Below are 239,260 nucleotides of genomic sequence, written 5' to 3' on the forward strand. Positions count from 1 at the left end.
CAGCAGCTGATACAGTGGGGGAACATACTGGAAACCAGGACCCAGAACGCCCAAAACAAAGAGCTGCACTCACAAACGGAGGGTTTTAAACCTTTGTTTCAAAGAACTAAAACTCCTTTTTTTTTTTTTTTTTTTTTAAACTCATAGTGATAAATTGTATCTTTTAAATAAGATAAAAAGTAGCAGCTGATAAATAGCAATACAAACAGCAATACATTTCACTGTGAGATCTAGATGGCGTAGATAAAGTATCCAAATGTTTTTAAACACTGTCCCTGGGAACTTACCGCCTTCTGTAAGGAAAGGCCCGACTGTTAGCACATGGCCACTTGTAACGACAAACAAGTGGGAGGAATTAAAACAGAAATGAAGAGATCCCAAACAAGCTGATAAAGCTCAGCACCTCCATTCCCAGGCACAAAGCACACGTTTTAGGAACACTTGCAGCTTTTCTGCCCTGATTTTCGATCCCTCTCCCCACTTACCGCTGAGGCAGCCACACAACGACGCGCTGCTTCCCGAGGCCCGGTTCCACTACATGGTGATGGAGACGCTTCGTGCTGCCCCGCCCGGCTCAGGCCGCAGAGGCGCGTTGTAAGTCCCGGTGCACAGGGTGGTAAATAGCGGGGAGCTGCGGGTGCATCTCGGCTACACAACACAAGGGAGCGCTGCAGGACTCCAGTTTTACCTGCGGTTTTGACTTTTTTTTTTTGGACTGAAGGAGCGGCGAGAACTTCACCTGCGGAAGGTTCCAGAAGCAGCCGCCACTGCCGGGTCTGAGCGCAGCTGTGAGCCGGGCACACACCGCACGGCGACCCCTCAATAAACCGTGTGACGCCAGTTCGTCTGGAATTAACTTTATTTTTTCCAAATAATAAAAAATAAATTAGTCATAAAAATAGTTAACACTTTGTTTTTCATCCGAGAGAAAATGTATACAGTATGAAATGGATGCTGTACAGGTCTGGTTCAGGTGCATTGCCACGGGTACGTATTTATTCCTGAACGAGTCAGAAAGCAACCTGCCTAAACTCCCCTTCAATTCACAACAGAATGGGCTAATCGAAGGCTTAGGAAATTATATTATCGATTTACAGTATGACATATATACAAAAATACATATGTAATACTTGTATATAAAATTCCATAGAAGCTGGGTCAGTATAATGAAAGAGCCAGACAAAAGGTGAATAGTATATGTAAATAAATACATATTAGGTCCCTTTTAATAAACATCTGCATATTCTAAATATTTGAAGCATTTCGGTGCAGTAGCCGGTTCCGTACACACAGCTCAGAATACAAATCTCCCATAGACATCTTGTATTTACAAATAACAACAAAATAAGTTACAATAAAGTATATCCTTCTTCTGCCAAAATCAATTATCAGGGTCAAGCAGAAATACATTTTTTTATATATAAAAATGTTATGGTTTTTTAGTCACTCGTAGCATTATGTTCACTGATCCATGCGGGTAAGGAAGGCTTCAGAGCCTCCTGACCAGCTGCGTGGAGCCCAAGTGTGGGCAGCCCAAGCTGCCAGGACCACGTCTCACAAGACCCCAGCACAACACAGACAACGCAGTTAGGCCAAGCAGAAAGGAAGATTGTCACTGCAAGGCGGCTGATTGCTCAGAATTAAGCTCTTCTCCAAGTATGTTGGTAGTTTGATTTATAATCCCTTAAAGTGAATTGGGATACAGAAGACTGGAAGTTGCATTCTTTAATTCTCACTGCTAAAAGCTGATAAGCAAAGATCCAAGTTCAGTCTGGTGTGAGTTATTAAATTTTCTTCCTTTCTCCAGGCCTGAATTTCACCCACACTATTAAGATAATGCTGACAACTTTGCTTTAAGATATACTAACTATACTGAAAATGATTACTGGTTGATTTTTCATTTCAGATATAGAATGTACAATGTTACTACATTTACTAACCAATGTAGTTCCCACAGACATATTCTGTATGTGATGTTAAGAATACAGGAAGTTTATTTCTGTGTTCAGAATTGTGTTTCAAACACAAAAGAAGGCCCCGGAGAGCACAATTTACTACTTATGGATGCATAGGTTAGTAAGAGTGAAGGCAAGATATTCCTTCAAGAGGTGTAACCTCCACAGCTATTTAGAAGTTCTGTTAGCCACAAGCTGCTGCCAGCACTGCTCCATTCATACAGAAAGTTCTCAATTTGCTGATTCACTCAAGCACTGGGGAAAAGAAGAAAAAAGATTATGCATGTAATAAGGAAGATGCTCATTCCCTGTGCAGGGATACTGGGGTAGTCCTGCATTAAGTCAGAGAGCAAAAACACTTTAAGGGTAGTTGACTTGGAAAAACACCCACATCTTTCACACTGCACTTCCCAGGACTCTGCTGCCAGACACAGGGTCATTCCCACAGCAGCAAACCTCCCGCTTGCACACTACACACTGTCTTCAGTTTCTCAGCTGGCGAGAGGGAAAACTCCATAAATTCAACCCTGCTAGTAAGTGTTGTCAAACGTAGCATGCAACTGCTGTACACAACCAATCCCACCTGCACATGCTTAGACCTGGCACTGAGAAGAGGTAACAAACCACGATGGACCCCTGATAACAACAAACAACTGCACAAACAGTCTTCAGTTCTAGGAAGAGAGCGCTTGAGACACAGAACCTGCTCTACATGGAGCTGATTCTGTCAGCTGCATGTCTGGAGGATAGAAAGCAGCATGCCTCTTTTTCCCCTACAAGCAGTTATATTGATTAAACTCTATAATAACAAAAAATCTAACGCAGCTTTCTTACACTAACTCTGGTCTTCTCAGACTGTATAAAGTAAAAATCTGTAAGGTAAGGAAGCAATTTTTCAATTCTTTTCCTGAGGGATTTTGATTGATTTTACAAGACCAGTAAAAGGAAATATAAACAACAGAAGCCTGAATCAATTTTTACTTATATTTGTTTTAAACTTGATCTAACTTTACTGCATCCATGAAGGTCAACTGTCATTTTCAGTAAAATCATGAAAGTAACATCAGGCCCCTGTGGGCATCATCCTAAGACAGTGCACTGCTCTATAAAGCAAATGCTGTGGTCACCATTTCAAAATGCACTTTGTATGACAGTGGAATATTAGCATAGCACTTGCTTTGTAGGTAATATTAGTTCTACATCAGACTGCTGAAAGAAGAGTTTGATAGTTCATATTTCAGGAAAAAGTATTTTGATTATACTGAAACATGAGAAGATGAATGATCAAGTTAAGCAAGATTTTAGCAGTTTCCGTATCACCAGATGTTCAATTAGGTGATACAATCTTTTTTAACTGCTACATCTGAAATCTGTCCTTTAACTAAAAAATAAAAATTAAAAAAAAAAAAAAAGCCAACACTAATTTATATATAATTTGTATAAACATAATTCACTGCATTCAATTCACAAAGCTCCACAGCTTAAGAGTAACACCGGATTATATCACTACATATATATTCTTTGATACTTAGCTCCCATTCATTGTTTACTTTAGTGGCATGGCAGCTGAATGATGCCTACATGATGATAATCCTTGTAGAACAACCCAATGGTCATATTGGTCATATATTCCAGAGCATGGCAACAGATCTGATGAAAGGCCAGGATCACTTGCCTGCTTGCTGACTTGCCTTCTCACAGCGGAGAGTACGTGCAAGCAGATTACTGTCTATGAATCGTTTGCAAACCTTATTACTTCCACATATTTCATTCTCGTTGCAGTTTTCACCAATTCTTTTTATGGAATGAATCTTTTCCTCAAGCTGACAGGATACACTTCCTTGACACAAAAGAGATAACAGCAAAAATTATAAGCTGTATGTCAAGATCTGCTGCAATGGAACACTAAGATGAAAACCTATATTTACAAATACTGGATTCCAGAGCTAATATACTGCACTTTCTCTGTATCAGTCTTTGGTCAAGAATTTAATGAATATAATATGATCATGAATATTTAAGTTACCCTCATGGATAGATTTTTATAATACAAGGAAACAGAACTGCAAAAGTTCTGTTTACTGAAGGTTTTCTAATTAGCATGTCTGTTTCTAGAGGCTTTATGTCAACTAAGTACAGTGAAAAAGCCCAAGACACAGTATACAGAAACATCCAATGACATTATTGGTTTATAATCACAAAAAGTAACTTCAAAGTTTAGGGGAAACACTTCTTAATACTTCATTGTGGCTGTAAATACATTCTTCATGAGTAACTGAATCAAAATATCTAAGGTTTGTCTCAGTCCAATGCAGCTTTTAGACTAGAGGAGTGCTACCTTCCTGTGCTCGTAGCTTCCAGCACATGGACTGGTGCAACTGGCAGCACAGCAGTAACCTTTGCCTCCCAGTACCCATTCTTCCACATTACCTCTACCAGAGTGGTATGAAGAAAACAAGAACAGATGCACATTTACAGATGGATCATCTATGATGGGCTCTGATACAAATCCTAAATGAGGTTCAAATATGCCTCTTATCCAGTAGCAGGACCCCTTAATCACTGTACTATCACATCACTGGGGGAGGTTTAACACATCATTAAAACTGTTTCTCAATTTAGGCCACGGGCACATTAAAATAGATGTGCAGCTGGATATCACTATTTTGAAGGCAATAACCAGTTGTATGAGCAGAGATATTGATTTCTTCCCTCAGCCTTATTTACACATTTGAATGACCTCAGAGGTAAAAGCTAGAGAATGTGCAGATAACACAAACATTTTCATTTGCATTGCACAGCACATTCTGCTTACCTTTACCAAATCACAAGGCCAAATACAGCAATTACAAAAATGAAAAATCATCATGTAAGTTCATTGAATCATAGTCTTATTGCTTATTACAACTTCAATGCAAGTTAAACTCTACTAACAGACACTCAGCACGTAAGCAGAGACTTTCTTGAGTAGTACAAAGAGAGTGGTATGAACAGATCTGATGAGTGAAACACTGAGTAAAGAAGACAAGCATGTTGTAATAACTCATCAAAATCCAAAAAACACCAATAGTTGAGATCTTATTACAAATATTCAGCTGCCACACTTACAGAGCTGATACCAAGAGTAACAGATGACTACAAAGCACAGAGGTGTGCATCTGTTGGTGGTGTTGCTTAGGAAGGCTCTGATATGCAGACAACAACTAGACGTGGTATATTTGCATGGTACTGGTTAAGCAATAGTGCAGAGACAAGACATTAGGCGAGGTATCAGTTCATTGAAAAACTGCCCTACAGAAAAGAGACCTTGCCAATGGAAATATTTCTTTTTTTTTAAACACCAGCAAAGGCTCCTCACCTTTCTGGTAAATATCATTGACGGCTGCAGCTGTTAAAGGCTTAATGGGCTAAAGGCACTCTGGTAGGTAACATTTTAAAATCTATACAAAATTAGAAAAATGTAACTCTATAGGTTTATGAATTAAATATAAAGGCACTTTTTGGCAGTCAAATGTGTATATATCTGCTACCCGAGGACAGGAAGTTAGCTAAAAGTATAAGTGAAAGAGTATAACCATTACTATTATGAATGGACTGAAGTAATTAAAAATATACATTTGAGCGCTAAAAAACTGAACATGAATGGGTCTCCAAGGGGTGGGTTCTTGGTAGAATAATTATTCTCATGTGCACGTTTCATTGATTTCATCTGCTACTTTAAGGCAGTTCAAAACACCGAAGTAAGGGCAAGCACTCAGAAAACAATATAGCAGTCGCACTCATACTAGTTAAACATCTGCTGTAATTGCCTAGATCTGATTTTTTTTTTTTTAACATTAATTTCATAATAGTAAGGCTGGCATGTTCTTTAAATAATTATTCAATGAGGAGGTGCAAAGAATGCTATCAATACAAATTAATGCTTTAAAGAGATCACGGTTTTACAACAAACATTTTTAGAAAGATACAACTGCACAATAAATGTAATTGAAAGGATGTGGTGTCTTGATGTACTCAGCAGTATAAAAACCACCTCTTTAAGAAGCTAAAACCTGCTCTAGTCAAAACAGTAACACTGTTCAAGCTTCATCTGAAGACTGACATTGCTGCTTTGAGTAGAAGAGTATTTGTTATCTGTGTCCTAGAAACCCAGACTGTCTATTTGCCACACGTGTACAGGATGCACAACAGGCTGTTTTGTAATAGGTGTAGACACAAAGCCGGGCTTGAACCACAACATTGCAGTTGTAGTATTTATCTTTGCAGTTCTCATCTGTGGAAAGAAAAGGAAGAGAGAATAAACTGAAGAAAACAACAGCAGAAAAATAAATAACCAACACCTTTTCCTCTACCATGTAAGATTCCCTTAACCTATATTGTCAAATTAAAATAGGCTACCTACACAAATAGCTAGTTAGGTGATTAAAGTTTTTCCACATTTGATCAAGATATATAAAGACTTGGATGAAGTGTGATTATCCTTAGGAATACTTAAACAACTGGCTTAAATAAAAATGATTGGGAAGTTTCTGGTTTTCTCCCCTTAGGTACCTCTCCACTTCATTTTTAGATTCCGAGGTACTAAATTCTTGTGGCAGTGCACTGATGGCAACAGAACCTGCAAACATTTATTTTCAAGTAATGCCAAGTTTCAATAAACCACTGCTGAGTAAACCACAGCCCTCATCACAAATACTGTGATTGGTTGAAAATAACCGGATTAAAACAAAACCAAAACCAATCAAACAAACAAAACAATTGGTGTTCTTAACATTCCCCATTACTTTTTAAGCTGTTCTGATGTAGTCTGCTCACATTTTCATGCTTTTCTTAACATTCAATGGGTTTAGTTAGATTCTAAGTGACAGCTAATACCATTATGTGATCACTGAAACTTAGGCAGCGAAAAAGACCAAATGACAAAATGCTAATATTGTTTCTAAAAATGATCCATTCTGTACAAGTCTGTTTTAACTGGAAAAGAAACAACAGCAATGCAACAGTATTGTACAACTGCACAATGCTGGCATACCGGTTTTTAAAGTAATTAATGTATGTTAAAGAATAATTCTCAGTATTAAAATAATTGTTGTAGAATATGAGTTCAAACTAGTTCTGAATACTTGTGTTTTCCTTTTCCTAGCATTCTCAACAATGCAAAAGTCAAATCTGTAGGAGAAGAATGACTAATTTTAATGCCTGAAAAACTTGATGTATTTACTCTGTAGAAAATAAAATGACATAATTGTCCTGAATGTCTTCAAAATCTTGAGGAAAAAGTGTTCAAGCCACACTGGAAGTTTATGGAGAAGAAAAACAATTTTTTTCTATTTCTGTTCTTACATTAAACATCACACTTAATGTTGCTGTTTCTTATAGAACTATTACCAAACACGCTGTATGATGCCTGATCTTTTGTTCTTGGTGGGTTTTTTTCAAGAATCTGCAAAGTGAAACAATTGAGAATGCAAAGAAGTTGTATAAAAACACCAATCTGTGCCATTTCCACAGCAGCACATTTCTCACATTCTTGGCAACTCTAAAAGAAAGCCAAATTTTTAAGTACTTCAAAGAAAAAAGATTTTTTAATCAGGAATGAAAACAAAAACCTTCAACCACAGAGAAGAGCCAAAGTTTGTGTAAAAACAAAATTCTGTACTTGAGAAAGAAAAACTCTACAACCTCTTTCTCCACTAGATGGAGTTCCACGGTTGAAACACAAAGTTCCTCTACTTTACCTATTTCAGGGATACAGTCCTGTGTGTTACACGGTTCTTTTTCTTCAGGTTTAAGTTGTGGATCACAGTGAGTACTGGTTGTCATGTCATCTGACAGACATCGCACCTCTCGAACTCTAAATCCTCCTTCACAGGACTTGGAACACTGCAACAAAAAACAGTGTTCATGAAGGCTATAGGAGATTTTGCTAAGATAGAGACAAAAATGGGAACCTGAAGGGCACATCCATGTATATTGTAGTAGCCTTTTATCAACTTCTCCATTTCTGTAAATTTTGGTTTCTAACTGTAAAGTCCTTAACACAGAGCTGCAATTTCCAAAGTTCAAATACATTCTTGTCTATAGGGAGAGCAACTGAACAAATAATCATGTGAGACTCTGCAACTGAAAGCACGCAAGAATGTCTCCCTTTCTGAATTTATTTGTTAGCTTCCTGTTTCTCTAATTAGATTTATTCTCCTTTGCTTATTTATATGTATCTTCCAAACCTACTCTTTCCACAAGGTTTGTACTCCTTATTTCAACAACTTCCTGTGCTGAACTACTTGACTGCACTGGCCTTCACTGCCCTTTTGCCTCCATTTCTATACAGTCAGGAATCATTTTAATTGCTGTTTCTCTAGTGCTTGCTTATTTTCCAATTCTTCCAGCACAATGATTTACCAAGCACTAAAGGTTCCTTTTAATTTCTAAAGAAAATATTTCTGCGTTCCTTCAAAATCTGTTTCAAAGCCAAAGACTTTTGTAATTGCCAGTCCTGCTATTTCCAAAGTCAATTATTATACAAATTATCATTGAAGCAAATCCCCTGTTCACTTTAAGAATTCTGTCTGAGCAAGGCCTTTCAGTTTTGGCTCACTGTCCAGAAAGACCTAAATGCTCACAGGCTTAATTAAGCCTGGGTCATTTATAATTATAGAAACTTTAATTGCCCCAAAGTAGTCAGAATCTTTTCTGAGTGTTTTTGCATGTTTCTTGTTTATTTGTTTGTTTGTTTTTTCCCCCTAACATAGCAAAAACAACCTATCACTAACATAAAATCGGGTACTGTAGCAAACTGAAGTATTCACAATAATAGAGTCTTAGAAGGTTCTCTGATCTTGATGCACAGCTCTTCTGAAATTTGGAAAGAACCAGCCCTTCTGCAACAGTAAAAGAATACATTCAGTTTTTTATGTAATCAGTCATTATACACCTGTATAGAATATTTTAATTATTCCATATCGAACAACCACAGCAAAATAACCCCAACTTCTATTGTGATTTGTGGAGATCTTAAAGTACTTGAAATGGAACCGAGATAGAATTTAGAGGCTATGTACAATATGATATATATAAAACCCAGCATTCTGCATCAGCCAGCCACTAAATGCCCATGACTGAAGAAGTCATGCCATTGATTCTGGATCAAGTAAAATGTCTGCTGAAGATACAAACTGGACAGTTTCAAAATCCCGTACAGGGGGCTCTGAAATACCTATTCTGATCACAACTGATCCTCTGATCCTTTTTCTTCCGTTTTAACAGTAAGAAACATCACATACTTTCTACATAATGGTGTCAAAAGGAGAACAGAACAATGCATAGAGAAACCGAATGCATTTGTACATGAAGGAGGTGGTCACAAAGGCTTACACGTTTTATGACTTTAAGATACTTCTTAGGAATAGGGACTTAAACAATGGCCGGGGTTCTCTAAGTTCCTATCAGACTCTCAGTTTTAACAGCTTCTTTCTCATGCCTCTCAGAAAGAATTTATCTGCTGTGTGCTGTGGATGCACACATCTGGTTCTCTTGTGGTTACACACTTGCAGATTCATACTTGAAAATGAGTTTTCTAATTAAAATTATGTAATCTAAACTAACAGTAAAGAATTAATTTACAGTAACATCAAAGGAGACACTTAAACCTACATAACTTTATCATGAGAGCAATTGGCATCTTTATTTTGAAATAAACATCTACACACATCTGCAAAGTAAGGAACAAAGATTAGGACTTCCTTCATTGGATTTATTTTGTTAAAATCATTCTACCTTCTTCTCTGCCTTCCAGAGCTGCCTAGTTGAGCATTTACTGAAAGTGGGAAAAAAACAACAATCTTGTTTCACTTGGATGAGGAATTTTCTCAAGGTTCTTGACAAGGGGAACTCAAACTGAAGCATAAGCTCCACTGAATCATGAGTAAGTATGCTTTCTTTTTAGCGCAATGTCTATGCAAGATTAAGCCTTATTTAATGATTGACAGTTTTAACCCAATGTGGTTCCCTTTCAACATACACAGAAAAAGATGCATCAAACAAAACAAGCCATAGAAAAGCATAGCAGACTTACTGTGCTCCATTCTGTATGAAACCATTTAGATCCGCAGGGTTTGAGGTAGCAGGATTGCTGGCTGGGAGGTCTTTCCAAATATGAGCATTCGTAGGGGTTCAAAACATCAAATTTGCCTTCGGTTTTCCTGACACAAATGACTTCCCTTTGCTGAGTTCCACCACCACATTCAGTAGAGCACTGGGACAGACAACACAAAAGTAGTAGGATTTGTTCTTCTACTGTGTCCCTCAACTCGTTTCTGAAGTAATGTATTTGTCCACATCACCTGTTCCTTAAATAAAAGAATACGAGCGCATACACACATGCATACTTAAAATTACTATTCATCAGGAAAACTTGTAAACCATTGCTCACTCCCTGTTTTTAATTACACATTCAGTCACTATCAACCAAAACTCATCAACTTGTTTTAACAGGTTCTTTCTGTCAATGGTAAAATTAAGTTAACTATATCCTTCCTTCAATTTGTGGTATAGGTATGACTTAAGGAAAAAGGAAAATGGTAAAGTATTTTGTAAGAACCTACCACAAGGGATTTCAAGAACCTACCATAGGGATTTTATCCCTGAGACCCACAACAGTAACCCAGATAACCCTTGGATTGTTATTATTTGTATATAGCATTGCCAAAGTACCCAGCAGTCAGTTAGGAACTAGTCACAAGAAAATGCCACAGGATATAGTAATGACTTAATTAATCAAGTGAAAATGGATTATAAGTTTTAGGTATTATATATTTAACTTTAAATCTTAAAAATGGTTACAGGGGCTAAAACTGTACTGTTTGTTTTTATTCCAAGTGCTACAAAAGACTGAAAACATAGAACTAATTATTGTTCAGAAGAATAAGAGATATGGCTACAAGTGTGCATTTGGAGAGGTGTAGTAGTTTCATTTTGCCTGTAGCTACAAATAGAAATGGACTTGAATTTTTCTAACAAAAAGAGAAGCATCATAACTTATTTTCTTCATAAACAGTGTTACTGCTTCTGGCTGAAGCAGGATTGCATGCACTGAACCTTTCTTTGAGGTTCCAAAGTTAGAGCACTGTACTGGAGCTTCACACATCCCCACATTTTGTGGCTTAAAGAAAATGCCTTGATCTGCCAGCATGTGCTTTTCATGTTTGCTGATGTCTGTGTGCTGCAGTGTTGGAAAGCAAATTTAACTCACGTGGACTCTCACTGCACATTTGAAGGTTAAATACACAAATAATAAAATTACTGGCTCTTTTAAAATTTGTTTTTAGATGATTACAGCTATGTATGCTGTACACTGCATAAAGGGACATGACTTTCAAGGGTTTATTCTAGACTTAAACAAGTGAATGTTGTTTTTTTATATATATATAGAAAGAGAGAGAGAGTGGAATTTGTGATACTGCCCAAAATGCAAGACAAATGAAAATGAATGTACCTAAATGAACCCTATACAAAGTAAGATAACTACACTTTCTCTTAACACTGAACAGGTCTGTCACTGCTCTCTTTTAATGGTTCTTCCAACAGGCAGCGTCTTAAAATTCTTGGTTCTAATGAAGCAAAATGCAGAACATCACCCACCAATGCTCCCTGCTCCGGTCTACTGACTGCTTGCTTTCATTGAGGTATTTAAAGTCAGGATTTGGCTGGTAGAACTGATATTGTCAGACACTGTACAGCAAATACACTGTTCCATTGCTATGCATCAAACACAAACCCATCTCATACAAACAAAGAAGGTGAATCAGACTTAAGAGAACAGCAAAATTTGAAGGAAAGAAACTTCCTTACTCAGACCAGGATGGAGAGAGTTAGAATGACCATATTGTACACTTCTTTCAGTGACAACAGGAATGGGTACAAAGTTCCTATTCACCTGCATGGAGCAGTGTAAGTCATGGCTCAGATTTTACGTTATTAAAACTGCATGTTTTAAGTCTGAAGTTATTATTACTGTTCTACAACACAAACAGTTATCACTTACACTTGGAAGCATTTGCATGTAAATGTCCATCTCAGCTGTACCAGTTTAATTTCCAAGTCCTTACCAACTGGAATCTGAAATGCAGTGAGTTAACAGCATGGCCAAGAGACTTTTCCCTAAGAACTTGAAGAAATGCCTATACAAAGGGACATAAATGCCTGGGCACCAGCTGACAGCTTCTGAAATTCCTTTGAATCTGACAGCAGAAATGTTCAGTAAGAATGAGAAAGAATATTGATGTGTAGATCAAGGAAACTATTTACCTTGAAAAAGGAACGTCACAATACTGGCCACTAACCACATTTTGTTCTTTTCTTCAACACAGCGAAACAGAAGCCAGCTTTTGGTTTTAGTCACTGCTGTTGACTATCTTGCATCTTCTATCTATTGTCTATATCCACCCCATAGATCTACATGATTACAAAGGATCTAACTTAACAGCTTTCTGACATCTCATTTCATAAATATGTTGAGTAAGTAGAATAGAAATAAAAATTAAGGTAAGGAGGAAAAGAAGACAGTCTTATTTTCCTCAAAGTAAAAAAGCAAAAAAAAAAAAAAAAAGGAGGTGAAGAAAAGCAGAGAACATTACTTCAGTAAAACACAGAAAAAAGATAAAAGATATCCAAGCATTCCACAGAGATGTAGAAATATCTTAGGGTACACATCATCCTTGTGTGGGGGGAACCAAAGAAAAAAGAAAGATGAAGATGCCCATGGAAAACACGCAGATGTGTTAAATGTAACGGTTACCTGTGACCAGCTCCCAGCAAACCATTCCACTCTACCAGCACAGGGACCATTATTACAGGGAGTTGTTTCGGAGGGTCTGTTATTGCCACAGCCTTCCAGAGGCAAACTGCTGACATGATTGGTCATACAGACCACTGAACGTGTGCGGATCCCATCACCGCATTCTGCAGAACACTGAGGAGGAGAAGACACAACTAGTCAGTAGTCCATCCTCCAGAGCACACATGAAATGAGAAGGAACAACACCCATGGAACATAAATTAACGGAACATCAATTACTTTTACTTGCAATTCAGTCGCAGCAAAACACGTTACAGTTTTATACCTTTCAGTACAGGACAACTAGTATCTGTCCTTTATGATCACAAATGAAAGAACTTGAAGTAAAAAAAAAATATATTTATTGTAGTTTTTTAAAAACATCCTTCAATTCAATGTTTATTTAAATTCAATGTTGCTTGCTGTTAATATGGCATTCCTATAACCAATATTCACCATTCCCAAATTTTCACTGCTGAATTTTGTAAGCATTTATTCAGTAACAATGATATGCAGATTCGTATGTCACACATTTCAGGATAGTATGTAAACAATTCATAAATCACGCACAATAAATTCCATTTATCAGGACTCTCTATGTCTTTATAACCTGGTTGTTCACCGACATCAGTGGGATAATCCACTGTTCACGGCAGCATCGAACTTCTAGCACCTCAAGAATAGAGTAATGCCCAGGAAAATGCATCTGGTATTTTATCTCTCGACCATGAAAATACAGACAAAATACACGCAGCCTACTGAAAGGTGAGTACATAATTGAATTTAAATAATTACAAGCAATTATATATGCAAAGAAAACCACAAGGAAGTATGGGAGAAAACATGCATTTGATTGATGTATCAGTTATTATTCTTAACATACAAAATTAGTAGTTAGGAGAAGCTATGCATTACTTTCACAATGAACAGAACGTTCTTTGTGAACCAATATTACTCTAGACTTTTTATTTTTTATTTTTTTTAAGAAAAGTAAGAATAATTCTAAGGGCTGGCAGTGAGACACAGAGCTGAGCTGGCTCCCACTGGCTTCACATCCAATAGTTCGAGTACAGAACAGCAGATGCTGCTACCAACCAACCAATGCAGTTATTCCCCACCTCAGAGTCACCAGGGACTCACTGTACAACTGGCTGCAAACCAATCTTTAATCACTCACACCAGTTAATATGGGTTCTCTGAAACACGTAGTCATGTTATATTTATTCAACAGATATAGTAAAGAAAAATATTTCCTCCTGTCACCAAGTCAGTTTCTTTGACAAGATGTTCAAACACAAGGACAAAGTCTTGCTGAAATGGAACCCCTAGGAAGCTTAAAAAAGTAATTAAACTCTTTACAAGTACTTTTTAAATAATAAATGATTGTGTAACAACCAGGAGTTCAGAATTTGAAGGTATGTTTGTGTACTCCAGCAGAGTAGGAAAAAACTGCTCACAGTTTGGAATGACTTCTTCAAATAACTGAGCATCTCTTAAATGATTCCTATAAGTAACACAATGAACCTCATATTTCTTGTTGGTGGTGCACAACAAAAAAATTTCCATTTTCAAACAGAGTAAAATAGACTCAGCTCCTCAGCAAACCAAATTTGATGACTGAGGAGGTCTTTCCAAGGTAAATTGACAGCGTTTTGGAAATACTGGGATGATGTACATTGTGCTAGCACTGAACATATTCTCCTTTGTGTAAACTAAACCTAAACTAAACCTATTTCAAAATGTTCCACTCCTAGGTAAACTGATTAACTGAGCCTCATAAATGGCTGCCTTTCAAACCCACTGTACTGAAATAAGCTTTCTGCCTGTTCATATTTTATCCCAGGGAAGTTTGTTCAAATACATTATGCACAGAGAAGTATGCATCTGCTCTGCAAATACTTTTCTTATTTCTAGAGTAATTTCCATTTGATCTAATTCACTTTTCTGCTTTGCAAACAAAACTGAGCTGAGAATAAGTTTAGTCAATAAATTAATCTAGAAAATCTTCACAGTATTATGTTTTAAATGATTATGTATTAACTGGGCTTACATATCAAAGGAAATACCAAATGGAAAGGCGTTGGATGGCCCCACCCTCAGCCGTAAGATTTGACTACAGATTAGCTACCCTCAGAGGATTTATACAGCAAACTTAAACCTGAATGTTTCAGAGTTAAGGTTTCCAATCCTCCCCCATCCCAACCTTTTTTTCCCTTCCTTCCAATAAAAATCTTCCCTGTGAAAGCCATAATTTCCAAAGTTCAAGGAACTTAGTAGGGAGTGTTTGGATATTAAATCCTCTCCCTTTGGTTTTTACAACTGACACACCCACTACTTTCAATTTTGTGCCACTGATTTGTCACATTAATACACGGTGACTGCCATAGCCTCACAGTGCAAGGCATGTTATGTTACAAAACCTGAGAAGAGCTTTCACGATCTGCAATTTCTCTTTTCTGATCCTATTATTAAAGATATTTTGTTTCACTTTCTTGTTTTAATTGGCAGAAATTCCTTCAGAAATGTTAGACTGTGGAACACCCTCCCTTATTTAAGGAGTCTGTCATTTCCTGTCTTCCTGGTTGTCCTTCCTTCATCAGTGCAGTTTTAGAAGCTTTCCATCCTCATTAAAAGAAAAAAGAATTAAAAAGATATCAATGTTCTGACAGCTGCCAGAAAACAATTTTGACATCAGACCAAGAACACGAAGACAGTTGATGCTAACTTGAAAAACTGTAAGTGGAAGCCTGAAATTTTGTCCCACCCACAGGGAATGATGGAGCAAGTAAAAGCCTTGAAATTATGCCAGTTCCCTTTCACTAATGCACCAGTTCTACTCATTGCCCTCCACTGGGACAAGTACAGCTCATGGGAAAGAAGCAGGAACAAACCTACCATCCAACTCTAGAGTTTTTCTAAGCAGTTATAGCCAATTTTGTTCCTGTAAATGTTCTCCAGTTTGGGTAGGATTTGCCTACTACAGTTAAACCTTCACCTTCATATGCAGTATGTAAGATGCATTATTCTATCAATGTTACACTACTGCAAAAAATGAAACTGAAAACCCATTTATGAAACATCTTAGCATTATTTGCCTTCTGAAAAGGCTGGTGTCATTACCCTCTCAGATAACAGATTTTAGAGAGATTTCGTAAGCCCTGTTTTATCGGTACAAAACTAAGCCATGATTTCAGAATCTCACTTCCAGCCACAGTTCCAAGACATGGGATATAAAGAACATTAGCACTGTTGAGAATGGCCTTGATTTTTATTTTTTTTTTTAAAAAGGGGGGAGGGCTGTGTCTGAAGTATCCTTATGTACTGCCAAACTTCAAGATATTGTTACTTAAATGATTTCCCTTCAGAGTGCATCAATGTATATAGTAGATGGTGGATCAGAGGTCAGGCTCCTCCTGTGTTTAGTCCAGCAGACCATCCTTCCTAGGTAACAAAAGTTTTAGCAAATGCTTAAGATACTTCAGCAGCATCATGATTGCTTCTACATATGCACTACTATTTTGCTTGTAAGTGGCTGCTAACACTGTTGCTACTTCTGTATTACTAATGAAATCTGAAGTATTCCAGCTCAGGATAAATAGCACTGGCCTTTAAAGTGGTAAGGATGTCTCAGAGCACCAGTAGGGCTGACTGGCCCTGACAAGCCTTACCTGTGGTCTCCACTTAGACCTTCTGCTCACGAGCCCAGGGACTTTGCCATGGGCCTCACTGAACCTTCACCCTTGGAACTGCTTCCCAGCTTGATCTTAACCCCGTCGCATCACCATGGGCCTGCCTAGCAATCTCTGGTCTATATCTGACTCTGGTTACTGGACATATCCTGCATTAATTTCTCAGCTTGATCTTGGACCTGCCTCACCACCATGACCTTCTCTCTTTAGGACTCCTCGGTGCCCCTGGCTGCTCTGGTCACCAAACTGGGTTGCTGCAGGCCTTGGCTGGCAAGGATCCTGCCATGATGGCTTTCACATCATGTTTCACTTCAGGTTAAAGAACTGGACAAAGCAGAAAGGCTTTTTATCTATTTATCTAAAAACCTACAGAGTGCATCTACGTACAAAGTTAATGAGTTATAGAAAGCAATCAAAAGTTCAGAAAAGTTCTTGAAGTTCAGAAACAGGTTACATATGTCAATGCAGAGTTGGGCTTGAATAATTAACCCTGCTGAGAAGGCTTTTGGAGTTGATTTCTATTTCTGCAGTGGAGCACCAGTAAAGTTAGTATTGAGTATATGAGCACACTTAACTTGCAGTAGGATGTAAGAAAGAGAAGACGTGGGCTACAGGTAAACAGTGAAAAAGGCTGTCAGTTTTGGGCTCTGGATGACAACATCAATTTGCCTGAATGAGGCAAACCTGGCAGTTAGGAGAAAACAATGGTCACTGAAGGCTGTCCCACCCATGTGTTAGATCCCCCCAAACAAGATGAAGGCCTATATGAGGTTCTTGGTAGGAGAAGAGATAGAGAAATAATAGAACAATAGATTTTAAAGTATTTGACCTTGGAAACAGCAATGCCTCCATACATGATACTGATTTAGTTTGATTTCTGGGAGACATGAAACAGCAGATTATACAAATACTAGAAGTTAAATATATTTAGTATTTTTGTGAACACCAGGTACCTCTGTAATTAACATAATTGTTCTGTGATGAAACACTAATCTGCCTTACTGTAATTCTAATCTTTGCATAATTTCCAGTATTAAGTTACCCATCGTTCTTTTAAAACCAAAGATATGACAGCACTGCACATTCACCAGAGCTCTCTTATCTTCCTTTAAGCAAAGCCGTTTGCTTTTGGCAGTTAGAAGTGGTTTAGAAAGCCTAAAGCAAATGAATTTTGTCAAAGAGAGATCAGCTGAGGAGAAGAAAAAACATTCTCTGTAGGTTTTGGCCACTCTTCTGTCCATGTCTCCTTCAAAACTCTCCTGGCTATGCATTTCATTTTGCAAATCATGAAGTTAGTCACAAATTTATGCATAGAGAACTTCTGCTTTCATATGATTTCCACATGAAATCCACAGAAAATGATATTTAGTTTTGTTTTCAGTTTAAATTGAAAGCAGCGATAATAAAACATAGCAAAACACTTGCACAAGCTTCATGGTGGTCTCTTTGCCTTTATCTTTTCAGGATCTAGGAGGTTTTACTCGAGCTATGCAGATTTTAATAGAAAACTGGGAAAGAAGAGTGTGAGCTGCAATATGCTTTGGTGGTCCCACCTTTGACCTGTCAACATACCCACCTCACCTGTTAGGTAATGTGGGTGTATGAGGAATAAAGCACCAATTTTTACAAAGCACACTGTAATTCTCTAATGAAAGATAATACAGAAGTGTTCTGGAATATACTGGGAACAGTGCAGTTACTCCTTTAAAAATAATCTGCAATGCAGATTGTTTGATCCTTCTGGATTTTAACACCTAAGAACTGTCCATGCTTTGGCTTTTTTTTTCTAAGAATGCTGTAAATCTAAAATGACAAATAAATGAACAGAACAGACAGCAACAAGAAATGAATAAAAAGGCAAGAAGAGGATGCTGCAGATAGTTGGCAGAAAACACTGATGAATCTCCCACTGCTGTAAATCAGAAGAATGCAGTTTTCTGCTTCTGAGCCACGGGAGAACTAATCTTTGCAGAAATTAGAGCTGTCAAACAATCAGTCATGTGAAATGTTTGCAACAATCTCATCTACTCCAGTCAATCTAGTTTTGTTGCTGTATTTTGTTCAGTAAGGTTCATTGGCATTACTTTGCTGATTAAAGCATGCAGATTGGTGGATTTCTGCAGTTTTAATTCCATGCTAAGAGAATTATGAGACAGTGCATTTAAGTACATCATGAAGGTTTGTCTGGATTGCCTAAAGGTAAATAGAGTTAAAGATAATGTAGAAGACAAAGCCATGTAGCTAAATCCAATCCTCCTCGTTTATACTGAAGATACAGAAATGAATGCATATATAAATGTACTACACATGAACACATACAAAGTCAGATATTTTGCTAGAGATTTTTAACCTGTACTCTTTCTTTACCACTGAAATAAGTAAAGAAAATCTGTTTCAAATACAGCCTGGGAAATACGATGACACAGTATTTATAAAGGACAAATAACAGAACTTGTAATTTGTAGAAAATATGTTGGTTGTTCTGAAAGTAAAAGATCCCATCTATTTCCATGGAAACTACAACTGATACAAAAAGCACAACACAATTTGATGGAGAAAACGGTCAGCTACAAAACACTTTTTCAACATGGTCACCAGCTTTAGCTATGCATTTTTGCCAGCAATTAACAACAGCCTGCATGCCACGTTCACAAAAGCTTTTACCTGTGGAGGTGCTCCATTGTCACTGTTGCCACATCATCTACTGCCTCACTGTGCTCACATCCACTGCTTGGTCTCCATTAACATTCAGCAAATGTTAGTGAATGTCAATGGGTGTATTTTTTTCTGCATAGAGAAATTAAATTCCACCCCTCTGCATCATTCACACTTCCATATCAGACACCATTTTGTCAGGCTGCCCCCTGCTGTCACATGTCACATGGCAAACTGTCACAGAATATGGTAGGAAGGTTCACCCCATGTTGCCGTACCACCAACGTCCACATCGGGCATCATGAACCAACGTAATAAAATAGGAGATGTTACTTTTGGAGCAGCCCTCATGCAACAGTTTGTTTTTAAGGGTAAACAGCTTTCGGTTATCAAATTGTGAAATCTGAAACACCAGCAGTAAAGCACAGGGTCATTTTTATGTTCGTATACTGTTTTTCCCGATGCTTCAATAATTAATCAGATTTCTTCGGAAATACCCCAATCATTACATAGTTCTGTACAGCCAACTTTGATCTATATACTGTGCTGAAAGAGAAAGCATGAATTTAGCCCACCTCTGACAGGTCTCTGGAAATCTCTACTTGCTGCATAAGCACCAGTAGACATTAAGTATTTGCAAAACAGGATCAGAAAAGTACGGATCAGGCCTTCTCTTATGACTGTAATCCAGTTTGCGTTCAACCATTTTCAAGTTTGTGTTCTCAAAAGTCAAGACAGGTTCTTTTAGCTCTTATTTCTAGCCATGGCTGTAATGTCAAAACACAATGGGAAAGACTGTTCTGTGGTATTTACATCTGGGCCTTGAAGTAAGCATGTAATAAATCTCACAAAGAAGGTCTGTTCTTGTGAGATTTCCACCACAGTTTTGCAGACTCAACAGGTTTGAACAAGCTTTCTTTAACCATCTGAACTTTTGGCTGCTTATCTGAACCTTCTGTGGGCTGCCCATCACTGATCTATGCTTACTGCTGAAATGTGGCTTGGCTTAAAGTATTTTTTACAGAACTGTTTGGGGAGATTACGCATACAAAGGCTGTACAACTGGGAACACCCATTCCTACTCCACAACAAAATTCGCCTATTCTGTGTCTTTCAACAGACATATTGCTCAACAAAGAGAGAAGTCTGATCCCAGAAAGCAGCCGATGAAAGGCACTGTAAGACAGCTAACAGCAAACAGCCTGGCTTTGCAAAACTTTTGGCTGCTCCTACATCGCACCGGCTTTCACTGGAATCACAGACATGAAATGTTCTTGCACATCCTTATTAGGTATGTATAGAAGATTCTGCACATTCCAGTGCTAATCTTTTTTTTCTTTCTTTTTTTTGCTTTTGAAATGAGCTGTTTCTTCCATTCTTCTTTTTGAATCAAACTCCAAACCAATTGCTGGCAGAAGTGATGGTGAATACTGCCAGCTACAGTAGCAAGCATTTGGAAGTAATTAATTTGTTCACTTATAGAAGCTGAGAAGGTAAAAAAAATCCATTATTTACTCTTTGACCCTAAGACATTTGCTGTAAGAAAAAGCTCTGGTATTTTCTACACTACCTGCTTCAATTCTACATCTCATTTAATACATACAAATAAGCATAATAACATTCTGCAGTTTCAACCTTCAGCTACAGAAAGTTCTTTTAATTCTGCAGCATACAAAATGTCAGTGCAGGATAATAAAGAAAAAAGGATTCTAGAAACTTCATTGGAATGTGTGTGCTTTATGTGGTAGAACTGCATTAGCTGATGATGGTAGCTGCAAATAATTTCCCTCCTCTCCCCCATAAGTCATTTACTCAACAGTAAAATCTATTCCATTTCCATTAATATCTATAATTCAATGGATACCTTCCTGCCATTGCTATGCAAGAATGTACACTGAGTGAGTAACAATTTGGACAGAAAGCTCAAATTATAACTGCAAATAACTTACTACTCTATTAGTGTGGATTTTTTTCTCTATAAAATATATTTGAGTTGTCTGGAAGTTAAAAGTTCTGCAGGTCTCTAATTTTAGCCAAACTTGATCAAACTTTTCATATCAGGTATGGTTATGACTTGTGAAGCTCCTCACCATTCTCTACATCTGAAAGGTGATGCAGATCTTCTGAGTGCTCAGATTTGTGCATTATCCTGGATTTTGGAGATTCTACCAAAACGATATAAATAACAAATCTGTGAAGTTAAGAAACCTTTGTTTCCATGAGTGAAATTAATTCCTGCCAAAACAATCAGTCGAAGAAAAGGGAGATATAATCAGGATTTCATAAAGAGTGAAAACTTGGTGTGAGGGTAGATGAAATCTGGTATGTAGTCATCCATGAGAGAGACCAAAATACCAATTTTGTCTTAGCTCAAGTTCATCAGCCTTTTAATGAAAGCATCTAAGTACCAACACTGAACAACTTCTTGGAACCTAGACATCAAACAAGGTACATCACCACTCTTGGTACTGTTTTCATGCTCAGAGTCAGACTCGCTGGAATTAAAAAATATATATATATTAATGAAATACATAAAGTCTGAATTCAACCTTTCCTGAGTTTATGAAGTTGTCCTCCTCTTTTAAAAGCTACAGGAAAATTGTTTTATGATTTCAACTTAAAGCCAGACATCAGACCTCAAACTTCCTTCACTTATAGAAGCGGTAGGGAAACTCCTAAGATCTGAAGCTTAAGACTAGGGGCTAAGCAAGGCAGAATGATAAATCTCAGCTCACTCAGTATTTGGGGAAGTTCAGACACAGACCGAATACTAAACCCAGATGTTCAGCCATGCACACACAATCTATGCATTCTTGTATCTAACACAATCTCACAGTGCCCTTGAGGCCCTTATTTTTTGTATGTTCTTGCCTGTTCTACAGATCAAAGACAAACATGGAAAACACATCCGCTCCTTCTATGGCTACATACATTTATATTTTTTAAAAATTCTGATGTATCTAAGTAGGTTCAGAAGATTCTGCAGTACATAAAGACAATGAGAAGCCTTACCCTGTCACTCCATTCTGTAAGAAACCAGCTCTTAGCACATGGTCCCATGTCACAGTTCTCAATATCATTTGGCCGCAGCTTCATGTTACATTCCTCATCATCAACAATATCTCCAAGGTTGCTGACACATTTCACATCTCGAGTCCTCTGCCCCACTCCACAGGGTACTGAGCACTGTAACAAACAGGTTGCATCAGGACTCTATACAAAATCTATCACATCATACATAGCTCATTTACTCCTAACAACATACCAGAGAATCATCTTAGATTTAGGAATGGGGAATAAAAAATGCGTTAGTAGTTTAAAAATCATATTTTCAGTCTGAGCATTCTACTGTATACTATGTAGATATATTTGAAAAATATAAAATCAAATCCTATCTCCAATGAGCCACACTGTATCTGATCAAAATGAACTGCTGGTATTTGAATAACATACGATGTATTCTGCAAAACTTTGATCTTGGTCTACACAGATAGAAAGGTAAAGAAAAGATAAACATCTTTTGAATCCCTGCTAAAAGTTAAGGCCTTCCACTCTCTTTTCTTCACCCAGTTGGAATTTTTCATGGTCTACCTACCCACATGTTTCAGAAAACTTGTAGAAGTTTCTTGCTTTGTTTCATGTCTAACTGAAAGAAATTTGTTTATCACTACACCTAAAACACCAGAGTATTTCCCTTGTCTACACAACAGCCATAGAAGTATCGAGGATGGTTGTCATGTTGGCCAGAACCTCTGTAAACAAGAAAGTGAGAAATTAAAGCTCAAAACTGTATTATTCACATTTATCTGAGAACCACAGCATAGTCTCAAACTAATTACAGTTACAACAACTACTGACTGTCTCTATACTTAACACACACGTAAGGCTAAATCAGTCCTCTAACCATACTCCATATGCTAAGAAAATCCATCAGTTCTTCACCACAGGCAAACCTACCAGCCTTCTTCCAACTTAACTTCATACAGTATTTTTAAAAAGTAATCATTGTTCAGAAAGTTTAAGTGCTTCTGCACACAGATATCTGTGTGTTTTATTCCACACAATCATTCTTTTTCACCTCTTGAAAGCATTGACTGTCACAGTCATGTAGGTTATTTCTGAACTACTATTTCCTTATTTCCAGGGCTACTCACATTCTGCTTCCTTGCTTTAAAGAAAACCAAATTTAATTTATATTTGCTGATAAGTGTGAGAAAATACTTATTCCTTTCTGAGGTTTTATGCTCCGAATGAATTAATCTTACTTACTGAAGTCCACTCCGTCCTAATCTGCCATTCACTGCAGATCTTCAGCTGGCAGGTGCTGGTGGTCTCTGGTTTCTCCAGGTGATGACAGCGGTACTGCTGAACTGTCAAGGTACGGTTGGCATATATTTGCCTACACAAGATCTGTCGATGCTGCATACCAAGGCCACATGTTTTACTGCACTCCGACCATTCCCCGATGTCCCAACTAAAGAAAAGGAAAAAAAAAACCCAAAAAACAACAAACCTAAGAGGTCAGCTTTTTCAATTAAGACTCTTAAGATTCATCTACTGCTAATACCAATAGTACTCTAAGGACATGATTCTAATTGAAACAACACTTAAAACTTTGCATGCAAAGCAATCACTTGTGAAGATAACATTCTATACCTGCAAACAATCTGGCTGCAATGGGTGGTACTAATAAGCACGTGTTTAGATCGTATGATTCATGGTTTCAAAGCATATTACAAACATTAATCTACTAATAGCTGTGTTGTTTTGTTGTATGTTTTTTCATTTTAAAGAATTATCTATAATAAATATTTCTACTGTAATGATACCTTCTACAAATTTAAATCATATTGCATGTTTTTTTCCTGAACTCACAAAGATAACCTATCCCATAAAGGCATTCATTCATCAGTAAAACTGAAATGGGAAATGATCAATGAATACAGAATCACAGGATGGCGCCAGTTGGAAGGGACCTCAATGATCATGAATCTCCAACCGCCCCTCGCTGCAGGCAGGGCCACCAACCTCCACATTTAATACCAGACCAGGCTGTCCAGGGCCACATCCAACCTGGCCTTGAACACCTCCAGGGAGAGAAGAAAAACATCCCTAGATACACTTTCCTAATTACAACACACATTTCACTTCATTTCTTTCATCTTTTTGTATAAACATTACATTTTTCCTGTTCAATTTTAGTTTCAGGCATAACACACAAGGAAGGGAAATATCTGAATAGTTTAAACATTTTATTTTAGAACTCCTGTGGAGAATGAGTGAAATCCTTGTGCTCTTCCTAGTATTTATATTTTGATATAAAAAATTACAAATAAATATTATTTTAAAATAAATATTTACATATCTCTGTTTATAGTCTTGATATTGATCTCTAAAAAAAAATGAGAAAAAATAAAAAGGAATTGATATGTGTTGTCGGAAAGAAAAAGTTGAGAAAAATGAATTATGATAGAAAAAATCTCCAAGTTGCACCAGAAGAGTCAGATCTGAGCCTGTGACACGGGGAGCTCTAGAAGCAAGGGTACCACTTTTAAATCCAGACTTTGAGATCAGCTGAAGAACTTATGAATTCCAGAAGAGGTCATGTTTATGACTGTTGTGAGTTCTGTCAGGTAAATCTACTCTTTAAATATAACACCACACAATGAACAGGCAAGGTACTACAGCCCACCGATCCTCCATGAGATGATGTAACATACAGAGCCTCTTCTTTAGACAGGTATTTGCAGAAGGCTGGCACTTGGTATAAAAAAGGTTCCCATAAAGAGATCACAGGTATAGTGTGTGTGACTGAATAACCACACAAAACTGAGAAATTACTGGGCTCACTTGGTGACAACTTCCCTTTTGATTTCTCTGAATGCTACTCCTACAAACAAAATGGATGAAGACAAATCACTGAAGGAAAAAATATGCTCTGCACTTCATAAAGTTAGGTGCATGGTGCCTAGAAGTTCAAACTAGTTTCCTACTCCAGATATTCTCATGTAAAACTGCAATGACACTGGATTATTTCACTTGACTTAAACTACAGTATCTTACAAAGCTGGACATGGGAAGATGTTGCAGGCCTCCTCTTCTGGAATAGGTTTGGTGCTGCTATCACAGTAATTCTCAGGAACTTCCTCATGTGTGACTCTGTTGACACAGTGGAAAACTGGGTATTGGGACCCTGAAATGAAAATTAGATGGTACATGGCAAAAAATTCTGCAATATAAGCTGTTTATAGCAATAGAATCTAAAACAGATGCAGAAAGGAAAAGCATAACATGCACAGCCTAACGAGAAAATCCACACTAAGTTTTTATCCAAAACTCAAATGTACATGAAAGCTGTACTGCCTACATTGTAATATAAAGCAAAGTGTTCAGTACACAGAAAGTACAGCACTGCTTTGTAGGGAAAGCTAAGAAAACATCTCAATTTTGTTTCAGCAATGTTCAAGGAAGATATATCTGATGGAAGCCCTGCAGAACTGTCCTGTAAAGATCAGAAAACTGTTGACAAAGAGACAAAAAGCATGAAGGGTCTATCAGACAAAAGCTACACTGAGAAGCCAAACTGAAGTATAAGGAATGATGAAGAGCACTGAGGAAAGCTGCTGTGTACCAAAGGGTGTAAAAGAGCAGCCTGATAAAAAAATCCTGAAATATGTACCTCCAGGAGCAAATGCTGCATTCCCTTTTAATTTATGCAATTTGTACTTTGGTTCTTTGTAATTTTTCTATTTCTGCTGATTTAAATGAAGTGCACTTCATAATACAGGTGCAGTTTTCTGTTTATAATTTAACAGAAAACACCAGACCTATCAATGCTTTGTGCAGCTATGTTGCTGAATTGCTGACTATTCACACTGCTGCTTCCCTCTGCACTTCTCCTCTCCAACACCGGAATTCTGCTGTATCTATTCTATTCTCTGTGAATGCTGTATGAAGCACTTACCTTTCCCACATGTAGTGGTACACTCAGTTTTTCCAATCTGTTTCCAGTTGTATTCTCGGTTTTGTCTCGATAGCTGCACAGCAGGCACCTGGTTTTCTGGCTGATGAGAAGGAAACCTTCCTGGCTGAATAACTGGAAAAGTTCCAACCGACTGTCCAGTGAGAGTGTCTGTCTCCCTATGCAAATCCTCCTCGTCGTGATTTGTACTTTCAGGCATTTCTAACTGACCATTCAAGGGCTCCCCTGATGATGGAAAACATGTTGAATAAAAAGGAACATAATGAACCTCACGTGCAACTATCAATCTGTTTTCATCCACTAATAATCAGTACATTGGAGTATCATTAAACATGAAAGCAGCTTTTATTTCCTATGCAGAGACTCCCTAATATTGGTCTATGAAGACTGCAGTGTTTTAAACTAAAACAACCAAGTCTTAGCCAGCAAACACATTAAGAACTGAAGACTCTCTGATCACACTGTAAAAATAATGCAACCTGACAACATTTTCCAAAGCATTTTTTCTAACATACTCTGCATTCTGTGCCTCCTCAGATCACAGTACAGCTGTCCTTCATTACCAACAGACTGCATAAAAACTTAGAAATTTGTCGGGCATGAACAGTAAAAGTTGAAAATTTACAAATCAGTTTTGTCCTGCTTCAGAACTTCCTATTGCTAAACACAATAACCTCTCCACAGCACAGAATCAGGAGTATAATCTGTCCAAATTCTAGCTTAGGGAGGTACCAGTTCTCTGGTTGGGAGAGGAAAGCAAAAATGAGGAGGATTGTTTTAAATTAGCTCAAACTCTGAAAAGAAAAATCAGGTACGATCTTGTTTCTGAGATAAGGCTACAACAATCCAGCTCGAGGAAAGCCATAGTTAACATTTTAAGAACAAAACTATTGCTGAAAATAGAAATCCATGATGAGATTCCCAGCTACTAAGGTCAGCAGAAATTCACTTAAGTTAACAAATCTATGCAGACTTCAATTTCAGTGAGCAGGGTGAAATCCTGGGCCTTTCCCAAATTGTTTACACAGAACTTAATGGTACAGATTTCTCCAATAGTTTATTGGGTAAAAGAATGTTCTAGGTAATAGGAAATAGTAGCATTTTACCTGGCCTCCTGTGAGCAAGCAACTGAGGACTGATGACATTGTCTCCTGGAATGATATATTCATAATGTATACCTGGGTTAGGCTGCTGATGTATCATCTAAAAAGAAAAACAGCCGTAAATTCACTCCTTCCAGTCATTATATTACTAATGCTGAAAAATGGACTTCAACTGATCAACTGTGTAACATTATTTACCATTGGTCATTACAGAAATAATGCCTAATGATCATGTCTAAAAGTGGAAAAATAAGAAAACACAGGTGATCGTGTTTGTAAACTGAGAAAGCTTGTGATGGCAGATAAACTGTTTCTCTAAACCTTCTTTAAAAAGCACAGGTCTGACAGGCTGTAGCTGAGGGTAGATGCAGTGGGCAGGGCCCACCCTGGCCTGGGCAGTCCTGCAGTCATCAAAACACGGACAGGATGAGCTTGGCAGATGCCTCAGGAAACACGAGCAAGGAAGAAACAAAGCAGAGAAAAACAAGTGCCACAGACTTTGACCTACAGACCAAGCTGCCTTTTTTAAGGCTTATCAGATACACCCAAACAGAACACATGCAAATGAAACAGTTCATTTTTATCATCATGCAGGTACCCCTACACCACTCAGTGGTGTCTGAACAACCAGCTAGCTAAGTTACTAACAGTATATTACTCTCATCATATGCATTACTCAACAAAGCTTAAGTGAACAGATTATAAAGGCCCACATACTTGTCAGGGCAACTGGAGAGTGCCTGTGCACCCTTCCTGCATTCTTCCATGGTCATCTGCAACTGAATGAAGATATAACGTACTTGCAGACACAGTCCTTCCTCACTGCTTTACAGAAGGCCACAACAACTCTTTCAAGTGTTCCTTATGAACACAGGTAAGAATTTAAGCTTTGAATGAAAACAAACACAAGTGTTTTCAGAAAGCTGCTGCACAACCCCATGCAAGTTGACATGACCACACCTCAAAGGCAGCTTTTGTGCGCTTACATAAGCAAACAGACATAATAAAGCCTAAGAAGACACAATTTTATCAAAGTTTTAAAAACAGGCAGCAGAATAAATATCTAAATAAAAAAATATATAATATTATACATATAATATGACGCATATATAATACATACATATATAAATAAAAATAATTAAATCAATAAAACTCCAGAGCTTGCAGTAGTTCTCTTGTCCCAACAAACCATGAGCCAAAAGGGAAAGAATCATGCTATGCCACTGGCTTTATGACCTGCAATGGATTTATGCCTCAGGCTTTCAATAATCTGTCACACCAATTAACACCAACTAAAGATGCAGACGTTTCTTTTTCCTTATGCTAGAATCACTTTTTCCTCGCCAAGCATAACAGCTAAACCATTCTGTAAACTACATCCCTTGGAGACCATCTACTTTAAACCTTTAAACCATTTGATGATACATTATCTGTAGCATTTTCTGTAAGGGCTGGTCCTTCCAACATTGCTTTGTTATTTAAAAATACACCCTTTTTGTCTTCAGTGCTGAAAGAACTGAGCATTGAGGAGTTGACTGCCAAGTACCCCTCACCTTCCTGCACCAGGACCCCCTTCTAAAGATGGTTCCAGGACCAGCTTCCCAATTGTTTCCATGGTTTTTCTGCCACGTTTCTCCAACAGCTTACAGGCACATTACAGAGAGCTTAACTAATGAAGTCCCTATGAAAATATTGTAATAGTTTTCCCATAGAGAGGATGGAATTATACAACACTGTTGCTTTTGAGACAGTTGACTGAAGTCTTTGTAGCAATGCACACCTCACACTTGTAAAGCATTTCTTAAAATCTCGCCAATGAAACCTGCTGTAACTTAATTTTATTGAGAAAGGAGGAAAGACTGCATGATCTCAGCAAAGAGACAAAAATTCATTTGGAGTTCCCATCTGGAAATCTTATCATTTTTCTACACAGACTAAAGATGTAGACTACAGATGAAAACAATTGCATGCAGGACAAAGACTGAAGGAAGACACTATCTGTGTGACTACGTATTTCAAACTTGTAGAAGAGGCTGCGTCACTCTGACCCTTAGCTTTCTTTCAGCTAACACTCTTCCAACAGTGTGCAAAGATAAATATGGAAAGACAAGAAGACCGTATGCTGTCAGCTTATAATGAATTCTAATATTCCTCATATCTACAAGAAACATCTCAGATAACAGTCCCATTAAATTAGATTTGACAATCCACAGTAGCAGCCACTACTGAAAAAGTAATAAAGCTGTGTCCATCGTGCCAGCTTTACTATACTTACTGTAAAAGGAAAAAAGAAAATACACTAAGTATAAATTTAAACATTAAGATGTGATATACTTAAACTGAAGTCTTTTTACGATACTTATTTAAAAATACCTGCTTAATCCATTTCCTGATCCATTTCTTCCTGGCTCATTATCTAGTAGGCATCAATCAGATAGCAATAAGAACTCAAACCTCAGCTGAGAGCTTTATGTTAATACACAGCAGTGCTTTTTATATAAGCATGGAGTCTGCAGTGCAGAATACAAAAACTCTGCCATTTAATCCTCCAAGCTTTAGCCAAAAAGAAGTGACATTTGTGTAACTATTATTTGCTTCAGCCATACACCATACTGCAGGCAGGGAATAGCTTTGCCAATGTCTAACTTCTTCCAGCTGAGCGACCAGAGTTGTTACACAGGTTGCTCTGAAAGTAATGCCTCCTATTTATTTCCAAGGAAACTACAAAGGATACAAGCAACTCAATAACACTACTTGATAGAGCAAATTCTCACCTACAAAACGCTCTTATTCAACATAGGCACCACCATTAGCTATGCAGTTTCTCCACCCTGCATGCTGTTCTCATAAAAATCTACACCAGCAGAGGTTACCCACTGTTATACAGCTGCTATGATGCTATCATTGCTAGGAAAATATTGTCCATGCAGTCCATCAGTCTGAATAGATGTAAGCCAGAGTGCACCAGACCTGCTCACATTCACTGCTGGGTGCCCATCAATGTTCAGCAAACATCAATGAATGTCAATTGGTGCAATTTTTTCTTCATGGAGGAATTCAATTCCACCCCTTTTCTTCATCCACACTTCCATGTCAGGCACTATTTTTTCAGACTGCCCCTCTGCTGCCATCTGTCACACAGCAACAACATGTAACGGAATACTGGTGGAAATGTTCAGCCTCTACTGCCATACCACCAATGTCCAACTCTGACATTGTGGGCCAGTATAATAATATAGGAGGTATTACTTTCAGAACAGTCCTTGTACTATATTTTTATGAGACAAACTATCCCATTTACTTTTCCACCACTTACTGCACTTAAAGTCCAAAAAATCATCACTCTGTGAGAGGTTTAGTATAGTTTAGGTATTTGCTTCAGATCGCCATAAAATTAAACTACTCCAGATTTGTTTGAATACCAAAGCATACTGGCATCTATGAGCTTCACTTCTACTTTACTAGATCAGTAAAATCAGAGAGAAGAAATCTTCACTGCTATTTATTTCCTGTGATCTGGAGAAAGCTGGGGTTAAGAGAAAGATATAGTAAAATACCCAAACTTATGCTGCAAGAATAAAGACAGTAATAAGTATTGGTATTAAATGTAGTTGAAGTGTTGCATGTAAACACCTTTTTTTTTTTTTTCTTTTTTCCTTTTTTTTTTTTTTTTTCCCTCCCCCATCAGAAAGATTCACCTACAAGAAACTTACATAGACATCGAGGACTTCGTTTGTTGGACCATCAGCTAAAAAGGACTCTCCTGCAGTGCTGGAGATTTCATTTGGGCGTTTATAAGTGAACATCGTCCCACCACCTTCATATCTTCCAGGTCGATCAATTGCCCAATTTCCATTGATGATGGACCGCCCTGATCGACTCCGCAAGGCTGTACAGGATAGGGAGAGAAACACAAGGACTCTGATCAGAAGAAATCACCTTCATGTACTGGAATCCTATCAGATTCCCACATGTATGTTACACCACTGTGTATTCCCTGATCCTGGGGGACAAACGGTATGATAGCTGAAAACAATGTCATATTAACAGTTGTGCAAAAAATAAAATGACAAGCTTAGAAATCTTTGCCTGAATGCTCATATTTTTATGCTGCAAGAAGAGACAAAAAATAGACAGCTTGGAAATGTTTTCCAACAATTTTTCATAGGATGTCATACAAGTATCTCAGCCAGCCAGTGGCATGAATTCAGCACCCAGTCACCAAGAAAGTGATTTCCTTTCCATTGAACCAAATATTTTATGAACAAGATACAACAAAATACAGAAGCAGATAATGAAAACCACTACGTTACACAATGCAGAAGCATCAACAATCAGCTCATGGACACATGAAAATCCTATGCTGACAAATATTCCCATTAGTCTTCATGAAGCCATCTGGCTACTCTTCATTTCCTTTTCATTATATTATCTTTGCCAGAACATCTGCAGATCCCTTATCTCCAGAACCATCTGGAACGATGAGCTACATGAAAATCTCGCAGATGGAAAAGCAACTTGTTAATCAGATAATAGGTAAGGAAATATAAATATGGATTCAATCCCAGAATCACAGAACAGTTTGGTTGGAAGGGACCTTTAAAGATCAATGTCAATATGAAGGTGCATTATATAAGGAAAAATAGGTAGAGAATTACACAAAAACTATCATTATTCTTTTTTACAAATGAGTGGAATTAAAGTATTATTATTAGTTATTAATTATATTATTAATTACAGCATTATTCCTACACTTCAGAACACGTGTTAGTCACTTCATTACTCTTGAGTGCTCCTCTGTTGAAAGAAAATGCTCTGTATGAAGAAAACATTGTATCTATAAAGATGCAGACAAATACATTGATGAAAGGAACAATTATTCCTATCAAAAACATAACAATAAGAGAAAATAGTTTAGAAAATGTTTGTAAATTCAGAGATGATACTTTTCACATGATGAGTCCACAGGACTATTGGCTTTAATGAAACAAGAAGGTATTGCAGTGAGTGCTTTAGTAAGGCTCAAGAAAAAGCTGAACTTCCAGATTTTCCTAAAAGTTATCAAAGTAAATAGCTGCAACGGAACACTGTGATACTCAAGGCTTCAGTCTCACAATATTGTATGCATATTAGGTTAAAGCCTATAACTTGAGCAGATTGTTTTCTAATTGCTAGTTGCATATTCTTAAAGTATCTCAAGAAACTTCTTAGCGTTGGTCGCCACAGAATTCACAGCACACAATAAAAAGTATCTCACTCTAGAGAGCCATTTCTATAACCCTACTAGAAGACTGAGCAACCTGCACACATACAATGTAAGTCAGTTTGCTATTATTAGTATCCCAGTTTGTACACAAAGGTAAGAAAGATCAAATTTGCTTTTTGTTAAAAGGGAAGCAAGGTAGTAACTGAACAGGAAAGGATTTGAAATAGATAAATGAATTTTAAACTTCATATTATTGCATTGCTTTCTATTTATAGTTTAAAGGAAGTATTGTTTCATAGCTTTACATAAAATGTAAGATGTAGAAAGGTTAAAGCTTAAAGCAGCTGGCTACAGCCAACAGAACCTATGAGAAGGAAGCCCCTATTGATGTCAGTCAAAACTGCCATCTTTACTTTCAGGCAGCACACAGAACAGCCCCTGGATCATTTGTCCCCGTAAACAATCTTAAATGGTAAATTTTCATTCTTTTATCTTTCTTTGGTGTTAATAATGAAGCTGTAGACATATGGATGCCTGGGAAACACTGAATCCACAAAACTTTCATTTCAAATCCATCACCTGACAAGTCCAAATGAGGCCTCCCCATAAAAAAAGGAAATGTGCCCTTTTATGTTTTGATCATCCTGCAGCTACCACCCCAACTCTGCTCTCTGAGAAATTTTTATGGTGCAAATATTTTTAGCTGAAGCTTGAGAGAGTATTATAAGCTTGGCCCTTAATTCCTCATGAAGAATTTTGTTCCTCATACAGTCTGTGGCTAATTTCATCTATCTTTTCATCCTGGGCTCAGCTTCTTATCTAAAACTGTGCTGCTTACAAAGATTTTCAGTAATGCTTTGCACTGGAGTGACAGAGTATTACAAAACTTTATCAGCTGTAGTGGTAGGCTACAAGCTCTGATTAACACTTCTGCCTTGGCTCCGTTCTGTGGCAAAAATCTCACTAGGCTATAATTAAGATCGTATTTCAAGTAGATGAAGAATATTAACTTCCAGCAGCCCAGTTAACTGCTCTTCTCTTAAAGATGTTCTGCAGTTTGTGCCTTCTTGCTTATTGATTCTACGCAGCTGCCCCTGCAACTCAAAAAACTTAGAGAGAATTTAAAGCAAAGATAGCCAATGCAGTGGTGCCCTGTGAAGAATGAACTCATACCCTCTCTCAAGGTCAGCATTTCCTGAAGGAAGTTGATATCTGATGATTTGTAAGCGTAGCATTTGTAATCCCAATTTAAACTGCATCACTGCAGCTAGAAAATAAAAACAAAAAATCAATTTATCCAATACTTCAAAGATAACTGTATTACTCTATTTCCTTTTTATTGCATTTTTCACTCTTGCCAACTTTCTCAAGTCTAGATCACATGCTGAGTCTTTTCAAAGTCCCTGAATCTTCTGACAAGTTTATACTCACAGATGGCCTTAAAATAAGAAGCACTACAAAAAGCTTTGCATCACTCTGAACTAGAAAATATATCAGAATTGTAGGGACTGGGAGATCATCTAGTCCTAACCCAGTCCTAACCCCCCAGCTAAAGTAGGTTCCTTAAAGGAGATTACATAGGAAAGCATCCAGGTGGGTTTTGAGTATCTCTACAAGCCTTTCTGGGCAGATTGTTCCACTGCTCTTCCTCACAGCAAAGCTCTTTCTCGTTTTGTACGGAACTTCCTGAGCTCCAGTTTGTGCCCATTCCCCCTTGTCCTGTCACTGGGCACTGTTAAGAAGAACCTGGCCTCATCCACTTGACTCCCACCCGTCAGATATTTGTAAGTATTGATAAGATCCATTCATCCCCTCATGCAGATCACTGATTAAACTGAAAAGACCCCTGTATTAGGATGTAAAATCAGCATATGTAAAAAGTAACTTAAATTTCCCCATTTTTTATTGTTTGTATGAAAAGTATCATCCAGTCTGTAAGAGTAAGTTACAAATCCTATACAGAAGAGAACACAGTGTTCTTTACTGTTTGCTAACCCATTTGCTCTGGGATAAATCAGTCACTTCCCATATTCTTCAGCTAAGGTAAGTTCCAATGTTCCAGCTTATAACAGTTTTGCTTTTCTTCAAATACAAGATTTCTTTATCAAAACTACACCATCACGCTTACAGCACCGCCATAAAGAAATTCTAAGAAGTTCTGTGGATGAAATTCCAGTAAAATAATTTATTTTTCAGGTCAAAACTCCCCTGCCATTTCTGGAAACTGTCTTCAAGAGAAGCAGTGGTATGAACTGGTTTTGAATTCCTTTCTATCTAAAGCTTGAACTATTCTAGGCCTTGCAAGTTCTTGAGTGAGCATGCATGATGCTCAACTGAAAAAGTAGTTCCAGGAAACAGACTACATTCTTATAACTGTTGTCAGTGGGAAATAAAGACTTGTGTTGCTGAAGTTAACTTCAAATGTCTCTCTGGTAATTTATCCCAGAGAACCTTGCCAGACTGCAGGGACGTTCACAATTCTGGCCAAGAGCTGAAAAAATATGGTAAAAAATTAATGAGTAAACATCTACAGCAGAGGCAGCTATAAAAGGTGAGTCAGAAGGTTTGTTTTGCACCTGCCAATTAAACCAAAGTGTCTTAGAGGGCAACTGCAGCAACTGCCTTATTTTCTGCAGCTCAACACAATGATTTTTACTTGACAAATTACCTTTGGAATATATTTTGATATTTTACTTTAAAAAGCATTTTTAAATTTCTGTTGTCTTTTAAGTTAAATGAATGTTTAAGAATGTTTTGGCCACACTGTTTCAATTTGGAAGCAAGGCCTTCCCAACACTGTCAGAATAAGTACCCAGAAACAGCTATAGTAAATAATACGACTACTTCTGAATAAGCACTGTGACAAAAGAAGCAAAAGAAACACAGCTTCTATTAATTTTTCCTGTAAGAAAATCCGTTATGCAGATCAGATTCTGGTAAGACTTGCAGTAGAGAATGCACAATATATTTACATAATTAAATGAACTTACAACATTTACAACAATCTATAAATACTGCAATTCATAGCATGTGACAGCGAAGTACTTAGTACCCTGATGCACACAGAAAATAAGAGAGTAACAGCTAAATGTTATCTGAGTATTCTGAATATCCTAATAATAGCCTAACACTATCCATAATAACATACACATTAAAAATATCTCAATAAGGACTGGTTCAAATGGATTCTCAGAAATAATTCCTTTCCAAAAATATACCACAGCTCCCAGAGGACACAGTTTAACTCAAGAAACATTAGTATGGCTAAGGCATCATAACCAGAAAGAATCAAGTGATTATGAACAACCTGACTTGGTTTCTTTGATGGCAACCAAGACACGGTAAGCATAGAGATTTTTCCTTACCAAAAGCAATTAGGATTTGCTTTATGATTCTACTGACCTTCACAAACTTCAGAAGAAACTTACGAGATCATAATGCCACCAACTAAGCGAAAGGATAAAAGTTGACAGTGACAAGCTTCTGTCTTTCTAATTACATCTTTTCCTACCATAACGTTTCACCTGAAGCCTTATGGGCATTATGTATGGACTCTTCTGATGTATTCATTTTTAAGATCATCAACAAACCCATCACTGTAGGGGCAGGCAGGAAGATTTTTAAACAATTTTGATATCATATAAAAAAAATTTTTGCTTTGTATCCTAACACATTTTATACAGTGAACTGCATTAAATTAATTCTCCCAACTTCATCTGAGATTTTACTTTGGCTAATTTATCATTTCAAAGCAAAAAAGCAAAAAAAGGCCAGCACAATAGACTTATGTTCTGTCGCCTCCTGTTGTTTCAGTTGAGCAGGAGCAGACATTCTGGATGCACTTCCTAATCGTTACAATAATTACATTTTAAATAATGTGATACTATCAAGTATTGTCAATTGGAAGATTGAGAACTACAACCTTCACTGTTAGAATGGATGTAGAAAGCCTAACAGTAACTAAGAACATTAGAGAATAATTAAGGTGATGAAAAAGAACTGTACCAAAAAAATTTATCTTTAACCTTAATGACTGACTACAATCGAGCATTTTCAATCTGCACATTTATACTGCCAGTGGAAGTTACACAGAGATGTCAGAAATCGATCTTTATTATCAACAGCAGATCAATGTGCTGGAATCCAATTCCTCCAAAGTTCATTTACTTTTTGCTATTTGTCTTGCTTGACCACTTTTCTGTAACTCATCTGGTTTCTGGGCAGTTTCCTTTCCTGGATTTCATGCCATCAACTCATGCTGAGGTGTTCAGAATTGTATTACTTCCAAGGACATGCTTAAAATACATATAATGTTATCAAAATACTTTTGTTCAGATAGTTCTTTAAGATGTCATCTTTCTCCTGTCCTAGTTATTTCATTTAACCTTGTTTTCAGCACAAAATCATCTACCATATATATTTCTGACTCTCTGGAATGATGCATAGTTTTAAAACCTTTTTCTTTTGAGTTTGACTATGTTACAAGTGAACCCAACACTAATAAATTAATAAAGCTAAAATACAGGAGCTTTTTGTGCTTTGTCTCTTGTAGGCTGTGATGGATCCACAATTCAGCCCTGCATTGTGCACTGAGATATTTCAGTGACTGCAGCACTGCATTCATAAAAGACAAATTATTGTTAATTTTTCCAACCACTTTTTGCCTGGAGGAAATGGGAAGGCCCCTAATTTTTCTGTTTATGAATGGTCTAAAACCAAACAACCAATGGCCATTTCTATACTCTGTCTGGACACACCAGATGTACTAGCTCAGCAAACAAAGCCAGGTAAACCCTGAAACCAAACAGGGTTACACAGCCTTTGTGGAACTTGCTAATTTTTGGCAGGGATTTTCCCAGGTTTTCATTACAGTGGCAAATCAATTTTGACTCACTCATATAATTTTGTTTTTTTCTTCCATACAATCAGTTGATCGAATCAGCAGCAGTAGTAATGCTGCACACTAATATGCTGCTGTCAACAATAATTCTTTCATTATTGCTCTGAATTTGTCCTCAGAGCACAGGTTAATCTTGCTCTGAGTTCCCCATGTGCTCGCTCTTACAAACCATCTCAAGCAACAATTCCCAGAAAAAAATCCTGATCTTTTCCACCTGCCAAGAGAAAATAAGACATACTTGCTTAAACATCAAAGTTTCCAGTTAATTACTGTAATCAGAAATGCTCATTTTCTGCCACCACAGCAATGAGTCATTTTCCTCTTGGAGCATTCATTAAACTGCTGCTCTAACTTTCCCCTGTTGATGCAGCTCCCTCCTCAGTTTTGTCTATTTTTTCCTTCATTTCTAACTCCAAGAAGAACATTGACACATCAGTAAGGGAAATGGTGGGACAGCAAAGCAGAGAAATCATTACCAATGCAATAAATGACAGCCTTTGAGAAACAGAACTGGTTTATCATACAGCCATATGATCTACGCAGACTCATGCACTATAACAGAATTCAAAGTCTCAAGAACTTTCAATAAAACCTTCAAACAAATCAATTCACATGTTCTAGAATGGCATACACCCTCAGCATCTATCAGAGAACAGAATATTTCCCCACGTTGTTTGCATGGTCTTTCCTGACACATATGGGTAATAACCAGCTGAAATAAAACATCAGTCTTCTCTTTCTCTTTCTGAAGTCTTTTTGATAAAAAAGAAGCAAAATGAAGTGTACATGCACACTACAGCATTCTCTCACCAGTCTCCAACACCAGCATCGCTAACTAATACAGAGAAACGATTCTGACATGTACAAGATGTATAATTATGTAGAATTTACAGTGCCTCTATGCCACTATTGCTCTCTCATACACCACAGTCAATCTTACTGGGGAAAACTGCAATACTGAAAAATCTAACCAGGGATTTTTTGAAAATAGATATAAAATAGTAGTGCTAACCAGAGCACTTCAACAAGTCTGTAATCTTCTTCTGCTGCTAAAAAAGGCAGTAAAAATTTACCCATATGTTAGCTGGAACTTCTGAAATACACAGTTCATGAAGTAGATTAGGGAATGCAAGTAAAAAGGGAAATTAAAGCAGAATTTAGCATTTTGGCAATCCTTCCACAGCAAGGTGGAAGTTTTTCCACATACTTACATATTTACCTTTAATTTTATTCTTTAAAGAAGGCAGGACATAACTAAGATTGAAGTTTTTAAGTGGCCATCCCAGCACTTCAGCTGTTATAAGGCCTGAAGAGAATGACGGTGAAATTACAGTCTAAAGGCATGGTTTGGATTTTTAGAATCATATACATACCTCACTAACAGTAGCTGTAAACCAAATATTAAGCAACAACAGCAATCTGAAATAAATAACATTCAGGATTGGAAAATAATAGTCTCAGGGAGGGATGCACTTTCAGTGTAGCAAGTGATAATCTAAGTGTGCAACTTCACTGAATCTGCAGATTTTAGCCATTTCAGTCAGAATCTAGTTCTCATATTTCAGAAGCTGATGGGACCGGCTCTTAATGTGTCTGAATGCGATTGCTGAGCCTTCTGGCACAGCTCAGCTGCACATTAGTTAGCCCTGCATCGAAACATCACACACATTTGGCCTAAATCCTATGGGTGCATTGCATTATCTTTTAATCTAGACACCATTTCAGTTGGAATGGCCAGATTACTAAAAAGCACATGTGCAAATATCCCACTAATTTCTCCAGCTGGCACACTGAGAAGTATTTTGCAACTCCTTGCACTCTCAACAGTTGCCAAGAACTTGGATAGTTATGAGGAGGCTAAGTAGGAAAGAGCAGACTGTGGTATCTCCGGAGAACAACAGCACTGCATCTCACGATAATCAAAAGTTGAAATAGAATTCTAACTGCTTCTTTTGTTTGCTAAGTAGCTTTAATTCCTAGCAATGAAAAACTGGAACTGGTGAATGTTCCTAAGCTGTTTTATATTTTAGCTGGAATTTTTCAAAACTTTTTTGATGCTTACTGTGGTAACGTCCAATACTGTAACTCAAAACACACAGATGTGGTGGCTACAAAGCATTCCTGGGTGCCCTAGTTCAGAATTATCTTCTTCTGGCACTATGTCAGGCATTCCCACTCTCTGGGGAGCTGCTTCTATACTACCTACTGTCTGATTTCAGGTAAGTCCAACACAGTTGCTGATTAACCAATACAAAAAATTTGAACAAATGCAGATAACTGGATAGAGCAGAGATCCAAAACAACTCTGCCCTACCGGAAAGCAGGTTACAGCATGAGCCCAGAAACTGTAATTCAAGGCAGCCAGCTGCTCTGTCAGCCTGAGATCCTGGGCCAGCAGGTAGGGTGGACCAGAACATGGAGACTATAGTTATTTACAACAAGGTGAGTGACCAGAGGGTGTTATGTAGGTGGGAAAATTTGCTTTGATTCATTTAGCAGCCATTACAGTCTGGACACCGGACACAAACCAAACCAGACAGACTTTGTTCCACTACCCACAGAGCTAGTTCAGTGCTGCAGAAATTCACTTTGTCACTTGTTCTCCCTTCCAATACAACCTGACAGCATCTTGGTCATCAGCTTAAAACAACACTGATTTATTACAGACTCTCCCTATTAGCTGGCTCCCAGCAAAGAACAATAATACATACATTGCTGAAAGGGTGTCTCCATTTACCTGAGAACACATTGCCAGAAGATCAATTCCTAGCACAAGAAGCTGGGTGGAAAGAGGAAAGCTGGAAATACAGCAAGTCAGTTCAGTATTGGTATCCACTTTCTCATACACAATTTTCTGGCCACAAATGCTCAGGGCAGTCTTCCAGATGTTATTGGTTATGTCATCAAATAGGCAGTCAACACATTTAAGCATAAAAAAAGATGCTCTGAGACTGAACTGATTTGACATTTATTTAACAAAGCTATCAAACCATGTGAAACACGGCTGACACATGGAGGTAAGCCCAGCAATCCACAAACATGGCAAAAGTAGAAATAATTTCATTGTTCTGATCATTTTTATAGGCACAAGAACAAGAAAGAATGCGATCAAATTATTTCATTGATGTCAGAGGACTATGCCAAACACAAATCATTTCAGTGTATCACTTCTCATTCTATCATTGTTACTCATTCCAAACTATAAAGCAAGTAAAGCAATTTTTTCCCTGGTAACATGGAAAGTATGGCTTTGTACATTCTAAGCCTCCCACTTAATAAGACTGGCTAATTAATTGCAGTACTTTGTCTGTGGCACACATAAAGCAGCAGAGTTCAGATTCTGAAAAGGTAAGAGAAAAAAGTTAAGTATCCTTAGTACAAACTACAGTTATTTTGCCAGTGGGAGCTACACTTAAACGTTTTAAAGCTTACGTTGGAAACACGATACAGAATACATGGCTAAATAACAAGAAAGCCTTTTCCCTTCTTTACCAAGCATTTATTTATTATTTAAAGTTTTATAAACTATCTTCGAGATCACTTTTTCAGAAGTAGAAAAGGTATAACAGGTATAAGAAAGTATAGGATCAGAGAGCATCCCAAGTTGGAAGGGGCCCATAAAGAACATTGAGTCCAACTCCTGGCTCCCCACAGGATCACTCAAAGTTCAACCCCTACATCTGAGAGCGCTGCCCTAATGCTTTTTAAACTCTGGCAGCTTAGGGCTGTGATCACAGCTCTGAGGAGCCTATTCCAGTGCCCAACCACTCTCTGGTGAAGTGCCTTTTCCTAACACATTTCCTGATGCCCTCCTACGTCCCTTCCAATGTACTCTAATACAGTACAACTGGAAAGTTTGGGTGTGGAGTTTTTCTGGGGTTTCTTATGCTACATTTATCATGATGGTTATCTATAGCCCTCATTTTTGTTTAAACAATATTGTGCAATACATAGTCTTACTTTTTCTGCATTTCAGACAGTGCTGTTCAAATTGTTTAGATTAATACCTATTTTAGTTTTCTTTTGTAAATAATTTCTTGTCATTTCATTCTTTTTTAGAAATGCATACCTAGTTTGATATTCAGCTGGGAACATCTTATCCATATGTGCAATGGAAGTGTCTTTTTAGGCATGTTGTCTGTAGGGCAAGAGCTCATCAAATATTTAACCTCCAGAAAATGATTTAAAATGGTGTTCTGCTACAAAGACAGAAAACCAAGTACTACCATAGCAACAGGTTAAACATGTGTTGTGTAGAAAAATATGTCATACTACCAAATGACAGCATAGATTCTTACAAGAGGACAAAGTCTTTAACTTCTAAATGACCTGTTTCAATCTGATCCAAGATAAAAGAACAGGAGCTTTATCAAGGGGACGGTGAATATATAGAAACGAATCTTCTTAATCCAGGCCATTGTGTGCTAGACCATAACAACTACCATAATTTCTTACTTTCACAGGTAACTGCCAAGTCATAAAACAGACCACTGGTATTTCTATGCACACCTTATACAGCTGAGCCAGTAACTTAAGAGGTCCTCTCCTGTATCCCAGTATGTTAAAAGAGCAAGCTACAACTCTGGTGGTTGAAGCTATGTAACTGTACATGCTACGATTTATTGCAGGATCATCCAAAAAACAGATCTGACTTCAGGTACCCTCTTGGCACTGAGTGGCACCCAATTGGCTCTGAGACTACAGCCTTGTTTGGAACAAAATGAGATTGAAGTTGCTTATGCTACCTTAGAAAATTTTCATGCTCTGTTAGGGAAACACTGCCAAAACAAAGCCTGGCTCCACTTTCTTCTGCAATACTCAAGTAAATTAAAACACTATTGTTGTTTTTCCTTTTTCCATTTTTTTTAAGTGTCTCTTGCTTCCCCAGTTAAGCTCTCTGTGTATTTTTTTTTAGCTATTTAATTTCAACTGTTAAACTGGAGGCACATGACACATCTTCCAAGTTATAACTGATTATTGACTAATAAAACACAGAAATAGTCCAACTACTAACCAAATAAAATAAAATATTCTGAGACCAGAAAGCCAAAGAGGATCAACTATATAAACCTAGGAGATTCTTTAGGATCCTTCAGAGACCAGGCAGGTATGCAACTACTACAACATACTCATAGCAGGACTAGCAGTAATTGCCCAGATTAGCAGAGCAGTTACTTATTATATAATGTTAAGGAACTGAATGTGAGATACGTCCCTTCAGTAAAGCCACTGAGTAGCTCTCTGTAATGTACATGCTAAAAAATACAGAAAGTAAGTTCCAATAGATTAAATTTTAAAAAAATAACAAAATTAAAACTTAGCAAAGATCATTATTAGTCCAGGTCAATAGCAATCGTTATACATCTGATTAATTCTGATAAAAATATGAATCCAGATTAAAATTCACCCTAGCTTTTTTAAAGTCACTGGCAGAGAGTTTGTCTTTGAATCAGTTTTGAGTTTTTCCATTATTCTTCCTTTCAGTTTGTATGTTCTTAACCTTCTCCGCTCCTTTCTTCTTTTATTCACTTTTAGTTTCTATGACTAACTGCCAAAAATTTAAACTAAAGCACAAACCCTGCCCACCTCATCCAAAGAAACCAAAACCAGCTGATCCAATAACAGTATTTTTCCCCCCCAGGCCAACAAAATCACTGCATACATCTGCACTGACAGAACCCTCTCAAAGAAAAAAGACTGAAAGAAAGAAGGATAGAAATGCAGAAAGAAAGAATGAAAAGTTAAAGAAAGACATGGAGTAATACAGCAAACCACTGTAAAATAGAGCACTGGCTAAGCAAGTCATATAACAGCCTTCATTGACGTAACACAGAGTCAAAAAGCAGCATGTACTGAACTCTGAACAGTGCAGTTCTCTGAAGCCCAATACTGCTGCCTTACAGATCAGTTAAAGGAGCTTCTATCAAAGGGGAAGTTCAATACCTTTCTTAAACACATCATACAAACACATCAACTCTTCCCACTTTAAACTGCATCATGAGAAAACTGGTAGGCTTTGTAATGCCTTTCCTTTATCCAGCAAAGATAGATGCTAGGAGCCTCAGCAAAACTGAGCTCAAGGTTCATCACCATGGGGCACAGACTTCTGCCACCCCTCCATTTGAATTGTTGGGAAGCTCAGCACTTCAACCAGTAGCTGATGCCAAAGGCAGCCAAAGATCTTCAGTGCACAGATTCACAACAAAAACGGTTCTTTGTAACTTCAGTGGTTAGCAGTATTTGTTGCTTAACTTCAGAGAAGACAGTAATAAGTCTCACTCTAAATATCAATGCACAAATTGACTCCTTTTACAACAACTTACTGTCAGATAGTTTTGGAGAACAGTCACTCAATAGCTGAAGGAATGTTTGGTAATTCAGTGGGAAACAAAAGGTATTTTTCATTTTCATACTACAGAGCATACTACTGCTGATGGGTTCTACTTTGTTTACCTTTTCTTATACATTCATTTAATGACTTTCTTCTCACTGTCTCACAAAATATTTATTCCAGGTGTTTGCAAGTATTTCTTCATTACAGGTATTATTACTATTATTATGAGGTTTTAAAGCTCTTTATTCAGATCAGGTGTTACTACATATTGCTTTACTTCCCAAGCAAAAAGCAAGGCCTTTCAGCATGTCTAGGCCAGCTCAGTTGTGGTGAAATCAATGGCACCATTGTAATTTACAAGCTGCTGGGGATCTGCCCCTGCTTGTTTGAACAGCAGCTTTTTTACATCCACAAGCACATAGGCCTAAAAGTCTGCTGAAAGTTCAAAAGCATTTTTAATTTTTGTGCACTTCTTTTCAAACACTTCTAAAATTATTTGGGCAGTAGAGAAAACACTTTTATCCAGCAAGGCTCCAAAGGTGTTTAACACAGTTCATTGCAGTAGGAGTGCTTAATGGGCATTTTCAGGCTGCTCCTTATCCTGCTCACAGGATCGTGAGGATCCAATTAATTAATGTCAGAAAAACACTTTGAAGATAAGAAGTACTTTCTGAGATGCTTTTCTCAAAGAATCAAGGAGCTTTTGTTTCAGCAGCCAAATTTGGGATGGAGGCATGAAATACAAACCCATACACAAGTGGATTTCAGTAGAAAACACCACAGAGAGAAGGTGAAGGAGGGAAGCAAGAAGTTTTAATCATGGCTCTTACCTCCTCTCTGGAACTTACCATACTGAATGGATTCTAAGCACTAAACACCTACACTGCTATTGATTATTAGTTTTAAAAGGCAGTGCCTTGAAATACTTCTGGAACATAAGAATGATCTGTTAAAGCCTGGGAGCCTTCCAAAGAAGGAGAAACGTAGGCAGCTCTGCTTAAACTCACAGGCACACATGCTAAATCTTGCACAAAATGTAAGGTCTGCACCATTACTGCATTTCCTCAGAAGATTAGTTCTAGGATTTTCCCTATATTGATTTGAATTCCAAGAAAGCTGGATGATGATGACAGTCAAGAGATTCAAAATAAATGTATAACCCAACTGGATCCACCCTGCCATTTTGCAGGAGATGTGTCGTGTGACAAAAGGGCAATGAAGTTTGGCAGAAAATAAACCCCTGTATATTATGGCTTGTCCTCAGATGTCAGAGGAGCCGAGCTTAGATTATGAGTGATGCACAATTTGGCACAGTCCAGTGGCATTCAATAGACAAAGTATTGTGATTATGGATTCACAGATAGCGAACTGCTCAATTCATCTAACTGTGTTCAAGCACACTTCCATGACTCCTCCCTTAAGGAATTTAGCTATGGCCAATGAGAACTCTCACAACTAGATTAGTGAATGGAACAGCTTATTAAAGCAACAGATTACAGGTTCTTTTTAATTGCTGGTGACAACTCAATTTTCAAAGCATGTGAAGTTAACCAAGAAAATTAATGCAGACACAGACTAGGGGAAGATGTGATTCCACTACTCTAATCTGCACTGGTGGAGCTTTACCTGGAGTACTGTGTAAAGTTTTGAGCACCACAGCACAAAAAGGACAAAAAACTAGAGACCATCAAAAGAAGGGTCAGAAAGAACACTAAAATAGAAGGGACACTGAAAGCTGCTTTTCAGTAATTTTTAAAGGGAGAGAGCCACAGGACAGGCTGCTTCAAACTGGATAAGGAAGAAAAAACACAAGAAGGTGGCAGTCGATAACAGTCTGTTAAAATCTAGATCCAAATGAAATTTGACTCTAGGTGTACAGTATTGCAACCCTTTTAAGAACCAGGCATGCCAAAATGAAGGAGTAGCAGAGGACCTCCCCTTTATGAGTGGATGCTATAGTCAGTGGTTATTATTAAACCTTGTTAACTTATTCTACCTATAAGACATGATGGAAACTCAAAGACGCTAAATGAAAAATGCACAGTTCAACTAGCTGAAAACACCCATGACTAATTACACCACATTCACCAGGAAAATCTACAGCCTCCAATGCACACACTAAATATACTAAGGAAAAACTAATGAAAATAATAAGGTTCCTTTATACACTTATATGGCATCTCCTCCGTAACAGTATTCCCTTGCCTTAACTCTCAGTTTTAGATTATTTTACAATCTAAGAGGTAACTTACTAACTCTTACATTAAAGAGGGCTTTATGCTAAGGAGAGTACTCCATAAAGCATTTATCAGCACCTGCAGAATTATGGCCGACTGCCATCTAACTGTAATTCCAGGTCTAGCCCAGTTCTGATATGTTTGATTCTGGGTGGATTTCACAGGAATCGTAACCATATTACCACTGTGTTCTCCTTAAAAGAACTGATGAAGCCAACAGAACGAAAAAAAAAAAAAAAGCCTCCAGAAAAATCTGAAGTTAGTATTACTTCATCTGAATAAGGAGGAATGGTAATGAAATAAAACTCAGATTCTCAAATCTCGTTCCACACTCCCTGTGTTTCTTCCTCCTGAAGTTTTAAAGAAACAGAATTGTTCCATGTGATTTCAACTTGCTTCAAAAACGTATGCAGCAGAGACAGCAATGCTAAAGACATGGTACACATTCTAATCAGAAAAAAAGGAAAAAAAAAAAAAGAATGCCAATATCTCCTATGTACAGCATTTATCAGGTTAACTTGCAACTTTAGCAAGAGAAAATAAAATAAACCAAAGTAACACAACTTCAGCAGGACAGGGTATCAAACATCATAGTGTCAGATGTGCCTGATTCTCCACAAATAGTAAACAATGTTCAAGTTCCAGGGTGTATACAGAAAGTCACACTCTTGTTTTCTTAACTGTTGAAATTGCTGAAATAGCTCTCTGGTTTTAATTTTACAATAATATTTTGTTCTACTTTTTAGTATGCCTTTTTTAAAGTCTGTTAAGTAAAGATAAATGAAGGCAAAGAACAAAGACAAGCTGTACCTACCTAATGAGTTTGTGAGTTTTCACACTACTTCTATCCTGTAGTTTTTGTGCATACTTCTGAAGTTTTGGATATGCACTTCTGACACGCACACTGCAACTAACTAGGTACACCAAAGAACCACCATCAGTACCTGGCAACTCAAGGTTGATTAGGAAACATTAGTAGAATTTCTGTTTTAATCTTTTAAAATTTAACTACTTGCAGAGTACTAAATAACAAATATGTGACACTTCTAGAAATAATAGAAGGGAGAAAACACAACGGAAGAAAATCCTCTCTTCCCCTGTACATGTTCAGAACCTGACTTCTGTCCAACAGCTCAGAATGGAGTCTGCATTACGAGGCATGGGGAAACAAGGGTCTGTTTCATTCATAAACCAGTGAATCTTTACTTATGAGCAACAGACAAATCGTGCAGTTTCAAATCATGATATCTCTCCCTCTAATTAAGTTTACTGCTACTGGTTAACAGTAAACTTGGTCTGTCGCTCATTAGGACCATAAGAACATTTTAAAAACAGTGCATGAAGAACTGCTTTGAATCAGAGATTCAAAAGCTTTAGGAATGGACTGTGATATCTATTAAGAGAGACAAAGGAAATTAAAGAGAGCTTCATTTCTTGCTGCATCAGTAGATACAATTGGAAGAATAACGTGCTACCAGTGACACTTAAAAAGTCTCTAATTTCTAATTACGTTAAAAATACAACAAGAAATGGTGGTGGTGAAGAGTCACAAACTCCTAACAAAAACTGCTTCTTTATTTTTGTTATTTTTTAATAAGATAACCAAATAAAAATATCATTCACTTATATTACAAATCTAAGCTCAAAGCAATCCTCCTGATTTGAGCTTCCCCTGTATTAATTAAGTCTGGAGAAGGAAAGAAACAGTTTTTTAAAAGAACAACAACAAAAAAATCAGAGCAAGCTACAGCTCTGCATATATAGCCATCACTTGTAGATCTGCCAGACTGGGGGAAAAATCAATTCTCCCAGTCTTCTGGAATATGAACTGAAAAGAGAATAATGAAGTGTTACAACAGAAATTCAACAGAAAACTTACAATTCCACTTATTGAAGGAACCTTTATTCTGCAGACTGACTGAACATCTGTAGACACATACGCTACAACACTGTTGCCTTAGGTACTCACAAGTGATTCAGAAGAAAAATGACAGGGCCTCTTTTTGCCAATAAAAATGTATCTCTTCCCCAAGATTTCCAAAGCCTTGATATTACTTCTTATAAACATTTTTTGAATAGATAATTCTGCTCAATTAAACAGATGCTTACCTGGCGTATTTATTAACTCAGACTGGGGGTGGAGGGGTTGCCTAAATTACCCTTGGAAAAACAAGACAGATACCTCATGCAATAACCCAGAGATTTAAGTTTAACTGTAATCCAATTATTAAGAAATAAAGTACTTATTTAGTCAAAGACAAACAATATGATGCTTATCTATAGATAATTAAAACAAATAATAATAATAATAATAATACCATTTTGATTATCTGAGAGCTAAATTTGCAGAGTTTAGTCCGAAGACTCGTCCATCAGAAGATATCATTTACATTTTGTCAGTGCCTCTCATCATAGAACCTGTATCTGCTGACAGAGCAACCTGTTTGTCTATAACAAGCATCTGACTTAGCAATAAAATTCAATGACATCACTCTTGAAAAACACACAACTAATTTATTACTTCTTTAAAAAAAAAATCAAACCATAAGTTTACTAAGTTCCAGGAAAAATCACACTTTAAAGTGTATTCATCTCTCCCATTCCCAATCTGCCCAATATATTCCAGATAAAACAACCTTTCTACAGTCACTTCATGCATGACACGATTATCTCTTGAAGGTATGCTCTGCCCTCTGCTCCCCACACTGACTAAAGACAAGTGTATCACCTGAGAACTCCACAAGCACCACATGGATCTGCTTCTCCATCACTACCAGTTTTTGGCAGAGCCCTATATGCATCAGTATGCCTTAACAATCCCAACCAGCTTCACCTGGGGCCCCCACATCCTAAGCCTTGCTCTTGCTCCTTCTCTGGGTTTACCTCCCATACCCAATAACTTCAGTAGAACTGCAAGGCAAAATTCTTATTTCAACTTATGTTCAGAAATTCCCTGCTCTGTAACAACTCCATGTTAAGAGCTTTATAGGTGCAGAGAAAGCAGTTCTAACCTCATACTGTACCAATCACCCACTTCAACTGGCTGCATGCTGATTAAAAGCTGAGAATTATTTTATTTGGTAGGAGTGCTAGTGTAGGTTAATGTGGGTGAATAACAGACATCAGCCTTTTAATGCAGACTGGCTGGAGCTGGACTATCACATCCTTAATAAATACTTTCATATTCGTTTTGTTTGACTGATGATCAACAGATATTCAAGCTTTTCTGTCTCAAAGCTTCTAAACCATGTCCAGGTTATGAGTACAAGCTGGTCACCTTCACTAAGTAGCTTAGTTAAAAACACCTAATCTCTCAGCAGACATTCATCTGATCTGTACCACAGGCATGTATCAATTTTTTTTAGAATTACAGCAGCTTAATTATAACACATACATTAAATAAAATGAGTTTTGGCTGTGGTTAACTACCTTTGTCATGGACAGAAACACAAAGGAAATAATGGGCCAGTGTGACCTCTAAGTACCAGTGTATTCCTGACACAAAGACTTGAAGTGATATTCAACAGAAAACAAAGACACTGGGCAAGCTAAGAAGAAAAGGATAAAGTTTAATCTCCCTTGACTAACTTAATCACACAGTCTATAAATCAAATTTTAAATCCTCATGTATACCTTGGATTTCTTTTGGAATTTAATGCTGCAGTGTAAAAATATTCTCTGCATATGAAGTCTCTTTATTGGATCCAACCATGAAGCCACTAATAATGTAGAATTTCTTCTGGCTGATTATTTTACTAAAAGATGTAAAAAAGAGTTAGAAACAAAAACACTGAAACTTCAAGTTCAAAGGGAAATCTGCACAGAAACAGTAAAAAAAAAAAAAAAGTTTCTTCTATAGAATCAGACAATGATGTCACGACATCTTCCAACTAGATCAAGGGATGCTTAAGGAACAAAGAAAGAGGTTTTTCTCTATCCAAAAGAGAATTTTGCTCAGAATAAAACAAGATTAGGGAATCAAAGAATGCTTTACAGAAATGTCTAAGACAATTGAAACCAGGTTCCCAGACATTTTTTCTTAAGTTATGTTCTGCAGCATTTGAACAGCTATTTAAATAAGTAACAACCCCTCCTCTTGGCAAGAAAAAAGAAAAGATATGTGTCTTGATATGATTTGGGAATTTGTCTGTAGATAGTTTAAGAATGTGGACTGATCTCATTCATTCTTTAGGGGTAGCTGAGTCAGAGTACAACAATCATTTTGAATTAATTTTTTTAAGAAGAGGACAGTACTGTGACTAACACACGACACAGCCACGACTTCGACGAACTCACAAAGCTCATGATTTCCAAAGGATGCATGACATTCCAGAACTGGTCCCTCGTTGGCTGTCTTAGAGGAGAAGAAGAATAGAGCAGAATCATCAATGTTACAGAAGAAAAAACTTACACAAGAGGCGAGGATAAAAGCTGAAGTTTTAGATCAGTTACGAGGCCTGGCTGTAAACTAAAGACATCCTGATACTGCTGTCAAATAACCCGATCATCCTGGAACCTTGACAGTCCAGGGGAGAGAGACACATGGATGCCATGGAGTCTTCTCACCATTTACATCCCAACAGTGGTGGTCACTGTAACACACAGATATATGTACAAACGTTCTATGTAAATTACTTGTACTGTCTACTCTGAGATGTAACTTTTAAAGTATTACTACTGTTAAGTTTCTAGAAGACAATGTGTACTGCACATGGATAACCATATCCTCAAGGATATAAACAGCACCTCAAGAAAAGAAGGCAGTTAAGTACATTCATGATACAGAAGAAGAATATATTTATTTCATGCTGTTTTATGAAAGATAGCATGAGACTATACTACAGCCAAATGGTAAAAAAGCCAAATCAGGTAAAAAAAATAAAAAATAATTAAAAAAAAAAAAGAAGCTTACTAAAATACAGAGGACACTTTAGAATCATAGAATCACAGAATTGCTTAGGTTGGAGAAGACCTTAAAGATCACCAAGTCCAACCACAATCTTACCATACTACCCTAACTAACAACTCTCCGCTAAATCATGTCCCTGAGCACCCCATCCAAATGGTTTTTAAACACATACAGGGATGGTGATTCAGCCACCTCCCTGGGGAGCCTATTCCAGTGCTTAGCCACACTTTCTGTAATTAATTGTTTCCTGATATCCAATCTAAACTTACCCTGGAGGCCATTTCCCCCCATCCCGTCACCTGTCACCAGTGAGAAGAGACCAGCCCTGCTTTTGCTGTAAGCACCTTTCAGGTATTTGAAATAGTCCAAACATTCCAGTACACAGAACCAAACAGCATCCTGACAGTTACCCGTCCAGAACTGACAAGAGACCACCGAACTGTTCTAAGAAGCCTCTTTGATCAGAAAGCTTTTATTTTGTAAAACAATTTTCAAAACTCACTGATCTTTTAATCTAATTAACTTTCCTGTGAACAACAGCTGTAAAGTAATACTTTATACACAGCTGGGAAGAGTCTCTTAGTTTCTCCTATGAAGGAGAAGAGGAAGAATTGAAGTTTCACACATTGACTCTGTTTGACATTGGAATTTCTGTGACTGGAACCATGGAATATCTGCCTCAAAGGAACACACATGAACCTACAATGTACTGTAGGTGCACTGTAGATTTCATTGTAGTGAAAATTTAAGATTAAAAAAAAAAGAGAGATTAATTTAGTATGACAAATGTTTGAAATAAAGAATAGAAATGAATAGTCATGAACACTGGTCAGTGGCAGAACAAGTACCTCAAGATGCTCAACACACAGGGTTAAGAAGAACTTAGATTTTAGTAATCTAAATCTTACTTTTAAGTAAGCCTTGAAACCTGTGCCATCAGCCACAACAAACTACTATATTCATGCAAACAACTTGATGGCTTAGTCACCTAAGAGAAAACAAAGATAAATCTAAATGTTCGAGATCTATGAAGTTCAGGTTAATTGAGTTCAGTTAAATAAAAACTCGCTGTTGTTCAATTCTCTTTGCTCATCTCTCTTTTTTCATGCATTTTCTTTGAAATTTTGCATTCAAGTTCCTTGGTTTTGTTCATAACTGGAAACAGAAGTATAATCAAAACACTGTGAGAAAGACTGAAATTAAAGATTTTGGGGTCTGATGAGAAGCAGGAAATACCAAAAATCTTGCAGCAGAGTCAGTTCTCCAGAGGTTTCCAGGCCAAGGGGGTTTGGAAAGTTATATAAGCAACCAGACTGCTGGGTGCTTTACAAGCCAAACCGAGCAGCCAGCCTTGCTGAGTTTCACTATTTTGCATACCTTTCTTTATTCCTTTCCCTTCTGTTGAAAACAACCTTTCCATATTTCAAGGAAAAGAAAAAGCATTCTTTTGATACGGAACTTATGAAACAAGCATCTCAGTGGGACTCATCGCTGCTGGCTGTTGTTCAGATGATGTATTTGCAGGGAAGATCATCAAAGCAACAGCAGGCTTCAGCTGGTGCACTGCTCAGTGATAACTGCTTTTGCAAAAACACTGCTTACAAATAAATGGTAATAAAAAAAAAAATAACACCACTTTTGTTAAATGCTGACAGAATAAGGAAACACAGGAAATGAGAACACCATGAGCTCCAAAACTGGCAACAACTGCTGACATCAGTGAGTAGGTATGAACCAACAATCCCAGCCACTGGGTGCTAGAAAGAGACCATCACATGAGCAACACGGTCTGCTTTTTGTTGTTAGTTTTCTTAAAGGATCTGCCACTTAATATACAGAAAAGAATACACTAACTTTTGAGAATGCATTTCTTCAGTATGTTTTCAAAATGTGCCTGGAACCTAAAGATCACTACACTCATTGTCACGTATCAACTTGCTGTTTAATGAAGCCAGATGGGAAAAGGTCACCTTGGAATACACTACAATAAGGTAACCTTGCCAGAAACTCTAAAATGTAATTAGTTAAGCAACACCAGTATTGAAAAAATAAATGGTCAGCAAAGAAAAATGTCCTAGATACATTCTGGTTCAACTACAGGTCATTATGCTAGGTAAGATTCTTGTGCAACTTGAATTCAGTGGAGTTGAATTCATTAACACCAGGGTTGAATTTAATCCAAATTCTTAATAACTTCAAGGGTTTTAGTAAGTGACTGCCCGAGCCAAATGCTACACGTTGGCTATAATATGTTGAACATTTTAGTGAAAGAATCTTTCTCTGCAGAAAATCAATTTGAAATTATGTTAAGGAAAGTAATTCAAAGAATATGGAAAACCGCTTATGTGTGCTAGAAGAATCAAGCAACGCAGAAATGAATTTGGAGTAAGAAGTGTTAGAAAGGCAGCTCTCACACTTCTCTGCATCTTAGTTTATTGACTCTTAGCAGTTCTTAAACCTCTTGCATTAAAAGCAAACACATTTTACTCTCCTTGGTAACTTATCTACATACACATTATCCTCAAACACATGCCGAGCTCCACAAGTCAAACACTGTCACAACCTGCAAGTACTTCAAGTAGCACTTTATCACTCCATAAGCAAAATCCCCTTTACAGATTCAGAAGTGTTCACGCTGCATTTTAGATTATCTCCCACTCCACAACATTTATTGTGAAGTAGTCCCCGCTGGAATCATCAGTCCTGGTTTTTTTTTTTTTGGTATTTTTTTTGCTTCTTTTATATTCACTGATAAGAACAACGCACAACGCTGTTTTCAAAAACTGTACTTTGTAAAGGCTTTTCCAAGTTGAAGCCCCAGTGCTCTCCCAGGCACTGTGACCTCTAGATGCTTCCATAGCATCACCATAGAAAAGGCTTTTCAAAAGAGAAATCAAATTAGTATTAATTCAGACGATCGGCACACCTACAACCACTCATCCAATGTTAACTAAATTAAATTAAGGGGAAAAAACCCCCACAGAATCTGCTCTGAGCATCAGATCTTTTCAAAAACTCAAACAGTACTGGCTGGATCTTTTGAGATGCCTCAAAATTGGCTAAACTTCTATTAAGTATCCATTAAGCAGAATCAGAAAATTCCTAAGCAAAATACAAAGAAATGTGGGAAAAGACACAAGCCTCAGAATAGAGAGGAGACTCAGCAGAAGCCAATAAGTGGTAATTATTAATTGATATTATCATATTTTAATAGGAATACTCCATTTAGCAAGCATTTTCAAAAAAAACCACATCTATTTGTTTTCATTATTCAGAATGTCACTGCTAGCTTTGCAGAGATTAACTGCTTGTTTACTTATTAATAATTTACTCCCAAATTTCCTTAAGTTTCGAATTTGCTGTGCTTATTGTCAGTTTATTTAAGTTGCAATTCTTTAAAGCTTTTCTTCACAGTCTGGAGAAAATCTCTGTTGTCTGTACAAGAAAATGTCTTTGTTGTTCAGCTCCAGTGGAGAGCCAAGGACAAAAGGTAAAAAAAACAGATATGCTAATCCAGCTAACACAATTACATAGCTTACAAGTGATGCAGACAGTAAGCAGTAAACATGAGAGAGATACACTCCAGCTCTGATGCATACACCAACACACATAGAGATGCACTCAATGAGTAATGTACACCACGAAAAATACCATCTAAAAGTCCCTGTGTGGATTTCCCAAGTCCAGCACAATACACACAAATATGAGATTCTTCTTGCTGTACTCACTAAACTTAAAAGAAAAAAATGGCACCATTTGTTTCTGAATAGAAATGGATGGATTATTAACAGCTCGTTGGCAGCTCTCACCACTGATTTGGGAAAGACAGTGAAGTACTGTAAAACTGAAGTTTGCTGTACATTTGGTAATAGAGAAAACAAAGAAAATCCCACTCTTCTGATTTATTCTTTCATGCTATTTCCATGCCTTGAAAATTCAAACACATATCCTCACTTCTCTGAATTATTGGATAGTGTCTGTTGCAATGGCTTTGCACAGCAACCTTATTCTTGTCTTCCAAAATAAAAAAGTCTAAGAGCAAAAAAAAATCAAATAATAATCAGAAAGAGCAATTCTTAAAAAAAAAAATAAAAATCTATAATTAAGTGCAGTGATTGGTCTAATTAGCACCACATGAAGAAAATCAATGGGTTTTTCATGAGCTAATATTTGAATTCCAAAACATCTCTTACGATTTCTTGTCACACAGCAGTATCTTCAGCAATGTTTATGTTCTAAATTCTCTGCCAGTGTTCTAATCTACTTCTATACTTGCTGGAAATTTGAATCTTTAAAGTGATTTCAAAATATTATTTTACACTCCAGAGCTGCTAACAATATTTCATCACGAGACATGCTGTTGGAATGCTATCAATGCTGCAGGGGATAATGAATCAAAATATTTTTCAGAGCATCTTTTCAATGCCTCTTCAGTGTCAGCCACTGTTATTTTCATGCGACTAGCTCCATACATCCACATTCGCATTCTCACTAACATTCACAAGAACACTACTAAAATAGTTTGGTCTTGTATTAAAAACAAACAACAATATATACCTCTTATTTAAATCATGGCTACAGTATGCCAGCATTTGGTGATAGCATGTGCCAGAATAGCTCATTCTACAGAAAGCGAGGAAAACCACTTAGTTCAGAGATCTAATATAAAATAACTTAATGCCATGAAAAACAAAATTAAAACACATTATTACATTCCATGAAGGAATGGCAAGGAGCCTTACAATTAGCTATAAACATCTCCACACTAAACAGTATTCATGTAAGGCACTACATGACTTGACCAAACTCTAGTGTATAAACTTTCCGTAACATCTCACACATGACAGCAAGCTAATGACAGCAAGCAGTTGGTGCTTCTTGGTAGTTTGCAGAACTGAATCTTAGTTGTATGATCCAAATTCAGCCCACTGTTCTAAAAACAAACCTTGAATTATAGGACATCACCTGCTTCTTTCTGATTACAGGTTTGCAACACATGGTTTCATATTTCAAAAACATATTTCAAAAGTAATTCAATTCCAATCTCTGTACCTTTCTTTCTCTTATTAGGCTAAATTTCCATTTTTAGTGCTGATACTTTCATCATATGCTCTTACTTTTAAGGCTTATGGATCTGAGTAACCTTCAGTGTCTTTAAGGTTCTCAATAACCATTAAACAAAAAAATATCTTCCAAATAACCAGATTGATGTCATCTGGCTTTATACTTTTGTCATCCTAAAACTCAAACCCAAAAATGCCGGAATATTTATACTCAAAACCCACATTTTCTGCAGCACAAGTGCTGAAATGAACTGGTCCCTTGTAAGGTATTATGGTCCTATTTAATTCAATGGCAAACTTCCTATTTCAGTGTACAAGAATCTGCCAGCTGTTAATTACCAGTGGGAAAGAGGTATGTCCTTGTCTCTTTCCTATACAAGATTAGCATGTGAGAGAAGTGCTCTGTCAATGGAAAAGTCTCTCCAAGGTTAGCAGTTCTGCTGCCCAAAGGTCTAATTATCAGCCAAAAAGAAAATATTTAGGAAAAATACTTAGAGGAGCGAGTCATTCTGTGCATAGCTCAGGACTATACAGCCTACAGATTTGTTTAGAGAGTTTGAACATACATTGTAATACGTACCTTTTGCTTCAAACTGTAAGAAACTACTAGAGTAAACATAGAAACCGATTAATACATTATGAATAGCTATTAATAGCCATTTTTGAGGCAGGTTAATACCAAAATTGGGCTGCTTCCATTCCAAAACTATTCCCCTGGGAAAAAGTTCATTGAAAATAGCATGATGGGCCACTAGATGCACAAGAAACCTGTGATGATGTAGATGTGGCATTCTATAAAATGTCAGTTGTAAAGCTACATGAAATAGGCTGTTTCAGTGGCTGTTCAAACATATCTCTATCATATTCAGGGTCATCTCTAAAACTATATTTTCTATGAGGCCACAGGTTTTGCTACAATGAGCAATGGATTATGCCTCAGAAATTTGCTAATGCAGCATGGAGAAGCTTTCAGCTGTTTGGAGGACTCAGCTGAATGTGAAACTCTTTCAGTAAGAAGCATCACATTCTTACCTGCTTTCTCCAGCACCTCCAAATTGTACAGAAATCTCCTGGCAAAAAAAACCCCACTTTCCTGGCTGCTGGTTTGCTTAGTATATTTGACAAAGCAGCAAAGATGTACAGAGCTGTGTAAAAATTGTTTAATGAAATCACATGGAACTCAGATGTCTCCTGAAGAGACAAGCAGAATAACTCAGATTCCCAGAACCACCTGCTGACATCTTTAAAAAAAAAAAAAATAATAATAAAATGGAGTGACCTTGATTTTGCATTGAAGAAACTAAGAAATGTAAAAAGCAAAGGGAAAAACAAACTCAGCTCAGCTTGTATTCCTCACAACCACAAGAACGCTGCTTACAAACAACTCTGATGGCAGCAGTCAGACTATGTCAGAACAATGACCTGAAACTTTAGTTTTGCAAAGTACTTCGGTACATGCTTAAAGAAACGAATGCTTAGTTGTTATTGCTTTGGTTTTTTTTTGCTACTGCGGCACACAGAAAAGTTTAAAACTATTTATCATTTTTACTATTCAAGATAAATACTGACAAACCAGAAAGTATCAGATGTGAGCGTTCAAGCTTCCCAGCTGTACCACAGTAACATGTTCCTTAAAGCCCTCAAAGCCTACATTTTAAATGCTGTGACATCAGTGAGAAATTTGTACCTACTAATAGACAAGAACAAAAAAAACAATTTCCCAATTTCCATTTTGCTTGTACGCTGCAGTGCTTCGTAAAGCTTTTACTAATTCCAGTTTTTTTTATCTGCTGGAACTTGTTTGTTCCTGTCCTGGAGCAGCTACACCTGCCTCAATAAGCCAAGCTTATAGTGCTACAGCATAAGCAGAGAGGCTGGAGGCCTTCTGGATGGAACAGCCTCAGGAATCCAGAACAGGGGAGGGAGTTGGTAAATTTAGCAGGTCTGTACCAGCAGCTTTAAAATGAAACATATGTAGTGAATAAAAAGGGAGAGAAAAGATGATGGCATCAACTAAGAGCTCAGGGGATAAGCACAGCATGGGAAAGAAAAACCTTGCAACTTTCCCATACATGCCAACAGTCTTGATTATTTTTAAATAAACGTTACTATTTCTCTGTGCTTCCAATTCCAAAAATGTACTTGTGGCTCAGAACATTTTAATATAGCTAAGTGAACTTTTCTGTCCGCTGAATTCAGATACTGACATGTAAATCTGTCAGATAAATTATATTCAGTGTAATATTTTTATGGATCAGTAGTGGAGTGACCTTTATTGACATGCTAAATAAACCACATTCTCATCCATTTGCTAGTAAACATACAGTATCTATAGAAGCCTTTCAGACAAAATAATTGTTTACCTCCTTCATCAAATGAGTTAGTGTTGATGGATACTATACAAACTGTTCATTAGAAAAAGCTAACACTGGCATATACAGGTTTATCTGTAACAAAGATACATTTTAATAAAATCAGGACAAATCAGAACTGATGAGTTCACCCCAGAAGTGGTCCCGAACTTTTGATACTTGTGGCCTTAGAGTTTATATTATTTCTTCACTTTTGAAGAGTCAGATTTTATGCATAATTACAGAGATGCCATTGTACTACACTCTCATCCGCACTGTAAACTCCCACCTACATGCAGTTGTTTCTGTAAAACCAGCTACTGCTCCAACAGAAACTTAAGACAAGAAGATTCAATAATGAGAACTTTCCCTTCTTGGACTTGAGTAAATTGTGTGGTACTGAGATGGTCAAGAGACAGAAGTGTGATAAAGTGGCTGTCAAACAGAGTACAGGGATTTTAAACTTCCAGTACATCTGTATGGCTCTAGCGATAAAAACACTAAGCTAGCAACCAAGGCCTCCTGTAGTACCATTTTTGGTATTTGTGGTAATAATTCTTTTCTCTCCAGATCTGTCTCAGAAAAACTGGCTCCCAAACAGAAGTACATGTAAACAAAGACCTTTGCAACCTTGTTTTTAAACAGCAAATGTCACAGTTCACCGAGGCATGCAAGACACGCTTTTCCTGCATGCTGTGTACCTCAGAAATGTATCTCCAGAAACTACAATATTGATATTAATACTCCAGGGTCCTCTATAGTTTTGAATTAAGATTATCTTCAGCATAAATAACTGCATTGATGATCTGTTTTTTAAGAATATCACCAAATACCACTTTACCTTGATGGAATTTTGGTATAATTTTCACATTAAAAGAGCTGACATTATTAAGCAATCAGAAGATGTTCATTTCCGCTTCTAGAAAGCCTGATATACCTTACATAAACAAGCATGCCCCAGGTGCTGGATTCTTGTACATATAGGCTAGGTTAACAATGTGGGGAGCATAAGCATAACAGTGGATTAACTGATAGGAAATGTAAAATCATGTCACGCAGACAGGGAAACAGACAATAACAGACATACAGTGTCTGTCCTGCAAGGTCAAGCCAGAAATACAGTCAGTCAGTAACAAGCAAAATGCCTGTTTAATCAACTATCTTTTCATTTTCTGACGTCTATTTCACAGTCCTTACATGGCACTCCACCCAGTTATACTAGCATACAAAGAGCATTTTATTCATTTAGATACAACTTACCCAAATAGTTGTTGCTCTTTGACATCTCAGTAATGTTAATTTTAGTAGCTCCTTCAGGAATTTCCACTATCTTGTGATAGCCAAGATTTGTTAGTGTGTGTTTGAAAACTCCAGAAACAACCTTGCAGGCAGTGTTGTCCCCTCCACATATTCCACACTTGTCAATCACCTTGTCTGAACCCAGATAGTCATCACAGCCAATGCTCTGCAAAATAAAATGAGATTTCTTCTTCAGCATCTTGTAACTGAAGACATCAAACACATCAACTGAGGACAGTATGACTTTCAAAGAACACTAAGTCCTGAAATGATTTTTCAAGTTATTATTTCAGCAATTTCTGCCCTTATTCTTCTGAAGCCTTCAGATTTTCATGCTATGTTACCAAAAATATAAGAACACACTAAAGATCACTGATGCATTTATCTTTGCTCATTATACCGCCATACCAAGAATTTCTTAGCAATGTAGCTTCTGTAGCTGCTAGTTGGGAAAGAGATCAAACAGAGCAGTGATTCTGTTACGATCCAGTAGATCACCTTTTTACATAACTAGATGTGCTTTACATAAAACATCTTAAATTCCATAAAAAAATAAAATAGTACCAAGCCTATTCTTGGCAACTTAGGTTCCTAAAAAGACTTTATACTGTGCTAAGACAGTATAGAAACTGCTTTCCCATTCACTGAATAAAGAGTGGCACAATCTAATGTTCAAAAAACCCAGTAACAACTAAAAAAGTCTTATTAAATAATGTAAATTAAAAGCTACAAAAATATATTTTCTCAAACCAGAAAAAAAATAATTGAAGTTATACTTTAAAAATATGCATATTGTAGAGATAAGCTCTGCTTATGTAGAAACATTTCTATTCATTATGTTGCTGTTTTGTACTTAAAAGCTTCAAGTATAATTTACTATGTACACTTATCATCTACCTGGTATGATTAAGCATCTACTGGAAATGATGGATTGGGGCACATGCACAAAGAACTCCTTCCCATTCAGATAAGAATTAAAAGACACACAAGCTGGTAGAATATACACCTATCGCTTCTATTTACATGAAATGTAATAACTTGATGAAAAATATTCAATAACTGCTAGAGTATTGCTCTATTATTTCAAATTCCCAACAACACTTGCAAATACTTGTTAAAATAAAAACAGGTTCATCATCGTTTTATGGTCTTTCCAGGAAGCAATCAGCCAAGTAAGAAGGGGAAGAAAAAGAGATTTTTGATACCACCAAGACACAACCTTGGGAGTTTCTTGAGCCTTGAGATCGCTGCATTTCTTTCCAATTCCCAACACTAACGCTTGGCCCTTGCTGCGAGAAATGTTCTAAACTGAGAGCCAGAGTCTGCTTACTTCCAACATAAATATTTAACACCCAACACGTTTTTTATGACTGTCCAAGAAATACAGATAAAGCCATCTCAGTCATCACTGCCAGGATCAGATGGAGCTTGACAATTATGCTTGTCGCAAAGTAAGAGTTAGAAGATGAATCCCGAGCACTGTGCTTCATGGCAGGATAATCTGATAACCAAGTGCCTAATTTATCCTACTAAATCTACTGTGAGCAATTGCTGAATGATTTCAAAGAGATTTTGAATTTAGAGAGAAACATCTGGTTTAACATATTGCATTTGCCCAGCACAGCAGAAATAATAAGATCACATATGAGCATAATTTCTGTGTTTTCCTTAAAACGCATTTTACTTGCTAACAAAGCAATATGTTTAAACACAAAAATTACTGTAACTGTATCAAATCATGTAATATAATTTCAGACTTGCTAAAAGAACCCTAAAAATGTGATCTTTTAAAGATTTAATTGAAGACTGCCATCCCCAAAATCTGCTTAATATCTACACTCATTCTCCTGCTATTTTGCTGTGAATACAAATACTTTCTCCACTACACAGCCTTTGGATGGAAATGTAATAAAGCATCAATGTATGCTATCCAGTGACTTTCAGGAAACTGACACTGCCAGCAAGTTGTTTTATGGAGGAAATCCCTTCAAATATGAGGTGCTATTCCATATGAATTGCTAGCGTAAATGTTTAATGGCATTCTGCATCACTACTGAGTCCCATAAAGGTTAATATAATTTTATTCCTTTTAGCAAATAAAAGAGAATAGAGAAAGATGTGTGATATTCATTGAGAGCATGATGCAGAACTACCATGGGGCACCATGAGCACAACTATTTTTGACAGAAACAGTGCAACCAGTCAGTACAAATGTGATTCCTTCATAGGGAACAAATATCAAACCTATTTCAGACTCACACAACATTCTAAGTTAAGCATTAATGGATGTACAAAACAGCTGTCATTCTTCAACTGCACAACTTGGAATTGTAATGCAGCACAAAAAGTGCCTACGATTTTTAAATGCTCTTTCAGAGACAATGACTGATAAAGATACAAACAAGGAATTACTGGAAACAAGAACCTAATAATTTGAAATCAGTAACTGACAATGGGGAAACAAATACTGAATCACAATTAATAAAGATATAAGCACACCATACACAATATGCAGAGTGCACTCAGATTCACATTTTACATACCAACTGACAGGGTACCTAACAGCAAATCAGAGTTTTACAAAGAAAAACTAAAAATACTGAGATGGTCTACTGAGACTTATGAGGAAATGACGAGCTTTAAAGTATTGCACAGATTTCTAAAGAACTGGCCAGTAAAAACTAATACATTCTGGAAAACCTTGAGATTCACTCAATACAGTTTAGGCAGGCATATAAGAATGACTGTGTACTGTCTTCTATTCACAGATCTGGCAAAGATACGTACAGCAAGTTGTGTCCCACATGTTCTATGGGAATCTCCCACTCTAACTGTAAAGAACCACAGACTTCTATCAATCACAGGTCAAACGATACTGGATTAGATGCCCGTCACTGGCCCAGAGTACGTCCTGGGCCTTGACTCACAGTTAATGCCAGTAAGATGAAGAAATACTTTTCTGGATAGCTGATTCTGTTTCCTTTTTGCTTCTAAACAGACTCTTGAACCTACTCAGAGATTTGGAACACTAGCAGTCATCTTCTCAAAACAAGGCTGGTTAACTGAAATAAACTAAATAAACTAAAAATGTAGAATCTTCGCAACTGTACTGAACTCCAAAAACTGTCCTGGCTCCAAATTAAAGAAATATCACTTTACTATTTGGCAAGCACAGAATTATATAAAAGGACAAACCAACCCAAGGTGTATGCTCTCTCATGTTGTGGTATTTGTTACATCGAAGCACACACATATGCAACAAAAATTCCCTTATCATGCTGCTTAATACACTGCAAGAAAAAACAATGTAAAGAAGTGTTATGAACTGGAATGCACTGAGAGTGTTTCTTCCAACATTTGCTGAGGGAACACAACTTCATCTTAACCATTTCAACAGATATAAAGATTAGAATTATTCCCAAAACATACAATCAAACCAAAGCTAAAAGTCACTATGTTCTAATAGCTAGTAATAGCTAGCAGCAAGTAATAGCTAGTAGCTGCTCCTACATGGCAGTCTCCTCATTATAGGTTTAGAAAGTACTTTCCTTTTCCTTTAGAGGGATTCCATGCTTTTATTCCTCAGTCCTTAAATAAACATTAAATTCACAATCAGAGAAATTTTCTCGTTTCTATTCAAAAAACAAGCAGGGAATAAGTCAGCCACAGCATAAAATCTGAGACACAGCTTTGGTATTTCATTTTCTCACCAGCATTCAGCAACAGTCAGCTCAATGATGATGTATTGCCTTCAAATAAAATGTCTCAGTGACCACCGTCTAGACACCTACAGCTCAGAGACTGTAGTGACTTGCAGAGCCACTACTAAATAGGCAGGAGTTTAGAAAGGATTAATAAAAATGGTTTATTCTGAATTTCTTCTAGTTTCCCTACCCCCAAATTCATAACCATAAAGCATTCACATCAACAGTCCAGGCTTTATTTTTGGTGGGTGGTCAGATGTTTCAAAGTTCATCCAACCATATCCGCTTTGTGCAAAAATGTACTTGTATTCATTAGTTGCTCTTCATCAAAATCCTTCTGAAATCAGTGACAAGGCTCCCTTTGAAATCAGTGTCAGTTGATGAAAAGGAGCATCAGGTCTCATATCCAGTGAACTGCCATCTAAAAAAGATACCAGAATAACTATAATTTACTGTTCCCAATTCACCAGGAATAGCTTGCTGAAATGTCAATTTACCTCAAGGCTCTTGCTAAGTGTGGAGAATTTTCAAATTAAAGTTGTGAGATTTATTATACCACAAGTGCGCAGTGATTAATGGCCTTTCAGAGCCCTTGCACCTCAGACAGTAACTCAGGAGGCCCCCATGGGGGATACTCTTTGCCAGTATCTCATCTTACAAAGGTCCTAAACTCTGAAGTATCATAATGTTCATTTTCTCAGCTGGTTTATGATTCTATTCCTTAGTCTTCAAATTCCATCTTAAATTAAGGAAGTCCCAGCTCACCAGGACAGCTACAAAATGATAGACCACACAAAGAAGAAAACATTATGCTAATAGTGAGCACCTTTTTCACTTGGTGATGCTTCACAGATACATCATTCTTTCAAACTTCTGCCATAGGAATTGATCACTTTATCAGTGTCTCAACCTACTTAACAGGTGCAGTCATCTCAACATTAAATTCACACTCAGAAAAATTTTTGCTGACTTGTTAGAAAAGTATTTAGCCTGTAAATCTTTCTGTCTACAAGCAAGATTTTTTTTTCCTGTCTTTGACAGAGTCTTCAAGCCATAAATGTCTGGATTTCTGTGAGTCCTGTTCCATGTTAGATCCCCCACTAAGAAAATGCCCTCAAAGCTTTTAGAAACCATGCCTGTTTCGGTACCACAGGCTAACCATATATTCCCGTTTGTCTGAGAAGCTTTCATGTGCATTTTTAGTAATGATATTTGTTCTCATTCTGCCTTGAACACAACTGTAGAAGCTAAGAAAAACGGTCAGCACTCTGCCTATCACCATGACTTGACTTCACTGCAATCAGAAACTGGAAAACTGGGAAAATAACTAAGCTGAGTAAAGTGTTTGGAAATCAAACATAAAGGACAATTCACCAGAGAAGTAGAAAGTGAAACCAAAATGTTTCCTGGCTCATTTCAGCTTTCCAGTCTAGGCCTGAAGCAGATTAGGATTAGTTCCAGTTAAAGCCAGTATCAGTTAAACTGTGTAACATGATTGGGTAAATCAGCTCACATTGCAAAACATGAGAGAAATGTAAGGCACACATGACAAAAGCTGGCTTACGGAAAAGGGGCTTTGGCCAGGAAAACAGATTCTCTTTCCTGCTTCCTAGCCGAAGTGTGAGGACCTCTGACATTTCAGTGTTGCAGCTGCATCTGGTAGTCAGAGGAGGACTGGCTAGAAATTCTGGCACTGCACTCTCTATGAAGGTGTTCCAGAAACACTACAGCCAGAGCCTGGCAGCTGCAGGATAGTGCATCTCTAGCCCTGATTCCCAGCCTTTGAACTAGGAGAAGGTGGTTCTTAGATGGCAACTCTGGTCTGTTTTATTTCCTGTTTCAGATCTTGAACACAACTCCTGTGGGGGTTCAGCTGTCCAGGATCCAGGCCAGCTTTCTTAATGCAGCTGTACCGCCTTGAAGCAGAGTTTAGATGCCTCATATCTCACGAGGTGCTCCTGAGGTCAAGGATTTCACCTTTAGGCTGTGTCCAAGCTATGCTGCAGGTACTTGTCTGTAGCTCCTTCACAATTCTAAACCTGGTCCTGACCTGCTTCTCTGCCTTGATGTTGGGTGTCTCATCACCAGGGATTTGCCTGAACTCTTAGCTGTACTGAGCTTACAGAGCAACGTTTGGATTGTGACAGGATGCAGGAGAGGCTTTTATGAGCAGGTCCCATGTCAGATCAGAGCCAGTTATAGCTGCTCCAAAAGGGATCCACTGCTGGCCAGAAATCAGCCATTAACAACACCGATTGTGCCTCTGAGAGAGGATAGTTCAGAAAAGGAAAAGAATGCTGCAGTGCATTTGCAAAAAAGCCTAGATATTACTGGAGCTCCTAGTAAAGTGTAACTGCTGTGTAAACCAGACCTGTGATACACACTGCCTAGCCTTCAGGACTGCAGAGAAACTAATACAGAAACTGCAGCAAGAAATCCAATGATCTTGAAGAGTAAGATTCTACACTAAGAGTAACAGAGTTTGGCTTTATTGACAGCCACTAAAGTCCATGGTTAACTGTTGTTTGACTCTGCAGCCTCCTTACAGATTACTTAGATTCCAATGACTCAAAAACTAAAGTCTCAGTTAACAAAGCTCTGCAATCCCCAGAAAACCAATACAAGTTATTTTTGCACACAAATGCACACAAATCTTGAAACTAAATTTTACGAGGCTATCTCACCAATTTGCATTCTGAGATACAAGATTAATTGTGATGTCCACAAGGTGGCACTTACAATCCTTGTGAACCCAGTATGCAGAACATCTACACACAGACACATAAACAAATAACTTCTGCTTATAACTACACATAAACCTCATATTCTTCTTCATTTCAAATTAGCCTCTACTACACAAGCAACAAATACAGTTACTTTGTTATTGATAACTTGTTGATAAAATTTATCAGTCAATCCACAGATTTCCTTTTGTTTAGGAGGCGTCTAAAGCTAAAATAAAATGTTACAAAAAATTAAATGAAGAGGAAATGCTGGGAACTCATTTTTTCTCCTATCATCTGCAATCCTTATCTGGAGATAAGTCTTCATAATCTTGAAAATTTAGTAGGCAATTTCAATGACTATTAGAATTAAGTGTATCAAATTTCTTCATTTTAATTTTTAAAAAATTATATCAATGTCACGGAGTCTGTAGGAATGAAGCATTAGCAACAATAGAGGAAAATCAAATTAGAGAGAATCTGAGAAAACAACATACACAAGTCTTTGGGAACAGATGGGATGCATTAAGAGTTAGAGCAGTGGATGACATCAGCATGAGGTTGCAGTGATTGGTGGAAGTACTCAATATTTGGAAAAAAGTAAATGTCACATGCATCTACAATGAGGCAAGGAGGAGGATCTGAGCCTCAGGTGAGGGCTACTCGCCCTAATCCCAGCCCTTACAAAGACTACAGAGCCAATCCTTCTGGAAGGAATTTCTAAGCACAAGAAGTATAAAAAAGAAAAAAAAAACCGCCGTTAACAACCAGTTAATTTGAGCAGGATTACCTGAACAAGCCAATCCACTGCCTCCTGTGATTAAATGACTGGTCCAGTGGACAAATGGAGAGCAGTGTATGTTTCTTACCTAGACTCAAGCAAGGCCTTCAACACAATCTCCCATAGCATCCTTATACCTAAATTTGAGAAATATGGACAGGATAAGTAGATAATGAGCTTGGTGTAAAACCAGTTGGGCTGCCAAACATGAAGGCTAGTGACCACTGGAAGCAGGACACTCCTCAGAGGGATCCTGACAGGTTGCAGAAATGGGTGGACAAGAACCACATGAAGATTTATGAAGAACATGCAAAACCTTGCTTCTGGCCCTCTGACCTCAACATAATGCCATACACCAGTACAGGAGGGAGGCTCACTGATAGGAAGCTGCTCTGCAGAAAAGGACCTTGGGTGTCTTCATAGACAAGCTTAACAAACACCTCCAGGGATACTTCCTTTTCATATTTTCCACTTAGAGCTAGATCAACTGACAAGAGAGAAATAAAAATCAAAAATTTCCAGTAGGTTCCTCTGTACACATTGCAGCTATAAACCACAAGTATCACTGCATTCATTCAGCACTCTACTGTCCAGGAGTTTATATTAATACAGAGCCATATGCTTTATTTCCCTTCAACTTGTACCCTAGAGGAGATCCATATTCTTCCCTCCAAATCCATGTGTACTTGTATTACCATGTTCTGTTTCTAATAGCTGAAACTGACAACAAGTAAGGAATACCAGAAACAAGAAACACACAAATTCAAAAATCCAAAAAGGAAAAAACCAACAATGAGCAGTAAAGTTCCATTAAAAAAAAAGAAAAAGTAAATCTACACATGAGAACAAATCTGACACCAAGCTCAAGTGACTAAGAAATTTCCTTCTTCTCAATTTCTCATTATGATTAAAAACTTTTGATGCACAAAACACAGGTAATAACTTTTAAAACAGGTTTGTGATTTTTCTCAGATCTGTCACTTTAACTGCAGTAAAAACTGCAGAACAAACATTTTAGTAAAACCAAAGTCTTAACAGAATTCTGCACCATAACTGCTGAAGTACTTGGCTACAGAAAAATGCTGCAGCCCTACAGATGGGTTTCTGCAGCAATTCACATCAAATGAATATTTGACACAACTTATGAGATATTCGTTTATCTGCAAATTCATTTATGATATTAGACTGATAGAGCCAAGCCATTAGATGGATGCTTGCAGCTTAGCTTTAGTTTGGTGTTTTTACTGTAAGTTCCTACTTCAGAACTTGTAAAGGGAAGCCTTGATTAAAAGGGCAAGAGACTGCATCACAGGAGATAAAACCTGGGGAAGCCCCAGCTTTACTAATTTCAGCTCACTGGAACTCACAGAGATGCAGTTCATTTAATCATTTCTCTCAAGTTAAGATGTAACTTGGATTAGTAAACACATATTGCCCTACCATCTAGAAGCTCTTCTTCCTCACCTGTCAGAATTACAGTTTGTATTATTGGACTGATATTCCATTTCTGTTCTTTCAGTTTTGGACTTTTCCACCCCAGATCTCATTTCTTCAATTGTAACTTCATTCAACATAGTCGCTGTGCAGAATACCCTCATAGTAGAGTCCTGTTGTGTTTCCAGGTATAGTTGCCATTTTGTCTCTCTTTTACTGCTCTTTTTCTTCTCAGGAAGCACAGGGCTGATGACCTGGTAAAGTTTAGTAAGATGAAAGAACCACTGTGCCACACTTCATCCACATCTTCTAGTGCTTCTGTTTGTTTTGCCTTCTTATTCAAGGGGATTGCTTACACAGGAATATCAGAACATTTATGTACTAAACCTCATGCCATACCCCTTAACTACTTGGCTTCAAAGTGTAAAATGATCAGTGTTATTAAAATTAATTGCCAAGTCCTTTCAAGTGCAAAAAGGTGAAGTGTTCTTGGTTTCAAAAGCAACTTTTTCCAGTCTTCTTGAAGGTCTTCTCACATTGCCTGTGATATGCCTTGGTTTGAGTTATGTCCCTTTTCTCCTCTCACAGAGGATCCTGGCTTTCATACTTTGTTCTCTAAGCCTGAGCATGGTTGCCTAGAGATTGACTGGATGACCTTCTCTCCTTAACACATGAAAAAAAGTGACTTTAAGAAACCATTTTTCTTTGTCAACTTTCAAAACCTTTGACTCTCATACATGAACTTGCAGACTGAACTCCTACAGCTAGATGAAGATTTCTACTACATATATAGCTCATTCATCTGAGCTATCTGTAAATCAGAGGAATTATACAGATTTCCAGGAACTGCTTTCAGCTTTGCTGATCCCCAAAGGAGACAAAGTGTTCATTCTTCAGAACATTGTAAAGAACAGAAGCTGCACAGCCAGCTTCTTAAGGATTTTACCTATAAGGTTCAGCTGCATAGATCCTTCAGTGGAAACTGTTTAATACTCTAGAATCGTGCCTTTAGTTGTAAAGTAGGAGATGCCTTCAGAAAACTTCCAAAGGCAGAACACAACAAAATCAGTATAGTGTGCATATTTTACTGTCTTACATCCCTTGGATGTTCCAGCCTAACCTTCACTTGCTTTACAAATAGAAGGAGCAATGTTGAGAATTTACATTCAACCACAGGATAACAAACAACATTCTAATGGCTCTCACTTGATTTGTGGTTAGCTATTACCATCATTTTTACCCAAACATTTGATCCTACTCTGGCTTTCAAATATTTCCTGCTGTCTACAGACTTAATACTCACAAATCTTTGATGCTATTTACAGCCCTCTACAAATAGACTGTGGTTACATCCACATGCCGCTCACTTAATTAATTACAGATTTTCTACCTGCACAATAAATGTTTTCATTACCTATCTGTGCTTTATGTTGAAGTTCACTTTGTCAGATTAATTTCAGACAACAAGAGGAAATGAAGCATTCATTTTTGACAATCCTAAGAATCCAAATGACATTTATAGTATCTAGATATTCAGCAGTTTAATGAAAAAAAGCTACTTATGTAAAGACTCTTTCACTAAGACATTCAATGGCTCCTTGCTGGCCAGAGAATTACAAAAGAGAAGAAAGGTTTTATTCTTATTACAATGGAAAAAGTAAAGCTATCCAGGAAAAGAAATCATGTGAAAAGATGTTCTTAAAGATATCACCTTATAACAGCTAATAAAAAGGGATTAAAAATATAAAGCACGCATCCCACACTGATACCTCTAGCAGTCAGCAAAACAATTTCTCTCACATTGCTTTTGTTCTAAGGGACAACGGGACTGGCAGCTCCCCCATAAGCAAACATTACATGGTGTATGAAAGCAAGCTAACTGCCAACTGCACTGCAGTGAAAAGAGCTGTGAGTGAAATATGCTTGTTGGCCAGAACCTCATCAAAGTCAGGACAGCTACTCAACTTGGAGACTTCTACTCAAAATAGTTTACAGAAGATTTTTGTTGCTCAACTCTTTTTGTGGGGCTACACAAGGCAAAGTAGTGTAAAGGAGATTAAGATGTCTAATCATCTTATACACAATTCTCTGGAAACAGGATGTTATACACTGAACAGAAAGTGAGGCTTGCTGGCCTTTTTCTTCATTTGGTAGGATACCATTCAGTCAGTATCACTAATTTCTGCCTGGATTAGAAGAAATCTGTCTTAACTTTTCAGGAGCCTTGAGGCACTGAAGGCAAGCACAAGCACATGACTGTAACACAGGGAGAGTCCAGTTTCACCATGCCTAGACCCTAGGGTCAGTCCATTCACATACAGCTCTGTTGCTGGAGCATTCAGAAGTACATGTAGGGCCCTGGGGCTTCAGTTGTGTGTCTTAACACCTGCAAGTAGATCATGTGGCTCACTTATTAAGGATGGGAATACTGATACAGGGAAGGAAGGGAAGGAAGGGAAGGAAGGGAAGGAAGGGAAGGAAGGGAAGGAAGGGAAGGAAGGGAAGGAAGGGAAGGAAGGGAAGGAAGGGAAGGAAGGGAAGGAAGGGAAGGAAGAGAACTACAACAATGACAACAACAAGGCCGTTCCCTCTCATCCTACTGCAGTGACAAGAAACAGTTAAATAGTAAAATTCAATTGATGTCTTAGATGTTAACTCTGTGCTTTTTTAAAACACCTCTTAACTAAGTGGCTCAAACAAATACTTTAATCAGCACTGCCCTGATAATATCTCAGTATTATCGTTGGCAAGTAATACTATGCCCATTCCAGAATGAAATAAAAAGTCTCTATAATTCTCTTCAAAAGAATAACATTTCAGAAAACAAGCATGATGAATTCAAAGGCATGTCTGTTGCCCCAGTGTAACATATTCACTCCTTAAACTCCAACCCCTTGGAGTCAGTGAGCTTTCTCCTGAACTTTTACAATACCTGTCTTTATTGCACTGTGGTTCATAAACATGATAAAGAACAAAAACAATTTTTGATGATAACATCAGGAAGAGATCTGAAGAATACAAGCTGTCTCAGTTATTACTTATGTTTAGATTGGTCTCCTGAGCACTCACAGGCAAACATTCACCTCCATCACGCGACAAGGAAAGCCCCTGTTTGCCACAGCAAGTATGCACCTGTGTGAAGAAAGTTTCTATCTCATGACAATCTCTGTAATGCTGTTTTCATCATGCTGTGTAAGAAAATGAGATAGAAAAAGGGACTGGTGGATTTTTTTATTTGAATGACAGAGTAATACAGCCCTGTTCCTTCTGGAAAATCAGCAGAGCAGCTGCTCCACAATGCAACAGACATCTATGAGGTCACATCCAGCAGCAAAATCCTCCATTCTGTACAGTTCTTTTTCTTCCATCCTTGGTGCTGAATGGCTTTATAGTATGATTGTAATCAATATGCCTTTCAACAACAGAACAAATAGGTGACTTTGCACAAGTGCTTTCTTTTTATGCATGCAACTAACAGAAACTGCATCCCACAAGGAGCTGTAACAAAAGTATGTGTAATCTTTCAAATTTACAGATTCAAAGTTAACCACTTTCTAATAATTTAAAAGAAAACAAGAAAAAAAAAAAAGCTTTCAGAATTTCTGTCCTGAAGTATTATATTCTGCCTGCCTGACAGAAAAGGACAGTTCTTAAAAGTATAAAGGTGAGGACTGATGCAAATTCCAAGCAAGACAATTTAAATCTAAACATTCTAGAGCTTTACATATTTACATATAAAGCTTCCCATTGACTCCAATCAGGAAATGAAGCAGTAGACACTAGTTTTGTCATGCAAGTACAAAATCCATTTAATTTTCAGCCATCTGTTTTTTTGGCTGTACGTCAGTGCAGGAGAAAGAGATGCATGAATCCTGAAGGGAGGGGATCACAAGAGCAGAGAATGTGATGGTCTGTAACAGCTGCTTCCTGTCACAAGTAGGAGGAAAAGAAACACCCATTTGCAGAGAACGTGAATTCAAGATTTCTTTGTGGAAGACTCTACGCAGCCACAGAGAACTTCTCTTTAAGAGCGCACATGGCCCTGAGCATTTACCAGACTTTTCAGATTTATCTTGAAAAACATGATTGTTTCCCTTGCAGCCAGTAAAGACCAGGGACTGTTTCTTAATAGAGCATGAATGTTAGAGTTGGGGCAAAAAGTACTATTCTGAGATTCAGTCATTTTATAATATTCCACAAAACAAAGTTAAAAAATATCCAGTCAAAGTCCCCTTTGATAAGAGTTGGAAAGAAGAAATTACTGTATCACATTCAGTCATAGTATGCTATTGCTCCTAGGTGTAAGAGAATGTAGCCCAGATAACTCCTTGTCTATACCGTGTACTAAATATTCTTTTTAATATAACTATTCCATTCTGTAATAGGATTTTCCCTCTAATTACAACATCCACCTACTTGTGAGAAATTATCTGCAGATATGATTTCCTTTTTACAGTGTGGTTTTGTGGTAATGGACAAAGAGTAGCAGCACACCATCCCCACTTTTAGAGCTCATGCTAGACAGTGCATGGGACACATTTCTGTTAAAATAATTAAAATTATTCTTTTTCCTATACCAGCAAATACAATTTTATAAATTGATGTTAATGTAGAATACTGTAATTTTAGGCAACAAACAGCCTCACTTTTGCCCTGTTTTAAATCGGACTGCTTATAGGGTAACTGATCAGGTCATATGAGATGGTTCAATGGGTGAGGAAAGCAGCTGGATAAATAGAGCTTCCTCCCAGAATGCATGAGGCAGAGGGGAATGATACTGGATGCCTACCTGTGTGCCCTGTTACAGAGAACCTGCTTTGGCAGGACGGTTGGACTTTATCTCCCGAGGTCCCTTCCCTGGAATCCTGTGACCTTGTGATTACACACAGTTCTCATACTTTAATTTCAGTATTTCATAGTTTTTATAGTTTTGAGTGACACTTCTGAAGCCAGAAATAGAGAACTCATTACTTCATCAATTATTCATTCTCTTCTTTGTTCTCTTCCAGTTTGGCATGATGATGTTCTCCAGTTCAGTGGTTTAGAGAAAAATCCCTCTTATAGACCACTGAGCCTGTGCAGCCAGCAGTGAAACAATCTCTCACAGAAAATGCAAATGTAAGAATGGTCTTTCTAAATAAAATTGCATTCATCATTTTGGTCTTTTCTTAATTATTTCTCTATGCAATTTCATGGGGTTTGCACACAGACTAGATTTAGAAGCGTTGTCTGTATTCTAAATTTTTAAAACCTAAAGAAATGTTAAAACTCATACATAACTAAGCTGTTTCCATCATCTTAAAGCAGACAAGAAAAGGTAAGGAATACTAGAATTCAGCCTGAGGAAACCTCAATATTGCAAAAAATCTAAAAAAAAAAAAATAAAAATTACTTGGAAACAACAAAATCGTTACTTGGAAGTGGACAGGCAATACTTGAGTGTCCTGACAATACAGACCACATACAAGTTTTCCAGTTTTTAACATTTAGGACAATCTTTCACCTGCCAGCTTGTAAAGAGCAGTTACAGTAATACACTAAGGACCAGATTTGAACGAAAGCATTTCTTATTGTTTTAATACAATGTAACCCACAGCTAAGACGACCATATCCATGTATTAACTGAGCTTTGCCTGGTCCCAGCTCTGTTGAAAACAAAACAAAATAAAAGCTGGCTGCTAAATTATATGCAGAGCAGTAAAATACAGCTTGTTAACACGTTCTCATGTGCTCATCATTCCAGAACACAATTTATTATGTTATGCAAGAATTTTGACTTGCATCCTGAACTATATAAATACACAGTATTACCAGGTTTATGTGACTGATTCCCAGTGCATGGTAAGTGCTGGAACTGTTTCTACTAGCAGTCAGCCTTGACGCTTTCAACATAAAATTCTGAATTCCCTTCCAAATTTTAAGTATTATCATAGAGTCTAACACAGTTTCTTGATGTTTGCAGGACTGAGACTTGCAGACATAAAGAAAGATTTTGACACTGAAAACTTTCATGTATTTTTATTTCCATCCAGAGAGAAAACACACAAAACATATGTGATGAGGTCCCTAGGTTATAGAAAACCATGTGCATTTTTGCTGTTTTGTTGGCATAGAAGGAAAAATACCGGGCCTTATTTCTGTCTCAGAACAGTATGTTCAATTTCACCATCACGTCAATAATGACTTCATTCTTAATTTACACTACTAGTTGCTCATGCATAGTATTTTCTTGCTAATATAGTGGGCAAAAAAGCCTGACAGTATGAAGAGTTTCAGGAGAATCTGAACGTACTGAGCAATCTGGTCCGCTGAATTACAGCATTCAATTACAGGAACTGTAATACTAAGGTACAAGAACACGAAAACATAAGAAAGCCATGCCAAGTGAGGAAAAAAAAAGGTCCATTATTCAAAGGGATCAGCAGTGGATGTATATGAAAGATTCTAAAAAGCCACTACCTATTTTGACATTATATTTTTCCAGGAAGTGTTTCTCATTTGAGGCACAAAAGCCTCCTAAATCAGGCAGATGTTTGGTGCCACTTTGTAGTCCTTTAGTGAAAATGCTGTGCTTTCTTTACTACATTTTAGCAGCCATAATTTCAATGGCAGTGAATTCCAATGTTCAACAGTTTCCCGTCCACAGGTAGAACGAATTAGAGTACTGCAGCAGAAATAAGAGGCTGGGGAGATGGAGACTGGCAAGATGGTTTTGTCTGCAGAATTCTGCAGAGCAAAGGAAAATTCGGTGCTTCTCAATGAATGGTCCCTTTTGAGAAAAAAAAAATAAAAAAATAAAAAATCTGGCTGGCACTGTTTGCAGGCCACCAGGAACAAAAACCAATGCAAAAGAAAGGAATTTAGCATGAGGACTATATGCAGAAAACTAGACTTTCATCCAGCCAAGACTATTTATAGTAGCCAAACTGCATTCCCATTTTTACAGCTACCTCCTGTCCATCACTCACCAAATAAACTCCAAAACAGAAATTTTGAAATTGTTTCAATATTTTTTTTGATCTGCTGGTTAAGACAAGGCAGAAATGTCCTTCTCAATGAACAGAATAACAGGCTCACACTTTAAATCCCAAGCTATCAGCATTTACTGATATTACATTATGTTCAGTCAGGACATATATTTGAGGTTTCTTTTCCAATCATAGAATTCAAAGGAATACTTAAATCGTACGGCAGATTGATTCAGTTCTCACACTGCTGTTTTTTGTGTAACTATTTTCGGTTTTCCCCTATCTGTGAATAGCTGTGGCATAACTTGTAACTACTGTCACTGGAACACTGTCCACCTACAAACACATACATGCACATGGAAGAACAGGCCAGAGGAAGTATCTGATGTCATCAAACAATCACAGCACAGTCCAAAGTAATGAAATTTTATGTTACTATATACAGCTCAGTCTAAGTTTTAATTCCTAGTGTTTTCTGAGTCACAACTTGACAATCTTTGATTCGGATATCTTCAAATTTTAGAAGTAAAGGCATCATTTAGATATCGGTTCATCGTCAGGGATGATTAACTGATGTAGGCAACCTTGAGTTCACTTGAGTTTTGAAACCCTTTTTCCCCTGAGTACATTCATTACCTGCTTCTCAGGAGGTCTTAGTCCCTGTTGAGTGTTTACGAGGACAGCAGCACGAAGATGTGCACTGTTAGTGTCCCTCCCTCTGAAGGTCAGACACCTACTGACCTATAAGAACACAGGACCATCTTTCCCCAAGTCTTTTATTTGTCTTGCTGCTCACTATGATGCTGAAAGCAGGTGGCTGCCAAGGATATTTGGTCTCCAGCTGAGCTTCCACGCACCACGGCCACACAATGCCAACTAAATCCTCCTGGGCTTAAAATTCTCTGCTCAGCAGAATCCCACAATAGCTCTGCAAAAGGACCTTTCAGAGCTACTGATGCACACAGGATCTCTACTTCTGTTTCAGTGTCTGTGCAGGTATTAACAAGGTTTTGTGTTTTTTTTTTAATAATGCATTGCTAGAGTTTCCAATACTTCTGGTGGGAATTCTCCATGCACAAGTGGTACTCTAGATATTTATATATGCAATGTTTTTTTTTAGGTTTTTTCTTCTTTTTTTTCTTGTGTGTTACAAATGCAACCGTTAGACAAGGAACGCCCCAACTAGCAGTTAGCTTTGGAAAGCGCATACACTGCCCATCAGCCCTACAGTTAATCTTGCTTCTAAATTCACCCTTTTAAAACTAAAACAAAAAAACAGGAAAGAGAATATACTGGAATGAAATGGGATGACATGAAAGAGATCGTCTCTTTAATAGCAATTACTCTCTTTTTTAAAACCTTTCAAAGAACAGATTGAGTGCGACTTTGTTAACTGTCAGAATGTGGGGGGGAGGGAAAGAGACAAAAGGGGAAGTGAAAGAAAAAGAAATTCCCTCAAGATAAAATAAAATAAAGTGAAAATTCAGAAGTTTGGATTTAAAAAAAAAAAAAAAAAAGTACTTTTAGAGAGGTTTGGGTATTTTTTAATTGTTGTCACTATTGGATTAAAAAACCCCAACAGCTAACTAAGTTGATGGGAGTTTTCCAAGGACTAAGAAGGAGGGAAAAGATCATTCTTAACCCTCACGGAATTGTTTAGAAATAACAACTAATAAGCAAAAATATCTGTCTTTCAACCTCAGAACAGCACCAGGAGTAACAACGTGCACAAAGTATAAGACTGCATTTGCTGTACCTACTGTTGAAAGTCATTCTGTAAGCCCCTTAATACTTGCTCAAAATGTTTTCAGAAGCTAACCTGAAGCTAGTCTGAGTTCAGGAATGTGACTTCTCTGTGATTGTCCTTGGTTACCTCATAGAATGTACTTGTTTGTAGTTGTTTGAACAGTAGTGTGACAAGAGTAATACAACCATTCAGTATGGAGCTAAGTGTCAAATTCAGGAAAAAAATAACACAGGCAATGCTCAACAAAGCAGTTAATGCATGCCTGCATTTATCTGACTCATAAACAGAAATAATTTACTGGCTTGGTAAACACTGGCTTGCTTTTATGGATTAACATACAGGAATACATAGTATTCTGCTATTTAAATTCAAAAACACTTTGTATTTATGAAAACTTTCATCTACTGACTTAAATCTGAACTGCACACATTTTTGACAGTTCACCTTTCAAGAAAGTTCTGCAGGCAAAAGAAGAACTCACAAAGATATGGTATTACATGTTTGTTTCCTGAAGTGCCTGATATGGGCCAACACTGTGTGGACTAAACCACAGTAAGCTGACTGCAACTTGCAATAGTAACTCAGTCTGTAACAGCCTTACTTCTTCTGCTTGGGTCAATGAAGTAGGTAAACACACAACTTGAGATACAGTTTCCCATGAAACCATACTCAGCTGTTGACCATGGTAGGTACTGATGTGACTTGATGTTAGAAAACTGTTACTGAAGATGTGCTAGATTCTCTAAATGACCAGATGAACCAGGCAGCAGAGAGGCTGTTGTATGAACAGATGTGAGTTTTTGGTTCAGGTTCATAAAAAGTGATTTCTATTAAAAACTAATGAAAGGTTTTCTAATCAAAACACAACTGTAGACTGTTCTGTAAAGGAACTAGTCACTGTATAGGTTATACTGTCAAAGGACGTGTATGCAAATAACTTCTACTCTAAAGGTAATACACTATTATCAGTGCAGTGGTGCTAGGTTGCCACCCCCTTAGTATGATATAAATGTCAATGGTATGAGAAATGCCAAAATGCCACACACTCATCCTTAAATGCACAAAAGTACTGGAAATGGGCAGACAGAGCAAGAACTTACAATTGTATCTTCTAGTCAATGTATCACAGAAAAAAAGCTTCCCCCAATTTTTTGCCAATTCATATCCTTTCCGCTACCAGTTTTTTCAGAAATACAATGCACATGTTTGTAAATGCCTTTGCCCAAATAACCCTACCAAGGTTTGTTTTCAGCTCTATTTCCTGGACAAACCATCAAGCTTAGTTTGTTATTGGAAATTCTCCACTGCACGTACTAGTTCTTTATTTCTGATTTAATTTACAAGTCCTATATATGAGGCAATGTGTGTGATCCCATGAACCTTCTACTAATATTAAAGATTTCTACAGCTGTGGCTCTCAGGACCACACTGAAAATTCTCATCACATTTCAACACGTTGGTGTACAGATGCATGGGCCCAATTTCACACATGGAACTGGTTATACCTCCCAAAGCTGATGGATACCCATTTGAACATGCCAAAAACCACGTATCAGCAACCACACCAATTACTTGAACAGTCAAGTCTCACAGTTTGTATATGGACTGCAAGAAAAACATGTGCCCAGACCAAATGAATGACATATGCAAAAATTATCATCCAAGTTTCTGTCCTAATCCTGTAGTAAGATTTGTACATGGGTCTCACCAAGAGCTTCAGTTTCCAGGATTGAGGCAGTAGTAGAGGACCAGCGAACACGCACTTCATCTATCATTAACTCAGTTAAACAACTCCACATTCCATATGCTTCTTAAATTTTTTAACACCTCTGAAAATTCTGACCTGATTTCCAAAAAAGTAAAGACTCTACAACAGAAAGTCTACAAAGAACTCTGTTCCTAAAGCTGATGCCTTTTTCCTTCATGAAATCTGAACTGTGCACATTCAATATGGCATTAAAATTCTACGATCTCCTGCAGTGCCTGTTGTCTATTCTTTAAAAGTCAGAACACACAAAGCAAAGAGGTATCTCAGCATTTTTCATGAATTTTCCTTTAGAGAACATCAATAGTGCTCGCAACTGAAAAAGACTGGGGCAGGACCACTGAATTACTAACAGTGATCAAAACTTAATCTTCACAAGGCATTAATCAGTAAAAATCCAGATACTCAGGTGGAACATATGGATAATTATTACCAAACAGGAAGCTGAGAGAAAAAAAACAACACTGTTGAGGTTTAGAGGAGACATGTGCCTGAATTTTACTGTGCAAAGTCACAGTTAGCTTTTATTTTATTTAGGTAGTCTATCTTATACTGCAGTGTCAATTCCTCAGGATTTATTACAATCCCCTCCAATGATAAGTGGAGATAAATGAAAGCTATAAGTGCCAAAAGTCTCTCAAAGCAACAGAACTTGGTTTAATAGTGAAACACCCAGAGGCGAAGCAAAGCAGTCAGAGCAGACTGATTTCAGTCTCCTCTCTTCTGCTCACAAATACAATAAAATGTACACTAATATGATCTGTTCAAACAGTAAATTTTTACTGCTTTATCAGATAGCAATTTTGTTACCTCATCCAAGTTTTCAGTGGGTTTTACAAACCTTAAAACCCTGCAGCAAATGCACTGTATACAGACAGATAGACTGAGGAAGAAATAACTAGCTTCAGCCATTGCTAGCATTGGAACTCTTGTGACCTGGTTTGACAGAGAGACAATTCAACGCTTACAAGCTTTGTCCTTTAGGTACAAGAAATTTCAGCAGAATCCAGTTCACAGTTATGTATCAAAGCACACCAGCTCTGCTCCCCAGAGCACACGTACCCCAGCTTGCCATGTCCTTAGTGCTCTCAATTGTCTTCTGTTTTCTAACAAAGTGGCAGCTTTGCAAACTTTCCCTGATCGGTATGTGTAACAGCACTGACCATAAGTGAAAGGGATCCAGTGTAATATTCCTGTAGACCTCTGGCTCTTCCATACAGCTTAATAAAATACAGAAGCAAAGGGGCAGACTATGAGCTACCTTTGAGATGGAGGATTCACTCTTTCTAATAATCCCCAATATGAAGGAGACTGGCGACTGCCTGAAGACTAGTCCCAACTGGTTTTATACTAGGGTTATGTTTATTCAAGTGTTCTTCTTTATGAAGGAAACATTTGGCTTTATTTCAAGGTAAAGAAAAAACCTTCAAGCAGCGAAATATTTTAAGGACATATGTCTGATCCTGAAACAGAAGCTAACACTGCCAGAATGTATCTGTGCAATAAACAATTACTCATCAGTTCTCCAGTTCCCCCTTTCAACTCTATGTGTCTTTCAATTCACTTTGTTGCTCGCAAGAAAAGTACAGAAAGCAGTGATCTCTAATCTCTATTATGTCACACAATAGCTTTAATAAATTTCTTTTATTCCAAGGAAAACCAAAAGTCTACTATGAGTGTCTTTTCTGTTGTTAACTCCTCTCTAGGGAGCCTTAGTTACATCTGTTACACCTGGAACTGTGTTACAGAGAACTAAGAGGTGCGTGGCCCAAAGGCAGCAGCACACAGTGAAGTAGATGCACAGTGGCTCTCCCAGCTGCTGCCTGAACCATTACTCACCCTGCTATGCCACTCAGCGAATGCCTTTACATTCACTCCATCCCGGTGCTACCATTTTTGAGGATACCTGCACTGATGTGATTTTATACCCAGTAATCTTTCATATTACAATTTAGGTTTAGAAAAAACACAAAATGTAAAAGCAGAGCCAGTAACTGCAGTGACAGCTAATATTTTCTAATGCTTTCCAATAGTATAGCTCTGTTCTTAGATGGTTATAGCGCTGCCAATGCTTAACAACTTACAGTGAACATTTCATTGCTGGTACTTGAAACAAGCTAACCTTTTCAAAGGAGCAAGTAAAGTAAAAAATCATTTTCCTTTTCAAAAACTAGGATTAAAAAAAAAAAAGAAAAAAGAAAAAAGGAAAAGAAAAAAAAAAGAGGGTTTTTTAAAAAATATTTTAAAAATAACTTAAAAAATGTTTTACTAAGAAATTCTTTCAACTTTCTTGTTTAAGACTGGGAGCTCAAATTAGGCAAGGAGTCTAACACAGTATCCTGGATGTGCTGTTCTGAAACAACGTCTGTGCCCAGTCAAGATTTAAAGCCTTTAAGTGGGAACACAGCAGCCTGCCAGCACAGGCATGTTAACAGTTTGGCAGCACAACACTAGACAATACCCTAGTCCAGGTCTCGATGAAAGGCAGCACAGCTTTCTGCTGTGTCAGCCACTCCTTCCAGCATTGTATCATAAGTAATTTGCAGCAGGTTTTCACAGTTGCCCCTGGACAGCCCTGAATTCAACACAGCCACGCTTCAGAACATCATAAGGCCTGTGCTTGGCACGGAAAGAGGCTGATGCCTCATCTCAGTCCTCATCAGAATACAAACCTTTTAAATACCAGAAAATCATACAGAGTCCATGGTAGGAAACAGGATCTATTTCACCACGATTTCACCTTCATCCTGCAACATCTCTTTCCTTTCTGTTGTTTAATTAAGTCACAACTGTACCACCAATCTGCAAAGACATGATATTCAGATACAGCATTCCTCCCACATGAGCTAAAAATGATAGATTTTTCACAAATAATACCATCATCAGTTTTGATGGCATCTCAAAATCTGAGGCACTACCTGGTCCTGATATGCGGCAGGAACAAGAACTGAGCTGTTCATACATGAAATTCCTATTCATCACTGGAAGATATTTTCATAGCTCAACTTCTACATTGACAACTAGAATCTGTTTCATTTATCCTGCTAACAGAAAGGCATGTATCTCTTTTTCCTAGTATTTTCATTCTTAAAATTTACAATCCATCCATTATTAAGTTAGCATGGCCTCAGGGATTATGTAATATTCTCACCCACACATTTTACAGCATCAATTACACACATATTCTCAATGTTAGTTGTATTTCAGACATTTCGAAATCTCACTCCAAACTAGTGATAAACTCACTGATGCAGTCATTACATGTTTAGCCCAAGACATTAAAGTTGCTTTTACCCACACAGTCCATTCATTTTTGATCCACAGGAAATCAAAAAACCAATACTTGGTGGTGGATGTTACTCTTCAGGCTTAGACTCTGCTCTGAGTGACAGACAAAGTATACTGCAAGGAAACAACGTTATACAGCACTTCTATGCAAGGTAGATACTGATTTAGACTTCTTCTGGAAATAAATCTAAATTTTGCTCTGGCCCTAAACTGTGGGTTTTTATTTTCCATTTAATTCTGCTCCTTTAAATATATTACTTTGCCAGCAAGGCTTTTCTAATAGAAAACAGACAATTTCCACCACTTAGCTCTACTGTATCTACTATGGCCTGAAGGCAAACACATTATGAAGAATTTGAGGCCCATTCCATTCTCACTACTGCATGATTTTCTCCAATCATTCCTCTCAACTTTATCACTCAAGTACTCTTCTTTTGCATTTTGCTTTTTGGTGGGGGAAGGGAGAGTCAGAAACACACACTGTTCTTAACCTTTAAAATACACTTCCCTAGGTAATAAATTCAGCAGTAATCGTACTACTTCATTTATTAAAAAATAGATTTCTCAGTCAGTCAGTCTGTGGGGAAAAAAGTATCACTTTTCCATGATACTATCCAGGAACAGCCAGCTAATGAGATGTGTGCAACACTGACCAAAATTTCCTCCTGTCTTTGGTCTGTGATTTGAGCCGATCCTGTGCAGGAACATGGATTCAAACTCAGGCTGGTACAACAATTCCAACTGTGCAGGGTAAATACAAATGCCTGTCATAGTACAAAGAGAGCAAATTCTCTGTCATCCAGACAGACACTGCAGACAACTCTTTTCCTCTCCATCACTGTTCTGCTTGCTCTGTCCCCTAGAAGGACACAGCTCAAAAACTCTGGAATCACTTTGATGCTATCCATCAAAAGTGGAATCAAAATCCATTTTGAGCACAATTATAAACCAAAGTTTCTACAGAACATACAACTGAAGATACAATTCAGTTTCTGCATACAGATCAGATTCTGATTTGCCTCTCTTAATTTTAAGTAATATTCAATTATTTTTCTTACACATACTATCTAATTATGACTTTCCTGAAGTCATAAACCTGCTCCAGCCAGCTGTAGAGACAAAGATAATCAAGAATAAAGAGCAGTGAGATTTTTGATGTGTAAAACTATCAAAAAAAGCATAGGAGAAACCTTTTCTGAGTTGCAAACATACACCACCTCCTGCAGCTTAAATATCATTGCACACATATATACCGAATAAAAAAATTAAGCAAATTACCAAACCAAAGGGCAACATATAATTACACAGAGTTACCGTTCTGCATAGCATAGAATAGATGGCTACTGCTAACAAAAAAAGGCAGCTCTTGTCTGTAAGTCATCTCACAGTATCCCACATACTGCAGATAAAATGTTGTCTGTTCCATACAGGGAAACAGATGAACTATAGTTGAATAATCATTGCTAAGTCATATTAATTCCTATATTCTAATTGCCAAAACACTGCTTAAGTAGTTAAATAAGCTATAACCGGTGGGATAATTATAAAAACTTCTGTAATGTGACACAGACAGAAACCTTTGGCTTTATGTTTATATTGTCTTTAGACAACTTAAGAAACTCACTTGCACAAGAATCATTTCTGATAAGATGCTTCTGTGGAGTTTTTTGCTTACTTTATGTTTCCTAAAAAGCAGACATTCCCCATCAATAAAGAACAAGGCTCTTAAGAGATCTGAAGCTGATAAACCCCATTGCCTTTGAAAGTGTCTGACACTTGTTTATATCTTTATTTTTACTACTGCTTAAGCATTTATCCAGTTAAAAAGCAAAAGTGATGAAGAACAGATTATTTTTTGTTTTGCAAATCGTATGTCGGTCTTGACATCACATGAATCACAACTTCAAAATATCTGAATACAAAGAGTATCACCTACTGTAATTTTATACAGTAGGTATACTTTAACTCAGTATTTGTTATCTCTCAACTCTGAATTCCATCAAGACAAGATAAGAGTCCTAAATTGCAAAGGTGTGAATTAACGGATAGTTTTCCAAGAGGTGTTCTCTCCATCTGGAAAATGACTGCAAATCTTACTCATTTTGCTTGGCTCACCAAGCATCATGCAGTATTAAACTTTGTTTCCTGAACAGTTAATGACTGTTCTCAAAAGTATGTTTTGTGGTTTTTTTTGTTTGCTTTTTTTGCTTTTTTGTTTTGTTTTGTTTTTTTAAAAACAAAAAGCTAAAATATTTGACTTTCTAATGACTGACCAGTGTACTTGGTTTGATATCTTCCTACTTTATGGATAAATATATTGAAGCATTTATGTTAGATTTTATTATTTTTCAACTCAGCTTTTAATTGCACAGTCATTCACAACTGGTATGTTATACCCGAAGGACAAGATAACACAAAGAATACCTCTTCCAGGATTACTTCAAATTTTCATGTTATTTCACAATGACAGAGCACAGCAGTTCTTGTGCTAAGAACAGTTGTAAAATGGTATATTTTTTCTTCAGATTTTCTCCCAGATTGCAACCCACCGCTTGATAAGATGGTGTAAAAACATCACTATATGATGCTCCTTACCATCTATTCATTAAAAAATCTTTACATACAGATTACACTTCAGAGAAAGCAAGAGGTAAGATTAATTTTCAACAGAACAATTTCTATTATTCTGGACACAAAGCACGTTCAAACTCCTTATTTAGAAAGTCACATAGAGAATTTTAGAAAGCTAGTGATAGAGTTATGAAAGAGACTAAATATTGCATTCTTTACCCCAAAGCAAGATTAGCAGCACTTTGAAGTTCTGACACAAAGTTTTCAAAGTCTGTATAACAGGAAAAAAGAGTTTGGGTTGAAGTACACTGTTTAAATGGGACAATGAAATGTGTGGGTCTGAATAAACTATGCTGGTATAGATCCTGCCCTTCTATCCCCTCCCTACAGTCCTATGTGCCTCCAGACCTCCCTGGCAGACTTCCCTTCCTCCCCACTTTGGCCACAGGATACACCACAGGATTTATATCCAGAGGCAGGGTTTGAGGATGCCAGGGTTCAGCATGAGGTCTCATCAACTTTGCCTCATTCTGTTCCCACATTCTTTTATGCTCTCCGAAGCCATGCAGAATACCACATATTACAGCTACTGCGGTACCTAATCTAACCACCAAAGAGAGGAGGTAAGCAGTTCTTGCAAAAGCAAACACTCCTGTGCAATTCCTACCAACCGCCATCTTGGCCTGCAGTAACCTTTCAACAGGCCACATTTATAATGTGCCCAGTCTTTGTGAGCACAAAAACACAAAACTGATTTCACATGACAAACTCCAGGCCTCACATCCTGTTCAGTATTGAACTCAATGATTCTACCACACAAATGGCTGGGAAAATGCTGCTGCTATATTTCTGCTGTATAAGAACTTCATGCTTGCCTTCCCACAGCCCTGCCTTTTGCTTCTACACAGGCAGCATGGGAAAGCGGGTGTAAAAGACCAGTATTGTGATCCAATAACATTTAAAGCTTACTTCACAGCGCTACATAAAAACTACATGCTTACTTAAGTATGGGCTTGCATACATCCTGATGAGGAAAGCTATTTGAACTGCATTTTACTGGACAAAGTTTTAATACAAGTTATAAGCAGTATATTATTTTTAGATGGATGACTTGTATATGTATTGTATTGGGTAAATAATAAGAATTTTCCTGGACTGGGTTCAAGGCTTTTATATTTGTGGGATATGTGCACAAGCAAGTCTTTGTTTTAAACTTAAAGCAATGAAAACAAGTACACGGCTGTATTTCACAGACCATCTATTCTGTTACCACAACAAAAACACTTATCATGCCAATTCTTACACTAATTCATTAAGGAGTATCTCCTTAAACTTGGCAGTAAAGTACAAAGAACTAGAAAATAATTCTTAGCACCCCCAGCCCCAGACACTGACAGGGTTAAGAAGCCAAGCTTTTTCAAAAGGAATGCTTGTAACTACAGCACTAACAGGGCTGAAATTATTGTTGAAAGAAATGTATTTCCTTTTTCCTTCAAACACTGACTATCCTCAGTGCAATTCAGCCCAGGGATATAGAAAATCCTGTTATAAGTCTAGTGATGCAAATCCTTTAGTCTTTACTTAGGCATAACTCCCACTGAAGTCAGTGAAAGTGAAATCAGTGGGAGTTTTGCCTGGGTAAGAACTGCTGGGTTTGGCTCAGAACATATATGACTCTGTAAGTTATGGAGAATGTGAGTGAAAGTCACTGCTGCATGTAAGTAGCTCATGTTTCCAACCATGAAAATCAAAACCACAGCAAACAATCAAGAACGCATGTGACAAAATGAATAGAGACAGCCTGTACAACTATGGCAGAATTAAGTGATCAAGATGACAATAATTCTGCATGCAGCTACAGTTTCAGTACAACTTTTCTTCACAATCATAAACAAAATATCTGGAACATAAAATGAAAGTTCCTTTAAAAAAGGCAGGCAGTAATTACTTGAATGTGCAGCTCTGCTTACAGCTTTGCATCTCACAAATGGGAAGTGCTGCTTAAAGGTGTTCACCTCATCTTCTCTGTCCTGTTGTAACCTGTGAAACACTGTTTTCTTCAGCACGTCTCACAGATTCACTACAAAGCCATGTTAAGTACCCCATGCACAGAAAGCTTTTGGTTCAGAGAAATGCTTCATAGAAAATAAAACACTGTTTTTTAATAGGTAAAGTATCACTGCTTTGACATGTCAGATCTGGGTCTTCAAGGTATCTTAGCATGCCTGCACTTGCCTGCATACTATGAACTATTCTCTCTCACAGACATGCAGTGCATCCTCTATGAAACCAGTAAAACTGTTGTTTTCTGAATTGGAAAACACTTCACATTCAGTGAGAAAACATACGTGGGGGCAGCAGTGGTTTAAGATGGAAAACTGGATCAAACTGAACTGGAGCAGAAGGAAAAATTTTACAATGTAACATCAATTTGTTTAGGCCACTTTCAGCCAACCTCAGTGTTTCGCAGAACTCGATTTTAAGTAGCATGCTTCATTTTTAAATTGCTTACGCATGGCTTTGATCCCCTACCCCCTTTTTTTCCCAGCTTCTTTTAAATTTGCAATGAAGTTCATAAATAGGTTTCCAACCCTCCTAAAAGTCAACTTTTGACAAAAGACATAATTGCACTTTTTTTTTTTTCTGCTAGGTTTGAGCACAAAGCCTTGGTAAAGAAACATAAGACACCATTAGAAGAAAATACTTTAAATTCTGTCTTTTGATGTTTTAAAGTCCAGTTTTCTGTTCTGCCAGGACACACAAGAAAAGTTGAATTGACTACGTGAAATTATCCCAGAGGTGCAGACTTCTTCCCTGAATGGAGATTTAAGTATTCAGTCTTTACCAAGGCAAATTAATTTACAAAGAAATAGGAATACAAATTTCTTGCAACTAATTTTCTGCCTATCAGTATTTTCTATATTGCACCCAGCCTGTGGGAAACTGACAGACAAAGCACTGGCACCACATTCTGAGCTTTTCTGATTTATAAGAACTGCAATGCTCTTCAAACATACAATCTCTTCAGAAATTAATTAACTTGCTAACTGTTTGAAAGTCCCTATTTCAAGCTCACATCTGAGGAATTTCTACACAAAGACCCCTAAAAGTTTTAAGAACTATTTTTTCCTACATTCCTTTTATTTATTTATTTTGTTCTTCCCCAACAAGAGGGAGGAACCCCCTCTATAAATGGATTTGTAGGAGCTCGTTCAGCTGTGCTTCCCCTCAAAGCTTCTCCTCTGCTCCAGTGCCCAGGTGGAAGGAAACCAATAGGTCCAAAATTGTTGGTTGGCAAAACAGAAACTTGTAGGAGATGAGAAAGATCTGCTGGCAGGAGCAGGGGGGCACACAAGCCTGCATTCCAAATATCAGAAGTTACATGAATGGATGACTTGCCTGAACGAAAATCTGTCCCATGATCAGTCAGTGAGCACTCTCCTCCTCCAAAGACCTGGGGCACAGGGTTGCCACCTGGTCTCCTTCATTTCTCTCAATAGTCCAACTGCAACTCCTTTACAAATCACAGGAAGAATTAAACTTCAGCTTCCCCATCCAAATAAAATTCTTGTATCAAAATCTAAATAAATTATGCTTAAGGGAGGGGGGGGAAGGTGCTAATTTTTATAAAAGGATGCAAAATTGTATTTACAGAAAAGTTTACATCTCTAATCCACGCATAGATTCTCATCTTCCTCACACAAACACCAGTTTTCAGTAAAAATAAATCCTTCTGATTTGTACCCTTAACATTTTCAATAGGAACAGAAAGGATTCCTTCCCTCAAGCTTCTGAAAGAAGCTTACAAACATATTGACTTTTCATCTGGTACAGAACCACAAGTGATAGATAAAAGGCTATGATGCCACTGCTATACTTGCCTAAAAAGCTCAGTGTAAGCAGACAAGATCAGAGAATTTGTGAAGACAGACAGTCTCATAAATGGACACCACACATTTATCATACACAAAAGTGGTGAGGGTACATTTTCTCTGGGAGATTAAGATGGCAAGAAGGTATCATCTTGAGCCGCTTTACACAGTGGATTTAAGCATCTGCAGTGGGTTTAAACATTTCCTTTTCTGTTTGGTGACAGAACTGAGCTATGCTGCAAGCAGGTATTCCCACCAGTGACATTTCTACCTGCTTTAAAAGCAGTAGAGAAACTCTGCAACTCTACATTTTGTTGACACAGATCAGTATGTATTGAAAGGGACAAAGCTTACAGCAACTGGAAACAAGTCAGTGAACAAGTATTACTACTTCATCCTGCATAAGTGGAAATACTCACACTTAAGATAAAAAAAAAGATGCTATTCTACCAGGTTGCCGTGATTGATCTCCAAAAGACAGTTTTATGGCCTTATAAGTGTTCTTCAGTGAAAGGGAAACTTGGAAGTAATAAAGCATTTTCTTACAACTGAAGTCTGACTTCATTTGCTGCCAACTGAACAGTAAATGGGCTGCAAGTATGTGGAGTCAGATGGTTTCAGCTCCACCACTACAGAGAAGGCAGCTCTGTAGCCTGGCACAATTGCTATCTGGAGAGCTGCCATGATTGTGCATTGAGTTAAGCTCCAGACAGACTGCAAGGGCTAAACTTTAAACCATTTGTATTTTTAACGTACACAAATAAATTTATGGCTGCATAAAAAATGTCATGCTTCAGGGATTAACCTCTAATAACCTCTCCTGCTATGTTAACAAAGACGTTTAAAATCTGCCTCTCCAAGTTACACAGGACTCAGATTAATGAAGGCAATTCAAAAAGAAATTTTAAGGCCTCATTATATCTAACAAGGGATTAGTGACACCAGCAATTTTTAAGACCACTTGTGGACACTTTGATGCTGCCCTTTGGCTTGGGACTCCATTTTATGTCCAGATTCCCAGATGAAGGTAAGTTTGGCAAGACTAAGAGAAAGTTACAGAGGTGAGTGGCAAGCATGACTTGAAAACTGAAATAGTTTTCAGGATGCCACCACACACCGCTATCAGTGTAGGTTTTCCAGTATGTAGCAAATGAAATAATTCAATGCTTTTCCTACTAAGTAGATGAGAAAAAAGTATGACCAACCAGGCAAAGCAATCTTAGGACTGTAGTTACATTTGTGAAGCAACATTTACAAATGAATAATATACAATTACTAGGAAAAAACAAGTAGTCTTGAATCAATGTTTCACTCCTTCTGAAAATTACCAGCTCTGAGAAAGAATACTGAAATCTTACATTGCCTTCTTTGTCATTACTATTCATAAAGAATAACAACATGCAGTTTCTTATGGAAATTATTTCAGTATTAGAAAGCAATTGGAATTGAGTTGGTATAGTGTTGGTAGCAAGTCTGATTAATAAACTTGTGGAATATGGCAGAAAGTCTTCCAGATTTAATAGAGAGACACTTATGTACTTCAGCACATGGAGCTTTCTTTGTTCAGCAATTATTGGATGGTCTTCGTGATAGCTGACTCTTCCTCAAACAACAAAAATCTCTGCCACAGGTGGAATGTGCAATGTACAAGTCACAATGAAATTAGTCTTCTGCAGGGAAACCTGACAGCAGGAAAGGTCAGAAGTTCAGCTTGTTTCATGTGAATCTTAAATATACTTTTGGGGTTTCAAGTCTCATTCATTTTTTCCTTATTGGAATACTACAAGATCTTCAATTCTGAATGTATAGTAGTAAAATGAAATAATCCTACTAGCACTGTCCATCAGAAAAAGCCAACAGTGTAGGCTTCAGTCTTACCTCCATTAGAGAATCCATACAGAAATGAACTGTTCTGAATCTCATCATTTCAGAACAGCTTAATTTGAAGCGCCTATCTAACTGAATTGAGTATCCAAATGAGAAAGACCCTTTAAAAATCAGGGTCAACATTTAATATCAACCAGAGCATGTAATCACAACTTAACACACTGACAAGGGAGGAAAGCTTTCAATCCAATTCTGATGACATTGCAAATAAAAAAAATATCAGTGGCTTCTCTTTTTCCCTTACTTGCTATTTTAGCACCATTTCCAAAATTGTTCCCATTTTTAAATGGGAAACTCAAATGCCCTTGGACAGCTTTTCATGACCCTGGATATTTTCTTAGAATTTGTCAGCTACTCAGACTATGCAAGTTTCATAGTTTTATTTCCAAACAGCAGGCATACTTCTAAATTTAACTACTTATCTCTGTACTTTCAAGGACAGAAGGCAGGATAAGCAACTGTGATGGAACTTGACAACTTTAGAAGAGATCATAAAAGAAGGCGAGCTGCAACAGAAAGTTGTTTACCCACAAGGATAATTCCAATCCTGCATTCCAGTATGACTAGTGATACTTCTACTTTTTGTCTAGACAAAACAGTAAAAACACCCTAAAGTAATAAGTGACAGAGTAAGAAAAAAAAGTTACATTTTCAGAGCTATGAGAACATGCAGTTTAATTTGACTGCTGACCATGAATTGTAAGGTTTCCACAGTTCATATTTTACATGAAAAAAAACCACAACAAATTGTTAAGATCAGTTACCATTCCACAAGATAGAGGTAAAAGAGGAAAATAAAACAGAAAAAAAAACCAAACCCACACAACAAAAGCAAAACCAAACTAAAACTAAACAAATTAAGAAAAAACCTACTGAACATCTAAAGCAATCAGTTCATGTGTCTGAAGATTCAACAGTTCTTGATGTGACTATCACAAATAGGCTGTAGATAAGGCTCTATGCAACCTATAGACACACAAATACTTATCAAGTCTGCAATCCATTAAAAGACTGTATACATTGGAGAGGTAAAATCACATTACATTTTCTATCTAGATGATGATACAATCAGGAGAGCACACTCCTCCTTACTGGCATCATGGACACAATACATGCCAACAGCACATTAAGGATACTTCAACAATAAGAACTCAAAACCAGCTGGAAAACAGCTTTTTCTCTGATTCATTACTTTTTTGTTTTTTTCATGGTATGTTCTGATGAAGAGCAAAGATACCATAAAGATACTAAATGTTAGCATTTATATATATCAAAATACACTGGTAATCATGTGGATAGAACTTTAAATAGAAAAATAGCTGATACTTATTATCTATAACTACTGTATCACAGATAAAGTTGCATTAATTCTTCATAGCATAAATGTCTTTAAACTCAGAAAGCCACTATTTATACACAAAATTAAAAACAAACAAAATGGAAAAATAAACTAGTGTATCTATAAGCAAACATTCCCACAGGTAACCTACGGTTACTCCAACCAATGGGTTTGATGGTTATTCAAACAAACACGCTCCAGTGAAATTTCTTACATAAGTTAGTTGAGAAACGTATCTAGAGCTGACTAAATACCACTGCACTCATTTACACTGTCAGGATGCTAAAAAAATAAACAAGTAGATGAAAGTAGAAATGTACCAATAACCTCAATTGAAACACTGCCAGTTTTACCAAATATGACAAATGTAATAGGTATTATCAATATTCCACTTCTTATAGGGTTTCTGTTTACATTTGAATCGTACTTTTAAAAATGCTTCCATTATTATTAACCAGAAGACATTTTACTCCAACCACATACAAAACTTCTGTCAATATTATCATAACCTTTAACATCCACAGAACATCACTGATTGATGCTACTGGGATCAACAAAATGCTTACATTTATTTGAAGTAACTGTTTTGAAATAAGTGTATCAGACATTGGTGTTTTTTGCACTGAAGAGAACATCTGTGCAATCAGCCTGCTTGACTATAAGAGCTCATCTTAACAAAATCTTCACCTCAGCACTGCTATTTGATTGCAAAAAAAAGTGCTACTTCCTGATCTCTGCACTCAGAAGAACTCTTGATCTAAATTGTACTCATTAAGTTACATATGTCTGAAGATGTCATTTACAAAAGCAGCATCTCAAGAAACTGCGTAAGAAATACACACGCAGAGGGAATCCCTCACTATCATCTTCACCAGTTACTCTGACTGCCCTGATTACCTAATTGTGAGAGGTTAAGAACACTGGCACAGTCTCCTTTAAACATACACATCTGTTGTTCTTAAAACTAATTAAAAAGGAAAAAGAAAAAAAAAAAAAAGAAGAAAGAAAGAAAGAAAAAAAAGGAATAATACTGAATAATACGGGATTTTTTGATGTGATACCATGGGACGATAGCATATAAACACATCTTTTTTACTTTTCTTAAACATCCAACTGGCAAATACTGCATATGCAAGTCCTTTGAAGCCATACACAAAGACTTCACCACATACAGTACGGACACAAGACTTGAAAATTTACACTAACCACCAATGATAGCACATTCAGCAATTCTATTATATAACAACATTTAACATCTGGAAAAAGAGGAACAATAAAGCTGAAATGGCACTTTTCCCACATGCAGTATTACTAATCAAATACTCATGCAGCTTCCATCCTAACTCAGAGACTGGTTTCATGAGTGAAACAGGAGTTTGATTCTCCAGCCAGTTGGCAGAAGGACATTACCCAGGCAGAGCCATATGTGATTAACTGGCCCAAGGCTCATTCCTGGACTCTCCTTGAATTACACAGTCACTAGCCAGGCTCCACCTTCTGACAATGTTTTACAATTAGATGTAAAATGAAAAATCTGTATTACCAAAACATTATTATGAGTAGTGTTTTGAATAAGAAAGCGTCACCACTGCCCCTTTATGTTGCAGGATACCTCATTTATTTCCAGATCCTCTCAACCAATGCATTTAAAACCTGGCTGCTGTAGGTATTTGCACACTGGGTATAGGAAGACTTGCATCTGATCAAGGCAAGTAGGATCTTTTCTAAAACCTGAGTTACCTAGAATGAAATCCCTTTTATGACAGTTTTAAATCAGGGAAAATTTGTCTTTCAGCATCTTCAATTGTGCCAAGTTTTCACTCAGACATTCACAGCACTGATCCTCCCCTTTATCTTCCTAGCAATGTATCTCTAATGAATTCTTCAATGGGTTCTACAAGGCTGAGTGGTTTTCAGTTCATGTCCTTATTTTCCTAAACATCCATGCCCAAATCCCCTTAATTCAAACGCTGTTCTAAGCAACAACCATTGTCCACATCTTATTTTCTGAATGTTTGCCAAATTGTGATAAGGTACAAAATTTCCTTCAAACTTGAAGCAGAAATATTAGAAATATTCCTAGCAGTATTAGCTTGTTATCCAAGAACTTATTCTTTAAAGGAAAATCTGAAAGCTGTACTAACTTTAACTTGCTTGATACATGCACTCAGTTTCTTCTTGAGAGGAAAAAAAATCAATTCTGAAACTTGAGCAAGAACAGTGCAATAGTGCTGTGAGCACCAAAATTCACACTAGGAGTTCTGAAGTATTTTGCCTTCACTAAAACACTGCTTCATCAGCTCTCTACTGCTTATTTGGCAGCACAAAACATCTGCAGATTTAACTTTTGATCTCATCTGCTCTCAATCAATCCTTAAAATGTACGGTTGTATAGATGGCTGGAGTTACACCAACTGCTATTATTTCCATGGACTAATGGACTTCTCTGCATCACAAAACTCACTTTTGACAAAAAAATAAATAAATAAATAAATAAAAATTTACACTTTTCCAAGTAACTCCTATTTTTTCATTATCTTCTCTTGTAAATGTGCTTTCTGATTCCTTAATTAAACTGCCTTGTGCAAACTAGCTTTATTTGAACACTAACTAAACACAGCTTTGCTTAGTTATCAACCATTTCTACATGGTTAGAATCTGATTCCTACCACTACCAATAAAGAGCCATATTATTAGCTGTCACTCAGTATTTCTGGCTCTCATTTGAGAACTTGGAGTGGTGGTTAACTGGAAACAACAACAACAAAAAAAAGACTGGACTCAACATTCTCCCTGTAAACTTGGTCTTACCAGAGAGAATCCCCAGTAGAACTCTATGGCAACTGGACACATTAATTAGCTTCGTGTTTCCAGTACCAGACCAGTCTGACAGCATCATGTGTGAATCATTCTTTGATCTACTTTGATCAACTACTGATTTCTTTGGTAATGCATATTTCTTCAAAGTGCCATCATATCGTCAATAACCACACATCTTGATGGGCACAATGTTACATTTATTTGGAGTACTCTCTGTCAGGCAGCTGAAAGGATAGTATTTATTAGTTAAACTTGGAATACTGAATAATATCTCAAGCACCAGAAAATTTCAAAAGGATGAGGTGCAGCCACATGGTGAGTGCTGTTACAGTCACCTCCTTTGCCATAATCAGGGTACGCATGCTCTATCCGTAACTGTGTGGGGCTATAATGCCCCTTTCATCTCTCTAGAAAACCAAGAAAATCCTTGCCTGAAGTGCTCAGTACCCAACCATACATGCAAATTATTAACGTTGCTTTCAGTTCAATAAGCTGGTTCAAAACTTGTATTTCTAGCATTTCAGCAAGGAATTTTCCATTTAATGAGGAAGCAAGAAATGTCATTTATATCATTATTCTGTGTCCTTGTGCTTTTCTAAAGGATATTGGCTTATAGCTAACATCAAAACAGTTGGTGCCCCTGGCTAGAATACTTCACTATCACCTGCTCATTTGAGCACTAAATAAATCTCTGCTTTCAAGTACTTACAAGCAGGAGTCCAGCACGTGTTTCAAAAGCTCTCCTCATGTACAGATGTTGCTATTCCCTCCATACACTGAATGCTTATGAAACATTTTTGCTGCCTCTCTAGCAAATAATAGCAACTCATTTCAAAAATTACACTGAAATCATTACATTAAACAGTATAAGCAATGCAAGGTATCATAACTGCCAACCTGTAGAACACCTCATGTCACAGCTCCAACATCTGACTGTATTTCCTCCTTTTTTGTTGTTGTTTGTTGTTGCTTTTTTTGTTTTTTGGTTTTTGTTTTGTTTTGTTTTTCCCAGAGGCAGAGAGAACACACAAAGCATAATGAGAAAAATACAGCCTAAATTACAAAAGGGAAACGAGATCTTTCCTTAGAGGGGGTAAATTCTTCTGGTAAATCTATTAACTGTTTGGGATTAAAACACAGCATTTCCACATGTTTTTACCATTGCTTCTATAATTTCAGCTTCTAAGGAGCAAGGAAGCAATCTTGTATTAAAATACCAAACTTTCTACTGCTATATCATCCTTTACTTGTAGTGAATTACAAATTAGTCAAAACCTTTTCAGAAACATTATAAATATCATTTACATTTTCTGTGGAAGAAGTGAATTTTAACTGACACATTTTAAGAACAAAAGGACATTATCTCTAAGTTGAAAAATGTTAAAGCTTTCATCTTCCTCACACCAAACCAACATCTTGGGAAGAAACTGCATGAAAAAAGAAAGCAAACATTATGCTGTAGTCAAAAAGCAGTTAAGGGTTGAAGGACTAATTTATTGACTCCAAATTCACCTCGCTTCTCTGTATCTGCCAAATAAGTGGGAGTGGAAATTTGTCAAAAAAGTTCTGTCTCCTGATAAAACCTTTCTCACAACCCACACACGGGGAAAATAATACTTGTAAACCACGAAGAAACAGACTGACAGCTTCAGGCAATCACACAGGCAAACCTTTAATTTAATAATCTCTCACACTCCACTTTCATGTATCTAATTTAAAAGAGTTCTTTAAACAGAAGCAATGTAGCTGCTGTCAGTGATATAATTGCTGTGTTGGTGGTGCCTTTGGGTCCTTAAACACACCAGTGGATGATGATTGATCCCTGCTGCTGTGCTTTTGGCACCAATGAATAGTAAGTGATATGCAAGGAACAATCAAGTAAGCTACAGATCCAGTTGGGATAGGGATATATGTCAGATATGCCAGCCCCCTTCAGTCCAGTGCATTTCAATTAAAAAGTGAAAATCAGCTTTAGGTTTCTGATCATTGCATTATTGCCTCCAATCCTCGACTACAGGCTCCAAGCATTGCTCAGTGAGCAGGCTCAGCAAGCACCACTAGTAATCCACCTACAGCAGTATACTTGCAGGGAAACTTGTAGCAAAATTAACACAGGAGCATTTGTTCAGTTACTTAGCACAGCCTCTTTTGTGTGCCAGGTATTGTTTCCAGAAGGGGCCTGTCCACAAGAGGACGGGTAAATCTATGAATATACTAGTCTCCTTAAAATCTGCACATCATCCACATGCAAAACATAACACATTGTGTACACAAATTGAAAGATAATCTTAGGAGGCTGAGGGGGGGGGGGAAAGCGCTTTAAGAAGTGATATTACTTAAAGGGAACCTCTAGGAGTTTACAAGACCTTCCACTCTTTTAATTAAAATTTTTATGAGTCTTGGAACACATTCTTGTACCCTATTATACATCAGAGCATTTAAAATATTCAGATCCTCATAACATTACCATGAAGAAACAGGAAAACCAAGGAAGATCTTTTTTTTTAATAAGAAAGAACAATTCAAACAGTGACTGTTACGATCTAAAATTAGAGAGATTTACTTCACCAGAATTTTTTAATGCCTTTTGATGTATACTAACATAAACTATCTGCCTTCAAAATCCATTGGAGGCCAGAAAACAGTCCACAAACCTTGTGTAAGAAACAAATTAGCTCATCCATCACACATAACCATTTATTTGGTAATGACTTAACGGATTTAGCTCAGCTATGGTAAGACTGAGCACGATGCTGTAATTACTGTGGGAATTACTGTAACCCTCTATCAGTCTTTTAGATGTTTACAACATGGAACAAGAAACCCAGTATAGCCTGAACCAGAGCCCAAAGACAAAAAGTTTTGGATCTAGGCCCACGATCTGAGTTATTAAGGCGGTCTCTGTACAGACGTTTACCAGCACATACAACTGTTACTATTTCAGTCCTGTCTTTCCCACAGGAGTAGGTGAGGATATGCAGTATAGGAAAAACTAAAAACCCAGCAGGATTCTTGGAAAGAAAACCTACCTAATCTCAAAGAATGAAAGGGTATACTTAGAGACATTGCTGCTACAATGTAATTAACTTTTAAGTGAGCATCCCAATACAGCAAGCTTACATCCAAGTTTTTAAAGCAAAATAGGGTTGTCTTGTAACTACTGCAGTTAAGATTGAAATATAAAGCTAGGGTGACTGAAGCACATATGCCAGAGGTCAATTAAACTTGTTTTGTAGTACTCAGAGCAACAGCAATACTCAGAGCGCATTCCTACAATTTGGCCATGTCTGTGGATATTTACTTGACAGGATTATTTTTCACCTACAAAACATCTCACTTTCAGATGCTTAACTGGTGATGTCAGCAATTACTGCCATATGTAAATTACCATCTGTTTTTTCTAACTCAGAATAGTGTAATTTTAAAGTAGATTCAAATAACCATCCAAACGGTTCAATCCCTCCTCAGTTACCAGCTCACAAAAGCTCTCAAACATTCCCAGCCTTTGAAACAGAAGTGTTGAGGGTGAAATTTTATGAGAAAATATAGTCAAAGTGACATATCAATTTCTCTGGAGAATCAGTGGAAGCCTTATTAATCTTGGCTTGCAGATTGGAATATTCAGGTACCAAGATGAGAAATGGTTTTTGTCAGCACAGGAGTGGGAGAAATTATGTTTGCTTTCTTATGTTCTGGCCCCATGAAAGTCAGAGATGGAAAAGCTCATTTTATTGGGTCATATAATGTGTTCTGTGCCTATACCTGGTAAGGCTGTATTGGTGACTGCAGCCTAGTGATGCACAGATTAACTAGTTCATTTCCAGGCCATATGGAGCTTCTTTGAGGCACTGCTGAGATGCAAAAGCGTTACAGAGTTAGAAAGATTGATCTGACAAGCATATCTATGACACAAAAAGAAAGAAAACTGAGATGAGCTGTACTCCTGGCCACTTCAGAAACAGATCAGTCAGTTAGGAAAGAATTCTAGACAAAACTCCACATACCCTGAAGATGTATTTTCAATACTCTCTTTTTCTTCCACTGTCCAGTACAGCACAGAATTTTATGCATGTATATATGCACGGAAATACGGAGTTTTAAAAGAAAAATGACAATTTCAAGCCAACAGTGAGGATCACACAGTTTTAGGACAGCAGAAAAGACAATAATTAAGAAAGAAGCGGTTCAGGTTTAATCAGAATTCTCCTTAGTCTCTCCTTAAACCAAAACAATCGACTTATTTTTAGGCAACAATTAAATCAATTCACTTTTAAAGACAGTGTACAAAAACCCCACTCTTTCTGACAGAACGCATCAGCATATCCTCTTTTGGCCAAAAAGGAAACTTTGTCTACTTGATATAGTTTGGACTGCAGTTTGGACTCATGCCTGAACTGAATCTTCTGAAGTTTGTCATTCATCTCATCACCAACTTTTCAGTTCAGAATGTGTTGGACCTATCCATGTCCTGAAGTTTCTTAAAATGGGCTGCATTTCTGCAATGGGACTGTGCTACATGAACTTGTTCAGAACTGATGGCTCTTTAAAAATGTTGACAAGTTCACTTTGCTCCTCTGGTTATGGACAAATTACATACTGCAGAGAAGACAGCCACATCAAAGCAGAAACGAATGTGAGCTCATGAAAACAGGGTTCTCTGCATTTCTGTGTACTTATTCCTAGTTGTGCAGCTTGGGACATAGTGTAAAACAGCACTGTTTCAAGTATCAGCCCCTAAGCTGCTAATCAAAACCAGCAGATTTTAAGGCATATGAAAATTCAGACTCAATTTACTCAGACTCCCTTATGCATTTTACCAGGTGGAACTTGATGTTTTCACTCTATGCCCAAATTCCAAAGGGAAGTATTTCATATCTGTGATTAAATAAAATACCGAATTTATAAGAAAAAAAATAAAATGAAAATAACCTGTAGGGACTTTGTCTCGTATCTTCTATCCACCAAAGTAATTGTTTTATGAAGAAAGAATCCAGTGTTCACATGTCCTTAAACTCATACTATTCATGTAGTCAAATACAAATTTTGCTTCTATCAACAACTTTATTTACATCAGCTGCAGCAAAAACAACCAGTGAACTGAACAAATGCCATTCAAGAACTGAAAATCATTAGATTTAAATTTTACCTGTTGATTCACTAGTCACTAAAACCTGTTGAAAGCTCTCTGTTCATACACTGTGTTCTTAAGATCAGATTATGATTATTTGCTGCATTAAAATAAAATTAACATTGACTTTAAGTGTCAGGCTATCGTCCTCTTTCATCATTTTTGTAATCCCCATGTTTTGTCAGCTAGGCTGAATTTTCTAAATGCTACTAGCACAGTGACAACTCTGTACAATCTGACTTCGGACGAGGGTAATTCAGTAGGTTTTTACAGCTTCACTGACACCCATTGAAATAACAGTAATAATTCAAGGCTAATATGTACAAGCTTAAGGAAACCACTACAGTGGGAGGAGTGCTCAGCTGAAATATCTGAAATCTCAAGAAAGTGGAAATTCTCTTCTGAAAATACAAATAGTTGAAATGTATGTTTTGCAAAGAATACTGAAAAGGCTGTTTGCATGGAAATGAGTGAGGAATGATGACTTAAAGCTAGTGTGATGTGCCTGCGTATTCACATGCAAGCTAAAAAAATCCAGAATATACTGTGTAAGCTATCCCTCAGCAAAACTCTCCAGATGCTACAAGATTTATAAAGCTCAGTGCATTTAGTTAAACAATGATCTCCATGCTAAAGATAATTCAAAACCACCAAACAAGAAGTGGAAACCCTCATTAAAGTATCATCTTGCCATTAGGAGTTTGGGCCTTATGCATTCTGCAACATATCATGCTTACAATGCTTTGTCTTTATAATTCCTTATCACGTAGGTTTCAAATCTGATGCCCACTAATTATTAGCTCTTTCTTGGTAAGAACAGATGTACCAAAAGATAGTCTGTTGATGAGTATTAACTATTCCTGAACATCCCAGAGAGACTGAAATGGAACTCTGATCCTTTAGGAAAGCTGACCACAGAAGGAGGTGCCAACTAAAGCTTCCAGCTAAGGATGAAGAAAGTCACGCTCATTTCCTAAGAAGCACAGAATAATTTTGCTCTTGGCCAGTGCAAACATGGGTAAGTTGTAAAGCTATACAAACTTATTTCCCTCCTAAACGGAAAAGTGATGCAATGCAATTCCACTGACTTCACACTAACCCATCCCTTAACTCAAAATCAAAAGAAAAAAGAATTATACATATATTAGACACACTACTAGTTGTTCCTTAAGAATCATTCCGGTTAACATTTAATTGTCATTTTTGTAATTGTCATTTTTGTAACAAAGTTCTGCAGCATTATAATATGGGGAGAACAAGAGAAAAGCAAAGCAAGAAAAGCAACTTCTCATCAGCCTTATAATCCATCACAAATTAACAATTTTATGAGAAATACAAACATAAAAATCTATAAATAAAAATATTCAGAAAATAGAACACTTCAAAGAAGCATAAGACTGCAATATATATTCCTTTTAAAAATGGCTTCTTGCTTACTTTCCCTGTCTTCAAATCATTGTCTCTCCAAGATGGGAGAAATCCTAATTGAATAATTTCCTAGAGAAATAATATTTTTGTAGCCAAGATTCTGTAGCTGAAGGAGAGAAATGCACGAGATTATAGGGTGGTCTCTTACAAAACAGGACAAAGAATTACTGTATTAAAAGCAGACAGTATGTTTTCATTGCATAATTGTCAAAATTATCCACATTAACATAACACAATAAAATTTATCACCACTTTTAGTAAATTCTAAGATGGAGTACTATGCCATTTTTCATATTGTGTCTACTGTATTAGCTCAAATTCTAACAAGAACAGTACAGTTCAAGCTACTTGGCATATGGAACGGTGCTAAAATGTTCCACATTGCACTTTTACTGTAGAAATTCATTTCCAGGTAAGAAAAAGCATTGCTTTTATTTTACTTGCTAACGAGGATAATTGGCAGGCAACACTGCTGCTCCTCTAGACTTTTTCTTTATATGGATCTCTGAAGATCACAAGTACAAGTAGTGATGACAAATATTTTCCATATGAGCAACCACAAAATTTAAGGTCCCTCAGCCTGGACGAGGTGACCAGGACCATCTCGTCACTTTCAATGCTCAGTATCAACAAGAAGTTAATGACTCAGTGACAACTAGAAGGCAATGCCCAACTTCAAGTCACTCTGATCATCAACCCATATAAAGTTCCTCAGATTCTGTTGAAAACATTTCCCTGTTTTCTTTTAATTAGATCAAAGACGGTGCAAGATTTCTTTAAAAGATGTTTTCTTGAATCACAACCATTGCAACTGCACATTTTAAAAAACCCTGAAGGTAAAACACAGTTTATGTCTAGGCATATGAGCTAGACAGGGTGTCAAGCACACAGTGCTGGACAAGATGGTTTTTCCAGTTCAACTCCACTTTCTTTTAACAGGAAAAGTAATTGCTCTGATCTTTATTAGGCTTCTGTAAATGTAAGACAGCACTAAAAAAATATAAAACTCTAAAGCAGAATCACTGTTTTCAGACTTATTTGGCACTTTGCTTCTCTGTTATGTTGTTGGTATACTTAAAGAAGATACATTATGGAAGTAGAGCTATCAAATTATTCCTTCACAATTCATAAATACACATAATTCTTTGGTTGAAAGAGGGAGAACAAATATAAAATGTACCAGAAGTATTTTCTGCCACTGACATCACAAGATAGAGTATTTCTTATCCAACAGTTGTACATTTGATAAATTACTTCCTAAATGACAAACAGCTCACTGAAATTCTCTGTTTTGGTATGAAAGAAGAACTTGAGAAAAAGAAAGTCTGCTCTGATCAGAACAGAAATCTGGAAAACTGCTCTTTTAAATCAAGTAGCAACCTTTTAGAGTGTAGGAAACACGGCTCAATTTCATTAGTTAAGATTTCTCTTACTAAGAATGGGTAATGTAATGTCTGTCTTTAATGGTATGGCATTCTTTAAAACAAAAACAAAAACAGAGTTCTTCATGCCCTGCTAAAACAACAATACACACACTGAGCATTACATACATTTGTACAGAAGAGTGTTATTAAATAATGGAATCTGCATTTTTTACATACTGACATCCCCATGATACATCCTAAGCAATTTTCGCATTCATTTTTTCTGGGGGTTGAGGGGTGGGGGGGATTGGAGGGGGAGAAGAGGAGGATGTGAATTTAACACAACCATCTACTGCTACAAAGAGCATCCTATTTCTCTGTTAGTAAAGAAAAATTCACATAGTTCAGTCATCTCACACAAAGCATGCATCAAGTGCAACAAAGCTAATTTCCAAGATAGTCTCCCTCAGTACCTACAGGCTTTAAAACAAACAAACAAACCTACCATCACAAGTGACCAAAAGCTATGCCTTTTTACACATCAAGCAAACAATGCAATTCTAAAATGTCTACAAACATAAAATAATTCACACCTCATTTCAAAAAACAGGAACAACACTGACAAGACAACAATTTTTTACATACTTTGCTTACCTCTCCCCCAGGTCTTGCTAACACTGCTGTTTGAAAGTAGAGCAACGTTAGTATCAGGTAGCTGACAAACATTATTACCCAAAGTTAGAGCTACCCTGGAGGAGAAAACCCTCTGCCAAGTACTAACAGCTAGCAGATGCACTTGTGTCTCGGTAACACAGCCTTTAGTTCTTCTAGGTTCGACTCCTTTCCCTCTCCCCCTTTCTCTTGCACTCACTGTACGACCAGGAGCTGTGCTCTCAGCCACTGCTCTGAAGACAACTGGTAAGTTGATCTCTTCATGTAATGACTTCTCCCTGCTGGGGGAGGGGGCTCAGCCAGCAATGAGCTGGGGGGCTGCAGTTAGCATAAAGCAAAGAAGGGGAGGGACAGAAATGGTCACTGCCAAGTTATGCATCTGCTCTGATTCATGGAATAAGCTAAAAGGTAACCTTTAATGCATGAGGAGGTTTGGCAATGCGTTATTGACTTAGGCAGGCATGATTGGAGAAACAGGCTAAAGCAGCTTGCAAAAGATGCCTGTTGATGGTTAGACAGCATGTGCTACTTAAAGGTACAGCACCTTCTTTTATTGAAGAAGTTGGTAATAAATAAACCATCAGTTAAAACCTAATTAGAAAGTGGCCTCTAGTTCTACAGTCAGCCCTACAGCACCCCAGTCCCACAACCCAACTGGCCCAGCCCTGCCACGGGCTCACTCAGAATCCTTGGCCCTTGAAGCTGGCCCATGGGAAACCCTAGTGTCCAACTGCTCTGAGGGATGTCAGCTTCCTGAAATGAGCCCCCATCCTACAGAATAATTTTGGAGTAGAATGCTGAGGCAACCTTTCTTTTTCATGTCACAGCTGAATAAAAGAAATTTTGATTTATATCAGTCCCTAATTGAATGACAAACTGCTTTGACTACATAAACAGAATCGCAAGCCTTTGAAAACAGAGTATTTGATATTACAAGATGAGTGAGTCCTATTTTTAAGTAAAGAATAAAACAGTATTTAAAGCATGATACAAAGAATTCTCAAATCTCTCAAGCAGACCAGTGAGTGTTTGTCTCGGAAATGAGTAAAATTGCAAACAGAACTATAAAAGTTGGAGGGATTCCCTTCAGCTAAGTATGTCTGATCGTAATCTTGATGCAACAGACATTTTGTTCTGTTAAACTAAGCAATGTAAAAATACATAAGAGTAAAGAAATCTTGAACCCTAACATTCGAAGTAAAGACAGCCAACAACAGGAGACAGCAACTGTTTTAACAGTGTAAGTGGGACCCTCCAGTCTCGTAGTCCCTTTCCTATTTTACTTTTTAATTTCTTCCAACTTCACTGTTGCCAATTTTTTTTTTATCCTGGGAATGTGAGACATTATGGTTTTCTTAAAGTTCCAGCTCCTCAAGTCAAGACGTCACATTAGATTCTCACCTTTCATGTAAATACCATATTTCTTTTCCTTATGGCTGCAGGGAAAATCTCAAAAATATGACCTATGAATAACCTGGTCTCATATGTCAGAGAATAAGCCACATAAACTCAGAATACAGATACTCTAAATGACTCAAGATTTTAGGAGGTGACAAGTGAAAATTTTGGGGAAATTGAGAACCACAACGTTTCTAAATATTAGGCTTATTTTGTAAATGCAAGCTCTGTATTGACCAGACATCACTACCGCTGCCTTTCCTCTCAGTTCTTTCCTTCTATAAACTACTCCTCCTGTCTATTAACATTACCTTTTCTCCTGCTTAAGTGGACTCACAATGTTGTGCCTCTCTACAACATCTACAGAAAGACCCATACTTTTCAGCCTTTGATATCAGCAGACCATCTCTCACAAGTCAGTCTCTTTTCCCTGCCATTCCTCAGCCTGGCAGCACTGTGGCTCTTGCAGCATTACTGCCGGTACCTGGTTACACTGTGTTCAGTGAGGACACACAAGGAAAGAAGCAATGCTGTAGGCCAAACAGGGCCTCAATGGCAGAAAAGTGCATATGTAATCCCCTTAAGCTGACTGCTCTCAAGGGAATAGTACAAATTGAAGAGGATCTAGAAAGGCAGAATGAAAAAGATTGGGCATGGAACCTGCAAATGGCTCTGATGAAGATCTGGAGGTCTACAGGAAGTTAGACACAGAGTTGTAAGAATAGCAACCAGCAAGTTTGAAAACTCGATAAACTCAATGGTACTTTCTCACGAAAAGCATCCAGAACTCTCTACTGCTCCAGTGATCTCATAAATGCAATGTTTCTGATCAAAAATGAAGTAAATTCGAAATGAAGGATGCATTTTTTTCCCAATTCCAAAGAAAGGTTTGAAGGTTTGCAGACTATACCATTGTGCTGACAGCTAAAGGCAGAGCTGCCATTACAGATGGTATGTAGACTGGTTCACTACGGATAACTCTCTGGACTGAAAACGTCAAGCTAAATAAACTTAAGGAAATTTTCCATCAACACTCCTAGTAGGAAATCTCCCACTCGTTCCATATTTTGGGGGAAATATATAGATGTACCAGAAAAGGAAAAACAATCATGAACAAATGATTAACTAACCCAGAAATGAAAACTTTCATCATGAAAGTTCCAACTACAGTACTTTAAACTAGGTTCACTGCTTGAAAAAATGAAACAAACAAACAGAACTAACAAAACCCACACCTATCACGGCTTTTGCATATTTATTTCCATAAAAGAAAGTTTTGCCTTTTTCCTCAGTTCATCACAAACCAAACTGAGTGAGCATACGGTATTGGCACAAAACTGCTATTCCCTCCCTGCCTCTTTTTCTTTTTAATGGCAACCAGAAATTCAAATTTCACAAATAAAAGGTAGCTGTGATTTTAGTCTTGTCGATTCCAGAAAGCAGCACATCCTCTGCAAACAATAAAAACTTTGAGAAAGTCTAAATAAATATTACTGGAATTATTTTCTGAGGCACAGAAAAACGTACAACATTCCCTTTTAACAATTCATATACCTAATTCTTTCCACATTATTTTAATTCCCTGGAATCCAGAGGCTGCTGCCCTGTTCTCCATATAAAGACAAAAGATCTGTCCATACCTGCTACTACACTTCCAAGATTTAACCAACTGAACTGGAATAGTGTGTGTTCACAACCACAGCCTTTCTTTGCAGCAAAAAGTAATTTGAGACTTAACACTGAGCTGGACTTGTACTGCTGCAACCAAGATAAGAATTTCCCAATAAATCTCAAGCATCACTACACTAAAAACTGCAAAACTAGCAGTGGTACAAAAGTCAGATTATGACTGAAGAGCCATTTCAGACACAAAATTCTGCAGTAGTAGATAGAGAAAGCAAAATACTTAGCAATAATAGAAGTGCAGAAGTAAAACATCTAGCTACTTTCGACACAAAAGTATCCTTCCTTTTACTTAAAATTATAGCAGCAAAATTACCACTGCAATTATTTTACCCATATTATTTAAATCAAAAATCCCATACCTGTTTCCTATTTTTATAGGTATTAGAACATATTTTTATATATATTTATTTCCCCTTCTGAACATAACAATCGCCATTCTTCTACTTGTTTTTTTGTCTGAAGTTACTACAAGTTCTGGCTTTTTTCTGTTTCTTGTCCTTCTGTTTCTTTGTATCAGGAAGCAGATCTGATAGATCACATTACAAAGTACGCCATTAAAAAGTTACCTCTTGCATTCTCTAGAAATACCACAACATAGTTAAGTTTCAAATAGTCGTTTGTATATAATTAGGACATCTGGGGTTAAGTTTCATCACCAGAGGTTTGACAGTTACTCCATCAATGCCAGAATGTTACTCTTTACTATCATCATCATCTCTTCTGACCACCATGTTACTGGTAGTTCATTGTGCTTTAAAGTTACATTCAAACCCTAAAAAAGAAACCTGAGCATTTCCTTCCTTTTCCCTACCCCTAAGTTCTTAAAGCTGAGACTTCTGGTTATGAAGCCAGGCTTTACTGAAAAGGTCCACCTTCAAAGAGCTGAGCATTAACCTCAGCTCGATTTATCACCTTCCACCTTTCCTACAGCACTAAATCTAATATCCCTTTCTTTTCTGGCACCAGTGTGTTAGAGGGAGAGAAAGGGCCTTGGTTCTCACCTGCCCAGGGTTAGGCTAGAACACTTATTTTTCATGGCCATCTTCCAATTTTCTGTATTTTGATGATAAAATTCTATCTTATGTTCCAGGTTCTCAAAGCATCTTTCTGCCTCCCTAGACAGTAGTTGCATAGTGCAAGTAGAATAAGAAGACATTTATGAGGCATTCCTTCCTCTGCTCAGCACTGCTTTCTAACAAATGGACACAATGCTTTGAATTTCTAATTCAAATGAATACCATTTATTTTGTAACAAAAGTTTTTCATATAATAAGGAAAAAGTTGAGGCATCTGGATCATGTAAGTACACTTAACTTTTCATTTACCAAAAAAAAAACCAAAAAAACCCACAACAGAAGCCCTGGTGAAAAAGCACCAAAAAACAGTATGACTTAGTAGGCCACGACCTATGCTTTAAACGCTAGTACGAAATCTGAATTTTAAAAGGGAATCTTTTGTCACATCCAAAACTACAACACATTAAAAATATATTAAAATACATTAAAAATGACACGTTTTCCAAATTGTTTCTGTTGGGAAATGACAGTTGTGTCAGACAGCTAATCAGAATACAGTGGGAAAGATCTGTCTCAAAGAAGAAACTAATAATTCAGGACTGTGCATATAATCATAACTTTCAGTTTTGCTTGGAAACATTCTTAAAGATGATTCAGAGGAGGAAAGATTTATGGAGCATGTTTTCATGCATACACTTAACCTGTTCTGTTATCTTCTACAGCAGTAGAAATCTCAGAGGAATAATGATATTGTCTTAGACTGGAAAAAACAGCTCTGGAAAAAAATCTGGAAAGGACTAAGGCCTCCCAAAGAGTGAATCAACTGTAGCACTTCCTAGTTTGGTGCGCAGGTAGAAAAGGTGTAAAGACCTATGGTGAAATGTATATTTGCAAGAAATTAGCACCACTTCCTGCCAAGTAAAGATGAAAAGAAAGCTCTGGAAAAGGTACACCAAATTTCTGATGCATACTACTTAACTAAAGTAGTAATGACATATCAATAGATCAATCTACAAAAACTCTGTTAAGGAGCACCAGCAGCTGGTCCCTAATGGTGGGGGAGCCAGGTGTCAATCATAACAAGGCCAGCCAAGCAGGGGCCTCTATCCTGCCAACACAGCACCATGGTGGGGGGAGAACAGGGCTGACCCAGGAATGGCAGTCAGGGTCAGACATACCCAGATTACCAAACAAGCTGGTGGTAACAAGTCAAGCTCTAAGGTCAAGCCAAGAAGTCTGACCACAGATCAGGACACAGATTGACAGGGTTCACAGACAGGCAGAAGCATGGCTGTGGCTAAGCTGGTGACAGACTTGCTTCCAAGGTCCTCCAAGCAGGGACTGAAACAGCACTACCTGATCCCACAATCAGAGGTATGGGAAGAGGTCCACAAAGTGAGAGGCTGGTGAACAATAAGAGTCCTGAGAGTCTATGTCTATAACAAAATTCACTTCTGTTACCATGCACGTGCAGGAGAGCAAGAAGAGTAAAAAAAATCAGCTGAACGAAATGAAAAACGTATAATATTGTATAAGGCAGGAGGTTAACAGTCTTGAATTACAGGTAGCCTTGGGAAAGGAGATAGCAATCCATAAATTACATGCACTATTTATGGGACAAGACTATATAAGAACTGCCCTTTTTAAGAAAGGAAATAAACACCCATCCAAGAGTTGTGCAGCTGGAGCACCACAACTAAGGTGAATTCTCTACCACAGTCAGTTCTGTTCCTTGATGTCACAGAGGTACTGAGCCAGACTTCTTTCAGAGCCAAAAGAAGGGGGGAAACAATCTGAACACTTGCATTCACTATCAGACTGCATTTTCAGCAGTTTATGGGAATACAAGGTTTCTTCTCTCTGCTTCAGACAGAAGAAATGAAAATAGCTGTAGTGTTGCCAAAGGAAATGAATATACTTGGCTAAAGACTTCAGATTTAATTGCAATACTGACCAAAACCCACTGGATTAAGCACTCATCCTGAAACAAAATACATGAAGAAAAAGTAGGAATGGATCTAAAGTAATTTTGTTACATAATATAAAGGGAGCAGGGAGAACAAATGTCACAGTAATACGACTTGTGCTTTGGGCAGCAACCACATCCCATCTTTTCCCATCTAGTTAAAACCTTCTGAGTCAAAGATACAAAGATACTTCTTCCCAAAACCTCTTCTTGTTCTGTTCAATTCCATCTTCAATTCACTATCTCTTACAATAAGGCTAACTAATGTAAGTATACTGTAACATACATCCCAATTCTAATTCTATTACATTGCAAACAACAAGATTTTACATAAATACAAGCTAAAGGCTCATTTGTCATCACTCAGGATCCATTCCAGGTCATGAAAGCAGCGCACTGACACTGCTCGTGTAAATTAGGCACAGATTTGAAGCACAGCTGCAGTGTAAGAACAATCCTTGTCCTTCTCCGTAGATCTACACCAAATGATGAAGTATGTATCTCCTTTTAATGGAAAAGAAAATGTGTGCCTATAGAATTTCAATGAAAACAAAAATGTGAGAAAATATGATTGCTTACATAACAGATTTCTAGATAGTTTATCTCATAAATGCGCTTGTTTTTAAAGCAGTCACATTAAGCATGTTGCCTACTAGAACCAAACAAACTACCAGTGTATATGAAGTCTTCTAGCTCTTCCAAACTCTGGAGAGTGGTCCAACATGCTTAGAATTTTCAGAGCACACAGATAAAAACAAATACCTGGACTCTACTCTGTTTTTGAAATATATGTCATTCATAAAGGGAAAATAGCTAATTCTCTCACATGTTTGATGCTCGCAACAGGAAAAAATGGAAATACAAATGATATAAATTTAATTGCATTACAGGTTGAACTTAATCTGGTTTATATGAGTCCAGAAAACAATTCAGCTCAAACTAGATAATAAGGTTCCCAAAATAATTATGCATTCTTGTCACTCTTAAATATTTCACTGATTGAAAGATCAGCAACTCACAAAAATTATGCAATTAGCTGATAAGCTGCTGAGTTATCAGAGCATGGCCAGTATATTTTAACTTTCTGAAAATAGGCAACTGAAAAAAGTTCAGCGGTGTCAAATTTTCTCGTGGGAGAAATAGCCTGGCTAAATTCAGGAACACTTTTCTGCTACAGAAGCAAGAGAGTCAAGTCCAAAATGACTGCAGGGAATAATCTGATACTCTGAAAACGTTTCTTTAAAGTGAGATAGCATGCTATTTTTCTTAACCAGTATGCACTGTTATTAGCTAAAGAGCTAAACCTCCAGAATGCTGCATAAAATCTCTACATAATAGCACAAAAAATTTGGAAATGCTGTCTGCTGACAGAAAGATGTAAAGAAATATAATATGAACACTAAGGAAAAAAGGAAGAACTTCTTAACAGTTGATACTGCACAAAGGAATTGAAGATACATTCTGTGTGTATATTTTGAAAGACACAAGTGGTGCTGATTATTTTATCCCCAAACTCAGACTGTCTACATTAGTTAAAGCTAGCAATAACACCAGTTCTAATCTTAAATGCCCATAGAGAGACATAAAACTTGACTGTTTGAGAAATCAGGTTGTAAAAGCACATCTGTTCAGCCAACACCATCGCACAGTTAGAAAACAATCAGAATTCCAACAAAATGCAAGTGAACAAAAACACAAAAAATTCCCAGAGTACCGATGCATTAAGGCTGAATATTTCTGAATATTTCCTGCCCAGTTCCAAATCTTTTCAATATAATACCTTCCAACTTACACAGATCATGCCTTAAATCATTTTCAGCCAATGTTTCAGGGAAGGCTATCTCACAACAGACTTTCTCACTGAATACACTATTTAATTTTTGTTTGTAGCTCCACGTGCTAGCTCAAGTTCAAGAAAATGATTAATGGTAGCCACCAGCTTTATAGCTCTGCTCTTCCACTGACACTGTATTTTGTTTAGACATGATTTCTGTTCCTCAGCCATTTTCCAAATCATTTATAACTGTTGTTTTAGATGTGTAGCCAATGGATTAGCCCAAACATCCTAAGTCACTTAGTTTTATCTACTAAATGATTTTAAGTCCACATCTAGAAAATATAATGAAACATAAGACTATTACAAGGTTCCCCTAGGTTCCTCAGTAGTCTATCTGACTACCCCAACATGAATAAACACAGCTTTTAAATTTTCATGGGAGTCATATAGTGTATTCTTTTCTATTACAGAGAAAAACACACTACGTACATATAATTCCACATCCAGCCTTCACGCCATTCATTGCCACAGAAGTTTGGCAAGAAGCAAAGCTACGTGAAAAGAAAACATAGGGCCTTACTCAGTCATATTAATTCTCCTTCTTATTCCTCTTGCAATATCATGCTGACCATAAAACTTATCTAATTAAAAGAACATCTTCAGAAAACAGTGCTTCCAAAATGAAGATGCATGGAGAAATGAACATCAATATCAGTACTGGATTGCTGGGCTGAGGTCAATGGGATGAGGTTCAATAAAATCAAGTGCGAGGTACTGCACTTTGGCTAAAACAACCTCAGGTAATACTACAGGCTGGAGGCAGAGTGGTTGTAAGACTGGGTAGAAGAAATGGACCTGGGTGTGCTGCTCAATGCTCGGTTGAACATGTGCCAACAGTTGTGCTCAGGTGGCCAACAAGGCCAACAGGATCCCGGCTTGTATCAGAAATAGTGCTGCCAGCAGGAGCAAGAAAGTGATCATTCCTCTGTACTTAATACTGGTGAGGCTGCACCTCGTGTACTGTGTTCAGTTTTGGGCCCCTCACTACAGAAAAGATATTGAGGCCCCGGAGTGTTTCCAAGAAGGGCAAGAAAGCTGTGAGAGGTCTGGAGGACAAGTGTTACAGGGAGTAGCTGAGGGAAATGGGATGGGTCAATCTTAAGAAGAGGAGGCTTGCAGTTGGTGGAGGAGGATTTGGTCAGAGAGCATCTAGTCATAATCAGTGCACACAAATCTGTGGGCCCTGGTGGGATGCACCCACATGTGGCTAAACACAGAAAAGCCTTAAATCCTCCCAAGCTGGCATTTCTAAAAAGAATAAAAGGACCTGTTTTAGAGGAAAAGATGAGATCTGAACATATGGTTGCCATAACCAGTGCACTGCAAGTTAATAGAGAAAGACTGAAAAAAAGGACAGAGTAGCTCATGCAATTTCTTTTCATGACTACATTTAAGATATACCCATAGACATCACGTAAACAAACCCAAATATCACAAGGCCTAAAGATAAAGACATGGCCTTTTGCTAACTTTCTAGCTCACAGCAAGTACAATATCCTCCTTTCGAAAAAGGAGCTGGAGGCCAGCGGCAATAAGAGAACAAATTAGTTTCATTGGCCTGGAAAGTTTATGATTAGCATGGGAGGTCTGAAGCCTGCTGATCACTACAAAAATAACATTTCACTTTGATGCATGTCTATCAACTCTCACTGTATTAAAATGTTTTCCTTTCCAAATGTGGGTTTCAGCTGCCGTGTCTGGCCACCATCTGATCTGAAAGTGAAGATCTTTAAACTATGCAACACTGTTTTTCTAATCAGTGTTGTATATAAGAAAAATTAGCAAACACTGAATATACAGTATGCTTTCAGTTATTTTAGAAGACTTCAAACTAGTACAAAACGCTTATTCTTGGAAACAGTTATTGGAATATTAAGCACAGGTTTGCCACTAGAAGCAAGATAATTTATGTCAAATTGAGTGGAAAATTCTGATTTTTCTTTTAATGAAACAACAGGCCAAATAGCTGAATTTTGACTACATAAAGCATGTAAGTGCCTCACTGACTAAAACTGCACAGTACAAGTATACAGACTACAGTACATTCATCATATATACTCAGTCAAGCATCCTGGAAGGAATTAATCCCATAAATGATTTCAGGTTTTTCTCTTATGTCATTACTGCTCACATAAGCACTGCAAGTATGCAAAAATACTAATTTTTTTCCCACAATTTTTACAGAACTCTTAAACAGTGGGAAAATTATTGTTGGTCTGAACTGGTAGAAATTCTGTATTTTAATTATCTGTGATCTAATCACTCATCACTGCTGCAACAAAAAAGCATATGCTGTCACCTTTCCAAAGGTAGGCAGATTGAGGTACTTCACAGATTATTCCCAATCTTCTTAAATGGACACTGCAGATGTCCACACAGTAATGATATATATTTTTTAAAACCAACATCAACACATAAAACTATGATCATACAGTTATCTACTGATCACTCTCTAACTCCATGCCCTGTGGCAGAAAAGTGAATAAAGACAACTTCAGTTTCTGGAGAAAAGAAGTTAGTGTAGTTGCATTATTAAGTTAGCTGACACAAATATTCCAGCTGAATACAACTGTGTATAGAAAAGAATTATTACAAATGCCAAAAGAAAGGATGATTTTATTTTTTGCACTGTTTTTATTCCCTGCACAGCTTTCTTCTATCTGTGTGGTCTTCTGCATAAATGAAAAACACTCCTTTAGGACTCCCATAATCAGAACGATGATGAGTAAGGAATAAGGAGAGGCTAGAGAATGACTACTGAAGTGGGTACTAATATTCTGTTAGTAACAAAAAACAAGATTTGGGAAAGGAAGAGGATGATGGGGACACTGTGTGTCAAGTGGTTGGAAAAGTCGGACTTGTGATTAAGCTGAGCCAAGAAACAGAACGACAAGTTTGTTGATTAAGTGAGAAAAGTACAGGAACTAAATGGTTTAGGGGCAGAGTATATCAAGCCTTAAATATGAACTCGTGAACAAAGTGAGAACTTATTCTTCTCAAATGGAAACAAACTTTTAAAGGGAAGTTAGCCAGTCTAGTCCTCTTCAGTCTTCCCGAATCTTCCCAGTCCAGACCAGTTAACCAGCTATTTGTCACCAGAGAAATAAAACTTCTGTTCCCTTCCAGTTACAGTCCAGCATTGATTTTACATCAAACTTACAAATAAACAGGAAGAAATATGTTATTTCCCTTTAAATGACAGAAGCACTATGGCAGAAACTTTTTTTTTTTTTTTAAACATTATAATCATTAATGGCTTTGATCTGTAGTTTATTAAGTAATCAAAACCGATATGGATTTTAACCCTTTCTGGATGAAAACATTTGGGTGGCAATAAAACTTGCCCCTTGCACTGAGATGGCAGTTACAACACCTAAATGAAAAGGCATTGATGAATGTACATCCATTTCAAACAAGTACCTTTCCCCTTCACACCAGTGACAGTCAGAATCAGTATTCTGAATCGCATCGCTACTGACAAAGCTCCCCGCTCAACCTTCCAGAGGGTTTTCTACAAAAAGCCTTGCCAGCAATAACTCAGTTAAGGAAGACTAGAATACTGGAGCTCACTCCAAGAGATTTCAATCTCTTCAGTTCACTGGAGGACTTGCTCATGAAATGCTGCAGAATATTTCCAAAATTAACATTGCATCCAGAATTCCTCACTGAAGATTTAATAATGTATCTTCAACATCTAGCAAACCAAAAGAAAAGTCGATGAAATTCATTTGGTCAGGAAGCTGCTTTGTCAGCAGAAACATTCAAAAACTGCCTGTATTTCAACAGAACTACAGATCCTCATGCAAAACATCCTTTGAGTTTTCCTTCCCCCTGCTTTGAGAAATTCTCTCCCATATAGCAACAAGAACATGGAAATATCCCTAAGAACATTCTTTCTGAAATGACTATCACTTATATTCACCATACATTAGACTTCAGCTAAGTTTCTGATAGTGCTACCGCCTGTTTTCATTCAAGAATAAGCTTGACTTTTTTAATTAGAAAATAATTTTTAATACCTTTTCTAGCAAGTAATTGAGTAAAATATTTTAAAAACAGAACAAAGCACTGAAGAGTAAGTACTCAAAACAGATTTTTTTTAACATGGCATTAATAACTTTTGGACCTTCTACTCAGTTTGCTATCAGTCCTCAGTAGCACTGCTCATTAATGCATGCATTGCAGCACAACACAGATATAAAGCTAGTCTTCCACAAATCTGATCTGAATACAGAATGGAGATTAGCTCTGGCAAGGTAAGTCAGCCATCATTAAGTTTGGGTCTATATCGCTAAAAGAGCTCCTACAACCTTTCCAGAAGGAATATCTCCTAAAATCTCAGGTCTTTTACACCATGATATGCCAAGAGCTTTTATGGTTGATATTTAACTGTACTGCAAATGCCATACAGGACTGTGTTTTTCCACATAGACGATAACAGTTTTTAAATGAAAGTGATGTCTGATTGTACCTTAACATTTCATATGCAATTAAATTTTCTCTGTGTCCTTCAAAAGGGGAAGTTTCAAAAAAAATAAATAACAAAGTTCTCAGTTAAAAATAAAACAAAAAATGAAATAAAAAGCAAACAGCAAGTGCTACAGCAGGTCAAAAGTCTGAAAAATATCAGGCTTTTTGTTTTCCAGGATAGCCATCCTATGAGTAGGCATCGGAGCTTTACTTAACAACGTTCTTAAATCTGAGGGGAACATGAAGCAGTTTCTTCCCTCTCTCAGGTAATTTTAGGCTCCAGAGGTTTTAAAGCTAGTCCTGTAAACAGTGATGTAGGTCACTGTGAGCCAAGAGCTGGAACTGTTCAACAAGAGCTCAGTGCAGCTGTACCTGCTCTGGGATACATAATCCTTCTGTGCCAGGAGTCAAGTTTCTCCACGCAAGGTTCACTGGCAACAGTGCCAAGGAATTAACCAGAGACTCAAGTCACTGTTTTTTATATAATTCCAGAAAAGATGATCTGAACACAGTAAGCTACTAAGCTTCTAAAATCTTATCATCAAAATTAATTACTCTTGATTGGAAGGCTGACATGTCAAATTGTTTCCAGAACCATGATATTGTTTAGGCACAGCTGCTGAATCAGTTATGTTCATCCTATGAAAATTTCCACAAAAGATTTGCATGAATAAGTGCACCCACTCCACACAAACAGCGTGGAGCAACATACAAAGATACCTGCTTATAATCCCCTTGCAGCTTTGAGATTATTGTTCTACCTTTTTTTTTTTTTTTTTTTTTTTCCCCACTGGTCAGACTGCACTTGATAGGCAAAGGGCTAAAGGAGTAAAGGTGTAACACTGATTAATGGGATTATACATCTTCCTGAGAAAAAAATAGGAGGCATAATCGCTATGGGCATCATATGGCTACAAAGCTGCTGGATGGCAAGAAGCACAAGATGAACAGCCTTCTATCTTTCTACCATGGCAAAATCTGAATTTAGAGCAAGCTGGGAATACACAATTCTAATGCACAAGGCTTTTGGCTGAAAACTTTTGGCTGGATCTCACGTGCCCGTCCCATCCCTGGAGGTACCACATTATGGTAACTATCATCTTTCAAAAGACTAAAAGAAAAATAATAAAATAACAGGCAATAAGAAGGGGAAGCTCCTCAGTGAAATCTCTCTGCCAAGGCATCAGATGTCCTTCTGGATCATTATATGGAAACAAACTGAAAATATTAAGTTAAACAAAATCTAAAAAATAAAATGAAATAAAAATTCAAAACTTGAGGTCAAAAGCTCCTAATTAAAACTCTGTACGCTCCTCTGACACTGCCAAGAGATATAATGCATATCAGGCATGAGTTCCTGATTTTGAGGGGGCAGAAGAACACCTTCATCAGCAGGAACAAGGCAGTAAAACCAGCAGACCTGCTGAACAGAACAGCAGCATTCTCCTAAAGACAGACCACACATTACAGTTAAATGTAAAGGAGCATTGTATCTTCACTCTGTATACACAATGAAGCAAAAGCAATTGCTGGGTTTGAATTCCTCACGCATGTTCACTCTCAAATCACATCAGACAGTTCTGCAATGAATAACTACTACTACTAACGAGACTCATGCCACTGCAAACTGTTAAGAGTCCTCTGAGCCAAGCTCTGGCTTCTGCTAAAACCTTTTAAGTTCAACTTTAAGTGACAAGGTCTCCTTCTCTAAGATCCTCTAAGTTTCTGTAGCAGAAGGAGGTGAGTAAGCACCACCAATTATTTAGGATTGCTAATTTGCAGTGGATTCTAATGCTAGGCAGGTAAATTTAAGACAGGCAAGACGAGTTACAAACTAAACCTCAGACTGGTGACATAATTTAGGAATTCTGCTGACTTAAACTTTTCAGCATTACTATTTAGTTATCTGACAATATAACCGTACCATAGAGCAGAATCACAGAATAGCATAGGTTGGAAGGGACCTTAAAGATTATCTATTTCCAACCCTCTGCCATGGACAAGGTTGCTACCCATTAGGCTAGGACTGTCCAATCTGGACTTGAACACCTCCAGGGATGGACAAGTGTTCATACCCAGAAGTTAGAAACTATTGGAAAATCAGAAAATACAATTGCCAGGTGGATGACAAAGAACAGACAGTTTGGGCTACTCTGCCACTTAAAAAACTTGGAAGTAAAGTGTTTAGATACTATGGGTAACTGCCCAGAGTAATTTCATTTAAAAGCTGCTAAAAACTTCAGATGTGATTATCCTATTAATGAATAAAAAAAAAACCAGTGCTTCCTCAAGCAAATTCCCCATATTGTTTAGCATTCAAGCTTCATCCTACTAAAAACTAGGTGGCTGTTTTCTGATGTCAATTTCCTTCTGTTTGTTTGTGAGGTCCTCCAAGTAGGTGCATATTCTTAATAACCCAGCAATACTGCAAGATAGCATGTCATTACTTACTGTGTTAATATCTCAATTAATTATTCAGAACCCATCGCCTAGAGGTTGAATCTAAAAGAAAAGGGCTTCCCAGGAAAGTAGACCACCTATATGTGAACTTCTAATACAGTTGTGAATAGAAGGTCCGACAGAATAATTTAAGTCAGCACCTCTTTGTGAAATACCATGATATTCAGGTCATTTAAACTACTTTAGGTGCAAAGGTTACTGCATTCTGAATCCAAGTATAATTCAGGTCTTATGGTAAGAAACAGATATTTCCATTACTTTAGTGGGCACTGAAACCATCTCTAAAATCATTTTTCTAAAGCTTTCTAAGACTAGCTATGTTCAATTGTGACTGTGACAAAGTAAAACCCGTAATAAAGCTTGATCATTACTGATATTAAATAAATAAAAGGCGTCAGACACCAGCAACAGCAAGTATAAAACTGGATTGCTGGTGGGTTACACCAGCCTTATAATCATTGGCCTTATAAAGGTGAAACTACATTCTGCCAAAAATACTAACAGAACTGTAAGCCAAAATAGTCCGAAAGTACTCCAGATAACACGAAAGACTCAAATCAAAAAGAGCTGCATAAACAGACTACTCTCGCACAAGTCAAGAAAGCCTGCAAATGTAAATACTGGTTTTTCTACCAATTTTATCTTCTCTGCTAGTTTTGCAGCATAAATCCACCATACAAAGTACCTAGAAGAATGCTATCAGATGTATCAGCTATATCAGAGCACTGAAACATAGATGATATACTAGATTAAAATTTGTTGTCATTTAAATAATACTTGCAAAACCCACTGTTTTAGATTAATCTCTGATACAATTCTGTCAAAATACGCAGAGATTATCAGCCTATGTTGTTAACCCACACCTTTTAAATTCCACAAATATAAAGAAACAATCCATTATTTATGCCCTGATGAACATGAAATTCACGTTTCCATTTAAAAACATCTACTTTAACAGACTTCTGAAGTCATCAGGGGAAAAAAATATATATCTCCCATACAGACCCCAAATGAAAAAGAATCCCTGCTAAATGTAATATGCTTATAAGTTCTCCTAAGCCTCAGTACTGACCAATTTATTCCCTAAGGAAAAACTCAATCAGAAACAGTGGCATGGAGCAATTAAAGAGTATCACAGCATTCAGTCAATTTGGGATCATTAAGTTAAAACAACTTTATAACCATTATTTGAAGTCTGAAACCAGCTCTGTCCTACAGCTGGAGAGCTCCATAGTTCAGCATCTGAAAAGCATTCAATTAAATAGTAATACCTGGCACTGTGAAAAGCAGATGTTCTCAAAACACAGTCCTCTGTTCCCATAAGATTAGTAAAGACCTTCTGGGGGTCTGCTGAGCTCCTTGATTTTCCTTGTAAAGCTGGTGCTATTACCTAACTTCGCTTGACAGAGGGAGGAAAGGTTGTCTAGAAAAATAAGTTCTTCAAAGATTAAGAAAAGGTGACCTAATTTTACAGTTTTAAACATAAGTTTACAGCAAGTATTTAAACACTTGTATGACTTCAGATTTTAACAATACTGACCTTGACCATGGCACCGCAACAGAAAAAAATCATAAATAAAAACAGACACTCTCGAATTTACATACAATGTTTCCTTCTGCAGGTCACTTTTATTTACAATAGACTACTAAATTTCAAAACTTGTCAGTGAAAGCAGTCGGATTTCATCTGTTGTATGAGAAGGCAACTGAGAACAGGATTTTAACTGATAGTATGATTTCAGAGTCACCTCAAAGCTGGTGCTTGTGCAAGCTGCTGTTGAAATGAACTGTCAAGCTCCATATTTTATACTATAATTTTCTCACAGTGTAACTTTCTCCTTACTAGATATCCATTTTTTATTCTACCCATCTTAGGCATTATAACTAATGTGGCTGTGGTTAGAAAAACTTTTTTTTTGGTGCTAGAATCCTCAGGCAGTAGAGCTTCAGTTCATCAAGGCACTTAAGAATGTACCCAACTCTAAATACCCAGGTAATCCCATGGAAATTAATGGGACTTCTTACTTGCTTAGTTAGGCATGTGCTTAAGAATCAAGGCCCAAGTAAGCATAATTGTGCTCTTTGGCCTGGACCCAAGCCCTAAAGAAAGGAAATATGCAGAATGGAGAACAAATGTTCAGTAAAGTTGTAAGAAGGCACAGCAACTTTCTAGGGAATGAGCACAATATCAGAAACAATTTGTTTACCTGCATTTACTGAAAAACCTACTTACTGCTGTTGAGAATCCAGTTATTGCACTCCACTTTAAAACCTAAAGTGGGCATTTCTTTATTTAACAAACATACTGGAAATCATAACTAAAATAGGAACTGGAACTAGAGCATGCAAATATTTCTCCAGGACTATTTATGCTGCTTTACACAATTCACTGAGTTACTGAGGAACACACTAGAATGTCACGGTCACTAAGATGTCAAAATTGGAAAAAAAAGCCCATCACCTTTAAGGATGTTTAAAAAAAAAAAATGCCATCCTTGGAGAATATACCTTTTTATTTAACAGTCATTCACAGTTTAAACACTACAGATGCTCAAAACCTGCAACTGATTCTGCCAAAACAAATATGCTACAAAATCTTAAAAATACTATTCCTCATTTCTAAACACAGTCTCCATGGAATACATTCATTGAAGGAACGTCAAAGAAATATCACTGAGACAATCAGAGGGGCGCCTGGGGGACCCATGCAGTAGGAGACCGTTTTGCACCAGATTTAGTCTAGAAAACAGAGTTCTAAAAACTGCATGGAAAAAAGGGGCTGTTGCATTCCATGTTTCATAAAAGCAAAAACACAATTCCTCCTATAGCAATGATGCATGAAAATCCTGAGCTAATATTACCAGTCATTTCATTCCTGCTGCTGAATGGCTGCAGCAAAGCTATCAGGAAAACCTGACAGCTGGAACACAATGTGAAACCGAGGATTTTTGACTTATTCTCCTTTGCAACACTGTTCAAAGGGAGTAGTGGCCAGAATAGTAGAAGACAGCAGAAGCAATTATTTCACTTCTATTATTAGAATTACCTGAAAATGCAATAAATTGAATTTAGGTTGGAATAAAAATCCATAAGATCAAGTTCAACCACCACATAACACTACCAAGCCCACAATTATACCACGTCCCTAAGTGCTTCATCCACCTTTTATAAAATAGCTTGCTTAATATGAGAAGAACAATTATTCCAAAAATATTTTCTGAGGGATGTGGTCCTGCTTTTCAATTACACCGTGCTCAGCAAAGCTGCACCGCAGGAGAAAATAAATAAGATGAAAACATTTTTTAACAATGATTCACAGAGCAAAAATAGGCCTGTAGCTTTTCTTCAGTACTGCTCTCACCAGCTGGTTGTTATCCCAGTGCAGAATTTAAAATGAACACAACTACACAAGGCTTTAAGCTCACAATATTTCAGATTCACAGGCAGTAGATCACAATACTTGCACTGGCTTCTGAACAATGTAGAAGTGTACATGGTTTTAAGAATGTGGTTCAAATGAAAAGTTAAGCAGCAACAACCAGAAGCCACTGTTTGAAAAACAATGTGCAACAGCAGTTTAGCCACTTCTAGTCCAGGAAGATTCAGCTGGTTACCTGTGCTGTTCATGATCTACTTGTGGGATGTTTTATTTAGTTCTGGCCAGTATAGACGCAGAAGGCTGCTGTTTCCTAGCTTACCTGCAATCATCGGCATCCAGCCCCTAAAATGCTTCCCAAACACTATCAAATGGAAGATGATTTAAAATCAAGCTTCCTTCAAGCTCTGTTGTACTGCACGTGTGTGAAATGTACTCATTTCTTCCTCACCCTGCCCAAGTTTTGTGAGATATCAAAGTCCTGTATTAACTCTTCCTAGGATGTTCTCTTACAGGTGTCACTGCGAAACTATGACACCTAGAGCAAAATGGTCTAGGCTTGGCCCTGCTCTGAATATCATCAATAGAATATCAGTTAGGTTGCAAAGGAGAGAATGCCTTTTTATCATACTTTCCACAGTACCAAACTAAGTAGAACTGTGCATACACTGAAGAGGGTAAATCAGTGATACACTGAGGCACAAAATGACCCATTCTAGCAAGCAGAACTACATTTACCTTATTTATTGTAATCAGAAGTCAAGTGCTTTTTGTTTTGTAAGACCACACTCAGCACTACAGCAAGAACTCAGTCTCCTTTAAGAAAGTTATAGTCAGCAATTCTTCCACCAGTAATTTTATATTAAAAATAAATTTAAAAAATAAATAAATCAATGCACTCTTGAATCATCTGCATAAATTCATTTGACTTTCATGTCCAGGCTCACACATCTACAGAGAACAGCTTTGGAGAACAACAAAGAGAAATACAGTTCCTCTCATAGACATTCAAGAATAATTTTTTTTTTTCTCGTAACCATTTTGAAGTCGCTCACAAGTATTTGGCAACCAATTTCCATATTTACATACAGAACCAGACCCATATGCACACTCCCATACATCATAGCTACCTTCTGTGTTCATGAACTTGAGAAGAATAACATACAATTCAGCATCAACAACAGCCCCGTATCAGTAAACACTGGTAGATCAAATGACAGTCTCTGACATTTTTAATTTCTGTAAGGTCAGCAACTTGGCAAACAACAGTTAAAACTATAAGCCCAGCTCTGGTATGGAAAGAGAAAGATGTCTGTAAAAACATTTTGTGTTTTTATATAAGAAAACAGATTTTTCTTTTAAAACCATCTTTCTCTGGTAAAATACATACATACTTATGTTTCTAATTTCCACTACACAGGGTCTGGTAAAACTACACACAAGCCAAACTACACTAAAATATTGCCAGTGAACTATTAGGATTGCTTGACCGTAGGTACAACAACTCTAACCTTGGCCAAGTTTTCATTTCATGAAGTATATTTAGCTTCCAGGTTAAGCTGCCTCAAACTACAAAGCTAACAACGTCATGTGGCTGACACTACTGATATCTTTAAATGCACCATAATTTAAAAAGAAAATTTATCAAATTTAATGCAGATTTTTACAAGAGGCTTTGCACAGATCATGAGTCACTTCTATAAAGAGGAAACAGGAAGCTGCTCACAAGCATTTTGATAACTTCCCTGTTGAGCAAGGTATAACAAATACTCTTGTTCAAAGATATGGCATTGTCAAAACACCAGGAAACTGGATTTTCTGATCATCAGTAACAATATCATACATTATCGCAATTGCAAGAAAGCCACAAAAAGGAGTAAAAATGTCAATCATACATAACAACATCAATTTGTTCTGTTCACATTTTGCCAGTGGTTCCTCCACAAACTGGTCACTGTGAGAAAACTGTTATTATAGAAATGAAACATTTTGGGCTCCAAAAATCAGGACAGATTTGCAAATCATCAAGTATTTGAACTCTCCTCACTAACTTTGTGATGTCTTAATTTTCTATATATGATCCAGTCTTCTACTATTATTATTTTTAATGTTATTTCTCTCAGCAACCATGGAAGCTGGAAGTTTACATTACTTTAAATGAAAACTGAAGTTGCAGCACATTCATGTGACTCCAGGCTGCAGAACTTCAGGAACAATCAAATATCATGGCACTTGGGGAAAAAACTATGAGAACTGTCACTCTGGAGATTCCAGTTTCACTGCAAAGCCACATGAAAGTCTGGTCAGTTTCAGGTTTTGTTAAAGACCCAATTTCAAACAAGTTTGATCAAGCTCATTTGGACCTGCATGTACACTGCTTTATAATCTCTGATCTAGTCTTATTACATTACACTGATTGACGTGGTCCCAGATGACACAAAATTCTCTCCTGTTTTGAGCTTTTGAAGAAAATTCAAAACCCTCATGGGTAAAATCAATGTGAAATTTAAACTGATGGAAACTGCATAGACTCGTGTGAAAATAGACTGTGTCTTGCAAACGTCCTGAAAACAAGCTTCTGCATCAAAACTGAGGTTCAGGTCTCCAGAAAGGACTGTGATTTATGTTTTTGTCTTCCTTGAAAATGTTCTCCAGCACCTTTGTTGAAGGGCTTCCCCTGCTGATTAACATGGTCAAAGCTAACAGAAAGTACATTAGACATTTTGCTACAGTGAAGTGCCATGTACGCAGTAACCCAGTCCCTCTGTACATTTCACTACAGTAATGCCTCACAACTTACTTATCCAAGGGTAAATACAAACAAAGATGTGCGACATATTCTCATTTTAGAGAAGGAGAATCTAAGTATCTCAAGCATAGCTGAGATAAAGATGGGTTATGCACTACATGCAGGAACCAGCACTCAGAAAGCCACCCAAATGAGAGGAACTGCAATACTCTGTTGAGTTCTACCTCAGGAAGAAGGGGGGGGGAAAGGAAAAAACCCTATTTGTTTTGCTGGAACAGGGATCTGAACCCATGCTAACTTTCAGAGGCGAACAACTATAGCTATTCTGTATACGACTATAGCCATTCTATATATTCTGACAATTTCAGCACTCTACTAGATATTTATAAAGCTTGAACTTCGCTTTTCTAGTATTTCTTTCACACTACTGCAAATTTAAACCCTGTGTTCCTAGCACAGTTGTACTTTTTCATGGCTTTCATTTAACATTTAAGATAATACTTTAAGTCCATTTTAAGACCAGGACAGCTCTTTGACTCTTTGGTCTGTCTGCGTGAATCTCTGTGTATGTCTTGGTGTGCACGCACATACCTGCATCATAAGAAAAATACATACATGTACAAAACAATTGTCCATATACATCTTTCTCCCAAGGATTTCTTTATTCAAGTTGACAAATTGGTCCAACCTCATCTATCAAATATAATTCGTGTTTTATTAAAAGTGCCTAAAAACATACTGTACTCCTCCCAGGCTATAAAGTAATATTATAATATATTTAAATGAAAACAAAGCCTAAATACTTAATTTCCTGCAGACCAGAAAGATTTCCAAGATTGTTGTTCCAGTTCCTTGATTAAATAATGAATATTTTAGAATATACTGTTATAGTTCTTCTTATTTTTAATGTGCTCCCAAGAATTCCTGAAACAAAAGTAAGCCTTTACTTAACTATTTGGCTCCTTAGTGAAAAACAGCTTAGCTGAGAAAGCACTTTGGCACACTGTCACCCCTTTCTAAAGAGTTTTCTATTTTCATTGGGACCTCGGATGTACTGCCTCCTGATAGATCAGAATCATTCCTTGGCAGGTTTGCAGTTAACCCCATAAAAATCCAACAGTGCCTCAATTCTAAAATTTCTGACATGATTCAAATGCAATAACAATTCCATCACATTCCAACTTAATCGCTACCAACAGTAACTAAAGTACCAGCATTAACTTGTCACAAGTAAGTCCACTAACAGTATAAAAGATGAGCAGAACTTTAGCAACAAATACACTTTCATATTGTATAACTCTGACTTGATGAGCTCTGAAGGCTCACTAGTCAACTTCATAACGGCTAACACTGCATTAGCAGAGATGTGTGAGCCACAAACCAGCATAGTTATCTATATGCAAATGAATAATATATATACTATAATATATAATATTATATACATATACACACACACTATAATAACTACATAATAACTATGAATAACTACATTTAGGTGTTTTATCAAGGTGCAAGGGTCTTTCTTTGCGAATGCAAAGTAGAGAGAAACCTAAAAGACCTTTTCAGGAATCCTAAACTAACCACCAAAATTAGTTGCTGAAAGACAAACACAACAGAATTTGCAATTAAAATGAGATCAGATTCTTTGATCGAAACTTCAGAATAATTGCAAAGTTTTGACCCATGTAGTTGCTAGAACATGAATGAATATACATGCTGTCAGTTCCCCTTTTAGTAACTTTCTTCCCCATTGCTTACTTGTCCAGGTGTTAAACAGATATCTTGCATCCAAGTTTCAGAACAGTATTTCTCTTGCAGACCTTTGTTTCTTTGTAATAAAATTTAAATGACTTTATTTCCTTTGGCTATTTAACCTCAGAAGAGGGGTCCTGCACTAACTGCATGATTCTCTTTTACAGTCTCTTTCCTGTCTCCTTCAAACGAATTTCAACGGGTTGATTAGGGGGGCTGGGAACTGCTGTACTTTGGTAATTCTGATTGAATTTAATATGAAACAGATATGGTTTTCTTGTTTACATAAAAAGGCATTATCCACAAATCCATAATTCCTGAGTAAGAAATGTGCTACAAATCCCTTCCTTCTCACCCATGATACAAAGTACGTATCATTCTGAGAATGCAGCATAAGGTATGTTACTACAGGTGATTGCAGTTTGTATTATTATAATGTACCCATGGAAATTCTGCAAAGAACCTGAGAAAGAGGCATGGTTTTGGGATCACATTTATTTTTATTTTTTTACCTACATCCTACATTATTTTTTTTCCTAGACAGAACAATCTACAAACAAATCCAGTGGTCAAGAGCTCAGGCTTATTTATGAACAATGACATGAATAGCCTGGTGTGTTACTGAACGTTTCTTATTAAATGTTCCCAGATAGCCTCTTTCAATAATAGCATATTATCTCCTAAGAATCCACTCAAAAGGTTTTACAGAATTTTTATCTTGTTTCTTTAAATGCAACTTTGGTGCAGAACGAGGATTACTAAATGACCTGCCCTGCTGATCGTACTGTGAACTCAAAACAATCCTGTTCATCTCTTACTTCCTCCCCAGCTAATATTGCCAGCCAGAGCCTCAGGAAAATGAACTTGGAATCACTAACATTTCAACAGCCTCAGACAAGAGAAACTACAGAACAAAACAAAACTAAAAGGACTGTCAAAAAACACATCCAAACAATAGGGAGCTGAATACAAAGTCTAAAAAACAGCAGACAGAAAATAATGAATGACAGAGAATTACAGAGAAGGTTGGATTATTGTTCAGATGCCAGAATTGCCACTTGTCTTCATGTCAAGGACTAAAGAAAAAGGTCCTTGACTCAACACTAGACTCAAAATCAGAGTGACATAGAAGCAAACATTTGATTATTCCAATCTGGAGAATACTACATAAACAAATCTGTCTTCATTTACAGCCTGAGACATACTCCTCTGTTTAACCAGGAAGACCCAACAGCCCTACAAGGTACAACACTTTCATCTTCTAACAGTATCTTCAGCATTCTTGAAAACCCTATTTATTTATTTATTTTTAAATTTTGCTTTGGTTAAAAAAAAAGAAAAAAAAAGTATCATTTTGAAACAAATTAAAAAAAAAAGATCGCCTCTACCACCTACTCAGAGATAACAGCATTTGCTTTCAGGACTCTTACAGTGAAGCAATTAAGCTCAAAGCTGGTATGTATTTTCTGTCCACTAAAACAGATGTGAGCTGCATTACACTTTACCTTCCTTGAAAGGCATCTAAACCTGTGATCACTGTTTAAACTGGCAGAAAAAAAGAACAAATTAACAGCTGCACACAACCTTAACTCTCTCTGTCTCGAGCAGCTTCAGACAGGTTAAGTATTACTTCTGAAAGGAAAAGAGACAAAAATCATCACAATCCGGACTGGCCATTCTATGGTTCTCTTCTGCATATATTTTTCTTCCAAAATGAAAACAATGTTCCAAAAAAGTACAATGCAGAACATGTAAAAGCAGTTTAAAAGCATTTTAAAATGAGCTAACACACACTGATAACATTTTTTTCCTCAGTACCTAGGAATGCAAGCCATTTTTTGATGTTACGGAACTGCCCTGCACCTTTTCCTAAGTGTTGTCAGGCTATAGTTGAACGAACAAATGAAATCTTGCTTTAGGGTTCCAAGTACTGAAACAAAAACTCTTTTGTCCACAAATATGATATGCAGACCTAATCTAAATTTGCTCTCATTAAGTGAAACATTCATAGTTTTCATGCCTGTTTAAGGTTATTTCAGAAGGGTTTACACTGTATCTATACTGTATTCCCTTAAACTGAATCATTGCGTTCCCTTGCAACTGGCATAGAAAAGAAAAGGCAAGAAAAGTCCACAGTACTTTTTACTAGCATAAATAAATGTTGCATCATATGGTATAAGTACACTGAATGACCTCATCCACATCATATCTGTATTACTGAGTGATTAGTAATAAGACTAAAGACTGCATTACAACAAATCTTGATAGTGGCTTCATCAAAGAGTCAGGGCTCCATTCTTTGAATAAAGACATCTTTCTCAGGACTGCTAGACAAGGCAGCTGGACAAGAGGAGAAGAAAAAGTATACAGATCTAGTGTTTATTTTTTTCTTGATTTTATGTGACGTGAATACTGTGCTGTTTGCAATTTCCCACCATCTGATTTTGCATCAGTTTTAACCTCAGTTCAAATGTATTGCAAGTAATCCTTCTCTGTATTTTTTACACGCAGTGATCACACCTGCTGTACATTAGCTATGAACAGCAATGTAAACTAGGTCATATGCAAAGAAAATCCACAACTTATTGTGTTGTTTTATAAATGGAGAAGGCAGAAAGACTTTTTGTACAGTGAGAACAAGAGACTTCACATAGGCTCACATACTCCCTCTGTAAAATATTTAACAGAAAAATTATGCAAATGAAGGGGGAAAAAAGTGGCAAAGGAGTTATTTCTTTGCTCCCAGGAACCTGTTTCTTCCATTAACACCTCATTAAATGCCAGGCAGGTGTTTCCCAATGCAATCCTTGGTATTAGTTAATCATTATGAAAAGAAACAATGAAGAGTCATATTTCCAACAGTCAACAGACCGCAGTGTTATAAAGACAGAGAAGGAGACCCCATTCTATTGTAACTATTTTCACCCACAAATACACTTACATAGTATATTTTACATATCAACTATTATTCCTTGAAAGAAAAAGCCTTTATCAGAGGCTCCATACAAAATTAAGATGTGGCAATAATTTTGATTTTCTCTCATGGAATGCATCCTGCCTAGTCCTTAAAGAGGTCTTGAGTACAGAGCAGCATCTTTAGCTCCTATAGATGGAATCCAAATGAAAAATAATTTAAAAAAAAAAAAAAAAAAAAAAGAAGAAGAAGAAGAAAAACAAAGTTCTGCACTGCCATACAACATATTCTGTCTGCAACTCTACCCTGGGCAAAGCCTCAATGATAATGTGGCAAATGGCCTTTAAAAATGTAGTTGTCATGGTGAAAACAATGTAAGTAATTCACTCTTTGATGGTTTATTTTAAGTAGCAGGTCAGATAATTCGAATTATTCAACTCAATTGATCCTTCTCAAATGCAGACAATTTTTGATGCCAATCATCACCTGCCTTTTTGCTGGTTAAGCTAACCTTAAAGTACTAATATCCAAATTGCATCACTGATGCACAGGTTAATATTGCATTTGATGCAACTCCTCAGGCTATTTTCAAAGACCTCATGTCAAGACAGAGATCTGCAGTGCTGATGAATTCAGATTGTTTACTCTTACAAAGGCACCCAGCTGTAGCCTCATAGGACTGCTCTATATTCCAATTAATTAGAGCAAACATAACTTATGGGAAGTAGATAGTTCTCAACATTCAGATATGTTACTCTGATCCTACAGTCATTAAGAGTCCTCTGATTAGAGCGACAAGGCAGTCTACTGTTGTGCTACCTGGATACCAGAGCACATCAGGAGAGTGTTTCCAAGTGGGACCTCCTCACCTAATCATGTTTTCAAAAGGGAGATCTAACTTGCTTTGCTGTGTTTTCTGTAGCCAAATCAAGATACCTTCCTAGGAAGCTTTTAAGGATTCAGCGCCTGGTACAAATATTTAAAAGGGCAAGTAAAATCTCTGCTGACAGTTGTTTTGCTACCAATGGTACCATGCACACTTGAAAACTGCTCAGGTATTTAAATTAGGAGTTAACTGGAAGATAAAAATAAACTGAACTGCAAGAAAATATTACTTAAAAATTGAGGGTGGGGGAATGTGAGAGAGAATACCTTTGGAAGATGTTGTCACTCAAATTAAGTTTTACTGAACTACTAAGTCATACTCATGCAAAGTGCGCCACTGAGTGGTAACTCCCATCTCTGCAAAACCAATTAATTGCTTTATATCTTACAAATAATCTTCTCTCCCTCTTGAAAATTACATTAAGTCAATGCTTACACCTTCTTGTGAATTGAGAATTACTTCTTGTTTCAAAAGTGTCTTTTTTCTTTTTCTCTTTTTAATATCTCCAACTCCATTTTCAGCTGACATAAATATATTACCTGTGAATTTTCAAATGCAATATATAGATTTGCAATCAGACATTCAACTCAAAGCAAAATGTGATCATGCATCTTCACTAGACCTCTCTTACTGGAGCAAAATATCCCCCCTCACTTCAGGATCACGCCTTACTCCTGTCATCGCTTTGTGGCATTACCCACATTTATGAAGAACTGTTCACAAGGATGAACAACAGGAAGAGTAAAATGACACTCAACGATGGGCACCTTGAGAACTCATTAAGAACTGCAACTGCTTCCATTGAACCAGACGATGCATTTGTTTCAGAAAAATAAGGTCAAACATCTCACTTGTTTTATGATTTTGTTGATTTCTTTTTTTCTTTTAAATTAAAAAAGTCATTTTATTACTTTATATATATGTGTGTGTGTGTGTATACACTAACTATACTATACATTTTATATGCCACCCAAGCATTACAAGAAGTGGAAAACAAAGAATGGAAAGGCTGCTGAGATGCTCCTCAGAGGTACTTAAAAAGACACTACTGTTCAACTCTAAAAGGGCCACAACAACCAGCCCTTCAGAAGAACTGCTCATAACATCTCTAATATTATTCTACAATTTATCTTTGTTTGTCAATAACTTATAAAAAAAAAGACTGCATTGAACATTATCATTAAGCATATTCATACAGTATCTGTTTAATAATGCTGTAACAGGTATATATATATGTTATATTTCAGATTAACAGGTAAGGCTGCATTTTAGATCTCGTGAGATCTGATTTCTGTTACTTGCCTTACATAACATTTTAAATCCTTAAAAAGTGAGAAACACCTGACTTCATACACGTGTAAATTTTATTTCAGATGAAAGTTTAACTGTCTTCAGCACACTCTCTGTTCTGTCAATCTAGCAATAATTTCTATTATTTTTATTATAGTGGCACTTCTCTGCCATTTGTTTCAATGAAGAAGGTAAAGTAAAAATACAAAAACAACCTTTCTGGGGACCAAGCAGACAGTATTTTCTATTTAAAAGGATACTGCCTCTGGTAATGAAACAAGACATCCAACAGAGGGGGATAGAGACCATAAACTATCTGATTTTAAAATATATAAATTATTTTGCATTAAGGAAAAGCTGCCTATTACAAATACTAGAATCATCTCCATTACTCAAGAAACATTTTCAGTTAGCTGTAATTGCAGACAGCTTCTCAGAAAAAAAAGAAAAAGAAAAAAAAAACTCTTCTACACAACAGTTCAAAACCAAAATTAGTTCTCTACTTAATATACCCTCCAGCTACATCTATATTTACGCAACAGCATATAAAGTCCATGTTAAATGAAAAACTATATATTTCTTCAAAATTAATTTGAGCAAATGGAATACAAAAATCTGGCAGATCCAACTGACAGGAAACATACACAATAATACTCATGTTTGTATGAGATTAATTCATCCTTAAATCTTAAGGAATAAGAGATATACAGGGAACTAGATGGTAAATACCAATGCAGATCGGTCAATCTTTAAATGTGAGGCACTTTTAAGAGGAAGAATAAAGAACATCTCGTAAGACATTCCAAAGGCACTAAAGCCTGAGAATTCCTACCCTTAGGAGAATGCTAAGGGAAGGTTTTACTGCTTTCTACACCTAATGATATCATTAGATCTACACCTAATAAATCATATGAATCCAGATCCTTTTCAGAACTATGCAGTGTTAGGTTGGCAGACCAAGTTTACGAGTGACAGTAAATGGAACTTTAGACAAATATGAAGAAAAAAGATTTCACTATGACAATGTTCTAACACTGAAATCTCAGCCTGGATGAAGCCATGATAGCTGGTCTCACACAGCAAACCCTGCCCTGAGTAGAGCACTGAACTACATGACTTCTACAGGTCTCTTCTGACATGAATTATTCTATGATCAAATAAATCTCAAGCTACATATTCAGAGTAAGCATTTGTAGCCTATTATTTATTTACATAGAGCTTTAGGAAGTGGCACTCAATACCAGCAATGGCCAATTTTCAAAATGCAGAACACTATTTCCCACTAGGTTCCCTTCCTATACCAAACCGCCAATACAGATGCATCAGTGTAAGCTTTTGTATTTGTACAGTAGGAAAACACCTGGTATCCTACATCCATTTTTCAGTTTTCCAAATCATAGATCAGAAGAGTAATTAAAATATTGGCAAATACAGAATTGGTTTGAGATCATGGGACTCCTTAACAGCTTCACACTGATTTATTGCCTACAAAGGAAAACTGTAAAAAATACCTCCGCGCTGAAGTTTTAACAAAGGAAGATATTACATTTCTCTCTTAAGTTTCCAGTGCTCTTGTTCTGATTCTTTCACAGAATCTCATCTATAGAAAGCTAAACAAGTCACCTTAATACTAGCCAGAATGCCTCCTGAATCCTGCCTTTCAGCATTCCACAGCTTGCTCTCAGCAGACAAACAAATTAGACATGAAAATGAAATATGTAATAATGGACATTAGTATTTCTCATATCTGCTAAAAAATAAAAAGTTGAAGATGCTGTTTCACGGGTAAAGTTGTATCAATCTCTGATAGAATTTAAGTATCTACAGGCTGAGTTTGGCACAGACAGCCAACCTGCTGACAATAACAGCCTTACCTTGCACTGCCCTGCCACACAGATTGAAGTCCCATTTTGGTCACACGGCGTCCCATCTATCACCTGTTCAGCTTGCCTCACATAGAATCGGTAGCCAATAGCACGGCAATTCAGCTCACACTTCTGACTTCCCTTCACTGTAAAGAAAGACAAAAAACAACACCTTGTTAGGAAGACCACAGCAGTAATTCTAATAAAGAAAACTATATTAAATTAACACTATGGTTTGTAATGATGCAATGTGAACAGCTGTATCAAATTAATGCTGAACACAAAAGCAACTCCAAGGTAAACACTTATACACAGTGAAAAGTCAAGCAGTACCTCAGCTTTTAACAACAGGTGTGTTTTTAAGTGACCAAGAGTATTTTAAACTTTTTGAAATACATTTCTAAATCTAGTCTTCTCACAGTATGGTAACACATTTTCATAACAAGATTACACTCATCAGAAGACATGCCTCAGGTTAGGCTCAAATACTTACTAACCGGTCAGCTCACCTACAAAACACTAACTTTTAGTATTAATAAAAGCTTTAAAAATATAGGTGAAAATTTTACAAAACTCTAAAGGCTTTTTTCCCACTTGTGCTTTAACCCAGCAGGCGGCTGAGCACCACACGGTTGTTTGCTCACTCCCAGTGGGATGGGGGAGAGAATGGCAGAAAAAAAAAACAAAACTTGTGGGTTGAGATAAAACTACTTACTAAGAGAAAAGGAAAAGAGCAATAAGTTATGACAATATATAGATATATATGTATAAGCAATTGCTCACTACTCCCCAGCAGATGCCCAGCTGGCATCCCTCAGCAGCAGAAGAAAGAGATGAACTCTCACACCCATCAGAACTCCTTCTGCTCAAAGCCACATGGTATGGCATACCCCTATGGCCAACTTATGACAGCTGTCTCAATTCTGTTCCCTTCCAGTTCCTTGGGCCCTTTGATGAGAATGGCCTTGGCTCTGTACAACATTGCTTAGCAGCAACTATAAACATTTATGTGTTATAAACATTGTTTTCCTCCTAGAACCAAACCATAGCACCATACCAGAAACTCTGAAGAAAACATTTCCATCCCAGCCAAAACTAAGACACCTCTATGTTTTAAAAAGCTTAAAATACATAACTATAGAATCATAGAAACACAGAATGGTTTGGGTTGGAAGGGACCTTTAAGATCACATAGGCCTCATAGTCTATTCCTGAATCTGCATGCATGGGTATCCAACCTTTTGGCTTGCCTTCTCTATTGAGTGATGAGGAATTGTTCTGGGTCACATATATAATATATATTATAGTTAATGTGCATAAGTAACAAAACCTTTTATACATTTATTTATTCATTAAAATGTAAGAAAAAAAAGCAGGCAACAAAAACATAAAACTTGCAGGTTGGATGTGTATGATCTAAAGCATAACAACTGACCAACATAAATGCATGCAGCAATTTCACATTCATGTTTAACATCTATCTTCTGTGAAAGAAATCATCTCATAGCCCAATTTCAGTAACATCCTATTGGGACATAGGAATAGTGCAGACCAATTTTGGAATTTGAATCTCATCTGCATGATGAAAAATAGATTGAAGTTTAACTGCCACTCATGTATCTCATCAGTTGTGTCTCAATCATCTGTCAAAATCCTTACACAGCTCTACTGATTTGAAATGAGGTCAATGACCAGTTTGCTTTCCCTTCTTGCAAAAGCTGCGCTCAACTAGGTAACTTTTCCACTGTCTACTTTGTTAAGACATTCACTATCATATCACCCCAAGGACCTCACTTAGTTCTTAAATAAAACAGATTTTTTTAGAAGTGAGATCTTTCCTGCAGTTCAATTCCCAAGTACAATAGTTTTTATGATAAAGTATCATTATCAGCTCAGACACCTCACACAAAACCACTTTCAGAATTCTCAGCTGAATGTAATCCAATTTCAATACCCTTTCCAACTGAAATCATTGTCCTTTTCTGCCTCTGAAAGTGTCCTATTTTTATAACCTCCGCATTATACATTTTCTTATTATTCCATTCCCTAAAACCAAACTAGAAACCAGCATTTCTTAAATGTCTGTATATTTTATGCTGATTTCCTTTAGTCCAAGTAGCCCAAGGCCTCACATTCCTGCCCTCTTCCTCCTCCTCTTGCTTATTCTGTTAGTTCTCAGTTTGCCTTCTAGACTCTGAAAAGGAGAAAGTTAAATAAATTACCTGTTGAACCACCCCATGTTTCCCTGGACTTTCCTCTTTCTTTGTGCTGTGTCAACCTACCATATTGCTAAAGTAGTATATAAAAAAATGACAATCATGCTGAGCTCATTTGCTTTCAGCAGTCAAAATAAGTAAATAAAACAAAAATAAATCCTAAACAAAGAGTTAGAGTCTCTACCAACAACATTCAAAATGCAGGTTCTCTTGATGAGAAATTGCAAGGCACCATCTTGGTCAGTCCTACACCAAGTACCACCTTTAGAGACAACATTCCCAGATTTCAAAGGCTGAAAACACCTTTAGATTGTCTAAGAGTCTGAGTGTATAGTTCCTTCTGAATGACAGGTATCTTCCATTAGGATTTTGTAAAAGGTGTGGTGTATTTACTATGCATAAATCCCAAAAGCATAAACGTATTTGAGAACTCCCTTGTAAAACAAGAGACCAAACTAGTAGAAAGTACTCTAATACCGATTAACTTTCCATGTATCTTGACACTTCTCCTACCCAGTACTTTGCCACAACTGTTGCGTTTTTAATCCCATGTCAAACTACACTATTGGCTTGGCAATTGGACAGAAAACACTGATTAAACAATGAGCTGTGAAGCGATTGATTCCACACAGGCAATGTGTTTTAGTACTGTCATATGATCCCAGCCTTTACAAAAGCATCTATCTGACCTCAGGGAATAGACTAAGGCTACAAATTGAAGGCCTGCCAAGGCAGCTGGCAGCAAGAGACATTACTCAAATGGGCTCTTTTAAAAGGCACAACAGTTACTAAGACAGTTCACTATACAGGTACTGTTTCACATGTCCCCCTAATGTTATTTGCTTCACATGCCTATCTTAACACAACCAAGTCTTTGTGGAAATTCTCACCGTATTCATTTGAACTACCTTATTAAACAGTCAGCTTGGGTGAAATACAGCACTACTGCAAGGAGTCAACCAGAAATATTCATTATTGACTTAGGGAGAATTATACCTCAGCAAGAAAACCTGGTAATATGCAATATCTGGTTTTCACTTTACATACTAAGAACATAATCTAAGCCTAAAAACTTGCTATGCTTCTCATAATAGCCTTGCCATATAGGCCATGCATACATCAGGGCTATCCTAGCTATCCCATGAGTGCAATGCCTGAACGAGAGCTCATCTCAAAGCTCGTGTGGGAAATCACCTTCCATCTTTCCATACAAGCAGTCACAATCAGGTAGCAACACGCTTCACTCCCTCTAAGGAGGCTGTTTAAATGCCAGCTTCAGTGCACAGGTTTGAGCAGAAAAATACAACTGCACCCCACCCCAGTATTTTCCAAATGGCAGAGTGAGTTCTGTTTATTCCCACACCACAACCAACAGCTGGTGCTCTAACTTAGGCTGCTGTGCTGGCTTCGAGGTGAGGCCTCCTGGCCTACCTGAGTAGCAGCACACATCAGGAAGCTCTGGGCTGACATGCTGACTCTGAGGAGGAATGGCACCGGGGCAGTTATGCACTACTAGAGGCACCTTCTGCCTCGTACCCTCAATTCTTGCATGGCATAATAAGAGCAGCATAAGGCAGCTTGCCAATGCAAGGAATTCCAACCTAATGGTATTCACAGGAAAAAATGCTACGAGAAAGAACATTTCGACTGTAATACATTTGCTAAATAATGTATTCAGCTGTTCAAGGGGAATTAAAAATAGCCACAGAATATAAAAAAAAAAACAACAAAAAACAAACCACCACAAAACAAAACATAAAACAAAACAGGAGATCATGTGCAAATCAGATCAAAGTGCACGCTGATCAGTAAGCTAATGAAAGGAATCTATAACTGTGCACAAGTGCACACTGGCTGCCCCTATGTAGTGAATTTCTCCTCTCTCTGTTTCAGCTCCTGAGGTTGCAAGCTGCTTGGAACACGCACCGTGACTCACTGCACGCATGTTAAATCTGTCAATGCCAGCTGTAGGTGCAACTGGAGTAAATGGTAGAACAATGAACTGTCACGTTCCACATGCTCTGAGGTAGGGACTGGAATGTACAAACTCTCTCTGATGGACCTTCAGTCCAAATTTCGATTTAATGTGAGATCCAGACTCCCTGATGTTATCTATGTGGCAGCACTAGCTCTCTGTAAAACACTACCAAATGCTTTTACCATTTGTCAATTTTTGTAAGTTTGCCTAAAGATCTAAAAATAGCTAGTAACAAGCTCTGCAACATAAGAAACATGCCTTAAGGGTGCCCAAAGAGAAGTGGCATGCACGTTCTTGGCAAGCAAATATCACATTCACGTTACTATTACATTATGAGATTAAGTAAATTTACATTAGTCTTCATTGTATGTGCACACTGCCTTCTAAAGTCAACTTCAGTGCATCTCCATAACTGAGCCAAGATGCACTCATCCAGGAGGTGTCAGAATCGATTGTTCCAGGAACAAGTTGTCTCAACACAGCTTGGTAATTTTCAGGGCCTCGCATGCCATAGGCTGTAATCAGTGCTTACTCACAATAAAAGTTATGAATCTGCTTCACATGAAGCGTAATGGGGCAGAGCCAGCATTGGAAAAGCTTTTAAGGGATTTGTTCGCCTGCCCATGTAATGTTAATTTTAGCTTGTCAGTGTCTTGGGATTTCAGCAGCGGGTCGGCTGGTTGCATTCAGGGCTGACACCATTGACTATCCCATGGCAGTCTGCAGGGCAGAGCAGGAAGACCTGCAATGCAAGGAGCCTGGCAAGTCTCTGGCTGCTCTATTGACTGTACTCATCAGTAAACTCATTTGTAAGTCTACAGACTGAAGTCATCCAAATAAAGCAATGGTCTCTTCCATTCAAGAGACATCATTTAATATATGCTGTATCACTAAGACAGAACATACAGTTTTGTGAAACCAAAGACTCTGTTTGAAGGTTTTGCTTACATGTAGACACACACATACATACAGAAAAGCAAACACAGGTCCCATACACTACTAGCAGAAGCATAGGCTTTTTATATACTGTTAGGACTGACAGCTACACTGCAGGCTTAGAGGGGTGCACCATACCACGCAGTCCTAAACATGACAATTCCATACTAAAAAGCACTTACTAGTGATAACCTGCTACACACAGAGTGGATGACAGCTATCACTGTTATAATAAATACAGGCAACAACATTAATGCTGCTATTTCACACAAAGAAGGAAGAAAATGTGCAGGCTTAGTTATCGGTTGTGGAACATTACTTCGAGTTTTGCATTTTAACAGTGGAGGTTTTATCAGGTCAATAACATGACACTGAACTAAAAGTTTTTGGAAGAGGCCTGAAAGAATAATGTTCTGTCCATGCTGGTAGATGTGGGCTGACCAGCAGAGATCCCATGATAACCTCATCAAGCCAACCAGCTCCTTCCAGCAGGGTGCTCTGCGTTCTGCAACAAACACAGGTGCAGCCAGGCTGCCTGCACTCTGTGCAGAATTTATAGCTCTGTGAGGCATCAGGCTGGGGACACCTTCTAGATACTAAGCAAAAATGAATACCAAAAATGGGCCACTCTCTGTAACTGGAGTCTACCTATCAAGTCCCATGAGGTTGAACTGTCTTTAACACCTGTCCTAAAGATCATGGGACTGATTTATTATTTTGATTGCTTAACAAAGCCTATCTTACCATTAGAGCATATTTTCAACCACCCATTGCTTGCTAGTTGCAGACATGGCCTGTGAAAAGCTTTATTTTAGTAACTAGACAATCCCTTAAATGTCTCTGCAACTAAATTCAAAAGGTACTGAAAATAAAGTTTTATTTATAATACGTGGATCCTAAAATATTGATGCACATCAGACATTTTGACTTATACATCCTTTCTAAAAATGCTATACATGTCCGAGCTTTCTGATCAACAAATGAATATTATTCATACCATCCTTGTTTTAACTCCTTTGCAATGGAATTTCAGAAGCCTAAGTAACTGAAAGAACTCAAGTATCTTGCTAGCTTTCCCATGATGCCTCCTCCCTCTCCTTCCATTTGTCTTTGTCTTTCTGACAGGCTCTGATTTTCCACAGTCTTTTCCTCATACTTAGTGTTTTTGGCAATAAGCAATTTGCAAACACAATCATTTATTCCAGTTTTTCTGGTTTCTCGATTTCTCCCAGATCCCAGCATCATTAAAAAACTATTAGTGATGTCTAACAGATTTGCTGTCATCCATTAAAAAATAGCTGGAAAGTTGATCATTATTCCCCAATGAAATTAATAGAAACCAACCGGAAATAAGTCATTCATAAAAGCAGACACACAGAAGTCTCTCTTGACTATCTGGACATCTGGAAACCAGCAACAGGTATAAATTTGATGCGCCTTTATGAAATCTTTTTTTTTTTTTCCTTCTGACTGCCTGAAACTGTGCCTTAGCATGGTACGAATCACCCTGGGTCACCCTGTAACAGGAGAAAAGTGTAGGTATGTGGAAATTGTGATGTTTAATAAGAGCTGCTGAAATGCCCACAATAAGCTCAGTCATCTCTGCCAGCTTGAATTACTTCTAAAAGAAGCAGGAATCCAAAGAGCTGCCTTAAGAACTCGCAGACCTTTTGTTTTCTTTTTTACAGCACACAGAAATAGCGATAACTCATAGAAGGAAGGGGGTGGGGGGGGGTTGCACAGTAACAATAACATAACTGCTCTGTGACATAAACACTCAGCATTTATAACTGCAAATGGTAGGGAACTGTGATCAAAATACATTACGCTACTGCTCTGGTTACAGCTTTTATAAACATTGGGGAAATCTTACTAATAACGTTACTGAGTCATTATGAAATAAAGCATCTATAAACCACTGTGCCTGCCACAAATCATTGCATACTCCAAGATGGCCAGTTTTTCCCAGGTAGGGCTATTTCTATGTCCTCACATTGCTGAGGAATTCTAGTTAAAAGCTTTAGGAAGCTTCTGACATTTTTTTTTAGCTAAAATAATTTCATTTAATCAGCATTCAAAACATGAGTTTTGCAATTCTGTTTTAAATAAACACATTAGCATTTGTTTACCAAAACTGTAAGATTTTTGCTTGCTGTAAAGAATATAAACCAAACCATAGAAGTCAATGTGTTATTGGCCCCAGTTCAGCAAAGCACTAAATGGGCTGTTTGTGTGAGTACCTGGGCAGTCACTACTGCTGGTCCAGTGGAATTGAGTGGCACTGTCACAAGTTAGATGTTCACCTGCAGCTCAGGGCCAGCAGTCCTTTAAACGACACAACTAGGCACTGCCATTGCTTCTGCAGCCATCAGTTTTTAGCCTGTTGCATTTGGTATTATGTTCTAAAGTTAAAGCAAACAAACTACAACAAAAGAACTAATAATGACTGTTTTCACATCAGCCAGAACTCAGAGTACAACTGTCAGCTATGCAAGTCTTGACCACTGGATGTCTCTACTGCTCCATGCAAACAAGGTTAAAGCACTTCTGAGGAAGTGAAAAAATGCATCTGTCTCTATTTACAAGACAACCACTTAACCTTGCACGCAGTGCTCGGCAGCCACACAGACTGATACTCTCTGGCCTTCGGAGCAACCAGAAATGACAGTTTTATGCAGAATTCACTCCTGGTGAAGATCTGAACAACAGCTCTCGGTGTGCAAAATCAAATCTGTGAAAAAATTAGGTAAGTGGAAGAAATACAGAGAGCAGCAGCTTAAACTCAGCTCTTTTTGCTTCACTTTATATCCAGAAAAAGCTAATATTGTATCAGTAAAACCCTTGTAAAATGAAGATCAAAAAGCACAGGAGCTTCTAAAGGGCAGTTAAAAAAATCCCCCCAACATCCTATTTTGGTGGCATAGCAGGCTAATTCATGTCCATTGGATTAAATCAAATATTTAGTAAATTATATGGACTGACATTTACCAGAAACTGTTTACAGCAGAGAGCCTTACTAGGATTTTAAGGAAGATGCCTTTTCTTGCAGGGATATGATACGGGATTCATTAAAAATAAAAAGATTTACAGAACATATTACCAAAGCCCCAGCTAAGGACGGGAAGCTAAAAAACCCAACAATACAACATTCACTGGAAGGTGCCCTAGCTCATGAAATGCCAACAGCTTCCTGAGGGAAGCTGAGAGTAGCCATCCCAGCTGCTGGGAGTTGGGCATTTCTGAAAGCAGCTTGGTACTGCTTGCTGCCAGTCTTTAAAATACACAGGACTCACATACTGGTACTTGATTACCTAAGAACCTCGCTGATCTCTAAAATCTCAGGTTGAATCTGTACTTTGAAACAAAATTCTCTCAATCAGCAAACAAGTATCTTCCAAATATTTCCAGAAAAGAACCATGAAAAAATGCTGCAGAAAATCAATCGTTTGGCAACGTTAGTAAATGGAACCCCAAATCCTGCCTTCTGACTTTCTTTTTTTCTTATTAAAATCATTTCTGTTTCGTCAGATCTTCATGTCACACCTCAGCGTAATAAGTGCAAAAGGCAGATGGGTAGGCAAGGGGATTCAAGTTTGGGCTTGTGAAGCCCCTAGCAACATTCCACACAAAAGCTTTCAGTCATGGATTACGGGAATATATTTACGCTTATGAAGTTAAATGCCTTAGAAGTCTCTCTACTATTAAAACATGAACTCTGTATTTGAACACTAACATTGCGCAAAGTAATGCTTTTCATTAAACAACTGTGAGTATCATCCAGATTTCTAGTATCTAATAGCATTCCAAACAGGGATACGGAGAATAGCTTACTAATATTTGTGACCCAGCAAAGTCTTCATGTAAGTTAGAGGCTTGCTTTGTCAACAAGTCTCTCCCCAATGAAGCGCATCCTTTCTTCAATTTGAAGATAAGAATTTACCTAATGGCAAAACCTGACAGCAGCAGAAGGAGGAACGTGGAATGCTGTTCTTTGTTGCTGTCAAAGTCTTGTACAGAATGAGCCAGCTCTCACTGACTCATTCTGTTGCATGACTAGGCAACAAATTAATTTCTCCTTTCTTTCATAATTTGCTCTGAAAATTACAGATTACATTACAGTCAAAACGCCTTCTGAAACTGTGCTTCTCTACGTTATTTAGTTTAGGGAAAAATAAAGAAACCTAACAGTTTCGTTAAAGATGAATTTTTTTTCTATCACTACTTGCAATAAACAATCACATGATTTCCAATAGATATAAATCCCAAAGTAACACCTCCTATTTTATTATGTTGGACCACAGTGTCAGAGTTGGACATTGGTGGTACGGCAGCAGGGGCTGAACCTTCCCACCAACATTCCACTGCATGTTGCTGCTGTGTGACAGATGGCAGCAGAGGGGCAGTCCAACAGAATGGTGTCTGACATGGAAGTGTGGATGAAGTGAAGGGGTGGGACTGAATTCCTCCATACAGAAACAACTGCACCCACTGACATTCACCAATGCTTTTTGAATGTTTATGGAGAGCAAGCAGTGGATGTGAGTACAGTGAGGTGACGGGTGGTGACTTTCAGCAGTGCTGGCAGTGAGGCACCTCCAGTGGTGCAGATTTTTATCAGTGTGATATGTGGGCTCTTGTTCACCACTGGTAAAAACACACAGCTAAATGTCATGACTACATTGAAAAAGAGAGTTTTGGAGCTGAGCATTTGCTCTATCAAATGTGCTCTTCATATCTGCTGCAGAAATAAGCAGGTAGCAATACCATGGAAATAAATAGGAAGCATTACTTATGGAGTGACCTACACACATACATACAAAGATGCAGAAATATGTACGTATTGATGTATATGCACACACACATACTGTATGGTGGCAATAATGAAAAGATGGTAGTAAATACCCAAAAGGTTATTTACAGGAAACACTCAACTGTATGGAAGCCTTCGGTCTGCTGGGAACCACTGAGGCAATCTCCACCAAGGAGCAATCTCCAAGAGATGCTGCCTTAGTGGTGGTCAGCCCTTAAATGAAGTCTGGAGGAGGTACAGTCAAGCTCCACCCCTTCTGTGAGCACAGCTAAACTACCCTCACCTGTGCTCCCACAGCTGACCCAACACTTGCCTCAGCTGATTAATCATTGGTTCAGGCTGTGATTACCAATTTCCCATACACATACATACACATGCCTAGCAACTCTGTTAGGGAGCCATAGATACCCACTGGTCCTTAATACAATGTGCTATTTGTACCACTAAGCAATTATACTATTTTATCAGTTGACATTGTATAATTTAACGAAAGTTCTACGACCAATTGAGTGCATTGTTCACTTATAATACAGGTGAGTTATTTTCTTGTTCCTGTACACTGGCTGCTCCACAAGTAACTAAACGTACTGCAGCACAGACTGCCAGTAAGCATTCATACCAGAATGCAAGCATTCATGCAATGGCTGAGATTTCCATCTTCAAAGCTCAAACTTGTGTTAAATATGTTTAATTACGATATTCATCTGTTTCTACAGTTGCAGCTATTTCTACATGTCTTATACATACAATCCTTAACACATGCATGTATCAATGGGCAAAGTAACAGAGAAGACTTAATGCCTTTTTTAGGGGGCTTGTGACTGAAGAGCCTCTGTTCTGGAACACCACCAAGAAACAACCATGCTCAGAGCCACTAAAGACCGAATGGAATAGAAGCAAGTAGCAGTCAATTCAATTGTCAGCCCTGTGGATACCGACACTATCCCTAAGAAAGCTTGTGCCAGGATGTTTTGACTGAGCCTTATGCACTGCAAGTAAAAAAAGAAAAACAAAAACCACTGTTATAGAGAGCTGAAGTTTTCTGAAATACTAGTAGAGAATTTTGCTTATTTCAATATTCATAGCTTAATATAACTATTATTGGGTCTAAAATGTCCTAAGTGTATTTCTCTGGCCTCTTGCCACAGTCCTTTAATAGGCAAATAAGTTCTTATGGATTAGTTAAAACATTCTGTGCTTTTATTTGCATACCTGCCACAGATATGTATTTTCTACATTTTCATAAACATTCGTTTAAAATGAATGTCCACTATGACAGTGTTTTCAACAAGATGCCGATGAGCTGGAGTTCAGTGAGTTAACTTTAAAGCTGCTTTCCCTTTGGTAACAGATAAAATCCTAAACATTCAGTGTTTGGAGATTTGGTTTCACGTTACGTTTCTTTTTAAGACTACTGCTAGAGAAAAGGCCGTAACAATCATTGCTCAGTCTCAAAATTTCTTAGTAACCTGGCTTCTAATTTTAGCTTCTCTTTTATTTAGGCCTCCTGAGCTTTTGTTGCTTTGATTGCTAAGTGTTAAAAGTCCCTGCAGAAAACTGAAAGGTAGCACCTTGGTGAACGAGGATCTGGGAAAATGAAACTAGCAGGCAGTGGGGAGCAGCAGAGAGCCCCAGCTTCCACTCTGATCAGGCTCTGGCTGGCAGTAGCTCTGGCCTGGGCACAACCAGACCATGATCTTGGTGACTGGGTACCAAGATAAAGCCAGAATTCACACTTCCATCCTCTCTCAGTTTAGAAGGATAGGCTGTCTGATAACAGAACATTTTAACATGAAATAGACTTGCCACAATAGGTCTCTTTCAGACCTTGCAATGGTTACACAAGACGTGCCACCAGCCCAAGTGAAGGGCCTCAGAAAGCCCCATGGCACAGCCAGGTGCCTGGAATGCTTCTGCTGGACTGAGCTGCCCCAAGGCACTGGTGGAAGTCATCTCAGGGCAGCTGGTAACTTGGGAATTAGGGAGCGGGTGTCAGATGACAGAAAACTAGAAAGGGACACACAGCTTCTGAGCTAACAGGAGCAGAATGAGGAGAGGCTGCGAAATGCTGAACAAGTGAACTCAGTTTCATTTCCTGAAAAAATTCTGCCAGAATTCAAACCCTCTATTCATAAGCACCCATAAAATAACCAGGGCAACAGTAGCAACTAGTATGGATTTGTCAAGATAAAAATCTTGTCAAACCCATTTAATTTCCTTCTGCAAACAGGCTGTGTATGTCAGAGAAGTGGAAGCTGCAATTTTGCTTGGCTTTACTAAGGGTTTTGTGACTAGCTTGAAAAAGCTGGAAAAATCCCATCTAGAAGAAATTCACACAGGAGATGTGCAGAGTTTGTTAAAAACCTACACCTGGCCAGATCACAGCATCCATTACGTGAATAGCTACAAGAGCCTTCCCTAAATCTGATTCCAGTGTGTACTTTCATGAACAAAGCAGGTGATAGGCCAGAGAGATGACACAGGTAACACTGAGCCAGGGAAGGCAGCAAGGATACTGGAGGGTGGGAATGGGTTCAGAAAAGATGTTGACAGTATTGCAAGGGTAGCGTTAAACCCAAAGGTAGAATGCAAATCATATCAATAATGCCAAAGTTCAGCAGGAGCAATACACCCACTTCTGGACATGTGGCAACATGAACACAGCCCAGGCAGCAGCATCCCCATGACCAGCTTTCTAAAATACACAACCAAACAGGCAGGATGCAAGTCAAGGTTCTGTTCTGCAAAAACAGAGGGATGAGAATCTCTATGGCATGAAGTATAGAAGGCAATAAAATGTGCTGATGTGTCCTGCAAACTGGACAGGAGACAACAGGGCAGAGCGGCAGCATGGATCATCTGTACATCACAGAAAGTTTTCCACTGGAAGGAATGACGAAGCGCTCCATTTATTTAGGGAGTCTTACAGAATCCCACCACCAGAGGATGACACTGGGATGCACTGGATAAAGATCCCATGTTCTATTAAAGGGCTCCATTTCCTAATCTAAGATACCACAGAGTGCACTGCCTTTCCTATATTTACAGAATGACTACTCCCTTCTTCCAGAGAAACAAGTTCTAACAGATGCAGCAGCAGCTTTCATTCAAAATATTCTTACAGTCATGCAGCAATCTACAAGAAGCTGTTGTTTTCCATTAAGGAGCAACACTTTCAGCATGAGTAAGTCTCATGCTGTATTCTCACCCTAAATAAATGTATATATTCAAGTCTAGCACTGGATATATATGTGTTCAAAGTTCAAAATGAAAAAGGAGGAAGATTTTCTTGCACCTGGCTGAATTCCTTCATGGAGAATTGCACCAGGGAGCATTAGCCTTCAGTTGTAGAAATATTTCGGAGAGGTCAGCTTTTGTCTCTGGAAGGCAGTAAATTTGGAAATTCCAGTCACCAGCAAATCTTACCTGTAGCTCTGGTCTCAAGAGAGTGTCATTAAAATACTTAGTTTTGTGTCACCAAAACTGCATCTTCAGACTGATCGGGGTACAGCTGCGAGTCTAACAGAATAGGAGCAGTGCAAGTACTAACATCCAAAAATGTTTTTGGAAATATTATCACTGTGATGTAAAAAAAAAAAACAAACCTCTAAACCATACAGTAATTGTTGCATCAAATATCCAGATAACATCAAAAACAAATATCTGAGTTTAAAGCTGTCGATGTAAGACATGCTGGTCATAACTGTCTTAGTCAATACAAAAATTAGACTTAAAAAATCATGTATACTGCAAATAATTCAAGCTTTACACATGCTAAGATTTCCTAGTCTCTACCAGTCTTAGACTCCAGACTCTACCAGACTTAGAATGAGCCTTAGACTGGGCTCATTCAGTGGCCCACATTCAGTATAAATGGTTAAATAGGACAACAGAGGTCAAAACATCAACTTATAATAACAGAAATACCAGATCATCACCTGGTACTTCAGTGGTCTCCCCATAAGAAGATGCTTCTCATTGTTCATAACTAAATACGTATCACCTTGAGGGAGAACTATAGACCATACTTCTTTAAAGCTTCATTTTTAATACATCTTATTTCAAAACCCAGCAGCCAACTGTTACTTGTGTGTGAAAGCATCAGGGCCATTTCAAAGATATCAAATGAAGTCTTTCACTTGTGTGAAACAGAATTTTAAGATTTTAAAGACACTATTTATAATCACCTTGCAATGGATGTGAAAGGGTTGTTGAGCCTACGGCTTTGTGGCCATGCTGCCCAGCTACTACCAAGAACAACACGATACTGAATGGGACATTTCAAAAATGTTGCCAAACCTCCAAGAAATCTATGCTAAGCAACCGTGTCCAGTCTAGTTATAATCATTTCTCTCAAGGCAATTGGGAGTAGAGGGGAAGGATTGGATGTTTAAATGCACAAATCATTTGTAAATGTCTGAATCAATTAATGCTTGTTAACATACTACATAAGAAGGGACACACAGTAACACAGCTCCCTTAAGACTTTCTAAAGCAGTTCTCCCTGCCCCTACCTCAAGTTGGAGTCAATGCAACATAGCAATACAGTAATCGTTTCAAGTTTGGCAGTAAGACTGCTGCCAAATATGTAAACTATTCACAAATACTATCCAAAAAGAGAGGGCAAGCATTCTGTGATGTAGGGTTTACTTAGTGCAGACCTTAATGGAGGATGAAGCTGTTTGGGTTGAAATAGCAGAGGCAGCTTCGCTAACTGCAAAGAATTCAAGGGGGAGAGAAGGGGAAACTTCAGCAAAATACTGCTGCAAAAAATAACGAATCACACCCACAGACTTCAAATACAAATTACCCCTCTTTTAGCCAAAAAGCAGCTGTACAAAAGCTGATGCTAACCATTATCCATTTTCCATTGAAATGGTTCTGTACTGGCTCAAACACCAAAACGATCTATATGTGCATGCTTTCAGCAGCTCCCCTCCCCCTCCTGAAGAGCTGCCTGGTGAAAATAAGCCAGTGTAAATCGTTTAAGGAGCCTTCTCAATGTGACGCCCAATCCACACCGAATAATTGAGGATTTGGGGGAAAAAAAATCCACCACTTCTCTTAAAGAAGAACACAAGAGGGTTTTATGCTGTTATTCAATAGCCAGATTATGAAAAACAATTAAAAACCCCTCCTCACTCAATGCTCTCTTTTAATTGGCAGTCTCCTAAATTCTAAAACGCTCTGCAGTGAAACAGGAGAATGTCATGACTAGGAGACATGAACTAGCACTACTTTGTCATTGTAAGGGAGCAGCAAAATTCTATACAGGGCAATGACTGTCCTTAAAAGAAAACAGAAGAAAGTCAGAATTAAAAAAATACAACCAAAGCAGCTCTCAAGTTATATTAGCTGCTATTATTCTGGAATTAATCACTGCTGGACAGGAGATGTTGCCAAGCAAATGAACTATTCAGATTCTGCGAGGAAGGAGATTACTGATGAAATAAATATTCTAAATTGTGTGGCTCTCTAAAACACCAGAGAGCTCCTGTTACAATATGCCAGAGAATACTGAGCCTGCAAAGTATTCATGCTGGATAAAGTTTACATATGCTAACACTTCAGCTATTCCAGAGCTTATTGCTTGTATATTGACCATCTTATACACAACATGAACGTAGAGCACAATCATATATTAAATTAGTGGCGTACTCTTGAGAACTCCAGTGAAGATGCAAGAGAATTCAAAACATATGGAGGTATTTTTCTTGACTACAGAATGTTCTGAATAGGAAGACATATCAGTTACAACTGGGAATTACTGTAAGTTGGTATGTGCCACAGATATGATATCCTGCAAGTTAAAATATTTACAGTGCATGTGAAGACCTGATCTGGAAATGAGCACTGTCCCAGTCTGCACAGATGCATCACAGAAGCCTTTTGCTTCTGCATTATGAAAAACAGCCTTCCAAGCTTGAAGTACAGCTGCCAAGCAAGTAATGCAGAGGAGCCCACCTTGCTATAAAGGACAGAGCCACTGGCTGCCCTGGTGCTCTAGAGTTAGTTCTTACACCAGGCTCTGAATCTTGGATGTGTTGGGTCAGATTCTTGTGCAGACTCTAGGTGTCCTTTCCACTTGCAAACAACCCCACTCTGCAACGGGCAGCAAATACAGAATCCCAGAAAGTTCCCCTACAGTCCTTAAATGCTGGCTGCAAGTCCTTAAAAAAGACATTAAGGATGGCTCATAAGAATGAGATGTGAACAAAATGTATTTCAACTGAGCTAAGTGCATTATTAGATAACTGTAGTCAGAAAATAATTCTGACCTAGTATGTTATTTCCACTGAAAGACAATCACTTCCATTTTGGTGCTGACTGTGGACAGGGTAGTGGTGGTACTGATGTGTGATTTGGCACAATGTAGCAGTACCAGAAATAGGAAGAACCCATGCTGGTATTATACGTGATTCAACAGGCCCCATTTCAAATCAACTGCTAGCAGCATAGATGAGCAATTAGCAACATTTTCTTCTTTTGTCTTTGCACTGAAAGCAATTGAGATGGTTTTATAATTGCTTCCAAAAGGCTCACAACATTGGTAAGACAGCACTATCATCAGCGTTTCCACTAAAAATCCATTTATAGCTGTAAGAGTTAAATTTATCATATATTTTAATTTCTCCTTTGCTGGAACCAAGAATGATGGGTAAGAGTAGAATAAACACTATTTGGGGCAGGATGCTTCCTATTAGATCCTACAACAGCTAAGATCTGCTTTATGGTATTGACAAGTAAGTAACCACGAGTGTTCTATCAATTACAAGCCACAAAATAAAGAGAAAATTTCCATCCCCACAGAAGTACAGTGGGAATCAAACCCAACAATTGCTGAGATGTTCACATAGTACTGTGTCACATGTTAAACAAGAAGCCAGACAGGTAGAGTGTGCCACTCCCTAACACTGGGGTAGTATCAGATCTGACAAGATATCACGTCAATCATAAAACTGTTTTGATCAAAGTGAAACCATTATTAGACTGAGAAAGCATGAAAAAATTGGCATCTGTGTCTTCTAAAACAGGAATAGCTTTTAAAAGTAAGAATTCCTGAGGAGAAGCACTGCACACAAATCCTCATGGAGCAGACACAACATCAGTTCTATCTGCAGCTGTTTTAGGCAGGAAAAGCTAACCCCGTGGTTTGGATGCTATTGCAAGGATAATCTGACCTCATTTTAAACTGGATTACATCCAGTGTTCTTGCAATGCTCCAAGGAGACTTGATCCAGTGATGACTTCTAAACTGATTTTCATAGAACAAAGTTTATCAAACACCTTTTTTAATTTCATGGTTTCCGATGTGTTTCCACTAAGATAATGTTTTATTCTAGCTTAAAAATAATTAAAATCAAAGTTTGCATTTATTACATTTATTATATTTACCTTCTTCCTGCATACGTTGCATCTTTCCGTTCACAACTCCCACCCCAAATGAAAACAGAATGTGAATCACAAAAGGGCTAAACGTGTCAACCCAGCTAACTGTAAGAACTTTCTATCTTGCCAAATGCAGATTTATGCAGCAAAAGCTGCAGTCCCTGGACAATAGGACCTTTGACATTTTAAACTAAACTTTCCAACTTAGCTATTATCATTTGGAACATGTTTTAAACTTCTCTTTCAAATGAGCACACTGTGAACGTACTGGAAAAATGACTGAAAATATTTTTCTGTGTACCTACCACTGCTTCTAAAAGGAGCTCCTCAAATGCCATCATTGTGGATCACCTGCTCAGCAAATACAATACATACATGAAACAAACATGTGACTTTTTATTTACTCAGACTGCTGCAGAGTTATTACTTAAATACTGTTCTGCTGAATCGATAACTAGTGATTCCATGCAGTTCTTAAAGGAATTAGGAATTTCTGCATGTTCCATTTTCCGCACACATTCCCTGTGCCCTGTGCTCCTCCAGAATGGGAAGCCAGTCCTTACACATACCTCTCTTGCACTGCCGAAGACCAAACACTGCCAAGACACCTCATCCAGCCACCACCCTCTCTAAGGATGTCTCCTGGTCACGTTTTATAGAGCCAGTTTGAAACTCTCATTTCCAATACACTCAATGCAAGTAATGACACAGTTATGCACAAGTACCCCATGCTCATCACAACAGGAGAGAGGAGACAACAAACCTGGGGTCAGTCACTCCACCCGTTCCCCAAGGCAAGCAGCAGTGGCCAAAGGAATCCTTCCATTTCCATTGCTGCCAGTCAGGATGCTTTGCAAATAAATAAACAGATATATGCTGCAGAGCAATCTTCTTGAAAACCCTCCAAATTTCAGTGCAGCAACAATCTCCCAATATTGTTTGAACATAAACCAGAGATTGAATGCTCTGCAATAAAACATTTCAGTGATGCTAACAAAAATATTCAATTTCAACAATATGCTGACTTTTAAAAAGTGGACATCTGTTTACATTTAGGTTTTTCATATGACTATATTCAACAACAATGAAAGGATGAGAGCATTCCTCCCCCCATATCCCTCCTCCAAAACTCGTGAGTGAATATCATACCAATTAAACTGAGAAAAGAGCAGTGCAGGAAATGAAGTTATGTAGTCCTTATTTGGAGGAAGTACTCCCACTGAAGTTAAAGGGGAGGTCCGCGTAACTGTAATCACTTGAAATGAATAAGGATAAATAAGGATGGCTGGATCTGGCCCAGCATCTGGAGGGGATCCCAGCCTGCCCCTCAATGTCTCTCCATCCTTGTCTTCTGACACTTGCCCATCCCTGAAGCATCACCAACTGCACCGCATCCTATCTGAAGTGTGTAAAAGCAACGCCTCACCAGGGCAGAGAAAATCTGGTTCCAGAAATTAATTACAGAAAGCTTAAGCCATGGTAACAAAAACACCAGTACATCTATCTGCTGTGCCACCTCACCAGCAAAAAACACAATGGACAGCTGAAGGGACGGCCCCTTGAATCCCTGTGCTTGGTGCTGCAGTGTCCCTGCTGCTGGCATACAGCAGGTGTGTCAGCCAGAGCACTTGAAACCACACCTGTCTTCTGGAGGCCATTTCTGCTTCACTATCTGAATTCAGAGTAGCCTGCTTTCAGCCAGACCCAGCCCTGAGACAGCTTCAGTGTCCTAGTGGGATTCATGCCCTACAGACACGATCACCAGCAGTCCTGTTGCCTAGCTGTTGAGCAGCTCCTTGCCAAATATCTGAGCACACATAGCTGGCAAAGAAAATGAGAAATCCTCAGCCTTGAGATGCCGTAACCCATTTCAGCAGATGACTGAATCTTTTGCTTTTCATGGGGAACTTTAAAGAAGCATTTGCTGTCATTAGGAATGGAGGCGGTCAGCTTTCCCAGGGCACTGACACTGCTTCAGGTCACACACTACTTACTCTCTTGCAGAGTGCTTGAACTAGGAAATGAGGACGAGATGGAGCATTAGGGCTGCCTGGGAACAAATGGAAATATGAGCATTGCTCTCCATTCCCACTAAGAAACCAGTACTGGCTTGTTTATAGTTACTGACCTCTTATTTCTCACAGCTATTTTTGTGCTGATAAGCAAGGACAGAACTTTTTCATAATAATCTGAATGTATCCTATATTACAATAGTAAGATTTCAGAAATATCAATAAAACAACTCTTAACAACAATGTGAATTATGAAGACAGTTTGGTCTAAGATAAAGTAGTCCTGGAAACAATTAAGACTTCCACGCACTTGAAATTTCAGGAAACGGAGAGAAAGATTATGAGATCAGATTGTTTTAATCGTGTTATGCAAGCATAAATCTGAACTATTTACACTAAAGTTTTATAGTGTTCTAGTGTTAAGAAGCAGGTTTCACAATATCAAAGCTAAGAGATAAAATATATGTTTGAACTTAAAAAGTAACTAACAAGAAAAGCAACATTTTGAGAGCTTTTACTACATATATTTACTTACTATTTTCCTAGATTGCCATTTAAACAAGCTGTATCTAAACAAGATCCACAGAAAAGCTGTTAACCCAATTTCCCTTTAAAATCAGCCTTTCTTGCAGAACTAAGAAAGCAACTGCAACTCTCTTCCTTAATTATAAAAGTACTAGGAATATACATTTCCAGTAAGCTCTGTGATGCAGACTAACACCACGCTTTCATTAAAGGAAAGAACTGGATTCCATTGTGCTGCCGCTTAGTTACAATCTTCAACACTTCCATAATCCTATTTTCAGAGATCTGTGTTAATGATCTGCCACATTTTATTGCAGCCTGGCAGACCCCACACAAAGTTAACCCTTCACACCCATACAAATGAACAGAGCTCTCCCAGGCTGCATTCCGAACAGGACTGCAGCCTCACACGTGGTGCCACCCCATTAGATACACAGATCTGGGCATCAAAAATAGCAATTTCCACCATCAGGAGTAAAAGGACAGAGCAGCAAAATCTCCATGGGTTCCCACAAAGTCAGAGTTAACTCACAGAGCTTTTAAATATGATGTGTCTTTTAGATCATGTACCACTGCAGAAATAACATTTCAGTGGTAGGACCAACAGCAGTCACTCACATCAAGCCATTGTTTTCACACTGCAGGACATATGTACGTCTTGTGATATGTAACAGCTTTCATAACACTGCAATAAGACACTAATAATAGCAGAGCCTCTCACACTGTAATCATACTCAGTAGATTTCACAAGCAAAACAGCTACAAAATCTCAAAACTCATATCTAGAATGATGTGCTGGGCACTGCATGGGCACAAAAAGCAGACAGCAGCTTTTGAGGGATCTACCATTTGGTCAACTGTTAACATACTAAGGATACTAAGGATAACTGTTAACATACTAAGCTGAGCAAGATGTTCAGACTCATTTGGGGCAGCCAGGCTTTACTCCCACTGACTTGACTTCTGTCTGGAAGCGCCATATCCACCATATCAGCACGTTCTCACTCACTACTCACTCATTTGCTGCTGTCCCAGCACAACCTGTCACAGTGCCCTCAGCTGTGCTATCAGATATGTTTGTGAGGCCTTTGGCATGGTCAGAGTTAAAATAAATCTCCCCCTTGGAAGATTCACTCAGATTAAGTTGCTCAGTTTACAGGACAGTCCAGCAAACAGCTGTACTCACACAGCTCAGGAGGCTGTGAACTGCAGGGGGAAGTGGCAATAAGCATCAGGAAACGGGATCTCCTGAGTCTAGTTGCACAGCAAAGCCAAAGAACTATGTGTTCACAGTTAATGGAAGAAGAATGGGTAGAAACCCTACCCAAGCCAAAGATTGGGGTGTTTCCTGGTTGTCTAGCATGGAGTAAAATAGTTCTTCAGAAAGCAAATGAGGCAGCTACTGAGGTAACCAATGATACGCTGAGACGGTTGTGTTTAGTCAACACATAACCAGGGACTTTTCACCAAAAGCAACCATAGGAAAAGCCATGAAAACATGAGTCCGTTGTATTTATTGAGGCATTTAATAGTATGAGTTAGTCCTGATTTAGGAGCCCTGTTTTTCCATGCAAGCCTAGAGACCTCACTTATGGTTACTGGGAGCAGTCAACATAAAATGCTAAAGTAAACAGAGCTCTGATTTATTTGCTGCTTCATTTTCAGACTTTGGTTCTGCAAACACACTTAGATATGCTTATTTCTAGAACATTAGCAGTTTCTCTTTTATTTGGAATATTTACCTGACTAAAATGAAGTATGGAAGAGGGTAACAAGAAAAACACTCTTCCTGCGGCTCTTGTTTTTATGGCTGGGATGCTGGAAGGATTAGCTTTCTTCTGTTTTCACTTTGGTAGGTTACAACACAGTGCTTGAGCTTGCTTTTTGCCTGTTTCCATGTACTGATGCACACAGAGATTGAGTTGATTGTCCGAGGTCAGGCAGGGAACAATTGGCCCCGTTAGGATTACAGCCCCAGCTCTACTTCCTCATGCTCCTGCAGTTCTTTATGCTAAATCATGTGGCAAAGTTAAATCTTCCTCACTGAAAGCTTGCTCAATTTCTCCCTCATTCTTCTCTTTTACCTCGCTTCATTGCTTCACTAGAGCTAGAAAACAATGACTTTTTTTTCTTCCATTGTATTTCTCAATAATGAGTAACTACACAATTAAAGAGACATCTTTGAGTATCTATTTAGTTTCTTTTCCTCAGTAATTGCCTTTGCAACAGCCCTTGGAAGTCTGAGAACAAGATGCTTTTCCCTACCACTCATTTCCTTTCAAAAAAGGCAATATTTTCCATACACTAAATTAATTTGCTTCCTGTAATTTGTGGGCTGGTATCATGGTGGCAGGTTCAGCTGGAACCACCAGTTAACTTTCATGACAGAAAGAAGGAGGGCTTTAATCTGCGATAAAAAATGATCTATTTTATACAGACCCTAAAAGGATGCCTAAATTAAAAGCATTCAAGCACACTTTCTGACAAGACAGGCATTCTGCACAATGTTTACTGCTCACAGCTTACATTCTTAGACTGTGATCCCATCATCACTTGTGTACAGGTCATTCATCTTAGAGAAGCTTCTATTCCTTTATTTGAATTGACTCCTTTTAAGAAAATATATGTATGCATATGGAAACACACAGCAGAACAACAATAAGACTATCACTGACAGGACAGTGATAGCACACTGGGCTCATTTTCTAGCTTTCACACCCACAGGCCAAAAGGCTTCAGAGTCCCCAGCTCCCCCAGTGCCCACTCTGTGTGCTGGCTGAGTGCCACAGCTGGTGAGCAGGGGCTGCTTCTCTATAGGGATGCCTCTCTCATACACACTCTGTGAAGTCATGCCTTGACCAGAAGGATTTTGACAGCAGAAAACTTCTCGGCCCCTTTCTGTGCCCCCCAGAGTGAGTCACATGCTTCTGGTTCAGTGACACAGCCCTTGGAGTCCAGGTCAGAAAGGACAGAAGGACCAGATCAGGGCTAATTCTGCACTGAAGGTAATAGAGAACAAACCCCACAGCCAGGTGGCTGCTCAGCAGAGATGTACTACAGTCAAAGTACTAGAGGAATACTGATCTGGCCTTCGTGGCAGAAATATCAAGTGTAATCTAGCAATTCTGAAAGCCTTCCCAGCCCACTGGAAATGCTTCCAAATACAGAACAAGTGAGGCAACCCTTGGAAGCAAGGAGCAATTCACATCTTTCTATGAGACAGTCGTTTCAACTAGTGATTTATTATTAGTATTATGGGCAAGCTATTAAAATCTCCAGTCTCTGGATCCGAAACAAGATCATACTCAGCAGAGTATCTACATGCTCTACGTGAATCTACACACAAAAATTCGTTTAACCTTCCAGATAACATCTGAAGTCCTGACAATTGTAACCACGCAAATAGAAGGACAAAGGCTACAAAGATACAACAGGACACTGTGACACATACCTTGTTGCCCTCACAGGAAAAAAATTAATACCATCTCCCTCCTTCCAGATACCCACAGCATGTGTTTTCTCTGACACCTAAAGGAACAGACACAACTCTTCCTGTCTTGACAACAGGAGACAAAGAATGACTTGTACAAATGCTAGAGCCAGTTAGCAGCACCTCAGAAAGTATGTTCTGGAATTGCAAGTGCAAGGCTGACTGTGCTGTGAGCTCCCATCTCCCAGGGCTGGCTGACCACAGACTGCCCCAAAGAGAATCAAGCTTTGTCATCTTTGGTGCTTGGACTCAATGAGCTTCAGTTCTGACAACACAAGAAAAGGCACATCTCCATTCTGAATAGTGAAGGTTTTAGTTGTTACACTTCTGAATTTTTAGTTCTAAGGTCTTGATGCCATCGTGCTTATTGTGAGATTTATAATCAATCTGATGGAAGAAGTTGGGTCCGAAGTGGGCTTACACAGGAAATGACTTATCCTTTTTCAACACTGAACAAAGAAAAAGCAAGAACAACAAAAAGCATATGGGCAAATACTACTGAGAAATACATGGCCTAAAAGGAGAAGTCATGACTTGTGCCAATTGGCTGAGAAAGGAATCTAAAGTTTTTGTTTCCTTTTTTTCTTTTTCTTATTTCTTTGTTCTTTTTTAATAAATATTTCAGTTCTAAAGATTTGTAGGTGATGTTTTCCATTAAGAAGAATTCTTAGGATGGTTTTTACCCTGGGGAAATGGTTTTTTGCAGCCCAGGAGGGAGCTGAGGAACTCTGAGCTGAATTAAGCAACTCTCCAGCTCAGCCCTCGCCTGCAGGACAGCTCATATGGACAACATCCCTGGTTAAAGATTCACCCCAGTCAGGTTACATTCTAACCTAAATAGTTTTCTACTACTGAAAACTCCTAATTATGTGTGTCTAACGAGATTTTTCCTGTATTTACCTCAATGATGTAAGAAAGATGGATGAAAGCTTTGCTACTGTATTCAAGGATGCACGAGAACAAGTGTTTCAATGAAGTGGACTGATGCATGGGACCAAATCTAAAACCTGCAGTTGTCACATTTGTAAGACCCCCAATTCAACTGTATGTAGCTTTTGTTTTTGGATTTCCAGGTCCACTCTGCCCAAAAACAGTGTGGGAGTGGGTGCTGAAAATGCACAAATCAGAAACAAAACTATGGGTATTTTTTCCTGATGCCCTGAGAGCTGGGACACCACCTTTCACATATGTTGCCCTCTGAGAACTTTGCAGTCACATCAGTTGATACATAAGTTCTATCCCTAAAATGTATTCCATTTTAAAACCTTGAATGTGTGGTTTGGAACCCAGCTGGACCTCTAACTGGCTGGGTAGTGACTGTAAAATATGTACTTGCCCAACAAAGTTACTGTAGTATTTAGTGGCAAAACGTATTTACTACTCAGGCATACACCATTAATAACATTTCCCGTGGAAATGTTTTGAACAAATAGTAGTTGCCTGAGTTACTTTTCAAGCATTAATCTCAGAGGCATCAGTTTTATTCCCTAAGTACCAGCCTTAAGAGATCACCCACTTCCCGTGCTTAAGAACAGCTGTGTTTTTATTCTAAGATATACAATGAATCTATTATTTCATGAATCTGTTATTTCAAAATCTGACTGCCTCCTGTCTCGGACAGTCTGCTGCAGCTGATCCTGCTTGAGCAGAGGAGCTGGACAAGATCATCTCTAGAGATGCCTTCCAACCTCACTCATTTGTGATTTGCAGCTGCAGGTAAAAAGCCTTTCTTTCCACTCAGAAACTCCAATTAGGTGATGCTTTCTTTTCCCTTATGAGTAGGACATGATTACCCTGTGTATCAATAGAACCACCACCAGCTGGAGCAGACAGCCTATTAAGGCCCTTACCCTCTTCTATTCTATTCCAATCTTAGCAATCTCCACCAAAACAATGAAAAAAATCACTTCCATATATTGCACTAATGCTTAATGTAGCCACAGCAATCACACACACATCCATGCCAAAGGACCTAAGTAATCTGTGACCTGTGTGTGCAAAGAACTACAGAATACTAAAACAATAATGTAGACATTGTCAAAACTCTATTTTTTAGGTTAAGTGCTCAAAATCAGGGAATAAAATCCATCCTATTACCACACATCAGAATGATGAATGGAACTGCATCCATTGTTCTTCTCGGTTGTAAGTCAGAAACATCTCCACAGGTAAACACATATTAAAATATAAATTTAACAGTTTGTAAATGAAAATAACTCTAATAAAGGCCTCACATTTAATAAATGAACACAAATCTCTTCTCAAAATGTGACTTTTGAGGCTTCATAATTCCAATGCAGCTTTCACGTCTTTCAGTGCTGTAGGCTATATGTATTGAAAAACAATTACCCACGTGACCGAGGGTGGAGTAAAAGAACTGTGATAACAGAATACTGAACCTGGAAAAGGAAATAAGTATTTTCTGTTGTTCTTGTTCTGAAAAGGAAATCTACACTTTGCTTTGCTGCAGAACACTGAGCTCAGCCCACAGGACATGCACCAACACATACTCTACATGCTCTGCATACCTTCCCCACCCTTATTCGCAGAAAGGCAGCCCTCCAGCTCATGACCTCATGCAAGCCAAACAGTTCTAATGTTTCTAATGCACTCTGGATAATGAGCAGAAGTCTCTACAGCATGTGATGCTCTTTCCCCTTCCTGCATCTGTGCACTCCCACACACAAACTGTGTCCCAGGAGAGATCTTAAACACACATCTACACCTCGTCCTGAAGCATTCGACCCAGCACATCTCCGGAGCACACCTCAGCTTCTCATTATTTCCACAGCTTCTCACTGATTTTATTCAGTTCGTAGGTTCAGTGTCTCACTTTCAAAAGCTCTACTATTTATATTGCTGAGGTTTTGTTCATCTCCAGAACCGCATGAGGACTTGTAGGCATTAAGTCTGATTTCTCTTCCTATTGAGCAGTTCTCCCTGCCCAGAACCAAAGCTCCTGGGATATCTTCAACTTTGTTTATTTATTTCCTTGTTTATTATTAAGGAGGCAAGCTACAAACTTCTTCCAATTAATTTCAACTCTAGAGGGGAAAAAGAATTAAAGTATACTTCAGCCAAACTAAACTGTGAAATCAAAGCCTCAGAATTTTGACCCATGTTGTTTCACCTCTTGGACAAATGATCTAGCTCTCTGATTTGGGTTCCTCTTCTTGCACTCAGAGGTAACATCATTCATTTATAATGACATAAAACTGGTGTAGCTGTCAGTAACAAAACACAGCGTCTTCTCAGGACTAGTTCTGAGAAATTTCCAAGAACAGGCTCTGATCTGGATCTTACAACTTTCTGTACAGTAGGTAAATTCACTTAATTTAAGAGTTGCAATTGACTTATACCTGCAAAACTAAAATTGGAATCTACCCTCCAACTCTACTGGTGAATGCATCTCCTACCATAATTCTGTCCTCCTCTCTTTCAGGCTTTCCTGCAGTGCTGACTGCAAGCAAGCACTACAAGCACAAGGGGTCAGACTTTCACATAACCCATAATTGTTACAAACATTTCAATTAAATATATTTGAAAATACATTATTATTAAATTGAAGAAAATCTCAAACCCAAATGATTCAGATCAGAATTTTTAAGATTAAATTTTTTTTTTTTTTTTTTTTTTTGCTTTTTTTCTAAGCTACTAACTTCATTCAGTGTCTGAAATATGTCAGCATCATTCTGTTGTCCTTTTCCATCTGAAAAGCTACTCATGAAAATGTTTGGGCATCTTGCATTACACCAGAGCACTGAATTCACACACAGACGAGAGATGCAACATGGAGACAGAGCTTTTGGTATACCAGCTACATTCTACTGATTTATCTAATCGCACTTTGCTCTCTTTATGACTGCTGAGGGACAGCACAACAGGAGAACAGCCCACACACAAGTTTGCTTGTAGCAGTGTTCCCTAAAAGAGCCCATTGTCATCTTGTTTCTGCTGAGAATTCACCTGCAAGGGCATTGCAGCCCACTCACCCATGACTATCAGTTGTCCAGAGTAGGACCCGTTGTGTAACAACACCCTGCCTCCAGTCAGCAATCTGGGCTTCCCAGAACTCATTCCCAGGCTGTAGCTGTCAGATGGGAACTGCTGCCTTTGGGCCACTCTTTGTAGGCCCAGGGATGGCAGAGGGGCCAGCAGTAGGATCCCTGGCATGAGGCTTCATGGCAGCTGGCCATGCCCCTGCTCCTCCAGCATGCTGTTCTTCAGGCCGAGCCGACAGACCTGGCATTTCTCAACACTACCACATATATTTTCCAACAATAATCACTGTAACATGCACCTACATTACCACTGCAGCTTAGAAAAGAAGTTTCCCTTTGATGCAAAGGACCCTCCAAATCCCTGCCTGCCCTTTACATTTCACATTGCTAAGCAATCCCAAAGCACTCAAACTGGATTCCCCTTAGGTTAAGTTAGAAGAAGCTGTCCTTTCAGCAACCTGTATTCACTTCATGGGGTCAGAGCACAGCTAAACCAAAGTGCACACAGCAGGAATCCTGTGTCCTCAGCACAACTGCTCTGCACAAAATCCACACTCCCACTGCACACAGGCAAAGCCAACATCATCACAGTATTACCTGCAGAAATTCAAGTATTCAGTGATAAAATGTGGAACACGACACTTTTTCCCCTCGATCCTTTGACTTTTTAAAATAAATGTAAGAACACAGAAAATTCCCATCACTGTTTGCAATAATAATTTAAAAAAATAAGAGTGAATCGATTTCCATACTCTGTATCAGCATGTTTATCTATGATTGATTTTAAGCTGTCTCTGGATGGTAGGAGTATATGACAGTCGCCAATGCAGGAAAATCCTCAAGTCAACACATTTCATGGCACCCAGTGCTTACACTAACTAGACTAAAACATTACAGCCACAGGAACGTGAGCTACCTTTGCCTTTGCATTCTAAATTCAATATTCAGCAGTAAGTGTGAGCAAAATCCAATACAAACAGTTGCTATGGTCAATACAAAGTCATGTTATATGGAAATGCAATACATGTTGCAATATATATTGCATATTTCAATAAGCATTTATGTGAGCGTTATTTACTGAAGCTATTGCAACAATGTATTGAAATATTTAATTATTAAGATATTCATTATTGCATTATGTACTGCAACCTACTGTAGGGAACCTGCTTTAGCAGGAGATTAGGTATGTTGATCTCCAGACATCTCTTCCAACCCCTACAGTTCTGTGACTGTGCTGCAGCACACTGTCATACATCAGAATAATTAAAATTTAGCCTATGTGATATGAGATATAAATGCATCCAGGATTGTCATAATTTACAATCACTGCACACACTTCAATGAATGGTGGTGGCGGATCTATCAGTGTATAAATAAGACAATAACTGCTCAGCGACATAGCTCTTAAACTTTTTGTGCACAGGTCAGTGATCTAAAAGCCATTATCTTGATGTTGATTACTGGTAACTATTTATTTGCACGTCTTTGTAAACATTCATGCTATTAAAATTAATGTTGGATAAACAGATAGATCAGTGCTACACTTCATACAAAGGCTTATTTGCGCTAACACTTTTGTATGCTAAAGCCTGCCTGCATCTGGCAGTTTTCATAGGACTCGATAAGTCAGATAGCAAGCATGATTTTTAATTTAAAAGTACATTTTAAGTCTTCCACCATAGCTTTTGTTATGAATTTCATTAATAGCAGCTGCTACAGTTGATTTATGCATTATTAGCTTGGCATTTTAAACAGTAAGGTTAAGTTACTTACTTTTCTGCTTAATTTATGCTGAATTGAATCCTGCAGTCCTTCAATGCTAACCCACTGCTCCTATTATTTCATTCAGAAACCTAAAATGTGTCATCCTTGAGAACTTATATAATAATTTCTGATTGCTGAGGCAGAAGTGGTACAAACACAGAATTAAAGTCACTAATGGATAAGCCAGAGCTGCCTTCAGAGAGTGGTGTGGATTAGAAGAAGGGCCCAAAGCAATTCTCTACTAAAGATCATCATGAGCCCCAAAATTTCCTGAAGGATAATGCTAAATGTTTACTTGAAACTTCAATTTTCCTCCAAGCTATACAATAAGAGCAAGCATACTTTCACGTACAGTACATGGGATCACGTTTCCTCTGTCTCAGCCACGCAGGGCCGATGCTAGGCATACTCAGTGATGAATTCTCCATGCTTTATTGAATGTAGCACATGAACAATATTTTAAAATTCAAGATAAAATGCTAATGCTTTCTGCAGATGTTAGGGGTTTGTTGTTCTCTTTGCAGAACTCAGTAAGAATGTTATCATCTACTATTGAGCTATTAAATCAGATTCTAGTTAAAGGCACTGGAGTCAGGCAGTACAAACATATGGGAAGCTGGCTGGCCCTGCCAAATTGCTCCATAAATGAGCAACACATTGCATATTAGCTTCAGGATGTATCTTTGTATTTGAAATAGAGAAGACTAAGGGGAGTCTCTTAGAAAGGAGGGTAAGTAAGACAGAGAGAAGGAGAGTGATGTAGCAAGGAAAAAGTAAATCATTGTTCTAACCATGTTGCTAAACAAACAACACTGAGAGTTTATAAACAATCCCTTGAGAAAGCCAAACTTCAGCAAATTCACAGTAAAAAAGCCTGCAATTCGCAACGTATTTATTTATTTACCAGAAAGTTTGTTCTTTGGTTACTTAATGATTATTTCTTTGTGTTTTTAATTTCATAGGTCAACCCACTTTTGAGAGTGAACTGTAACATGGAATGTAAGCAGTCACTTGGAATAGGCAAGCCTGTATTTGTGATGTCCCCTTCTGGGTGGGATTTTTGGTTAGTTGGTTTTGTTTTATTATGGTGGGTTGTTTTTGGTTTCTTTTCCTGTTTTCTTATTTCTTTTTAATTCAGCTCATTATTAGAATAGATAATCATATGTCACCTAGTGTGGATAAACTATCACATACCTTTCCTTGTAAATAAAAAGGTGGCTTTCTAGAATGTTCTGCTTTAACCATCTATTTTTAAACCACACTTAGCAAGTGAAATTCCCCCATGTTACCTACAGATATCCTGTACAGCAACACCACTTATAGAGTAACACCTTTGCTAGGATTTCCAAATGGAGACAGATCTAACAGGAAAGTAAATCTCTGCATAAACCATAGCTCCCAAGACAATCCTGCATGTTTGCAGGTTTTCCTCTGTCTCAGTTTCTCATTCATCAGGGAGGATATTGAAAAATAAGTATTTTATCAAAAGTAACAAGTTCCAACTTCCAGAAACTCTGAACTTAATTAAGTTACAGTTGCCAAATCAACCAAAGTTTGCAGGTTGAAGTACACTGAGAAGGCAAAAATGGACAGACAGCTCATGGCCCTTTTGTAGAGCATCCTCCTGCCATGTGCCAATTCTATGGACTCAGCAGTTCTTGAATCCCCTTCATCTTTAGTTTGCCCCAGTCCACATGCTAACAGAGCAGAGGGATTTTGATGTAAACAGTTCCTACTAATTCTTTTCAGCAACTGCAGTCTCAACTTTAACAAGATGAATGAGAAAGTAAACAGAGGCTTTCACTGTGTAACAGCTGAGTAAATGTTGGCCAAGTATTTTAAGCAACTCTTGATGCAGAAGAGTCTTGTTTTTTAACATCTTTAGACCCAGATCCTCCTTTCATAAATGATGAAAGAAATAACCAAACCTTGCCTATAATTATTTCTGAGCTAAGCATACACAGTGTAAGTAGAAGTCACACAAGGATTGCAAAAACACCTGAAAATACTGCAAGTATATAAAAAGGATTAAAAAACTTCAGTAAAGTTTATATGGGTTTCAGAAGAAGTAAGCTCACTGTAAAAGCTCCAAATCCAAGCCCAGAACCTACTTCATCAAAATCAACCCTGACAGTGACATCTATTAAATAATGGAAAATTCTCCTGAGACTTAACAGCATATATACCTGGAAAACAAAGTTCTAAAAATAGAGCAAATGAGAGGATAGGTAAATTAGACTAACCAGCAAAGTGCTTTTCCCTAACAACATTTTACACATTCATGGCAATAATACACCGTTGATGCTACGAATTGACTGCTGAAACTCAGGGTTGGCTGGCAGAAAACCGCTAGTGATCATGCCCCCTTGCAAGCCATTGAACTTCATGGCAAAATGATCTGCAAGGCAAGCAACAACTGCCCCATTGCATTACATCACATAGCAGATCGTATCCTTAAGCATGCTATGGGAATGGCTTAAGGGAAAAGGATGTAAAAAAAAAATAAAAAAATAAATTAAAAAAAAATCATGCTTCTCCTCTGGCTTACTCTTACCTGTCACAGCTAATACTGCCTTCAGCTAGCCAGGCAAACCAGCCACTTTGCTGAGCCAAACTCCACCACTTACACCACAACTGAATCTGCTGTTCTGTTTACAGACAGCAGAAACAATCATGCCCTATAAAAAGTGAAGGATAAGAAAATAAGGGGTGTTTCTGCTTTTCTACAACAGGCTCTTTTGGTACCATTTCACTCTTTCTCTACCTGCAGCTGGTACAAACTGCTACAGCACCATCCTGTTCCATCAATGCACAACCACAATCTATGAGTGGGGTTTGACTTTTCTTCCTGGGGTGATGTCAATGCAGATTCCCCAGAATGAAGGCAGTACATTATTAACCATAACACTGGTGTTATTAAGCAAAACAAAGAGTGAAATTTCCTAGAATAAACAGTGACATGTTTACTTTAGCAAGAAGTCTAAACTGGAATTTCTGACTGCTCACAAAGCAATTCAGTTAAAAAGTTCTTCTTACCAAAAGTAGTTTTGAAAAAGAGCACTGCATCAACTACACAGAGGGCCATTTCATCAATGGAAGACCTTCTGGACACCTAACTAAGCAAAGTACATTTTCCAAGGTCTAAGATTACACAAGGTATAAATGCTGCATTTAAAGGAAGCAAAACGGAGGGAACAAACCAGGAAATACTGCGAGGGAATTAGTGGACCTGATCCTACAATACCAGCATAAGTTGCTTTTGAGGAAAAATGAGAAACTGTGCCAAACTACACAATAAATTCCTATCCACATTATTTAACAAGTGCTTTGGAAGATGGTGGTAGTTAAAGAGTAACCTCAGCTGAACTGTATCCAATAGCTGAAAACAAGCTAGTGGCTTGTTTTCTCTTCTTTTGGTGCCAACTTAATCAGTTCAGAACTGGACTTCCTTTCAAATGACTTGGCAATGAGCAAGAACCTCTTGAAGATGACTGGAGCTCAGGAACCACTAAGTGCTGTTATATATTGTCTGTCACTGTCATTGAAAGGTCTTTTAATCTTGGTCTGAGCTACTCCTGCCAAAAGACAACCCACTCAGAGAACCCCATGAAAAAAAACCAACACAAATCCCTCTACTCCTGCCACCAATCCTGGCCACTTGGATACACTGTGCACACTCCTGCTTAGCTTCTGACTTGTTTCTGTCTATCAATACACCAACAAACTACGACCTTTGCCTTGCTACTCTGGTTTGTGGGTGCCTCTAGACTTGTAAGCATCTATTTCAGCCCTAGAGGAAAAGCAGTGGGAAATGTCTTGTGCTGCACCTACTAATGTCTTACCACTGAAAAGACCACAACATTAAATGCTTGAAAAAACACCATACAAGAAGAAAAGATTTAGTAGAAATCAGCCAAGTAGTGGATTTTAGGGAGATCCAAAGCTCATTTACTGGAATTAATTTTTGAAGGAATACATGATTTACCACTGGAAGGATTTAAATAGAAGCACTACTAAGTTGTATAAAGTCAAATTACCTTCATTCTGAAAGATACATCATTTCACACAGAAAAATGCACTTCCTAAGGGATTCAACTGTATAAGCTATAGTACACAGGCAGCAGGATCAGGTTATTTGAGGGATAAGATAGCCATAAATCTTTGAATCTGAAGCTAAGAAAAAAAACCGTTGGATTAAAAATTAGCACTTGGGAAATTGGCTTTGAATTCATTACGACTTCAGCTCTGCCACAGGAAAAAAAAGAAAGAACAGTAAGAAACAAGAAGCCTTGTCTCCTGATGCCCTTAACACACATAGCCAGGAACTGCCACAAACCCATGAGCTGCCTTCAGGCAGCCCAGCACAAGTGGTATGAAAGCAGTGCATTCTGTTTCTCTTCTGTTTCTTTGGATGTACATATACATAGTTATAGTAGAATTCTTTTTTGCAATTAACTTGCTTAGATGCCTCTGGATTTCTTTGAAAGGCCCTGCATTCTTTTGTCTCCACACAGATTTTTATCTAAAGTTAACTTTTGCATTTTAACACAATGTGCCCAGAAGTAGTTTAATGTTGCCATGACAACATTTCATAATGAAGACTAAAATCTCTCAGACCTACTGTCACTGTCACAGTCGACACCAAGAAGAAAAAGCAGCATTTTCAAAGGTGGTATTCCAATATTCTCTGACCTCACAGTAATAACAATACAGGTATCTTCCAGGGAACCTTGAGCTCTGCACCCCATCCTTCCTCAGAAATCACCACCACAGTCACACGACCAACAGCAACAGCTCTCTGAGCTTAGCTCCAATAGCACCGCTCTGCCTTTCACCAGATCTGCCTTTGGTCCATTAGTTATATTTTTATTACTTCTCCTGATCAAAGTAATGGACTAGATGCTGGCTTCTTGGCCGTTCTGGCAGCACTGCTGCAGGAACATGAAATTATTAAGCAGATGTTCTGCAACTTAACTGGGGACTTGTTTTGCTCTAATGAGATACAGGATTTGTTACAATGAAGGAAATTGCTTGTGGATTTGCTGCGATGCATTTTACATTCACTAGGTAACGGTTTTAAAGGAGAAATGAAAAAGAAAATACAGTAAAAGTTTATATTGCTTTTCAGATCTGATGATGTCACCAGACTTACATTATTGTACTTGAAAATAAAAAGATCAGGCCTGACTTTTTGAGGACTGTTTTTACACTTGCTACCCACCTCCCTGGTGCAATGGATCCAAACATTTAGCTCTTTGTGATGACTCTCTGGAGAGATCATCGTACTGTTCCAGCAGGATTGGCCACAGTGACTTACACTGCAGTATTCTTTTAGGACATCAGCATCGACTGGAGTTATTCAGAAGCAGATCTCTCTTTGTAGATATGTAAGTGAATTTAATGCATGGTTCCTCTGGTCTTTTCAAAATTCACTTTAAACTCGTGGTAAATAGATTTAAATTCACAGCTATACGGTGCAATATGGAAAGAAAATTAACAAATTCACAAGTAGTCTGTGGAGAAATGCCAGGGATCTGTATCTATCTGGGTGTAACAGGGAGAACTGATCCAGTAAAATATTAGCAAGAACTGACTCTCCTTTTTAACTGACCTCAAACTGTGCCTTAGATATTTATTATGAGCCGTGCTTATAAAACTTCCAAGATGTCTAATGGAAACAAAATACAATAGAAGCCAGTTCTGCTTTTCATTTTATATACTACCACTGGGAATCTCTCTCTTCTGATGTTCATCCATATTATAAGCTTTCCTTTAACAGTGGGTAAGATTTTCCTTGCTTTGAAAATAATAATTCACCATAACAAATGGGAATATCAAGCATATATAAATACCAGTTCAACTACTTATGCTGGCTAAATAGGCATGATCTTTTAATTCCCTTTGTAACACTCAGCACTACCAAAAATTTCCATTCAGAACATTAATGTAGTACTCCAGAAACACAGGAATGCCTATATTTAAATAACAATGTGCAGCACAGGCACCCAAATTCATATTCATAAGTAACATCATTTTTCTAGCAGTTTACCTTTACAACCTCCCATTCTTTCCCCACTCTTTTCAACTTGCAAAGAGACTGCAGACTGCGGCTCAGCTTTGTCAGTCTCTGCACTCAGCTGAAGCCACGGGGACCAACCTTATAGGCTTTCATCTTGTAATACAAAGCACATCATCTTTGTGCTTGCATCCCAAAGAAAGAGGTTTCACCAAAACAAAAGAGGTTCAAGGACTCAATTATTCTTGCAGGTCCCTTCCCCTGTCCTGCAGTCACCCAAGCACCCCACAAATGGGTAAAAAGCTTGCAGCTATGGCCTTACCTGGGGGAGCCTCATTTCCTACATTAGGCAAAACCTGCTCACATGTGAAGTGCTCAACATCTGTGCTTAGAAATCTGTCACTGAGGAGGTCCTACCATTACAATCCAGCAACAGAAGATTCACCAGATCTGAAACCTAACCTCTTCCATACCAGAGCAACCTTTCCTAAGCTTCTCAGCTGGTTGTTTTGAGCTTGTCCGGCAGTACCCCGCTCCTCCTGCTAACTGCAGCCTCACCTTTAGGCTGACCCAAAATTCAGGTTGGGAATTAATGACATAAAGACAGAACATTTATAAATCTGATCACATAAAACCACAAATTTTACTGGAATCAGAACCTGCATATCAACATTTTCAATCCATTTAGGTATTTACTTCTACAATGTGGACCACGTCATAGTGAGTACATTAGGAAAATGATATTTTGCACCTCAACATCCCAGACAGAGGAGATGGAGGTTCCACTGCTGGGTGAATGCACCAGCAGAATGCCGAGTACACAAACAGAAACCCAGAACATAAATGTTTAGATTCTCATTTGACCCTTCTGAAGTCAACGGTATTCTTCCTTTTGCATCAGTTGATACTGGAGCAGGATCAAAATTAACAATCCATAAATGAAAAGAGAAACAAAAGGGAGATTTTTGGGAGTACCAAATATGGAAGTAATTTGTTCTTTAAGACGGTTCAAAAAACCTTTGCTGTTTACTGTTACATCTTCACAGAATGAAAGAAATGCCTGAACTCCATGTTCCTGTACTGCTGTGTTCCGAGGCCCTGTCTGTACACTCGTCCAAGCAGCAGCAGGGCTGGATTCAGCAAAAGCTGCCAGAGCCCCAGGTCCTTTGGAGCACAGATCTTGGGTGAACACTTTGCACTGAGCCATCTTTTTTCAGAGCAACTCTGAAAATACCCAGTGAGGTCACTGATCTCCCAGGGAGTTGGGTACATACCCAATTCTCTCAGTACACAGAAGAAAACAGTATCATCAAACTGCAACAATTTTTTGCAGGATCAGACAATCAGTTCTGTTTGCTTTTTAGTTATATAGCAGTTTTTCTTCTAACTTACTCTGCAACTTTGACCTCATTCAAAAGCCAGTGAAGTGAGTGGAAAAAACTCCATCTAACCTCAATAACTTCTGGACCATTTGGGCCCCCAGAAATTCATACTTCCATTCCTTTAGCTTCAGCAGCAACCTGGCTGGGAGCTCCACAGCCTGCTCTGTGTGCAGCAGCGGGATGGAACAATCACTGCTGAGTGCAGGAGATAAATGTGAGAACTTTTACGAAAACAAACATGTGGAAAATATTATGAAGCTATTTAAAACCTTTGAAATACGTAACTTAATCAACAAAAACTATTTCTTTGCATAAGCCGAGGCACAGTCAGTAATTTTAAAAATCCAACATAGCTTGATAGTTTGAAGTATGGACCCTCTTTTCTACATCATTTACCAACTTCATTTTGTTTTCTCCGTCTCTCAGCTGTTCATTTCTTTCTTGAAGATGAAAAGAATATTCACCAGGCATTTTTCAATTTTGCCTTCTAAGTCAAACAACCCACATTGCACAGGAGAAGGAGTTTAAAATCAAGAACATGTACTGCCAAAAACTGAAAATGATACAAGAAATACATTCATACATTTACCAACAAAGATGGAACACATGGTGATAATCTTTCTCTTAATCGTTGCCCTGTTTATTCAGCATTTCCCAAAGTTAATGTACAACATATGTTACAATGATTATTCTGTTTCAACCTTACAGCTCTATTCTATTCTCCAGACTGTTTCTTGGATCTGGAAGATACAACAGGATTGCTGAAGTTTTGCAAGAACTGCACACCTGCAAAATGTTGTGAGCCCTAAGTTTTCCTCCATTCTAGTGCACACTACAAGAAACAGTTGTGCAGATGCTCATGACAAGGACTCTGAAGACCACAATCATAAAACTTGAAAACATATTTTCCCGGTGAAGCTGAAATATACATCTGTTCAGTTCATTCAAGTCTGCTTGTCTTCATCTGCTATGAAAAGTGTCCACCATCAAAATAACTGATATAAAAGAATCAAGACAGAGACTCATTTTTCATGTCAAGGCAATTTTTTTTTTTAAATGTTCCAATTTCCTTAAATATGACAGTACCATCCCAAAAAAGACTAAAACATACCAAAGAACTTCTCTAAATGTACTTGTGTACAGTACTCAGGCCAACACAAACAGCCCTAAATACTGTGAGAACGTTCATTTTTGATAAGAGAGTCAAGATATTCCTTTTGACCTTCTGTTCTCTCCCCTATCTTAACAAACTCAACATAAAAGGGATCCAATGCTTTAAAATGAAATGAAGATTCAAAAAGATTATAATTCTACCATTGTGCAACACTGCCAACCTTGCTAGAACTGAGGTACTGAAGAAGTAGGATCGGAATTATCTTCAATTTAGAATAGCAGTGGGTTGATTGTGTGAAAGTTGTGCTCAACCTAAGAACCACAGAAGAGGATGCAAATTAGATGGAGAGCAACCCCTGAATTTGCCTGAGGCCTTAAGCCTTGGTCCATCAATCCAGTCTACCCAGGTCCCTCTGTAGTGCTTTTCTCCCATCAAGCAGATCAACACTCCCTCTCAGCTGGGTGTCATCTGCAAACTTACTGATGGTGAACTCAATCCCCTCATCATTAATAAAAATGTTAAATAGAAGCAGCTCCGGTACCAAGCCCTGGGGGACACTGCTCCTTCTCAAACAGTATTTTAAATATTTAGATATCTATAAACAGCAGTTTCTACTTGCTCTCATTCCTCACTGCTCTCTCCAAATAGCAAGTAGAAAAGCTGGGAAGCTGAGGTACACACAATTAATTGGAAACACCACAAAATGTGCAGCACATGTGACCTATCAGAGAAGATGGCAGACTTGGTATCTTAGATCTCTGCTCAAAGCAGTACAGTCAATAATATATATACATTATTATTTGAATTGCAACAAATCACATAATCCCACATGAAAGCAGCTCTAATATTGCTAAGCTTCCTACCAATGCAAATCAAAATATGTTTATCGATAGAATTAAACAGGAAGTATAAATATAAAATGAGTTGCCATGCTGAAGAATTAAGTTTCCATATACATAAGTATCTAAGCATGTTTTTTATGAAAGCTTTCTACAGAAGTAGTTGCATATTTCAGTAATACACAGGATATTTACAATTTCCATGTCAAACTCAACACAACAGATGTTCAGGAAGCAGATTTATTGATGAAGTCAAAGAAGTGCCTCAGATACTTCAGCACAATCATATTCTATTGTATTTGAACAAATTCTAGTTTCATAAATCAGCAACATTTCCAAGAGATTTCAGTTAAAAATGAAATAGGATTTTTAGTAACGTGTGCAAATGTGACCCTTTACTCTCTTAGACAGGATTTTCACTGGGCCTAAAGGAAATGAGGGCTCATATTCTGTCAAAACTCAACAGAAATTTTATACCTACAGTATTTAAGTTCCTGTCAATAATTTCAGATATATGCTTTCAGATGTTTGCTCTAGTACTAATCTGCTACAGGTTTATGGCTCAGTTTAACGTTACTCTTGCTAAGTAACTGTTCTTGATCAGCCAGAGATTAAGACTAGTCCAATATAAAGTAGCCCAAGAGATCACAGAAAAGGACAAGCAAAGCAAATTGCAGCATGTTTCATACATCAGCTCTCATAGCAGGCAAAGCCACGAGTTCTGATAAAGCTCACAAGTTTTCCCACGTGTTTTTCCTACTTCTCAAATTAATAAGCTAGACTGTAACACCAGAGCGTCCACGTGTAACATACGTGCAAACAGCACACAGCAGGCAAATATCAACCTAGTTACTCAACAAATTAAGAATACAGAATAAAAATAAGCATGAATTATAATAATTAAAAATAAGAATATAGCACATGCAATTAACATACAAGCTTCCAGAACAACTAACCACAAAACAGAATAAAAGCAATCAAGAACACTTCTATCAGGTAGAAGCAAAAAACAACTGACTGCCATGAGAAATGAAGGCTTCAAGCAGCTGCCTCATTGAATATAATACCCTGTAGTTGCATGAAGTGCAGAACAGCTGGATTATTTCTGGAGAAATTCTGTATATACACAAGCATCTGTATGTCCACTAACCAGAAGTAATTTACCAGACAAATTATAAATAAAACAGTAAGAATTCTTGTGTTATGGGTGAAAAAAAAAAAATTAGGTTCTCAAAGTACTGCAACAAAAGCTACAAAAACACTGGTTCAGCACAACGCAACCACAGTCACAATGACCTGGCAGTAACATATCCGGAAAAGCCAGAAATTTATAAATTGTGGCTGTATTAACTCTGTTTCTGAAGGACAGTGCTCCTCTAGCCAAGAAGTCACAGGGAAACATGTTACATCAGTGCCTACTTTACAACCTCAATGATTAATTCTCTAATTACTAACAAGTTCCACTTCCCATTAACATACAATAACAACAATATCCTGTATATATTAAACTTCACCATGTTTCTAAAATGGTTTTACATTAAGACATTATGACATCCAACAATGAAATGAATATGTGCTTGCACTAATAACATACAAGCAATACACATCTATAATAATATATTTATATTCATACAAGAAAAAAAAAACAAACACACTTAGTCACTGAAAACAGGTACAATACATTCAGGTTGGCGTAGAATATTCACCGACTTATGACTTTACACAACATCCAGTAGACTACACTTATATCTAACCTTACCACTTTCACTGATATTAGTCATGCACATTCAGTAGATTCACACAAATAGTTAAAAGTAATGAGAAAAAAACTCAGAAGCAACATCTGGAAATCTGAAAACAGCAGTGCTACTTAACAGAGATCTGCCATTCATTTAGCAGACTTACTCCCAGGAAATGCTGTCCTGAAGTTTGCTAGCTCTGGCAGATAATTTTTGCCAGTGAGCTGAATGGAAGATGCTCAACAAAACATCTTTTTAATGAGACTTCAGTACTGCGTAACTGGTTTCCCCACAAGTCTGTATACCCCTGTCTGCACAAAGCCTGAGAAAGTCAACCCAAACATTCCAAAGCTGGAAATATCAGCAAGACTACTCTGTGCTGCTTTCAGTTGCAGGGATTTTTATTCCAGTTGATATTCAGCCTCCCTCAATCCTCACACAAACACAGTGTGGTACATAGGCTCACTATTGTCTCTCAGCAGTCAAATAGAAAAATAAATTCGTAAGAGAAAGCCTAGCCAGCCTAACAACAAGAAAGATGCTGATGAACACTTGCAAGCCTTCCAGATCCCTCTCACTTCCAAAGGCCACCCGCTCTGGCTGGCTGCACAGCCCTGGCCTGCTGTCCATGGGTAGCAGGGCCTCTGCAAGCAGCATGCACAGCCCAGCCAGCTCCAGGCCTACCTGCCAGCGGTGATGCTGAAGTAGCCTGGGAGAGCTGAGCATGGCTCTGTTCCCTGCAGCTTGTCTAGCTGGATGCCAAGCAAAGAAGTCCTGATGTTACCCAACAGAATGATGTAGAACCTCCAGCCACATCTTCAGTCCTGTTCACTGCAGGGGAGTTGGGTTAAATGACCTTTTATGGTCTCTTCTAACTCTAACAATTCTATAATTCTATGTTTCTATGATTTTAACATTCATTGCTTCTGCGGACTTAAACTTCAGCACAGATTTTACAATCATGTCTTTATGATGTCTTCCCTTTGACACAAACTGATCTTCCTCTCAAACTCTGCTCTTAAAGTTGTTCCGTGGTTTTGGTTCTCCAACACAACACTTACTTCTTTCATTAAATACACTAAACTCATGAGGTTTACAGTCTCTTTACTATGCCTTTTTTTTTAATAAAGACAGAAGTTTGTGTTGGAGCAGTAGCAGATAAAGCGGGTTAGAAATGCAGCTGCACCAATCTGAACAAGGGAGAAATAAAAGTGTTATTTTTCAAAAATAATAATAATTATACTGAACTCACCATCAAGATAGGACTGTAAATCATGGCTTAGCTGCTCGTATTGATCCAACACAAATACTAGGAGCAAGCTGAGATGTGCAGGGGAGGGAAAAAAAACTGATTGTGGTATGTTTTAGATCTCCTGAGTCATCTTTCCTGGCACAGGGCAGAGTGAGTCAACACCACTGTGTAGGAAGCAAGGAGATGGAGGTGGGCTGAGCTGGCTCTGCATTAGCTATGTCTCATTAAGGGTAATTTGAAAAGGGATTCATCAAAGCTAAATCTTTGACGCCATGCTACAAGAGAAGTCATTTCATCTGCAGGCACCATCATCAGCCCTCTTCTTGCTGGAATACCAAGCCCGTTCTTCTGCCTAAATGCATGGTATGAAGTGCCAAAGTTTTACAGCTTTGAAATTGACTTTGAGGGCAACTTCATAATGCCTTACATGACTTTAATTAAAAGCAGACCGTATAATGAATGATTATAATTTGAGGTAAAGATGTAGCACTGCAATTCATCCATACAGCCGCAACAGTGAAAAGCAGGACTGAGGCACAACTACACTAGAGAAAACATCATTTGATCAACTAAGATCCAGATACTAAATTACTGGAATCTGCACTGACTCAAGGTTTGCAGTCAGGATAGGTAACATCAATTGTGAACCATAGAAGCACGTTTAAATTAACTAGAAAGAAAATGCTAGCAAGCTCACTACATGTGGAAATGTCTATTTCTGGATACATAAAACAGGAACTTCACATACAAGCAACACTCTGCGAGTACCCTGAAATATACTTCCAATAGCTCCTTCAGCACATCTCTGATGAAAGGCTCTTCATTATTCCTCCAAAATAGGCATTTTGCTCATGTGCAGTGAAGATGGCACAGAACCCCAAAACCTGGCTCAGATTGCTCTTCACATAGTGCAGCCCAGTAAGGGTCAACTTGGAACCCAGGAGCAATTCAGTGATAGCTGAATGTGCTGTTTTCTACATGACTCACCAGTCATTCACCTTTCACTGTTTCATTTTGAAACCTATTATCAGGCTCTATGGTACCTCAGTTTATTAACAAACAAGTATCACCAGTAACTATCAGCCCTTTTCTCCTTCCTCATCTATTACAGTAAAGGGACTAGAAATACAAAGAAGAGACTCAACGCTGCAAGAGCAGTTTCCATCACCAAATAAATTTTCCCATTCATTTTCCACACCTTGTCCTATTTTGCCTTCATTTTGGAGCTTGGAAAGCAACGCAGTATAACAAGTTTAAGGCTGATGGCAAGTCAAACATACATAGAGTACTTAGTGGATCACTGACATTAAAGACATCCATAATGAGGAAACCTGCCACTCTATCAGTTTTAGGAAATACAGTCTAGGGTGTCAACATCAAGATAAATCATAACACACAAACATTTACTTGCAGTGAAGTCTCTTGTAAATTAAAATCCCTGTAAATGTTAATGGTAAGGCATTAAAAGCCACAACATGATGTATTATCTCTAGCTAATTGTGTAAAATTGCATTATGTGTAGCTACTTGCACAGAAAGCAATTATAAAAGCAATATTCAAGACAGACTTCAACAACTGAGGTAAATTCTCTCTTCCAAGTACTTGTTCTTGTCAAATATAGAAAGGACAAGTAGATTGGCCTATACCCTGCAATTTTAAATTTCTAAGTGCAATTCTGTGCCCCCGTTTAGATAGAAGACACAGCACGAGCAGCATGCCATTAAGGGGCACTGTGGATAACTATGTACTCTCACAACAGCGATTCATGCCAACTGATAGAATGGCATCGCAGTACTAAAGACAGCTCATGTACAGCATGCAGACATATTTCCCTTTGTGTAAGTCCTCTTTGATCCTTGCAGTTCAGTGAGAAATAATTTTTTTTAAATGTCACTTTAAAAAAAAAATAAAGGCAAAATAGCTCCTACTGAATCCAGAGTTGAAACATATTTGAAGTTGTAAGGTGGAACGATACAAAGATGGTAACAGATATTCAAAAGGTAATTTATGAGGATAAACTCACCAATATGGATTCCTTTGCTGGGAAACACTGAGACAATCTCCACTGGGGAGCAATCTCCAAGAGATGCTGCCTTAGTGGTGGTCAGCCCTTAAATGAGGTCTAGAGGAGGTGGCATCAAGCTCCATTCCTTCCGGGAGCACAGCTAGATTACTCTCACCTGTGCTCCCACAGGTGACCAACACTTGCCTCAGCTGATTAATCAGAGCTTCAGGCCGTGATTACCAATTTCCCATGCAGAAGGATAAACCATTTACTTCATAAATAATCACAAGATTCAGCTGAGGAGGGCCCAGCTTATGCTTGCAGAGGACAAACAAAGCAAGTATTTTTTTCACAAAACATGGTCCCTGTTATAACCCCACTGAGGTTTTATACTTAAGCAATTGGGATTCTGAAGGACAGACCACTGACAGTTTTCACTACCCATTCCAGGACAATCGGTTTAACAGGCAATTGGGAAAACCTGTAGCACAGGTATTCCTCCCCCAGTAACTATCTCCAGCTGTCAAACACAACATTAGAAAGTATAAATAACACAGTCAGAGAGTCCTGAAATGAATGGATCAGGATCACAAGTCACATGCTTAGCTGGAATTAAAAAATTCAACTCCATTTACTGAAACTGACCTATACCGAGCCTTTGTCATCAAAGGCAAATACCTGAAAGAGAAAACGTAATAGCAATATAGATGAAATAATATTGCAACATCATATGGAGGTAATGGCATGCATGTCAAAGTAGAACTTGCATGATTTCGTTCTTGTAAAATACAATAAAGATTAATAATGTGAGATATTTACTTGTCCAGAAGATGAACAAAGCAGAATCAGCAAAACTCAAACAGGAAAGCTTCGTGGCTTCCACTGGGTTAAAAGCACACCTGCTTTTCCAAAACACAGTAACAAAGCAAAAACACGTTGGCTTCCCTTACCTTCTGCAAAAGGTTCCCATTCATAAAATCGACCCATAAATGGCTTGTTATTGTACGATGCACACTGCACTTCTCTAATACTTCTGCTGCTTTCAGGACACATCTATTCAAATAGAGAACACAGCTGCATTACAATCAATAGTAATATTATTACTGCTTCCTTATAAATACACTTTAGAATGTCAGTGAAGGCTTTGTCAAATTCTGATCCATTCTAACATTAAAAGATCCCTTATGTTTAAAACAGACAGCAATGCTGCGCTTTTAAGTGCTTGTAAGAACAAATAATTATTAATGTTGCAGAGCTGAAGGAGTAACAGTGCTACAAAATAATCCAATTCTTCATTGAGTTGTCACCCCACTCAGTAAAAAGAAAATACTTGAAGATGAATTCAGTAAATGAGATCTGAATCGTTTCCTTCCACAATAGCTTCACATTTCTCATTATTTATTTTTCAGGCTCAGATTCAGCACAGTTAAAACACTTTATATATACACTTCCACACATTACCAAAAGCTGGGCTCACCATCATCTTATTCTCATCCTATTCTTCAATACAATATTTCTAGTTCTTAAAAAAGTATTACTATTTCCACATGCTACTATGACAACTATTGCCTTTCTCTGTTTTTTAACTTGTGCCTTCAAATGCAAGCTCCACAGTGCTTGTAGCAATGAGAACATTTGGTGTAAGCACACGTACACAGTGAGGCCGGGGAAGCTGAAGACATAAGAAACAACCTTTAATAGGTCACCTGCAATGCAAGCCTTGGCAGAAAGGCCTTGTTTAGATCTGAAGCAAATTCCAAAAGCAAATATAAGTTAAATACTTATTTTGTCCTCATAGCATAGCAATTACAGCAAATGACTGGGAGCATGACAAAGGGGAGCAAGACTTCTGAAAATAGGGGTTTACTTAGAGAAGTTTCTGTGCTTGGAGAAAACAGGCAAACTTTGGTCACACGTGCATTTTTACAGGTAGACATCAGATGATCAAGATGCCTATTAAAAACATGACTCACAAGCAACAGAACTCAGAGGAAGAAATAGAACAGAGCAGCAGAATAATATTTTCTTCAGGGAACAAAATTCAAAAGAAAATTAGATACAACACTTTAAAAAGCAAAATAAACAAGTAAGAAAAGAATCAGTAATAATAAGATCTTGGGGCAAATGCAGATCAGATCTCTTAGGTCTGTTATGGGGGAGAGATGTGTCACCTTTGCAGTATAAGCCAACACACAGAGGTCCCAGAGGAAGTTCTCCCCAGAGGAGTTCTGGCTTTGTATCCACCACCCGTCTATGAAGCCATTTGTAGTTGGAGCAGTGAGAGCAAAGCCAAGAGTTTTCAAGTGGGCTATAAACTGAACCAAAATCATGGCTGTGGGGAGTTTCACTCACTGCTTTATCTTCTAGCAGAATCACTATAATAAGTCTTCAGGAATAAACACTGCTTCTGGCCAAACAGCCATCTGTGCTCAGTTCATCCACCCTTCTGAGGTCTCCAACTACATGCAAATACTGTTATCCTCAACAAGCCTTCAAACAAAGCAACAAGCGAACTATAAAAAGTTTCACTGAAAATCAGAGTTTGGGAAAGATGGGACCAACAGTTTGTTTCTAGCACATATCACAGAAATCAAAGCAATATATCTGGAATAAGACGCTTGTGACACAGTAATGCTGCAAGATTAATTCAGCCACTATTAACAAACATCAGGACTCAGAATCTTACATTTTTTCTGGAAATCAACCACACCACGTGTCCTAAGAGAGAAGGATGAGAACCTGAGCTGGCATAAATTAAGGTCCTTACATTAAATTAGAGCAGAACAAAGTCAGTTTGCACCAGGCAAAGAAACCAGCCTGAAGGGTTTCTTTTTGGAACACATTTCCTTTTTTTTTTTTGGCTCATGTGTTCTGATATTCTGTTGCAAAGTTTTGTTGTTTCTTGTTTCTCCTTTACTGAGCCTTGAGCTCATGCTCTTGTGTACCAGTATTTCTGGCTCATAAACCATTTCCTGTGCGCCCCGTTCATACCAACTGCAGACAACATAAGAATATAAAGATCAAAATATTCATTGCAGTTGCCAAAAAACAGTGCTCCCCTCCTCTCCTCTAAGATCATTTTTCTATAGTTGCAGTTTCTGCTTTTAAACTTACTGAAAAGTTGCCCATGGGACAGAGGCCCCATTGCTTTAAAGCAGGACAAAGGACTGACTAGTACACTAAACACACTGCATGGATTGAGCCTAAGCCAGATGAAGAAAAGTCTCAGTAACATCCCTGATCCCTCCCAACTAAGAGAAGGCTCCAGGGAGATCTCACAGTGGACTTTCAGTATCTGAACGAGGGCTTTAAAAGAGAATGGGACAGATCCTTCAATGGGGTCTGTTGTGATAGGACAAGGGAAAATGGTTTCAAACTAAAAGAGGGGAGACCTAGATTTGACATAAGGAAGAAGTTTTTTTACAATAAGAGTGATGATGCACTGGAACAGGTTGGCTAGAGAGGTGGTGGGTTCCCCATCCACTCAAGGTCAGGCTGAACCAGGCTGGATGAAGCTGCAAATGTCCCTGTTAATGACAGGGCAGTGCAGTAGACTGCCTTTAGGGGTCCCTTCCAACCCAAATATACTTAAAAAATCCCAACTCAAATGTCTTTCCTCTACTTCCTTCACCAATGTATAATTGCAATTTAAATGTTGGCATGAAGATTGTATAGTGTAAGTCAGTCTGCAAAAACTCCTTGCTTTGTACTTGTACTTACTGATGAATGTTCATAAAGTATTCTATCATGGAGTCACGTGCAACAAGTCAAATGTACCACAGTTTGCAAATCAACGAGGTCTAAGCCAGCTTGAGTTTTCAACCAATTTAATCACTATTTCTGTCCAATATACATGTAGCTTGACTCTAAAACTCCTAAAGGACAGCAATAAGCAGGACAGAAAAGGCAGGTAGTCCCAAAGAAGCTCACATTTACTGGTTCTAGAGTCCAGGCCCCGCAGCAGCCATGGCTGCCCTCTTGGCTCAAGGCACTATGTAGCAGGCTGAGGGCATGGCCAGGCCCTCAAGTAGTGCTACAGGCAGTCCCTGCATTCTTCCTGTCCCTTTGCCAAACAAACATCAATTTTATCTTAAAAAGCTGGCACGCTTGCAGAAGAAGAATGTTCCTGTGGTCAAGCCCAAGCACTAAGATGTAAACAACATGGACCTCTTCCCTAAATCTTCCATAGGCTTTCAGTGTAGGCTTTGCTAAAGCATTTAACTCATTGAGTGATTCTTCCTCAGTTCTCCCTCTGCAACATGAGGGCATTAGTACTGTGTTGTGTCATAGGTATTTGAATACAAACCTTCTGTAAACAAAATGTAACTGATACTTTTGTTGTCTTTTTTTAATTAGGAATAGATTTGGAGTTTCATTATTTTCCACTCAAAAGCAAACACCTCTTTTTTGATAACTGAAGTTTTGATAACTGAGGGAGATCATAGAAATCTTAATGTAAAAACAGAAGGTTTTTTTTTTTTTTGGTTTTTTTTTTAATTTCTCAATCATCCTTTTAAAACCACATGCAGAGGGTAAATGAGCAAAAAATATTTGGTACATCTACTAAGATAAATCTCAGATAGTGTTGTGTAGAGGCAGATATTAATTACTTCAAAAACTATAATTTTGACTTTAAAAAAAAGAAATAAATTACTCTTTAACTGCTAATGGTTTTTAATGATTTTGTCCACATAAGTGAGAACCAGGTCCATCAGTGCTTCACCTCATGTTGGTCCATCCACAACCTGAACCAGAAGATTGTCACCAATGGATTCCAGGAGTCTCCCAGATCTGAATCACTTGCAGATCATCATGTTGTAAGAAACCATCCTACCCTACTTTGGAAAACATTTGAAAATAACAAGTTTTTAACAAATCTTTGAGGCTTCACTGTACTAACAAAGTATCAGCAATATACCAGAAATCCACTGGTCTGGCAGCTGATGTGTGCTCACACTGGCACCATGCCTGCCATGAGCAAACTGCTTCAAGGCTGCACTGAGATGGTGCACTTTTGGAAAAGGAGGGTCATTCTGATTCCAAAGCCACCTTTAAAGGCAATTAAGACACTGGCTAACATTTTTGGCACTGTTTCATTTCTACAGCCTGCAGTAACTGGTCAACTCTTTTTCCAGTGCCCACAGCCCTTCTGGGTTCTCTGGGCCTAAGGATAACTTGTAATTAATATTTTCTATTACTGCATATTAAATTAAGTCTAAGCAATCTAGTTACACTCAGTTTTGTCCTCTTGCAGTAGTTCCAGCTAATCTTATTAATCCTTTTCCATTCCAAAGGATAAAAATGCTTCCAAAGGAAAACAATTAAAATACTTGTTTCTGAAACACTGCAAGACAGCAATAGGCTCATTTAAACAACTGGAGATTATTTTCTCTCCCAAAAGTTCTAATTCTTCAGGTTATACAGAATGTGAACACAACTGCCTGCCAATGAAAAAAAATAAATAAGGTGTACCACGTTCAGATACCTTTGGCACAAAATACCCAATGATTTTTTTTTTCTTAAGATGGAATTCATGTTTGTAAAATCAAAAACAGGCGAGAAACTTAAAAATGTAAAATTTTTAAATTTATGTGAAGAACAGCTTTTCAAAAAAAAAAAAAAAAAAAAAAAAAAAAAAAGAGTGCTGGCCAGATCTAGTTGCAGTCCATGACCGCAGACAGTGCACCATAAATGTCTGGTTTTACACGCAATGAAAATTAACATCTGTGAATGCAGCAGTATCTGGACAAGTTTAGGAAGAATCAGCACCTATAATGCTTCAGTCCTGGCACTGCATCAAGCAATAATGCATTTGCTCCTACATGTCTGCTGCAGTGGAAATTCTGCTCAGTTACAGGATCACCATAAACTATTAACTTTTCGCTAACCAGAGAGAACCTTTAAAACAAAGTCTAAGGGAGCAATTAATACAGTAATACTTGCAGTGCTTTCAAGGGGTTGCCTGTCATGGGCAGAAAAGTTAACAAAATAATAATAATCCAATTTTGTCACCTAAATAAGAGTTTCAAAAAGCGGTGAATCAAATTATTACTCAAACAAGATAGTATCATTTGAAACATCTCCACACAGATTTGCAATACTGACTTCTGAATTTTCTGCTGTTTTAGTGTGCCCAATATATACAAATAGTATCTACTGTACAGTGCATCTGAGACTATCTACTGTCTGACCTCAACAAATGGCATCCTTTCTTTGGCTTCTCAGGACAAATTAACAGCCAGGAAAAGTGCTTTTTTCCTACTAGAAGTGTACCAGATCCAGGAAAAACAGAACCTTCCTGAATCACCATGGCGTTCCCTCTTCACATTAAAGAAAAAACAAACCAAACTCAAGGAACATTGCACATCTGTAGTTCTATAGAAGGTAGCTCACTTTGCTGACTCCCTGATCCCCGCCCCAGGTTTGTTTCAATTTCACATCCATTGTTCCATAAAGTTTTGTTAGAGCAGCAATGTAACCAAAGTTGACTGTAATATTTCAATTAACTCTCTAGAAAAATAGAACAGCAAGAGCACCAGTCAGGCTGTGGCTCTCTTTTGCATGTCATGCTGTTAAACGGATGGTCCCAACACTTCTGGCTGTGGGGTCATCTCCCACCTGCTTACATGTCAACACAACACTGGAGCAAAACCCTCGTCAAAATCTGTTTTCTCTTTGGCTGCAGTGGGCTAATCCACCAAATTCAAACACTGTCAAAATATCTACAGTTTCTCTGGCATCACCTCACGTTATTAATCCACCAGGTGTCTTTCTACCCAAGCATTCCAATATGTATTGTGATACCTTGCTTTATACCAAAGTCAAATTAATTCTATTTTGAAAGATTTTGTTTTCCTTTATAAAGATACTGCTATATATTGACTACATGTTTGACTACCAAGTCATCTCTTCTGTATCACAGAAGACATATATCACCTGGTGATATTATACAAACACATATATCATAACCTGGATGTTCATACAGGCTCGGAAAGTTTAACCATTCCCTTTGCTTGTACTTCTAAAAACTCTCATTCTGCCCTCCTAATATGTTTATACTTCACGTCTATCTTTATACTTCCAAAGTAATTCCTTCACTATCACTTTGTTGCTACTTCATCTCTCCTCCATTTCTTTCACCTTTTGTCAATTCCTGCACACTATTTGCCCCATTTCAAGCTGAAATAAAACAGAATGTGACAGTTGGATATCTAAAAAACTATCAGCCTAATGGTCATGATACAATCAAAACACCACTGGCATTTTAGTGGCCCTGCTGGAACACAGAAACCTTTTTTCCACAACTGATTTCACTCTGGGAACAGAAAGTGCTTTGAATAAACCTAGAAGAGTTTTTGAAGGATCATCTGAACATAATCTTGATTAAATTTGCAACGTATCAGTCAAATAATGCATTAATGCGTAATACTGCAAGTGTATCTACTAGCGATTGACCTTTCATTCCTTCTTTAGTAATTCACAATTTCAAACAGAGTATGTCTAATAATAAGATCAACTCAACAAAAATAAGCATCTCTTCCCAACTTCACACGTTTGCAGCTTTTTCTGAATACTAATAAACCTATTAAATTAGATTGAAATAACTTCTTTTAAGATTTTTAACAACTTGTAAAAGATTGAAGTCCAGCTTTAGCTTTACATTAAATTTTATCCACTCACCCATCTCACATGTAACATCCAACTGGTCTAGCATGTCCAAATAGAAACATGTGGCACTATTAAACTTAGGAAGACTCACCAAATGGCTATAGGAGGAATATTAACAGTAGAGTTCCTTGGTAGCACCAAAATCATCAATTTCTGATTATTGCTGTAATTTTACAAATATTTCTTCAAATAATAATGACAATCATTGGATTCAACAGTATCTAAGTTTAACAATTACTGAGAACAGATGATGCTAAAACAGAAAGAATATCATCTGGCATAAAGTGATACACAAGCACGCCATGGAAGCCAGCACTATGTGAATTCACACCTGCCAATGACCTTAGCCAGCTGACAGTTTCAAGTCCTTTTCTTGATCCAGCACAAAACCAGATGACTATTCACTCCTTCCAAAGCCATTTTTTCCAAAGTTCAGTTACTATTTTACTGTCCAAAATTTATTTTATTGCCCAGTTCCCTGAGTACTTCAGTACTGAGACTGGAGCGCACAGACGATATTCTTTACTTAACCCTAATCAAGCATTAAAAATACTTGGCATCTGCAAAGAAACGTTAACTACCTTGTACAACAGCTGTACAACAGTGATATTTTTTTCTACATAAATGTGCTGCATCAAAAGAAAAAAAAAATCCACCAGAACAAGTATCCTTGCATTCAAATATCTATTTCTAGAAACACTACATAATGCTCAAGATAATTAGATTTCACACTATTGCCTCATTTAATGGGAAGTCAATTAAACCTTATTTCCATTTGACAAAATTTGGCTCCAAGTCTAAAGAATGGCTTAGCACGGAAAGTTTTAGGTCTTGCCGCTGGCATGCTGTCTCACGTCTTTGTTGTTCAAAAACGTCATAGAAACAGCATGTTTTGTAGTCACAGAATCACCAAGGTTGGAAACGACCTACAAGATCGTCCTGTCCAACCATCCACCTGTCACCAATAGTTCTCACTAAACCATGTCCCTAAACACAGCATCTAAACATTCCTGGACCACCTCCAGGGTCCTCGGAAAATGTGAGGTTTACACATTAAAACTAGCTATTTTATTTATTTAGTAATAAATAATAATGATAGCACCTATAAATAAATAGAACTGTCCTAAACGAATTTTAATTCATTATACTAGAAAAATCTATCACTCCAAAACAATTTTTGAGAGACAACATGAACATGGTTGGACTAGATGATCTTCTAGGTCTTTTCCAACCTTGATAATTCTGTGATTCTGTGATCATTAGCTTTGAAAGTCTGAAATCCTGATCACTTTAAAGGTAAATTTAACATTATGCATTCCACTTAAATGACTGGCCTCTGTGTGGAAGGAGGGAGTACCTGTATTGATCCAGCAGGAGGACTATAAGTTTATGAAAGGTTTTGATTTGTATTGCCATAATCCTCCTCATCTTAATTAAGGAATCTAATTACAGCAAACAATCACTGTTGTTAGCTATGGACTTCCATTTTACATGACATTCAGGGAACATAAATGTCTATGCAGGTTACCAAGAGGCACAAATGTACATCAGTGATATCTAGAGTGAATTCTAATAAACCCATTGAGAGAATTAATTTTGTTCTGTTTGTGTTAAATATGAGTCACTTTTCAGGGGAGCATTTGCTTTCCACACAAACTTTCAGGTACCATAAATGTAATTTACACTTGGCTCATACAACCTCTCACCACCACTCACAGAAAGTGCAGCATTATCCTCATTTTAGAGTTCACATTTCCATCAAAAAATCACAACCATGAACATCCTAAACTATCTGCTGCTTAAACTAAGCCACTTTAAACTAACTGGCAGATATGTTTACCATGCCTTAAAACACTTTGGTATAGCTACAGCTGGTAGCACTGTCTGTTTACTCATGAGTTCACTGAACTTCAACTGTCCAGGCTACAATTTTCCACTGCTGGTGTCTGTCTTAATCTTATTTTTTGACTGAATTATTTCTTCCAAAAACGAGTCTGAAGAAAAACAAGAGCAGAGAAGTGCTCTATTTTTTTCCCATGCGTCAAATACTCTTTTTTTTTTTTTTTGTCTCTAATGAGTAAAAAATTAAGTCAGCCAGAAAAGTGTTTTTTGTCAAGAATGCATCTTCTGTCTTTTATATGGAACTCTACCCAAATATAGCCAGCCATAAGCTTTTGAAAAAATACTGATAATCCTACTTTGCACGTGCTCAGTAAAAGCTTGCTGAAGTTTTGCAGCTCCAGTACTGGAGCAGTATTCGTTTACAAGGGGCATGTTCCAAAGCTGAGACTCAAAGAGGCCAAGTAGCTTTCCAACAATCATAGGTACGTGCTCCTCAGGTCTGCACTGGGACAGGCACTACAAAGTGTCTCTTCTGCCCCCAATGCTGACTTGGATTCTGCTGCAGGCACCACGGGCAATGCAGAGGCAGCCTAATACAAACACCGGTACCTAGAATGTGTGGAATATCTTGCAAAAACAAACATGAAAGTTCAGAGCAGGACTCTAATAAATGATGCTGGATGCACAAATTGGCCAGAGGGATCTGAGAAAGTAAAACCAGACGGAAGTAAATAGAAGGAGCCTAATTAGAAGGAGGTAGAACTGGGGAGGCAGAAGAAGAGTGAAAAGAGCTGGAAAAGCATGACTGGTCAAGACAATACAGTGGGTCTGCTTCTGCTAGAGGGCAAAAAGCAGAGACAGGCTATATTTGGAAGAACAGCTGTAACACCTGTGGTGGAAAAAAAAACAACACACGAACACAATGGCAAAGTATTTCCATTGCCCTGTAGTACCAGTAGGGATGAACTGCCCACGGCTCACTTGCAGCATGCTGCTGAGGCATATGAATGCTGGCCTATCACATGGCAGGATTCTGATTCTGAATGTTTCTTCCTTTTTGTTTTGAAACTACAAAGCTTCATGCAGTCTGCTACAAGACATTAAGAAAATGCTGAGTCTCCACTTAGAAGACATGAGATTGTCCATGCAACTACTATCTGTTTTGGCTCTTTGTGCCTCATATGAATGATTGCACACTATTCTTTCCCCTGTGACCTATGACTCACTCAGTGTGCAGGAGGAATTAATTCTGGGGATGAATAAGGAATGTTTAGGTAGAAGAGTGACTACATGATCTCTGCCTCATCCACAGTAGAAGCCAGTAGGCATGTGGCAGATGTATCCACTGAAGAGCACAAAAGATGGTCTGCAGTTTCTAGGGGCTCTGCTATTCTGGGAGCAAAAGTTCACCTACGGTACAGTTTAGCTCAATCCCTTCTCAGTTTAAGAAACTACGTAGTTTCCATTTTTGGTGTCTGACTGAAAACCTCTGGATCTCATTTGCAGATGAGTTGCCAAATCATAATTGCAGTTTCGGTCAATGCAAATTTTGCTTTGAGTATCATCAAGTAATATGTACAATACCAAACATGGAAAAAATCCCAATTACTCAACACAGAGCATTAAATAATTTACTATTTTTTCTGTATCTCATTATTCCATACCTCAGCTCCCTTTCTTACATCAAAGATTAGATCTTGCAATCACACAGCAGGTTTGTGAATGTTAAATCAAACACTGTGGTAACAATTTCAATTAATAGCCCTTAGAGAAGCCATTTTTTTTTCTGCAATGAACATTTTTAAGGCAGGGAGCCAAAAGCTGAATAGTAATTACATTAAGCGGTGTATCACTAATAACTGAGCTGCAGATCTATGCAGAGAACCTGGGGTAAAATAAAACAGTAAATAATTAAGCAATTTTCTTAACACACAAGAGTTTCCTTATGATTGCTCACAAAACTCCAGTTCTGAAAGCCCTGAAACTGGGCTAGTTTGACTACATCACACTGAGAATCCTATAATGGCACTCTGCTACCCAAGAACTGAACTATGCACCATCATAAGAAGCTGCCACCAAAAAGTGACTCGGAGAGGTCTTAAATGGGCAGTCAAGAGAGTGAGCAGGCTTGCTAGCTGCAACTCATAATGCAACCAGAAATAGAGAAAACAGTTCATTGCTTGGCATGGAATTTACTGAATATTGAAATTAAAAACAGAAGACAGATTTCAGGAAGAGGCGTGGGATCTTCCCCTGCCTTCTACCCCCTACAGATCACCCAGTGACTCACTAACACTGTGGTGATGGTTATAAACAACAGGGGATTGGCTTCTCCACAACTACAAGTCAAGAACTGAAAGACAAAAAGCCTTATCAACATATCACTTGAAGGAAACTCTTATTAATTGAGCTTGCATGTCTCTACACGCACAATATCATGCCCTGAAAGGTGCTATTTCTGGACAACTACAGACTCGCTAGCAAAACAGACACAGAGCATTGCAGCCTGGTGCTATTTGCTTATTTATCACTACTATTTCAATTATTTCTGCAGCCTGATTATTTTTTTTTTAACTGTTCTGGGCAGCACAGAGCACACAGTGCAGCTCCCTGTTTTCAGCACTTCTGAGAGAGAAGTCCACCATCCTCCAATACAACCTTTCCTTGTAAGAAAGGAAACATCTTCCTGCTCATGTAATCCTGCATTTGTTTCCCCACTTTTTACTTGAGTTTTGCCCATTTATTGTTTGCAGGTTTAGAGCCTTGATTAAAAATAATGTAAAAAATTTAAATTAAACAAACAAACAAAAAACCTAAAAACTCCAGCAACAGCACTGCTAACAGACTGCTGTCTCCTTAAGCAACCTTGGCTTAATTTTGGCAGCTTCTCCTGTACTTACCTTTTCCTCCACTCACCTTTGTCAGCACAAGAGAAGACTGGGAGTGTACTGGCAGCTAATTTCTCTACAAATTCCTGCCATCATGGAATTCATGCCACCTTGAAAACACCCAGTCCATTATTATCAGTAGTACTAAACTAACACCAGGGAAAAAAGCGCTCTCTTCATGTACTGGAAGAGTGGTCAGGCACCGGCACAGACTGCACAGGGAGGTGGTGGAGTCACTGACCCTGGAGGTGTTCAAGGAACGTTTGGTTTAATGAGAACAATTGGTGATGGGTGGATGGTTGGACTGGATGACCTTGTAGGTCTTTTCCAACCTTGGTGATTCTGTGGTACTAAAACAGATACTGACAACTGACAGGAGGTCTTTCCTATGCCTGCAATTAAAGGGAATTAGTAGCAAATGCCTATAATGGCAATATTTCAAAGAATACATATTTTGAAAATGAATTCAAGAGATTTCCCTTGAGCAGTATTTCTAGACATCTGCAGCATCCCCTGCTTCTAAAAACTGTAAGCAATTAAACTAACAAATGAACAAAAAGCAAGTTTCTTGTTTGAATTACAGGAATATTGAGTAATTGCACACCAGGATCTCAAAATCTTTTGTCAATAACACTTGACAAAAAGAAGCACAGACAAGCTGGAATGTCTTAGAGTATCTCCCACAACACTCGTCTATACTGATAAATGACTACTCAAATTTACAGTACTCTGTTAAACAAATCTGCAGTTATGTCAGGAATGCAAGCAGCTGACTTTAGATGGTTGAAATTCTGAACTCCTAATTTTCACTGATTAGTTTCCTCTTGAAAACCTGGCACAGAGGTTTGAACAAGGTAATGCATCTCAACACTCCACAGTGCAAGACAGTGCACACTGTGAAGCTCATAGAGCCTCTGGAAAATTCAGTTCCCACAGAGCTTGTGTTAAACCTCATACTAATGTTAGTGAATGTCTCTGGAACTGGCCAGCTCTTGTGGTAGAAGAGGGGAACTGGCTTCCAGGTTATTAACACCAAGAACAGACATGAGAATTCCTTTCAGTATTTAGAAGCAACAGCATGAAACACAGGAAGGAAACTGAAAGCTTAGGTTGAACATTACAAGGAGTGTTTGGGTATTTTTACCAGAAGAGGAATTTCAGTGTGGATAGAACATTAACCATAGTACACAATCCTGAGCCACATTCATCATGGTTTGAGTTGTGTGATATTTAATATCAAGCTATACGTGACTACTGCTTCAAAAGCAGGACTACTTTCTATAGGCTAAAATCACTGTCACTATGAGCACTCACAACTGATCTTCCAAATGTACAGTGTGAGTTCCACTTACTGTTTCATAACATTTGAGTGGAAAAGATGAATGAAAGGGGGTGGCACCACTCATTAAACTAGAACAGCATGTCACAAAATGCTTCAAGCACAACCAAGTTGTGCAATTGACTAGTTTGGGCAACACTGGCCTTTTAACTCTTAGGAAAAGTGCAATTACTGTATGTGCAAACTGAACATATAATTTACTTGCTGTGTCTTTGTGACTATGCACTCACAGACTGACACACACTCTCAACTTTTCAGTGGGATATTTACACATTACTGACTTCATGTTTAAACTATCATAGGTGATGTTATACCTTATTAACATCTTACTAAGCTGTCTTTGGATAAAATCTCTTTATTTCTATATGAAGCAGGAAGTTTACATGAGAACATAACAGACCCTACTGCTCACTTCTCCCTGGCCTGGAGAACGAAGGCTATGCCTGTATGAATATATACATTACAACATTTTTATACAATATCTAGATTTTTAAGCCTATATTTTATAGGTTTTTGCACAACAGGGCATTAGAGCATGACTCCTGGACCCCTGCATGCCAGGTTAGTTTAAGATAACTTGTGTTCATTGATCAAAGACTATCTTGTAACTGAACTTTTATTAAAAATCATAAGACTCTAGACATCAAAATAACGTTTGAATTGTCTGATATCTGCCTTGTTATGAACATTTTTTTGGATTAATAAAAAATTAACCTAGCAATAATTACTTTGTGTAAAGGAGTTGTCTTTATGTTCTATTACTTCCCCAAGTAGAGAGCACACTGGTGGAATAAAACTGTCAGAGAAAGCTTCTGAAGTTATGCCAACATTTTCCCTCATGATTTAAGGGAGCCAGTTTCCCATAAGTTATTTAAATTCTAATAAAAATGTCATAATACACAATTCTGTGCTAACACAGTCTTTTCACTTGTTGAGGAGCATGTCATAAAGTTCCAGTACTGAGATGCAGAGGAAACAACTGCAGTCTAAAAGCTTCATCAAAGATGTCTCTATGTGATTCTGCTGAATACAAGGGACAATTCATCAAGGTTTTATGAGTGACATCTCTGTGCCACTGCCAGGTAAGTTAAGCATACATCTGTAATAACGCACTCTGAATTAATATTTATGAAGTTCTGCTTCAAATATAACATGAATTGCATTACAGCTAAAGCAACATAAACCCATCTGAGCTTTCAATAATTTTCCTATACAACCACAGAATATCAGTCTACCAAAAGTACATAAAATCCTACAGTGTCCGAAGGAAAAATTCCTCACATAAAGTCAATACAAAATTCCTTCAGGAAAAGATAAGTCATCATAACCCCGCATTTCCACTTATGTCAAACACCTACTCTATACAAATCTCAAAGAGAGTATAAACAAACTACACAGTAGTTCTTTGGGAACTTTTTTTAACTGAAAAAAAAACTTATCTTAAAGGTAAATAGTCTTTTATTTGTCATTACATCAGTATTTGAGTATCTCAACTACATCCTTGTAGCAGCTGTGCAAAGCCTTCTGGGAATTACATTTTCAGTTCCATACAAGATTAAACATTTCCACTCACACCTCTGTTAAAAACTGAAATATGGGAAATATTTCATTTTCCGTATAGTGGAAAACTTTAAAAAAAAAAAAAAACACAACAAAACCTCTTGTGCAGAATTCCAACAGGCTGACACCATGGCCCAGGATCCCAGATACCATGGGAGCCTGCCAGCGCTCGCCTGCATGGCTAGGTGACAAGGCATGTCAATTCTTAACAGACTCAACTCACTCCTGTACAACATTTGATTTATATTAAATTAGGATTCTGCATCTGAAAAAGTCTTCTGCTGGAAAAATGGAATGACTCACCAAGTCAAAATTAGTATCATCATCTTTAATTATGCTATAGGAATTGAATGGAAGGATCTACCCCATAATGGCAGAGTAGGGACTGGCCCTGGACCTCTCACCTCACCTCTGCTCTTCAACCACACCACCGCATTTTTTCTCTGCCTATTTTTCCTGTACTTCTTGCTGTACTGCAGCCAAATCACCACCTTGTTTGACAGGTTTTGTCACCAAAGCATTTAAGCAGTCATGGTTACCAAGTGGCAGCAGACTGAGCTGCACTGGTGCAATCTGGACAGCTGGAAGTGCAAAACAGCAGAGATAAAGGGCTGTCACGGCCAGCAGGGCCTTTCCTCCTGCACATCCCCTAAGGACAGCACATTAAGAGTGAATGCCTATCCATAAGCTATCATTCACTGCACATCTTACAAAAAATATTTGAAATTATATAAAATTGATTTTTCGAAGGGTCACTTTCTGTTAATACTACCCATGTAGGCTTGGACATCCTGAACTCTGAAAATTGCTCTGCGAACACTTACTCCTCAGGCAGCCCTCAGTGTGAAGTTAATTTCCAAATACATTCACACACATCCAGACACTCATGAAGAGCCAGCAACTTGGCAGTGCTTGAGAGAATCGCTAACAAGAAGTGCTCAGTAAATAAATGTTCCATTGGAGCTGTTTCCTTTGTTCTGGTGACAAACACCACAAACAAGTTGGCATTCAAACCCTACTTCACTCACACGCCCATATAATTCTCTTTTCTCTAATGCAGGGGGAAGTAACGAAGATTTACTCATCAGTCCTTCATTTTGGAGGTACAGAGGCTACGCTGGGAGAAGGTTAGTGCATAACAAATAGCTTACACTCCTGGTAAGATCAAGCAGTACTGTTTGTGCATAAAGGACAGATGTTTACTGCTTGTTTGCTGCAGCTGTACACCCTAAGGTGATCATGTGCAAAGTGTATGTGCAAGGTACTGAAGAGAGGAAGCCACTTCTACTATGAGAGAATAGGTTTAATGGCCTGCCTAAACACTTGATTAAATAGAAGCACTTCCTCTGCTCTCCCTAAATCCCTAAGCTGAACTCTTATGAATCAAACTGTCAGTCATGTAAAATGAGTTTAGCTATTAATGAAAAAACAATAAATGTGCAATAATGAGGAAATGACCTAATGGACCAAGGCAGATTGACTTAATTCATTATTAATTAACTGCCTTTAGGAGAAACTGTAGAAGGAGTGGCTAAACACCAGGAAAACTGTTAACAGGATATTTCCCTCTCCATTAGTGAGATTTTCTGTTTTGATATGCTCCGGAAAAGAACTGAAAAAGAGAAAAAGTAGACTGTTCTCTGCATGCTATCAGGGCCTCTGGTACATGTCACTGCTGATAAATTAAATTAAAGTCCATGTACAGAAGCATTTAATCAGGAAGAACAAGCAAACAAAATGAAACACTATCAGCCTTGTTTTGCTCTCGTCCTGGCCTTTATAAGACAAACTGTTCTTAGCAGTTTCTTTTCCCTAGTCATGTTAATTACCACATCTAAAATAACCTGAACAGCAGATATAGCTTCTTTGAGGGATCAGAAATTCTGTTAAATAAAGAACATCACTATGCCTACAGTTTTGTGCCCAGGAAGAGCTACTCCATCTACAATTTCTCTTTCTTACTAAAAATCTCACATATTGACAATGATTTCTTTATAATTGCACTTACACAGCCGCAGCAAAGATGAAGTAACAGTATGCTCACCTATTTTTTTCTCTTCCTCTTTGAAGTCTTCTGTTTAAACAACTGTTTCCAGAATTAACATGAAAATATTTTCACTTATGTCCCCTACTACCAACAAAAAATTGGCAGTGGTCAGCTCATCTCACCAACCTGCGTGTCTCATCTCTCATTCACAAGCTCACAGCCCTCTTCTCTCCATCCTGCTTGTCATTCTCAACAAGATTTTTCAACAAACAAACCTTCATCACTAAGGCTGTGATTGCTTCTTTCCTCCACCTCATAACTTCTTTACCTATCTCCTGTTGCTCTCTGAAAAGGGATCATTCCTGGAAACCTTTACATTACTTTTTCAGGTCAGGCAGAATGTTGTCCAACTTTTTGCCTTGAAGCAGTAATGTATGAAATGAACACAGGGAAATGTGATATGTCAAAAAGAATCACTGATCCCAAGCAAAAGCTTATCACAGGGTAGTAAGAATCCCTAGAGTATTTCAAAGCAATACGTAAAGTGCTGGATATAACCATAATGAATGGTTTATTAGTAAAAACAGAACTCGGGCATCGGCCACTGAGACATCTGTATATCACTTAAATGCAAGGGAGCAAACTCAGCACTGACAACTTACCAGATTAATGCCTACTAAGTAGGTTTATTGTTTTTCCCCTTCAAAAAACAGAAGCAGATTTTCCAAAACAGCAATATATAACAAGGACTAAGCTGAGAGGCTCAAAGCAACCCTTCCATGCTTTTTCTTTCAGAAAAACATGCAAACTTTCTTGCCATTTAGTGCTCTTCAATCAAATACTCTAGACTCAATTAGCAGACTTTATTCTTAAATATGTAATAATTGCTATGCTAACAAGCAAAAAGGCATTCATCTGTCTTGTTTAGGTTATGCTTTTGCTATCCTGATCACGTTCAGTTGCTACATGTCTGCTCTGCAAGCAGAGCTTCTAACAGGCAGAAGAACCACACAATCCCTCAGACACACATAGGCTCTTGTATTAGTGACTGAGACCACTCTTGAATGCCCTGCTTCTAATATCCAGCAGGGGCTTGTTGTATTCTATGACACTACCTCAGAATAGTAGCACCAGCAAGACACAGATATTAGGAAGAGATGCATTAGAAAATGCTCAGACAACAACAGAAACCAAACATTTTTGCATGATGGAAATTGCTTGTGGGGAGAAATACTAAAACTTCACTTGCCTCCCACACACAATGGGAGATTGCCCCAGAGCTCAGAGCTACACCCAGCCCAACAATTTTTGAATGAAGTAATAACACAATAAGTTTTATTTAAAAATTAACATGGAACAGATTTTCTCTCCAGAAAGTTTGGAAGCCAAAAATCAGAGCACGTGGAACTCGGGTGCTGACAAAAGTAGCATCTGTTACAGAATGCATGCAGTACCATAGAAAGGTACTGACGTGATACAGGTTACTGGTAGCTGGCTCCAATGCTACCTAGAGCAGGAATAGCACTCCCAGGATTTTAGCCTTATTTTATGGGTCTGAGAAGTAAGATACTGCATAATATGATCTATCCCAACCCCATTTCTCCATTATTTGTATGAAAAAATAAATAAATCAGTGTTCCTGTGACTTAGTTTCTCCCTCTATCAAATCAGAATAGCCCATTCTGGTAGGTTTAGTGACTACTTAAAATCCCTGAAGGTTTGGTTTTAGTTAACTACAATATTGCACATGGACTTTTGGTATTCAAAAATACACTTCTAAATTAAGTTCATAAAAAATACTCCTAAAAATTGATAAAAAACAAAGCACATCCTAACTTCTTGACTACATGAAAATTTAAAATACCAGGGGAAACTAACAGTTGTCTAAAAAATTAAATATAAGAAATACAGACTTACATTTGTGTTGCAGAGCTTATATTGCTTGTAGGCGCCAACACATACAATAGCTGCAGCCCTTTGAGGCTGGGGCTGACCCTGGACCATCGGGTGTGATGCAGATCCATGATGGCTTGAGTCACTGCCATGAAACAAGTTTTGAGATACCGGAAATGAAGACGACTGATAAACTGAGGGTCCAAGGACCTGGTGACCAGTCTGAGGCCCGCTTTCCTCTTGATAAAGGTTCCCATGTTGGAGTGAAGGGCTGGCTGGCTGGCTGTAAGCGTTCATGAGATTTGGATTCTGATGAAATACATTGTTCCTTGATGACTGTCGCTGCCTTCGAAGTTTCTGAGGCTGCTGACCAGTATCAGTCTGTAAAGGTAAAATGTATGGCACTTTTCCATATCCATACTTTCCTGGACCAATAGGATTTCTGTTTCTGCTTCTAAAAATCAGAGAGAGAAAAAAGTGGTTACTGAATTCATAAATGAAGGAGCCATTAGATACTCATTACTTGCTACTTGCCTAAATTCTCAGTGCAAAGCAAAAGTGGAAGGACAGTGTTGTTCTTTTCAACCCTGTTACTCCCCTTGAAGATAGAAATTCTCAGAATATCCTAAAATTCATAACCATGTTCTTGAAGAGCTTGGGATACATAACAGCAGAGAATCCCTGCTGCGGATTTGGGTAACAACAGGGGAAATTTTGAATTCGATATGGCAGAGATCATTAAACATTTGCATTTAGAAGGACTCCTGTGGTTCTGTTTCAACTGCTACTTAACAGATAGAAACAGAAACAGAGAGAGGAACATCAAAATATTATTAAAAGACCTCTGGAAAAGACAACAAATGCAGAAAAATATTCTTGCTACAGTACGGTTTACTTTTTCTCCTTCTTTAGCCAGTAGATTTGAATCATACCTTTTAGAAATTCAAGAACCAGGCACTGAGTCAGGAGGACACAGGAGTCCAAGGAGTAGGATTCACTCATAATTGGTATTTAATGGACAACCTCAGATTCAGGACATGGAAACAGTGTCACACAGGGATGCTGTCTGATCACGTCCACATCCCACCCCTGGGAGCCCTAAGCTCACCAGAAGCATTGGCCAGCAGAGCTTGTGCTCTCTGAGCGGCAGCTCTGTCTTCTACACATCCACAGAAAGAAAGGACTCAGTCTAAAAACTTAGCACCAAACTACAAGCTAAAAGGTACAAAATGAATAATACATTTGAGTCCTGCTATTCAAAAGGGTTAATCCTGGAATTTTATCTGCAAGCAATAGGCCCATTTGTATTTATTTTCATTGCCATCCTGAACAGCTAACATCACGTCAGGACTGCTGCAGTCTGAAGAAATAAGCTGGCAAAAATATCCCTCCCAGTAGAGAGCAATGTGTGAATATAGATGATCTGGGTAACCTTTGCAGCTCAGGATACGAGATGCTCTTAAAAGAGAGGAAAAGAAGTCCTTTTCCTTCCAGCCATAAAACTAAAATTAAATTATAAAATTTAATATGTATAAAATAATAGACTTGAACTGCAGTGAAAACCAAAGGCTATAAATGGATGTACTTATATTCTAGAAACTGAAATGTTACAGATGTCAGCCAGCCAGCAGATCAAAGGCTTTTCTTCGGGTTTGTTTTTTCTCATGTTTGTTTTCTTCCTCACTCTTATGTTCTCCCAAGACCTTTGTTACATGGAAACCATGGAAGTCACTTAACATTCTAGCTTTATGGCCACGTGGGGCCTTTAATCAATCTTCCTGGCTCAAGGATGTGTGAACAAGAGTGCTGATTTACCCCGGCAGATAAGCAGACAACACTCTTGAGCTGTTTATAGCAGTTAATCTGCTCTGTGACCATGATGGTCATTGTTGAGGTAAGTTTTTGGTGGTTTCAGCAGAGAAAAGCAATACAGTGATTTATAGCATTGAGGGGAAAAAAAAAAAAAAAAAAAAAAAAAAAAAAGTGTCCTGTAAGGGGACAGGAGAGGAAATAAAGAGAAATTATGAATGGCAATTAGTTCAGAAGTTGAGGCTAAAGACAACTGGATTTAAACAAGCACAACGTGGTGTGTAGTTTGTTTGTGTGGAGCTTTTTTAATGGCCAAATCAATTGATTCCCCCTTTCTTGCTACCATTTCTCAATTTGAGCATAGTATCTCATTTCCAGGTAAGAGTAAAACAAATTTCAAACAAAAGTCCTCCTTTCTTCACATTCTGGCATGTTTTGGCACTCTGGAAAAACTACTGCATTATAGCTCTCAGGAAACATCTTCGGTTTTGGAGCAAACTGGCTCACCTTGGGAAATAGATACAAGTCCTTACTTACACATGCCCTTATCTCTAATGAGACTGACCAAGAGCAGTTTCTTGTGCCAGTGCCTTCCCAGGGAGGGCACAGGCTGGCAAGCCTGTTGTAATTAGTTTTTAAAATATATGGGCAACAGTCAGGTTGCTTCATTTGGCATCAGAAAGAGAAAGCTGAGAATAACAGAGCACTACACCATTTTCAGACCAGAGGAATGGTAGGAATACACCTCTGTTTCAGCCATCTAAATGCCAAATTCTTTACAGCTACAAACACTTCCACAGAGGAGCAGCGAGGCACGTCGGCTGACCTGCCTGGAGGAACTGCTGCTCACAAACCAGGAGAGGTCAAGCAAAAGGGCAAAAATGAGACTGATGTTTGACTGTTAACCTCCAGTTCAGGGTCATGAATGAGAACTGAAAATAACTGAAGGATATGCAAGAAATGACAAGCAAACCAGGACTCTTCAGCCTGGAAGAAAATAAATAAGCAAACAGCAAGCTTAAATATAGCATATTAGTTGAAAGGCTAAATCCACGGCTGAGGGCACAACGTGACCAAAAGCTGCTGAAATCTCATCAAATTAATCGCAAAAATTTGAAAAAAAAAATAATTTGGAGGGATTTCTCATTCAGTGTTCGATGCCGCAACTTGTGCTCAACAACAGCCTCTTAGTATTGGAAGCAATAACAGTGTGCTCACTGTTAATTCCTATTTCATCTTAGCTTTTCTTTTTTTCTTTAACGCTATAACTTGGAAACCTTGCTGAAGACCCCACAAGTTTACCCTGCTCAGGTTGTGCAGGGAGTTATGAACTGCCTTTTTCACTGGAATACACTTTCCATGAAATGGAAGGTTAACTTCTTCTAGATGGGAACTTTAAGTTTCTTTCAACATACAAACTGCTGGAAACAAAGTGGAACACTCAACCTCTAATTATTAACATCTTTATCAGTGTGTATGCATTCATTTAAACCATTATTGCCTGGATGGAAACTATTCAGAGCTCTGTGTTTTGCCTTCAAGCACCTTTCATTCACGCTTGGCAACATCTTTAAAAATTGGGAATGAAGACTGTTGCAATGTAATTAAGAAGACTGTAAAAATAGCTTGGTGGTAATTAGTTTTTATATTCCTTGGGGAGCGTCAGGTAGAATTTATGATGTCATGCAGTAACAAAGAAGGAAAGTCGAGTAGATCCATACATGAGGAGAGAACAATGGGGAGAGGGCATTCAGGGGTAGGAAAGAGGAGGAAAATCAGACAGTGGCTATCATTTGCTTAATAACTGGAATTAAACTAACCTTCTTGACACTGTTTGGTTTATGCTAATTCAACTCTGCTCTGATCTACCTGTAGGAGATGGAACTAAGTCAAGCCCTGACAGCTTACTGGCTGTTTTCAGTTGATAGATGCATTTTTCTTACCTTCTTCTCATAACCCACATTACACACTCCTCACCACAACGCGGTTTGGAAGCCCCTCTTCATGGTTTTTGTTGTTGTTGTTTGTTTGCATCACAACACAGGTCACAAGTGGGTCAAGCAAGTAACAGCACTCCCCTAGACCTATACGTGTCCAAGGATGCTAAAAACCAACAGGCTCATCTTAGTGTAGCAGCAGATGTTGCCACCGGAGCAACAATACATTTATCAATCACATCTGTTGACAAAAATCACAATATGTCAACATCTCTCAGACAAACACTCAGAAAGAGCTACAAGAAAGATCTAAGCATTAAACAACTCTGACAAAGCTTCCACTGCAGAAAAACAAAGAGGGACATTATGCCACTAGGAACAGAGTTGTCATCTAAGGGGAAATTACTGCTTAATAGAAAATACATGCTGAAAAGCAAGCAGCAGCACTAAGTGTTTCATGTCAGATGTAGCCAGTAGATATCTCTGATCTATTATGTTCATCTCAAGTAGAGGCATAACAGCTGTTTAATGCAGATCTGGCAATCTTCTTAGGCAGAATTCCCACATACACACCTCCCTGATAGTTCAGACAAATCTGTTTAGCACTTTGATAACCAAAACGATGAGCACCTTTAAACTGCAGCCAACCTAAATATATACTTGAATTAAAAAATACATTTGCCCAGACAAGTACAAGAAATCAGTCTTTGAGCTGTTACTGTTAGTGTAGGGATTGTAGCAAACCTATCTTACAACAGTTACTGTTAGCTGTTATACTTCTTGTCTGTTAACATTCCCTCTCACGTTAGGGACAAGTCAGCAGACTTCACCTCACAGCACCAAAAAGGAAATTTCTTGTAGCAGCTTTTTCCAGCTGAAGCCCTGGACATACATGCCCCTCAACAGGCAAATAATCACATCATCATCTCTTCTGAGTTTATGAACTACAAACAATGCTTTGAACCTCAAGTGTTCTCGAGGTTCACTAAGAAAGAAGTACTTATGGAGCTGGTGAGCAGGTAGGTTATCTGTACTGAATGGAAACCCTCTTTGATCCAAGGACACACAGCATCTTTAAAATGCACAAGTAAGATTACAGATTTCCTGGCCTTGCACCTGCTCTCTGAAGTGCTCTTCACAAAGCCTCTCTCCCAAACAAATACCTTTTCATTTTTCCCCTTTTTCATCACTTCCTTCCTCCTTACATTTATCCCATAGTTCTCTAAGCAAAGGTTCCTTGGCTCACTTCTATCTAAAGCATAACTTGTTTTCTTTCTCTTCTGATATCAGACAGAATAAAGAATGGATTTTACATTAACTTTGCAGCACTTCCTTCCACTTGCCTATCAAAATACTTCTCTTGTAAATGAAAAACTACAAGTTTGAACATTAGCAAAAGCTAAGCTCTTCCTAATAACATCATAAAAGACTTGACCTCTGGTTGAAACGGTGTCTTAAAATGAACCCCAAAAAAGCTGCAATTCCTACATTTTCAGATATCAACCTTTCACTCAAAAATAATTCATGGAATGATATCAAGTTCTTGAAACATCCCTAAAGCAACATCCTTGAGCCATTTATTTCACTGGAGTTGAGGAAAAACTGCACACCAGCTACAGGCTCACTGATTTAAATATCCTTAGGCACACAGAAAGGTTTCCTTTAAAAAGGCTGCCCACCACATATTTCTGGCTGCCTTACATCACTGCCTTATCCTGGTCACAGCTGCCACCAAGTTTATACCTCATATCATTTTAGCAGACTCTCTCACAACTATCATTTTTAATGAAAAGGAATGACAAACCGCTCCTGGGAAATGCATTTCCATCTGCTCAGAAGGGAGAGCTCTCAACAGCCAGGTTGTCTCATATCAAACCACACTCTGTGTTGCCTCTCAGTACTGCACCACAGCCCTGCTCAGTCCTGAATTCCAGACACTCACTTTTCACCAGCTTTAAATCAATCTGGAGAAAATCACTTAAACATGAATGAAAGAAGCGAGCCCCTTGACTTTGCTATATGTTACGAAAGTGCACGCCTATCTGCTCACTGACCTGGAAAATAGTCCTAAAGTGGCGAGCGGTCAGCTTTGCCAAGTGTTTGGTCACAAAGGAGTTAAACCACCCCTGTTGGGAATCAGACATTGGAAAGCAGAGCCACCGTCACCAACTTTTTTTGTGACATTACACCAAATTATTCACACTTCATCAACACATTCTGTCACACTTAAAATGGCGTAGGCATTCCTTTCACTCTGATTTTCATTATCAAGGTAACTAAAGCAATGTCACTAAATAATTTGTTTTACATTTGTTGTAACTTTGGTAAACACAAAGTGATTTCCACTTATTGCTACTCCCCCAGCCAACCCCACCCCAGAATTCCCAAAACCAAGTTGGTTTTTCCTGGTAGAATACAGATAATTTTAAAAGTCATTAGGTGAATTGTCTCTTGGATTAACACATGGCAGATACGCACTATCTACCATAAATCAATTCTTCTATCCACAGAGATCTTTGCTAATACCCCAGTTCAGCACAGAAGCAATGAACTCAGTGCAGTCACCCTACACTGACTTCTGCTGATCTCCCAACCAGTACAGTATAAACTCAGCTGTGTTTCAGTACTGCAACAGAACTAGTTCTGCCCCTCAGCTCTAAGGTCTGATTGAATAATGTAGACATGTAGTCAGCAGGTAACACAGCAAAAATCCGACACAAGTGACCACACAACCCAGTTGAGATATATTACAACAACAGCGGGAGATCTGTTGCATTTCCATCGTTCACTAGGGAATGATGCACTTCAGTCATTCACTAGAGAAACGTACTGTCATGTCTTTGAGCGTACCCAATTGACCCCATTTCTCCACCTCTCCCTCCATTCATCCCACTTCAGGAAAGGATGAAGCACACAGTAATTAGAAGAATTTTTCCAGGGTGTCTTGCAGTTACAGTATCACATTAGGTTTTTACCTTTGGTAATGCCATCCAAAGTGCGCTCACAGCACCATAATAAAAATCGATACTAATTAATAAGCATGATCCAAAGCTTACCAGGGCATTAACACAGATGAGAGATGGGACAGCATAAAGGCTGTCTGAGGCCGAAATGACTTCAGTTAGCTATTCATTCTGCCAGGAAGTTCCTCACAGGGAGGTCTTTATCATCATTAGATGGTTTGGAATTTTATTTAGATGAAAAATAAACATCTCTCTCATACGGTTTTAAATCCCCTCAAGTGCAACAAATGAATTCTTTGATTATCACTGCTGATATTAGATTTTTCTTAAAATTTCTCCCCAGAAAAAGAATCAAATCCCCCTCTCTCTTCCCCAACAATCTTTTATAACAGTATTGAGTTTGGGCTAAAGTGCACCATGTTTTCTTTCTGTTAGGATAATAACAAAAGGAGAGGTGGCAGATGGCAAAGTACTTCAGCCAAGGTTCCTACTCCAAATATGAAAAAAAACCAAATCAACAACAACAAAAAACAAACCTGAAACAAATGCCCACATCAATAAGTAGGAAGCCTGAGAACTTGAGAAAACACTGCCTGCCTTCTACCTGCCTGCCTGCATTTGTCCCCCTCTACAAATTGGAGACAACTAGAACAGGTCACAAAAGCTACATCAGAACATGCAGCTAGTGATGGTTGGATTAGCTGAGAAAACAGCAACTGAATTGTCCCTTTAGAGGTTAATTTTCCACCCGACAAATGAATAAGCCACATTTGCCTGGTCAAAAGCACCTGTTAAAGAGGCAAAAGAAATATCTTCCTAAAGGAAGCTCTGTTTTGGCATTAAATGATACACACTTCCTTCCCATTGCTCACAGACCCAGAAACGCACACTGACCCTATACAGGGCACAGCGTAGCACAGGAGACATTCACATCAGCTGCTGGCAGCAGAAAAAAGAGTACAGAGCTATGGCCATGTGAGAAGTTGATTCTGGGAGTGTTTCCTCACTGCCAATTTTTCCTCTCATTCCTCTTCTAAGTATAAAAAGAGCTTTAGGGAAATCCTTTCCTTATTAACATATTTCTTTAAACATACACTATTTATATAAGCCTGCTTTACCTATTTCATTATTCTGGTGATAAATGCAGTTTTTCCTTTCTGCTAGCACAAGCCACGCGTGCCGGTGTTAAACCCAGCACAAAGCACCCTGAGTGCTTACAGATGTGGACACAAAGTTCTGCCTCTCCATGACAGTCCACTTGCAGGGAAAGGAAACGTGGCAACTGTAAACACCAATGGAGAAACTGAAAATCAAAACAGGGGGAAGCAAGTCCAGTTACCTCTTATTGGTCCAATCCAAGTATTTTTAATGGTTCTTAGCAGCTGGCAGTTCAATCTGCCCTGTGAGGGTGTGGGACAGAGGACTGTGGATGATATTTCCTTTCAAGACAGATTTTCTCTCTTAAAACATTTGCTATCCTTTGACATGCCTTTATTTCTTTCCCTTATGTGCTTCTTTTTAAAGATGTCAAAACGCTATCATATTTTCACATGATCTTCTTGTTCTCATTTGTTCTTATGGTACGGTATGCTCCAAGTGTTTTATCTTGATGAAGTAAAAACAAGACTTTGCTAATGGGAGCCCAACATTTCCAGGCTGAGAAGAGCTCCCTCTTTTACTGCCAGTGCCAGAGAACCATGAGATTTCTTTTTGCATTACCACCCTCATGCCTGCGACTAGAATTCCCTAACACATTTCAGTTATGCAAGAACTCAATTTACAACACAATGATGAAGAGGAGAGCAGATGAACTTCAGAAATCAGGCTTCTAATTGCAGGTACCTCATATATGAGCTTCTTAGGGAGCCCTGGTTGCGATCCTGACAAACACAAATGAACTAGCTATCAAAAGCTGCTTCATCATAGGCAAGGTACTTTACAGCACACCACCTATAAATTACATTCTGAATTTTACTAAATAAATGGAACTGTTCTTCACCTGGAAACAGGCAGAGAACTTTTCCACTTGCTGCTAAATGGCACATGTACATTTGGCAGCTCTGAAGGACTGCTACTGCTGTTAAAATGTGTTTGTCTTGGAAGCAATCCTATTTCATCTCACCACACCATCAAATGTGAGCTTATCTCACTCACAAATGCTCATCCCTCTTTTATTATTTTATTAAAATCTCCAAAAATGACAATCTTATATAAAAGTCCAAATCAGTAAATAGGAACATCCCAAAAAGTTTCCCCTCACTGTAACACACTGTGAAGACACAGATGTTACTTTCAATAGCCTGACATCATTTTCCATTATTACCCATTCAGCAAACATTGAACACTGTTCTACAGCATAAAAGTCATATCTAGAGTAACTTAATGTTTTGAAATTCATTTTCCATTTTACCAATAGGACCAGTAATCACCTTTGTAAGGAAGGATTATCCTCAGCACTTTGTAAATTATGGAAAACAATGAGGTTTGTCATTTCAATAATTTCATTTTCAAGCAAAATCTTTGTTCTCATTCTGTTTTTACAGTCACCACCAAAGAATCTGAAGGTTATGCAATACAGCAGAATTAAAGCCACCAGGGACCCTCCTAACACAAGATGGAAATAACCTATTACGCAAATAAGATTAAAACACTGACCTTAAACCCACAGTCTTTTGCCAAGGGGCAGTGAAAGGGCAGTGGGGGTGGAAATCTACTGTGGTACAGAAGCTTGCACTGTGCTTAGGAAAGTACAAGAATTTTCATAGCCAAAGACCTCCATCATACAGGAAAGAGGATTAATAGCAGATATTACTATCATTTCAGTATTTCATATTGCGAGGGCATACACTAAGAAATAACACGGCTTCACTTCTGCAAGGACGAAAAATGGCTGTCTCCTCCTCACCCTCATTTTCCAGCCATAACTGCTGCGGTTATTTCAAACTGTTCCAGTCTCTCCCGGCCTGCAGAGGCCACCAGAGCAGCAAGGGAGAGCCCAACACGGGAGCCCCAGCAGTGCCAGCAGCCTGGCAGCATGTCTGCTGCAGAGGCCAGGCCAGCTGGGATTTCCTTGGAGACTGGAAGTGCCAAGGGCTGGAGCAAACAGGCTTTGAATGACTTTGAGCCAATGGTGCAAGGCCAAGCTTCCAACATTAGTAATAACTCAGCTATGTACTACAACCTGTATCTGCTACATTGCACAGCTGAGAACAGAAGTGCATTATGCTAAAAGATTAAACAGAAAAACAGAAAAAAGAAAATACAACTATTGTTTCAATTCAGTCCTGTTAATACCGCTCAGAGAAGTCTACCTCTGGCACCCTTTGTGCTTTTATAAGAAGATCAATTATTATAATCAGCAATATTAGAGCTATACTCAGAACTTCTAAGCCATCCATCCGCATGGGTTTGAAAGCAAGAAAGAAACAGCAGTGGATAAAGGAAATGGCTAACATGTAGGATGAACAACATCTGAACATCTGGTCCCACTCTGCATTTTTTCTTTATTGAGACAAACAGAAGGAAAAGAGCTTAATTTCTAATTTCAAATATTCTTGCAGGGGCTGAGGATGTCTGTATCATCAGAAGTAAGAGAGTGATGCTGTCCTATTTGAGGCAGGCTGGAACATTGCCTCGGGGTTATGTTTCGTTTCTTGGTCTGGGCCAGTCAGATACGTTTTAAAAGGGGAAAGGAATTATGGTTGACTGCTTCACCTAACAATCTTAAAGAAGAATATAAAAAGAAAGAGACTTAAAAAAAGAAAAAATCTAATAAAAAAATATGTGTTTTCCAAAAGAAGGGTGAGAGGAGAAGAACCGGAGAACTCCCACCTGCTGAAGCACATCATCTGAGGGAAGACTGACAGAATATACAAATTCTGGGAACATCCCCTCCCACAGGATCTTCCATGCCTGCTCTCCTTAGTTTCCAAACTAGAAATGTATCTTATCTCTTTTCATTGATAGACTGATAGAAAGATAAAAGCCAACAGTTTTAGTTATAGCAAATGGCAGACTGGTTTTTACTAAGTGCTTTTTCAGAAGGGAGAAGTTGTTGAAAATAATTGAAACAGCACAGTTCCACCCAGCCCTAAGGGTAGAACGGGTAGAACAGCAAACAGTACTAAACTGATCCACAGAATGTTTAGAACAGTTTATGTATGAAAAAAACACCTTTTCTTTGTTTGTTTCAGACAGGAAATTTTACTAGGAGGTAGAAAACAAAAGAAGGGAAAAGAGAAAATAGAAGGTGCATAAATACAAACTGAAAAAAAAAAGACTGCCCTTCCTTGGGTATCATCACATCATACTGCTTCAGAAAGAAATGCCTTCCACATTATTAAAGATTAAGGCTGACTTCTATCACCTTTCCACAGATATTAAAAAATAATGGTTTTTGTCTGATATGCCATTCTTCAGATATAACATTCATTGCAAGGATAAACTGTGTGCATAGACACTGTACCTCTTTTCTGGCTTGGGGTGATGCCTCTGGGACTGAGAGTGCCGGCTGCCTCTGGGAGCTCCTCGGCTCATGTGGCTGTTGTTATGGCCTTCAGAAGGTGCAGAAGCCCGCAGGCCGGCCCGGAGCTGCTCTTCATTCCTGTGAAGAGGCACAGACGTACGGATGGCGGAAATGACATGGCCTGGGTAAGCAGTCAGTGAGTCCTGATGGCGGGGATTCTGGTGAGCAAGAGTTCTCTCCGAGGCCGCGTATTGCCGCCCCGGCCTCTGGTAGCCCCTTTCACGGTAGTACGCCGGGAGGCACGGCCTCGTTTGCTCCATCACACCACCACTGCAGCTCCTGGAGCAGGCAGACCAGGGGCCCCAGCTGCCCCACATGCCTGGGATTCCCGCGCCGCTATCTTCAGATGCATCTCTTTGCTCTTCTATCCTCTGAGGAACCTGTAGATACAACAGATTGACTGTGAACAAGAGTTCACACTACAATATGAGGGTGCTGATAACATCCTTTTTAAAGCCATTCACTCTGAAGTGAGTGGAACTGAACTACATACTATGTGACTTGAGTTATGCATTAGCTGCCTATTCTGCAAGTTCAGGTCTCCTACAGCCATCGCCCACTCAGATAAAAGGTCTGGCTTTGGACTAGTTGGATTGGAATAGATTATTTTTAGTCCTTAGCACAGGAAAACACTGCGTAATGCAAAGCCTGGTAACTGAAAACCATTGCATTATTAACTTCTGATGACAACTCAGGTAACAAATACTGACTGCTCTCTCTCACTCTGATGTCTGAACAATGGAAATTGCTGCTGGAAATCTCAGACTGCCACAGCATTTCAGGAAGTGAAACTTTCTAGGAAAACTGAAACGTACGAGAACAGACTGATTGCCAATCAGCCAAAAATGCTGCAATAGTGAACTCTTAAATGACTCCCATTCCACTTCTAATATTAATGCTCTTTCAAGAATACTTCAAGGAAAATTTCTCTCTGTAGGTCACTTCTCCCTGCTTCGAAGAATGACCTCCTAAACACATTACTTCCATTAATAATTTTTGGCTCAAATATTGCTGCACAGTACTGGAAGATTAACATCTACATACTTGTCCTCCAGGCACAGATAACACATGCAGGCCCTACCTGAAGTGCCAGCCCGCACAAACTACTGATAAGCCAACTGTAAACATGGCAGGCTTGGGTGGAATGTGGTTTGCTGAATGCTCCATTATCATAAGCAAAGCCAAGGCAGTGAGGGTTTGTGGTGCTGCTGTGTAGGAGTCAGTTGCGGTCTACATAATCTGAAACATTTCCCCACTCTGAGGTTGCTCTCACTCTTTCATCACCAACCACAGAAAAAACTGCATTTAATTATAACTTGTGAATAATAAAAAGCATCTGCATTAGTGTGATATGTTCTCTATTTCACCAATATTATATGAAAACAGAAGCAGATGTCTCTGTATTTAATTTGTATTTTTCTGTGGGTACCCCATTTGGCATGAGTTTTTTAAATCCAATAGCCTGTACAACCTAATAACCGCATAATGTCAAGATTATGAATAACACGCAACAAGGACCTGGTTTCTGGCTGTGATATTTGCATTCATATCCAATAGCAGAACATCGCTGGCTCACAATATAACCAACTAAACAAGCTTAGTTTCTTCAGTTTGCGTTTAGTCACTGAGCATTCACAGTTTATGTGTACATTATATAAATTATAACATAGCTCTAACACAGATACAGGTTAAAACCCATTGGTTTCAGTTAGGTTACATTTCTCTTCTTACAATTAGTCTTCCAAACAGTTTAAATCACATAAACAAACAGTTTATTATTCATTTGCAGCAAAATGTTCTACAATCTTTATGACAAGGAACAGTGGGTTTAAATTTCAGCAGAGGTGCTCCAAATTGGATAGCAGGAAGAACTACTTAGCAGAAAAGCAAACAAAGCATGGGACCTGAGCACCAGAGGAGACCCCGGTACCCTGCACTGGAGACCAGCCCAAACCTCCAGCAGGAGCTGCTCCAGCCCTGCCTCCCAGGTCACTTCCTGTGCTTTGGTCCTCTGATTAGCAGGTTACATTGCAGCCAGTAATGAATTCTCACACTGCCCTAGGGTACAGCCAAGAAATTACAGGTAGCCAAGGGAGACAACTGAAGTATTCCGAAATACCTCAGAAGCACCACAGACAGATTGCTGACTCTTAAATCTGCTCTCCCTTTAAAAACAACCCACTGAACTGCACAGTTTCTAAAGAGTTTAAGCCCTCGCTGTGACAAGTGAGAGTAAAAGTGAAATTTCTTTGCAGAGTTAAATCATGAAAGTAAATTCTTAACAGAAACACACAAACTGCAATAGGGAGGAAAAAAAGTTATGTTGTCTCATTAACTTTTAGTCTCTCAAAACTTTGAGAACAGCAGTACACAAGCTACTGAAATCTAATACAAATTTCTAATACTGCCTCTATCAGAAAAGCCAGAAATAAGAACTGCAGCTTGGGATCTCAGCAGCATCGGCTGATAATTTCACTGTGTACCTCCAAGTATTTTCTTATAGTAAATGACAAATGATCATTCTGTATTTCACTAGACCACAGTGTATAATTTGAAACCGCTAACACAGTCCAGCTTAGTGATCTCTCTCTGAAAGCCAGCAGTTCTAACCTTCTCAGTCTCCCTTTGTAAAGGACACCAGCCACAAGTGGGACCATACTCACTCTCAGTACTCTTTCCACAGTATGCAGTGCTGCAGGTAGTACTCCAAATATGAATTAATAATGGACTTCCACGGCCATCAGGTCATAATACTTGGTGGCAGCACACACCTTTTAACCTAACTAAGCAAGTTACTACAGCCACAGCCAACAGTACAATGCCTTTTGTGGATATCGAGCATCGTGCAGCATTCCAGAATCAGAACTATAAAGGGATAAAAGTCAAAGGCAGTCTTTAGAGATCTGGAGTTATCTACACTAAATCAGACATTTATGGTTTTATTTACCTTAGATAAAACATTATATTCAACATATTTTACTTCTAAGATGTTATCCAGCACTTATTTTTCCTGGTTAAACAATGATTCCAGTGGATCCATAAACAAATTAAGTACATCATGCTCCTAGTTATACACATGAAATGGATATAAACAGGTACAAATGTCTGCTTTGCAAAGAGTTATGGAACTATTTTGACCCAAAGTCAAAGAAATTGTATCCAGAGGGACATTTTGTCATCTGCTCAGAACAATACCACCAATGGTATTCACTCAGTAAACTCACGCCCATCTGCTGGATGCAAAGCAGAATTAATTAAAAATACACGTAAATTAGCTATCATATTTGTCCCATGCTTCCCAGAGCAAAGAGCCCCAATTCTGTACATATTCCACTGGCTTGAATTATTTTGAAGTTGTCCCTTGCACAGACTCTCTTCACGTACCTGTGAGCCCATGCTGTGACACCAAACCATTGCCGTTGTTATTATAGACAAGTATCAAAGTACTTGGAAAACCTGACCTTGGTGGCTTTTTGGGTTTTGGTTTTTGTGGTTTGGGGTTTTTATGTTTGTTTGTTTTTTGTATTTGTCTTTTATTTCATAGTTCTTCGGACTGAAGACTGCCATGGCATAACCTGCCACAGACATAACATAAGATGCTCATGCAGCTTTTAATGCAACCAGGTCCAGCTTGCCCAAGGATTCAAAATGCTAGTAGAACAGTACATTATTGTTCAATAGCACATCATATTCAGGATGAGATGAACACGCTATCCTTCACAAACATTCACAGCTTATTGTATCACTGACAGTCTTTCACAACAGAAAATCTAGTCTCTGTCCTTTTAAAAATCTCAGGAGTGTAAAAACAAAAGCAGGCTAACTTACAGAGACTAGAACTGAACGACAGAGCAAAGCATGCCAAATTTTGAAGGGACTGAGGAAATTATAGTTTAGTTTTAGAGCCTATTCAAGTGTAACATTATAGCATTTCCCTGCCAGCATTGTAAACACATCTATGGAACTGGTTTAATTCTTTCTCCAGTCTAAGCATCTTAAAGGAATATTTCTTCAAAATTAGTTCAGCTGATTTCCAATAAAGACCATACCTATACAGCCACAACAATTTCCCAGCAGAAAGTCTTTACAGTCTTTACAGGTCCACTTTACAGTCATTCATTTGGAACAGCAATATTTTAAATGCTTTTTACAAGAAACACGTGCAACGCTGGTGGTTTGATAAAGAATTATCTACCAAAAAACCACACAACTTGTAGTTAACAACTTCTTCGATCTCGCAAGTCTGGCAGTAAAATGGAACAGAGGCCAAACAAAACGTGACACAATGAGTATACATCCAATAGTTAGTGTGCTCTGCTATTTTAACCCTTCACTGCATTTTGGAAGCCTTTAATCAAACATGCAGTTAACTGTTTGAATTTTGCAGTACATAGTAAGTGTAAATACGATCAGCTTAAATGATTTGGGTTTCCGCTCTTCGTATAAAAACTCTGTCTGAACATCTGTGCCTGTGAAGATTAAAGGGCTAAAAAGCCGGGAAATAGAAGACCTTTGTATTCACAAATCACTGAGGACTTACAATGCCTGCAAAGCTTAGCTGCCCTCTCAACCAACTTTGACCACATCTGAAGAGACTTTAACTCTAGATTATTTAAATAATCTAGAAAGTAAACAGCTCTGAACAAATTCAGAACAGTTTTTGTGCCAGAGTTTGAAGCTTCCTCCAAGTTTGGATAATTTTTTTCACACCAAGACCACCTCCACTGCATTCCATGAGCTTACTGTTCTGGGGCAGAGGGCTCTTTCTTGCTGTGAGACCAGTAAGTACCTGCAGGCTGACAGACGGATCACTCCGCCCCTCCAGCAGCAGTGAATAATGACCCCTTATCTCCACTGGGATTGCTTCTGGTTTACAGTAACAAAGACGATAAGCATCAGGACCTCACTATATCAGAGATTTGGCTTCTTTATTTTAATAAACTATTCCCTCATCACTGATTATCATATGCAATCTAAGTCACTCAGCTTGCACTACAACCTCAAACCTTTTGCAGGTCAATTGTCTTCAGCTGTGACAAAGCTATCACCACACCACTGTATTTCTACATTAGTACAATTCTTTGGGATCCAAAAGAGGTGTGAACATGGAGTTATGTATCCAGCAATTGACATCATACCTCCCAAGGACTCTCACTGAGTCATCCGCCCACTGCTGCAGAAGTGGACAAGCTGCCATTAAATAGAAAGCAATATTCCTGAGCAGAAGAATTAATCTGAGAATCTAGAAAGCTTCCCATCTTCATCATTCCTCTGACCCCAAACCAGTGATAACACCAGCACTAAATATCACCCTTAAAAAACATGTACAAAGATGAGACACTGACATACCACCTTGCACATTCACCTGCTCTAGAATCCAACTGAAGAGCAAAATCCCTTTCATTTTTCCCAAAGAAACAGAACAAGCTTTAAGACCCTGATGCTCCAGCTTTAAGGAACCTGTGCTTTTACCGAAAAAAAAATGATTTTTCAGAGTTCAGTTATGAAGCAGGTTACAATAATGAAATCATTGGCCTTGATTTTCTTTCCTAAGAGTATACTTGCACAAGATAATGCATCCTTGTTCTGCCTCCCTCTCCAGCAACAAGAATGCCATTACCTAAGCACTTTAACTCACAAGGAGAAGGGTAGGGAATTAGTAATGACTCAGGAGATAGAAGAAAACTTCTTTCAGCTGTTGTTCAAGACACTCTGTTGCATTACAAGGCTAAATTTGAAGGAAGCATTTGTACAGTCTAAATCACCTCCTGTTTCCTAAAGCACACTAGTTAGAACATGAATATCATTAACTAGAAAGGTTTTATTTTACTCAGGGTTTAATGAGTTTGAGAGCATATTTATCTATACGGCTAATATTAAGCATTATGTATATGTGCTGAAGGCAATATGGATATGTTGACCTGTAAATAAATGCAAGAGAAATATGAACCACATTTCAGAATAATGGAACTGGTGCAAACCAAAAACAAACAAACAAACAAACAGTAACAGTGCTCAGCAGTTATCTTATGAACAAATAAAATCACAAAGAAATGAGAGGCACCAGCAAACACTTGTTAAGCAGCACGCACACAGCAGCTGTAAATGCCAGCACGCATAGCTGCCACAGCAAAACCCAATGCAGTGAATGCAGCCCAGCTGGACAGAACCACAGCAATGCTTGTGAGCAGTATCTTAACACAGGTTGGCTTGCAGTTTGCGAGTCCTGACAGGCTGAACCTTTTATTCTGAGTAGCCCATGATGGAGCTTCACCCTACCCGAGTTTCAAGGATTAATTACACACAGCATTCTGTTAGCGTGCTCCCACTCCTCAGGACAGGTAAAAGCAAGGAGGTGAGCAGCTGTGGTGGAGATCCCATGGCACTCCTTAGAACCAAGAGGCATTAGCTCTGATGTCTTGGCCAAAATCCAAGCTTTAATATTAACCACTCTGTCTAACTCCAGTTTCCCCTAGTGTTTCACAGGTATAGCAGATTAACTTCATGCTTCACATTCTGCTTTATTATAGTGTGTTCAGAAATATTAGGCAGCTGTATCCTTTTCAGTTAGTAGAATGGTGACTTTCATATGGTGTAGGAGGCAAAAAGAAACCACAGACACGAATAAATACTGCCATTCACTGTCACTATCACAGCATAAAAGCAGGTGTAGGATTACAAATGCAGAATATCCTATATGAATCATAAAATTGATATAATTATCAGAATTAATAAACAACTTCCTATCATCTGAAATAGCATACAGTGTTATCATTCTCATGACATACTCTTCCTCTGTGTCTATACTTGATCTCCATTTTCCCAGAAGAAACCACCCCTAATGCCTTAAGCCTTTACAATAGTGCAGTGTAACAGAACTTGCAAGCAAGACTGCTATGGAAAACAAAGATGAAAGATAGGATGAAAAGAAACAAACAACCTATTTCTTGGATTCTTCAGACACAGGAAGTGAGACCAAAAGTAGCCTCCTCACTTTTGCCCCTCAAAGTACATTGGCCAATCAATCCAAGAACCTGTCAGAGTTCCTTTAAGTGTCTTATTTGATTTGTCACAGTTAAAAACATTCATAGGAAAAACTTCAGGAAGGTACATGACTGCCCAGAAAAGGTCTATGCAACCATACAAATGTAGGTGTTAAGGAATGTTAGAACCCTAAAAAGGGACACAGGAGAAGGCAAGCAGAAGAGATGCATTATTTTTCATCATCTTGTCCTGAAGCAAAGGGAAAGCAGATAGATGAGTGATTTAAGAGAAGTTCTGATAAATTCCTATGTCTTGTATTCTGCCGATTCCACTAACATAGCAACATTATGTGGTGGATTTAAGAAAAAACAAAACTGACTGAGAGATGTCTCCTTCTAGGGCAGGTAACACTTCTATGTTTGCTGAGAATAATACGTTTCTGTAACATAGAACACTGTGCTTGTTCTTAAACATCACTCTAAAATTACAGCCTCAGTGAAATTCTTCTGAAAGCATTTTCATCTTAAGATACTTTTTGTAAGGAGTCACATTCACTTACTATAAGCTGACTTTTATATGAACTACTGTGTGTTTAACAGCAAGAGATAACACTCAGTTTATTTCTCATGTCCAGCAAAGAGATAAAGAAACCACATTAAGACAGAACAGGTTCAAAGTACTTCAACAATATTGCAGTGCCCCAATAAAAGGCTTATAAAGATAAACACTGACACTTTTTCCATAGATTTTTTGATAATGTGTTGTACCTCCACTAAAGTCAGTAGTACTATACAAGTGGGTGACAAAAAGATATGCATAAAAATTCAAAGGAACTCCATTGATTCAGTGCTAATACTGTTATGTTTTAACAGAGGAAGATGTTAAAACTAAGCAACATTTATATTAGAAACCATATTTGGACAAGCTTTACTACTGTGTACATTACTAATTTTACTACAACTTTCTGTCTTAATACAGCAATATAAGATTAATTAACAATCAACCCAGGGATGATTTTCTGCAAAACTGTGAATACAGTCTTCAGTGTTTGTCTGGGCAGAGGACTGTTATGTTTCATGGTTTAACCTTTTGTTCATCACAGCATGTCATTTACAGTAAAGGTTAAATAGTATTTATTGAATAAATTCAGCATGGGGGAGAATAGAGAGCTTGTCTGCACAGGAGGGCTGTTCATATGTCCAGTACCAATGGATGAGGAAAATGGACTGTCCAAATATTAAACAAGATTTCAGTTTAAGGAGTTAGAGACAGGTAGTTCAACCTTAAATACAAACGGTGAACATTCCCTCCTGTTTTGCTAAACCGATGAATTCTCTGGTCTCATGAAGTTGCTGTTTAAAATTTATATTCTATGGATGAAAAAAAATGTTAGATAAGGAAAAAAACCCAACCCACTGGAAACCATCGACCAAATGATAACCCTTGTATTTAAGAAACCATAAAAATCTTCTGCACAGCAACATTTATTTCTATCTGTTGAACATACCATGTTTAAAATATCTGTATTATTGTCTAAACCTCTGTTATTTAGAGATAAGATTAACAAATAGACCAGTACCAAAAGCTCAGCTGCAGGAAATATGTAGAGATGCTCTCCGTTTTCAGATATTTATACCGTGCATAAATGAAAGACGGCACAATTCAAAGTAAATAAAGAAAAAAATATATATAAAAACTATTTCTATGCAGAAGTCAGGTAATCAAGTATTTCTGAAACTAGAAATTCTGTTCTGGTCAATTCTGTCCTTGTGACAAGGAAGTTTCCACAACTACATTCCAAAACTTTACAAGACCTAAAAAAAGAAACAACGCCCAAATATTATCCCCTGAAAGTATCTTCTTACTCACCTCACCCTAAGAGCTAAGCTTAAGTTTCCAAAGAGTTATAAAAGAAGAGGAACCAAATTTGATAGGACAAGGGTGAACAGTTTTAAACTGGTAGGTTTAAATACGGATGAAATATAAGCACTAAATTATTCACTATTACAGGGCAGTGAGGCAGTAGCACAGGCTGCCCAGAGAAGCTGTGGATGCTCCATCCATGGCAGCATTCAAGGCCAGGTTGGATAGGGTTGGATAGGGCCCTGGGCAGCTGTTCAGGTGGGTGGAACCAGCTCACAGTAGAGGCTTGGGACTGGATGGCCTTCAAAATCCCTTCCAACCCAAGCCATTCTATGATTCTATGAGATGGAAGAGAATTAGATTTAGTCAGAAGGGAGTATCCTGAAGAGTTACAGAATCAACTGCAAATGAGAAAAATAAGAACTTTTCCAGTTGCTGCTGTCATTCCCCCAGGTCTTAATTCCACTATCTGCACCTCCCTACTACGCAAGTAATTTGGCTCTTCTATCTTACAGTCCCCAGGCTTTCATGCCAGAAATGGACTTGTGCGTGTGTCTGCGGAAGGCAACCTGCTGAGCTCAGCTCTTCCAGAACTTGTATGAAGTTTCCTTTAAAAAAAAAAAGTAATAATGTGTTTATAATTCTTTGTTTTTAAATCCTGTTTGATAAGATTAGCTTTGTTTTTTAATTCGAAATCCTAAACTTAGGCCACTAACTCAAGTGAAGCTAAAAGGTACTTTAACTGGTTCTAATAGACTGAAGTTAAATAAAAGCTCTCACATTGGTTAATAAACTGCAAACAGATTTTTGCTCATTATGTCAGCTGCTCCCAAACTACCATGACTTTAAACATTAATGGATTCCAAAGAAAATAAGAAACAAAGGATCAAAATACAGCAAGATTTTGAAATAAATACAAAACAGTGTTTTTAAGTATTTTCAAGTCATAAAAAAGCAAAACCTCAGCTCAATTGTGGGTGCCCAGAGACAGTTAGAATGGATTTCAATCTGCTGCTTTGGGAACTGTCCTGATTTTTATTTCATTTTCCCAAAAGTTTTAGTGTAAGAAACTAAATATTTCCAAATAGGCCATATTTTATGAGCTATTCAGCCAAATACCCAAATCCAGTTCTCATTTTATTTCCTTGACCACAGCTTTCATAGCAAAAAATAACTGTATGAGGGGTGCACAAAACAGAATCCACTCTCCAACACTACATGTTCAAGCATCAATCCTGGATGCATGCTTACCTTGAAGATGAAAAATAAATACAAAATACAGATTGGGGTATAAACTATTTTTTTTTTACAAGCCAGATCTGGTTTCTCAGTTTACATACACTGTATCCTCTAAGTGTATGTACTAAAGCCACCAAATAACACTGAGCTGTTCACTACATTGTTAAAATGACTTACTGTTCCCTAAATCCTTCTCTCCTCTTTCTCTCCCTTTCTGCCTATGAGACAGATCTCCACACACTGCTGTGCCAAAGAGTAGAGATCTCTGCACAGGAGATGATGGCTGGGGATGCCAGCACACATGCATCCAAATTACTACACAAACGGAAAAGGAATGACTTGCAGAGCTATAAAGCTGAGCATTCACACCAGAAACATGTCTGGCTTTCGGAGCTACTGAAGTAGCTGTTGAGAATAGCAGACAGCCTCAGAACCTGTATATGATCATCACTAGACTTCTGCCTCACTTGTTTTCAGTACAAAGAAGATGACTGAGGTGTTTGCCATGCCCCTCAATGCCATGCCTTTGGTTCCTTTAACTAGTACAGAGGCCTGTGCTAGTTAAAACCCGAGGCATTTCTAACTCAACTGAAAACAAAGAATCTGGTTTGATCATAACTAATTCCAGAGCTTCACAGAATGAAGCCATTGTTTCTCTGACTTGCTCTATTTTAGTCATTAATTTTTTCCCCTACGGCCATGTGGAAGCTGGATTGCACCAGCACTCCACTGTCAACATTACAAAAGAGCAGCAGCAAAAATGACCATCTCAACTGTACAACAAAAGCAGAGAGATCAGAAATAGGGAAAAAGACCACGCTGTACTCACGTTTAGAATGTTGTACCTGGGCAGCTGCTGTCTAGACCTCATTTAACTTGTATTACAATTGGCAGTTGTATTCGTAAGACTACAGACATCAGATACTTTCAGGGTTTTAGTTGGTATCTACGAAGCTATTGTCAAAACAATTTTTGCACTAAATATATTGGCATATGCACATAAAAACATAAAGGAAAACTTGCACTTTATCTTCTTTAAGTATAGTTTAAAAATAAATATGCATCTTGCACATAATTTTAAAATCATTTGAAAAGCAATAATTTTAACAAATAAATTACTCAATTTCTTTATAGATTCTTTTATAGGGCTTGAGTATTAATTAAGTGATATGATACAGATCATAGACTACACAGAGTCAGGAGAGTTCTCAAAGGGTTTACTCCTGGCAGAATAAGCAACACCCACACTTCTCTCCTTAGAAACATTTGTCCAGCACATTCACAAAGACCTCCATCATAGAAATGCTAGAAGTTATCCAGTAAGCGTGATCTATTCTTCTTTATATCCTTGCCATAAGAATTTCTTTTGCTAATAGCCAAAATCACATTTCCCTTGCCAATTTAAATCCCTTTCTTCTAATCTACTTCACTGCAGAAATAAAGAACAGTTCTCTCTTTAGCACTCCTAAGTATCTGGAGATCACGTCCGCCTTCCTCCTGCAGTCTTCTCTTCAGACTAAACAACCCGAATTCATTCAAACTTCCCTCAAAGGTAACATTTTAAAGCCTCCTAAGAACAATCACTGCTGCCCTCTCTCTCTCTCTCCAAATCATTCACTTTTTTTCCTGAAATGCAGTGAAAAAAAATCTAAATTAAGTTTTCCAGTGGAGGCCGCACTAATGCAGAGAAGGATGGAAGGGTGCTCTCTGTGTTGGCTGCATGTCTAAGACAAGGACATGAATTTTTCACAAGCAGACGAGCAAAAAGTTAAGCAGCTTCCAACTTGTCCTAAGTAATTTCAGTCTGAGTATGGTTGGCGTCCAATATCTGTTTCAGACAGCTATATTTTGGTAAGAGAAAGTGCTACCTAAGAGCAACTGGATGCTTCTGCTAACTGCTCCATATCTGAGCACTGCTCTTTCTGATGTAAATTCTTCTCCTCTTCATCTTACAAGATAGAAACGCTCCAAAACTAGAATGAGCTGTCAATGATATACGTGACCTATAACACTCTATACATTCATGTCTGTTTATAGCACTCAACCTGATTAACTGTGATGGGACTCTTTAAAAAATACATATTAATATAAAAACATACACACAAAAGCCATAATATTCCAAGAGCTTCACCCAAATCGCATTGCTTTATGCTTTAAGTACATTGCTTTTACCTTTAAGTACACAAAATCTGAATATTGCTAATGCTTACCTTTCTGTGTTCGATTGAAGGCTGTGGGATGACAAACTGAAATCCCAGCACTGCTAGTGAACTGAGAAGTCTGAAAAAGCAAATAGGGAAAAAGAATATATCGTTACCAATAACCCAAATTATCTATAGCTTAATAAAGGGCTTGACACTGCAAAAACTTAATACACACTTGAATGCCATTACTAACCAAAGGAGACTTAGTAAACCATGTGAAATGTTCTTATAACATTCTCTTCACTACACAGCAGGCAGTAAAGGTACACACATATGTTTGTCTACGTATATAGCAAAAGTTCACCAAAAAGAACCCATTAATAGTTTTTCACATAACATTAAGTTTAAATTATTATTTATTTATTTAAAGTACATATTTCTGCACTTCAGCATTTGGTGTCAAAACTGAGATATGCTTCATGAGTTTTCTCAAGTGTTAATTAACAGTTCAGCCATCTGTGGACTGAGTCTGTTTCTAACTCTGGCTCCTCATTTTGCAGATGAACACCACCTCCAGCACAGGAAACATGCAAAGAGCCTCCATGATATTGCAGAACATAGGTTCCTCCCCTGCTGCCTAACACTTGTTGAAATTGAATAACCTAATGGGCAAAAAAGACGGAAAGTAGCGGACACAGCTCACCAGAGACTCAGGATAAGCAGCAAAACATCACCCCAGTCCCCACATCTTCAATCTGAAAGGAGTCATAATGGGAACCAAGCCCAAACAAACTTTGCTCTGTCAAGCCTCACCACCATAACGACTCCACAGAGTCCACTGCAAGTTGGGTTCAGTTAGCTCAGTCTTTTGTTTGCTAAGTTTGAACTGGGAACCGGTTTGCATTCTCCCGGCAAGTCCTTCATTGCAAATACAGAAAGGTAAAAGAGAGGGAGAATTAAGTTATCTTCACCTCTACCAGGAGTTTGAGTTCCCAGTTTGCAAAGAGAATCCTTTGGACCCTCCATGAAGGAAAAAGCTGCTGAATTTCAATGCAGAAATAAAACTGATGGATTTGGACACAAAATCCATCTGTAGACTAATGGACCAGACAAAATCCAGCTGTTCTTCCTACTCATAGCCCCTTCCTTTGTTCGCTTCGCAGTAATCCTTTAAATATTTCACATTGTTTCAGGTATTTTCAAAGACAGACCTACTAAACAAAACCACCTTTTTATACCGAGCATTTCCTTATCACAGTTACATATATTCTTCTACTTGGGAGAATGTTTTTCTTGAGTTTTCTGTTTCCTAGAGTTCTTGCTAACAGACTGCAAAAGGAACTGTTAGGTAAGTATTGACTGCACATGGCCTTTCATCACTTCATCACCAGAGTCCATGCTGCTCTCAGAGAAAAAAATAACATTTAAAGGAAAAAAAATAAAAATAAAAATAAAAAAAAAATCATTCCTTACTGCCACATGGATTCAGAAGAAAAATAAGAAAAACATCTTAGAGGTCCATTAAAGCAAAGTTTTTTATTTTATAAAGCTATCATTTGTGATAAAGCCAAATAGAAAGGAAGCAGCTGAAAGTGCAAGACACTGTAAAGGAACTACAGTAAGAGCCTAGACACGTGGTTTGGAGCAAGGATGAATAGGGCAGTAATGGACAGAAGGAGAACATACAGGTGAAGAAACTGGTTTGTTAAACACACCTGAAATCAAAGTTAGAAGTAGAACAGGACTCAGACCTCCAACCTACAAAATGACAGCACCAAGTCTGTCTTTAGCTGATGTGCATGTTTCTTTTCCAAATGCTCCATCTCCTAACTATTCTCAAAACTGACTAATATTCACAGTGAAGTACTGAGCAGGCAGAGCTCAGCAGCTCACAGGCCCAGCTGACTGATGGCTCCTTAACCCTGGTTTCTGAATAAGAACCGTGCTGGTAGAGCCCATACTGTCACAGTTATGACGCTATTTGGAGACAAGCAGCTAGTTCAACACACAATCAGGGATTGTTGCACAGCATTTTCTCCAAGAGCAAACATGCTCACTTTCTCTTACTGCCAATACCAATTTCTTTTTAACTAGAAGGGGGGAAAAAAGTTATATTAGCTTTAATTTACTAGTACCAAAAAATAAGTTTCGCTATTTAAACTGGGAACACCTCTCATTGTTCTTCCTCTCTCATTGAAGTCAACAGCTCCCAGTGTATGAAGCTGGAGGATACCAAAGTAGATTTCTTGTACAGTTCCTGTCCCATACAAGTTGTATTTTAGAGGCTACCGTGGCCAACTGTGGACTGTTCAGTAAGGAGTGATGGTATTTTACCCATGTGCCTAGAGTTTGCTAGTGTAGTACAGCTCTTGTCTCATGTTTCTGACTTCCTCCCCAGATGAAAGTCTGCAGGACAGCCTGTGTGCAGAACCGCTTCAGGAGAGAAATGCAAGAAGTCTCAGCAGGAAAGATAACACAAACAGCATCAATAATATGTGATAGACTCATTCTGATATGGAATCTTCCCCGGAATATTAGAAGGGTACCAGAATTCAAAGACTGGCTTCTGAAATTCATAAGAAGGAGCTTTGGATTGGAGGTGTAAATGACAGTATCTCTGTACAAAGAATATGTGGTTCACTAGTATGCAGCTGTCATTTTGAGCAGGAATTGTTGCTCCTGTAGCATCACAGCTGCCTGCTTTCTCTGAATCTGCTCGCCCAACTATGGAAGGAACTGAACAGATCAGCTTAATAAAAGCTGAGTGTTCCCCTTGTCAGGAAAACTGCTCAAAAGGTATTTCCCGCATTGCCCATGGCAAGCTGTTTCTGGAATGCTTAATATAAATCTCAGACTGAATGGCAGCATAGGTACTAAAACATGCAAATCTATTATTTAAAACCACTGACTGTAATGGCATAACATCATCATCATCAAAAAAAAAAAGAAGGAACTTTCCAGTAAAGTATCCTAAAACAATGGCACATACCAACAGACGCTCTAAGCAGAAACAAATACTGAGAGCTTTTTCTTTTTATTGTCACTAAAGAATACCATGTCTGTGATGCATGTACTTGATTATTTAGTCTTTGGAAAGGCTTTTTATTTATTCTCCTCTTATTCAAACACTTATAGTACAGAAATAAGAGACAGTTGAATTGGTATGTTAAATTGGTATTTTCTGCAGTTTGTTAAGAACGTATTAAGTCAAATTTGAAATGTTTTGCTGCATCACTTACCTCAAAGAAACTATTAAACTGTCTACCATGATCCTTCAATGCAAAGCGTCTTGAAGCAAAAAATATTCTTCACTGTAGTAAAGCACAATGCAGGTCCAACAAATCCTATAGAAAGAAACAGAAAACATTTAACATTGCATATTTGGTATATTTCTGGATGTTCAGAAACTGGATACAGACCGAAATTAATCATCTCTACCTGAATTCATGAGCTTTATGGCAATTCCATAAAGTCATATACACTCTAAATCCAGTGTAACTTACACAAATAGTCTGGGCATGCCCCATTTGGGGGGACTGGATGGACTTCAACACTGCTTTGCTGAAACACCATGGAATGCAAAATCTTGATCTGATTGCCATGGGTACAAGATTGACGTTATCTGACCTCCATTCTCATCTCCACATCTCTGATAAGTCAGCTGTAAGATGTTTCCCCTTTTTTTGCCTCCAAAATGAGGATTTTATTTATTTAATTGCAAGAAGCCTTGCTTAAAGACCCATGCTCATATCAGTCACAGAAATGATGTTAGGTAAGTCCATACATACAGCAATAACACAGAGCATCTGACAGATCCCTTCGGAAACTACTTGCTAGCAGTTAATTCTGGATTACGAATAGAACATACTTCAGTTCCTGCAATCTGACTCTTAGTTATCAGACATACTGAGGCAACACTCTTTACATTGCTTGTTGTGACACAGACAGTTGCTAACACAGCTTCAAGCTCTCATCATTCTGTTTTTTCCAGATGTACCCTTGTTTCTGCTTTTTCATTCTGCAACAATCTTTTTATCCCATATCCTTGTACAGAGATAATCAACCCCAATAGAATATTGTTCTGTGATACAAACTCAGAGAAAAAATGCCCACGCTCCCAATCCACTTCCTGAATTACCTTTCATTTGAAAATGAAATGTGAAAACATGTTGTTATCAATCTAGTTTTGCTAAGAGGTTGGGGGGAAGAAATGAAAAAAATGAAAAGAAAAAGCTAAAGAATCATTTTCCCTCTAGAATATCTGGTGCAAAGAGAATACCTGGAATGGCCGGGCAGTTAACACTAGCACTGAATAACACTAATTTTGGCATTAAAGTTTTCAAAAGCCCGGTGAGATGTAAAATGTGTTACTAACTGCAATACATCAAGCCACCTTCCCACAAGGAGCTCTAAAGCACCTTAAATCTATATAGAAAAAGACTTAATATTTACAGCAAAATAAAGCATATCATTTTAGCTGGAAAAAACCATACTCCTGTACTCAAGCAGTTAGCAAGGCTTTCTCCACCACATTAAAATATTCAACATTTCAGCAAACTTCATTATTTCACCCCCAAAGTAAAATAAAAGCAAATGTGTGAAACTGGGTAGAAAAAAAAAAACAGCACCATACAGGATGGAGCAGAATTCATACCTCCTCCCCAGCCAAATGGAAAGGTTGCTCACTGCATGTAATAAAATGTGCATCAGGTCACAGAAAAGGAGAGTGAGTAAACAGACCCTGATTAGTTCCTCCTCCCCTTTCACACCGTGAGTGATTCTAATGCCTTCTAACTGCTACCAGTCTCAGAACTTCTACTATCAAGTCATGAACCAATCATAAGAGTCTTTCCTCTTGATATTTACTTAAATATATTTACTTTTATTTAAATACTTAAATTTAAAAAGTACACAAACTCTTTAAGATTGCCTTGAAATCTATTCCCTTGTACAATGGTAAAGCATAGAGTATTTATTAGTTTAGTTGCTCACACCCATTTAATTATGTTGAGATTGCAGCCAAAAGTCACTACATTCACAACACTTCAATAAAGCACCTCACAGTACACCAAACCTATCTAGCTCCATAATTTGTGTGTACACTCAATAGCTCACACCATATCAGTTGACATCTACCACCAGTTTTAATCTCCTCAAGAATTTATTAATTACATTAAAACATACAGGACAGTCCTGAAAGTAGAGGGGGAGCCTATGAAAACAGGCACTGATTTTACACATTGCAAGACACAGTCATATGACAAGACTGGTTTATTCAGTGCTTCTCTAGATTCCATTTTCTTAAAAATCTTTTTTATACTATTGGTAATGAAGAATGAATTTAATACTTGCTGAACAAAGATTAGTAATTAAAGACCATAAAAGTGAAAATATTTTAATAATGAACCTGTTTTAAAAAACACTCTAAAACTTCTTATACACCATAATAACCTAACTCCTTAAGCAGAGATTTCACATTGCAGTAATAGGTTTGAAAGTTCAACGAGGTATATTATTCTAGCATGAATTAGGATTTAGAGTTTGAGATCAACTGCAAAGGCAACATGTTTTGAGTAGCAGTGTTAAGCTGAGGAGTGGTTTTTGCACGTTCTTTTTAAACCCAGCTCCTGAAAAGGTGATTTCTGTGGCTACCACATCGATACAGCTTTAAAATAAAAAAATAAATTCAAGATTAAACTGACTGTCAGAAAAATGGACTTATCCCCATGCATGGTTTCCAGGCAAAGTACAAATACATAAAGGTAAAATGAATCTTGGAAGAGAGATCTTAAATCTCTCCAAATTAACAGAGAGATTCTTGGGATGTAAGTGTGTGGAAATCACTGCAGACCTGCCTTCAGTTCACTTCCAGATCCCACACTGACAAGCTGTGCAATTTTGGGCAAATTCCTGGCAATATTATTTTTTCAAGCTGTGCCTAGTAACACATTTTTCAGAAGAAAGATCTCTTACGATGCCAATATACACTGGCAACCTCATTTCTAGCCGAACCCTTTGCCAAGGAATCAGAGATTAAAGTGTGCTGTTGAGATCCTGACTCTATGCTGCCTTCCATTGCAGCCCATTTAGGAAACCTTACTGTGCTCAACATCAGAGACCAGCAGAGCACCAGTAAGCAATTGACCTTTCCCTGATTTTCCTGTGTTATTTTTCTACAGAAAACAACTGAAGGTCGGATGAACATTTTCCACATTTTTCTATGAAATAATGCAGCCAGATTGCACATTTTACTGAAAAGATCCCTGAACCCTTCAATAGTCGTAGGCAGAATAAAACAAAACTAAAAAATCCCGCAAAAAAGCAGAGGACAGAGTTGCAGCATATACTTAGTGTTCCATGTTAGATAAATTAACTGCTATTCCTTCTGACAGGATGGATAAAGGGTACATACTTGCGTATCTGTTCATATGTGAAAAGAACAGTATACAGTGAACTAATGTGTCAAGCTGAGGTAGCCAAGCCACATGATGGCTGTTTTTCTACCTTCTCTTCTCTATGAAAATGGGCTACCACAGGAATCCCAACAGCAATCGGTCATCAGTCAGCAAATTATGGAATTCCAACTATCGCCATGGCTGTTCTGAATCACCACCGAACAACAAAGTGCATAGATATAAGGACCTGAGCAATTCTGTTGCTATCTAAAAGTATTTATTCAATGTTCTGCTATCTTATTCTACTTATGTCACAGCTGCAAATGCCCTGGCTCACAAATCCCCAGTAATCACCGCACACACAACTATCAGGAGCAGCGTGTTCCACACTTATTCTAAATGCTTTTCCACTACATACAAGTGGCTAGAGTGGCATTCTAGATGAACAGCTCACGTACCACTTCAGGCCTTCTCCACCTTGTGGGCACTTGGGTACAACTGCCTGCTGTGACTGGTAGCTACAATGCTCTAGTTAGAAACATTCGAGAGAAGAAATATGTACAGAATTCCTATCTCCAAGTCTATTTTGTAAAAACTGTAACAATATTGATCTTACAAAGTATAGGTGTGCATTCCACAGCAGATAGGAATACCAGAAATTTATTGTCGCCTCCACTAATTTCTTCATTGGTGAGACAAAGAAAAGGAGCTTTTCTTATTCCTTCTCATGACTTACTTGAAGAAAGTTGTTTTCAGAACACAAGGAGTCTCTCCAAGAAAAGCTTCCACGTCTCAGCCTTCTCAGTCTGAGATTCTTCCAAATACAGGCTTGCAAAAGCATTTAATAGCAGTGTACATCAAGAGGTAATTATGACCATCGGAGGACCTAACGTCTTTTGGTTGAAAACCCAATCACCCCACTCAAATACAATACGTCCTATTTGCAAAGCTCATAGGAAACAAATATTTCAGCATTGCTTATTGAAGGTACATGCACAAGGAAAGTAATTCACTATGTATTTTAGCAGCTATTTTGTAGAAATACAGTCAAGTAAAAATTGTGCATACACAATTATTGCACAGGTAGAAGACACTTGCCTTTTGTAACAATGAAACACTATTTTCTAGCCAGCTATCTAATGAGAATATTTGCCTGGCATTACACAAGCCGTATTTTCAAGTTTTCAGCAGCAGACCGTGAGAATTAGCTTTCATGCTGTTCCATAAACATTTCAAACATGTGCCCAAACATCAATATCCTCTGCACTAAAAAAGAAGAAACAAATAAATCAGGGGGCTGCGCTTCTCTGCATGGTTTTGTGGGCCAGAGTATTGGGCAACATTCAGCAGCACGCACAGGCGAAGATCAAGTGTTCCTCCCTGTGACAAGTATCCTTTGAAATCTTTCATTTACTGGTAAACAGATGTATCATTAACCTACCACATTTAACTCTCCTCGTGACTCCAACACAAATAAAAGACCTGATGCCAAAGCACCCATTTACATTAGCGCTGATTCACTAACAGAACAGAATCAGCAATTCTCTGAAATATTTCCAACAAAGTCAAAGTTCTGAACTGCACAGCCACGATTTTAAGATGAAGAAACTAAATAGCAGCTGGATGATTATATCTATCACTGTCCTCATGAAAAACCATTTGGTGTTCCCATCAAGATACTGCACCAACACATGCAATAGCAAAACAGCAATTCCCTCTCTTCTTAGAAGAAGAGTTCCCTCTCTTCTTCCTAGAAGATTTCATTTCTGTTTGGGGCATCGGTGTTAGCACGTAACATGAAGAAGACGTGGTAGAGACCTGAAATCTTTGCTTATCCAGAAAGAAATATTTTCTTCAGAGTATCAGTGGAGGAACCACCACTTTGCAGAAGCGGCACCTCCACAGAACAGTGCTTTCTGGAAACACTTGTACTTTGTTCCAAAGCAGATGAGCGATGAAGCTGTACCTGTAGAGGGATGCTCCCACAATCACATCAAACCACTTTTCAGTCTTGCTAGCCAGCTTCTAACAGAATCATCCTGGTGGAAGAGAGTACCATAGGTCACCCAAGTGACCACAGTGAGCATAGTATTGTCAAGATATTCAAGATGTTTCTCTTCTGGGTAGTTATTTATATTCATTAATGTCACCGATGCTTAACATTCTACTGTAAAACCTTATGCAGCAGAACAGACACTAACTGGAATACACATCTATAAATATAACATTGACATCCACTGAGATTCCCATCAAAATCTTTGGGGCTCAATAACACATTTTGGCCACAGTAATTCCAAGAGTTTCCATAGCATTATTCTTATTTGCTTTGTGCAGAGCTATAAAATGAGATAAAAACCATCCTCAGCAGAACTCAGAGATTTATCTGCCTGTTATATAGTATGAAATAGATGATACAGTATCCTTTAACACTTGGGAAGAGTACCAAGTATCTTCTGAATGGGTGTGATATAGGAGAGTAACATGGGGTATCAGCGGGCGAGGGGCCAGATGCAAGCACATGGAAGCTTCTCAGGCACCCATATGAGGATATGTTTTAGGGACCACTGAAAAACAAGTGACATGCCCAGAGCAAACAGTGATACTATGAAATTCAGATGATTCTACACATCTCTTTGCTGAATAAAACATAAGTCAACTGCTGTGATCTGTTCCAAAGGAAATTCCACATACCTAACAGCAAGACTTGTGTGTGACGCTTTATTTTGAGGAGTCAGTACAGATAATTTTGAGAAAATGAACAGAAACACAGCTCACCATGTAGCTTACACAACTTGTACAGCTTCAGACTACACTCCTCAAACATCCCAAATTGAACCAATTATAATATATCAATTAACTGTTGTCAAACAATGCAGTAAGAATTATTAGATTTTAACTTATTTCTCTTTAAAATCCTGTCTGATCTGGGGCTCCCTACACACTGGTACATGAAATGCAACAATGGAATTCAAAGATTTATTGCTTTCTTTCATGTTTCTACATAATGAAGGATAATAGGTCTAATGAGAAGTCTTAAGAGAACTATTTCTTTCATAATTTTGAGACAGAATACCAGAGAATTTAAAGCCAACATGAAAGCATAAGCTTTGAATGGCACTCTGAGAGCCAACAGCAATAATGACAAGAAGCTTTGTAAAACTTTTGCAAATAATAAATTCTACAGGCAAGCAAACAGCACAGGTAGAACTCAGAGAATTCACTGAGGAACTGTTGGCTTCGCTTTCACCCACAATAAAAACCTGAGATGAGGGAACAACACAACAACAGTCATCAAACTGCCCTACCTTCAGCATCTGGACTTGACTTGACCCAAATCTTTTTTAGAAGTTCACTGTTGCAAAACCAGGGAAGCAACCAAGATAGCAGCATCAAATGCTAACGGAATGCTAATAATGCTACACGCTTAGCACTTAAAGAGGCACATTTGCAAAGTTTCATCTCCTCTTTATGTGAGGGTGTAAGTGGAGACAAAAAAAGGAAAATATGGTCACCCAGCTTTCACAAGAAGCAGAGATAGCAAACAACAGCATCACTGTAACTTGAAGAGACATGAAGATACGGTATGATTCACAACAGCTGAAGATAAGTAAAATACACGCGTTCAGAAACCCAGAAATAATTTATGTTCTCAGTTATCACACCCCTTCAGGCTGGAACCTGAATGTTTGCACCAATCACACCTCCACGTGCCTCCTCCATCTGAAAAATGAACCACAAGATCCTTTAGCACAGAGCAGTGGGAGCTGTTTATTCTTACCCTGTCCATTTGAAAGGGTTTTTAAGTATCCTACAAGTCCTGACTTGCTGCTATGCCTGTTGTGCTCTGGTGGCCCAGATGACAGTTAGTATTTCAGTCCACTTAACATAAACTGCATAAACTGTCCCACAGGAGATATCAGTCCTTGACACAAAGCCTCACAATAACTGTACATTCAGATAATCTCAGGCTATATATCATTCAACAAAGGTGAAACATTTTACTGGCTGCATATTAAAAAGCACACAGTCAGTAAGGAAATTGTTTGGCCAATGGCATGCAGCAGCCTGCGAAGAATGACTTTATGGCTGACAGATAAAAGATGCTAACGTCACAGAATCAGCAACAACCACTGTCAAACCTTCCTAACAATGTTATGGAAAAAAATTATAATGAGTCAGGATTACTGCATTTTCTGACTCCCAGCTGTCCTTTCCAGGTCAGGTCTCAACCTTGAGTTTTTCCTGCTTTAAGCAGTCCTACATCTCACAGTTCATGCACACACCCAAACTGGAAGGGAAAGCACTGAGTACTTCAATGCCAGTTGCCTGCTGGCAATGCATGCAGCCTTCTGGTGGTACATAAACCTCACTATCTCTGTTGATCTGATGTAGCTTAAAACCAGTACTTACCCATGTAGCTTCAGACACAGAAGTGATGCAAGTCCCAACAAAATCCCCCCTCACCTTTCATTTCTCTCTTCTGACCACAATAAATGCCAAGCCTCTTCCAGTTTCTCAGACTGAATTACAGTGCAGAACCCTCAGCCATGCTTCAGGAACTTTTGTGACCCTCCTCACCCATGCAAACCTATTCAAGTGGCTGGGACTTTGCCTAAGTAAAGGAAGAGTGAAGAATTCTGAACAGAGCCCTTATTGTGTCAGGTAAAAAGAAATCTAAAGGTCATCTCTTGGCAGAAGAGCCTGAACTTATTTGTGCTTAAGGGCAGGTTAATACAGTGCGCTGACCTTCACCTGACATCACTTGAAGCTACGGGAAAACGTACCCAAGTGCCTAAAAACTGAAAAAAAGGATTCAAAATGTGAGAGACTTCTTGGCATTTCAAGAAAACAAGTACAGCCGATTGCAAACTGCTGGGAAAGAAAACAGTCAAACAGAGTAACTCCTTCAGCATTGTGAGCTTCAGTTGATGCTTTAAATATTCCCTATGCAACAGACAGACAGTGCAAGAGCAGTGGGGATCTTTGAAAAGAAAAAAAGTGACTGCTTTTTATTTTCTTTAAATTAGCAGTTAGAGTTCACTGCTGTTCAGCGTACTGCTTAACGTCAGTAAAGTGACCTGAGCTCTAATTGAGTATCCACTGCTGGAGGCAGGGAGAAGATAGGCTGAAAGGAATGCAGCTCAAACGTCAGCTCTCTTAGGACACTGACTGACACTGCGGCTCCCGGGTAAGCATGAGATTTGCATGGGCTCAGTAAATGGGAATTCTGACAAGCCCTTGTAACATAACTTTGGGAAACCAGCAAACCAGAAAGCTGAAACACACCAATCAACACCACCTTTCTGAACCCTCAGTTACCAGCAAGATACATTTGGAAACAGTTTCTCTCCCTCTTCCATTTCAAAGCAATAAAAACAAATCACAACTTCATCACAAGCAGCACGGTTCAGGAGTCAGATCCATTTCTGTCAATTCTAACAGTATTAGATAGAGCAGCATTTTCATCCTTTCATGCTTCCATCATTCAAAACCACACAGGGAATTTTTTTTCCTCCTTTCAATCTATTGCTAATTATAATTATTTAATTTTCTACCATGCTCCCAACTGGTGCCAGCAGAATTGCCGGTGCCTGGGGAATCAATCTGAAACTGATCCTGCAGAATTTTAAAATTCTAATGAGAAGCAGCCAAAGTTCTTCAAGCTTCTTAGTGGCAACGCGAGCAAAACCTTGAGCTGTAAGGATAAAAGTCTTTTTGATGCACTATCTATATTAACAAGTACAAACAATGTCTGAAGAAGTAAAGAATACAGGACAGCGCATTTTTAATGCCTGGTTATCACTACGATAATCAAAGCTGACATCCAGCCTTAACCCCCGTATTTCAACACATGATCAGTAATTTCTGGGCTGCCAAAGCTGAACAATACTACCAGTTAATGGTTAACACACTCTGTTCTTTTAAATCCTTATTCTTATGCTGTTTGAGTTCAACAGACTCCACATGATGCCCCAAAGAACTGCAACATTTGTCTGCTGTTCCACATCCACCTCCCCAGTGAACGTATCTTCACAGAACTACGGGAACATGAGACAGAGCCTTCACTGCTGCCAGATTAAGTTATTGCATCCATTCTGAGTAATTCATCAGCCTTTTGGGCAGCTTGTGTCATGGGATGTCATTTTATTGTAATTAAGCAGGGTGGGATTGGACGGGCTCTTGCTTCTCTCTGCCAATCTGATAAGCAAAATCATTCTTTTTACTTTTGTAGAAATGACATTGTAGATAGAAATAACCAAACAAGAACACAAGCATAACATAAAACCAACCACTATCAGCACGACTTTACCAAACCAGAATGAGAGCAATCGCTGTAACCACAGAAAAAAAAACCAGGACTGAATGTGAAATTGAATTTCCCAGCCAATATTTACTCTCAGATTGTTGTCAAGGGTTTTGCTGAGTTTGCCATCTAGAACTGGAGTTCTCCTTCCATGCACTTCTGGCCAGCGAAGCCAAACGGAGTCACCGGGGAATCCGCCTGATGCAGGATTACAGATTTTAGTCATACCATACTTGAGTATCTAAGTGACGTCTGTCTCCTGGAGGAGTAGGATTCTTCTACAGATCCAATTGCTGACCCAGCAAAGCCTGGCACAACAGATGTTTTTCACACAGACACGGTTTTTAAAAGAGGGCTTTTTTATCCACCCTCTTCCCAAAACAAGAGCAGAGATAACGTGGTGCAGGGCAGACATCACAGCCCTGTATGATGGCGACTAGCAGGAAACCACACTACTTCTGTGCAGGGCTACAGACCGTGTCCTCCAGGCTCACAGTAAGCATCCAGCTCCAGGCAGTGTGCTGCTCCTTTGTCACACTAGGCCATACAGTCATACAGGACAGGACTTTTGGGCAAGCAAGGCCCAAAGCATCACCTTACCCAGCAGCAGCCCTGCTTCCACATGGGCACAGGCAAGTTCAGTGAGATTCCAGTCACCCCTAGGTTTCCCTGTTGAACTTCATTTCTGCACAGTAGAGGTCAACAAAACCCCCAAAGACACAGTAGGAAAGCTGAAAATCCCATCACCACAACAGCTATCTCTTGAATTTAATACAAAGGGAATGTTATTTTCTTACTTGAAATATTAAGAAGGCTGGGTTTAGGGGGAAATATATATACATATATTAACTAAGAAAAGTGAAATCAACAAGAATGCCATAAAAAAAATCATAGCTTTGTAAAGAAGTGCATTTCTCTCCATATTTAATCACATAAAGCTGGGTACTGTAAGTTCACAGCAGTCTTAAAAGAAGTGGAAACAGGACCACAGAAATAGCGAACAACCTTTTTGCTGACTCTCTGTAGAGGAATGAATTGTGTCTACCAAGCTGTGTATTTAAATGACTTTTTTGGTACCCAGAGAGATTCCTGAGGCCCCACTTCCAGGAACTGATGATGTGACAAGCACTGCTCCCATTTAAAGAGCAAGGCACCAGCTCCTGGGCTGCCAAAGAGAAGACTGCAAATGCAAACTCTGAAGAGCTCAGAAAACATCAGGCCAGACACACTGATTTTAGAATTTCCTTATCTGTACACCAGACTCTGATTGGGGCAAATCTACCTTTATCTTCCTAAATGCAGACTGTACTGCACACTAACAAACTGCCGGCTTCTGGGACAAGTTGTAGCTTCTGGGACTCTGCTAATGTCACCACCTGTTCAGCAAAAATTTATTCCTGGAGCTCTGAAGTCATTTCTTCCTCTAAATCTGATGAGGACATTAGATATATCTGTGCTGATAATGCCTTGCTCCTGCTCCTTTTATAAACCACTTATAACCTGCCAACTTGATTCAGTGCTGCTCAGAATTCGCAGTTGTTACATTGCAGGACATTCTCTGTGCCCAAAGAAATTCATCTTTATTTCTGTTTTACAAACCATTGTCCCGAAGTGACGATAAGGAAAAACGTTTGAAGAAAGGAGAGGTCCACATTTTGGGCAGAGCCAACCTCCAGCTACATCAGCACTTGAACATTGTCACGTTTAACATCAATCGACTCATGCAAGTTGGGAATATGAGCCAAAGCCTGAGCAGACAGTTGCATTCGTGCCTTCTGTCAATTCCTTCCCACCAGCTACTGTGGTCAGAGAACGAGCTTTGACCACAGCTCAGACACTGCATTAGACCCACTGAAGAAAGCAGAGCACCACTTGCTTGCAGGACCAGGAGACGCACAGAATGAGTTCCTTACATGTGAATGCATGCACATCAATAAATGGAATTTAAACTAATTCTGAAGGGTGGTTTAAAGTGCCGGTACGATGTCACAGCTCAAAACAGTGGTCGTTCTTTCCAATGGCAAGAGCACACCACGTGGGAACGCCTTGATCCAAAAGTCACTGAAGTCAGTGATAACATTTTCCTTGATTTTACTGACCCTCAGGACCAGAGCTTTCAAGCAAACAGATGCCCACTCTTAAGCTTACTAAGAAAAGAACCCACAGGACCAATGGAAAGAAGCCCTTTTTAAAACTAATTTTTCCATATATGGAGTATGGAATCTTCCTGTGAGGGGAAATTCCAAAACTAGGACCAAAATAAATACTGAAGTGGGATGCCAAGAAGTAGCAGCACAGGACTGATGTGCAATAGCCAACAAGCAAGTCCTCCAGCTGCAATTGGAAGAAACACAGCAATAAACCTCAGAGGCACATGCTACACCATTTGTTTTTGTTCCTTTGTAATACATGTTTTTATTCCAGTGCCTTTTTTTGTTTTGATTTGTTTTTATAGAACTTAAAGCAATGTGTACACATGTTTTATCTTCAGGAAATTTAATAATGGTAAACGTCCTGTGATCATCATCTCTGAAGAAGAGATAAAGGAAAAGGAAAAAGGCACCAGTGAGGCTCATCAGTGTCAGTGGTGCTGCTGGAAAGAGAAACCCACACTCCAGCAATTCACCCACAGCACCTGGTCAGAGATAGAGATACTCTTCTTTCACAAGGATTATATTCAGATCCTATCAACACTGGAATATTTCTAGTTCTTGCCAAGGTCCTACCACTTAGAAGCATGTAATGAATGTCCATAGATGGTGCTGACAGCTCTGCTTGTTTAACAGCAACCAAAGCTCCATGCACTGACCCATCTCTGGGAATGCCATGACTCTGCAGGAGAAGCTGCACAATGAGATATGTGACATGACACTCACAAGTCCCCAAGAGAAAGCCGGGTGAGACAGAACATTCCATACGGAGCTAAGCGAGTTGTTTTAAACCATGGACTTTGTATCTGCTATTGCCAACTGAGCACAGAACACAACAAAAATGAACCAACTCTGAAGCACAGTTTCAGCAATGGTCTCTTTTTACAGGGTAAGAGATGAGGCTACATTTGGTGCCCATCAGATCTCTCTCCCAAGCAATCCTCTTCACTTGTATCTGCCTAACATCTCCCTAATGAACCTTTCAAACTAAGTATGTGCATTCTCCCTAAACATCTAACATACATAAACAGAATTTTCCAGTGTAACACACTATCCTGAATGCAACAGAAGTTATTTACATGCTGATACACAATAAACAACTCTTAGATAAAACAGATCAGCAATGCATAGTTATGTCCACTGATCACATTTAAACCACTTAAACCCATAACAGAATTAGCCTTGTAATTACCTGATTCACCCTCTGCACTGCATTAACATCAGGTTAAGCTGCTTTCTGAAAACAAATGAACTAATAATTGAGTTGCACATGTGCCTAGTTCAGAGGACAGGGCTCCTCACAGCACGTCCTCCAGCTAGGTGAGGGAAAGGAGAGCACCATGATCACAGGATGTCTCGCAACTAAAAGGTACAAAATGCTTTGCCTGTCTACAGTGACAGCATTAGCTGACAGCCAGCTGAACACAAGCCAGCAGTGTGCCCAGGTGGCCAAGAAGGCCAATGGGATCCTGGCTTGTATTGGAGACAGTGCAGCCAGCAGGCACTGGAGGTGACTGTCCCTCTCTATGCAGCTTTGGTGAGGCTGCATCTTGAATACTGTGCTCTGTATACATAGGATCCCTCACTGCATGAAAGACATTGAGGCCCTGGAGCGTGTCCAGAGAAGGGCAATGATGCTGTGAAAGGTCTGGAGCAAAAGTCTTACGGGGAGTGGTTGAGGGAACTGAGATTGTTTAGTCTGGAGGAGGCTCAGGGGAGGCATTATCACTCTGTACAGCGATAGAAGGTTGTGGTGAGGTGGCAGTTGGCCTCTGCTCCCAGGTAACAGCAATAGAATGAAAGGTGACGGCCTTCAGTTACACCAAGGGAGGCTCAGGTGGGATATCAGGAGCAGTGATGCACTGGCACAGGCTGCCTTGGGAGACAGTGGAATCCCCATCCCTAGAGGCATTCAAGAAACAGGTAGATGTGGCACCAAAGGACATGAATATTGGCCATGGTGGGGATGGGACTAGGTGATCTTAGTAGTCCTTTCCAACCTTAATGATTCTATGAAGAAATGACAGTCTTCTAAAATTGAAGCCTGTTGTGATAATACAGCAAAACAGAGGACAAAGTTAAAATTGTTATGCTTTTTCTGACTGTCAAGTGCTTAATCATCAAATCTCAGTGTTCTCTAAGAGAATAACTGACAAGCCACAGGAGTCCCTATGCTGACTGCTCTTAACTTTAGACAGCAAACTGAGTTTTAAGGCATAGGGAAAAAAAATGTGTCTGACATTTCTTCACCCCTGTTTTCAACAACTGTCTCTGTCAATGCTCCAAACATCACATGTCAGATTTAACATCACAGAGCACTGAGACTACTATGTTGAAAAGCAGCTTTTCTGCAGTCACTGTCCACACAGAACCACACACACAAGCCAGACTTCAAGAGGATTCAGTTTGGTTTTGTTTAGTTTCATGCATGTTTGCCCAGTGCAGTTATTCATTTTATTCTACAGCAAAAGCAAACTTTTTATACTGCAATCATAAAACTCATCACCGTGCACCAACAACCTAATTAATTTCCTGCAATTAAATCTGCTGGAGCTCTGAAAGAACCTGTTGTATGAAGTGTGAAAGGACAACAATCTTGCACCACGTAACACTTCTTATTCCAAGTGCTTCTGAGAGCTATGAACCAGAATTGGCCCCTTTGATTCCAATGGAACCATTCCAGATTAGAGCCACCATAAGCAAAACCAGCCCTGCTTCTAAAAGCCATGTTCAGGACGCAGTTATAACAAATAACCTGCGCTTCTTACCTACACACACTTTGAAAGCCTCTATATGATAACTCAAAACAGCTGATCTCCTACTGCCAGCATTACTGTGCATTCTCATCTTACAGCACTTTTCTCCTCAGAAAACACTCTTCCTGGTCCACTGACATCCAAAGTCTCACTGGAATCCTTGGGAGAGAGGCAATAGAAAAGAAACCACCAGGAATTACAGCTGCCTAATGAATTTTGGCAGCATCACGTTTCATTTTAAACCCCTGATAATATTGAAAGGGTGGAAGTCACATCAACCAATAGATCACTTCCAGTCTCACGCCAGAAAGAAGTCCAACTTGGCAAGCTGCAGTTTGACAGACCACACTGTGTGAGTGCACCAGCAGTCCTACAAACAGCACTGAGCTCAGACACATCTCTGGGCACTTCCAGGCCCCAGTGTTATCTCAGAACAGGAAAGGAAGACAGCAGGGACACAGTTAAGTTAATTAACAGCTAGTTAATTAAATATCGTTTCTGATTAAAAAAGTAAATACATCACACTGATTCATCAACAGATGAGCACAGCGAGCTATAGATGTTTCTACTGCCTTTGTTGGCTTTGTACATAATTGAATCTTCTAGATTCTGTCACATCCACTAGTGGAAGCCTTCCTGCTGCTGTGTAAGCCGTGCTGAGATGGTCTGGAATTTAACTTAGCTCTGCTGACCCCTTGACCAAAAAGAACATATAACAGAATGAAAACATACAGAAAGGTGTTGACACCAGTATTAGATGTGGGAAAACTCCCATAAGAGAAATGACTGAAAGGTGAAGAATTCTTTGCTCTGAAAAAAATGGAGTGATAAGGGAGAGAGAGTATCGGGCACTAGGATTAGAACCACAGAATCGTTAAGGTTGGAGAAAACCACTCATAGCATCCAGTCCATCTGCCAGCCATCCCACTGCCCACGTCCTGCTGCCACATCTCAGCAGCTCCAGAACACCTGCATGGACAGTGACTCCACCACCCCCTGGGCAGCCCGTGCCAGTGCATCACTGCTCATTCTGAGAAGAAATATTTCCTAATATCCATCCCAACCTCACCTGGTTCAGTTTCAGGCCACCACCTCTCATCCCATCGCTGTTACCCGGGAGCAGAGGCTGATCCCCACCTCCCCACAACCTCCTCTCAGCAGCTGTTGATCAGTGAGGTCTCCCCTGAGTCTCCTCTTCACACCGACCCACCCCAGCTCCCTCAGCTGCCCTCCATCACACCCGTGCTCCGGAGCCCCCACAGCCCCGCTGTCCTTCTCTGGACTCACTCGGGGCCTCAACGTCCTTCTTGTAGCGAGGGGCCCAACACCGAACGCAAAATAACGAGCCGAAGGAAACAGTTTCCTACACACAACATCAACCTGCGGCCGCGGCGCTGACAAGGCTCCCGAATCGCGCAGACAAACAGCGGGTAAACCGGGCTCAATGCGGCCCACGGAGCGCACAGGTGCGGGCACGGCACGGAGCGGCGCTGCCGGAGCCGCACGAGGCCGCCCGGACCCCGCGGTCCCACAGCCCGATCACGCACATCAGCGCCGACAAAGGCAGGAGCGGGATCAGTGCGCACCGCTCAGATGCAGCGGCAAAGCAGAGCACAGCACAGCAGAGTAAGGCAAAGCAGAGCACAGCAGACCCGGCCCGGGGGAGAAAAGTTACGACGCACGTTTTCCAGGAGCAAAGCTGGGCTGGTCTCTCCCCCTCCCGCTGCAGCCCGGCCGGATTCACTCGCACTAAGCTGCCGGGACACGCTCCTGGTGCTTCCCTGGATGCAGCCCCTGCAGCCCGGCGGCAGTGAAATGGCTCCTGGCACGGAGCGGGGCACAGCGGCAGCCCGGCGCTAACAGCGGAGATGGGAGAAGGTTTCACAGCCGAGTGGAGACAAACTTCCCCGGGCTCCGCGAAGCCCGAGCAGCGCAATGCAGCCCCCGCCGGGCCCCGCAGTCCCGTCCATCCCCCCAGGCCGACCCCCAGCCCCGGGCACTGCCCGCCCGTCCCCCCCAGGCGCGGTGCCCCCCCCGCCCACCTGGCGTGTCCTCACCTCGCGGTCCGGTCCCGTCCCGTCCGGCCGCCCCGCGCCGAGGCGCTGTCGGTGCTTCGGGGGCGAGATGCGGCACCCGGGCGGCCCCGCGCATGGGAGGCGGCCCCTCGGCCGGGAGTGCCGGACGCGGCCGCAGCGCCCCGCAGACCCGAGGCGTTTTCCCGGGGCCGATGGACGCAGCCTCCGCCGCGCCGCCTCTCTCTCCCCTGGCTCCGGCTGCGCCCCGCGCCAACGTTGCGGCTCGTCCCGCTCCTGCTGCCACCTGGCGGCAGCGCCGCCGCCCTCCGATGCTCGCGGGGCCGCCGGGGCGCAACCGGGCGAGGCGCGTGGCCGCCCCGACCCGCCCTGGAGCGGCCCCCGGCGGAGCGGGGAACGGAGCGGGGGGAGAGAACGGAACAGAGCGCTGTGTGCAGCACGAGGGGCGGGGAACGGCACCTTCCGACGGCGCCGGGGCGCGGACGTGCCGGGGGGGAGGCGGGCCATGGCCGGGGGGCGGCGGGGCTCGTGGATGTCGGGGCCGCGTCTGCTCCCACCGCCGCGGGCACCTGCCGCTCGCGGTACCGCCGGGCTGGCCGAGGTTCCCGTATCGCGGTGCTGACGCTGCGGGTCCTGTTTGTCCAAAAGTCTGAGATTTGGGACCGAGGCGGCAGCAGCGTCATCGTCGCGCTGCTAAAAGCAGAGCCCGTAGGAGCGCACGGCAGGATCTATTCTGAGAAGTTCTGAGCCCATCAGTGAAAATGCGGCTTTGTCCCTCTGCTCCTGCTTTGCAATAAGCGTCCGGATCTAACAGCCCTCAGGGTGCACACACCGAACGAT

General features: G+C 38.5%; 1 protein-coding gene and 1 long non-coding RNA gene across 6 annotated transcripts; one reads left to right on the plus strand and one right to left on the minus strand.

The window, feature by feature from the left end:
• Window positions 1-841: 841 nt before the first annotated feature.
• THSD4 (thrombospondin type 1 domain containing 4) lies at window positions 842-238,583 on the minus strand. 5 transcript variants are annotated; one of them, XM_015872714.3, is made up of 18 exons: window positions 238,445-238,583; window positions 222,022-222,126; window positions 218,849-218,918; window positions 206,493-206,932; window positions 195,343-195,772; window positions 177,092-177,194; window positions 132,683-132,819; window positions 59,479-59,683; window positions 30,932-31,107; window positions 27,222-27,318; window positions 26,098-26,340; window positions 25,197-25,326; window positions 23,403-23,607; window positions 22,146-22,319; window positions 12,751-12,924; window positions 10,030-10,209; window positions 7,694-7,838; window positions 842-6,228 (listed from the first exon to the last, which is right to left on the minus strand). In XM_015872714.3, exons 2-18 carry the CDS (start codon window positions 222,048-222,050, stop codon window positions 6,086-6,088), a joined length of 3,081 nt encoding a protein of 1,026 aa, XP_015728200.2. In that variant the 5' UTR covers window positions 222,051-222,126; window positions 238,445-238,583; the 3' UTR covers window positions 842-6,085. The 5 variants fall into 5 exon arrangements, with proteins under 5 accessions (XP_015728200.2, XP_085371801.1, XP_015728201.2 ...); XM_085515675.1 differs by having other exon boundaries at window positions 238,430-238,448; XM_015872715.3 differs by lacking the exon at window positions 238,445-238,583 and adding an exon at window positions 238,070-238,140.
• On the plus strand, window positions 140,416-143,801 carry LOC146758467 (uncharacterized). The gene is made up of 2 exons (XR_014934403.1): window positions 140,416-140,549; window positions 143,424-143,801. It is a non-coding gene; the product is annotated as an uncharacterized LOC146758467 (long non-coding RNA).
• Window positions 238,584-239,260: the final 677 nt, after the last annotated feature.

Source organism: Coturnix japonica, chromosome 14, assembly GCF_054131305.1.
Source record: "Coturnix japonica strain WE chromosome 14, WE-NBRP24, whole genome shotgun sequence".
Taxonomy (NCBI): Eukaryota; Metazoa; Chordata; class Aves; order Galliformes; family Phasianidae; genus Coturnix; species Coturnix japonica.

Bases quoted from the DNA above. Each gene is read 5' to 3' on its own strand.
- THSD4 (XM_015872714.3), bottom strand. From the start codon at position 222,050: ATGGTAGACAGTTTAATAGTTTCTTTGAG. The intron at 10,210-12,750 runs GTAACCGTTACA...TGTCTGTCCCAG, and splicing joins TTGCTGGGAGCTGGTCACAG to TGCTCTACTGAATGTGGTGG. The intron at 6,229-7,693 runs GTAAAGTAGAGG...TTCTTTCCACAG, and splicing joins GGACTGTATCCCTGAAATAG to ATGAGAACTGCAAAGATAAA.